The sequence below is a fragment of the Buteo buteo genome, chromosome 23 (assembly GCF_964188355.1).
Source record: "Buteo buteo chromosome 23, bButBut1.hap1.1, whole genome shotgun sequence".
NCBI classification, from domain to species: Eukaryota; Metazoa; Chordata; class Aves; order Accipitriformes; family Accipitridae; genus Buteo; species Buteo buteo.
In genome coordinates this window covers 3,716,481-3,993,286 of record NC_134193.1, presented here as the reverse complement: position 1 = coordinate 3,993,286, position 276,806 = coordinate 3,716,481, and the positions used below count along the sequence as shown (strand labels likewise).

Sequence of the window (276,806 nt, the reverse complement as noted above, 5' to 3'; positions counted from 1 at the left end):
CAGTAGCACCCAGTCATGTTTTCCAGGACCTCACAAAGCAAAGCAGGCAGCAAAATCATGGCAGTAGGGCTGGAGCCAGCCAGCACTCCTGAGGCAGTGGGGAGTGATAGACTGAGCACTGGACTGGCAGGCAGGATGGCTAGATTTTAATCTTGGCTTGGCCAGGTGGTAAACGGGGATGGAGACTGGGCAGGTTTCTGCCCAAGTCTGAATTAGGAGGATTGTTCTCTTTACAGGGGCAGAGGGGATCATGTCAGGACAGGATGGAAGGTGGGCTCGGAGCGCGTGTGCTACCCTGTTGAGCTCTGGGGTGCCAGTGATGGGCAGGCAGGAATCTCATCAGATCAGTTGAGTCTGTGCTAGATTTGGTTCCTTGGAGGGAGGGAGGACTACATTGTGCGCATGTGAGTGTTTTGGGGGGTAGAAAGAAAGCGATTGATACCCCACTGACTTCCCCCACTTGTGGTGCACCTGGCTTGCTGTTACCTTCCAGCACAGGCTGAGTATACGCTACAAGGGCTTTGAACTAGCGGCAGACCTTGCAGGCGAGAAGCCTTTACCATGAGCTTGCTGGCTGCACTCGGTTCACCCTTGGTGTAACTGAAAGGAAACATCTTGTACCAACGCCACATCAGCCAAAATATGCCTACGCAGCCAGTGAGCGCCAAGCTGAGCCACTCTCACGTCCAGCACAGCAGCTGTGTCTGTGCATGGCAGACCCTCCACTGACACCCCAGGGACCATCCCAAAGCCCACCATCTTTGCTGCCAACCTGGCTTTACCACATTAAGCCAATGCACGCGTAGCATGTGTGTCCTCCCCCACCTAGGCAGTGAAGAAGTATGCTCATCCTTCCAGTTCAAACTGCAAAGCCAAAGAAGGAAAATTTTAAGGACCTATAAACCACAGTGATTAAGTACAGGCGAAGAGGAATGTCACAGCCCTGTGTTAATAAACGGAAATAAAATACAATCCACACAACAGCATAGCTGTCATTCAGATAACCTGCAGCTTTGAAGACAAGTCTCCTTCTCCAAGTATTAGATTCCCAGAACACCTTTCCCTGAAGGCACAAATGTCACTGTATTTCTTGTGATTGTCACAGCCAGGTACCTCTGTATATCCCAACAGATGTACAGAGATCAAATTCACCGAGATGCTAGTATCCATAATAAAATACGGGTGCATTTCTCCCAGCAGTTCTGGTAGTTGTATATTATCTACATATGCTTCTGCATTCATGTCATCAATAATTACTGACATTAACAACATGCTAATGAGATACACTCTGAACGCATACACATCACTGGGCAAGCAGTATTCCCACTGTATTTAGGCAGATCTTTGGTGGAGTGATTGCAGCAGTCACCTGATATGTTTGTTAACCATTTCTTCCAACACTAACGTGCTGCTTTGCATTTGCTCTGAGCCTTATGGCATAGGAGCTGCTGCTCCTGCCTGTCCACTCTGTCCTCTCCTAGCATTACAGCAGTGAAGATGCCTTCTGAAATACCATAAGCTGAAATCAGTAGTGGTTTATATGGCTGGCTGAGTTAGAAAGAACGGTGTTGTGTCCTATTCAACTATTCCTACTAGAGAGTCAGGCTTCAGCCACCCCAACTAGACCTGATGCCAAAAGCAAATCCACAGTTTACGTTCCTGCCTTGTACATGTGAGCAGAAATACTGTCCTTCTCACTTCACTACAAGAGCCTGAGCAGAAGGGAATCAGGTCTACTGCAGTGCAACACCAGAGTCAGCCTCCTACCAGGATATTGTCTGTAGCAATTAAAATATGAACTTCCTTCCCACTGCAAACTGACAAACAAAGAGGTTCCTGCAATCAGGCATGAGTGCTTCTGAATTTATTTTTGTAGCTCTTCAGCATTATTTATAAGGTGAGCCGGCAGACCATGTCCCCAAAACAAGTGTTAACGTCTGGACAGTGAACAGCCTGCTGCGAGTGTTAGGGGCTTGGCCAGACAGCTTTCAGGGTGGAGAAGCTGAAATCCAGCTGGATATGCTCTACTCTGGGTAGCTGCTGACACGGGGATGAATCCATGTTATCTGGTCCACACTGAAGAACCCTCTGTTGCTCCCAGTATTTTGAAGTGGCACAACATAAGCTGCTGGGGAAGGAGAAAAGATGAGGGGATGGCAGTGCTTAGCAGACCTGCAGAGGAATGCAGGAACATCCTTGCTTACCAATGAGGAAACTGGGGTACGGGGCACTGAAATGACTTGCTCATTGCTCCCCAGCAGATGAGTGCCAGGCCTAGACAGGGAACCTGCAACTTCCAAGTCCCGGCGTGGTGCTCTGTCTGCCTAAGCCCCACCACAATCGAAGAGGTCGCGTGCACAACATCAGCATCATGTCCTGCTCAGGCATGCTCTGGTGTGCTTGGTGCTGGTGATGCAGCTCTCTCCCCCAGGCACTGATCCGTATGGCACTCACGCATACTTTCTACTGTTCTGCAATGTTGGGCTGTAAAGATGCTGAGCAGTCACTCCTCCCTGGGTGATTCTCCATAGCCCAGCAAACAAGGGGACCTTGCAACTGTTGTTAGCTCTTCTTCGCCTCTTTGGTGGGGGAGACTCCCTGCTGTACAGACACCTTGCCAGTCCTTGTCCAGGCTCAGGGCAATAAGCACAGAACTGCTAAACAGCCCCATCAGAGCCACTGATTATCTGCACAGCTTGGGTCAGGCAGTAAGGAGTGCAGGGCATGCCAAGCCTACTAGGAACTGTCATTGCCATAAAAACATCCCCTCCTTCCTTATGTATTTGAGCCAAAGCTTCTTGCAAGCAGCTGAAGGATGCTGGCCCAGCAGCTTTAGAAGCAGCTGGAGATGCTGGAATTAGAGATGCTGGTTTGGACCTATAAGATGTTACACAGCCAGGTAAATGGCTGTCACAGGGGCACTGCAGGGATTATTGAGCAGTGCCAGGGGATAGGACCTCTCTGGGAAGCCATGGTCCTTGCCTCCTGAAAGCCTGTGAGGGAATCGGGAGCATGTGACAGATGAACAGACGAGGAACATGGGGACAAGGACACATGGGTCATCACGGCCCAGCAGGTGCAGCGGTGTTAGCTTTGCTGTTCCTTGACCTGGAATGCCCCTGCCTTTGTTCTGCAAGCGTGACTTTGGAACAGAAATCTCTGGAGTCTCTCCTTTGGCTTTTCCTTCTGTGTTTTGGACCAGTCTGGTCCCCTGGCCAGGCTGAAATTGTTAATGTGACCCTAGGGAGAAGAAAAGGAGAGATACACCTCTATCACCCAGTGCACCAGGGCAAGCAGGGGAGAACTGAATGTGTGGAGAGCTGCAAACAGCAAGTGGAGGAAGCATGCAGAGAACTGGGCAAAGCAAAGAAGATGAACTGCATTGCTCTGCTCATTCTGTGACAAATATGTGAGGCTCAGCTGGCAAGGCGACAGGAGGAGACGGCTGCTCAGATTCAGCCAGGGAACTTTCATTTCCCAGGCTGAGCTCTGAGTGGTGTACATGATGGAAAGTAGAGTGAGTTGTTTCTCCTCCCACCTGAGCTCCAGGGGCTTCTTGCATTCAGAAAAGGCAAACATCAAATTGGCATGAGATTGACTTCTCAGCCCAGGCAGAGACAGAAACTGGGAAGATGCATGCATACTTAGAGAGTCAGAAAGAAGAAGAAAAGGGAGGATAAGGAGAGAAAAATAAAAGCTAGATCAAGGGCTCAATTTTCAAAGGCACTCAACAGCAGGCAAATCTTTTTGTTCTCAAGGTGGTGGAAGAGGCAGGATCTGGATTATTCTCAGCGAAAGCTGAGCTTTTTTAGAAACCTGCTCACTCCCCTTCCATGCCTGTGATGAAGATTTCACAGAGATGAGATCTGTTTGATTTAAAGGTATAATCCTGTGGTCATGGATGTAATACACAGGTCTGGGTGTCTGAACAGAGGCTGCAAGAGACTCACTGCCCCCCTTAAAGCAGCCATGTGGGAATGCATGCCAAGCCCCATGTGCTCTGAAGTGACTTGGCCATCGTCTTCTGAAGGACCTGGCCTCTCGGTTACAGGCTGCACTGTATGAGCACCGCTGTCTTGCCCTGTTTGGCAGCTGACAGGCCTTGTAGTACAAAACGTGAGTGTAAAAACACAGGGACTGGCCAAGTCAGCCTTTCAATAATGGTCTGAAAACTCAGGAGAGAGTCAAACACACAGCACAGCAGCTAACTCCTGGGAAACAGTGACTGATGACTTCAGCTCCTATCTTGACCTCATCGAGTTTGGGGAGTACAGTCAGTTCGCAGCTGCCTCCAAGAGTTACCAAAAGATTCCAGGTCAGCTGGGATCTTGCCTTTTCCTTGCCAGAAAAGAACAAACCCTTAATAGCTACAGAGGAAGAAAGAACAGGAGGCCCTAGAGGGATGTAAATAAGTTGGAGGTGATGGGAGATGACAGTTAGACCTCAGTACTACTTAAATCTCTTGTATGCCCTGTAATTCAATGGCCTTAGCCAAGGAAACCGGAGTTATCCCTTGTCCTGTGAGTCCCTCTGCAGAAACACCTAGTGAAAGAGGACTCGCCTCCCTGCCTGATGTTGGGGTTGCACCGAGGCATGAGACAAGAGAAGGCAAGACCCTCCTTCAGCACCCAATTGGGAAGAATGTTTCCTCCACACTGGCTGTGCCCAGCACATAGACAAGCAATAAGGAGACCCTGGCAGTCTCCCCCAGCCCCTGCCACCGCTGCCCTGCCGAGGCCTAAGGTCCCCCCATGAAATCCGTTGGCTTGCCTGGAGCTGCGGAAGGGCATCAATGCATCACTTGCTATTTTGCACGGAGCCCCTTTCCTGTGGTCACGCTCCAGGGCAGAAGAGTTGTATGCACATTTGCCGTTACCACTTGGCTGCCTGGTTCAAGATGCAGCTGTTTGGTCACTCGGGGGAATCAGTCGGTCCCCTCCCAAGCATGCAGGGTCAGCAGGAGCTCCCTCATACCCAGGCAAGGATTAGGCAATATATTACTGCATCAAGCACAGCTGAATACGGAAGGGCTTAATTTTTTAACAAAAGCTGTGACCAGCTTCAGTGGAGCCAGCAGCAGATTCTACTTGGAAAAAAAAACCCCAAAACAACAAACCAAAAAACACAACCCTTTCTGCTGGTAACTGTAGTGAAAGGAATGAGATCTGGGTCTTCTTAGCAAACTGCTGGGCCTGGGAGTGCTTGAAAGGTTTCCTAGAGACAACAGTGCAGTGCATGGAAATGTTTTCCATTTGCAACTGCACTCCTACCTCGTTCTTCTCAGCACACCAACCTAAGCATGACCTTTTGGGGTTTGACAGCTAACAACCAGTCCTGGCTCCTGCCACTTCCTTTTGAGCCTACAATGCCAACTTCTTGTGATTCCTAAGCAAGATTACAAGCCAGAAAGAGCTTGGATATTCTCTGGATATCAAGACTGTCTTGTATTCTAAAATGCATGAGAGGAGATGCTAAACCACATGCTTCAGAGTCAACACCAATAACGGTTCTTGCAAATTATCCCTAGTCTGCTTGTGCAGGGTTCTTATGCCTTCTGAGTCAGCTAATACTGGCCTCTTGGAGAAAGGAGACTGTTAAATGAGCCTTCGGTTTCATCAGCACAGCAATTTCTATTTTCTAGTATCTTAACAAGTTTCCCAGAGAGAATGTGAAGCATTATCCCCCCTCACCCAGATAACATGATGTACAATAAGAATATGTAATAAGTGTTTACAGTGAAAAGAAAAAGTACACATTGGAAAGAGCCAGGAAGTGTCAGGGCTTAGGGATTGATTTCCTAGCTCTTTTCTGCCTTGCGTGGTAGCTTGGGCAGACCACTTAGCTGCTACATGCCTCAGTTTCCCTCCAGCCAAATGAGATAAAGGAGGTACATAAGTCTCCATCAAATTCAGCAAAACTGCTGCCAGATATTCCAGAGAACACGTGTGCAAGTGGAACTCCAGCAAATGCATTTACTCTGCACTTACCTGGCACTAAGCCTACTCCATTCATATTTATGCAATTAATCATTCATGATGTTCATTTATTAATGCTGTTAAAGGCCTTCAAGATGGTAGAAAATTCCCAAGTGAAAGATGCTACAAGATTATGTCTTCAAAACAACTCCATAAACATGCAAGCAAAGGATTTAGTTCTCCCTGAAAATGACATCGTGCAGTGGAATGACTGGATCAGACCCTTGGAAAGGGACCTAGTAATTAACTTGGTGTAAATTAATCAGCTTCAGTCAGAATTTAGAGACTTTAATAGCTGAGTGCTAGCTTTTGTAGTGACAACTCCCAGAATGTACTTTGAAGTGGCCTGCCTGCTTGAAGTGGTACAAGCTCCAGGACTCGGGAACCAACAGCTATTATTTGCCTTACAATGGGTATAAAAGCACCCCCACCCCCCTGAGATCTGGGCCTTTTGGGCCCCATGCACACAAGGAGAGACTGAGGAGGTGCCAACCTCACCAGATAAGGCGGACAAAGGAGCTGCATGAGAAACCAACTGCATAGGGAGAGCGAGGACAATCTGGGATCTGGTTTCCTGGGTGAAACCGCTGAAGTCCGGGCTGCTGCCAAAGGGGCTGTCCCGCTCTCCCCCCTGCCTGATGCCAGTCCTCCTCCCTTCCTTGCATGGAGGCTGGTCTTTGCACTGGCTGCCCTGTTCCGACTGGGTTAAACTCTGCCAGATCAGGGACAAGACCTGGCTGGCTGCAGAGCTGCATTACCGAATGGGCAAGTGCAGACAGGAAAGCTGTGCCTGGGAGAGATTTAGGTCAACTTTGTCTCAGAATCAGGTGGGCTTCTCCATTTGCTCCATCCAGATAAAAGCTTTTTTCACCATGCAGAGGATGTGGTGGTGGCAAAACCATTTAAGTATAACTATATTTAAAACAGTATATATGTAAAAAACTGTGTTAATGTAAAGTACAACCAAATTTGTATAAAAGCATCTACTGCTCTAACTATGCTGGCAAATAAACCTCCCACAGCTCAGGAACAATTACGTTGGTGAAGCACGGACTAGACCTACATCTTCTGAGTCCTAGTGGTTACCAGGGCAGGCAGCCATTCTGAGGAGCAGAGACATATGCTGCATAAGCGATAGCTGTAATAAAGGAAATGCTCATTACTATGTGAAACACAGAAACCGAGACTACTGCAATTAATTAAAAAAGGAAATCAGAGCTGGGTCACTAGAGCCTAAACATAGAAGAGGGGGCGGGGGAAACAACAATCTGGGGAAAAAAAAATAATAATATTCTCAAGGCCCCACAAAGATAACTATCACAGGCTACACCCCAGCTGACCCCAAGTCACCCTGGTACATGGCTACTGAAAGTGCAACTCTTCTGCTGGCAGGGTGGGGCTGCCAGCATCTGTACCGGGGATGTGTCCCTCCGCCCGCCACAGCAGCAGCTGGAAACGGCTCGAGAGAAAGAGAAGCCTCAGCAAAACAAGAAACTTTAGAGGATGTTGTTCTCCAAAGAGGCTGGGAAAGCGTTTGATTTTTCTACCTGAAAATAAATATATACGTATGTTATATTCTGCCCAGTTAATCTCTCTCTTCTTGTTTACCTCAAGGTCATGCTGTACTGCCTGTCCTTTGTGGAGTGGAAGAAGCAGAATTTGGCTGTGATACCATAAAGGGGAATTTTTACTGAGGCTGCTGGACATAAACACACCCTGTGGTCCTCTCTGTCTGTCCAGGCCCCATTGCTGCAGCCCAGGCTTACCGCAATGGGTCTCCCTATGCTGCAGCACGGACTGGAGCTGGGCAGGAAACATTTTTCCCATCCCACAAAAATCTTCCTGTTCTGCATCAGGATGAACCCAAGACCTTTCAGCACTTCTAGCCTTGTTTTCTAAAGAAACAAGCCATATGCAATCCTACTGCATGTGTCTGTCCTCCCTTTCCCATAAATTCTTAATCCTTTGGCCAATTTCAACCAAGTCAGACTGACTTGATCAGGTAAAAGGTACCAACAGCGTTACATCCCCGCAAGTCTCATACAAACGGGCAGCTCAGGAGAAGAGAGACTCCAGTCGCACTTCCACTGAGAAATAGATTCAATCCTTCACAGACACCAGATAGCACGCACAGGAGCTTCAGTTTTGTTGGAAACCAGCTGTGCCTGGCCTTGCTACTCATGGCAATAGTGTCTGGGAAGCTCTGCCACAGCATGGCATGACCTGGAACATGGGAAGGCAAAGCTCAAGTCCAAGACTTGCTTCCTCCTGGCCACGATTCCCAGTCTGTGCCCAAGGGGGTGGCTACAGCCAGTGCAGCAGGGTCACACTTTCTCTTGTTCTAATAACTTCCAAGCATGTAAAGAAAGATCAGCATTTTCCTCCAAATATTGCACTGGGGAGTTTCAGCCAGCTCCAGTACAGGTACAGCGGAGCAGAGTGGGCTGCTCACCACTGCCCGTAACTGGTGGAGCAGGGCTGGGTTTTGCACAGAGCGGGGCATTGGTCGGGGGCGGCTCTCCTCCAGCATCCAGCTCGTTACACTCTTCATCAGCAAGAAACTTGCAAACACTACAAACACTTCCTTGACCCTTTGGCAAAGCCCCTCCCGCTCCCCAGACTGGGGCACTGCCCCACCACACCACACGTCCCTCCACCCCAGGTTTTCACCACACTTTGCAGAGGAGACTTCCCTTATTTATTTTTTCTCTCTTCTCTGCTACCTCACAGGTCTTTACCAGATCTTTGCGGATGGTGTCTCAATGCTTAATCATGCATCCCAGCTTTTGCATTATCTGGGCCCTGGAGGCCACCCTGCGACATGCATCCATGCCAGAAAGGTCAGAGATAAGCAAAAGGTCCTTTTGTGCTCCTGTCTCCCTGCCTGCAGCTCCCTGCCTGGGTTTCTTAGAATCTAGCTGCACTCAAAAAGAGAAAGACGACAAACAACTGCATGGGCACAGTGACTGATAGTGCTTCGGTAAGCCCCCAGCACTGTCTTTTAATGCCCAGGCAAGAGGGAGAGGTTGCCCTAAGCTACTGGCAGGCTCATATCCCTACACACAGAGAAGACTAAGGGCAGCAAGGTGGGGGAAGAGAGCTGATTGCACTTTCAGAGGTAGCTGTGCAATCAAAATTGTAGGCCAAGCAGGCAATCAGCTTGCATAGGAAGATAAGTACAGACACAAGAGAATCCACTCCTGGCCTGTAAGAGGTAGAGATGCATTGCACTAGAGCACTTCAACTGCTGCAAACTGCAGGCTGGCAGGAAAGTCTATGAACAAAAAGAGCATTTAAAGAGGGCAAGATTCATGCAGGTGCTCAGAGCTAGCACAAAGCCTCAGACTTACCTCCACACCCCAAGCTGAGGTTGGTGATGGGTAAAAGGGACAGAACACTGAGCACTGTGCTAGTGTCTAGGCTAAGGCACAGAGAAACATCCATTGCTGATTATAAACTCTGAGCTGGGGAAGGGCACTTATCAGGGAGACAGTACAGGAGGGGTCTGTGAACTGATTGCTGAACTGAGTGAAAATAACCTCCTGCTTTTAATCAGTCATAAGTTAGAAGGTACTTGAATGATGGTGGATGGAGAAGTAAGATCATACATACTGAATCACACCTCCCTAGGCCTGTGTATTTTAAAGTGTGCTTAACTTTATTTTCATCACAGCTGCTGAGAGTTTTGCTCCCAGCTTAGGCCAATAATGACAGCTTTGGAAAATCCCATCACTGCAGTTTAACAATGATGAATTAGTTAATACCTGCAAAGTGCTTTGATGATGTAGATTTCCCAAGCAGGTAGTGCAAATGCTGCTGCTGCTTCTGGATGAAGAAAACACACGGGATGCATGTTTAGCTTACAATTGGAACAAAATAGATGTCCCTGCCAGTCATACTGCCTGACCCCCTTCCCCTCTCATCAAAAGTGGAGGTGAGGAGCTTGAATGTTGAAGAACAGCTGTGTCAGTTTGTGTTCATCCCTGTAGGGCTGAGGTTCTGCATCACCCTCATCAAACAGACTCCATGCACTGTGCCTCAGTTTCCCCTTCTGTAGTACTTTGAGGCTGTTGGAAAGAGACATTCACAGAACTCAGCATTTTTGTTAATAATTTGTGCATTTTGTGGCTTGCTTTTTTTTTTTTTTTTTAAATTCTTGACTGGGCATATAAATACCAGCTGCCCAAGGCTATAGTGCAGAAAGTCAAAGGCGTATGTCTTTGATTTATGAGGCCTCCATTCAGTTCAGTTTGCCTCCCCCTGTAGTTCCCATGGGAAAAGTTGCTCTTCACTTCCTATCCAAAATCTCTTGTATGGTATGGCTGGGAGCTGTTAGACAACAACCTCTTTCTGCCCTTGCTACAATTTCCTCAGCAAAGTGAGCTGGACATGCTGCTTCTGCCTTCCGCTGTGCTGAATTTGTTGAAGAAACAGAAGGTAGCAGGTTAATAGGAAATCCGAGCACTATGGTTTTGCTTAGTAAGGATGTGACCAGGTTAAAAATCTTGGTTATCCAACCTAATGCACAATGCAGAAGAAGAAATCAGCATGTGTAAACAGTGATGGAAAACATCCTACCTGCAGAGCACCCCACCACTGCATACAACTGCTATACCACAACCCACAGAAACACTGAAATATGCAATCCCCTTCGGCTCCCAGGAGAAAGGTTGATGCTAAAGGCTGGGATAGGACTCAAGAGAGCTGGTTCAAGCCCAAAAGCCTGTGTAAATCAACAAGTCCCTGCCCTGATCTTTTTGCTTTAAAATGGACGCACCATCTTTTGCTTTAGCCCTCTACATTCCCCCAGTAAATCCATTCTCCCTTATTGTCTGTATGTACAGTGCTTTGGAGAGCCATGCTGCTGGGGCCTGGGGCTGTTACAGCAAGTAAGTGATTTGCAATAGCCTCCAGTATTAATATTTGCACTTTTTTTGTAGCGACTCCTCAGTCTCCTGCCAGGGGAGCTCCCTTCTCTTACAGCCATGCTCTCCTCTCTATCACTGGCCCCTGGTACTGGGTTGTTATGAAGTGATGCCAAGTGTCTGCATGAATTGTTTCAGGACAGAGATTATGATCTATCTGAAAGAGGGGAGATACATTCATCTAAGTGTCAGCTATTACTGTGAACACATCAACCAGACACCAGAAACTAACAACATGCCCTGGAAACTCCTACTTGGGTCAGTAGATTTACTCAGCTCTGTATACCAATTTGATGTCCATGGAAACATTAGATCTTTCTTTTTCAGGCATACACTGCTTGAGATTACAGTTGATCCTAATTAGTAACAAACTGTAAGCCAGGGACTGTGCATTTGTACTTCTGAACCTGACAGAGCTCTCCTACTAGATGGGGTTAAGAAAATGCTGCAAGACAAAGACCAAACTCCTATCTTGTGCAGTTATAATTAGCAAGATCTTGGATGATTCCTTCCCTGATGCAAATAAGAGAGCCCTCAGCCCCCACACACTGAAGAGCAGGAAGGTTAGCCTATGACTAATGATGGCAGGGCCAGAGGGTGCCATTCCCGTGTGCCAGCAGCTGAGACAGCGAGATACAAAAGGTTTAAAGACAGGGCTGATGTTTGCCATTAGTTATACCCTTGAGACCCCATTGATTTCAACGGGCTCCCATGTGCAACATGAAGCAGCTCGCAGCCCATTCAGCCCCACAATATGCAAACTTATTTTTACCTGACAAATGTTAAAAGTATGCATAAGTGTTTATTTACTTCCTGCACAGTAGAAGTTAAGAAGGAGAAAATAGATGCTCAGCAACGATCTCTGCTCACCTGCAGAGATTGATGGTTGGATGCACAGCTGAAAACTACAATGGTGCCCTAAAGACAGACCAGTTTCCACTCCCCTTCTCTTGTCACTTCTTGCACCTGCAGATCTGGCTCAGCCAAGCCCTTGCAGGCACAGCAAAGTGCCTAAGGAAGATGTGTCTGGTTGCACATGTGGATCATGCTTTGAGCTAAACCTGCAAACCACTGCTTTAGAGCAGAAGCAGAGTTTTGAGAGCAGAGATTATGCTGGCAGTCCTCAGCCACCAAAGAGGTCTGCTGTATCTAGGCCCACTCTGCATCCTCTGTTTAACCCTTCAGCTTTGCAAGGTGACAGTTTCAAAGAGCTTTAACAGTTGCATCAGAGTGCAAGTGAGGCAGAAAACAAATATGGCACAAGACCTTTGACGAGAGTCAGTAGAATGAACATTACACAACATCTCAGCAGTAGTTTCCCTGCACACACTGTCAGAGCTATAAGCACATAAGATTTTGCCAGTTTTGGTGCTGTCACTACTGTTCTTGTACACCATTAGCTGTTTGTGTGTCAGCAGCACCACAATGCTGAGCAGAGCTGAGACTCCCCTCTGCTAACTGCATGCTCACTCTGATAGCATTTGTTATTTGGGGCATTGCAAGCAATATTGGGATTGCATCCTTCCCTGCACTGATCAAGCCATGTGACACAGGGCAAGTGACTTATATATCTCTACCCTACCAGGCTAGGGCTAGAGAGGTGGCCTGAACAGCCACTGCGGGCTCTCTCCTGTGCAAGATAGCGGAAAAATGCTGAGACAGTTTCTGTGTAAAGATGAGAAGTGTCATCTCCCCAGATGAAGAATTTGGGGAAATCTCTGCAAAATCTGAGACTCACTGGGGTATTTCCAATGGAGAGGCTAACCCAGGCTCTGATTGTCAATGCTATTAAATACATCAGACAAAAAAAAAAGGGCAGACCTCCCATCTTTATTTGTTCATTTATTTTCCAGCTCAGGCTAGAAATCTAAACAGGGTTGGTTTGAAAGGTACTTTCCATAAGCCTGCAGTCCATCTGTGCTTGCCTGGGCCCAGCTCCTCCATAAAACATGTGCATATAGAAACACGAGCTGGCCTGAAGAGCACAAGTCCCTGAATACTCGAGTTTAGGACAGACTGTTTTCAAGTGAAAAACCCTTGCAAGAGAAAGTCCCAGCCACATATGGAAAAGAATAACACGAATTGTGCAAACAACTGGGTTAGAGCAAGCAGATTCACATACATCTGCATGAAGCAGGGAACCTACTCTACTCTGCCTGCCTTGTGCCAGCAAAATGCCTTCCAGAGACAACTCTGTTGTGGCTGCAAATAGAAATGCGGGATGGAGCCATCTGCACAGGGATACGTTGCTCTTCACCTCTCATGATGGTGATACACGTGGTGTTGGACTACAAGCCCACAACAGAGCTGATTTGGGCCTCATCTGATTTTGGAGTTCAGGCACCGGTGCAGGTCTCAGCACCTGGGCATGACAGGCAGAGGCACAAACAGTTATTTTGCTGCTTTGCACAAGGAGTTTGACACAGGCCGCTAGCCATGGACAGATGAACCCTGCACGCAGACAAGATGAGACCAGCGATGCTGCAGCGAGCAACTGGAAGCAGGTTGCACATGCAGTGTGGCTGGTCTGTGGTCTGTTGCAAAGACTAAACCAGGACCCTTTATCTCATTGAACTCTGGGGCTGTTCCCTACCCTTAATCTCCCATTTGCCCAAGCTGTGGTTCTTGCATTGCCAGCACCCTGGTTACCTCAACTAAATGCAAGGGCATGGGGCAGAAGGACACAAGGCAACACTCCTGCACCAGCCTTCCTGCACCGGCTCCGACTTCCGCTCTCAAATAGGAAGTTGATTAAAAACCTCACTTGGCTGCAAAAAGAAAATCAGATTTCAAAACCGCTGTCAAAGGGCTCCAAAGTCTAGCAGCAGTCCTGGCATTAACCCTTTCCAGAAGGCAGGCCTCTTCCCAGCCGTACCTGGGGCCAAGGAGCAGTTGGGGCTGACACCAGATACCCTGGTCATGCCTTGGGCAACTCTTTGGGGGCTTTATTTTTTTCCTCTGAGCTGTCGCTTATATTCTCTTGCAATGTTGCTTTTATCTTGGGACCTATCACATCTCAAATCAGGTTGGGGGGTGGAGGGGAGGGAGGAAAGCAGGGGTTAGGAAAAACTGCTGTCTCAGTTAACATGCTAACCTATTGCAAGAGATGAGCAGAGGGGGGGAAAAGAAACCTGGTGCTAGGCTGGATGGCAAAACCCATCAACCTCTCAGCACAACACTTGGCTCCTGGTGGGAAGATCCAGCTCCTCGGTGATTGCATGGGCTTTCCCAATTCTGGGTTCCACCCCCAAAATCCTGATTGAGGGACTCCTCACAGAAGAGCCAAATTTCACCTCTCTTTTGGACCTTGCATATTTTTTTCACTCAGCTGGGACATTTCAGCTTGCCAGTCTGAGTGAGAATCACTTCTGCTGATGGGAACAGATACATAGTGACCTATATATCTATACCCTACCAGCCTAGCGCTAGAGAGGTGCAGTTCAGCACCTCAGAGTTCAGCTGGGGAACCCATTGATCCATGCTCAAGAAACCACTTCACACACAGGACATCCCAGAGAACAGACACCTCGTGTTTGCTCAGAGGATCAATGCTGCCATGGCTCTTTGTAGACTGGATGAAAAAGATTTGGCCTGGGGGCTTTAGTTCAGGAAGTCACAATTTTAGCATCCTTCCCACTAGGTATGGAAAATGCCACTAGAAGAGGGCAGTTTTCAGCTTCCCCCCCCCCTTTCCTTTGCTGCCATGGCCTAAAAAGATGGTGCTCACCCTGACACTGGGGGTAAAGCAAAGAAGACTGCAGCAGCCAGAACATGAGGACCACCAGCTCAGCCGGCTATTCTCCGCACATGAGCTGCTCCTGCTGCTTAAGCAGGCAATCTTTAACACACAAGGAGCAACCTGCTCTCAGGGGGAAGAGATTTCCTGGTTTCTGGGAGGCAGCTGAGGCATCGGATTTGTCGCACCTCTCAACACACACATCACACTCCTGCAGACGCCCCATCGGAAGCCTCCTGCCACACAATGAATCTGCACAAACCCTCCCTGCCAGCCCTGGCCCCTTTGCAATGTCCCTGTCATGCTTCCACTCCACCCAGATGTAGGTTGCAGAAAACCTTTGCAAAAGGTCCCAACCATCTGACTTTCCACTCAGGCAGATCTGGGCAATTCGCTTCCCCCTGTGCCCTCAGTAGCGGCTGTGGATTTCCTGGCTCTCCCGCATGCGCAGCCTGACCCAGAACAGGGCATGCTGGCTGGGGGTAAGCAGGTGCTCTGTGTTTCTCACCTCTTTCTCCTCCTTTCTCTCTGCGTCCTATATCCGTCTATGATTAAATCGAGCCTGTTTAACCGCCACAGCCAGATGTGGGGACCCCCTTCATTTGTTATAGGAAAAAAGATAAAAGAAAGAAAAGAAACAAAATTACATGTGGTGACAGTTGTCTGCACGTGAAACATGGCCTGTAGCCCTCTGTATACCCTGAAGCCACAGGATCTTTGCTTGGGCCGTGGGAACTCAATTTATCAGACCTTCAGAGACCCAGTCTTAAATATTTACCCCAAAACAGACCTTACTGTTGGTAAGGCTGAGGAAATGCATGCTTTACCAGACTCCACATGCCCTCCCATACATCCTGGTGCAGATCTGAGTCCTCCTTGCCCAAGAAGCCTTCTCCAGCACAGACCCGCTGTTCCCCATCTCCATGGGCCAATATAAGCCTTGCTGCCCCCAGTCTCAGAGATACCCTTCCATCCAGCCAGATTAGATAGTTTCACAGCCACAGAAAACTTGTTCCACATCTGCCCCTGGAGCAGCCTCCCTCGCTCCCAGCACAAGCAACTTCTCTGCCACACAAGCATGTCACCCTGGGTTCCAGCAAATACCCTCTCCATTATGCTTCAGTAGGCATCCTATTACCACCATCCCTGGGAATATCAGTTCTTGGGGTGACACCAGCATCCTCATGGCTTGATGGAGGTCCTCCCAGACAAACCCAAGTGACACACAGTCATGCTCCGAGAAAAACTTTGTCCAGGGAGCATGGTCCAGTGTCAACAGTTTCTAGCCACAAACATTTTCTTCACCCTGTTTTTTTGCCTCTTCAAAATTGCATTGCCTAGGACAGAGAATAGTCTGGGATTTCCCAGCCCACCATCACTAGGTGGGACCCTTAAAGGGACCAAGGCTACAAGTCCCTAGGGAGTTGCACAACAGAGGGTCAGCAAGCAGAGCCAAGCCAGAAACTCTGTCAGGGCAAGTTAACAGAGGTTATAGAGAAAACTTCAGACTTAGAGAGGAAGAGACAGAGACATGAGGGAGGAAGGGAGGAGGAAGGAAGGGAGATGATATCCATCCCCATGCCCAGAGCAGGGAGGTGAACAGACAGAATAAGCAGCGAAGCCTATCATTGCCTCCCAGCTGGTGCAGATCCCTGGAGACAGGCTGTGGGTCACAGCCCACTGAGGATAGGACTGTCATCTATGTGAAGCTTTATCAGCAGCTGTTTCTTCTGTCTTTCTGTCTTGCTCCAAACTCTTGATTTCCAAAAAGGGTGGGAGATGTCGCAGAATCAGCAACACATCCTGAACAGCTGCTGCCACCCTCTATCTCTGCCTCACCCCTTGTGTCTCAGTGCTGCTTCTGAAGCCCCCAGAGAAACAAACTGCTCTGCCTGGCTAATACAAAGGGCCTGAGGAGTGACATTGCACCACAAGTCTAGAGGACTGCTGATGTCTGGTAGGATTCAGTTTTGGGTTCCCATTAGGACTGGCTGATTCAAGACATCCATAGGGTAACTGCCTTTGGGTCAGGCTCCTGTGGGAAGAGCCATCTGGAGAAAACAGAAGTTTTTCCATCTCAGGCTTATTCCATGACATGATCTGGAGCCTCTCTTCCCTCTCAAGGAGGGGAGAACGCGTGGAAGAGGGTAGGGTTGGTTTTTTTTTCCCAACACCCAAGGCTTCTCATGGAGCAACTAGTGTGAAGGTGGCCTGGCTGGACCTCCAGCCTGGGCAATGGGCTTCTTCCATGGCCACAGGCAGAGGAAGGAGGTACATAGACACAGCTGACAAGGTTTCACCAGCCATTTGCACAAAGATACTTAAGCATCGCATTCCAGTTTGAATATGCCTCTGTGCTAGCAAAGGAAGGACTTTTAGAAGGGTGTATGATTTTTAGAGACGCTAAGCAACGCAGCTCCTTCTGAAATCAAAAAAGGCCATAAAAGAGCCAGCTTCTTCAGAGACGGGGGGAAGAGTCCTTGAAAGAAAACTAATGCTATTCAAGTAACTTAACAAACCTCCCTCTCCTCACTCTCCCAACAGCCTATTTCAGGATTTCTTCCCAAGAAGCCTCCCTTTTCCCTGAAGATCCTTCTTTGAGCACAGATGAATAAACTTCAGGCTTTGTTCTTCGGAAGAATCTTTTATCAGCTTCTTGTCCTGATAACAACAATTTTCATTTCACCTGAAAATGGGGATGGGGAGCTGGATTTGATCAAAGAGGAATCAGTCCAAACCCAAGCTCTAAACTCAGCTTGAACCTGTTGAGAAGGTCCAATGAGTTCACAGAAATTCCTACACTTCATCTATTGCTACTGCTTCTCTATTTCCAGGATCCCACTGGGAAGAAAAAAGTGAATTTCATCAGACTCCAAGCTCAAATTTACAGGTATAGGCATTTGCTCAAAGTGCTTTGCCAAGAAACACCAGTATTCTTAAAATGACAGATTTAATGGGCAACTAAAGGTGGCAAGAGTCTCTCTCAACACCATTATTGTCACTCACTTTTGTAACAGTAAGCAGCTGCCTAACTTCGCAACTCTTCCAGTCAAATCACTGATGGTTCTTCAGCTATTTCCCCCCAACCCCATTTTAAATATGGGGGAAAAAACAAGCACAGAAAGGGAAGCTTATTGCTATATACAAAGACAAAAGTTTGCACGACGTCACCCATCACTGTGGGAAGCATCTCCAAAAGCTAGTAAAATCCCTCAGGCCAACATGGGAGAATTTTAGCAAGCTGAGGCATGTGGACTCTCCAGAACCCATCCAAACAGCTTCCCCGTCTTTCAGAAATAGGAAGGAAGCGCTCAAAAGGACCCCAAGCCCAGCTGGGATAGGCAATGTCACACAGCTCAGAAGAATTTTCCAAACTTTCGTGTTCTTCTACTCTGAAGCAGAGCCAGGTCAGCCCACTCACAGCACAGCCCATGATCTGCTGCAGGAATTACTCATGCTGGCCCTGAATGCTCCCTGCCAGAGCAGCATGGGCAGCTTTGTCCTGCTCTGATAGAGGAGCTACCCGCAGCCCGTCCTGGAGAGCAGAGGTAACCCACCACACCATCCCCATCCCTGGGCCTGTGCATGGAGGAGCAGGATTCCTTCCCCCACCCCTACCCTGAAAAGACAACGCCCACCATGTGGTTTCCTGAAACGATAGCGGTATTTGTCAAAGACAGCAGTAAAAAACCCAAATGTGGTAAGTGGCCTCTTCTGCATTGAGAGCTGCCTGTGCTCATGCTCCAGGGTAAGGCTGTCACCCTGTGGGGCCAGCAGCAACACCTTACTCTTTGCAAAATATCAAAGGCACATACGATGCGGCTCTGGCTCAGAGCAGAGATGGCTTCATCTGGCAAGCTGTTACCCACAGAGGGAAGTGTGCAAAAAACGTGCAGGAGACAGACATTGTCCTAGCCTAGCTTTAATGCTGACACCTGCTTTACAAGAGAGACGGTGCCCACCTTGCTGTGCAGTACTTCCTCTGACAGCCTGAAGGGCTGATCCTCAAGATGACATTTAAAAGTCAGGCAGATACTTGAAGTGGGGAATGGGCTCACGGCCCAAGGCAAAATATGCCAAATGTGGATACAGGGGTCAGCAAACAGGGATAGTTCTGGTTTTGCTGCAATTACGCATTGCATTTGCCACTTCTTGGTCAAGGATGAGCGAGAAGAGGATTCAAGATTTGAGAAAGTTTAGGGTCAGACATATGGCTCTGACTGATCAATCCATGCTAGGGACAAGGCTGAGGCAGTGTGTCTCTTCTCCCAGAGTACCTCTAGCTGGTTTTAAGGGTCCCTAGCAGCCAGATCATCATCGTCCCTTGACAAAGCAGGAGAGAGGCTGGGCCAGACAAGTACTGGCTCTCTGCTGAACATGCCATTGGCTCTCCCTGATACCACTGGGGATATTTTGATTTACAGCATCCCTGATACCAAGGGACTGCATCAGTGACTATTACATCCAGCATCTGGCATGTCCGAAGCAGCTGCTAGCAGTTTGCCCAAAGCAAGGATGACAAGTCAGAATGACAGCTTGCAGATAAGATTGGACAGAGAACTTGTTATCCTCTTCAGTGCAGGAGGGAAGGTGAGGACCATTTGCATTGCCTGTAAGAATCTGCACTGGAGACCATCCCCTAAACCTGGCAGCGTTCCTCTGCCTGTTCTCTTAGCAAACTAAGATCTGCCGTTCCTCAGAAAATAAAGTTCACATCTCACCAGTTGCACAAAAGCAGACTTAACCCATCTCCTCATCACCTTTAGAACCTAAAGCTTCAGACAGAGGGACAGAATGGAGAAGAACATCCACTGAGTCACTGATGAGGCAGGACAAGCTGACCAGAGATCTGCAATAGTTCTCGGCAGCAGAGACTCTGGCCAGCCTGGAGGTGTGGGTTTACATGCTTGGTGGATTAGACATGGCGCTGACTCAGAAACATAGCTATGAGCTGGTGGAATGGGAAGGAACAGTTTTTACATCAGCTGAATAGTGTTGAAATAAAAGGCCTAGCAAATATCAATCACCTCAAGCCTGCTTTAAACAGTAAGGATGCTCTAACATTCCAGTTTGGCCAAAAGGAACTCCTGGGACCTCCTTGCTGTTGCAGGCTCATCCTTAAGGAGCAAAACTTGCAAAAGGAGACACTGGGTGGGGGGAGCCTGCCTGAGTGGCAGGGAAGGAGAGCCAGGGACCCTTCGGGGGTCTAATTCCAGCACAGACACTACCATATAGTATAACCCCAGAAGGGACACTAGCTCTGACTGCCTGCTTAGGAGCTGGCTATAAACACCTCATTTCTCTGTCTAGCTCAGCAGCCTGCAGATGAACTACAGCATTATCTTCTAGAAAGACAGTCAGTCTTGATTTGGAGCCTTGACATGTTTGGGAATATACTGCACCCTTGAGGAGCCCAATTACATTCCCCTATGAAGAGATGCATCTTATTTCCTATTTTAACTGTGCTGACCTGCACTTCCAGCACCTGGATCTTGTTATGACTCTCTTTGATCTAAGAGCCCTCTACCACCAGACACCTTTTCCCCTTGTGGTTATTTATAGGTTTGACTAAACAGCTTCAAGCTTTACTCTGAAAAACTCCACAGCTAGTGCGCCTAACTTGCACACCGAGATGCATTTTGCATTCTGGAAACTCTTCTCTACCCCCTGCACGTGCTACATCTGTTTGAAAGGTGAATGTAAATTCCAGATGTGACCCCTCAGCACTATCCAGAGAGCCCATCTGCATCCCCACACCTCGCTACGAGCCCAGGCAGGGCAGTCCTTTCTGCCAAGGATCAGCTGCCTCTACCAAATAACAAAACAAGCAAGAAATCTGCGAGGGTTTTACTTCAAGAAGACTTAATTAACACACATGTATATAGCCAACAATAACACCACTGCTGTTTTAGAGGGGAGAATAATAACACTAACAAAAAAAAATCTTTCTCAAAATAGTAAATAAAATAATAAAAAACAACAGCAGCAACATGGCTATAAGCTCTCTGCATTTGAGTTTTCATTTCTGCAAGGCTTAAGCCAATGACATGAGGAAAAAACCCAAAACATTCTCAGATGTGCAATTTATTCTCTCCTTGCCCAGCAGCAGCTTCCTCTGCATAGCAAGTGTTTGTTACTGTCAAACTGCAAACCCCTCAGATCTGGTCAGTCAAGGAATCTGGGGGGCTCATCAGAGATTTTCAGCAACAAATGGGTGCAGGGAGGATTTTGGTGGCATTCTCACAGCTAAGGGGTGTAAGAATCTAAATTAATTCAGTGTTGGCTATTTTGGTTTCTGAATTAAGTGGCTCAGAAATAAGAACACATTGGTCACAACATGCCCTCTGCTGGCAACGGTGCTGGGGTGGCTTGGGACAGACCCCACCCACGCAGGTGGCACTTGCCTCCTTTTGGGACCTGGTGCTGCAAGGAGACCAACCTGCAACAGCTCCATCCTTTGCTCTGGGCCTGTCCAAGGCACATCACTCTGGCAAGCCAGAGGCACAATGAAATTTAAGAGCGCAAAGGGACATTAGATCACTTGGCCTGGCTTCCTGTCTAACACATGCTGCAAAATTTCACCCCTACATGGAGCTCAGTAAATTTCCATCTGACTAACCACCTCTCTCAAAGTTGTGATTTTAAAACATCAAGGTCATACAGCCAGCCTCCTGTGGGCTCTTCTGCTATGCTGAGTACCTCCCAGGCTCAAAAAATTACAAAGCCTTGGGCTTTCCCTACCCAAAGAGTCCAGAGTCATCAGTTCCCATTATTCTTTTCAAATATTAATTTCAACAAGCTTTACAGCTTCCCCTCTGGGTTTGTACATATCAGAATAACTATTCAGCTGTATCTCAACAAGGTTAACATTCTTCTTGTCTGGGGTCACACAACTGTTTAGTGTCAATGCACCTGGGAATCCTAACTCCTACCTCTTCTTTTAAATAATCTGCATGTGATTCAGAGTAAACACACATGAACTTTTTTCCTTTCTCAGTTTGACACCAATGTGAAAATGTTTTTTTGTTGTTGCTAAAAATGGGAAACAAGAGGAAAGGTTCCAATCTTTGGGAAAACACAACATGCCCAGGAAGGCACACAGACTATCACTATCCTGCATTTTTTCGTTTTGCTGCCAGATGACCAATTTCACAGTGCTCCAGAGGAAACTGGCACATTAAATTGGCAAATCCTTCCACTGGCAGTGTCATTTCCCACTTCACAGGCGCTCTGAAATAAAGATGCTGCACTCCACCTATGGACACAAACTGCCAGTAGGGTTCTGCGTCCAAATTCTGCCCCTTTCAGATTGGAACCCTGGCAACATCTTGTAGCATGGCACTAAAGGGCTCCTTTTTTGGTAGTCTCCTGTTGTCTCGGCTAACTAGTCTCCTCTAGTGGCTACTAGCAGCTACTTCAGAGCAGCCAGTACTTTAGAGACATGCAAGAAACTCTTAAATCACTGACTAACTGGACCTTTATGGAAGTTTTTTATTCCCACCCCATGAGAAGGGAGCTATGCATAAGGGAAGAATTATGTACCCACACCATAAAAAAGGGATGTTGTATCCATAATTTCATGACTGCCTGCAAATCTCTGGACTAGTGGATTTCTGCCAGGCTCTGGATACTCTGCTTGTGATGAGTCCAACATGGACTGCACTGCTCTGGGAAGAGCTTTCCAAGGGTACTGCATCACCAACAAGAATATTTTAATGTCAGATGCTGCTTTTTATAAGCTCCAAAAGCATCTCACAATGAATGCCAGTACTTACAGATGGGAAAATGAAATGCAGAAGAGCAGAGACTTGCCTATGGTTACTCAGCAGGCTGGTTGCAGAGCCAGGACTAGAGCCCAGAATAATACAATGCGTTGCCCCACTAACCATAGCACCCAGCCTCCCCTAGCATCCCTCACTGCAGGACTTCCCCATCACCCCCTTCCCAAACGAAAGCCCCTGGAGTACAAAGAGCTAGAGACTTCAGAAAACAAAACTGTTCAAATTTGTCTATGAAGTTTTGGGAAGGAGGAAAAAAGAATATTCACAAGAGTAAAAAACAGGCAGCACAGGGCTGTGAAGTACTCTCATTTACACAATAGCTCCCACACATTAATAATAAGCTGGAATTTCAGCAGCCTTATTTGCAGCAACCCATCTCTATAGAGGGAGCTAACAGCAGGAGACAGTGGGTGCCAGGGGAGCACTGAAGAGTTGTGGCTGCTTATCTGGATGAGCATACACCCCGGGGGAAGAAGGCAGCACACACACAAGAGCAGCAGACCCTACCTGGGTGCACGTGCTTGTGCGACATTGTGTGAAGGAAGGCACTGCGCTGGCCTTGTCTCTGTCCTGGCAGGCAGATTCCTCAGCTGCAGAAGGAGCTTGCACCTGGAGGAAACTCCTTGAAGCCTGCCCGAGCTGAGAGAGCTAGTGCAGAGGCCAGCTACGCTGACCAGTGTCCCTTTGCTCTTAACTGCTGTGGGGATGCATGAGGCAAGCAGGCACAGGAAGGTTACGCTTGGTAGCCTTGTCTGACCTCATGGCTGAGCCTACTTCTAGCAGGAGACTGGACTAGAGACCTCCTGAAATCCCTCCCAGCCTGAATTGTCCTGTGGGGCACCTGGTCCCTGATGGGAATACAGGCTAGGTTAGGCAAGGCTCCCTCAGCATTGCTTGGGTAGGAGCTGGGCATTTCAGAGTCTTAAAATAACTAGCTAGGAATTGCTGACAGATGGGGGGGGGGGGGGTCTGAAATCTTGCCTCTGCAAGGCTCCTTTCCTACAAAAGCTGAAGGAAGAGAGACTGTGCCCATGTTCTCAGTAACTGCTCAGCCTCTCCACTTTCCAGCTCCTGGAAAGATTCCCCAGGTCAGCTCAGGAAGACACTGGATGCCTTCCATCCATATGGACAGAAACAATCATTGCACAGAAAAAAATCTGCAGCTCAACTGGGGCAGCGGGAAGCTGAGTGGTTCTACAAATCAGCAGTTAATTCTCCAGAGTAGAAGGGTGCTGGGTCTCAGACTGTATTCTTCAGGATTGTGTCTGTGTTTACATGAAGCAGTTAAGTGCATAAACTCTACTGAAGGCAGGGACTGAAAGCCAGGTTTGTTTCATTCTAGGCAAGTGCTGTAAATAACAGGCTGAAAAGTGACATTACAAAGTACTGGAGACAAGAGATCAAGAAGAGACTGTCCTCTTGCAATAAAACAACCGGGAGTTGTGGATCAATTATGTGCTGTATTTATATTGCACCCCTCACAATCTCAGTAAGATAGCTAAATAATATCCTCATCCTCCTCACTGCATAGATGGGGGAGTGAAGGAGAGACTTAGGCAAGTTAGTAGCAGAGATAAGAGCAGACTGAAGTCCTGACCTGCACACTTCAAACACATGCATGCCACTCCCTCACTCTGCATTGGACCCCCATGCGATCTCTCTTCTGCCTAAAACATTTCAGAATCTAGCTCCACACCACTAATCACAATTTACTTTTCTTTTTTCCCCTGCTGAGTGTGATGGCTGTCATATTATATTAGCAGGATAAGATGCTGCCTTACTCAGTACTCTGTTGCACACAATGTTCATCAGCAAAAGCACCTGTGCACACTTGCTTCCCCATTTATTCATCCCCTGGATTTGCTACAAGAGCAACTTGTAAATTGGTTGAATTAACTTCATGGCAAGCTGAGACCAAGGGGCACAGTGCTTCTCATGGTACCATGCACACTACTAACCAGTCTGAAACTCCCCCAGTGTTCCTACAGACATTTCTGGCTCAGCCCAAGCCTGTCTCTGAAGCACCACTGCATGGATGTTTTCAGTCCAGATCTGCCAGAGTTCACTTCCCATCCAAACAATTGGGGTCAGACACTTCTCAAGAATTACCCAGCAAATTGCAACCTACCAAAGTTAAGCACTCACATTTCCCCTCTTTTAGCTTCATCTACAATGTCAGCTTACTCACTAGCATGCAGACCTCCAGAAGTTCCTCAATTGGAAGCCACAAGGGCTCAGCATCTCTGTGATCACAGCTCTACATCTCTTCTTAACACGCTAGGGGGATGAGAGCCTGCCCCACCTCCACTACAAAGCCCTGGCAGAGACAGACATCCCTGCTGAAGGATGGCAAAGTGGCTGCCTCATGGTTTGGCAGAACACCAACATCCTGGGAATTCACATAGGCAAATTGCAGCAAGATCCCCCAGTCAGCACTGACCCCCTCACACGCAGCCATTTCAAAGTACTTTTAATATCTTCAGCACAATTATACTCCACCAGCCCTCTGCCAATAGTTTTGCTTGTCCCCGAGCACATAAGCCATAAGATTGCTATCTCTATCACATTTTCAGTCTCTGAAACTATGTTGCCTCCTACCTTTGATGATCAAGAAATTTGCTTCTGCAGGCATGTTTGCTTTGAACAATCCAGCCTCCACCTTCCTCTGCCTCCTCGCTTTCCCTATCTGTTAATGGATTTTGCTGCCATTGTTGTTGAAAAGCCAGCAGCGTGTCGAAGCTGTGTTGCCATCCAAACCAAATGAGATCAGGACCTTTAATTTCCAGCGTGGCAGCTGTTGTTTACATCACTTTTTTTTCCCCTTTCACATGCAGTAATTGGTTCTTACAATGTTCTTGCTCTCCCACACATGTACTTAAACAGGAAGCAAGGGGTGGGAGTTGTAGTGTGGGGGTTTCCTGTTCTGTCTTTCTGAAACACTTAACTGACACCAAAGCTTTGATCAGAAGATCTAAGCACACAATCTGGTACACCGAGGTTCAGCTAAGAGTACATATTGCTTACAACAGGAAAACCCTAAGTGCTCCCATGGTTACAGGGTTACTGGCACACCGCTGGCACCTTTCAAGCTTTTTTTTTGTAAATAATTTCCTAATGGGAATGCGGGCTATTCTAGAGCAAGTACTTGCAACACCGTTACACGAGGTTTTGTTTTCCCGGTTACCCTGCAGAGGCAGGCTGAGGGCTCTCCCCCCAGGGTGCCCAGAGAAGAAGTAGAAAACCACAAACTTCAACACATCTCGGGAGATGAAAGCGACGTTCTTCTGACCCTCGGAGCAAGGCAGACTGAATTTAAGACCCTTGCCCCTGCTGGCTCACGCCACCCCCCGGGCCCACGGGTTTCAGCCGACGCCCGGAGCCCACGAACGAGACCAGGACCTGTCTCCCGCGGGCCCAACAGGTGGCGGCTGCGGGCACGCAGGTGTGCGGGGGAGCGCCCAGGGGATAAACCCCCACACACACCGCGACCCTGCCGTGGGCGCACCGCTGCGGGGGTGAGCGGGCAGCGGTGCGGGCAGGGGCAGCCCACGCGCGCTCCCTCCCACCCACACTACAAATCCCACAATGCCCCGCGCGCCCCCCGAAGGCCAGGCGGGGATTTCCACCCCGCCGCCGCCTCACCTGGCGCATGCGCACAGCTCTATATGGCTCCAAGATGGCTGACACAGCGTCCGGTGGTTCCGGCACGGTAACGGCGGCTCCTCGCCGGGACGCGGGGCTGTTGTGGAGGGTGTTTCCCGCGGGGAGGGGAGGGCCGGGCAGACCGGCAGCGGTCTGCTCTTCCTACGGAGCCGGGACGCCTGCGGCCTAGCCCGTGGGGCTTTGAGGCGGAGGCTGAAGGGAGGGAGACGCTGATTGGCTGAATGGCCGCAGGGAGGCGGGGCTCGATAGCGGCGCTTGATTGGCTCAAATTCTTCCGCTCGGATTGGCCGGCGAGGGGGGCAGCGAGGCGGGGGAGCCGGTGGGGCGGCGTTTTTTAAAGGGGCCGCGCCCCAAAAGGCGGTCCGCGCTGGTGGTGCCGGCAGCACCGCGTCTACCTGTCTATATGTATGTGTGCGTAAATGCATATGTGCGTGTGTAGATGTATACGTACAGATCTGTGTGTACATGTGTGTATATTTATGTACCTACGTGCGTATGCATATGCACGCGTGTGCCTATGTGTGCGTACGCGTGCAGTGGGGGACAGGCAGGGCCGGCCCCTGCCCTTTGAGCGCAGGCAGCGCGCAGGCAGCGCGCAGGCAGCCCTGCCTTCAGCCCTCCGGCGTGTCCCAGAGCCCGTGGCAGGATCAGCACCCTCGCCCTTCCCGGTCCCGGCTCGTGGGGCAGGCAGAGCTCAGGCCTCGCTGCTCAACCCCCTCCCCCCCCGGGGTCTGGAGGTGGCTTCGTTTCTCTGAGGTCTTGTTTCGGGGGGCTTGGGGCTGGCGGGGGGGTGTCTCTGTCCGCAGAGGTCGGGCAGCAAGCATGCAACCACGCCGGCGGATAACTACTACCTGGCTCGGAGGAGGACTCTGCAAGTGGTGGTCAGCTCCTTGCTGACCGAAGCCGGCTTCGAGAGCGCTGAAAAAGCTGCGGTGGAGACGCTGACGGAGATGTTACAAAGCTGTGAGTGTCCAGCAAAGTCACACTGATCCCCTGGAGTTTCTCGTTTCTCTGTTTTCAAATTGGCCTTAGCTCTTTTATTTTTTTGTTGTGGTTTTCTCCCCCCCACCCCCCATTTTTATTATCTTGTATTAATGATGCTAGCAAAAGTGGAAGGCTAGACTGGTGGCTAGAGCACAGCCCTGGAGTCACAGACTTCTGTGAGCATGAGATGTTTGTCCGAACTCAGAAGTACTTACTTATCTTACTCAGTGACTACTCATTAGATACCCTAATAAGCTCCACATACCGAGATGCTGCCAAAATAAACAGAGAAATAACAAAGCTCCAGACATCTGGTTAGTTAAGGCTGTAGAAGTGCCCGTGTTTGGCAGCTCTGCTCCTGCTTTTCTGGGTGATGTGCCTAGGATCTCAGGTTACATATTTTTCTAAAATCAAGCGATGATCAAGTTTTGTATTTTTTCATGCTTGTGATGCAGATTTGCCTTTTGCGTTTGTGGAAAACACCTGACTCTTGGATCTTCAGTGTCTCCGTATTTTTCACATGCTTTAATTTTAAATATGCAGGCTGTAATACAATGGATTCCAGGAGCTATTCTTCATTCCTTGCTAAATTTGCTAAAAATTCGTGTCTCTGAAGCTAGGGTTGGGCTGATACAAATGTGTGGTCACTGTCTCAATCAAATATGTGCTGGTGTTTTTTATTTCCCCCCAGATATTTCTGAAATTGGAAGGAGTGCAAAGTCCTACTGTGAACATACAGCCAGAACACAGCCTACACTCTCTGATATAGTGGTTACTCTGGTGGAAATGGGTGAGTAGTTGACTGGTCCCACTAATTCCAGCTGCCTGCATTGCAGAAGATTTGGGTGTGCTGTGTTGGTAGGAAAATCCTTCACTCGCATTTCTGGTGTTTGTGTGATGCCCACTGTTTTGGGCCTCATGCAGACATTCAGATACCGCTGCTGCGGATGCAGTATGAGTATATCAGAGTGCGTGATTTTCTTTCTCATGTAATTTGGAGCCCCTGGAAGAATTCTGGAGAAGCCTAAGAGAAGGGATTTTCGACAGGATAAACTCTTCATGTGATTTCTGTTTCTTCTTTTGTATTTCAGGGTTCAATGTTGAAACGCTTCCTGCATATGCCAAGCGCTCCCAGAGGATGGTCATCACTGCCCGTATGTGGGAAATCCTTTCTCTTCTTATGCAGGAAATTGGAAATAATTTGGCATTTCTCTCTGCTGGCATCCAAAGAGCTCCTGCTTTTCTGATGCAGCCAATGCTCCTGGAAGTGTAGTTTGTGTTAAGAACTCCTGTAATGACTGTGTAATAGATGAAGGAAGGTACCCTCTGCCGAATCAGTTGCCTTTCTTCAGCATCCTCACTGCACATGAGAATCCTCAAAATGGTTTTGTTCTCCTTGTGTAGGAGAGAGGGATCAAGTAATCTTTGTTCCCTTTTGGGATGCCGAACACAGTCTGAAATTATTGCTCACAGGATGTCCTCTATCCCTTTTATAGGACCTGGAGACATGGGTCACAGCTCAGTATAAGCTAGCACTTTATGCCTAACTCTTGGCAGAATGAAGCTGGCTGATTAGTGTTTGTGTGGGTTTTTTTTTAACTGTAGCTCCTGTGACAAACCAGCCAGTGACTCCCAAAGCCCTGACAGCTGGACAGAACAAGCCACATCCGTCCCACATTCCTGGCCATTTCCCTGAGTTTCCAGATCCTCACACTTACATCAAGACACCAGTGAGTGAAAAAAGATTTTTATGCCATCTGGGGTCTATTTGAAGTCAATGACACCAGTAGTGGTGTATAAGTATTTTTACTGCAGTGCTGGTACTGTTTATCCAAAACATTGCTGCTTCTGGCTTAATATATCCGTTGTTGTTTGCGGGTTGCCCTTGCTGCAGGTTGTTGGCTGATTGACATCTGTAGCTCTCTGAAAATCTGTGCATGTTGAAGGTCAATGCTTGCCTGTAGCATCTGCATCCTAGTTGTGTTTTGAACTTCAGATGTCTGCATTGCATCCACTAATGGTGTTCTTTTTTTTTTTTTTCCTCCCTGCTCCACAGACATACCGGGAGCCAGTATCTGATTATCAAGTCCTACGGGAAAAGGCAGCATCTCAACGGCGCGATGTAGAAAGAGCTCTCACACGTTTCATGGCTAAGACAGGAGAAACGCAGAGTCTCTTCAAAGATGACGTTAGCACATTCCCATGTGAGTTATCTAGGACACTTTGTGCTGTAAATGACAGCTGTCTAACTGAGTATACACTCCGTAGAGTTCTTGCTACTGCAGGAGGTGAGCACTGAATGATCACACTGTGTTTGCCCTTCTGAGGCACCGGAAGGTTGGGAAATGAGGAATTTTCTATTTTAAATGGGGATGAAAAACAGAATCAAAGCCAAATGGTAGGCTTCCACCCTCATCAAAGGCTCACTTTCTTCTGCTGGCGGAGAAGGCCTTGGCTGATAGGTGCTAAATTCAAAGCTCATCCCAATCCTGTGTCCGCCTCTCTGTAACTTTTGAACAAGTAATTCTCTCTTACATTTTTGTGGTAGGCAGTGAAGTTTTTCCTCTTTCTTTATCTGCAAAGCGGTGATGAGAATTCCCACCTTCCTAAGGCTCACTGACAGCACAGATGTCAGTGTTATCTTAAGGGGGGGCTAAGTGATGCTTCAGCCTGTGAGATAATTGAACTTTTATTGGAGGTCAGGAAGGATTTTTTGTGTTAGTGTAATGCTGTGTTGGAAATATAAAGGGGCCTCAGAAAATAGGAAATTAGAGACTGCCAACTTTTAGGGACAGCATATTTCATTCCTGATCCCTGGGAGCAGCAGGAAAAGAGTGTGTGTGTTTAAAACCAGAACCAGTAGAAGTGTTTGGTCTCTAAGTAACTGTTTGGCTTCATGCTTCATAATCTCTGTCTTGAGGAGTAAGTGTTTGGTCTCTAAGTAACTGGTTGGCTTCATAATCTCTGACTTGAGGAGTTTTCTCCCAGCTTGCTGACAGTGTCCTTTTCCCTAACCCCAGTGATTGCTGCCAGGCCTTTCACTGTACCCTACCTGACAGCTCTTCTCCCCTCTGAGCTGGAAATGCAGCAAATGGAAGAAACAGATTCATCAGAGCAAGACGACCAGACAGACACTGAGAACCTCCCCCTGCACATGAGCACGGTATGCCCAGCCTGAGAGATCAAGGTCTCTTGGGCCCACTTTCTTAAACTTATGAAACCTGGTTCTTTGCCTGTCTTTCTTGCAGCTGGGCAGAGTGGGTGGAAAATGGCAGAGTGGGTTGCATTTTACCGGGTGTAAATGACTAAACGTTGTCATGGTTCTTTAACTTTCTGCAGGGTACAATGCAAAATGGGGTTGGATCATGAGCTTTCAGTACAACCTTCATTTCTGTGTTAGGGGAGAGAGGATTGTCCTAGGATCCCACACTGTTCCCGAAGGGGATCTTCTTGCATTAGCAATCCGGAGACCTCACTTTTAATGCAGCTCTTTGTGTGCTGCTGTTTATCTTGGCTGTTGATTATCTGTTTTGCCCGTAGGTTGTGTGGTTTGAACTTCTAAGCCTCATTTAGCCTAACTTTGGTTGTTTGTGCTTATTTATGCTTTTTTAATGTGGCAGGATGATTCAGGACCTGAAAAGGAGAACGCTTCAGTGTTACAGCAGAACACCTCCCTGTCTGGCAGTCGGAACGGGGAAGAAAATGTAATAGACAATCCCTACCTCCGGCCAGTGAAAAAGCCCAAGATCCGCAGAAAGAAGTGAGGTGTAGCCAGCTGGCTGCTCAGAGGAAGAGAAACCCGAGGGGTTCACCTCCGCTGCTGTGGGTGAGAGGCATGGAGCAAGACAGGAGAGGCAATCCAGCTGAGTGGCAGAAGCAGAAGAATGATCTCTCTCTGCCTAGCGAACTACACTCTCATCCTGGTTTGCAATACTCCCTGTTTCCCCTCTGTTCTCCTGCTGACTTGGAACGGTCAATGGTCAATTGCCTTAAAAGCGTTGAAGGCCACCAGGTTACAGATGGGAATTGTCTCGTTTGCTTTGGTTTGTTCTCACTGTCAGCAGGATTTACTCTCTGAAGAGATGGGGGACACGAAGGTTCTTGCTGCTCAGTACTTCCCAGCAGGCTCTGCAGAATAGAAAGGCATAATTTGTTTGTGGCTGTCTGGCAGGCTAGAAAAGAAACTTCTGCAGTCAACCCTGCCTGGCCTTATAATCTAAGAAGCATGTATTAACAGAGACAGAAAAATCCCGGAGAGGTTTCTTTCTTTGGATTCTTGGCAGGTAAAAGCAAACAGACTTTTCTTTTATAAACTAAAGGCGTCTGATGTGTTGGTAAGAGAGTGAAGTGTAAATACAGAGCTAAGATGGCATTTTATTCTCACTTTTCTGACTGCAGCTGCACTTCTAACTTAAAAGCGCTAAGTGTGGTGTTTACCCTGTACTGCTTTGAGATTATTTTCTAGCAGTATGAATCGCAAGATTTAACAGCTGCTTCAGGCTATTTTTCAGTTCTATTGTTAGTTTCAACACAGCACAACTCCTTTGAGAGTTCACACCTTCACCAGCTGTTTTGAAAGATGCTGTGCTGAAAAACTTGGAATATGGAATAAAGCTGTATTGACTGCAGTCCGCAAGGCCATGCTATTGATCGCACTTTTTTATGTTGTCCATTTTCAAATATGGGCTTTTATCAGCAGAAGCTGTGCTTTTTTCCCCTTTATTTCCCCAGAGCAGGAGACTATTTCAGCAGTGAAAATAACTGGTGATGGGTCTATTGGAATTGTTAGCTGGTTCTGGAGGGCTTTGCTTTAATTTTCATTCAGCCTTTACTTAGGCAAAATATGGGTTAAATTTCTTTGACAAAAGACTCCTGTAGTTTGGTCCAGTCTCCCAAGCATCTCTTCTGGATGAAAATGTGGTGCTGGGTGAGGCAGCAAAGACTGCCTGCTATAGACTGCCAGGCAGGTCATGGTTTCCTAGAGTAGCAGCTGAATGCAAGAAGTCTGTTGCAGTTACCAGGGAGATCAGTGTTATGTGTGTACCTGTTCACCTCTCTGTTTAGTGAAGGCATCCTCCCAGGCCTCCCTCTTCCCCTGTCACCGAGGGAGGAAGCTATAAAGGAGGAATTGTGTCAGTGAGAACAGAGACATTCCCGCCAATCAATCTGAAATTACATCTCTAGCAAAAAAGTCCTGCATGTGCCATTGTCACTTGCTGGTGCCTTGGTTGTACAGAATAACAAATGTACAGAGACATTGTGTATGTATGTATATATAAAAATTTATACCTTTTTTTACTTGGATTAAGCATTTTTCATAATGAGAAAATCCCTCGCTGGGTAGGGGAAAAATGTAGAATGAAAATAGTAATTTTTATGTTCATAATAAAAGAAATTTTATCTCCTACAAGCAAAGCTGGCTGAGTCCTTAAAGTTTCAGGAGTAGAAAAGCACCTGAATGGCACCTGAGTGTGTTTTCAGTGGGGTCTACAAGTGGGAGGAAGTCTTGTCCTTCCCTCTGCATCGCTTCCTTTCTCCACAGCAACACATGATAGCTGAGAAGGTTGGGAATTTTCAAAAAAATCTTTGGTTCATTAGAAGTATGTTCAGTGAGGACAAAGTGCCTTTGAAATACCGTCAGTTTTGCAACAGGTTTAGTAGGTTTCTCCAGTCACAGGTGGAACATGTGGTTGAGAAGGACTGCAGAATCATAGGTGCTGCTTACTTTCTTTTACGTCTTCTCTTACACATGTATTTTTCTTCTGATTAGAAAACCAAGACAGATGGAGGTGAAGTATGCAGTATCAGCCATGAATACAAAGGTGAAACCTTAAACAGCAATAAACCTCAGGTCTTAGGACAGTACAATTTCCAGGAAGTCGTACCCCCTCCTTCAAAAGGTTGCACCAAAAGGGACAACTGCAAATCGGCAAGTACATCCCTTTTTGACAGCTGCAACTACAAAGCAGCCTCTTGTGGTTGGGAGGGAAGGGGCCAATGTGCCTCGAAAAAACAGGTCGCGAGCAGCTGTTGTCATGTGTATGTGAGAGCACTCGAAGACCGAAAGTGGGAAATGGGAATAATGCATTTTTTATAGCTGAAATTGGGCTGCAGGTGAGATTTGCTACAGAAACAGCTAAACAGACCCAGAAAATTTGAAAACCTGCATTGTGACTGGTAGTTACACTGAGAATGAATGTTGCCTGCTCTTAGTTTTCCCCTGAGATTGAATCAAGCTTGTGATCAGACAGATTAAGTCTATGTGTGAAGGTTTGTAAACATTTATAGAAATCCCTAGGGTCTGAGTTTTACATTACAGAAGCAACTGATGATGAACACCAGCACCTTTCTGTTTCAGACTAAATTTATTTTCATGGCCAGATTAATTAGCAGCATGTTGCTTGCTCCGTGCTTGAGAATATCTTCCTCATGTCCGTAGGGAAAAAGCTAGTAACACAAACGTACGTCTTGCAGGCCATCTGCTCTAACCTGTCCCAGCACAGCCTCTTTCCTGAGGATGTTTGCTGTGTGTTACTTTAATATAGGTGCTGGCTGTGCACAAAGCCATTATACTCTTTCTGAAAATACCTGAGGGCAGTGCAGTACCGGTATGTACGCCCCCATGTTTCTCAGCTCTCCTCAGGCTGTGAGTGAAGCCCTGGGCCTGGCCTGAAGCATCTGTTGGAGATGAGGAGATGAGGAGGCTGGGGAAGGCAGGTGGTGGCTGAAGGGAAGATGGTGGTATTCGCTCCCTGGGCTGAGGAGATGGGGCAGCAGCTGAGACACCTTCTAGCCGTGTTAGGTGCCAGGGAGGACTGGATTTGGCGGGGGGAAAAGCCCCCTGTGGCAAGGGAAGCCATGTTGGGGAGGCTGGCAAGGTGAGGTGTTTCCATGGTGACCCAAAGAAAATGGCCGCCAGCCCCGCCTGGGCCGAGGGGTGCTGTGCGCCAGACCCAGCGGCACCCAAACACCCACAGAGGCAGTAGACATCTTGTGTGATACCAGGTAAGCACAATTAGTGGCAAGAAATCCCTCTTTTTGAAATGGTTTTATTTGGAGAGGCTGGGTAGTGCAGATGAAGGTCTCCACAAGTGGCCAGGAAGCGGAGGCGAGGCCTGAGCTGTCCTGCTGGAAGGGGAGGACGTGTGGCGGCAGCCCTGGCTCCTCAGCTGTAGTATAAACTCAGGTAGGCCACTCGGTCCCGGTGTTTCCTGAATTCTCTGTCTATGGTCAGCTAAAAGACAACTACTATCCGTTAGATATTAGCAATGACAATTGCTTCAAAGAAGTGCAGGAAGATGTGAGATGGTGTCGAGAACCTTATCCTATGTTTTAAATCAGGCTTTCTTTTCAGCAGAGCTACATGGGGAAGTCTGTGCCCTGGTTCTCTCACTTTGTGGATGGAAACTTCCAGAGCAAATTTCTTAATAGAAGTGGTTTTTTTTTGAAGGACTCTGTTTTTGCAAACCAGCATTTTCTGATAGAAAATCCCTTTGTATCTTGTGCCTAGAAAGCCATGTACCCAGCAGGCCAGTGAGGAAAGGATGACAAAACTTAGTGCAAATGCATTGAAGTAATCATCCTTTGTCAGAAGCATTGAGCCAGGAATAACAACCCCTTATCCCTGTCCTTACCTTCTGTACCTCCATTTTTAGCATCCTCTTTGCTGGCATTGGCACTAAAGACCAGTCTGGAGAGCCAAACTTCATCGGCCAAGTGATTTTTTTGTGTAATTGCTTGTCTGCTTTGTAAGTTCCAGGTCTAAAGAAAACAGGCACAAAATACCTCATTTCTGGAGCTGGCGTATGATGTTTGTAATACCAGAATTTACTAGCCCTACCTCGATCCATGGGAGAAATGCATATTGTGGTATTCTAGTCATCATGCTAAGTTAAAGACTAAAGCAGGGGAGCTTTCTGAAGATAAAAAAGCATTACCGGGAACTCGCTTACCTATCTCCCATTTGTGTCTTAGTACTTCCCTCTGCTAGTACTCCTGCTTATTATTAAAAGTGTAAGAAAATGAATTGCATTACCCAGGGAAAAATTCTTTATCTGAAGGCTTATCTGGAAATCGTGGTGTCTTAATGGAAAATGGAGCATAGGCAGGCTGGCATTTTCTCTCTTTCATCCAGAATGACTGGTATGTTGCTGGGCTGGGAGTCACAGTCTGCAAGAGATAAAATTTCTATATGGAAGATTTTGTTCTGCAAACCATTCCTACATGCTCTGATCAGCAACCAGCTGGGCATTACAGACCTGCTGTTCAATGCATGCTTTGGCTACTCAGTGTAAAAATATCAGAACAAGTCAATTATGCACTCCCTACCCAATGTGTCCTGTGATATCTCTCCTAATATATTGTTATTCTAGAGAAACTGGGCCAGAAAACATAGCATGTTTGTTCAGGTAGTATAGCTGAGCTCCCTCCCTGATTTTGCCTCAGTACGTACATCTACATGTGTGTATATGTGATACAAAGGAATGTGTATATACAAATGCATGAGTTGATCTTGCCAGAGCTCATATGATCCGTCATCGGTCTCTAGGCTCAACACCTCCCACTAGACTATGTGTAAGGAGATCTGTAGCTACTGTATATATTAAGTTGGAGGCAGCCCCAGCAAATATGATTGAAACTGATAGTCTATGTTGGGAACAGCCTACATATTCTTGCAAAGCTGCAGCTCTGCTGCTTTGAAGCATGCTTTTCTTACCTGTGGCTCTGGTATGAAACGCTGGGCTGTTCTTGCTCCTATCACATAGCCTTTCTTGCTCAGTGGTTTGTTTTCCAAAGAGTATCTGAGGCTGCTTCTCTGCGATTCAAAAGCAGAAGTGTCTTACTGACATTTTGAAGAGACCACTTGCATCAGGGGCAGGGCAGAAGTACATGAGCAGCAGACGTTATTCCTTTTAATTCCTCTAATTTCTCACTAACGTAGAGTGCTAGGGCAGCTGGAGCTTTGAGTACTGGTACGTTTGGAAGGGGGAAGAGTTTCTTTTTCTAGGTGTATGTGGAGACCTTGTCCAATGGGTTGCAGGGCAGGTGTGGGGGACTCCGCCACAGGTGTGGTGGGCCATGGTCCTATTGCTCCTGTACTGTGTGTCTTCTGTGAAGGAAAAACTCTGAGCATGAAAACTGAACAACTTACCTCTTCACTCAGGTAACGGCCTGGCCCGAGCAAAGGGTCTCCCCTGATAGCTATCAGCTGGATTCCCAGCCTGTCTGGGGCATGGTGGAGAGGGAACATTTTCCGCTCTTGACATGACCCAAATGAGATCCGCTTCTGCACATCTGTGAGACCAGGAAAGGGAAATGCCACCAGTGGAGATGACCACTTGCTGCTTTTCTTCCTTCTTAAGTGTCTGCTGCTCTCTGCCTGAGGCCAACCATCCTCTTATCTCCCAGATGGGAATTTCCCCTGACCCTGGGTATTTGCGAGGGGTCTGCCCTTTGGATGCCTGTTCCCTCCTGCCACAAAGGCTTCTTTTTCCCCAGCCTGAGCAAAAAGCAGCCTAGCCCCAGTTGTGGGGAAGATTGTTGGGAAAGCCTGATGCCACCAGGGAGCTGTGTAAGAAGGAAAGCCCTCGTGCCCACAGCCCCCCTCTGGTGCATGCACCTCGCACAGCTCACCTCTCGGCTCCCACTCCGCTGCCATGCTGCCCTGCCAGACCGAACACTGTGTGTGTACTCCAGTTGCTATAGACACAGAACAGGGGGAGCTGGAGGGAATGCTGGGGATGGCAGCGCCTGAAGGGTGCAAGGCAAAGAGGAAGAGTAATAACGTCCCTGTGGATTGCGCTATGCTGGCTCCTACTCTGAGAAGCTGCTGTTTTCATGCTGTAAGTCAGTAGGGGAGAGGTCTCGGGGGAAGCAGCCTACAGGTTGTGCTGTCAGGACCCTTCTCTGTGATCTCCCTTGTGACACAGCCTGATATGCCATGTTGTCTGCTCTCTTTTTCCCGGTACCTGGTAGGGCAGCAAGAAACCCTTGGAAAATGTCATACTGGAATTAAGTCCAGCTTGTGGATTCGGGCCCTTCCCTGAGCACATGTGTGAGTACATGAGAGAATTGGGGAGCATCAAAATATTAAGGGTGAGATGAGTTGAAACTGAGGATTGTTGCTTTTGCAGAGCACTTCATTTAATCATTCTTATTCTGCACAATTAGATCAGAGAGGTCTGTTCACTGTAATAGGATTGGTATCTTCATGGCCAGTTGCAGCAGGAGCAGCTGGTATCAAACATGAGACTGTCATCACAGCTCTGCACAAAGGTTTTGCCATTAATGCAGTTGTAGAAGATGCTCTTGTTGGTTGGATCTACATAGATGCCATTGGCCTTGCCAGCACAGAAGTCACTAACACCAGAGCCCCAGCTCCCACTTCCAATTCCACCTGTAGTACAGGGAGCTTCAGTGACTTGAGGACTGGGCTGAGTTGGAGGTACACACTCTGGAATAAAAGCACAAAGGGGCTTATTTTGTGTTGACAGTCTCTCAGCCTTCCCCTCCCTTCATAGGGCCTTTAGTGGTGGGGTCAGCTATTAAAGTGTGTTACCCCAAAGTCTGGCCTAGTTCACACCAGGCCTTTGAAGCATCTGGACCCAGGTACAAGTTACAATCTCCCTCTTTTATCCCAGGGGATATAGAGTGAAGGGATCTTTCCATGGAAATTTCTAGCTGTGGCTTCCACAGAAATCTTTATCCACCAAGGCTCCAGAGATAAAGGTTTGCAGGTCTCTGAAGCCCTGCATCAGCAGTGAGGTAGGGAGTCACCTTCAAGAAGCACACGCCACTCAAGCTACTCACTGCCCTTTTGGAGACCAAGACCCTTCTTCAGACTGGTGATCAGGGGATATTTGCCTTCCTTGCAGAAAGTGCCAGTGAAGTCATCCAGATCAAGGGCCCAACCATAGCACCTCCAAAATTGTTCTTCAGTCAACCTGTTCAGTGCCAGGGCAGAAAGCCCAATTAGCCCCAGGACATGCTACTGCAGAAGGCCTCCTGCCTTAATACTAGCACAGCCACACATCCCACCATACCTTGATGTTGGAGCTCTTGATGTTGTCATAGCCAACCCATTCGTTGTCCTTGTAGGCACAGGGCACATCCTGGGGGGCGTCCCAAGCCTGGGTGGCTCCAGAGCCCAGAACATTTGCAGATCTAAGGAAAAAAGGGCACAGAGGGAGAAGTTAGCAAGTGTCCTGCAAAAAAGGGCAGTTGGAATATTACATGGGTTAAAAATTCCTTTCTGGGAAGTCTGAGGAGTGTTTGTGTTGTTCTTGGTGGCTTAGGTGTGAGGGAACACCTACACCTTGTAGTAAGCTAAAACCCCAGCCTGCTTAGTGTAAGGTCCAGCTGGCCCAGGTCCTGATGTTGGTGCCCCAATAGCAGTGTCAAATGGGTTTTGGAGCAGAGAACAGGTGCTGAATAATGGGGCAGGACCTGAGAGTGTACATTCTGGTTCTTCAGGCTGTTGAAGGATTTGTAAAGGGTCTCATCATTCCATTCGTAAGTTGTGATCTCATTGTTGGACATCCCAGCATAGGCATATAGCAGGTGAGTGCACAGGCATGAAACTTCTAAGGCCAGGTCTATACTGGGCCCAGCTGGTGAAGTAACATGACAGCACAGACACAGTGCCTGCACAGAAATAAAGGAGATGTGGTTGGGAGAGAAAAGAGCAGAGAGGACATGTCTCTGAAATGCAGAAGGACCAGGTACCTAGCTGCATGAGGCCATGTTACTTCTATAGCCATCCTTCAAGTCACACAGGAAAGGGAACAGTGCCCTGGGCTGCACTTAGGAGTTAGTAACTGCATGGGGTGGATCTAATAAAAAATGATTGGGCTGTGTTTCCTTGCAGGGTAAGGAGTTAAGAGATAGTGAAGTAGGGTTGGTTATCCCTCTCAGAACTGGCTCTCCAAGGATAATAATGGATTTCTTTCCTTCCTACTTTGTTTCAGTAGATGAGTTGGTCTAGGAGTCTCTTGCACCCTTAAACTCATGAATCGGGGTGGTCCTGAGTGCTGGGTCTCTTGCCCAAACTCAGTCTTTCTCCTTTGCTGCCAAGTGAGGAAGAACAGAGGCAGAAGGGATCTCTGGTGAAGTGCCTGGAAGGTGGAAGGCTCTTTGCATATTTGCTGTGCTGCCTGTTTAACCCGCCTTTGAAAGCTTCTGCAAAGACTAAGCTAGTGGCTGTGCTCGTGCTTCATTCAAGCTGAGCAGGAAGGGGCTGCTAAGAGGAAGCTTGTGTGAAAGAAAGCAACATATTTGCACTTTAGATTGAGCATGCTATGCTTCATCAGGCTTTTGACTTCAGAGACACCATTGCTGTGTGCCTGCCTGCCTCTCCTTCCTCCCCCGTGGCTTGTAAAAGAGTTCACTAGTAAGTCTGTTCCAGTTGCCTGCATGTGCCATAACTGAGAAAGGTTTGGTAGAGTTGGTTTTGGGGTAGAAAGCACATACCCATCTAGGCATTCAGGAGGAGGACCAGACCTTTAAAGAAAAAAGTGTGGGATTAGTGTTAGAACTGAGAAATAAGGTAATGCCTGAACTAGCAGAAACTGTCTGGTACATATCCTGTAATGCAGACAATAAAATTGGTTCTATCAGTGGGCCTATTTTTGCTCCTCTTCATGAGGATCTATCTGAACCCAACATAACCTGACTCCCAGGTCACAATTCATTCTGATTGAAGGGGACACACAAAGGAGCTCATGGTTATTAACGATGCAATGTTCTACTGCTGCTTTCAGCCAGGGTTAGGCAACAGGTGATCTTAGTGCATATAAGCATGGCTGAAATAGCAGAAGCCTTTGGAATATACTCTGCTATGGAGACAGTAATAGCCTTTCTATCAGAATGAGCAGTTTTCCTCCTCAGAGCATCACTTTCTTGGTCCAAGATAATTTTTCAATTTAATAAACAATTAAATCAGGAATTTGCATATCTAAAGAAAAAGAAATCAACTCCAAAATTAGTGCAAAATATAAACATCCCCAAAGTAACTGCCATATATTTTCCTTTGACAGAAGAGAGTGTGCTGCATTTTTAATCCCCAAAAGTCTCCTGTGTAGCCACCCAGTATAACAGTGAAAGAGCCACAAATACTTATAAAGGTAAAGAACTAAGTTTTGAAGCAGGACTTAGCGGTAAGCAAAGTGAGCTTGGCCATCTTTGACCAGGACTGATCTGGTGCAGACCATCTCCCACTTTTACACGCTTCTCTCATTTCATGCCAGTCTTGTATCAACAAAGATGGACAAACATTATGAAACTTGGTAAAGATCAGTATCACAAAAAAATGATACCAGTAAAATAGGCCTTAACACTCCAGCTGGAGGCACCACTATTATCAGTCTGTGCCATGTCATGGTGCTGCAAGAGTAGATGAAGAACAAGATTAGGTGGCTTTTATTCTTAGAAATTTTGTTTACAGCAACAGGCTTTGTGTCAACAGTGGCAACTAGGCAGTGATAGATGGCTGGTGTTCAGTCTTGCATTGTCAGTGTGTCTGCCCAGAGGTGGTAGGCACTGCCAAACCACAGGTGGTTTACACGGGTTTTGTCTCCTTGGCTGGGGCAGTCAGTGAGCCAGGACTGAGTAGGACTTAGGCTCACAGCAGTGGGCTTTTTGGGGGACACAGGAATTGGGCTCACTTGCTGTAGGCAAACTGTCTGTCAGGATCCAGGGGGCTTTGTGATCTGAGCTCTCTCTTGCCCACACCATCTGAGGTGTTGTCACTTCATGGAAGGGGAGAGAGTTTCCTGGTGTCCCATCAGGAAAGGAAAACCAACTCAGCTTCTGCCAAATCATTCTCCCACTTGTGAAAATAATTTTCTTCAGGGACAAGCATTATTTCTTAGAGGTCAAGCTCTACAAGAGAGAGCGCAGGGACAGAGCATCATGCAGGTTGCATTTCCTTCCGCATTTATTCCCTCCTCTTTTTGATCAGTTGTTTCCCACACTGAGAGACCTCTGTGTTGCCAAGCATTCATGCCTCGCCTTAGCTTTCTGTGATGCTCCATAAGGAGAAATATCCCCAATCTCTTTTATTCTGTATGAGGTTTTGTCTCATTTTGTTGTTTTCAGGATGCAATGTCTTCTAAGCATATCTGAATGGAATTTTTTAAAAGGCAGTTAGAGGTGCTGAAAATGATGTTTTTAACTCAGAAGATTCTGTCTGCACACTCAGGGCTACTGCAAATGGTGGAGTAAGACACAGTGGGCACATGGCCAGTTGCTCTGCACTGAGTCGTTCTTTAATACCTGTTAAGATAATGTGAAGGTGGATTTCTAGTAGGTCTCCCAGACTTGGTTGAATGGGAGCGTGTAAAATGCCCTCAAATTTGCCCATGTCACATGCTGGCACTGAAGCCACTGACCTGCCATTAAAGTTCATTAGACTTCTAGATTTTGTGTATGGAGTGGATGAAATACGGTGAATGATGAAAGAGGTTTGTCAGAGTCAGGCATGGTGCTTGCACAGCCTTGCACTCATCTCCTGTTAGATGTGTCTGTCAACTAACTCTCAGCAAACTCTCTAAAAACTGCTGTTTCCTCCAAAGACCTTAGCCATCCTGGCCTTGCTAACCTCAGTGGACATGAGCTATTGCTTTACAGAGGTTGTTTTGTTCTCTTTGCCCTTGCTATGGAGGTTAGGCAGGTCACTGTGGAAGGCTAAACTGGGGAGAAATGTAAAGGTCAATGCAATGGCACCGTGTATTTTGGAGTGCCCTATCCTAACCCTTATCTGGCTGCAGGGGTACAGGTATTGGTCTCCTGGTACTGGATGATTTGAGCTGAGAGCTGATACAGGCATTTGTGCTGATGGCAGCATTACAAGAGCAAAGGTTCATGTTAGCAATGCAGAGACATATATTAGGTAGATGGGCCCTTGGCTAGGTATATGCAAGATCCGGCTTTGGATTTCCATGTGAAGCAAGGCTGCTTCTTATCACATTGGCAATGCAAAGATACTGTTGAGCTAGTATAAATGTATTCTGGATTTATTTTTTGGATGTGGGAAGCTATGTGATTGTGTCCCTAAAAATCTGGGGAGAGCTATGCCTGTTTTAGGCTGTTGATCTGATGTTCCTCATTGCAGGCAGACACCTTATTACCGCCAAAGAGACAATCTGTTGCCAGTGTGTTTTTTCTTAGTGTGACGTGGTGTTCTTGGAAATTCTTTTGGAATTTTCCTATGGGAATTTACCCCAGACATGTCTGCCTATATGTATATATGTATAGCCTATGTTGGGAGCAGCAGGGAGAAGCAATATTTCTTGGAGTAATATAGATTACTATAGGAGCAAGTATGGGCATTGCTATCTTCTATGTTTGCAGACTTTTTTCTCTTTAATGGTCATTACTTTTCTAGCTCTGGAGCCTTTTTCTCTCATCTCTTTTCACAAATTGTTAATATGAACAGTAGGAAGCTATTCAGAATTGTGGGAAGTCCGTTGAAGCTAGTTTGCTGAAAGTTTCTGAGGAGGAAAGGGGTAATGTTTGGAGGGAAGACAGAGAGGTAACCTCTTTCTGCCAGCTTGCCAAATTTTTCCTTCATCTCTTGGGAGAGTCATTTCATCCTGTGCTTAAATTCTCTTTAATGGGCTGGAAAAAAACAGCTGTGCATGACGGGAATCACGATGATTAACTTTTTTTGTGTGAAGCACTTCAAGGGTGTTAAATATGATCTGGCACTATGGTAAAATATCATAAACTCTTTCTTTCAAACCTATGCTCTATACTTGGCTGGGTAGTGCTTTCTGATATGCTCCAAGAGGTCTGTATGGGAACCTCATTTCCTTATGAGCTAGAAGGGTTGAATCTCCTGAGAAATCAGCATGCTCTCTCTCACTTAGCATGCAGTACAGCCTTGTTTGATAATAGCAGCATTAGTTTTCATCTCTTTCATTTTTATCAGCTAGCCTCATAAAAAGCTCTCACTCCCAAAGAATCATCTAATTCCATGAATTAAACGAAGGAAGAAATTGAGTTAAAGGAAGAAATTTCCCTGCACATGCAGCTTCTCGATTTGCAACTAAGTGCACCTTGAAAGCACTGCAGGAGGCAAAAAAAGGCAAAAAGAAAGTATTAGCATGTAGTTTTAACTAAGGAGATCATCTTCCTCCTGCTTTACAAGAATCTTGTAGTCAGTGGCTGGGTACTATCAGCAATTAAAATATCCAACAGTAGGTGTCAATGTTGCTTGCTCTTCCCAACCGTGTAGCTGGAGCACTTTTCTAGCAGTCTTCTGATAACATTTCAAGAAGAAATGTGCTTGCAGGCCAGAAAGTTTAGTTGCTGCTCCTCTTTGTTTAATCACAAATAGAGATCTGAGATTAACAGGTCATTTTTGCACTTTCAAATAGAAATGGAATGCTTCATTCTTGCTATACAAAAATAACCAGGATAAAGGATAAACTTTGTTCAGTTCATTTCTCCAGAGCTGTATAACCTACGTAAGACATGACTATCTTAGAGTGAAAGAGGAGCTGTTAAAGACGTCTGTCCAAAAACTAGCCTAACCTTGCAACATGTCAGGATGCCTATTAAGACATTAGTCATTTTGTTGATATTCCCAGGAATTGCATCCCCTATGGAAGAGCATCCCAGTGCCTTGGCAGGGTACTGATAAATCTATATTTTTGGCTATCTCAAATGTTTAAGTCACCTGCTTATATCTCTAACAAAGAATTTAGGCTCAGTTTCTGTCTCTTCCACCTTTCCTTACCAGCATATTGCAGGGGAAAATGGGCTTGAGTAGTCAGTTTAAAGATAGAAACTTTATTTTGCTGGGTCCATGTTATGTGTGTGCAGTCTCTGCAATATGCCTAGTTTTATTCAACTGGCTTTGAGTGAGGCAGGCCTAAATTGTGTGTGGCCTTGGCATATGTCCCTTATTAATCTGCTAGGAAAAGGAGATTTCGAGCCACATCTGATATGTTTATGGTTTCCAAACCTTTCTTTTCTATTGGGCACTTTTTTTGCTGTGGAGAAAACCCTATTTTTCACACTGGCAAAACATGAGACAAAGCAGTCACACCAGATTATTCACTCCAACGATAAATGTTACATCCTGACAGCAGTTCAGCAGGTTCTCCTAACAACTGCCTGGTTTTGCTGAAAGCTCTATATACTTGATAAGCATTTTATCATGAAGATCAGAGCAATCTTATCTAATCTTATCCTTCCTGGCAAACTACATCTAAATGCAGCCATCTCCATCCTAGATGCAGTAAGCAGCTTCAGACTCCTACCCAATGCTTGATCCTTTTGGAGTTCAGCTCACACTCCAGGGCCTGTAAAAGAGAATGTACTTCTGATGCCATCACACGTCAATGGCCTATACCATGGCCCTGCCTAAACTGTGCTGTGTCAAATATCAAACTTTTGGGAGCAGCAAAAAGCAAGCAGAACAAAATCAACAACTCCTTTGTACATAAATGCCTGCAGCAAGAAGTAACCCTTTATTTTCACTTCGCTAAAAGTGAGAAAGCTTTTCTGCCATGATCAGGACAACTTGACTCAATAGTGGTTTTATTTCTTACAAGGTCTTAGCTTTTACCTTGCTATCTTGGCAAAAATTTACCTGCTTGACTTGGCTTAAAATCTAAGGGAGGAATATCAACAAATCACTGACTGCTACTTTGAGTTGTGTTGCTTCCAGTGACCTGTCTGGGAGGTGCTGGGAGATAACCAGTTCTCCTTCTCTTCCTTTGGTTTCTGCTTTAGACAGAGGAATGGTGGAGTTTCTTCCTTTCAAAAGCAGGTGAAAGGTATCCAGAGTCAGGTTATCCTGGACCTAAGGGAATGACTGGGAACATCTTTATCTCAGCGTTAATGTTCTATATATCCAGTGGTTGGAGTTGAGTTGGAGGCGGGGGAAGGAATAGACTCTGCAAGCTGAATCTCGATTAGAGATGCATGAAGCATGTTAAGAGAGACCTATCTGGGTCTCCTATCAAGAGCTTTGTTGATATTGCTGGTCTCTCAGTAGCCTAACAGCTTTTAATAGCTGACCTCTATTTGGGGGCTGCTGATCTTCTTGGAAAACTGTCCCACTCTCTTCAGGGGTCTGACAAAGAATTAAGAAAATATGGCCACAGTGTCAGTGGCCAAACATGTGAAAATCTGTCTCTACATCCAGTTGGGTATGTATACACTTGCTTAAGTTACTGCCCCTATAATCCAATGCCTGTAAATGGAGTCCTGAAAAAGGATCTCTCCCACCTCCAAGTCATGTAACCCTTAGACGTGTCCTTCACTGTGCAGCACACAGAGCTGATGGTGGCTGGTGTAATAGTATCTGCGCAAAGAGGAGGTAGCTGGAACGCCTATGGGTCTGGCATCTGCTCAGCTGCCTGACTGAGAGCTTTGAGAGTGATTTGGGAGCTGTCCTTGTCTGAATCCCTTTCTGTTCTTCTAAACAGATCATCTGGTATAGCTGAAAGACTCATGTTACTGCTGCCATGAGAACCATCCTGTGGGAAGCCCAGGCTGAAGAGCCAGCACCGCTACCTGCAGTGTAACACGGTCTATCCAGGAGCGCAGGATGCACAGGAAATGTCTGGCATCTGTTCTTGTTCAGATTCATGGCAAGAAGTTAGGAGCTTTAAAGCTCCTCAGATTCCCTCCTCCAAAAGATAATTACACCACGTAGGTCTTGGGTGAGGACTTCGCACAGATGGGCGTTAAGGGCACTTTGCCTATACAGGACAGCCAGGACAGACTCATATCTCTTTGATTCTTATGACACCAGTTCATTTGTTTCAAGGTCTCTATTTTTAAGCCTGCTTTCCGCAGTACTAACTCCTTGTTATAAAGGCTGGATCTGTTCTGCTTCACACCATCTTCCTCTGGCATTTGATTTCCCTTCTCTCCACAGCTCATTGAGTGGAACTAAAGAACTGCTGATTTTTAGATACCAACCATTCCCTGCCTCCCGGGGGAAATTCTTGCCTTCTGCATGTACATTCCCAGAAATATCATCTCTGACTCACTCTGATTACAAAATGCTGCAGCCATTTCCCCAGCTACTTCTACAGAGTGTCATCATTTATTCACCTTTTGTCCCCAGGTATAGTTTATAAGGACTTAGAAGAGTTCTTTTCATGAGGAATTTGATGCAGTACTGTAATCGCCCATTGCATATTCTTTCCTTACAGCACATCTTTCATCTTTCCTTACTCTCTGTTGGCACTAAACTGCTATAATTAGGTGCTGTAAACAAATCTCAAGCTTCTCTGATGTTGTGAAACACTCAAACTTGATTTCTGACCATCCTGTTCCTCAAATAAACCTTGACTCTGCACTGCCGGCATCCTACTAACATTCCCGGGTGATCAGGATTGAGGCAATGCGTTCACCAGCTCTCTGTGGTGGTGGTGAACCCCAGTGAACAGGGTGCTCTCTGTGCCTAGGAATGGGCTGCAGATCCTTCCACCTATCCTTGTATCCAAGCGTTAGTCGCAAGAATTATTTCCTGGTCTGTCAGCAAGTAAGAACAGGCCTTCGGAAGAGGGCATGTGTGCATAGAGTACAGATTCACAAATTACTCGCTTGCACATAAATATCTGTGCCCAAATGCAGGTGTGTGCAGGTGAGCAAAACGTACTGCAAAAAGTTATATATGCATGAAGGAACATGCACATGGGTGTTATTTTAGCTAAGGAAATATCACATGAAGAATGCTTTGTTTCAGCTGCTCTAGATTTTTCTTTCCTTTCTCTATTTTTATGCACCTTATGTCACATGCAAATTTTTTATAGTCTGATCTTTTAAAAATTGGATTTATTAAAGCATATAATCTTCAAAAATCCACTTAAGATTGAAAATGCATATTAAAGGCTAAACTATTATAATCTATTATTTAGAAAAATATCAGCACCAAGCATGCAGATCTTGAACTTCTTACAGTCAGGATTCAAAGTGGCAGGTTCAGTCAGGCTGCTCGCTGTAACATGACCTGTTTTTCCCATCCATCTTAGCCCGACAATCCCCATTATCTCTGAGGAAAGAACCAGATGCCCTGGATTGCGAGCTGAGACTAGCTGAGAGTATTGGGTGGTGATCCATCACTGAACGCTGCAGCCAGGCACTGAGTACAGCCATCGTCTTGCATTTGCATCCAGTGTTCATGGGGTCTAGTCGTTTTCAGTGACTTACAGCAGGGCTACAGGAACTTCCTTTTGGGCTTGTCCTTTTTCCTCTGAACCCATCAGAGGAGGCTCTGCCCCTGCAACAGTATCGCAGCTCATCTAATTACTTACTAAGCTCTTTTTCTGGTTAGCCGACATCTGCCCATTTCCAATTAATTCTTGCTCACAAGCTCAATAACCTGAGCCATCTGTATAGGTAAGGGAGATAAGCTTCCCATTAAACATTTACAGGACATAACAAGAGAGTATTGAAGCAACTGTTGCTGAGACAACCCAGGCGGGTGTCTGCGTGCAGGGGAGTAGCTGACCCTGCACCTCTAACTGCCACGCTGTAATCAAATGAGAAAAATACATGGGTCTAAAAATTTATGTGGACCGTAGTGCACCCCCAAAAGTGTACACGCTCCTCTCGCTTACATCTATGAATGTTTCTGCTACATTAGCGTGATAAAGGCTTTAAAAATAGTTCAGTAGCATTTTGGGCCCTAGAAGTTCTAGCAACCAAACAGCCTTTAAATAAAACATTCACTACTTAAGCAGCAGTTCTAGATGCCCTTTAACCTCAGATGCTTAAAATAGCTCAGAAGTCAGCCTGACCTCCCTGTTCAGCTTTTCTGAACAGGGTGAAATGTGTCCTTAATTCTAGGCAGAGACATTATCTTTGTCCCCACGCCTCATCAGTTACTGTCCTTGTTTTGAAAGAACAGTTTTATTTCAAAATCTTGCTAGGATGGGAGCAACCTCTTGCAGAGCGCCTTTGTCCTTTTTCCCTGTTCAAGGTTTCCATCTCTGGGGCAGCACAGAGAACAAGATCCTTTGCCAATATATCCCATTCCCTCAACAGCAATTAGAGCCAACAGAGGGGTAAAGTCTTGCCTAAAAGCCTTTATGAAAACTAAGGAGTCTCAGGAATGAAGCCAGGGCATTGACATGTATGTCTCAAGATCCGGGGTGAGATAATCACTTTTAAGGGTGTAAAGAGTTTAAGGGGCCGCAAAAGGGGAGACAGTAACTCCTCTGCTCCCTCAGCACCAAGGCAAAGCACAAGCAACCGGGGCAGAAATCTGCTGAGCTGTGAGTGAACTTCTCCAAGGCGTGGGGCACCAGAGGGACCTCAGGGGACCAGAGGGGACCTCGGTGGCACAAGCACAGTGCTGGCCCCTTCCCGCTAATTCCTGCCCGGAGCCATGGGGGGGGCACCACCAGCCCCACTGCCCCCGGGTCACCCCCGGCCCCCCCCCCCGCCTGCCATGCGGCCCCGCTGGGCCTGCAATCGGATCCGTGCTCTGCAAAGTGATCCTTGCTGCCAGCTGGCCTGACGCAAAATCGAGGGCATGAACATCCAGGGCGTGCACATCCAGGGCAGGCACATCGAGGGCATGAATATCGAGGATGTACGCACATCGAGGGTGTACACATTGAGGGTATACACATTGAGGGCATGCACATGTGGTCTTAAGCCTGGGTCCGAACCGGCAGCACAGGTACCTTGCTGGCTGGCAAGTTGCTGCTTGTATAAAGTTAATTTGGTGCCAGCTCAGGAGAGAGGGATGGCCAGCTCTCCACCTCCAGGTGGGGTCCAAGATGCTGGTGTAGTAAACTCACAGGCCTAAACCAGCACCCTTGAAAAAGCACCTACTTCTGTTAGCTAATGGCTACAAGGAGGGTCCTCTCCCCAGTGCAGACCAGTCAAGATCTCTCCAATCATACATTTGTGTTAGTAACTTTTTTCCCTCTGATGGAGTAGGCCATCAGCCTGATATTATCTCACTGCTCGGAGCTTGAGCTTCAATTGCAAGGCGATGTGGCTGAGCTGCTAGCTTTGCTGTGCAAAGCTGCCTACTTTGCGCTGGTGCTCTGCTGTTTGGAGTGTGGTGCTGAGAAGCAGAGATCTGGTGTGGTTTGTAGCGTTGCTTTCATCAGGTCATGGGAGAATCTGTATGTCCTGGGGACAGGAGACTGGGTCCTTCATCAGGATGCATTGCTTCCAGCTTGGTATGCTCTCAACTTTTGCTTACAACATAGGAATTGTACTTCAGTCCAGGAACTGAAACACCTAGTGCAGCCTGCTGTCTGCCCAGCCATATCTAAAGACAGCTTGAATTTCACAAGCCCCAGTCTGTGCTGGCTGGTGTCACTCTGAGCAGATTCAGCAAATAATTCCGAATATTGCAGACATGAGAGAAAACCCAGGTAGGCTGAGGACTGTGGCTAACTTGAAAGCAGTAAAAGTGAAATTCATCAAAGAAACTACCAATTACTTACTTCACTCAGGGACATGCTGCAGGGAAGGAAGCACTAGGTTTCTAGCGTGTGAATACATTTCTGCTCAGCACTTGCATGCTGGCTAGCCTGTTCAGTGGGGCGTGGGAGTGGGGAAGTTGGAGTAAGGGCATTGTCCTGAGTTTAATCTTGTATTCATGTCTTTCAGCATGGGGACTCTCCTGGGCCTGAAGTGGGGCAGAGAGAGCCTTGAAAGGCTGCCAGGTTTGTTTGGGGAGTAGAGGAGGAAATGGAGGTAGAAGAGTCTGTGTAGTAGTCTCTTGAAACAGCAATCATTTCTCCTCATTGATCAGACACGGTGAGAGGGGGTGTGAAGGGGCTTCCCTTCGATTTGCTGACCCTTTATTTTACCCTCAGGGAAAGGAACACACCCTTGTCCCATCTGTAGCTGGGACATAGCCACCTCTCTGCGCAGACCCAAGATGCTCTCTGTACCTCTCTTCCTTTCCTTCCTCACTTACAGGCTGGTTGCAGTCACTTTCAAGCATCCAGGCACCCTGAATGTGCTTCTCACTGAGAGCCCTTTGTTGTCATGCCAATCTCTATAAAAACTTTAAAATCTGCCGGTGCCCACCACAATACCACAAACCCTGGCACTCCTGGCAGCGACACAGCAGGCTCTGGAGGCTGTTACCATGCTTTTGTTACCAAGGGAAGCAGCATGCTGGCCTTCCTTCTTTGGAAGCGTGGCTGTGCTCCACATCCCCGCTCAGCTCTGCCCTCCGTGTGGAGGGTTTAACTGTGCTGTGTGGCTGTCTCCTACGTCACATGTTTTTAAGAAGCTCTTGCCAGCTTCCTGCTGAGGAGCTGATCCTGCTGACGTCTGCAAAGCAGGCCACGTCAGGCACGGCCGGGAAGGGAAATGCAGTCCTTTTTTGGGTGCAGACTAGAGCAAAGTCTATTGGCCTGAGCAGAGAGGAGGGCTGAGATTCAGGAACAGCTGGGCTCTGTCAGTAATTTAGCACTAAGAGCTTAAACAATACCCAGGATAAACACACTCCAGGACTGGCAGACCTCCCTCTTTTTCTCAGCTCAGCACAATATTTTCCTTTCTCTTTTAAAAACGTTATTTTACTGCTGATAATTAATTTGAGTGGAATGCTTTTCCAGAGTTATATTTAGATTTTCTTCTCTGACAGCACTTGCCCATTCCAACTTTTCTAATGCAGCTGTATTGCTGTGCTTTTTGAAATGGAAACGATCATTTGCCTTCCACAAAACTTAGCAGTTTCATGTCCTGAGGCAGCACCTGAACTGGGGCATTTTTGGGGGTTCAAAAAGGCTGTGTTTGTGGAGAAAGAGAACTAGAGTAGCAAAGCAGAACCACTCTATACCTCCAGCTTCAGTCTGCGGGCTTTCAAGTGCCTGGAAAAGGGGGGACAAAACAGCCCTGGATCAGAGCATGCTTAAAGTGGCGTGTTATTCAGAGTAGGTTATATGTATGCGGGCATACTTGAAAATTTGGACAGTTTACAAGAAGTCTTTAAGACAGGCTTAAGTCAAATCCCCACCTGACAGCTCCTCAGCTTCTGGGAAAACCCCAAGCTAGACGCAAAATCCATAGCAAGGCACCTTTCCCCACACACACGTCCTACCTGCCTAGCAAGGCTTTGCTTTCTCTGCCTTCCCTGCAGCTCTGACATGGCTGTACGCTGCAAAGTTCCTCCTTTCATGTGGGTGGTTGTGAGATAAGACAGCTCTGTTCAGGGTCTACGTGGCGTAGTTTAAAAAAAAAAATAAAAAAATCAGGCTACCAAGGTTACAGAGCTTTGAGGAGGAGATAGTTAATCTGAGAACAGCTTTCTACCCTTGCATAAACAGCCCAAAATGAAGGACAATTACAGTGCTGCCATTGTGGGATAGGCTGCTTAGCTGGAAAGTCCCTTTACCCCCCAACCCAGCCTGACCCCGGGGCCTCCCAGTGCTCCAGCCTGGTTTAAGGAGCGTGTTGCCATAAGTGAGGGTCACACCCAGGTCTCTAATCTTATCCAGCAGCGGTGGAAACCTGTTCAGCAGGGTCATAGAGCAAGACGCAAAGTGGGTCCATCAGGAATACTTCTGTTTTTCTCATGTTGGTCAAGACGTGGTCAGAATCTTTTCTATCCCGTGTGTGATGCCTTTCTTTGCATAGTTAAAGCTGCATAAAGTGTAATTAGGCAGCCCCATATAATTAAGACAATTATGTAAGGTAAGCACCCCACAGAGTAATTGTGGCCAATTTTTAGCATACCCAGGGGCACTTACAGGGCCCAAGGTGGCCCTTCAAATGATTTACCTGCTCACATGTCTCTAAAGCACTCATCTTAGGTGTGTCTTAGGTGACATCTTTGAAGTGGACATTATTGTTCTGCTCCTGCTGAGAAACAGCTGGCTGGAGAATTAGCCTCTTTTAGTTCTTCCTTCTTGCAAAAAAGGAGTTTCGTATCTTGTTTCTGTTCTGAAGCAGACTGAAACTGAGACTTTGGATGTGAGTGACCCAGATTCAGATGTGACCCACCAGCAGAAGGGCTTAACTTTGAGAGCTGTCACTCCACAGGGGAAGCGTGGGTTGCTCTAGGCAGAGGCTCAGTTGCTTGCTGTCTTCGTCTCTTGCTTTTTGATGAGAAATTCCAGCCTGGTTCTGAGAAATCTTACCAACAAAATGGTACTGACATGAAAAAACTTCCTTGAAGTGTTTTGTTTGTAGTGGAAGGATATGTCAGTTCTCCTGCAAATACCATAAGGTTTCTTTTTTAGATCCTGTTCTTTTGAGACAAAAGGCAGATCTCTGCTTTCTTCTACCCTTTTACCTGGTTCGTGAAATCCATCTTGTCCCTTCCCTGCCTGAAGATTGACCTCTGCTCAAGCAGTACAATTCCTGAGGCAAGCCATATCCTAATCTGCATCTCAGCTCTAAATCTGGAGTCACTCAGTCCTTGTCCAGAGAAATATGAGCCAGTATCTGGCTATGATAACTGAACGTCAGTACCAATCCTGATACAGAAGGCAGAGAGTCACCTGAGCACTAGGAAGGACAGTGTTAAGATCCAGAGGCTGTAGGAAGTGGTAGGTTGGAAAGAATTGCGTCATTGCCCACCTGCACTAGCCAGGAAGAGCCCTTCTTGCTGTGTGCTGTCTGTGCTTGGAGAAGGGGGCGTCCTGAGCACTAAAGATCTTGGAGTCAAGAGAGCTGCCCACAGGGCACCTGTTTGCTCTTTGGGTGGACCAGATCCTCCTCTAGCTTGCCAGCAGCACATATATGTACATCTGGGATGTTTTCTAATGCATATGTTCCAGTCTGCACAGAGCTCAGGCCCTCCCTTCTTTAAAATAAAGTTGAAAGAGCTCTGTGAACCAGCCCTGGGATACAGCTGGGTGTGAGGAAAGGCTGAATATCAACCTGTGTTGCTACAACACCCTGGCTAACCAGGCCTCGTGTTCTGCTGTGCTAGTGTCCATCCAAGGGAGCTCCAGAAAAGCCACTGAATTTAATGATTTTGGTAGCTTCTAAGATGTTTAAAATCACAGTGGGTCTTGGTCTTCTACCCCCTCCCTGCCCCAAAACACACATCAACATCCAAAACTGAAATTTGATTTTATTCTTTATTCTTTTTCTCTGCTTCTTTTAGCTGACTCCTGTGTTTCAGACCTTAATATGGATCTGCAGAGTCAGTTCATGTTTTCAGTCATCTTAGCAATAACCTTTTTTTAATTAAAGCTCACCCCTTGCAGGAGGGAAAGAAAAGCTTCAAACATGAGAAGACTTGTGACGAGATCTCAAGCACTGGCAACTTTGAGCTGGAATTTCTAATGGTGGAACAGAACAGTTAGAGCACAATGTGGCCTTGCTAGAAAGAGGGAAAACAGCCATTTATGGCAGACAAATGTGTACAGTTGCCAAGCAAGGGCCCTCCTGGGCTCTGGAGCAGGCAGGGTGAAGGGTGCATGAGTTATTATTAGCTGCTTTGTATGGTGAAAAGGGCCTTCAGTTGCCTGCTCTCTGCAAAAGCTGCTTCTCTCAGGAGTACTCTTGAGAATGAGGGAGTGGAAGGCAGGAATTTGAGACCCTTTTAAGGTCTGTTTACTCTTCCAGCCTCCGCAGATTTCAAGGGCATGTATCTGAGGCAAATCTGAAGTGGTTATCATGGTGAGAGCTGCAGGCACAGGAGGGAGTGGAGATCCCTGCAACCCTGTCAGCCAGGACTAATGGGTCACATGGGAATGTTTTCCTGCTCCACTGGGCCAATTCTGTACCAAACGTCTGTGATCCAGGTTGAGAACAGCCCCTCCGCAGGGACCATAAGAAAATGGTCCTGGGCCTTGTGTTTTCATACGACTTCTTGCTACAGGGAAACTGGAAGGCAATTTTCCCCTCCCTTCCCCTCTTGTGCAGTGTTTTCTGTGGGGAGACCTTCACAGCATTCATCCTCTTTCTAGCAGGGGGTTGCCTCACAGCTATGTTCCCAGCTCCTTTCTCTCATTAGAAATGCACCTTTTCAGGTTCATAAGTCTCCAGGTGCTTTTATAATGGGAAGTGAGCCTCCATGTGCATCAGGAAATAGAGGCACATACTGAGAAAAAGTTAGTTGCTTTTGCAAATACAGAACGGGTGGGTGCCAGCAGCAGGATCAACCCTATCGTGCTTGTTCAGCTGCTTTTCAGGCCAGCTGGGAGGAATGCGATCCTAAGCACACACAGCAGAGCTGGACAGTAAGGGATTTCAACCTGGCTTCACACCTTGAGATGGGTAGCAGGGATGTAGTTAGCTTTTGAACTCTGTGAGCCTCCAACAGGCTGCATCAGGGTGAAAAACCTTGATAGATGTCCACAGAGTCACATACTGGAGGTTGCAGAAGCATGTGAGCTATAACTCTTGTTTTACACTGCCATAACATCTTCAATGCTGAGATCCAGATTTCCCAAATGCTGGTGATCTAAGACAGTGTTTTGGGCAGCTCTTTAACCATGAATATTAACTTTCAAATCTTGGGTTACCCAACAAGATTTCACATCCAGATCTGAGTCTGGTCCGGGTGAGCAGACAGCTAGAACGTAGGCAGAAGATCTTAGCTGCAGAGCTGCTGTGCCTCTGCGTGGCTCTGGCGCAGCAGACCAGGCTCATCTGGTACCAGAGCTGCTGGGGATGCTGCAGACAAAAGATGTATGACATGGTGGTTAGGAATCTACCACCAGGTGGTTAGGAGTTTTGCGGGGACATCTCTGTTCAATTCCTGGCTCCATCACAAACTGCTGGCCTGCCCCAGGCATGCCATTCTGCTTTCCTGTGACTCAGTTTACCTTCTGGGATATAGGGGAGAAGAAATAGCACCCTACTTTGTGGGCTAATTTGGGGGGATAGCTATATTAATGATACTTCAGTCTTTTAGGCCTTGGGATATCCTGTGTAGGTGGGAGTGAGTTGCTGAGCCCACAGTGCCCAGGCAGAATGATGCTGGCTGTGAAGGGAAGCAGCAGGATGCATCCTGCTCTAACAGAGGGGCTCTGATCCCTGCCTGCCACCTCTGCCCCCTTCCGTGGCCTGTGCTGATGTCTCAGCTGCTGGCATATTGGGTTGCGCTTTCCCAGATATGAGGAAGGTCTCCTGACAGAGTCCTGTGTATAATTCACTTAGCATGGCCTCAGCTAAGGCTTAGTACAGAAGGGGAAAGTGGGTTATTGTTGTTATTGTTTTTCCAAGCCTCCTTTTGTTTTCTAAGGAATGTGGCTGCAAAGCCGTGCTGCCAAAGCCTCTCTTGAGAGTCCTGCTCTGACGGCAGGTCTTCCTTGGGGCTGCTGTGCCCAACGGGGCATGTATGCCAGCGAATGAGCTGCATGTTTTTTCTTTTACAACCGAGTAGCTATTCCCCTTGTGACACAGCTCACCCCACTCTCCATCCTCCCACGCACTGTGGCTATCACAGTTTTTCAGTGTTTCCTTTGCACAGCCTTTTCTTCTGTCACCTCGTGGGGAAGTGTCCGTGCTCTGGATTTCCAGTTGTCATTCTTGGCATGTCTTAGCCACCATGTTTATTTTTTGGTGCCTGCTCAAATTCCAGAGGTGCTAAGAGATCCCAGATGGCTTTGCTGATCTCCCTGTGGGAGACAGGGACATAGCTGTCTGGGGTGGGAGTGGGACCGTCCCTGCCATTACTGGTGGGTGGGGTGGGGCAGGGCTGGGGTATAACTGGGCTCCCAAAAGTATTAATTATAGTGTGAGCTGGTGATGAGCATGTGGAGGACAATCACTCCAAGGAGCTCTGGGGAGCACTGGTCAGCAGGGGTGGACTGAAGCAGCCAAGGCCAGGGTGGCTGCTCTCTCAGGATCATCTATGCTCTAGCAAAGTCCTTGGGGCCAGGTCTTTGACCATCACATCCATGGCATACCTCAGGGCAGCCTCCTGGACACTATTTCCAAGATATTGAAGTTATGTTTAGCTTAAGCAGGTTTAAATGTGCGTGTTTCATTCCAAACCTAGCTTCTACATGAAGGTCCTGGGTTTTTTGTAAAGCGAGACCAAAGTCCTGAGCAGAAATTGAGCAATAGATCAAGGCCTTGGACAGGCACCAAGGTCTGACCTGAAAATGGCTCAGGAATCCAGCCCCCCCTCCTCTCCTCAAATGTACACAGATAAAATCATGACTCTCTTAATTCCTCTACATATGAGTGGAAAAATGCCCCCAGAGACTCTGCTAAAGCCTTGGTTGTTGCTGAAATGCAGAAATATGAAGAGATAGCTTATGTGCTGCTTCTGTGAGTAATAGATGTGGCTCTAACCTGAAATTTGGGATCCAAACCCAGATGAACTCATGTGCAATCCAAAGCCATGCCTAAACCCAGATTTTTGAGTAAATGACCTATACTTTAATAACTAACCAACTCCCTCCCACCCTCCCTGGTTGCAGACACCCTGGCAGTGCAGGGTGAGTTCCAGCTCTGAAGCCAGATACCTGTTTGGCTCCGGCCTCCCTGACTTTCTTGAATAACAGAACTTTCTGTGGGACTTCTGCAACAGGCAGAATGAAGAAAACCACATCTGCTTCCTCTACTGGTGTCTGCAGGACAGCAAGAAAGTGTGTGAATGGTGATACTAAGTCTGTCTTTGCTCTGATGATCAACTGGCCTTTGGTGTTAGCTACAAGGGAGCTGTGCTCTCGTTAGAGCGTGCTTGTCACATGTGAAATTGCGGATAGCAAGGAGGCTTGCAAAGCACTGAAGGGTGGATGCGTCTGGTACACCCTGCTCCTGCCTTCCCCTGCCCAGGTGCAGCACCCCACCAAAAAACAATTAGCTGACTTTGCCAGGGAGGGCGAGGAATCCTTGGGAACAGCCTAGAGCAGTCCTGCAGAGTCCACCTGCTACCCAGGAGGTATCTCTCCAAGCAGGGATAAGCCTGCCTCTTGGGAAAGGGCACCACCCAGATCTAAGCTCTTGTAGGGTGTTGCCCAGCTTTATCGGGGCCGTCTTTGTGTGCTAATTGATGTTTGCAGGGGTTGGGAGGCTTGCTGGGCTCTGGGAAGCAATGGCTTCTTTCATATTTGTGGGTGTAGCCTGAGAAGAACCCCAAGGACCTTCTCCCAGTGTCCCTTCTCTCCCACGCTGGAGCCTGGACCATCCACACACTGCAGCTCTCACTGGCTATAAGACAAATGTCCCCCTGTAGATTTGCAGTCTGGGCATATAGACGCCACAAGAAGAGGGATGGATTGGGCAGAGCTTTGTCAGTATAGCAGCTATAGATTATGCCTGACATAATCTGTACTGTGGAGTTGAGCTGCGGACCAAGGTCTGGTGGGGAGGGAGAGGAGGGGAAGCCAGATCCATATGGCCAGATCCATAGCCTGTGACAGTAATGAGATTCTGGAGTTAGCCCTAACCAGGTCAGCTTGCCATAAACGAGAGTAGGCCAAAATCTGGAAGTCCTAGAGCTATTTGTCCTCTCTTTTGTTAAGCAGCACCTGCTACACTGGGTCTTTGAAGGCTGTATGGGACTGGCTTGATCTCTTCAGCCTTGTGGGAAAACACAGAACTTCCCAGAAAGATCCCATTTTCTGTTTGGCACTGTATGTCCTATAGAACCCTCAAGCAAAGGATGCTGTGGTGGTAGCTCAGGTCTGTGATGCTGCAATAGAAATCGCTTTAACCTGTAACCGTCTCCTGCTCTTCTCCACAGTGTAGGTGAATAAACTGCTCTTCACAGGCTTTCAAAAAACCCATTCAAGGCCAGCAGAGATCCCCACTCAGTGCCGAGATGTCAGGCAGCTCTGAACAGGGTCAATAAATTCACCTACCAGCTGCTACAGCAACAGTGCCTTTGGTGCTCTTGCCCTTATTTTTTTGCCTATGATTGGGGTAGCTGCGACGCTGCAACACACGTTACCCTGCATTAATAGTTTATAAGCAATAAATGCAGATTTTGGCAATGTACTGCTTTGGCAGCTCGTCACAGCGTTGCTCTCTGACTGAGCTGGAGTTTGGCAGACGAGTCACATTCTCACCACCTAAAAAATCCTGTCTTGTGGTTTCAGCCAGAGGGTTTTTTTTTTAACTTCTCATTTCTAAGAAAAGAAAAATCCCTTTTTCGTAGCATGGCTGCATGTCAGCAAAGTGTGAAATCCCTATATATAATGCTCCAGCCTCCCTTAGAAGGAAAGGTGTGAGAGAGACCCAAGGAGAGAGGTTTGCCTGAAAAGCGCTGGCTGGGGGGAGGAATGCTGGCCCCTTACCCCACCAGGCTACAGCACCAGCACAGTGCAGCTCATGGGAAGGGCCCTGTATCTTGCCTCTGCTTTGTGGCTTGGAACAAGACACAGCATCTCTTAGGCTCAGTTTCCTGCCGTGCTGGTTGTCTCTCTCTCCCATGTTAGACCTTAACTCCTCAGCTCATGTGGTTGTTCATGTGTGTCTTTGCGGTGCTGAGGAGGATTTGGGTCTGGTGTCCTGTGTTATTGGAGGGTTTGCCACCAGAGTTAGTGGTGGGTTTACCTGTTCCCAGCTGTGGAGAGGGAAATCATGTTTTGACTGGAGCCAGTATTTATTCTGGGACTTTCTAGAGGGGAAGAGAGCAGAGTCCGGGTAGGCAGACACACCCCAGGGTGCTGCGATAAGGGAGAATTACCAAGGGGCAATTTGCCTCTGCGCACAGCTGTGTCTCACACGTGCTGTTTACCTTGTGCTGGAGGCAAGGACTGGGGGAAGATGTTATCACCAAGGGCTGGTGAAGGGCAGAAGGGGTGGAGCAGGACAAGGGCTGTCCAGGGGCACTGGACCCTTCCTCCCAGAGTCCTGCTGCTCCTTGCTCCATTTCTGAGATAAAGACAGGGCTCTGGACTCTTTTTATCTCATAAACTAACAAGCCTGTTCCAGGCTTTACAGCTGGCAACTTTCTCTGGACCTGACTGTGCAAACATCTCCAATCCCCACGCTGGTCTGGGCCTGCTGCCTTGGTGAGCGCTCCCCTGGACCTTTTCTATTGTCCCCTTTCTACCCTCTCAAGCTTTGTTTGACAGGAACAGAGGTAGGCGGAGGCAGTTGCATCCTGCAAAGAGGATGTGGAAAAAACAATAACCAAATGCAAAGAACAGGAAACCATCTCTGAAATCAGTGTGAGGTCATCTACACACCTTCCCAAACGAGGCAGCTTCATGAGGAACTGTATGTAGTCTGAGGCTTCGTCTCTGGGTGATAATATTGAGCTTTAAACAAATGTCTTCTTACACAAGATACTGTCAACATGGGTTCAGCAAGAAGCTAGTAAGGCCAAGGAGAAAACCCTGGAGTCCACTGAAGGCAGCTGGAGCCAGTGAGTGCTCAGCACCATTGGAAAACTAGGTCCAAAGGCCTAAGGAGTTTGAAGAAAAAGCAATTCTTTCTGCTTGCGACTCCCTTGAGTACAGCAATGTTTGCTTCCTAAAATACTTCTGAACAGATGTGACATTCACAGTGGGTCAAATAGGTTGTTTTCCATGAGGAAACATGGCATGCAGTAAGGAAAGTGGATCAGGGGGAGGTTGTTCTGTGAAAGATGGCTCCTAGGAACTACATGGTCCCCCGCTGAAGCCCTGGGCTTGGGCTACAAAAGCTACCATGTTCAAATGCTGGGGGGAAAAGCATCCAGCTCTCAGTCCACATACAAATCTGCTCAGAAGCAGAGGGGAATATTTAAAGGTCCCTGACAGTCTACAAATGAAACTGCCCAGACATGCCCAAAATGTGTCCTGACATGTCCTGTCCCCAAATCCCAAGGCACTCGGAGCTGGTGTGGGGAGTCAGGTTACAGGCGACACAGGCAGAAAAAAGGACCAAGCTGACAAAAGACATTCAGGCACCAAAATAGGTGGCGAGGTGCTTAGCAAAGCCCAGCGCCATGGAGTCATGCAGGATGATAAGCTTCTGGGAGCTTGGCCCGCCTAGAAGATGCTAGGTGCTTGCCCTGACTGGTCTAGACTGCCGGGAATCAATACGTGCTGTAAAACATGGTCTGATCTAGCAGCTAACAGGTTAAAAAGGCTTTGTTTTCTGTCCATGTCCTCCCTCTCCCCTCCCCAGTTGCATTTCACACGATTCAGTCACAGTCTTATTTCACAACTGTGTGTTTTGAAAGAACTTATTAGCTCTAAGTGTAGGCTGGGCTTAAGACTCTTGCTTTATTGTTTACCCTGCCTGCTAGGCCTGTTTCTGGGGTCAGACCCAGGTTACCAATTATAGCTGTGATTAAACATCCTAGTCCAGCTTACCCCTGGGTTTTTTTCCCCTTAAATTCCCAGTGATTGTGCTTAACTGGTGTTAGCAACCAGGTGGCTGCTGGCACTACCATCACAATTGTCTGTGCCTTCTCCGGCAGAGCCAGCTAATGAGATTTGAACCGGGCCAATACATCTATTATTTTTACAGTACAGAACTGTTCCCAGGGATTTTTTTTTTCAGTTTTTTTTCTTAGTGTAAAGAAAGCCAGCCCTTGGCTTCCCAAATCTACATAGATAACCTTAAAATCTTTCTCAAATGCTAGGGTAATTGGGAGGGACCTAGCTGGGAGAAGTGACAGCTAATCTAGCAATCCATGGGACACGTCTAATCAGGAGGATTTGAATGTTAATTCTGCGTAACTATTTTCCTGCTGATAACAGGGGGTGCGGATTCACACTGTTGCTGTTTGACTGGCATCTGACTCTAATGGTATTTGAGGATAGCTTGAAATTGTTTTTTGTGTCTCATGCCTTATGAACTTCAGCCCAGCAGACTAAAAAAGGTGTCGTCACCCCCCAAAAAAACATAACAAGTAAAAGTGTAGCGTGGGAACAGTTGCCTTTTAGGTGTACATAAAACACTGTGAGTTGCTGACTCTTGAAAAGCCTTAAGTCCGTGTGAGCAGCTTGGTCTGTCCATGCTGATTTTTAACCCTTGATTGAAAGCCAAGTGTTCCCCTTTTATTGTAAAATTTCCAGCTCAACTGGTTTTGAGCCTCATTTGGATAAACAAGGCCAGAGTGTTTGAAAGCCTATCTGAACTTCTAATTCCTGTCAAACCAGTTACAAATCTAGTCTGGCCAATTGCTATGGAGAAGTTTATTGTTGTTTTTTTGTGTTTTTTTTTAATTGAAATCTAAATGCTCTCAGCCATTTCCAGCTAAACACAGGGCGGAAACTAATCTAGCCAGAACAGCATTAAAACCAGCTCTAACTTCTCTTTTTAAAATGAATTTTATTTTCTAATTGTTTGTTTACTCTGTAACTCCTCAAAGCAATTTGAAAGCATGTATTAAGTCTTATGCCCTGTCTTTAAGACTGCAGTCTTCTTGCAACAGGGCCAGAAATTATGGGCACATAACCCGCTTAGAGGTCCTTGAGCTCCACAGGAAATCTCTTATTGGAAGGGCTTAACGAAGACAATCTGATTTCGGAGACCAGGGCCTGTGTCCGACCATATGAACACACACAAGACAAAGACCCTAAGCTGTGCAAAGGGAGCCTGTAGAAAGACGATGGTTAAGAATAAATGGAAGATCTGAATTCGGAGAATGGGGCCATCACTTCATCCACTTGCAGAGCAGGGGGGACCAGGGGAACCTGCTTGCCAAGGTTAGATCATCATCAGCACTTAACGAACACTGTTAGCCCTAATGGCAAATAAACCTGCACTTGCTATTCTTGGCAGGCTGGAGGGCAGGAGACCTCTTGCTACAATTATTGTCCAGTGACTCAGGACTGGATGATACTATCCAAGTACTTTTTAATGTGACCCTTCTGTTGGATGGGAGAAACAAGCCCTTTTCCCTGCTCTCAGCTTGTCTGGTTAGATTTCAAGCTCTGCTCAGACCTCCTGTGCTTTACTACAGTAGAAAAGTTGAGGGTTTATTTTTGCTTTGGCTTTTACTGATATATTTGTATAAAAGTCTTCTACCAGGATGGTTTTGCTTGCTTCCTAATTTTCTGCTGATTATGACTGTACCCACGCACTGTGAGCGTGTCTGCTGGCTGACAATACAGGTGTGTTTAAAGTAATGAAGCTGTGTGTGGACAGGCTCGGGCTGTGTGTTTATGCAGCCTCTTCCAGGGGCCTCTGGCTGCTGCTACAGTATAAATACCCTCCCCTTGCATTGTGCTGTGCTCTGGGTTTCACATGCACCCATGTGCTCTTTCATGTGTGTTGCTGACTTAAAAAAAGTCCTTAGACTTTAATCCTTGGGTTTATTTGAAAGCTTACAAAGGCAAATCTGTTTTATAGCAAGAGATTTGCTTGATTCCTTGTGCTCTGCAGATGAATGGAGTGGCAGATGGAGCGGGGAGGGGAGGACTCGGGGACCCCTTGGCTCTATCTCCTTGCTAGCTTGACCCTGCGCCTGCTGCCCAAAGCGCTTTCTTTTTAGCTACGCAGAACACAAAATGGGGTCAATACAAACCTCTGCTTGGGCAGTATCTGTTATATCCACCTCTTCTATGATTTCAAAAGCTATTTTCTTACTCTTTGCTCTGGCTTGTTGGTTATGCATTGCTACACAGCCATCATCTTGTGCTTCAGAAGGTGTGAAATCCCATGTATAGTGTGTGCACGTAGGAATGGCAGAGGTGCGAATAAAATGAGCTGCAGACTCTGGAAGCAAAAGGCCTCAAAAAATCCTATTACACCCTTGAGTCAAGGGAAATAATTGGAGTTTTGAGACCTGCTGTATAAAGAGGTGCTGGAAAGCCTCCCCCCGACTTGCCACACAAAATGCCCTCTTTTGAGGGGGACAGGCAGGGCAGTGCTCTCGCTACCCCTTGCCAAGAGCAATGCCCAAGTGGGACAGGATCCGGAGCGGTTCGATAAGAGCCGCGATAAGGTGGAGCCGTGCTGGCAGGCTGTGTGCCGGCAGGCGCACGCTCCTCCTTATCAGGGAGCGCCGCGGCGAAAGCGCTGTGCCAGCGACGGGAGCGGCACTGTGGGAACCAGTGATGGCTCAGCCTCTGCGGGGCTGCTCCTCGGGCAGAGGCAAACCCAGATGATCTAATTCCCTGCCTCGGTTTTCTCCAGCTGCACCCACTGCTTGTGGAGATGCCAAATGAGGCCCCAGCCATAGGAGGAGAACGCGTTTTCGCTGGGGATCACATCAGAGCTGTGGCTTCAGATCCTCCCCTGGTGCATGCCAAGGGAGGCATCTGGGGCTGTGAGACAATGGCTAGAAACAATCCCGGTTCTCTGCCAAGGAATATTCATTCAGAAATCCTGTCCTGTTTTGATACTAACTCTCTCATCGTTGATCAAAGCAAAGGCAAGAAAAGAGCCTGGCCTCCTACTGTTGCTTTAGCTTCGGGCCAGTTTCAGCAGAAGCTGGGCGAGTGCCTTTATCCTGGGCAGCGTGGCTGGCAGCTGGGCCAGCTGGTGCAGCTCCCTGTTTTGTAGTGGCTTTAAGGTGCTGCTTGCATCTCACAAAGCATCGGGGCCTTGCACTGCTTGCACCGATTCTCCTCTCCCCTCCTGCTGGGCTGGATGGAGGCAACCGAGGACGCTTGGTTCTGCTCCACGCTTGCCTTGGCTTGCTCTCCCTGCTCCATGACCGGACATGTCCTCTGTGTTGCAGCCACCTCCTCCTGGATCCCACTCTTCCTCCAGCCAAAAGCCAGGCTGGAGGGAGGCACTGGGTCCTGGGGTGTCTGCCCTTGCTCCTCACCTCAAATGCTCCTCAGGCAGTGAGATGAAAGCGGTTATGGTTGTGTTCCCCCTCATCTCCCTCACCTGCCTGGGACAGTACAGGTGATGGCAAGTTCTCCCTGCATACTTCAGGGGTCTCTGGAAAGGATTTGGCCTTGTCCAGGGAACAAGGATCTGTGGTGTGTCTTGGGGAAGGAAATTTGGAGGTGGAAACCTGCTGGGGAGAGGAGCCCCTCTGTGTAGGGGGCTGGACCCCATCCTGTACTGAAGCCAGGAGGGGAGGAAGGGGCAGACATCAGGGATGGGTCACTGTCGCTGAGTGCGCTGGATGACTGCTCTGTGTCATTCCAGGTCAGCAGAAATGCCGCTCTACCGCTGTCGAGGATGCCCCAGTGCCGATCCAGCACCCCATGCCTGTGCTGGGCCAATGCCTCAGCAGAAGCGTGCGGGACCCTGGGGCTGTCGGGGACACCCTTCCCCTCGCACCAGCTCCCATCGGCTGCACCGTTCCTTCAGTCTGTTGCGGTTTCGGCGACTTGCCAGTGCCTTGGTGGGGACGAGCCTTTGCTTCCCCTTCCCGAGGTGGTGTGTTCGTTAGTGGATGTGGCCCATGAACTCACCCGCTGGCGGGGAGGGTTGGAAACCTGACCCTGCCGGTACCGGCGCTCCGGGGTTCCCTGCAGCAGGCCGGGGAGGCTGGGCTGCGGCGGGCAGCGGGACCGGGCTGGCTTCCCGCAGGCCGCCGGGGCTCCGGCAGCAGCCGGAGGGGCCCCGACATCGGCATCCCCGGGGCGGCAAAGGGCACCTGGGCCGATCCGGGATCTGGAGGGGGGGGGATCCGTCGCTCGGGGACCCCTTGCCCTGCCCTCCCGCCCCCATGACCGCCACCTCCCGTGGGTCACCTCGATTACCGGCAGCTGCCAGGGACCCCCGATCCCCTCCCCCGACACCCGGAGCCCACGGGTGCCGCAGCCTCGGGGCTGAAAGGGAGCCTCTGCCCTGGAGCAGGGGGGTGCGGAGAGCTTGGGTGGGGGTGCGGGAGCTGGGGTGGGCCGAGCCCTGGCCCCCTCCGCCCCCTCCTCCTCCTCCTCCTCCTCCTCCTCTTCCCAGGTCAGCCCCAAAAATAGCCCTCCGGTAACTTCCCCCCCCTCCCCTCCCCGCTCCGCCGCTATTGTCATCGCGGCGCCGACGTCACTCCTTCCACTGCGCTGAGGTCAGGCTCTATTAGCATACCGCGCCCTCTCGGCCAATGGGGGCCGCCGCGTCGATGACGCCTCCCCGGGCTGCCCTATTTAAAGGCGGCGCGGAGCCGGGCGGCGTAGAAGGAGCCGCGGCGATCGTGGTGCCGGAGCCAGCGCCGCTGCCTTTACCCCCACCCGCCGCCCGGGAGCCCAGCATGAGCCAGCGCCAGAACCAGCGCCGCGGCGGCCCGCGGGCCGATATGGTACCCGAGATCGCCGCCGCCGTGGGTTTCGTTTCCAGCCTGTTGCGGACGCGGGGTTGCGTCAGCGAGCAGCAGCTGCAGGTCTTCAGCGGGGCGCTGCGGGAGGCGCTCGCAGGTGAGGCGCGGCCCCGCCGACCGGGGAAGAGATCGGCTTATTCGGGGAGAAAGGTCCGGGGTGAAAAAAGCCCACTCGTGTTCGTGCTCTTCCTCTCACCCTCGGGGCTGGGCGCCCACTGGTGTCCTTCTCTGGTGCCCCTCTGTTGCTGCAAGGGCCTGGTGTCCCTCCCTGGTTGCCCACCTGTGTCCTCTTGGGTCGGGTACCCATCTGTGTCACCCTTGATGCCGGATACCTATTTGTGCCTTTGCCTGGGTGCCCACCCATGTCCCTCACGGGACTGGCAGCATCTGTGTGCCTCCCTGGGCACTCACCCGTGTCCCTGTGGGGTCCTGGGCAGCGGCTGCCTGAGCTCTGAAGATGAGCACATTCCCTGCTGAGGGTCTTGTAGAGCTCCCCTGCCTTCTCCCATCTGCTTGAAGCCTTGTTGCAGCTTGATATGAATAGTCTGAAGCTGCTCTGTGTGCCCTGTCCCCTAGCCAGAAGGGCTCAGCCCTGTGTCAGTGGGGTTTGGCTCTCCCCTCCTGATGGGCATGTCTGGGGGCTCAGCACTAACTGGGTGGTTCAAGGGTCTCCTCCCATCTGAACACAGCCTTGTGATATCAGCCCTAGGAAGGGATGGTTTGTTTGCTGCTGTTGTTGTGATAAGGGGTAGTGACATGCCCCTGAACTTGGAGAATGACCTGGATGTTAAACTCTGACTGTGGTGGTTTGTTGTTGGTGATATGGTATCTACCCCGGCCACCCTGGTGGTCAGGACAAGAAAGTGTTGGGGTCCTGTCACTACAGCCCCCATGGCACCATCCTGCCTGGGGTTTCTAGGACCAGAAGAGCTGTGCTGCGGTGCCTGGAGCAAGCAGCAGCTGAACAGTTAAGTGCTTGGCTCTGGAGCCTCTGTCTGATGGAGGCAGCCTAAGGAGGACTTGGTTTCCTCTGCCTGCAGCGAGGTGTGGGACCCCCTTGGGACTGCAGCAGGACACAGACCTCCTTACAGCTGCTGCTCGCCTGCTCACCACTGTTCCCTTCTCGCTTCCTTTGCAGAGCACTACAAACATCACTGGTTTCCTGAGAAACCGTTCAAAGGCTCTGGGTATCGTTGCATCCGGATCAATCACAAAATGGACCCTATTATCAGCAAGGCAGCTAGCCAGATCGGACTCAGCCTACCACAGCTCTACCAGCTCCTGCCCAGTGAGCTCACACTCTGGGTAGACCCCTACGAGGTCTCATACCGCATCGGTGAGGATGGCTCCATCTGTGTCTTATACGAAGCGACTGCAACAAAACCTGTGAGCTCCTATGGGATGCTTACCTGTAAGAACCAGATGATGTTAGGTCGTACCAGTCCTTCCAAAAACTACATCATGACTGTCTCCAGCTAAATACTCCTCTTGTCCTTACACTGCCAAGACACAGGCTACTGTATACCTCACCTGAGGATCTATTTTTAAGATGAAGAGCTATTTATATTTTTTAAAAAAATCCAAGAAAATCCAAAATTAAAATATTGGGCACTGCTTTGAACAGAAGCGGTGTTCTAGGTGCCTTTTTTAAAGCTGTTGCAAGCTTGTGAGTTTTTATTATGAAGCCGATATCTACCTAATTAGTGTTGGATGGCAATTTTGGGCTGGCTTGCTCACTTGGGCAGCTTGGAATGGAGGATGAGGGGGAAGAGCCAGGCTGGGAAGTGTGGCTTGGTGGTGGGAAATGTCTGTGTCACCTTCTCACCATTCTGGTACCCAGCAGTATTGCTGTATTGCCAAGTATTGCAATACTGTTGGAGAAGGGACGAAGGAGCTGCTGTCTTTTCTCCACTAACTTCTTCACTCCCCAGCTGGTCTGATCTCTCTGGGGCCTGGATATAGTGTTTGGGGGAACCTGCCTCAGGTCTGGGTGATGCCAGGGACCATGGGGTCCCTCTCCTTTGCTCTCGCACATCTCCTGTGGACTCACTCCGTGAGTATTGCAGCTCTGCTCTGCCCCACTCCCAGCACAAAGTGAGGGTGAGCATGGCTTGTCTCCAACCCCTCCATCTTTCCTGTCTGCTGTTGGACTGAAAGGGGCCACCTGGGTATTGGTGTCTTGTGAAGTGGAGCAAGGCAGAGATGCACCAGGGGTCAGGCTGTGCAGAGAACATCCCCAAGCTGAATGTTGCAGTTACTGTGGTGGCACTGTGGTACTGTTCGTTCCCGGTGCTCCCCAGTACCTGGCTATCACCCACTGCTTGCTGCACACCAAGAAGGGTACTCCAGACCCTGAAACCAGCACTGAACAGCTGTGAATTACAAAGCCTTTCTGCTATGTGTGGCTTAGACATCAGCTGATGACCTGCTTTTGTGTGGGCTCTCTGTGCTCCAAGAGTGGAGTCTGGCCTCTTGCTTGCAAAAGTTGCCTAATCCAAAGCTGATGACTTGCCATGTCACTTCTCCAGAAGAGCTGAAGCAACTCGCCTTGTGCTGTAGAGGTTGGTGTGTGAGAACCCCTTTGCCCTATCCCTTAATCAGAAGGGTTGAGGGTCTCTTCCCCCTGTGTGTGGGATGCTCAGATGCTTTGGTGTCCTAATGTTACTTTTAAAGTCACAGCACTTCTTCCCTCTCTTCCTCCTCTGTGTGATCAGCATGTGGCTGTCCCTGTCTCCACTGATAACTTGGTAAGGGGCATCGTTTGGTTCCAATCTCTTGGTACATAACTGTTTTGCACAATTAATGCCTGGTCCTGTGCTCTGTCTATTCAAGCAAAACTCCTCTTGGAGTCCCAGTGGTACTTGTTTTCAGGGAGACTTTGCCCAAGTGTTGTTCAGGATTTGGCCCTTAAACTGCTCTGGCTAACTGCAAATGGGGTGGGAGCTGAAAGTGCCATCCCAGGAACTTCACCTGCCTGTTGGGAATGAGCATTTACCAGGATGTTGTATGTCTGTTGCCTTTTTACTAACCAGCTGGTGCTCTTCCAGTGATCCTGGGAGAAGTGATTGAAAAAGCAGGGCATTGACATGGCTGTTTGTAATGAAACTTTCCCAGATTTGTCTCGGTACACTTTTTTTACCTTCCTCTTTCTGACCTGGCAGCTGACTGGCATAACCAGAGTTGTTCTTGCCCAGCCTTTGATGAATCAAATTCTCAGACATTTGTGCAATATATTTCCAAATCTTGGGTGCTCTGGGAGAGGAAGGAAGCCTCCCATCTTCCACAGTTCTGAGCTTGTTTTTTAATATCTTAAAAAAAAAAAAAAAATTCAACACAGCTCCCCAGGTCTGACTACTAATGTGGAAAAGTAAGTTCAGATTTTTGTAAGCTTCAAATCATGAATTCCAGAACTGGGAAACCAGCCTCAAATCTTAGATTCTTTTAAAATGTCAAGTGGTGAGTTAATTGTCCTTGAACAGTAATAACAGACTGTGGCTCTGAAGTTGCATCACTTCCCTCTGCATCACTCGAATTTCTCATGTCAGCAAAGCAGAAGCTGAAATGAAGCACTGGGGTTTTTTCCCTTGGTGAACTTGTGCAATAGGTGACCTCACCAAGAGGGGAGTACTTGGGAACTTTCAGAAAGCAAATTCCCTTTTCAAGGAAAAGGGATCTTGGTGCTTTTTGGAGTCCTCACTTAACCTGCTTACATGGAAAGCCCACGATGAGAACTGCATCCAGGATAAGCATCGTTTGCTTTGCTTGCTGGACTCCTTGGCTGGATGTGGAGTTTCCTAAAGGCTGTTACTTCCTTGTGTTGTAATTTATCATGATCAAAGCGGTCTTAAGATTTACCCCCCACTTTCACTCTGTTCCCTTGCTCTTACCAGAAAAGTTTTTCAGGAACAACAGCCCACACCAAAGGAATACACTATAATTATTCTTAACATGCCCCCACTTCCAGAACCAAAATAGCCAAGTCTCATTCTTTTGTCCCTGGTGTGGAGGAGTCTAATGTTAAAGGTGTCTGTGTTTAGCTTCAAAACCAACCAAATTTGGGTATAATCCATTTCTCTCTTGTAGCTGGTTACATGTAAAAGCTGTGAATTAATGTGCTCTGTTGCCTTCTGCCTACAAGCCTGATACTCAACTGCAGAGCTGAATGGTGTGTATTTTGAGACAGTGTATTTGAGGGGTTTCCTGTAATTTTTTTAACAAGCTGGACTGTTGAACAGGACCTGCTTTTTGTATTTGGTGAAAATGATAGAAAGTTTGTAAGCTACACTTGGAGGAGGGAGTGGATGGTTACTAATTGTATAGTAGTGTTTTTATATACAGAATGTACAGATCCTTTGACAGACGTATGCTTTTGTTACTTTAATAAAAATGTAGCACTATAAATGAGCCTTGTTTTCTTGCTGGGAACTGTTGTATGCTTGCAAAGAGAGTGAGGGTTGGGATTGCAGCCTAAATCCCACACTGTGAGTGCTGTGAGCTTGGTTAAAGTGTGGATGACTGTTAATATCCAGCTGTGTCAAGGAGGAGGTTTAGAAAAAAGCTGCTTAGTCAACATGCTGACTCTAAACTTGACCCTCTAAACCTGAGGAATTAAGGCTGGGAATTGTTCTGATGACTAATGTGTGGCTGTGGGTGTCCTGCCTTCCCTGCGCTGACTGCTGCGTTCTGGCTTGGGCAGCGGTGGATTTATTCAGTGCAGGATTGTAGAAATCCTGTGTCCTGCCAGGGCATGAAGGTGTTATGTAGTCAACTGCCAGATCACTTACCCAACCCTCAGAACGGCATAAATGAAGTCTTGGAAAGAAGCGATTGATGATCCGAGTGAGGCGTGGGGCAGTTCCTGGTTAAGCCTCCCTGCCCCCACTGTCCTTTCAGGAGTGACTGAGCAGGCAGAGGAGGAAGGGTGAGAGATGGGATTGAAATGTTCGGGTGTGTGGAGGATGCTCTGGGCCTGTCATGATAAAGGCAGCTGGGGATTGATTCACAGGAGATCCTGTTTTGGCCATGTTGAGAGGCTGGTGACTGCAGCATGGAGCTGTAACCCTGCTCCCTAGCATGGGGATGTCCTGCTTGTGTTTAACCCCCATCTGCACTCCTTCAAGCTGACCTGATTTAAGGACCTTAGCTGAATTGGCTTGTGCTAGTTTCAGTCCAAAATTCCATTTTTCTGGAGTTCAGGAGGTCTTGAGTTGCAGCCTGCTGGGGTTCTTGTGACCCACCCCAACTTGCTCCTTGTGCTGGTGCCCTCCTGGAGCGGTGATGCCAAGGTGGGGGCACAGGCCTGGTCCCACCACTCTCCCTGGTGGGGGCAAAGCAGCTTCTTCCCCTCCTGCTTTTATCATAACATGCCACCTCTGGGAGGAAAAGCATTTGTGGGCTGATTTTGGTGCTCTGTCAAAGCTGCTCCTTTTTGAACTCATCCCTTCATTAGTTTCCATGAACACACCCAAATTGCTTCTGCTTGTGAAACAGGGCTGTTGGGGAGGAATGGGTGTCCCATTCAGTTGCTGATTAGCTTGGGAGTCATCTGAGTTCAAAGGCTTGGTGGAGTCAGGTGATGGCAGCCTTCCTCCCTCTGGCTTGTCCGGACCAGCAGTGGTCTGCCTGGACCTGTGTGCTGTCATCTGTGGCCCATTTTCAGGCTGGCATAGTCCATGCTATGACCAGCCTGGCATGGTCCTGCGTGCTGTGGCCCGTGGCTGGCATTTGGGCCAGCAGGCAGAGCCAAGATCATCTAAAATTTGCGTTGCTCACAGCCAAGATAAAAATACAGCTCTTACGCCATGGAGGGTTCTGTGAGGAGTCAATGCTACCCGCACCGCAACCAGATCCCACCGCTAGCATTTTAATAGCTGACTCATCTACTATTTTTATTTTGCTTGTCATTTTTCTTCTGGTAGGATCATGATACCTGGTGTACAGGCTGGGTTGTCTCGGGGATGCAACTTTATCTGCCCCTCCAAAGCCCTTCCTAGGCCTTTTAGTGCTGAGCTGCAGCTCTCAGCAGATTTTCTCAGAAAAAGACTGAAAGTAACTAAAACCACACTCGTCCAGTGCTGCCCACCTCCTGCCTGTTGAAATCTGGACTCATTTTCTGCTGAGCCTTTTGCTGGGCTTCTGTTGGAATTTTTTATTTGGGTGTATCTGGGAGGGCAGGGAAGTGTCCAATTCAAGGAGCCTGGGTCAAATGTTGTCCTCTGTAATCAGAGATCGATGTGTTGCATAAAGGAGCATTTGCCTTTGACGTGTCCTTGGTGAGAGCTCAGCCCTTTGCCCGACAGACCTGCCTGCTTCCCGGCTCCGCGCAGGAGAGATGAGCTCTGCTGGCACAGTGGGGTCCAGGACTTAAACCCAGAGAGTATCCCTATGTGTGTGATACCCACCTAGAAACAAGTTACTGCCGCAAAAATCCTGCTGCAGGGAGGAAGGGCAGTGTGGGTGATGCTGTCTTTCAGGGGAAGATGCTCTTCTCCTGTCCCAGCAGTCTGGAAGGGCGTTTAATGCCTATTTAGAGTAAAAAGGCAGGTGGGCTTTAATGTTCTGTCCCCTGCACTGATGTGTTGTCCGCCTGCTATCCGTGCAAGTCTTCCCAGCTGTGTGCGTGCTGTAGCAGTGCTGTCAGTCCTTCCTCGCAGGAGCTGGGGCAGTTTTGGGGGCTGGTCTGTTGGTGAAACACAGATTGTGCAAAGCCCAAATCAGCCGCGAGGAATGTCCTGACCCAGCGGTAACAACCGCCCCAGGATGGGGTCCCCCCAGGTCCACAAGGATACTTTGGTTGGCTCATAGCAAAATGTTTGTTTGATTTTTTTTGTGTGTTTCTGTGCTCCTCTTTCCTGGGGTCCCTTTAGCAGAAATTGGGCATTTCTCAGTTCTAAGTTATCAGAAAAGCAACATTGGCATTTACAATGTGAAATGGCTGGTTGGGGTTATTTCTGTCCTTCCCACAGAAACCAGATCTCATCCTCCGCCAGTCCTGGTATTACTGTCCTTGCCTCGAAGCTTTTACCTCCTGCCCACCCTGAAGCTGGGAAGAGAGCTGAACCCCTTCGAAACGGTGGCAAATGGGACAGGTTGCTCAGAAGGGAAAAAAGTGAGCGGGGACAGCACCGGCATGGCAGCCGAGGCTCTGGGCTCTCCCTTGTTTGTCTCTGCAGCTGGAGGAGGGACAGAAGCGAAACCGGGCGCCGCTAAGCCTCCTCCCTGCACCAGCACGTTCGTGCAGGGCTCGGCCTCCGCCAGGTGCTTCCTGCCGTCTTTGTTTGCTGACGGGGTGATGGGAAGCGACCGGCTATTTTGGCTCAGACGAGGCCAATCAGGTGCTCGCCTGTATCTGGGGAGACGCAGCCGGCAGCACCCAGCCCCAGCCCTGGGAAAAGGGGGAGGCGCGAGCCCTGGGGTGCTTCGTCGCCTGCGGTGCTCCGGAGCCTGGGTGATCTTCCCAGGATCCACCGGAGCCATAGAAACTCTGCAATCACGTGGCCCGGCAACGGGAAGATGGTTTGTGGGGTTTGGAGGGGTTGGTGCTGCGCCAAGCCCATGGTGCTTTGGGTTGCAGCCCTCCGGCAGACTCCGGCGTTGCTGCTGCTTGCGCTGGCAATCTCCGGCATCGCCACTGTTCTCACCAGCAAACTCTGGCATTGCCAGCGTTTGCTGCCGTGGTGGAGTCCCCACACAAGCTCTGCCTCCAGCTCCGCACCCGCAGGGCTGAGCTGAGCCCTTCCCTGAGCCCGCCGGGGCATGGGCAGGCATCGGGTCCGGGGTCTGGGCTGGCATGTGGGCTCCTGTTGGTTTCTGTTCCTTGGCTGGGATGGCAGAGGGATTCCTGGCTGGGGACTGCGCTCCCTGCCTGCCCTTCCTCCTGACAGACTTTTCTCCTCCTCCTCTTCCCTCAGCCAGCTCTCTGGCCTCCCTTTGCATCTGCACGGTGGCCACGACCAGACCTTGAGCTCTCCCTGACCAGACCTTGAGCTCTCCACAGCCGTGACCCATCTCATCTCTGCTTGTACATCTCCGAGCACCCCAACAGCCTCGCACATGGCCGGCGTCCCCAAACCAACGTGAAGGGGAAGGCACTGCTCTGCCTTTCCAATCCTTGCTAAAAACTGAACCACCTGGTGGAAAAAAACCCCCTCCTTCCTCCAAAAAGGTCATGGGCAGATGCGAGCGCGTGTGCCGCAGCCGCCGAACGCCCACTTGCCTCCCCCCCTGCGCGGCACAGTAACCGTCTCAGTGCTCGTGGCTTGCTGTGCTTGGAGGGACTCCAGCAGCAGATGGGGCGGGCTGCGGCGTTGCTTAATGCTAACTTGAAATGAAAAAAATTCCTCCCAAACAACCACAAAACCTGCCGGCAGGCTCAGCCCCAGCCCTGTCTCCGCTCCCTGCCTGCTTGCTTCCTCCCTTGCCAGCTTTCGGGCAGGAGCGCACACAGACCGGGTCCTGCGCAGACCTCTGGTTTATTAAAAATTACAGCAGGGAGGGAGAGGGGAAGGGGGTCCCCAAAGGGGAGTGGGGGTCCACTGCTGGTGCCCTGAGAGCAGGCACGTCCCACAGCCCTGGTGAGGGGTCATCCCCCATTGAGGCGAGCAGCTCAAATGGGACAAAAGTGGGGTCCGGAGAGGGACAGCCCACCCTGGCCCTGCGGTGGGTTCCCACATCTCCCCGCTTCTGGGGTGTCACCAAGGGGCTCGGGGGTCCCGGGGGCCAACTCGCCTCAGCCACCACTGTGCTGCGAGTGCCTGGGTGAAGGGGTCCCAAGGCTGGGACAGATGGGTAGGGGGAGAGGAGCCACTTTCAGCTGCTTTTTTGTTTTCCACTGAGCATCCCATGGGGAGAGCCGGCCCCAGCCCCATCCCCGGCCCCATCCTGGCCCCCTCCGCAGCGGCTGCTCCCCTGCGCTGGGGCTGGCTCCAACGCTCTCATTTATGACTTGTTGGGGGATAAAAGGGGCTTGTTGGCGGCAGCGAGCAACTGGTGTGTGGGGACAACTGTTGCCATCTGTCTGGTGGGGTGGGGGGGGGGCCGCGGCGGGGCCAGGGCCGAGCCAGTGCCGGGGTTTTGTTTCTCCTTTCATGCACCACTAAACTTTGCACCTTTTGTTTCCCAGAGAAGGGCTGAGAGCTGGGGAGAAAAGAGGCCTCTGCGCTGTACGGGTCAGGGCAGAGCTCGCTCAGCTCACTGAGGGGTTTGCATACAATTTTTATTAAATATTATAAGAGTAATTATTGTTATTTGAGGAGTCTGTTGGTCTTGGGCAACGTGGTGCTGAACCTCCTCCATCCTCCCCCTCGCCATCCCTGCGCCGCACCCTGCGAGCTCAGCGGGCAGAGCGAGGTGCCCCAACATGTCCCATGCTGCAGCAGGGAGAAGCCACAGCCACTGATGGTAGTGGGGTGCGTCCCTCGGGGACCCGAGGCTGTGTGCTGCCCTGCCATCCCCGAGTGATGCCGTGCCCCCATCTCCAGGGGATGCCGTGCCCCTGTCCCCAAGGCACACCATGCCCTCGTCCCCAAGGGACACCATGCCCCTTGTCCCCAAGTGATGCTGTGTCCCCATCCCTGAGAGATCCCATGCCCTGGCAGTGGCAGTGAGGAGAGGGCAGGGCACAGGCAGCCGGGATGGTGGGAGCAGCCAGAGGCTGCGTTCGCTGCCCCAGGGCAGTTTGTGCTTCCTGATGGAGCCGTGTCTGTGTCTGGGACAGGAGCGCAGAGCCCGGGGCAGGTTCCAGCCGGGCGTGTGACTCTCAGCAGCTGCCTGGGTTTTGTTCAGGGCTTTGAGCGGCTCGCTTTGCTCATCATCTGCTTTCCGCTGAGCCACGGCTCTGGGCCCAGCCTGGAGCTGGTAGCTGGGACAAGCCCTGTGTGTCTGGGGGAGTGCATTTCCCAGCTCCAGGGAGCACCAGAGGAGGGCTTGTGGGGCTCCCCCCTCTACCACGTCTCTGCACCGGTGGCACTGACCCAGGAGCATCTCGCGGGCCACGTCTAAACTTTGCCTGTGGCTACTACTGCTACGGAGCAGTCCCTGCCAGCCCCACGTCCCAGACAGCACTAACAAGGCAGAAGGGGAAGGATTTAAGGGTGATGCTGGGCTCTGCACCCCAGAACCCACCAGCTCATGTCACGATGTGTTTGGGCATCCCTTGTGGGGCTGGTACTCTGCCCTGGCCCCTCTGCAAAGGCCACTCGTCCCTGTGGGTATCCCTGTGCCTGGCACAGCAGTGCCTGGCCCCGCAGGGAAGGGGCAGCTCTCGGTGTTGCTGCTTGGGGGACGCAACACCCGTGCGAATGCAACACCCGCTCCTTTGGGGAACTGCCTGGAAATGTGTTACTGGGAACCAGCTGGAGGCAACAATATCCCTAAGCCCTTCGCGTCCCTGGCGTTCCCAGCTGCCAGACGAAGGGCGAGGCCCATTTTCCCTCTGACAATGCCCTTTTACCAGGGAGTTTATTTCTATTATGGCACCGGATAAAACAGAAAAGGGGAAGGACGGGGCTGGAGCGGAGCAGCTGCCCTTGCTGACTCGTTTGCTGCTTTGTTGTGAGTTAAAAGGCTGGATTGGGGCTGAGACACCGGCCATGGTGCTCCCTTAACGCGCGAGGGCTCGTTGTCCCCCTCCCAGCCCCCGTGGGGGGACTCTGCAGAGGGGCTGGCTGGGGTCTGCTCTGGCAAATTCCTCTCCGGGTGGTCGGTGCAGACGTGGCACTGTTTCGGGGTGCAGCCCTGCTTAGCCCAGGGGTGCAGAGCCTGCCGGTGGTCTCTGCTGAGCTCTGCCAGCGTGCAGGAGCTGAGTCTTCCTTTTTTCTTCCTTATCCCCTTTGGAGTGACTTTGGCGAGGGGGTTCAACTCCAGCCCCAAGGCCGTGCTCTTGGATCCTACGGATGGTTGCAGTGTCAGAGCAATGTGCCCCTTCTTAGCGCCGACCCAAAAACCTGCCAGGGCGGGAGGAGGGGAGAAGAGCAACACTGAGCCTGTCCCCCCCCAAAACCCAGACCCCCTGACAGCAAGCCGGCCGGCACAGAAAGCCCCCGCGGCCATGCCAGCCTCCAGCAGCTTTAAGGCTGGCAGCAGCCACCGCTGGGGAGGGCTGGGGGCCGCGGCAGGGCTGGGGCACGGGGGCCACGCTGCCTTTTGAAGCAGAGACAAAGCCCGTCTTGATATTTACGGCACGTGCAGCGGGAGCGCGGGGCGCGCGGGGCTGCGGGACAGATGGCGAGTGAAACAAAAGGGGAGGCAAGAATGGGAGCTGAACAGATTGGGAATTTCCTGCCCGTCCCTCTCCCCCATGCCCAAACGCTGCTGGGGAGAGGAACCGCCTTTCCCCAATGGTCCCCCCAAAGTGGTCGGTCCCCTGGGGGGGACTGAACCCCACCAGCTGCTCTAGCCCCTGATCTATGCATCCCAAAATCCTGAGCCCCCAAATCCCAAGCACCAAAATCCCAGCTCTGTTTTACTCCTGATGTGGAGCTGCATGAACAGGACTCCCCTGTTCCTCCAAGCCTCAGTCTGCTCCTCTGTGAAATGGGACTCCGGCTCATCCCCGATCGATGCCGGGGAGGTGAAGGGTCCTGGTGATCTCCACTGGCGACGTGCCGGGCCCCTCCCCGGCACCTTTTCCCACTGCCTCTGCAGTTTTCTTATCTCTTCCCAGCAACATCACAGCTGCTGTGGGCTGGATCCAAGCAGCTTATTAATAATCAACTTTTATTGCTCGTCACATCGTGAGCACGTCTGCAGATGGCCAGGCGTGGCGGAGGCAGCCGTGACCTGGCCACCGATCCTTTTGTCCTCACAACTCCTCCACTCAGTAAAGGTTTTAGGTTAAGTCTGAGAAGAATTGAGCAAAGGGAAGCGCCGAAGGACGTGACGCCGGGTTACATTTCCCTGGGCTGTGACTCACGCCCGCTCTGCAAATGTTCACATGCCGAATTTGAAGCACAGGGATGATGCCGTGCCCGGAGCTCACGTCCCTCGACTGAGGGGTGGCTCTGCCCACCCGGCCACATTAGGGTCAAACCCATTGCCTGCTGCCTTGCTGCTTTCTTGTGTACTTCTCCAAAGGAAAATGTTTTGAGGGGTTGTTTTTTAACACAAATCCTGCACTTCCTGGGGAAACATCCTCTTAAAGGGATGTTTGCAAACAGCCTGGGAAGTGTTTGAGCCGAGGTATGCGGCAAAGGGGAAGAAAACAGTGAGGAGGGGAAGAGAATCTGGGGAAGAGGCTGGAAAAAAGTGGAGATGAAATTTTGGGGGGTTTTCAGGGGAGCTCTGGAGAAATCCTGCCTGTCCCTGTAGGGCACCCTGTGGAAGCTGCTGTTTTTTAGGGTCTTATGCAGGGACAGCCCCAAGGCGGGTTCCCAGGTCCAACGCCGGTGGCCCGAGCCCCTCTGTGGCCATGGGGTGATGGTGGGGGCAGCAGGTCTGGCAGGAGCAGCGGGGTGTCTTTGACATCCCACCCAAGGAGAGTCCTTGGGAGGAGCCCACAGTCCAAATATGACTTTGGGGGAGCTGCAGCTGCTGGTACCTCCTGCAGCAGCCCCACAAAGCCTCTGTGCTCGGGGCACACCTCCAAGGGGGCTGGGGAGCTATTTTTTGGTTGGTTTGGGGTTTCCCCTCCTTTATGCTTTTCTGTGGATCTGGACAAAGCCCTGCATTCCCCCCTCCTCCTTCCCGGTGGGATACAGGCTGCTGGGGGCCCCTAGACCCCACACCTCCTCCCAGCAACAGGAGGAGGAGGAGGAGGAGGAAGGGGATGAGGAGGGGGGGCAAGCCCCCATCCCTGCTATCCCCACCACAACAAGGCAGTGATTGGGTGCCTGTGGACTCACCCAGGACCAATGGGGTCTCCCCTTTTTTGGGGGGTGAGGGTGGGGGGGGTGTCGCAGAGAAGCAGGGCAGTGGGTTGTACTGACCCTCTGCCTCCCTCCTCTCCACCCCTGCAGGATGCAGAGCCAGTGCCCCAGCTGGTGTAAATCAGCAATCCCAATCACCCTGTGTGGATAAAGCAGCTGCTGGAAGCAGCACTGGGTGGTTGCTTCTCCTGGGTTTTGTTCTGCTGCCTCTAGACCCTACTGCCAGGTTCCCCCCCCCCCCCCCCCCCAAGAGGTGATGGGCTGGGGCCTCCCTATAAACACCCCCTGGACCCCCAGCCCCTTCAGCTCCTGCAGGCTGGTGTTGATTTGGGAAGGAGCGTGGATGCTCTGAGGCAAAAACCTGACTTGGGAACAGGGAGTGATGTGTGCTGGTGCCTGGGCAGCTCCTGAGGACTGGGAGGAGGGTTGTGCTTGGCTGGTTTGTAGATGGATCCTGCGGACATCCTCTCCTGCTGCTTTTGAAGAGCATGGAGACATGGTGCGGGCTCGGGTGCTGGTAGTCCTGTCCCTGTCCCCCTCCCACCTGGCCTGCTGGATGCTGCCCCAAGGAAAGAGGAGGTTGATGGGCTGTGGCACCTCTCCTGGGGGCTGATGGCAGAAAGATTGGAGCTGGTCCCAGATGCCAACAGGCTCCTGCATTGGAGCTGACCGGCTGCACATCCACGGGGGTCTGGGACATCCTCCCTCTCTGCAGAGCCCACTCCCCCCGTGCTGCCCTGCTGCCAGCCTTGGAGGGAGCCCGGCACAAGCATCACTTGCCTCTCGCTGTTTCAGAAGCAGGGTCAGGCGTGCCTTCCTCTGAGCCCTTTTCTCCCATGGAGTTTCACCCCATGTCTCAGCCCAGCCTTGCCCAAGCAAGTACTGTCTATGGTGGGCCCCCCTGGGTGCAGGGCAGCTCCCAAACCTGGGTGCTGCTCTCTGGGGACATGGCCTTGGAGAGGGGAAGCCAGGGCCAGCCTGGACAGGACCACGTGTGACAGGCAACGCCGACATCTAGTGACAGTCCTGGGGTCCTTGGCTAGCTGGGTGTGCAGGGGCATCCCCTCGGTTTGGGGTCCCTGGTTCTGGTACCTCCAGGAGGATTTGCATCTCTGCAGGGAATGGGGTTTGGCTGTGGGAAGTTGCGATGACGATGTGCACGTCCCGGTGCTGCCCTGGGACGTAGGAGAGGATGGGGAAGGGGGTGGCCTGTGGGGATGGAGCAGGGTCTTCTTGCCTCTCCTCCTGCCTGGCTTCTGCAAGAGCCTTGGCTGGAGTTGGGGGGGCTGTCCCTGGCCAGGGCGAGGGACCAGGGCTGTTTGGGGAAGGCCAGCGGGGAAACCCACCTCCTGCACCCCACGGAGGGCCCGCAGGCTCTGCCTCCCTGGCTGGCACCAACCCAGAGCCAAGCGAGCCCCCGGTGTGCAGAGGAGAGGCACAGGCTGGGAAATGGCACTTTCTCTGCAACTCCAGATCTGTAAAAATCCTGCCCGTGTGAATTTTTTTTTTTAAGCATCCTCCAGCTTAGCTGTTAAAAATAAGCAAGGCTGAAGACTGGAGAACATGAAAGCATCCAGAAAATAACAACCAGAAGTACTGTGCCAGTGGCATCGCCATCCCTTCCCTCTCTCAACTGACACTTTTCCATGCGTATTTTTTCCCTTCTATAAATGTCCTTGCGTGGACCCCATCTGGGATGTGCTGGAGCAGCAGCTCCTCGGTGCGAGGAAGGCGGCGTATGCACATGTTGTGTGTGGTACAACCACTAGACGGCAAATCCAGCCCGGATTGTGTCTGCAGAAAGATCTGGTCTGCAAGAAGGGAGGTTACAGTGCTCAGAGCAGCCCAGATGCTCAGACCCTGGTCTCTGCATTTGGGATTCCTCAGACACATTTTGTGCAGTTACAGAAAGGGCTTTATTCGTTGGTATGATATCTACAGTTCATGCGTCGGTGATAGTACAGGTTTTTTTGGGTTTTTGTTTCTATAGTGTTAGCATGCAGTTTAAATGCGGAGGGTTTGGATGACCGCTTCAGCTTTGCAGGTCATCTCCAAAGCTCAGCTGCCCCTTTGGTTCTCAAACTAAACCGTCCAAGGAACCAAGTTGGGTGTTTTTGGTGAATTCAGATGTGCTGCAGATGCACATGTCACTGTGATTTTGGTTGGTTTTTTTTAAATTGGGAGACCCTGGTTGCCTGGGCAGGGAGAGAGCTGGGAGCCAAGCTGGTGGGTGGGATGAAGCTGGGTGTGGGGGGGCTCCCCAGGCAGCCGGGGGTGACGGCACCGGCAACTGCTCCATCCCTCACCCCCGGTCCTGCCCTGAAGCAGTGGTCTGGGAGGAAGATGTGAGACACCCCCCTTGGCCACGGTCCACGAACAGGCTGTTTCTCGGAGTGTTTCTCTCTAACCTCAGCAGCTGACAGCTGCTCAGCAGCAGCAGGAAAGGTTTCTCTCCTTTATCTCTGGAGCAGGAGGCTGACGGAAGGGGGGAAAAAGGGATGAGAAAGAGTGGATTTGTTCTTCCCCATGCTAGGTTGAGGGATGCTGGCAGCCAACATATCTTTAACCCTTTACTCATGCAGCTCCCAACTTCCCGGATGCTCCTCCCAGTGACCACTGGTGAGTCACTTTAGATCCTCCGGTTCTGCAGGACCCACACCTGAACCCCTCCCCGCTGGGGTCGGATGCTCCGTGCCATGTTTCGGAGGTGGGATGAGCTCTCCCCCATCCCCGCTGCATCCCACCCAAACCAGGGGAGAAGGTGAATGGGGGTGCAGCGCTTTGGGGGGTGGCTCTGGTGGGGTCAGAGGGGGAACGGAGCCGGGACCTGTCCCACCCTGCGTGGTCGGAGAGCCGGGAAGAGGGAGCGTTCGGGGAAGAATGGCTCCTGCCCACCCGCGTGGGCTGGTGTTGAAGTACCCTTATTGCACTATTGCGGAAGCCAAGTCAAACTGTCAAGCTGCATTAAAATGGGAGTGAGTGTCTCCCCAGGAACGGGGGAGCCAAGTCCTGAGGATGGGGAGGGGGCCGGGCTAGATCTCGATGATGGTGGCACGCCGCAGGCACAGCGGGGCGTCGGGGGGCACCGCGTTTCGCTTGATCTCGTTCCCGTCGAGCCGCAGGACCTGGAGCCTGGAATAGTTCATGACGTCCACCACGGTGCAAAAGCTGCTGATGGAGAACTCTGCGGGGGGAGAGAAGACAGAGAGCTGAGCACCGGCTTTGGCCCTGGCTCTAACCTTTGCGATGTGACTGATCTTTGGGGAGTGAGAAACGTCAAGGGGGGCTGCTCTGGAGATGGATCTGAGGGTACCGACCTCCGAGAGCTGGTTTATGTTAAGGTGGGCAGGAAAAAAATGAAAGCACCGCCAAATCACCAATTATTCCTGCAATTTCGACTCGACACCCTCCGCTCTTAAGCTAAAAGAGTAACTGATGCTCCTAGCTGCAGTCAGAAGGAGCCTGTGAGCTTCTGCCTGTTGAAGGGTTTGGAAGTGGTGGCAGTGCCTGGTGTCTGCTGCCTTTGCCCGGCCTGGCTGGAGCGCTCGTAGGAAAAAAGCTGGGTGGAGTCAGAGGAAAAACATTGCTTTTTATTTGCAACAGCTTTTGTGAGGCTTTGTACGCTGCAGCCTCCAGCCCTTGACTTCCCCCCGGTCACCGTGGGACCACCCAGGCAGCGTGTCCAGGACATCCCTGTCCCCATCCCGTGTCCAGGACATCCCTGTCCCCATCCCATGCCCACAGACATCCCCTCTCCCTTCATCTGCCACCCGCTGCTGCCAGCACCAAGGCAGGGAAACTCCAGCCCAGTCCGGCCTGGGTTTGGAGGGAAGAAAAGGAGCAAACTCCAAAAATTTTGTGCAGGATTTGGGAGAGAAGCGACCGACTAGAGGGCAGCAAAGCTCCAGGCCGGGATGCTGCTGGGGAAGGCAGCGGGGTGCTGGGGGACCCCTGCGCCCACAGACCGGGGGTTTGGGGGGCTGCAAGCCCTGTGGTGTGCGGGGAGGTAAGCGGGGACCTCCCGGTATGGCTGGAGGGGCACGATCCCGGCCCTGGTACCCCCTGGGGTGGGATGTGCCCCCCCACACCCCCCAAAGAGGTTGGTGCTGCACCGACGTGGACCCGCAGCCCCTCGCTCCTGGGGGATGCTTGAAAGGTCAGCGGCAAAACCTGCAGCTGGAGGAGAAACTGCTGTAAAGCCTGAACGGCTCCACGGTGGTTTCATGGCATTTGTGGGCAGACGTTAACAGCTACAAATTTTGAAAGCAAACATTTGGGGATCTGTTCTTGTTTTTGTGTTTCTGTCGGTTCCCCGGTGCGGGGTTGTGTGTTTCCCCTGCAACAGCTGATGGCTGCACTGACACATCCCCGTCCCCATCCCAGGTTTGTTCAGGGGCTCCAGCACCGCTCCGGGAGGGTCCTGCCCTTGGGGCCTGGCAGGTGAGAGCAGCAAGCCTGGATTTTTCCAGGACATTGCTTGGGGTTTTTTTTTTCCCCAGCTTATTTTTATAAATAGCAGCCCCAGAACAATCTGTTCCTTTTATTTATTTGTGTATTAAGTGAAGTGAATTTTAGTCCTGGCAGAAGATGCTGCGTTGATGGCTCTAATAACTAAGAGCTCCCGTCTGTCCCAGCCCCAGCAAGGATGTGCCTCTTGGCTGCAGACCATGACCCTTGGGGGGGTTTGGGGCCATGGGCTGTGCCGCTGCCCTGCGAGGTGGGGAGGGAGGTGGGCAGAAGGGACTGGAGAAAGGGGCTGCACTGACCCCAAGCTCTGCAGACTGCCGGGGTACATCCCTGTCCCCTGCATTAGCACTGGCCAGGGTGATGTGTGTTCCCACGTGCAGTGACCGTGGCTGTGGGGACCCCCCCACCTCTGTCCATTCTGTCAGTGACCCCCCAGCCTGTGTGCAATGCCAAACTAAAGCCATAGTTCTTTCCCCAGGTTGTGCATCAGCTTCTACCCACAGCTGGTTTCTGGCATCTCTAACCAGAAGGTGCTCAGGCTTCTGCTAAATGCTCAGTAAAACCAGTGCAATGGCTTTGTGGATCACACAGGAGTGTTCAGAGCTGAGAGCCTCTCAGCTCCGGGTGTGTTGGGACACAACAGGCCCCATTCCTGCCTTGCTCAGGGCCACCTAGAAGTCTCCCAAATTCCAGCTTCCTGCTCAAACCATTAGCCCAGGTAGTCTCCTGCGGGGAAGTATAGGTTCTGCATCCCCACCTCCCCATCCCTCTATTGCACCACCATCCCTCGCACCACCGCGCTTTGGTTGACGCGTTTCTGCTCACCGTTGATTTGGTTCCCTTGAAGGTAAAGGTTCTCGAGGTTGGTGTTGACCCGGGGGATCTTCTGGAGCCTGTTGTAAGAAAGGTCCAGCTCAAGGATGCTGCTGCTGTTGAAAGTGTTGGTAGAGAGACCTTGATTTGTCAGGCTGTTGTGGGACATCCGTACATAGAGCAGCTTGGGAGAGACCTTGAAATAGTCATCAGGGATGGCGTTGATGTAGTTGTACTCTAGGTAGAGCTGTTCCAAAGCCATTGGGAGCCCATCAGGGACTTTCCTGAGGTGGTTGTAGCTCAGATCAGCAAGGATCAAGGACTTGAGCCCTTTGAGGGATGCTCCCATCTCAAAAATGTAGTTGTGGCTGAGGTACAGGGCTGTGAGGTTCTCCAGACCCTCCAGAGCATTGGAGGGGACCTTGGAGATCTGATTGTAAGACAAGTGGAGCTCTCTCAGAGACCGGGGCAAGGGGTTGGGCATCTTGGTTAGGTTGTTGTTGTTCATGTACAACCTCTCCAGGTTTTTGAGCTTGGCAAAGACCCTCTTGCCCATCTTCTCACTGCTGATCTGGTTGTTGTGCAGTGCGAGCCATTCCAGCTCCGTGGCGTTGTCGAAAGCCCCCTCTTGGATGGCGGTGACCTGGTTGTTCTGGAAGTAGACGTATTTCATCCGGGAAGGCACGAAGGGCAGGTACCTCAGGTTACGGGTGTCACAGTACATGGCTGACGAGAAGTTAGGGGGGCAATCACACTCTTGGGGACATTGCCAGGAAGGGGCTTGCTGAGGTTCGGGGCCGGGCCCTACCTCCGTGTCTGGAGCTGGGAGGTAAGAGTACACGTAAGGGGTGTTCTCATCCTCATAGTAGGGCATGTAGTTATAGGAGGACATGCGGGACTGCCGCATGTAGTACTGTAACCAAGCCATGTCTTCTTCTTCATTGTACTGGCCCAGGGAGGCTCCGCAGAGCCCAGCGATGATCAGGATGGTGGCCCAATGCATGGTGCTGATGCTGGAGGGACCTGGGTGGGGGGGAAAAATGGGGAGGAAACCATCAGCAGTGTCAGGTCTGATATAAGGGCTAGAGGCAGGTGAACAGGCACCCCGAGGCCTGGGAAAGCAGCGGGGTTGGATGTGGTTGCAGCCCTGCATGGGGTTGGAGGCAGTTGGCAGCAGAGCTGGAGAACCAAGGGGACCTGAGTGAATCCTACCCAAAAAAAATGCAGCTGCAGACATGTCCCCTGTTTGCAGTTACCTGATCTTTCCTCTTTTCACCTCAGGCCTGTTAGTAACCTCCATCCCAGTGGATATTTGCTTGCAAAATCTTTACTTATGGGTATTTCTGTTACAACTGAGTCGAGGATGGAGATATGGGGAACACGGTCCCAATTTGTGTAAGGTGATGCAGCTCTGCCCCAAGGTGCCTGGGATTCACCTGTACTGGCTCTGCACGGGAGGGAGGAGAAAGGACTCGGCCACTCTCCGGCCAAGCAGAGGAGAGCGGTAGCTGCGAGAACAGGTTGATGGAGCTCAAGGCATGTTTCGATGGAGCTATATTTATGCTACACTCGCTGGCGACATAATTTGCTGTGGGTTTCATCCAGCTCTCCCTTCCCCCACGAAAATGCAGGATGCTCATGCTGCTTGGGACTGATGTAAATCCTGGTAAACAAGTTCTGGCTTATTTTTGAAACTAAACCACTTTCAATCTTAGATTTCCTGAGCTCAGCCCTGACACAAAAAGGGGCAGCATCTGCCGGCCCCTCGAGGCCAATGTGACCAGGGAGAGAATGAGCCATCACCAGACCTGGTGCTCGGACCCTGCTTGTGAAATTCAGCCTGCCGAGGGTGGATGTCCAGAAGAGAGCAGGGCTGAGGGTTCAGAGCAAGGCAAACCTGTCCCCAAGCCCCTTGGCTTGGCGTGGGCTTCCCAGCCGCCCCGTGCCGTGCCCAGAGCGGTGTGCCGGCACGCCGCGGTGCCGAAGGCAGGAGGACTCCAGCTACAGCCGTTCATCCTGACTCCTCATCTCGGTGCTAAAGGAGAACGCAGAGTGGCCTGGAGCAAAGCATCTTGAAATGCCTCCAGGAAATACACAGGGCCATGCTGTTCGGAGGGGGAGAGGAGTCATTCCTGCCTGCTGGCTCCTATATACGTGGCTGGAAGCACAGGGCTGTGGTGCTGCCGGTGCATCGCTGCCAGCTCCGCTCTGGCAGCCTCAGCGTGGGCAATGTGCAATGCATGGGCCAGCGTCCCTCCTCGCTGTGGCCGTGGGGTCACCCGATGGAACCTCACCGCGTCCCCATCCCGCAGCGAGGAGGGGACATCTCGCCCGGCAGACAAAGAGGGCACAGTTTGCTCTGAGACAGCGGCTGCCCTGCCACCGAGGCACCCTGGCAGGCTGCTCACGCTGGAAGAAAGGAGGGATTGAGATGGTGGCGGGCAGGCATGGCTCCCTCGCTTTCTCCTTCTCTCCCTCCTTCCCTCTCCGCATGCTCCTGCAGCCGAGGGGCAGATAAGACGTGGTCCTCTGTGCAACAGGGGAGCTTGGCAGTCGCAAAGAAGTTTCTTCTCCTCCTCCCGCCTGCTCCAGGGCACTCTGCCTGCTGAAATACCAGAGCCGCCCTGCTCTGCGCAGGGGCTTCTCCACCCATGCAGAGCTGCTTGGCAGCCCCTTCTCAGGGGGCCCCTCTGTGTGGGGCAGCACCGAACCAGGGGGTCCCTCCACTTTTTTTAGTGCTCCCCTTCAACATACTGGTAACCCCAGAGCCTGTCCTCAGCAGACACCGCTGCCCCCCGCTTCATTCGAAGGTTGCTTCTCCCCTCCCCAGTGGGCTTCAGCCCAGTTTTAGGGGTGGGATCTGAGCTGAGCGAGCCGGCCACGAGATCCGTGTCATCTCCTGGTCCCCACGCTCCTGTGCCAGAAGCTGCCGGGCTAATGGGGTCAGCTCCTCGCCCCGAGACGGAGCAGGTTTTGGAACAAGAGGCTTCACAGTCTGTGGTCAACCACAGACTCTGCCCATTGCCCCCCATCGCCGCTGTGCCAGGCGTGAAACCATCTCCCCCTTCCCCTGCAACCCGGCAGACGGGACGGGCAGAGCCGTGCCAGGCAGGGGGGCAGCGAGTTGGCACTGCCCGCACCTGGGTCTCGATGGTTTTAGGTGTCCAGCTCCCGGCCAAGTGGGCAAGGAGCTGCCAGAGGGGCAAGAGATGTGGGTAGCAGGAGAGAACTTCCCTGCCACGGCAGCTCAGGAGCGCTGGCATTCGAGCTGTGCCACCCGTGTCGCTGGCATGTGCTTCGCGTGGCAGCCGCCCGCCCGCCGAGGCAAGGGTATGGAAATCAGGCTTCAAAAAAAAAAAAAAAAAATCATAATAAATATAGAGAAGGACTTACCGAGCTAAGAGCCTCCTTTTCAAAGCCTCGCTGCTCTTCTCTGGGATCTCCCGTGTGTCAAGCAGCATGTGAGTGTGTCTCCCAATTTGCAAAGGCTGGTGCCCGCCCTAGATCCCAGATCAAATATTGTGCTTGCAGGTCACGGGCTCGGCAGGTTTTTTTGGGGAGTGACCTCCCAGCAGCAGCCAGTTTGCAGGAGAGACTGAAGAGACCCTAATGCTGCCTGGCGTTATAAATAACCTGCTTTTTCTTTCCTCCCTCTCTCTCTCTCTCTCTCTCCCGTCTTTTCTCATAGGAGTGTTGGCACTTTTCAGGCTCTCTCTGTTTAACGAGTTAGTGGAATCGGGGATGTTGTTTTTAAAAGGGCTGTTGTTAGGTCTCCTGTGTTTCTCATCAGGAAACGATGAGGAGGCCTCTGGACAGATTAAAAAATATCTGATTTTGAGGCGCTGAGGATGCGATTCTTAGGGAGAAGCGAGAAATTATCTTTAACTTTTGTAGTACCAGAAGAAGAGACGTTAGTGCCTGCTCTGCCTGCAGCCTGGGCTTCTTCCCCAGGAAGCCTCAGTTTATGCAGTCCTGCTATTAAATATTTAGGATAAACATTTCCATGAACGATAAGGCTGCAGCATCCAAGGTAAATAAATTGCCTACCAAAGGGCCACTGTGACAGCAGGAATTCATCTTCAGCTTGGCAAGAGAGAGATGCCAAGCTGGCATTTCTGCTGGCTGTGCCCATCCGACCGGGATGGGGGTGTCCATGCCCCCGAGGTTGACCCGGGAGTGGGTATGGGGGGACAGGGCAGGGAAGCGGGTGCCGAGGGTCACCCCATGGTTGGGCAGAGACACGAGAACTTGCAGCTCTCCCTGCCACAAGGCTCATTGCCTCCCAGTGCCAGCCTTGACCTGGGGGGTTCCTGCAAAGCGGGGGAGCGGTGGGTGCTGTCACAGCCCCCCCCCCCCAGTCCCCATCCTGGCTCTCTGTGCACTTGAGCTTTGGAGACAGCTCTTCCAGGGCTGTCGAAGCATTTCCTCCAGCAAGGCAAGGAAAGGAGGAGCCCTGACTGCCCATTGCCATCCCGTGCCCAGCTCCAGCAGCACGCCCAGGTCCTCCCAGGAGCCTGGAATTACTTAGTGAAGCTCAGCAGGTGCCAGACTCCCTCCAGGCTTCCTTTCTCCTTGCTTTCCATTGAAATTTCCGGGCCAAAGCTTCCTTTTCCCCTGGGGAGCCTTGCAAAGATCCTTATCGCTCCAAAGGTCCTTGTTGTAAGGAAGGGGGAATGCTCAGGGTGGTTGGCAGCCGGGGTTGCGAAGGACACGCTGTACAGTGGGGACTTTGCCAGAAAGCCGGTCTATTTGGGAAGGAAGAGTGTGCCTGGAAAGCACAGCTCGCTGCACCGCAGCATGGGGCCGGGATCTGCAAGGAGAGAGAGGATTCAGAGAAAGCCTTGCCTTCGAGTGGGAAAAGAGGGCGGGGGAGGGGGGTGTGTGCTGCCTAAAAGGAGATAAAACCTTTCTAGAATGGGGTAGGGGCTTTCATTCGGTTGGTAGCACCTCTTCTTGCCCATCAAGCATTGCCGTGGCAGCTTGCAGCGGCACGGGGGAACTGGAGAAGGGCTCTCACCGTGGGCAGGGAGGTGGTTCAGGGCTCTGGGCTGATGCGGAGAATGACCCCGCTTGGAGGGATTTCTTCCCGCTGCCGCGGAGCTCTGTTCCAGGGAAAATGGTGGGGAGGATAGTGGCAGCCAGTAACATCTGCTGCTCGGCGCTCGGACGGTGTCAACCAACGTCACATCTCTGGCAGCTCGAGGTGTCCTAGTGGCCAACAGCTCAGAGGCTTTCACAGGGCTTGGATGTTTTTCTGGAAAAGCAAACTGTCCCCAGCTAGGTTAGATAAGGAGTGTGGCCTCTCCATCTTCTGGAATTTAAAAATATTCATGACCCAGGATGTGCATCCTTTGGGGGAGGCTGTTCCGCAGCACCCGTCAGGGTCCGGCACCTGCTGTGGGTGCTGAGGAACCCTACATAAGCTGGTTCCGAATGGCACCATTGCCCATGGCCACATCCCCCTTTCCCAGCCTAAACCACAGAATAACAACATGCTTAAGCTCAGTTTCTATGTTCCCCGCAGTCACCAGGGCTTTCTGTTGAATCTCATTCTGACCAGTTTAGGACTATCTCAGGGAAATGAAAATTTACTGTTTAAAGAACCACATATGTCTTTTTTTCTCCATCCAGCCTTGAAATCTCATGCTCCAGGTGGCCAGCACCTCCCAAGCTGCTAGCAGGGCTCTCATGCTTGGTCCGTTTGCCTGGTGTGACGTGGGTGTTGGTAAGACCTCGGTGCTACTGCTCATTTCAGGCCAGTGCAAAACAGCTCCTCTCTGTTCCCAAGTGACTTCCATGAAGCTTTTTCAACATCTCCTCCTATAAACCCCTCTTCCTTATTGCTGACAGTTCAAAGAAAGCTCTGAACTGGTGACAGGAGCTGGGAACATGCTGTCCTGCTTGCTCCAAGCCAATGGTCCCTATCACTGCCTAATCTCATCCGGAGCAGTTGCTCCAATGGTCGCAGTCTGCATCTCATCAAGGCCAGACAGATGCCTGTATTGGTTTGCTTTGGTTTTCTAACCCAAACTGATGTTAAGAGTGTCTATTTTGGTTGGGTTTGTTCCAGTTGTTTTGATCAAATCCTCTTGAATTTTGCATTTGAAACCACTGAATCTGGCCTGCGTTTGCCTTTAATTTGCAAAACCTGCGCTCGGAGCCGGGAGCACTGTCTTCTCTGTGGATGGACACGGGTTTGTCAGGATGCTTTTGGCACAGGGACTGAATGCTTCACAGCATAACAAAGAAAAGTCTCCGATGCTCTTGCTAAGGCTAAAGCTCGTTCTGCCTGGATGAAAGGAGAACTATTAAACCTACCATGGGCATCCAAAAACAGCGACTGTCAGAAGCACAGCTACTTCTGAGCAGCTTCCCTTTTTACTCATGGAAATGTTATTTCTGCCTCTTCCACATTTCCAAGAAGTTTCAGCTCTGCTGGAGCTGTTGGCTGCTCTGTCCTCCCACTCATGCTATTTTCTTTAATTTCCATGGCCCTCCCTGTCCTGGGAGGGGGTTACCAGTCCCGCTGGGCTCAGGGTGCTTGAAGACAGGGCTGCTTGTGTAGCAATCTCACCATACCCTGCCCTGGCTGCCTGGCAGGTCCTGCAGGTCCCTTCCTAGACCTTGTCTTTAAAGGCAGATCCCTGAAGGGTGAAGGTCCCAGCTGCTTTTTTAAGGGACTCCAGTGACAAGAGTCCAAGCAGGAGCCAAGGAGACCTTGTCCCTTGGTATCTCCAGCTTTGCTCAGGCAGGGTGGGTGGAAACGCGTGGGGCATCGCCTGCAGAGCCTGCGCGGTGGAGAGGCCCATGAAGCCACGATCCAGAGCCCCTTCTTTGCATCAGGCCTCCTGACAAGGCTCGTGCTACAAAAGCCTGAGCAGAAAGGCTTTGGAGCCAGTGCCTGGAGGTCTGTGGCTTCCAGGTTTGCATGGTCTTTCTGGATGTTTGCAACCAAACCTCCTTTTCCTCGCTGGTTCTGGCTCTTTCCAGCCTTTGTAAAACATGGAGAAACTTCTTATGCGGGCATCAGCAGCGAGTGCCCTTCTCCAGGTACCTCTGCATTGCTCCATCCCACCGTGCCGTGCCGGGAACCCTCTCCTTCTAATCGTGCCCCAAAGCGAGAGCGCTGGTGTCTGCAGGGTGGCTTGGGCTCCCCTGTGCCTGGGGGGGCAGCCCCATGGCTTTCAGAGCAGTTATCATCTCGGATGGCCCCCTCCCAGGGCTGTGCTGCTCCTTTTCAAAGGGCTCTGCTGAAAACAAACTCACCTGGAAGCCTCCACCTGATTTCCAAGGACAGCCAAAATACGAGCAGGCAGTGGAAAGGCAGGCAGGGAAACGGAATCCTTAGGGGGTGCAGGCAGTGGATGAGGAGGAGCAGGGATCATCGGGTCCCTTTGGGCTCAGCCTTGGCTGAGCCGGGCGGAGGGAACACGCTCAACATCTGGCAAATGTCTGCACTGGGCGGCTGCAGCCTCCTCTCCAAAAATGCAAAGGTCAGCGTGGAAGGGCAGGGCAAACCCTCCCTCGACCTCCCTTCTCACCCCGGCCTCCCTTTTCCCTTTTTTCTTTTTTAGCGTTACATTCTTCAGCCCAAACAACATTCTTGAATCGAGATTTGAGGCAATCTGGAGGGAGTCGGTCACTCGGAGACAGCGCGACTGCCAAGCGAGCCCCGGGGCTCTGCTGGAAACTCTGACGCGGGTGCAGGGTGTCGGGGCGATGCTCTCACCACAGCTCCCGTGTGTCAGCAAGGTCCGATGCTCCCGGGGCTCCTGGGGTCATCCCATTTCCATGGGAAGTGCTTCAAAGCTTCCCTTACGTGCAGCAAGCTGCAAGGGCTCAGCCCAGGCTTTCCCTGGCTAGAAATGGGATGAGAGGCAGCCCTTGGCCGGGAATCCTCACCCGCTGTCTGCTCCCCTCCTCTCCCTCCCGCAGGACACCTGGGGTCGTGAAAGCGGTGGCCGGCGGCAGCCCCGCTCGCTCACTTGCATCCCACTCCCCAGCCTCAGCTGCTCCGTGCCATGGGGCTCCGAAAAAGAGCCTGCACCGGAGAACTACCTTGGCACCAAAAATAAGGGGGGGGGTGTGCCAGCTCCCGGCCCCCACCCGTGTCCCCTTGCCGATGCTCTGTCCCCTACCCTGGACATGCTACGTGTACCCAGTGCCACCCCCAAGTGACACCCACCTTTGCGCTGTGCCAAGCAGCCCCACGGCCCCTCTCCCCGCGTCCTCGCTCATCCATCCCATCGTGGTCCAGCAGTGACTGGGGCTGGGCTGTGCAGTAGCCACAAGCAGCTCCTATTTGCCTCCAGATCTGTTGGGAGGGGGCACGGGGGAGGGAGAGCAAACCCCAAATTGCCCCTTACCCTCCCCAGCTACTGACTTGGCACGGCTGCCAGCGCTGGGAAATGCTAGTTTGGCTGGGGAAGCCTTTGCCCCATCCCACTGTAATTACAGGCTGCCTTAGGGGCTCTGGAGCCTCATGTAATAACTCCCTGGTCTCTCGGGGTCTGCGGGTTATTATGGGGTAGACTCAACCCTCCCAGCACCCAGACCCAGGAATGTCCCTGCAACTCGTTCCACAGCTCCCAGCCCTACGGACGTGGCTCTGGGTACCCAATGGTCTCAGCGTGTGTGCTCTCATCCCCCTCCCTGCAAACCCAAGATGCCAGATTTCTTAAATCTCCGTCTATGGGCTCCGGTGCCTCTCCCCTTGCAGCGTGGGTAGTGCCCCGGGCTGTGCTGGGAGAGGATGCCTCAGCACAAAGAGGGTTAGAGCTTATTACAATGACTGTAAAATGTGTTTGAAAAGGTTAAGTGCTTAATTTGGAACAGAGCTGGAAACTATGAAGTGTTTCCTCATCCCGTCGCTCCCTTGCCTGTCCCTAGATGTACGCTTTACAGCACTAACAGCTCCATGGCTAACGGAGGCTGGTTATGAGCACGGACTGAAATACCTTTGAGAGCCTCCGAGTTTTGCAGAGGAGCCAGGAGAGCAATTTGCACAAGATTAGCCAAGTGCAAATCCACTTGGGAGGACAGCGGGGGAGCTGCCAGCTGCAAAGATCACATAGTCCCGTCAGGTGTCACAGGCTTTGCTGCTGCCATAATTTATTGCCTGTGCCCGGGCTTGTGATGCAGATGTTTGCCCACGGCTGCGTGGCTATCGCTCGGTTCTGCTCGTGGGTATCACATGGTGTCGGGACCAAACCTGGCAGGATGCTGACACCTTCCCAGCCCCGTTTGTGGGACCGCCGTCCCCTGATCTGCTGCAGCCTGGCACAGGACCTGCCCCTGCTCCCCAGGGTGATGGATGTCCAAACCCAGAGCCCCTGTGCCCAACTATCGCAGGACAGAGCAGCTCCGCTGGGACACGGCAGCAGCTTGCTGGACCTTAGGAGGGGACAGGGGTATGGGAAGCCCCAGGACATTTGCCAGTGGTGATTGCTCTGTCCTTTGAGGCTGAGCAAGGTGTCCCGCCAGGACCTGGCTGCCTCACCCCTTCTTTCCCCACCGTAGCATCAAGGTAGCTCTGAAGGCTGCCAGGAGCTGGCTGCAGCTGTCCAAGGAACAGAAGGAAAAAATGCAGCGTTTCCTTGCTCAGAGCCTTGAATTCAGGTTTTCAAAGGCCCTTTGAATGCTTGGCTCCTCTCCGAAGCCTCCCAGCTCTCCTGAACAAACAGCAGGAGGGGACAGGTTCATTCCAGCCCATTGACTGAGGCTCCTGGATGGGGAAAATCTCACGTCATGTTTCCTACAAGCAGGGAGCCTCGGAGCCCTCTTGCAAAGCACTGAGGCCAAGAGTCGCATCTCTGCCTGTCCCCAAAGCCGTCCCCAAACCTGTCCCCCTGCCCCAGGTCTCTCCTCTCCAGCTTTGAGGGCTCAGTGCAGACCTCCTCCTCCTCCTCCTCCTCCTCGGCAAGCTTGGTACCCAAACCTCTCTGCAAACAGGGTTGCAGTCACACTGGGAGCCAAATATAAACCCATGTAAGATTAATAAATTATAACCAGCAGTCTGAGCTGCATCAGGCAGCAAACAAGGAGAGGGTCCTGGTGCACAGAGTCAAGCTGCTGGGGGTCCCTCCCAGCTCAGCAGGGACTGTCGGAGAGGAGCAGGGCAAATGTCCCCTGTCCCGGGGTGCCTTTAAAACCACACATCTATCATTGCTGTTAAATGATGATAATGGTCTTAAAATGCACAGCCTCCCAAATCTACTCCCGTTAGTGAAATGCAGCCAGCTCTGGGGTAGGAGCGGCAGAGCTGGTGGGCAGGGGGGTAAGGCAGGGATTGATCCTGTCCTCCCGTGCCTTCTGAAGCTGGGCGCATCCCAGAGCCCTGTGATGGGCACTCGAGCCTGCTGTCCCATGGCGTGCTCAGCCCTTCCCCAGTGCCTCGTGGTTTCCCCCAACTTCATGGATCGCCCCGGCTCTGGGAAGGTCACAGCACTGAACTCCCCTCCCAAACGGTGCGCGGGCTGTTTTTCTCTCTAAAGCATCTGAAATATGAAAAAAACCCTAAAGAAAAGCGAAACATCAGCTGCCTGGGAAAACCATTAGCGTTCCTGCCTGCTCCTGCCACCTGGCTTCCCGAACTAGCAAACAAATCAAAACGTCCCACTGCCCGGAGCCTCTTCACCCTGGCATCATTTCACCCAGAGCAGAGCCAAGCCCTGCCAGGGGCCACTGCAGCGAACCTCTGCCCTCCTCTGCCCTGGCTCCCATCGCCATGCTCGGGCCTTCTTCCGAGCTGCAAACACTCCTCCAGATTAAAGGCAGGCATGGTTTTCTTTTTTTTTTTTAAAGAAAAAAAAAAAAGCTTTGGAGATAAACAGGAGCAAGAGGCAGGGTGTGGGCGTTTGCTGCTTTCACTGCCGTTCAGCTGAATTGAGTTGTTTGGGGGAAACTTGGGGTCCTGGCAGTGCCTTCACAATTTAGGGAGATAAAAGGAGCATCTAGAAGGAGGTGGCATTGGAGGGACAAGACTGTCCCCTTGGGTTTGGGCTGGTGATGCTCTTCCCTGCCATGCCCCGGGCTCTGGGGCACATCCCTTGTGCCCCGTCCGCCTTTCCCGCCCGGAGGGTGGGCGCTGAGATGTGGATAATCCCCATGGCACGGTGCTGCAGCCCCATGGAGCGGGGCCAGGCAGGGGCCAGGGCGGTGAGGGGCTGCTGGGGGTCCGTGGGCAGACACAGCAGAGCTGGGGGTGGGCTGGGTGCTGCAGAGCTCACGCGGGTGCTGTCAGCCCATGAGCAATAATTAGCGATGATCAAAGCGGCTTCTTCCCGACAGCCCTGAATATGGATGCTTGGAAATCTCGACGAGTGTTCTGACTGCTGGCAGGGAGAAAATAACACCCGCTCCTACCTGTGGGCAAAAGCCTTGTGCAGGCAGATGTCTGCTGAGCTTCTCCCAGGACCCCCAGCCCCAGTGGGGTGATTTTGGGGGGGCTGGGGGTGATCGTTCCCATGGGCAGAGCTGTGCATGTGTCGCTGGTGTGCAGGGCATGGCGGGACTCTGCTCCCAGCCTGGCAGCGACCACATCTCCATTGCTGCACCTCTGCAAGTCAAGAAGAGAGAGTTAAGGAGACTAAGGAGTCTGGCAGCTCCTCGGGGACTGGAACAGGCTGAGAAATGCGACGGTGCAGCTGCTGAGCCACCCCAGCCTGCGATTCAGCCCCTCCTGCACTGAGCCGGGGCTGTCCCCGCAGCCAGGGCACCCGTGTCCCTGCTGGGGGCTCTCTCCCGGGTTATCCCAGCGGAGCGTGTCGCTGCACGGAGCTGGCACTAACCCCCTGCACTCGAGTCAGAGGCTGGCAGACCTCTGCTCCTGTGCCCCTGCCTGCATTTCCCTCCTTGGAAGCGCCCGCAGCGGGAGGGTTGGATGAGACGTGCCCTGGCCACGCTACATGTGGTTTGATAAATTCTTGCTTTGTTTTCGTTCGATTTCCGCCGGCCCTCTCGAGGACAGTGTGTGCGGGCTGATCGGAGCAGGGATGGCTGCCAGCTGCCTCCACTCCATCATCCCCAGCAGAGGCACCAGTGGCTTCTCCTCCTGCCTTCGGGGTGCCTGTTCACGCTGGGAGAAGCTGTTTAGAGGACCCAGCTCCTCTCCCCTGCTGCCGCTGGCTGCAGCGGCTCTGTGGGTGTGCGAGGTGCCCCCCACGCTCTGCTCTGCAGAAACAAGCAGGAATCCATGGCAAACCCCTACCCAGCGCTCCTGGCCTCCTCCCAGCCTCAGCCTGCCGAGCAGAGGCAGCCAGAAAAGCCCTGTTCTCCCCCAAACTGGTTCCAGCAATTTGCCCGCTCCCCCCTCACCCCCTCCACTTGCTTAGGGCTTGCACCTCGGCTGCATCCCCATCTGCATGGCCCCCAGAGCCCCCCCCCCGGGTGTTTTTCTCCCCCCCTTCTCCCCTCCGTCCTTCCCTTCGCAATTGTGCAGTGGAGCACATTGTGTCTGGGAGCCCCCGGACCTCTCCCTGGCTCTCGGGCTCAGTTTTGTCTTTGCTTTCAAAGAGAGAGGGAAACCGCTGCTGAGCTGAGCCCGACAGCCGGCCCCGGCTGCTGCGGGAAGGTGCAGTGGGAAAAGGGGACGGCTGGTGCCTCAGGCATGGAGGGGAAAAGCTGAACCTGACCACGGGGTCCGGTTTTGGGGGTGCTCTCTGTGCGCCCACCACGTGCCCACTTTGCTGTCTGCAGGCAACCATCCTCTCAGCCGTCACATGCAAGCACGCCGTGCGAGCATCGCGCCGTGTCAGGGACACAGGACAGCCCCGGGGGCGTGAAAATGCTGGAGATGTTCCTGCATTTCCCTGCGAAGAGCCAGGCTGGTTGCTGCTCAGCCCCAAGCGTGGCGTTTGCTGCCCTCCTGGAGAAAGGCGAGGAGAGGAAAGGGGGTGCCCGAAGCAGGGCCAAGCTAAATACGGGGCTGAGAGGTAGGTGGGCTATTAGTCCCCAAGAGTAACCTCAGGGAAAACAGCTCCTGCTGTAAGGATTTCCTTCCTTTATTTATTTTTTTTTTTTTGGAGATTGCTCCAGCTCCCGCTCTCCCTGCCGACAGCCAGCTCCCTCCCGGCCGGCACCGCGCTGGAGGGAGGGGTTGGCTGCCTGTGGCTTTCTCCCTTTTCCCTGCAAGACCGAGATGCTGATGTGTAAGCTCTGGGTCTCTTTGGCTCCCCAGGTCCTCCATGGCTGAAGCAGCGGCTGCAGGGAGGAGGCAGCCAGGAAGCCGCCCCTATAGACGTAGCTATACTCCTCCAGGCTTCTGCATATACATTTCCACTGCTGTCTGCCTGTGCTGGAGCGGGAACGTGCGTCTCCGAAGCAGCACGGGGATTAATGGGCTGTCAGGAACAGGGCAGCTCTCGCCGCACCGTCCCTGTCCCAACCGGCAGCGGGTGCAGCCCCGGGACGGCCAAGCCCCGAGCCGGTTCTGCGCCAGCAGCTCCTCCGAAACATCCCAGCTCAAAGCAATTTTACAAGAAGCCTTCACTTCCAGGGAGTCTGACCTTTTCATTAATAAATCAGCTGTGTTATTGAACGCATGAATAATACATGATCACACCCAGCCCCATGCTAAGCTCTGTGTGTAAAATTTAATTAATCCTCTCACGTAACGCCCCCGAGGGCCGGTGATGAATGGTTACGCACAGCTCGGGCTGCCAGCGGTACCCGGCGATGGCTCCGGAGCATCCCAGCCCCAGCAGCCGCATCCCGCTCACCCCGGGGGGGGGTTCCCTCTAGCAATTTTTTTGGATGCTTCTTTCTCTGGGTGTTTTAAAGGGGAAAATTCCCCTTTGCTGTGGAGCTGCTGGAGGAAACCCCAGCAGCATCCTCTCACCAAGCATTTCCTCTGGGAAATAACATCGGCTTTTTCTTTCCCCGACCTTTTCCTGCTGTGGCTGTTAATAATGTGAAATCCTAAGTAAATGTCTCCATTCAGGTGTGTTTAACAGGAAACCATGAGCAAACATTGTCACCGCTGGTGCAGTCTCCAGGAGACCCCCAGGTATTTAAATGGGAACCGGCCCCAAAGATGGCCTTGATCCCAGCAAGGTCCTTCCCTCCAGCTGCTTCATGGGAGGAGTGGGAACGTGTTTTCTTGTTTTTAAACTCAACAAAAGCTTTGACCCTATGGACGGTGCCAGGGACAGTGTTCGTTTGACGCCGGGGGAGGGCTGTGCTCTTTGCTTCCAAGCTTTGCTGCTGCCCACCGCTCCAAGCGCTGGGGATATGGAGGGGGCTTCTGCAGGCGCTGCCTTGGCTCTGCCCCCCGAGGCAACGGGCCGGGGGTCTTGTAGGGGAAACCACAGCAGCCCGGGGTTAATTAGCAAGCAGCGCAACGAGGTCTGGTAGTGATTACACGCACCCTTTGCCAGGAAGCAGCTGCAAACTCACGTGGCTGGTGCGTGGGGGGGCGGCGAGCCCCTCCTGCCCTCCGGCAGACCCCCAGCTCAGCACTCTGCTTAGCACCCTGAAGCCTAAGCAGGATGGCACCCGCTGCCCCACGTCACGGGGCTGCCTGGGGCCACAGGTGCAAGCGGGAGGATTCGGGTGGGCAATGCGTGTGTCACCGGACCTGGGGGGCTGCGTGCGGGGGGACCCCAGTTTCAGGGGCACCCAGCCCCAGCTGCACCCCACGGCTCTGCCGGCTTTGCCGGGGTGCCGTGCGGTGCCGGAGATGGAAGTCAGCTCCCACGCTCTCCCTCTAGTGGACATGGCCCGTGGGTTGGCGGGGGGGGGGGGTGCTGGGGGCCCCACTCGGCTCCTGGTGCTCCGTCAGCCACGGTGCCAGGAGGTGAATGTGCCGTGGGCTTTTTTGGCACGTCGGCACAGGCGCTTGGCGATGCTCCTGCTGTCCCTGCTCCCGGCTGACTTCGGATGCAACGGTGCGGCTGGGAAAGGATGGAGCGCTTCACGCGCGGCCGTCGCTGCTGGGAGAAGGGATGCGGGTGTCATTGGGAAGAGGATGGGATCACGCAGGGGCTCCGAGATGGGTTTCGGAGCTGGCGTGGGCTGGCACCGGTCCCACCGATACTGGGGAAAGCTCTGCCTGCTTCCACCAGCTGAGGAGCCGACCCCTGGTCGCTACCTCCCCGCACCCAAGCATGCGGCGTTTCAGCGAATGTGCTGAAAAATAAACACGTTTCCTTATAGCTCCACATGCACAAATGTTACCCTTGGCTGCACGCAAGGGGCCAGCTGCTCTGGGACTGAAGGAGCTTTTGTTGGGGAAATGGCTGCAAGAGTAATTTGAAAACTCATTCTAGGTTTCTCTTCCTGCCTCCTTCTCCCAACCTTTCCCTGGCCGGCAAAGATGATCCTGGGCAATTTACAGCTCTGTCCCACGGCTGCAGGCTGCACGGCTCAGGGAGCATCCCCCTTCACTGGGGTAACCGCTGGAACCCAAGCCCCTGCACTGCAAGCTCCTTCCCAGCTTTTCTCCCTGCTCCCTGCGGGCTACGTACGCCCCAGGCTTCCTCTGCTCTCCCAGCCCTCCCAATTAAATCTTTCCAAGTGAGGTTGTCTTGAAGTGTCTGCAGCTTCAGAAATCCCCAGCAGGTTGCCTCTGAGGAGCGCTTTCAAAGGCTTTAACCGCTCTCTGATACCGGCGCTGTGCCGCTGCCGGGAGCTGCTGTAGCTCCGGGGTGGCTGCACGCAGCCAGCAGGACCCGGGCACTGCTGTGCCCAGGTTTTTAAGAAATGCCAGGTCAGAGTCACCAAACCTCCCAGCCCTTGGTGCATGGCTCAAGCCCTGGGTGCGGCTCTCTGCAGACAACCAGGACAGGGCTGGAGCCAGCCCAGTATGGAAACATCACTTGTTTGCATCCGTAGCTACGGCTATTTTCTTCAATCGATCGCCAACAGCTACGTAAGGAGGAGTTTGATTTCATACGTCAGGATGGTGCCTGATGGAAAGAAACCGGGCGGTAGCTGGGCGGGTGTGCGAGCAACGCCGGAGTGATGGGGAACGCTCAGCCTTGATTTCGGGAGCTCTGACTTGGTGTGTGAGGCTTGTGGTTTGCTGGGCCACTGGCTGAGGCTCAGAGAGGAGTTAAGAGAAACGCAGGCTGTAAAGCTGCTGCTTAGGATGGTCCCTCCAGGGCTCTGGGGACAATTTCCAGCTGCCGAGCAGAGGATGGTGCCAGCCCCAGCCGTGGCTTGGCAGATGGTCCAAGGATCCAGCGGGCTGGGACGTCCTGCCGCCCGTCCCGGCCGTGGGGGACAGCTCTGGTGCAGGGTCCGAGGGACGCAGGGCAGCGCGATGCCATCGGGACGAGGCCCCAGGCTCCCGGACGGAGAGGGACCGACGCTCCCCGGTGCTGCCTCCAGATGTGCATTTCATTCCAATTTAGTCAGATATTTACTGTGAGACCATAAAGCCGTGAACTGCTCTCAGACGTGTTTCCAGGGCTATTCCCCATCCTCTTCCTCCGTGCGGCCATTTCCCACCAGCAAGCCCTTCCCTTGCTGTTTAATTACCTCACTTAATCAATGCAAATGAGTTATGAGCCATGAATGGTCTCTGATCCCAGTGCAAATCCCCGTAAAACATGCAGCTGGAAAAACTCTTCTCCAGACTTTGGCTGGTTTTCCTTCCGTGTTTGCTGAAGCACGTGCTGCTCCCCTCCCAGAGGCAGGCTGTACCTGCCGGGGACGGTGTCCGTGTGTCCGCAGGGAGCCGGCAAACCCACTCACGACGTGTCCTGTGCCGGGGTGGGTGGCAGAGCTCCCCTGGGAGCCATGGAGGGCTCAACTCAAGGCATCAGGTGCCCCCATCGGCTCGAAAATCATCAGGGCTTTTCCTTCTGTGCTGTCCTCATAGCAGCATGGCTCTGCCCTCATCTGCCTCCCCACCGATGTCCTCGGCTTCCACGCCTGCCCAGAGCCGTGGGTGCTGCACGGTCCATTCTCTGCGCTCCTCACTGGGCATATTTTTAATAACCCCGTTTCTGCGTATTGCCTCTGTCCTGCACACAGCCCCTGCTCACATTTGGCAGGTTGGCCAGGCTTGAACACCCCCAACTGCCACTGCCAAGCTGTATCAATATTAATTTCCAGTCCCGCATGAAACCAGCTGAACCCTGGTGGCATCTCGGCAAGAGTCTACCCTTCGGGGGTTTATTGGGCGGTTCCTTGTTGCAAACCTCAGGGAGGTTGATTGTGAAGCATCAACAATTTCCTTGAAGGACAACAGCTGGATCTATTGATGCGGCCATCCATCCATCCCCCCACCCACCCACCCATCCATCCAGAGACCCCTCCACGCAACCCCTGCTACCCGGTGTGTGCAGAAAGAGGCCACAGGGGCAGGGAGGGAAGTGGGTCCACACGGAGACGGTGGAGATCTGTGGGATGCGTCTGTCGGGTGCTGGGGACCGAGGGGCTGGGGGGGCGAGAGCGGTGTGGCCGCGGCCGTGCTGCGCACACCGGTGCAGCTGCTGGGGTTGCTGGCAGGGGCCAGGCTGCTGGCGAGACGCAGCTGGATGGCTCCGCTTTTTTCCAGGCCTGTGTCTCAGTTTCTCTTTATTTTATGTGTTTTTATTTCCTATTAAAAGCGCGCTGTCTCATTTCCTCCGTGAAAAACAAGGCTCTTTCAGCAAGACGAATTCCTCCAGCAAAGCCCCGGTCTACACTGAAAAATAAACAGCCTGTGCGGGACGCAGCCGCCTTCTCCCCATGTCCCTCGCTGCCCCACGTCCCCCGCTGCCGGCGCTGGGGTTGGCTCAGGGCAGAGATGCTGAATCCCCTCCCCGGGGACAGAGGGACGGCGTCTGCTGCAGACACCCATCGGGCCAGCACCGTTTGCTGCCCTGTGCCTCCCCTTCCCTCCCAGGAACCTTCCTTGTTTCGGGCAGGGTTTGGTGGCGGTTAAAGGAGGAGGAACCAGTGACACTTTCCCAGGCTGCTGTGTCCCCTTGCCACGTTGGGAAGATGCTGGGGACCGCAGCGAAGGACCTGGAGCCCTCTCAGTCCCCCAGCATCTGCAACCCTCCACCCACAGGAGAGACAGATCCTCGGAGGTTACGGGAGCAGCTACCAGAGCATCTGCCTCAGCTGGAAGCAGCGACGCAGATGCCTTCGAGATGAAAACACTTCCTCTGCCGCTCCACCTCCACCTGACATTTGGGAAAGCAGAGCCGCAGCTCCCTGGAGCTTTCCGGCTCTCTTAATTGGAGCCATTACACACGCTGCTCATTACGCCGAAAGGCGTGAAGCGGCGGCGCGGGGCAGCGCTGGCTTGGGCAGGGAGCCTGGAGAGAAGCCATCCCCGGCTGTTGTCCGGGGAACCGGGTGTTTATCCCGGCCGGCAGTGCCGGACCAGGCCTGGGTGGGTTGTCTGCAGCCCGGGACATGGCTGGCCTGTTGGGGGACCGGCTCCATGGGTGCACTGAGTTGGTGGGTCCTCAGCGCTTGTTTTTCCGATGGCTCCGACGGGTACCACGGGCTGTGTCACCCGTGGGAGAGGTCTCTGGGCAAGGGGTGAGTGCTTTGTGCAGTTGACCTGTTGCAATAAGCCAGCCCTCGCAGGGGCAGAGCTGAGCTGCCTGGCACTGGAGCACAGCCCGGCTGCCTTCCCCGAGCCCGAACACCCCAGGGTGCTGCCTCCGTGGGGGCAGCCCTGCCTGCCCTGCCAGTCCCCGCATCGCCTGCAGCTCAGCTCCAACAGACACCCCCCAGGGCTGCAGATTTTCACCATTTTGGGGTCAATCTTTTTTTTTTTTGGCTGTGCTGCCATTTAGCATCCACCCTTGTGGGAAGAAGGCAGTCTTTCGTGATGGTGCTGTCGCAGTGAGAAGATGTTGGGGAGGGGGGGGTGATGCCCCCCAGGACAGCTGCTCTGCCCTCCAGAGCTGCCCGTGCTTTGCTCTGGCTCAGCTCCAGCCCTTCCCTCCATGGCAAACACGGTGGTGGGCACAGCCGGAGGACGGCAGCTTCTGGGAAGGCTCCCGACAGCTGATTTTACAGTGTTGGCAGCTTGGCTCGGCCTTCAGTCCACTTTTGCTTCAATCAAAATAAATGTGCAATATTAAAGTATCAGAGCCGAACTCCCCAGGCAGAGAGAAACAGAAAGACGTTTATTTTCCAGCCCTGAGCTATGTATTTATTATGAAATGTTGGTGCTTGTCGGGGTGGAAGGCCTGGCAGGGCTCTGCAGCCGCAGCTCGCCAGCCACGGTGCACGCCGGGACAGGGCGAGTGCCTCTGGCCAGATCCTGCCTGTGCCCGGCTCCCCGGCGAGAGGCCGCAGGCGGAGATGGCCACCGCAGGGACTGTCCCTTAAGAAGGAAAAAAAGAAAGGGAAGAAATGAGATGAGGCTGGGGCGTGTTGCTTTGACGACTTCCCAAGGTTTCCTTTGGAGGCTGAGGGCCACGGGAACAAACTCTCCCTGGGGATGGGGCTTCCCGTCGCAAGGCACGATGCTGGCAGAGGGGAAGGGGGCCAGGGAGGGTAGCAGGGGGCTGGGAAAAGCGACGTGAGCTGCCAGCACGTCAGGCTGAGGTCCGACACGTCAAAGGAAAGGCGCAGTGATACGCAGAGCTGGTATTGCCTGCAAACACCCGAACTCTGAGCAATATCTCGGGTTTTCCCAGGTGCGGGGTGAGAAGCAGCTGTAATTACCGAGTGCAAGTGATTGCATTAGCTGGGGAGTTATCAAATGCCCTGAGCTGCTGCCAGCAGCAGCTTCTGGATGGAGGAATGAAAGTCTGCACCTTCAGCCGGCGATTCCAGCCAGTTTTCAAGCCTGGGGGAACTGCAGAGGCATTGGGGGATGAGGCAGTGAAGGTCCCGCTTTCCACGCCACGCTGGGTGTTGGTGCTGTGCTGGGACCTGAGGACACTCGGGCCTGTGGTGAACAGCATCAGGTGGGGTTCGGTGTCTTGCCTGGAGGTTTTTAGCCGTGGCTGGCAGATGTTTGGGGTACGTGGACTTGAATTTGCTGTGGAAATGCTTGTGTCTTCATCTGAGGATTTTCAGGGCTCTGCAAGTCAGAAGATGGAAAGTGCAGGTCTGGTGGTGGTCCACGGGGACCGGCTGTGTTTACTGGGCTTCAGGAGCGCTCTGGACGAGGGAGGAAATAACACATGCACAAAATCCTCTGAGGATGCAGAACTGGGAGGATTTGCAAATACCAGAGAGGACAGAGAGGTTAGAAAAATCTGCAGGAAACACAAAGGCCCAATTCGGAAAATGCAAAGCAAATCCATCTGGAGGGGACCGGGGAATGGCAGCAGCACGCCGCGGATGCTGTGAGCTCCTCGGGGCAGCGGGTCTGGGAAAGGCATTCGGGACGTGCCGGCTCAAGTGTCCCTCTCTTTTAGGAAGAGGCTAGAGGGGCTCTGTCAGCTTTAATCCCTGCTAGCCAGAGTGTCCAAACAGCTCAGCTCCCAGCTGAGCAAGCAGGCGGGTTTTTGGCAATGCCCGGGGCTTAGCTCTCCATAAGACCCGCAAGCGGCAGCTGGCAGGAGCTGGTCGAGCTGACCCGGGTCTCTGGCCGCAGCCTCGTCCTCTCGCAGCCGCTTTATCCCACGGGCGCCAGCTGGGATTGTAATCCCCAGGCTGAAAATGCTCCCTTTGGCTACAGGGTGCCATCCCCGGGCTCCCGTCCCAGCCCTGGGGCCACAAAGGCACCTCGCTGGCACCAGAGGGGTGTAGTGATTGCTACCCTTCGGTTTGGTCGCTGCCTCTTTGCTAAATTGCTGTAACTGCCCTGAAGCGCAAAGGCAGTACAAGGGGCAGGGAGTATGAATAATAATTGTGGAGCGAAATGCCGCAGGGAAATAATTTCAGCTCTTGGCAGTGGGGTCTAGCGGGGGGGACCTGCTCTTACGCCGACACCCCTGGGCAAAAGCCCAATTAACTTTGGGTGTGCGGGATGAGGCGCTGCACGGTTCTGCTCCTGCGGTTTCTGATGTGTCGCCCTTTCCGCTGCCCTACGAACCCAATGGGGCTCAGTGCTTCTCCCCGGCCCCCCCTCATGCTGTAGAGCCCCCAGTTGATGTGCAGAAACCCTTGTCCCTGCTGCTGGCCCGTGAAAGCCGGGACGATGCTGGTGGTCGGGATGGTTTAATGTCGTGCCTGGATCACCTCCATCCCTTTAGGCAGCTCCTGGGAAAGCATCCCCTTGCGTGGGGCAACCCGAATGTCACCCAGGGCAGTGGGAGCGGGGAAGCTTTATGCGGTGTGGAGGCTGCAGGAGGATTAAAGGCAGATTGATTGGGCCTTAATAGCTCTACCATAAATTCCTTCTCCAAACGCCGTTTGAGAGCAGTGAAACCCCGGTGTTCCCAGAGCTCCCTTGCTTATTAAACAACCTAATGAAGTGATTTGATTAAATGCAGGGAAGTCTTTCTGGCTGCCCTGGTGCTTTGTAGCAACCTGGGATTATCAAAACTGTTACTTGGGAGATGCAGTGCTTTAAGGTGTGCCTTGTAAACTATAGCTCGTTCCTGATTTTGCCGTGGTTAATTGCCGTGGTTGTTGTTTGTCACCTGGTTTGTGGGAGCGCAGGAGAGCCCCAGGCATGTGCCGATGCCCAGCCAAGGCGATGGGCTTGAAACTAGAGATGTAAAAGGCTGTGCCTCTCTGCTTTGCGAGGCTTGTAGCTCAGGGGTTAAGTAACTTTGTGGAAAGTAAGATCCGGAGCTGGCGGCAGGGTTTCTCCTATAGAAATGCTGCCATTCGGGCCCGAGCTGCAACCACAGAGCAGAGAGCGGTGGATATCCCGGGAGGAGCGAGGGAGATGAAAGGAGCGGGGCGAGCGCCAACGGCCAAGGCTCTAGCACCGACCACTGCTCTGCCTTCGATGGGGACCGGCACCAAGTGGGATGGGCAGCTGCTGCCAGGGGCTCGTCTAATACCAATAATTAATAGCAACAGTAGTAAAAAGAGCTGGTGAGTTTGAGAGAGAGAAGAGTCGAGTCCAGGCTGCGGAGGGAGAGTGGGAAGGAGCAGCATGAGTAACAGACATAAAAAGAGAGGAGGCAATGTGACCTCTGCAGATACACAAATTACTCAGCTTCTTCTGGCTGCATCAAAGATTTTCTGACTCACCAGCCTGGGGATTTAACCCCTGGATCTCAGGCTGTGCTGGCAGACTGCTGGAGGGATGCAAGGAGGCGGCTGCTCCGGCTCCTCGCTCGTGCGGGAATGTGGCAGGAGCCTGCCAGGCGTCCCCCATCCTCTTCAAGGCAAGGAAGGCTCCAGGTGCCCCCCTGGGCTTTGGGGGGCATGGTGGGTTTGCATGGGGACCCCAGGACTGAAGAGGTGGAGGGATGAGGATGGAGGTGGAGGGATGAGGTCCATCCCTTCCAGCCGCCTGCAGTGCTGGCTCCCAAATCCTGCAAATGCGCCTCGTTTGCCCCTTCTCCTCCCTCCCCAGAGCCTTTGGAGCTACTTGGAGCTGGCTGGGTCCAGGGGGTGACCAAGAGGCTGTGGGGGGATCTGCCTTCCCAGATTCTCCATGCAAAGCTCCAGAAAGCCCCCTGTTCTAGCCTAGCCCCAGCTTCACCTTCCACATCCCTGGCACCGCTGGGGATGGAGGGCTTGGGTGCAGCCTCCAGACAGCCCTTGTCCTCCCCTGCTCTCCCTCCTCAAAGGGGTTAAACTCTCCCAGGCTTGGGGCTCTTGTTCCCTTACACCCGTCTGGAGGAATAATTGGAACCATGTTGCTGCTGAGTGGAGCTACTTGGTTGGAGAGTTTCTGCACTGCTTCTCCCCTCATTGAACCTGGCCTGAAAAAAAGGAAGAAAAAGCCCGAGATGCTGATGTGCATCAGAGCTTGTCACCCCTGTTCTGAGAGTAGGAAGGGCAGGTCCGGAGGGACACCAGCATAGGAAACTTTCTGCTCCCTCTCACCCCAGATCACCTGGAAAAACAGGAAAGGAAAGAGGAGAAAGAAATTCCAGCAAAGGAGGGAAAAGAGCTGCAGGAGGCAATATAGAGGCTGTGCCCATGGAGCTGTGCCAGGGAAGGGCTGGAAAGGGCTGGGAGCAAGTGGGGAGAGACGGGATGATAAGGGATGGAGCTCGGCTAGGTGGAAAATACAGGAGGAACTTGATTTATTTGCTGTTTCCCTTCATTTCCTTTGCTTCCAATTTTCATCGTGGTTTATGAAGAGTTTATCTTGAAGCTTGTGCAATGACTGGACCGACTCCACGCAGAAACAGACTTGGAGCAAAACCATCACCAGCAAAACAAACCTGGAGCCCAACCTGGGCTGTGATTGATAATCCTGACTATCGGGGCCTCTGGAGTTTGTTTAAACCAAGCTGGGATTTTTGCCAAGACAACTTTCATTATGAGATTTCCTGTGCTGCCAGGAGAGGCAGAAACCTCATCAGAGCAGCCTCTTCTGGTGCGCTGCATTTTCCATTTCTGGGCCTTGGTTGATCTCTCTTTAAAAGAAGAGAGTGAGAGAGGCAACTGGAGCTGGACAGGACTGGGAGTTTCAGTTTCACTGGAAAGGCCCCATATTCTGCTTTTTTTCCACTCCATAATAATACAAAAACAAAAATAAGACATTTCCCGTAAAACAGAACTGTTGGAAAAATCTTCCTTGGAGTTGAAAGAAACTTTATTTTTTTTTCAATACAATCAAAATATTTCACTCCTATTTTTACCTTCAGTAAAGCCCTTAATGGGAAATCGAGACTGTTTTTAGGGATGCGATTTCACCTGCACTTGATAGTTTTCACAGCGCTCGGCTCCCTGGGGCGATGCATGCTGAGAGCTGGGGGGGTCTTTGGGTGCTCGGCCAACCTCTGTCCCCCTGCAGCTGCTGCCCTGTTTCAAGGCAAAGGCTGGGGCTGAAGGAAGGGAACCGAGGGATGTTACCCAGCACCTCTTCCCACTTTCCCCCTTGGCTGCTGGAGCGCTGCCAGCTCGTGCCCCCAAAATGGGAGCGGTGAGTCCCAGCGTCCCAGACCCGAAGGCAACACTCCTGGTGCTGCTCCTACACGGGAGATGCTGAGCCCCCCATCCAGGGTGAAATTAGGTGCCCACCTCCCCTCGTGAGCAACTGAACAGATTTCTGCTCCATCCCTTTGTACAATGAGCTTTTTGCACAACCAAGCCTCAAATACTTGGGTGATGAGTGGCCAGACGAAACCAGGAGAAGGGCTGGGTGATGAGTCCATGTTCTGGATGATTCCCAGCTCTACCAAGCTTGGGGATGATCCCGGGTTAATTACAGCCCTGCTCTTCCCCAGGGTGGAAGGAAAGCGTTTATGGGGAGAGGGGTGTGAGGATACAGCCCTTGGAGGACTGCTCCTGGAATGGTTTTGGAAATCTGATGCTGCCACCGATGCTTCCCAGCTCAAGAGCTGACCCATGTGTGGTGCCCGCAAGGAAGAGTTAACTCTTCCCTGCAAGCACCGTGCATCCTATTGCAGGGGAGGGGAGAGGGCTGGATTTGCCCCCTGTTCCTGGCTGGGCACCCCAGGTGCTCGGGCATGGCCAAGAGTGAGAATGAAATAACCTGGCTCAGGGAAGGGGCTGTTTGAAGGGAAGGGGGAAACCTCCCCCCAGGTGTTTCCTGGGGAGGTAAGAGACCCATTTCCCATGGGATCTTTATTCCTTGAAAGAGGCTGAGATGAGAAAATGGAGCACTTGCTTGCAAAGGAGAAAGGATGCTGGGCAGAGCAGATAGTTTTTCGTTTCTTGGTGAGAGCAAGGGAGGCAGAAAGAGTTGGGGACCGGCCACTGCAGCCTGAGTGTGTCCGAGTAGCCCCAGCACCACCACAAACGTGGCCGTGGGTCTGGGGAGGGGGGTGCAACTTGGCAGAAGGGGCAATGGGCGAGGGCAGACCCTGGGGACTGAGGATGCCCAAGTGTGGGAAAACACGGGTGGAAGCTCGGTGGGGTGGGATGCTGCCCGGGGTAGGGACAGGGAGCTCTGGCAGGCAGGGTCTGTGACGCAGGACCCGGGCGAAGAGCTGCAGAGGGACGGGTGCCTGCAGGGGTCTGGCACAAGGGTTAGGGAGAGATGGATTAAGTCAAAGCCCCTGGCAGCTCTCAGCAGTTAGAAAAATGAGCTGAATTTATAGCTGTAATATTTGGAGCAGTTTCTGAATATCTCTGGGGTTTTGACAGAGGCCTGTTTTCTACTCGCGCGCTGCCAAGCAATATAGGCAAATCTGTACCGGGTGTAATATGCAATAATATAATGGGGCCACGGAGATTACTCCCCAGATCAGACCTGTGCATTCATCATCCCTGGTCCCTCCAGCCCATACGTGCTCTCTGGTTTCGCCTCCCCATCACGCATGCACGGGGACCTTGGGGACCGCCACCGCCCCGTGCTGCTGGGGCAGCTCACGCGCCGTGTGCTCAGGAGATCTCCCAGCCGAGGTGTACGGCTCTGTCTCGGGACACCTCAAGTGCTTTTGGCGGCTGTGGCTGAAATGCTTTTGGAGGTGTCTGTCCCCAGGCGGGGGTTTTCCTGGGGACAGCTGAGCGGGGAAGAGACACGCTGTAAGAGCTTCTGTGGTTGAAGGCACACTGTTGTATTTCCATCAGGATAACGCACTATTATCTTGCTGTAGAAGTTTCTCCATGCTGTTTCACTCTTGGACTGGAGGAGAATATTTATTACCAGAAAAGAGCAATTACAAGGATCTCCCCAACTGTGCCTTCTCCCCTGGGGGCTGCTGGCCAGAACAGGGCTGGTTTTACCATAGAGGTCTGTTAGCCCTAAATCACAGCATCCCAACTAATTTTTCCAAGGGGGAACAGCACCAGGGACCAGGACCCCCAGGGCTGTGCCTTGTCCCCACCACGGTGGTGGGTTCCCTCTGCCTGGGGGTGCAGGGGGAGCAGCAGCTGGGCTCCTGAGGCAGCTGATGCCACGCGAGGAAAGTGTCCGGCTGGCTCCTGCCTTCAGAGAGGAAAAATACTGGACCAGGAGGAGGAGGCAAGGATGAAGGCCAAACCCAAGGGAGGACTAGACACGACTCAGGTGTTTCCATTGCAAACAGCGGCTCGGTGACGAAGCCCAGACAGTGCGAGGGAGGTGACGGAGGCCCTCGGCTTGGGGCACCGCTGCAGCGGCCGGGCAGCCGGAGGGCTCAAGGGGCATCTGCATGGTGGGCACCCCCTGCTTCCACCCCCGCAGGGGCTTCCCAGGGGCACAGCAAGGCCCAGCCAGCAGTGACAGATGGGTTTCACCACGGAAGACAGGGCAGATGTCCACGGCAGCTTGGTGACTCCTTTTCTTCTGCATCCCCGACGCCTTTCGGATTGTCCAAGTCTTTGTGCTCGTTGACTTCTGCCACCCCAATGTCCCCAGTCTCCCTATGTGTGGGCAGGCCTTCATGTATTTTATGATGTATTTATTTAAAACCCTACTAAACCCTTGGCCTGAGCGGCATCTTGTGGTGATGGGTCCCACCGGCTAATTGTGTGTTCGGCTCGAAATATTTGCTTTCATGGTTTCTGTTGCACTTCATCTGGAGTTTCATTGAATCACCCCCTTGTTCTTGTTTTAACCAATACTGGCAGCTCTTCCCACTGCTGAGCTGACACCACGAACCCTTCCATCATCAAAAGTGCTGTCGTGGCTGAAGGAATCTTTGCCAGCACGGTACCCCCCCCATCCCTGCTGCCAGCGTGGTCTGATGCATGCTGTGCCTGGCTGAGCCCGTGGGAGACATGCCGGGGGGTTGCAGCTACCTCTTGTCCTGCGTGAATAGCGAGGAGGAGAGGGGAAAGCTGTCCTCTCTTTCGCTAAAAGCTAAATCAAGTGTGGCTGCTGGCAGGCAGCCAGCTGCAGAGCTCGGGGTGCCAGCGCGGGGCCATCTGCAAAGCGCTGCGAGAGAGCAAGAAGCGAGCAAAGCATCGCAGAGAGCGTGTGGGGTAGCGGTATGGCGTGAGCTCTTCCCCCCCTCCATCAGCCTTGGGGGGGCAGGCAGGACTGGAGGGGGGGGGGGGGGCTTGGGGTGCAGGCGGTCCCTTCCCCGTGTTGGGGAGCACTGGGGAGCTGCTGGCTGGGGGAAGTTGTCAGCCCCATCCCTGCGTGGGGTAGGATGGGGGGGGGGTCACCCTTAGTGCCCTGGCCTTGTGCCATGAGAAGGGCAGAGTGGGCGCAAAGCGGGTCCCCAGATTGGCACTGTTTACCCCCAGGGGGGTAAATTGCTCCCCTGGGGATTTAAGGGGTCTGTGTCTGGAACAAACAGGGGTGACAGTGGGGCAGTAAAGGCAATCCCAGCCCTGCTCTAGCTGCAGCCCCTGGCTGGGATGTGCTGGTCCCAGCTGGTCTCCCATCCCCAGCTGCTCCGGGGGGGCTGGCAGGGGTTCCCCCCGCTCCCGGCCATGCTGGGATGGGGCAGCGGCACTACTGCTGCTTTGTGCTGGGGTAAGGGGAAACCACCAGCCAAGAAAGCTCCTTCACTCAGCTCCAAAATGTTTTGTTCCCAGCGTGATGTACTGCTAAACCCGGCACCGATAGGAACTGGTTCAGTGACAGGTCAAACTGCTGGAGCTAATAAGGAGCGGGGAGAGGATGTCCTCGCTTTCCAAGGGTTGGAGCAAAGCAGCTGGCACTGGGAGAGCTGGATGTGCTGGAGCCTTGCTGGGTTTCTTGCAGACCCTCGGGGAGGGTGGGCGCAGGAGGCCTGCTTCTTGCTGCCAAATCGGTTCCCCGGGCATGTGCCTCGGTTTCCCCCTTTGCAAAGTAGGTGGCGGGATGCTGGAGGCAGCTTTGGGATGAACAGATGGGACGTGACCTCTGAGACGGAGCAGCATTACTGGGGGAGGGTGCAAGTAACCGCTTCCTAAAGAACAGTTCCACGGCGAAACGCAAGCCCTGGGAGCCTCCCTGGGGAGCTTGGAATCACTTTGCCTTTGCTTATTTAAAATGTCAGGCCTAATATTACATGAGCAGAGAGACAGGACGTTTCATAGCATCTCTGTACCGTGCCTGGAGCTGCCCAGCTGGGGAATAACGGGGGGCTGTTTTCTCTGGGGGTGCAGGGGCATGTGGTGCAAGAAGCCAGTCTGGGTGTCACTGGGTTTTGGCTGGGGGGGACAGACGGACCCCAGGGTCAGGAGGGGCCCCCCGGTTCCCGCATCGTTGCCCTGCGCAGGCACGGTTCCCAGGGCCCCACGGTGATGCTCGGCCCCCGGCGCTGTGGCCATGAGCTGATGTGCTCAGCAGCCCTTGGCCCCGCTGCCAAGAGCTAATAAGCGGCTGCTCAGCCTTGCAGGGGAAAAAAAAAAAAAAAAAAAAGGGGTTTTGGACTTCTCTCTCTCCAAGAAATGAGTCGGATGATTTAATCCCCGAGAAATGTGAGGTTTGATGAATTCTGTATCCCCTCCCTGCACTTAAAGCAGCCACGAGAATAGTGGGGTAGGGAGGGGCTGGGGGGGATGCAGGGAGGGCTGGGGGGGCTCGGTGGCCGTGGCACAGAGTGAGTAGAGCTGGAAGCCACGCTATGGCCACCCCTGGGGACAGGGCCTGCCCTGCTGTCACCCCGTCTGTGACAGACAGCGGGGATGGGGTCCCCGTGTGCCACGATGCCAATTCCCCATCACTGGGCTGGTCCCTGTCCCAGCAGAAAGCTTCACGCCCCTCCTTCCACTTTGCCTTTTGCTTGGCAGGGACCGAGGTTCCTCCAGGCTGTCCCGGCAACGAGTTTGCTGGGTCTCAGCCCCTCTTGGAAAGATTGCTCCTTCCCTATGGGGAGACCATTCCTTTCAGTTTGGCCTCATTCCTGGGCGGACTGGGGGGACGGGGTTGATGGAGTGGGTACCGTCGGGATGGGCAGCAGGCGGTTTGGGTGAGGGCAGCGTGGTCTGCGCTGGGGATGCAGACGAGCCTCGGGGCTGAGATGGGAGCACTCTCAGCCCAGTGCTCAGGCTGGGGGGGTGTGGGTGTGTGTGCATCAGCCCCTTCGTGCCAAGGCTGAAAAGCAATAAAAATAAAAGCTTTGCACAACTCTGGAAATACTATGGGTTGTCTAAACAGAAAAGACAGCTGGCTCCACGGCCCTGCAAGTGCGACGCTCTCTTCTGCCTCAGTTTCCCCAGAGGATGATGGGGGATCTGGATCCCCATTTCTCCCCTCCCCGCATCCTCACCTTGGACCGTGATGGGGGGCAGGACAGGCTGCTGGCTCTGCCTGGCTCCGGGGCAGGAGCCGCTGGGACCATCCTGATTTAGGCTGGCTCGTGGCGTTTGCTGGCTCCTCACGCAGTGTCACGTCTCTGGCAAAACCCGAGCGGAAAGGGGTTTACGGCTGCGGGCGGGAAGCTGAGGTGCTGCGGCGGGGTTCACGTTCCTCTGCTGCGTCTGCACTGGGAGCCAGCGAGGGTGAGCGGCTTGCAGGCGTTTTCCATTCCCTAACCCTTCCCTGGCTGTCGCAGCGCCTGGGCTCGGGCACCCGACGCATGAGGCTCTTCTCCAGGGGAGATTTGCCCATAGGTTTAATGACCAAAGCAGCAGCTGTGCTCAAAACAGGGGTTATTTCTTGTTTTTTTCTCTCTTTCCTTTTAAACACCTGGCTGGGGCAGAGGTCAGCTGCCTTTTCAGCTGCATTTCTTACTTGGGAGCGAGCGCAGCTTGTTCTTTCCAGCCTGGCCCTGTCTCTGTCCATCTGTGCTGGTGTGTCCTGGTCCGCGGGGGTTTTGCTCCCTGGTTCAAGCAGTGGGAGATGCTCAGGGGGGGATGGAGAGGCCAGGCCCCACCTGGGAAGAAGGGACAGGTATATGGGATGAGCATATCTGCACGGAAGGGATGCAGACCACCTCCTCCTTTTGCCTCCCTCCCTCCCTGTGTGCTGGGATCCCTGTGCTGGGGGGACCAGTGACACAAACGCCTTCCCCAGCCAAGCACCGAGCTGAACCCGCGTGTCCTCCTGCCTCTGGAGTGCTTTGGGCTGGGGCTGCTTCATTCAAGGGAGGGGGGCTTCAAGCACCTTCCACATGTCCCCTCAGCAGCCACGCTCATGGAGCACCTTCCCAGGTGTTTCCAGATGTTTGCTGGAGATGGAAACGTGGGCATGGAGCAGGCACGCTCTGCCCCTGCCCCATGTGCAGCCGGTGGAGGGGGTGGGGAGGAAGCACATCATGCATCATCTCAGCAACGTGAGAGCGGGATCCATGCATTACAAAGCAACATACTTTTCCCCTTCGCTCACTTCCCCCCTCCAGAGCTTTGCTTGGAGCCAAGTGTTTCTCCCGGGCTCATGGTGACACTCTCCCAGCTCTCTGGCTTTTGCGTGTGGAGGCTGCTGTGATACCGTAAGTCGGCAGTTCGGAAACTCTCTAAGACTCGATTTTGGAGTTTTCGAAAGCAGGCATTCTTTATTACAGCGCTGGGTACACGGGGGATCGCTCCGCCCATCGTGTACACCCGCCAGGTCTAGTCATATAGTTTATATACAAGTTCTGTATGCATATTCATTAGATTTCCGAGAATTGTTATACATATTCATTAATTTTCCGGGAAATTATTAGCATATGTAAATGTCCTTTGTGAAGGCATATTCAGGTTCTGTGGTGGTCTTCAGGAGTCCTCTGGTGGTCTTCCATAGTTTTCTTCACTTGTCCGCTACTTGACCCCTCTGGACGGATTCTGCGCAGTATGGTCCTTCATATAATTTGGAACAACTTATCCTAAGGAGTGCTCGTTACTACAATCTTATCATAAGGAAGGCTTGTTAGTGCTTCTCATGTTTACATTAGTGATGCTACCCGTATAGTACTTCAAGCTAAATTATCTACAAGGACAGAAGCAAGGATAAAAGTTCTTATCTCTTCCGGCCTTATGTATCAGGCAAAGTCCTAGTTGTGCATTTTCAGCAAAGATCCTAAATTCACCAAGCTCCCAGTTTAGTTTTAATTACTTATGCTTCTGTTCAGCTTTCCCTTTCTAACCTTCGACCTCTACTATATCAATCCACCCTTTTCCTTTAAAATTGGTGAATATTTTATTCACCAATCTTTTTCTCGGAATACTTGGTTGGTAATGCATTTACAACAATACAATAATACACAAGCAGTAATACTGACAATGATAATAAGTGTTATTATAAGAAACATTTGTTTTAGCCATTTTAGTCCTGGTAACCATGAAGTTAATTTATCCCAGATTTCTTCAAATCCCCAGGATGTGTCATCCATGGCTACTCTATGAATTTGTTGGGTTTGTTTCCATATTCCCTCCAAATCAGTAGTAATCCTCCCTGTTTGATCTATATAAACACAACAACTGGTGTTTATGACTGTGCATACCCCTCCTTGAGAGGCTAGGAGCATATCCAGTGCCATTCTGTTTTGGAGAACCGTTTTAGATAGACTGGAAACTTCAACTTGGAAGGCTTGGATAGCATCCACTGTATAGTTCTCTATCTTCTCAATGACTGCTGAAAAGTTCACTAAAGTTTTCTCCAATTCACTTACCCCTAACCAAGGTAAGAACCATCTAACAAAGCTGTGAAATCCTGTGGGGCGGTCAGCAATAGCATTTCCTTTAATCATCTGACTTAGATAAACAAGGAAGTATAATTTCCACATTTCTCTTTACACAACAAGTGTCAACCGTGGATCAGACACCTTTGGTTAATTTCAATTTCAGTGGAGCTTTTTGTTCCACTTTCCATTCAGGAGTTGCTTTCTTAATTCTTGAATAATGGATCCAAGGTCCTTTTCCATTCAATTTTACTGCTGTGTATGTAGTCAATAAAATTTGATAGAGTCCTTTCCACTTCTCCTGTAAAGGTTCCGATGTCCAGGACTTGAGATAAACCCAATCTCCAGGTTGAAATGGATGAGCTGGTGAATCAAGATTCAGAGATTTATTCAACGCCACATAGATGTTTAATTCTTGCAGAGTCTTCCCCAAAGCAATTAAATAATTGGCTACATCACTTTCTCCTTGTATTCTCATCTCCCCTGGTAGTCCAGGAGTCTGATATGGCCTTCCATATAACAATTCATAGGGGCTCAAACTTTGTCTGTCCCTAGGTGGTATTCTAATTCTTAACAAAGCTAACGGTAAAACTTGTGTCCAATCCATTGAAGTTTCCTGACACAGTTTACTCATTTGTGTTTGAGAGTATAATTCATTCTCTCAACTTTCCCACTAGCTTGAGGTCTATAAGGTGTATGTAGGTCCCAAGTAATATCTAACATTTTAGCCAATTCCATAATTATTTTGCTATGAAATGAGGACCCCTATCCGATGACATCCCAAAAGGTATTCTGAATCTAGGAATTATCTTTTAATAAAATTTTTACAACTTCTCGAGCTTTATTGGTGCGACATGGAAAGGCTTCAGGCTGCCCGGTATATATGTCTACAAAGACTAATAAATATTTCAGTCCTCTTGTCCTGGGTAATTCAGTAAAGTCAATTTGCCAATACTCACCAGGTGCTCTTCCCTCAGTTATTTTCCTGAAATGAATTCTATTCTGTGTTTTTGGATTATGTTTACAGCACACTTCAGTTACAGAATGTACACTTTCTACCATATTCCTACTAATAATCGACTTCTGTAAGTGTTTTAACAAATTCTCAGTTCCCCAATGAACAGAGTAATGTTTTTTTCTCACTAATTCATTCATGAGGGAGTAGGGAACTACCAGTAGACCCAATGGTGTGACTGCCCATCCATCTTCTTGTTTTTCTGCTTTTAAGGTCTCAATTAATTTCGAGTCTTGTTTATCATATAGGGGTTTATCTGGCAACACTATTTTCCATTCTGGAGTTATGACAAAAGTTTCTACTTGTGTGCCTTTTTCTGCAGCCCTTTTTGCAGCCCAATCAGCTAGTTTATTTCCCTGATTTTGAGTGGTTGATCCAGACTGCTGAGCTTTGCAATACATTACAGCTACTTCAGCAGAAGCTTGGACACTTTTTGAAAGTTTCAAGATGTCTTCTTTAGGCTTTATTGTTGTTCTTCGTGTAGTCGATAGGCCTCTCTCCTTCCATATAGTCCCATGGGCATGTATCACTCCAAATACATATTTTGAGTCAGTCCATATATTTACACGTTTCCCTTTACTCAAGTCCAAAGCTCTAGTGAGAGCAATTAATTCAGCTTTTTGTGCGGATACTTTTGATGATAGACCTCGTGCTTCCATCACTTCAGATATTGTTGTTACTGCATATCCACACGTTCGCTTTCCATTTTGAACAAAACTACTCCCATCAGTATATAATTCTAAGTCTGGATTTTCAAGGGGAGTGTCTTTTAAGTCTGACCTGCTGGCATACGCTTCCTCTACGGTTTGTAAACAATCATGTTCCGGATTCTCTTCCTCCTGCTCCGTCACTAGGAAAGTAGCAGGATTCACAACCATTGTTGTCATAAGCTGTGTATCATCTTGCTCTAGCAGAATCGATATTTTATCATTCGGTTTGGAGCTAACCAATGTCCCCCTTTCTGTTCTAATACTGTGATTACTATATGTGGTACATATACAGTGATCTTCTGACCCAGGGTAAACTTACGAGTTTCCTGTATTAATATCACAGTAGCTGCCACAGCTTTTAGGCAGCCAGGCCATCCTTGACTTACGATAGCTAATTGCTTAGAGAAATATGCTACTGCTTGATGCAAAGGTCCAAGAAATTGGGTAAGTACTCCCAATGCTATTCCTCTTCGTTTGCGGACAAATAACTCGAAAGGTTTCACCAAATCAGGTAATGCAAGCGTGGGTGCTTTCAGTAATGCTTGTTTAAGATTTTTGAAAGCAGCTCTTCCTTCCTCAGTCTATTTTAAACAATTATTTGAGAAGGGTTTCAGTGTCTCATATAATGTTTTCACCAATAGTCCATACTCATCAATCCACAGACGACACCATCTTGTCATTCCTAAGAAGGCTCGCAGCTCTCGAAGCGTGCTTGGCTCTGGAAGTCGACAAATAACTTATTTCCTTTCCGCGGATAATTGTCGGTGTCCTTTAAAGACTTCTAAGCCCAGGTACATCACAGTTTCTTGAGCTATCTGGGCTTTGTCCTTCAACACTCGATAACTGCTCATTCCGAGAAAGTTCAAAAGACTTATAGTTAATTTCAGACATTCTTCACGAGTCTCTCCTGCCAATAGAATATCATCTACATATTGTAACATAACACCCTCTCTGTTTTCAGTTCACCAAATTTCAAGTTCTTTAGCAAGCTGATTTCCAAAAATAGTGCGGCTATTTTTAACCCCCTGTGGCAGTACAGTCCAGGTATATTGAGTTTTCCTTCCCATCTCTGGATTTTCCCACTCAAAAGCAAATATCTCCTGACTTTCAAATGCAAGCGGGGTGCAGAAAGGAGCGTCTTTCAAATCCAATACTGTGAACCAACCCTGCTTTTCCATCAGGCTTGTCAGTAAGGTATATGGATCTGCAACCACAGGGTATATAACCTGCACTATTTGATTGATAGACCTTAAATCCTGAACTAATCTGTACATTTTCCATTTGCCTTTTTCACTGGCAGAATTGGGGTGTTATACTTAGACTCACACTCCTTTAACAATCCATATTTTAAAAACTTTTGTATCAATGGTAATAATCCTAATTTAGCTTCACTTTTCATAGGATACTGTTTCAACCTTACCAGTGCCGATTCTGGCTTTAAATCTATTCTTACAGGTTCAGCTCTTTTCAACCTTCCAGGTACTTCTCCAGCCCAGACAAAGGGAATTACTGCCTCCTCCACTTCTGTAGGTATTTCTCCACTTACTGGTTTATCTTCCTGTAACAAAAATACTGATGCTTGGACATATTTAGATTCTGGTATCAGTACTTCTACTTTCTCCTCCTTAAATTTTATTTCTGCTTCAAGTTTTTCTAACAAATCTCGGCCTATCAATGGTTTTGGTGCACCTGGTAAATAAAGAAATTGGCGTGTAAGCTATTGTTTTCCAATTTTGAACTTTAAAGGTTTAAAAAATGGCCTCCGCTCAGAGATTCCTGTCGCACCAATAACTCTTACCAAGTCAGTCCCTAATTCAGGTTGCATTGTATTTAAAACCGAATATGTTGCCCCTGTATCTATCAAACACTCCACCTCCTCATTCCCCAGCTTAATTATAACCAGAGGCTCTGCTGGGGAAGAGTCCTCCGGTCCCCTTCAATCCTCATCCTCTATTGCTAGCACAGGTGACCCGTTCCTTTCAATTCCAGCAAGGAAGGGCATTCCTTTTTCCAATGACCCTCCTTCTTACAATATGCACGCTGATTCTGTCCCACAGTCGGGTTTGATACTTCTCATCCTCGGCCTCTTCCTCTAAAACCACCTCTTGATCCCCCCCTTACTCCCCTCCGAGACACTTGCATACTCTCAAGCGCAGCCATTAATCTCGCATTCCTTCTTTCCTTCTGGTGATCCCTATTCCTATACACTATCCAAGCAATGTCCAACATCTTTCTGATATCTCTAGCCTCTGCTCCTTGCAATGTTTGTAACTTCTTCCGAATATCATCATGATTGTTCAACAAAGAAAGTTGCCAACTGACTTTTTCCTTCTTCTGATTCAGTATCTAGAGTAGTATATTTCCGAGCTGCCTCCCTTAGTTTATTCAAAAAATCAGTTGGCGACTCTTTCCTGTCCTGCTTAACCTCATACAATTTAGACCAGTTTATAGCTTTCGGCATTGCATTTTGTATTCCAAACAACACCCACTTCTGCTATCGTGCTAGCATCTGTCTATCCTTAGGATCATTAGGATCCCACCCAGGATCGGCGGAAGGGAAATGATTCTTTACTTGTCCTTGCAACATCCCTGAGGCTACCTGTGCCTGAATCTGAGTTCTCACAGCCCTACGAACCATGTCTTTTTCCGTACTATCAAACAACATCGGTAAAATAGCGTCAACATCCTGCCAATCTGGATTTTGGATTTTAACCATCAATTCAAAGGCATTCGCTACCTTTTCTGGATCATCCTGATAATTTCCTGCAGCAGCTTTCCAGTTATTCAAATCTGAAATTGAAAATGGAACTTTTACCACAACCAGTCCATCATTCCCAATAGCCTGCCGTAATGGGGCTTGCAAGGCAACACCCCGCCTACTCTGAGTCCATTCAGCTACTGGAGTGTGACCGGCAGCTTCATCAGTATTTTCATCACTCTCATCCTCAGATTCCTTTTTACAGAACTCAAATCCCTGCCTCGGGGCTCTCAGGCCAGGTGCTACCAGCATTTCCAAATCCTCCTCAACTTCCTCCTGACTTAACTTCAAACACCTCTGTCCAATACTACATGCAGAACAGCATCTTTTTAAAGCTTTTCCTTTATTCTCCTCCTTCTTATCCTTTTCTAATGCCAAAACCAAAGGGTCAGAAGGGGCTATGTTAATTCCACACTTCTTTTGCCACTCTGGATGCGGTCCTAACTCAAAAAACATATTTGCATACATTACTTCATCCCACTTATTCTCTCTCCTCAAAAACAACATTAACTGTAACAATGTATTATAATTCAAAGCACCATTCATTGGCCATTTTTCACCACTATCCAGCTTATAGAGAGGCCACCACTGATTACAATATTTTATCAATTCTGTTTTCTTGGCTGACCCCCCTGGGGGTCCAGCGATTTGTTTCCAATGTTGTAAAACACATCCCAAAGGAGATTTCTTTCATACACCTCCAGTAGAATTTCCTGCACCCATTTCAATAAACAATTAACAGGTGAGACAAAATTTATATACAAGGAATACTAAAATTCTTGCAACAACTACACAGGATAATAAATAGGACGATCAAACAAACACACAAACTTAAAAATTACTACAGTGGCCACATCCATTCATTCAACATTTCAAATGGGAAACATATCCCTCTAGAAGGAGACTTATCGTTCTTTTCTTTCAAAAGGGAGACTTATCCCTTTGCTCATAGGGTACTTTCCCTATATTCCAAACCAGCACAATCTAAGCCTGCGACTGACGAGTGGGTATTACAAACCAAACATAATCCGCAAGAACGCCTTATACTCACAAACCAGGGTTCTTACTCCAAGCTCGTTGGTCCAGAGATCGAGGTCCCCTCTGAGAAATCCCCGGTGCCGGCTGAGGTTCTTGCGATCCCAGGATCCTCTGAGGTTCAGAAGTAGGGTCCCATCTGGGTCGCCAAAACTGATACCATAAATCAGCAGTTCAGAAACTCTCTAAGACTCGATTTTGGAGTTTTCGAAAGCAGGCATTCTTTATTACAGCGCTGGGTACACGGGGGATCGCTCCACCCATCGTGTACACCCGCCAGGTCTAGTCATATAGTTTATATACAAGTTCTGTATGCATATTCATTAGATTTCCGAGAATTGTTATACATATTCATTAATTTTCCAGGAAATTATTAGCATATGTAAATGTCCTTTGTGAAGGCATATTCAAGTTCTATGGTGGTCTTCAGGAGTCCTCTGGTGGTCTTCCATAGTTTTCTTCACTTGTCCGCTACTTGACCCCTCTGGACGGATTCTGCGCAGTATGGTCCTTCATATAATTTGGAACAACTTATCCTAAGGAGTGCTCGTTACTACAATCTTATCATAAGGAAGGCTTGTTAGTGCTTCTCATGTTTACATTAGTGATGCTACCCGTATAGTACTTCAAGCTAAATTATCTACAAGGACAGAAGCAAGGATAAAAGTTCTTATCTCTTCCGGCCTTATGTATCAGGCAAAGTCCTAGTTGTGCATTTTCAGCAAAGATCCTAAATTCACCAAGCTCCCAGTTTAGTTTTAATTACTTATGTTTCTGCTCAGCTTTGCCTTTCTAACCTTCGACCTCTCCTATATCAGCTGTGTGCTCCCTCCGGGGCGGAGGGGGCTGCAACCCTGGGCTGGGACAGGCAGGATCCTGTCCCCGGCTCCCGGTGAGGTTTGGGGGAAGCTGAGTTTAATTTTCCAAGCTGGTAGCCACCCAACACCAGTGGCAACACCCTGCGGTGTGGGTGGCATGCAGAGCCCAGGGAGAGCGCAGCACCTTCCCACCATGGTCCCAGGCAAATGGGTCCATCCCAAACCACCAGCCATCATTCTGGGGGACATCTGGGCTCCCCTTGTCCCTGCTCAGTGGCCCCTTCCCACGACACCAGTGGCTGACGATGGACAGCACGGCTGGCTTGCGAGGCTTTGCTGCCAAACGCTCGAGATTTGATGTTTTGCGTAGAGCACACGCTGCTCCGACCAAGCGGCCGCAGGGGCAGCTCAGGTTTCCTCCTGCTTCTCCCCCCCACCCCCGCCCCATTTCTGAAATTAAATTTTTTAGCTCTCTGAAGGGAGTTTTAAGATCTGGCCATCAGAAAGAACTGCTGTGCTGTAAATCATCTGTGTTTGTACAGCACCAAGCACAGCAGAGGCTCGGCTTGGGACGGGGTGGCTGATGCTGGGATAACAAAGAATAAGCATCTCCCTCTGGCCAAATAAACATTTTAAGCTGCTATTCCTGAGGAGTCCAGGCTGTGGTGTGGGGAAGACAAGCTGCTCTGAGGACAGCCCTTTGCTCGGCTCTGTTTGAGAAGCCTCCCACGGTGCTTTGCTCTGCAAAATTCCCCTTCTTGAAACCCCTGGGGCTGGGGCTGCCAGCTCTTGGCATGCTGCGATGTCCCCCAGGGCTGTCCCCTCCGTGGTGTCCCCGGCCAGGGGGAAATGAAGACGCTGGGGTAGCCTGGGCTGCAAACAGCCAGGGAGGCTGCGCTGTTGGAAATCAACGTGAGGAGGTTCAGGGTGCGATCTTCTGCCAGGGGCAGGGGATGCTTATTTTAACTGCACCTGATACGAGCCACATGCACGCATAAGCACTGTGATGTGCTGCTTGAGGGGTCTGTCTGGGATGGATGGCGAGGACAGGGAGGATGAGGGATGCAGGTGTTTTTCTGTGTCTACCATTTCCCAGTGGGAGACGATGAAGTCACAAGCTATAATGGGGTTTTTTTTGCTCACATCCCGCTCCTTAAACCTTCTGCTGCTTCTTGTTGGCGTTTTCTCCCTTGGGGCATCTGCACAGCTGTAGTTGACTCCTGGGATGGCTGGAGTGAGTGGGGCATGGCCGGGTGCCGAAACCTCACTGTGCCTGATGGGCTGGTGGGATGCAGGCTCCGGGCTCGCTGGGGACCACATTCCTCCATGTTTACTCGCTCGATGGCTGTCCCTCATGTTGCCCTTGGTCGAGACAGGCCGTTCTCGCAGCCCTGGCTCTGTCTCCTGGTGCTTTCATGCTCAAACATTTCCTCTCCTTCCTCCGCCAGACCAAAGCGGTATTTCTGTTACAAACCTCTGCAGAACAAACAGGCCATGGCCGGGAAAGGGGATAAACTGCAGGGACGCGGCATCAGGGGACCACGGATGACCGGGATGCTGCTAGTCCACAGCAAAGGCACTGAAACTGGGATCTCCCTAAGCCAACAAGAGCCATGAGAGCAGGTTTGCTCCATGGCCACACTCTGTCATCCCTTTTGCCTGCAAGAGCAGGGCCAGATTTTGCTCCAGACATAGAATAAACCGAGCACGGGGTGCCCAGAGCCACATTCAAGGCTGCAGCCTGTTGCGTCTTAAAAATTTAAAAGGACGTCTTTGATGGTGGATTTGAAACTTGGACACTGAAAGAAATTCCTGCAGAAAGAAAATTCAACAAACAAAGTCCCTTGGCTGAGAGCAAAATTTATACTCGCCAGATTTGCTGAAGGTTTTCATGCTTCCCAGCAACAGGAGCTGTGTTAGCAGCTTCGCAGGTCAGACAGCATGGTGGATAAGGTCTAGGATATGAAAGCTTTACATGCTGACATTGCAGGGTGACTTTTGTGCAAGCAATTGCCCCATTTGGTGCCTCAGTTTCCCCCTTTCAGTGCCCAGCTGAGTATCTGTTAGTTAGCAGGAAAAAACCCCATGAAACATGTCCCCATGGATTTAGGCACTTTTGACTAGTTTTTAAAGCAATTGGCATGAATCTCCAAACAGCATATTCTTTCCCTATTGATTCTGATCCTCCTCCAGCTGGCAAGCACATGTCTCCATCTCGACCCTTTGTTTAAACAATGTGAAATACCTATGTGGTTTCTCTCCATTCTTTTTCCTGGCTTGCACTCGAGCTACCTGCTGGTTTTTAGGCATCCGTGTGCCCCAGCTCGCTGCAAGGCCAGGGCTCTGCCCTCGGACCATCCTGCTCCTGGCAGTTAGCGGGCATCACTCACCAGCAATACTCCATTTTTGGGGTAAGGGGAAGGGCACCGTGTCGGGAACAAATATATTTAAGGGTTGCGGGGAGCCCAGGGCAAAGTGGGGGAGCCCAGCGGGTGGGAACTTTGGGGGAGGGTCTGATTTTGGCTGTTAGAACTCGCTGTTGGTAGCCACCGTCAGCTGAGTGTGGGAGTGCAGGATCGGACCCTCCTGGATGGCTGCCAGCCTCCAGTAGGGTTTGGACTGGTTTTCAATGAGCCAAAGCAGCTCGAGTTTCCTGGCCCTCGCTGCAGATCGGCTTAGGCTGGAGAGAAGACTGCTCACGGGGAGGGAGAGGACCCCTTGCCCCCTGAACCCCACATCCCAGGGATGCTTGGGACAGGGATGCCTGTAGGAGGGACATCCCCGTGGCTGCTGTGCCCCCCACCGCCTGGGGTTCCTTGCTCATGCCTGGGCTGTGCCTGAGAGCTTTGAATAGGCAACAGGTCCCAGGCTGCCTCTGGGCTCCTTGGAGCAGAAACGTCCCCCCTGAGCATCCACAAACGTGCCTGCCCCAGCAGACGCTCGGGAGCCCCAGCAGTCCCTCGGCCATGTCCTCTCGGTGCACAGTGGTTTTTCCAGCCCGGGATCTGTCTGAGGCTCCACGCAAAACCCGGTGGCCCCGTGCCTGTGGCCCGCTCGGCTGCATGGCACTGCCGTGGCTCCCCTCCCTTCTCTTTATTAAGTGCCATCAGGATTTAAATTAAAGCTTATCACCGGCTGGGAGCAAATGAACCCTGCCTCATGTTTTACAGGGTGCCATCTGCCAGGCAGGAGCAGAGACCCCGGCACAGGGCTGGCTCCCTTCAGCAGGGCTGGGGGGCAGTTGGAAGTCACTCTGGGCAGGTGGGGGACCCGGGTGGGACACCCCCCGGGGACGGGCTGGCTGGTGACACACGCCGAACCCCCGTGCTCTGCACCCCTTTTGCGATTCAGCCGTGTTGCTGGAAAGCGCCATCCCAAACACACGCTCCTGGAAAAAACAGGGGCCGTGGCAAGGGAAGGGCTTATTTAAATTATTAATTAGTTTTGTTTTTAAACACGGGCTCCGAGCAGCCTCCGCAGCAGAAGGAATTGTTATTAAACGCCAGCCCTCCGGCAGGCAGGCCATGTGTGCGCAGCAGAGCCCGCAGCGCTTGGCTGCCAGATAAAGACGTTATTGTTGTCATCATCGTGCCTTCGTCCCAGCCCTCCGCCTCCCGCGCTCCCACCCACCCTCGGCCAGCGGCTCCCAGGAACAAAACCCCCGTGCTCGGCCGAGGCTCACTCGTGGCGGAGCCGCGGTGCCGAGAGGAGGAGGAGGAGGAGGAGGAGGAGGAGGAGGGAGACAGCCAGAGAGAAACTTGTTTTGGGGATTAATAAGAGGCAGGAGGAGGGAGAGGTGCACACAGGTAAGCTGTAGGCAGGTGCTTTCCCCCAGGGTCTTCTTGCCTTGCCTGACCCTCCGATCCAGGACGCTGCACTGGTCCATGATGCTCCTGCCCTCTCCAGCCTCCCTTACATGCAAAGCAGCATCTGCTCTTCCTTTTTTTTCCTCTCCTCTTGTTGGTTTTTCTATTCTTCAGCAGCTGGAGTCTTTGTTCTTTCCCTTTTCTCTCGTTGCAAAGAGTTTTTTCTCGGCACGGGGCAGGCTGGGGTGGAGGGGGGGGGGAACTTGGGGCTGCAAAGTCAGAGGAAAGTCCTGTGTGAGAGAGTGTTGCAGCTACTGCCAGGAGCTTTCTGCGGGGGTGAGGACCCCCTTGTCTCCCCCACCCCGACCTGTGCTCTCACACGCTCACAACCCCACGCACGCTCGGCTCTGGCTCTGCGGCCAGGGAGGCAGAGCTGGGGGTGCCGGGGGTGTGTGTGTGTGTGTGGGGGGCTGCACAGCCTGAGCCATGCCCAGGACAGTCCCCTGCCTTGGAAAGCAGCAGGGAAAGCGTCCAAGGAGGGGGGAGAGACTGAAAGGCGAGCGGACACCTCCGGAGCCAGGACTGCTGCCAGGGAGCCTTTGGTAACGTCGGGTTAAGGCACCTTCCTTGTGCTGAGCAGGCTGGGGAAATGGCTGGGGACTGGGGGGGTCTGGGGGGTCCTGGTCCTGTGGGAGGGGGGGATGTGCGCAGCCCCTCACTCCCATGCCGGAGCGGGGAGCAGGGAGTTTTCCTGCCCTGCGGAGAGGACCAGCATTGCGCCGCTTTGAGAGCGAGGTGGGAGAGAGCAACCAAACAGCATCTCGATGCTTCAGGGGCACTTTTCAGCAAGCTGGTTTTCTGCCCAAAATGTAGGTGATAAAGCCCTTCTCTCCTGCCTGGCAGGCAGAGCCCTGCCTGAATCACATCGACCATGCCCAGGTCATGTAACACCACTTTTGCTGCCTCCATCACCGAGATTTGAGCCTGATCCAGGCAGGCGGAGAGGTGCAGCCCTCTCCCCGCACCCTTCCATGGGGTGAGCTGCCGTGTGGGTCCCGTTTGGAGCCAGCTCTTTGTCTCGGCTCTGGCAGAGGCAGGAGATGATGGGAGGAAGCAACAGGGCAGCGATGATGTTCGCTGAAGTTCTGGGAAAAGGGGTTTGTTGCACAGAAAAGACTCACCCCAAACTCGCCCTTCCCTGTCTGAGAGTTTTAGGAAAAGCATCTACAAGGCAGAAAATGGAAATTCATCCCCTTGGCAGCTGGACACAAAGCATGTCGCACATGAGGGCTTGGAAACTTTCCTGGGAGCCTGCGATCATGGGCCTTCCTTATGTGGTGATCGGCCGATGGCATCCCACAAGCTGTCGGAGCTGCCTCCTGGGAAGCACCCTTTCCTCGGCCCCGGACAGACAGCGTGGAGCCGAAATGCAGGGTGCTGGGTGTCCCTGCTGCCCTGGGGAAAGGGGGAGGCGAGGGGCTGAGTGTTTTCACCTGGGAAGAGATAAAAGCGCAGCTGTGGGAGGTTTCCTCTGCCCTTGGGAAGAGGCTGGAAGGGAGGGATGAGGCATCAGCAGCTGATAAGGCATCAGAGCAGTTTCCCACCCTTAGAGAAAGCAGAGCCAGGGGGGAGCAAGGCGAGGTGTCTGCTTGGAGGGGAGCAGGGTGTGCATGGGGGGCAGGCTGAGGGGCCGGGCTGCAGTCGCTTTGGCAAAATCTTCTCCCGTGATTTGCTTTTGTCTGTGTCCAGCCAGTTCCACCGTGTGTGGCAGAGAGATCTGCGGGCGGGCTGAGCCGGGAGCAGCCCTGGGAAGGGTCGGGACATGCAGCGAGGGAGGAGGAGGGAGGAATTGCTGACATGGAGAAGGCAGCAGAAAGGTGTTTTCTGCCAGGACTGCCTTCCCACAGACCCTGCTGCGGGAGGAGGTTGCTGGAGGGAGCAGTGAACGCAACAAGCCTTTCGCAATGAGTCCGGTGACTGTGGTACAGTGAGGAAACGCTCCTGGCATGCAGAAGGGACAGTGGAGCCGTGCGTTGTCATCCCCGTGTCTTGCAGTCCTCGGGCTGAGCCCAAAAGTCTTGCTCGAGAGCCCAGGAGCACGGCCGAGCTGCTCTCTGGCAGGGTCTCCTGAGACACCCATCCCCTGCGTGGACAGAGCACTATCCCCGCAAGAAGAAAGGCGGCGGGGGGCCGAGCCCCCGCGGCTGCCTCGGTGGTGCGCTGGCTCCAGCCCCAGCCAAGCAGGCTGCCTGCGGCTCCGCTTCTCCCTGGGAAAGTGCTGGGAAAGGGCGAGAAGAGCTGCTTGTTGCATCAGGGCTCTGGTCCCCTGGGGACGCCTGGGTGACAGCGTGTCTGCCCTCCCCTCGGAGGACAGCCTTGCACCGTATTTAGTCCTTTTCCACCATTCCCAGCTCTCCAGCGCCGCTGGATAAAGAGCTCCCTGTTTTAGTTACAGCTGATCAGACCCAGACTCTTGCAGAGACACGAACAGGCTGTTGGCGGTGGTTGGACACGAGGGAAGCTGACGAGGGAGCTTTGCTGGCTCCTTTTGGTTATTTTTAGCTTGCCCTCCTTGTTCTGTTCCAAGGTGCAAGTTCTCAGGCTGGGTGGGGGTGTTTTGCAGCCTGGGGGCTGCAGGGATGATGGGAATTGGGGGTCCCAGTGGGAAAGTTGTGAAGGGAGCTAGCAGGGTTATGGGCAACAGGCTGGAAAGGATCCCTGGTCCAGCCATCTAGGCTTTCTCCTCTCCTCCCAAAGTTAAAAGTTCCCTTTATCCCTCCCAGCCCCTCCACGGAAGCAGGGATCCCGGATAGATGGGTGATAGCTGTCCAGAGCCAGCTGCTGCTCTCTGCGTATCTAACTGCTGCAAGAGGAGGCAGGGAGGGCAGAAGGCACCCAAGGGACAGCGTTGGGACTTCTGCCAGTGACAAATCCCCCAGTGACCTTTACATAGCTCGCTCTTGCCCCGGAGGTTGTGATTTTTGCCTGCCCTTGGCACCAGTCACTGGGCTGGCAGGGAGCACTGCTTGGGAGCTGTGGGTTAGTGAGATGCAGCGAAGGTAAACTATTTGGAAAGCAAACACCAGTGGCATTTGGGGCTGGAATTTCCAGCTGTTGTGCCGAATTTTTGTCAATTGTAATGTGATGACTGAGGGAGCAGCTGCCTCTTTCTGGGAAAAACCCCTGGGGTGGCATCTGTTGGGTGCCTTGGTCTTGCTCAGGGGTGTCAGAACTGTTTTTGTCCATGAATTGAGCCTTTTCTCCACACCAGGTGGTTGGTTTCCTGAATGCATTCATTGCTTCATGATTTAACTTTATTCCAGTTGCATGGATTCCTTGTGGGTACCCAGGATCCAAGCTGTCCTGTCCGTCAGGGAGCGGTGAGAAAGGTCGAGTGGAGGCATTTGCAGAGCAGGCACCGTGCCATGGCTCTGGCCGCGGATTCAGCAGCCGGTGCTTGTGCAGAATCAGGGTGTGGGATTTTGAAATCTGGCTGCTTGCGTTCACGCCAGTAAATTCAACTGCATGAAACTGGATGGAGAACAGACTGCCGACTGTGTCAGGTCCAGGGAGAGCTGGCTTTGAACCTTCTAGCATGTTGGAGGCAATTGTAAAGCTGGTGGTGGCCTCAGGCTTCCCGCATCCCCGTTATTCTGGAGGCAGGGCTGTTGCGGGGACTGCTGGCTGTGAACTGGTTTCCTGCAGATTGCTTGGAAATGGGTCCTGCTTTCCCGGAGCAGGCTGGGGAGCGGTGCGTAGAGCCTCTGCCGGGAGCTGCAGTTTTGCAGGGAGAGGCTGGTGGGTACCGGCAGCCGAGAAGGGTCGTGGCAGCGCTGGCTCTGCCTGGCTGTGATGGGCAGAGGGGCTGCGGCAGTCCCCGTGGGGACGTGGCAGCGGGTGGCAGGCGGTACAGCAGATTAAAGGGGCTGCATCTGCCTCCCGACACTTTCCTTCTGTGCTGACAAATGCCACATGATGCTGCCGCTCTCCAGCCTGAATTTCTGGCTCGTTGACTATTTCTGCTATATGCCGAGTCCCTAAACATCTGCAGCGTTAAAGCCTCATGTAGAGGGGATGGTGCAGGCTGTGCGGGGCCAGGTCGTTCCTGGAAGGGCTGACAGCTCACCCAGCTCCTGAGACCAAGGGGGTGACAGCTCTGCCCTGTCCCCCACCCTCTCTGTGACATTGCCCGGGGCGGCTGCCGGGTGGCCGGAGCTGAGCATCGCCGAACGCCCGGATTGCAGCGTGTACTGGCTGGAATATCGTGTCCCAGCTGCCTCCTCCCCTCTGCAACAGGCCAAATGCAGACCTCAACCCCCGCCACTCCCCCAGGCGTTGTGGGTGTTAAAATCCAGGTCTGAGTTTTGGAGCGGAGGCAAAATCCCATGGAAAGGTCTGGGACAAGGTGGGGGGAGAGCCACGTGCAGGGAGGGACGTGACTGGGACAGGAGCAGGGTGTTGCAGGGCCAGGGAGGGGACTGCACGTAGAGCAGCTCCCTGTCATGAATTTGCCCGTTCTCTGCAGCCCGCCGTTGAATCTGAACTCTTACAACACAGAAGCACGCACGTACATCCCCAAAGGGGACGTACTGCAGCACTGCTGAGCTGAATATCTGGCAGCATTTGGACCCCGTTGCTCTTCCCCTGTTCCTCCCTTCCCCCAGCGAGATGCCAGAGCTCTGATTGAAAACAGCAGGCATCTGAGGCTTGTAGGGTTAAACAGAGCCAGATGGGAGTCGAGCAAGACAAAAAGGAAAGTAGGAAAGTAACAGGCTGGGCCTGGGGGGGGAGCAAGAACAGGATCTTTTCTTGGAGAAAGTCAATTACTTGGAGCCCCAGGAATGCATGGGATCACTTCAAAGGGAGCCGGGCTGGCGCAGTTCTGGGAGCAGTGGCCTAACGAAGGGCCCTAAGGGCGTCCCTGGGTGGGATGCGGACACTGCTGGGAAGCTCTAAGCAAAAGGGGGGTGGTGTGGCGGGGGGCTACCCCAGCAGTGTTGGTCTGCGCTGCTTGCTGGTCAGATGAGGGCTGGGGACATTTCCCTGCTGCTGCCCAAAGGCAAACGCGATGTGCCCGGCTGAGCCCTGACTGTTTGCTGCTCCCACCGGGCACGCTGAGCCGAGCGGGGCTGGCTGCATCCACGGCACCGGTGCCGCTGGTCCCTGTGGCCACGACGGCAGGGCTGCGTGCCAGCGAGCTCCACTCTGTCACGTCGCATGGGAGAGAGCAATGAGCCGGGAGAGCCCGATTTCTCTCCAGCATCAGCATCGCCAGCGCCAGCATCACCAATGGCTTCTGCCCCATGCTCCAGTCCCAGCAGCTCTGGCTCCCACAGCAGTCATTCCATTCGCCCAGAGATCCATCTTCCTCTGAGTCTCCTCATCTTCTTCCCTGTCTTCCTCCCTGTCTCATCTCACTTGATTCTCTTTCCCACCCTGCCTCTGCCTCGCTCCTCCATCTGCCTCGCTGTGCATCCAGCTCGGCTCTGTTCCTGCTGGGGTGACAAATGCCGCTGGGAAAAGCCTGGCGAGCACCCCGAGGTATCTGCCCAGGAAGCCCACAGCCTGGTCTGCTCCAGCTGGCCCCAGGGAGTGTCAGAGCATCCAAAGCACCTTCTGCACAGGGCTTTCTGGGGAGCTCATCTGCAACAAGCTGGATCCCTCCATCCTCCAAGGCATCAGTTGGAGAGCTACCAGCAACAGTCTTGCAAGGATGATTGCTGCTGTTCCAGGCAGCAGCGGGGAGGGCAGAGAGGGGACAGGCAGCCTTCATGAGTTTGATAATGACCCAGAGAAGAGGGAGAGGTGGTATGTGTAAGGTGTTGGGCTGGTGTCCAGGGGAAAATCCCTGGCTTGGGGCAAGCAGAGACCTCGCCTGATCCCTCCAGATCTCCCACTCCTCCTGGGAGTCTCCCCAGATAACTAGCCCAGCCCAGCACCCTGCAGTGGGACTGGAGGTGATGGATCAGTTATTTGAGCAGCACAGGGTGCCGTATAGCCAAACACCTTTGTTATTGCCCATGCGTAATCTTGCAAATATCCTTTTTATCACACAGCCTTGAAAATGGGCTGTCCTGCATTAAAGCCTTGTCCCTGAAGCACAGGGCCATCCATCTTTGCTGCCCCGCTAACTGCCGCTGGCCTCCCAATACTGTCACTCAGCCAATTTGCTACTGAATCATTGATTTTTTGGCTCAAGTGCAAAATTAAGCCTAATCCATCAAGGTGTCTGAACGGGCAATCTATCCTTCAGAGAGAGGTCACAGTGGTGTTGGGGCTCCCGAGGGGGCCAGGCTCTGCGGGGCAGTGCTGGGGGTGGCATGTGAAAAAAAACCAAAACCAAATAAAAAAAACCCAACACCCCCCTCTATGGTATAAAGCTGAGCCAGAGAGAGGGGATCTCAGTGACTCATGCTCTAGAGAGGGGTTGGATTTAAAGATGACTTCCAAGGGGAAGGAGAGAAAATAGCAGATTACTGGCAGGGATGTGGGGTAAATTCCTGCCTGTCAGTGATGAGGGAGATGGGAGATGATGCAGTACCTAAATCAGGCGCTTCCTAACCCACCTCTTCTTGTTGCCTCCCTCAGGGAAACATCTGGACCATGAAGGTGGCCTTCAGATTGCTTCTCCCGCTTGTTCTTGTGCTGATCTCAGAGGTGAGCGGGCAGCGGAGGAAGCCTCCACGGAAACCCACCCGCCCACCTCCTGAGTTCGTTGAGCCCGTCGAGCCCACGGAGCTGCCTCCACCCCTGCCTCCGGGTCCCCCCTCCGTCTTCCCTGACTGCCCCCGAGAATGCTACTGCCCTCCAGACTTCCCCTCTGCCCTCTACTGTGACAGCCGCAACCTGCGGAAGGTCCCCATCATCCCGTCCCGCATCCACTACCTCTACCTCCAGAACAACTTCATCGATGACCTCCCGGAGGAGTCCTTCAGGAATGCCACGGGGCTGAAATGGGTCAACCTAGACAACAATCGCATCCGGAAGGTGGACAGGCGGGTCCTGGAGAAGCTGGAAAACCTCATCTTCCTCTACATGGAGAAGAACCAGCTCAAGGAGGTGCCTTCCTTCCTGCCACCCAACCTGGAGCAGCTGCGTCTGAGCAGGAATCAGATCTCCAAGATCCCTGCTGGGGTCTTCAACAAGTTGGAGAACCTGGTGCTCTTGGATCTGCACCACAACAAGCTGAGCGATGGGGTCTTCAACAAAAACACCTTCAAGGGACTCAAGAACCTCATGCAACTCAACCTTGCCCACAACATCCTGAGGAAAATGCCCCCCGGGGTGCCCAATGCCATCCACCAGCTCTTCCTGGACAGGAACAACATTGAGGACATCCCCAGTGACTACTTCAAGGAGTTCCCCAACCTGGCATTCATCCGGCTCAACTACAACCAGATCTCTGACAAGGGGCTCCCCAAGAACTCCTTCAACCTCACCAACTTGCTGGTGTTGCACCTGGCCCACAACAAGCTCACCAACGTCCCTTTCATCAGCCCCAAGCTGGAGCACCTCTACCTGAATAACAACTCCATTGAAAGTGAGTTGCACTGGCTGGTCGGGAGGCTGTGGTGAGGTCTGAGGGGGAGCAGATGGGCTTGAGGATGGCAAGTGTTTCATTGAAAAAGGTCATTTTTCACCCAGTGGGATGTGAATCCTTCAAAGGGGGATGCAGTGGTGAGATGAGCTGGGGGCTCTTTGTAGGTGAATAAAGCCCTAAGGGGGATGGATTTGCACGTGGGGAAGGGTGGCCTGAGGGTGAGGATGGTAACTGAGGAGCAGAGCTAAATTCCCCCTGGTGCTGCAGGGCTTTTCTTGTTCCTTGCCATGGGCAGCTCTTCTTTGGGGCCACCTGCCATCTAAATAGTTACTTCCCCAGCAGGGCTCAGAAATAGGGATATTTAAAAAGGAGAGTCGGTGCACATATTTTAAGAACAGATGCCAAATACGCAGTCAAGATGGTTAGAAATAACCCAGCTTAGCTCTCGAGCTGAGCCTCACAGAGGAAGGAACAGGGAGAACAAGGCTGTGATGGCGGTTGCCTTGGCAAACCAACTGGGGCAGTTTCACACCGTTCCAGGCAAAGCACTGCAATTTCATGGGAGAGGTGCTGGCCTGTGAAATGTGTAAACATAGCTAGCATGTTCGAGAAGAGGACAGAGACCCATTCCTGGTCACCCCAGATGTTTCTGCTATTAGAGGTCCAGCAACCTGCTGTCCTTGTAATCCACGGGGGAGCAAGAACGTGGTGCTCCAGCCAGAAACCCTCCATGTGCCCTGGGAAAAGTGCGCTGGGCTCTTCTATTTCTGGCTGTGGTGGGGTGTATGGGGGCTGCAGGACCCACCCAGGGCATTACTCACCTGTGAAGCAGCCACCGGGCGGGACACTGGTCCCAAGTGGTGTGACACAAGCACTTCCACGCTGCGGTGTTTATCGCGCAGTGATGGCACGTGGCTTTATATGTAAGAGTGGTCCACTGCCAAAGAGGGGTTGTAAAATCACAGAGCAGCTTTAGTGGGCCAGGTCCTGCCCAAACAGGGTGCTGAACATGAGCCAGGAACAGACGAGCAAGAAAGCTGCTCTTTGCAGGCAAGCACTAATAACGTTATGGGATGTAATGCCAGGGAGAGGGACAAAACCCTCACAGAGGCACATCCCTTCTCTCAAGGGGCCACCGGAGTCGGTTCCCACGGAATAATGATGCAGTGATGAACACTTGATGGCCATTAATCTGCATTTTATTTAAACTCCACCAAACTGGAGCCAAGGGGCACTTTGGGGCAAAGGTGGTGACTGCTGCTGGGTTCACACACACCGGTACCCAGGCCCTGCTAGGACTTTCCATGGAGAGATGCCTGCGTGGCCATGCACATCATGTCCCAGCTCTTTTTTTGCCTATTTTACCCAGCTTCTATAAGGTTTCAGTCCCTGGAGTTGGGTAACAACATAAGAATCCCCAGGTTTATTTTCTGTAATGCAGGCCCTGGGGTGGGGAGAAACACGTGGAAATCCAGAAGCAAGCAACGAGCCGGTTATTGACGTTATCTTCAGTGTAACGGTGCTGGAGCATATTTCCTTGATGTTTTTTTTGAAGGCTTAGGGCTGGCTCGGCAGGTTTCGTGTTTGAAATAATCCCTTTTCTCTCTCAAATGACATTGCATCCCTCATCGCGCTTTGGCTGAACGTGACCTACTTCATTTCTGAACAAAAGCAAGATTTTCCTCTCGCTGGGGTAGCGCCGTCTTCTGGGAGAGGCTGGGGATTCTCCCCCTCGGTAGCAAAGCAACCCCATTTTGGGGTTTGACAGAAAGGCAGGCAGAGAGGGGGGTCTCCAGCATCCCTCTCTGTCTTCCCTTTCCTCTAACGTGCACCCCGCTTTTCCTCTCCTCTCTGCAGAAATCAACGGGACGCAGATCTGCCCCACCTCGCTGATGTCCATCCAGGACTTCTCCCCCTCCGACCTGGACAGCGTGCCCCGGCTCCGGTACCTGCGGCTGGATGGGAATCTCCTGAAACCCCCCATCCCCTTGGACCTGATGATGTGTTTCCGCCTCCTGCAGTCCGTGGTTTTCTAACCCTGCCCGGCAGCGTGCCTCTCCCAGGACTTGGCTTTGCACAGAGACTTGACCCCCGCCGGTGTTTGACATGTGGGACCCTCTTTGCCTCCCTCTCCCCCTGCTCACATCCCGCCTCCATCCCTCTTGCCTTTCCCCCTTTCCTCCCCTGCAGTGGCCGTGGACACGCGTGGTGTGTGCATCCTTGGGGACCACTGCCTGCAGGACAGCACCGCGTCGCAGCAGCCGTCCCAGCCCGCAGCATCAGCCCGGGGTGGCTGCCACGCTCACCCCAGTTCCCTGCCTGTGGGCTCTGCCTCCTCTGCCCTCCCCCAGGCCAGCCCTGGAGCTGGGTCTGTTCTCTCCCCTTCCATCCGGCAGTTTCGGGAGGCTGGATTCGGTCCAAGCCAAAAAAGCATCTCTGGATGGAGCTGATGAGGGAGCCCAGGGGTCAACCTCGCTGCAGGACTTGGGTCGTATCATTGCTCCGGGTGGCCGCAGCTGTGACGGAGGTGGAGGAGGGATGCCCTGGGCTGGTGTGCCAAGGCTGCAGATGGCCACCCTGTAGCTTTAGGATGCGGGGCGATGCCAGCCGGGTGTACCGGTGGCGGGGTGGCTAAGGGGAGCAGGATCCGTGCAGGAGGAGGGTGGCCAGGTCTGGCACTGACCGGCAGGACCGGCAACGACACCTCGTGGCCACGTCCCAGGGCCCCCGGGGCGAGGGACACGCTCCTCCAGCCTGGGCTCTCCTGGGGGGCTTTGGCCTTGGCTCTGCATTGCTCTGGAGGCCGAGGGGTTTATTCCCTCGTGGTGGTGTGAATTTGGCAGGAGGGAGCAGGGAGGGCGTCTGGCCCCTGCAGCTGGAGCTGGGCTCTCCTGCGCCCTGCGTGGGTTGCACCTTCCCCGCAGCAATACACCACGCATCCTCCTTTGCAAGACCAGCCCCCTCCCAGGCTTTCGTCCCCACCAGACAACCCCCCCAGCAGCATCAGTCCATGGTGCCGCAGCCCCCTCCCAGCATCCTGCATCCTCCCCGTGCTGTGGGGATGCAGGGCTCAGCGCATCGGCTGCGCACCGCTGCTTCCAGCTAACCCCTGCTCTCCCCAAAGCAGGCAGGACCCAAAACCTGTGGGACCCCAATGCTGGTGACCGGTCCTGGGCATGGGACCCCCTCCCCGGGGGCAAAGCAGAGCTGGCTGCTTTGCAGCGATGCCAGCGGGACACTCGTATTTAGGTATCTGGGGTCAGATGCTGCCGTGGGTGTAAACTCGGGCTCTGCCGGGGCTGGGTTGACCCGTGAGATCTCCGCTCTGTTCTCACAGTCCCTCTGCCCTCCTGCCTTGACTCCCACCTCCTGGAAGTTTTACTCTCTGTTGCTTTCTTGAACCAAACACGACTGGTTTTGCCTTTTTTTTTTAGAAAAAATGAAAGAAAAAGAAAAAGGAAGAATTACTCTTTTGGAAGAGCTATTTTTTATTCCCCCTTCTCCCTGTTTTCACATGTATTGCTTCCCTCTTTGATAGCTGTACCTGCATATATAGGGTGTCTGGGTTTAGGGGAGGTTATACTCTTTTTTTCTTCCTGATTCTCAGGATTTAGATTTAAGGCCAAGCATTAGAGGAAAAAAAAAAAAATCCAACTGAAATAAGCATTAAAGCAATAGACCAAAGAAACCAGCTGTTACCTCCTTTGTGTTCAGCCACCAAAACTGACCCTTCTCTGAGATGGGCATGGATGGGCACTGTGTCCCACTCCCTGGGAATGGGACAGGGATGCTCCCCGCAGCCTGGGGACACACCAGCGACCCTGCGAGCTGGGTGCTCCCCCCTTCCCAGCGCTGGAAGGTTCATGAAACCCCCGTGCTAATTCAGGCTTGTTTTCTCACCATAAAAGTCTATTCTCCAAATCTTCCTCCAGTGGGCTTTATTGGGTTCGACAGGTTTCAACCTTAAACCCGGAGACCCTATGTATATATTTATATATAATGTGTATATATACTGGTAGACTGTACAGATATATCTAGAGACATATGTAGTTCTCAACTGATTTCAACTTAATGGTATTTTCACTCCTACTCTCCGCAGCAGTGAAAATAAAATGATTCACAAAGGACCCAGAGCCGCGGTTGGACCTGCCTCTCTCTGATCCATCCTCATCTTCCTTCCTGCACGGGAGCTGCCGCTTCATTCAGGACCAGATTTCCTCTGTTGGGGCCAACCTTCCCACCGGTCGGAGCTTGGGAGACCCCGGGGGTCCCTTCAGCGGGAGGCTGGTGGGCTTGGTTGGTTGTGGTGTGCCCTCGCTCGAACCGGTGCTGGGTTGGACTCGCCAGCAGCGCCAGTGTCAAAGCAGCAGGCACGCCTGCAAAACCTCCCTGCGGAGCGGCGGTGGGCGAGCTTATGGAGCATGTCCCTGTCTTAATGAGCACCTCTGCTAATTAAGAGAGCCCGACCTCGTCTGCAGCTCCCAGGGTCGTGGCTGCAGCTGATGGGCGATGTCATCCCTGCAAGCCAGCTGGGAGAAGGCGATGGCTGCCCGCGCTGCGTGTCGGGGCAGGGTGTGTGAACTCGGGCTGAGCTGCACCCACGTCACCTTCATGCTCCCAGGGAAGCCGGACAAACGTCCCTGGGGTGAGTTTGCCCCGGGAGAGCAGCACGGAGGAGCTTCAGGGCATGCACGGGGGCAGCCAGGGGGGAGGCATCTCTCCCACCTACGGCAATGAGCCCTCATCCATCCCCAGGGCTGCGGTCCTGCGGGGCGCGTGCGCGTTTTCGCACGAGCAGAACGGGTGTAGGCAGCGACTTATCCTTCTGCCCGTCGCCGCAGCTTCAAAAATCTCCTCTTGCTGCTGCTCTCCCCACGTGAATCATGAGCGGAGAGGGAGGACGGCTGTGGGCGTGGGTGCAAACGCATGGGCTGCGGCGTGGGGCTGCTCACGGGAGCGTGCACGCTGGCAGGAGGGGATGCGTGTGCGTGTGTGTGCGCAGAGCAGGCACAGGCAGCGAGCTCCCCTTATGTTTTTGTGCCGGAGAATAAAATCTCCGTATTTTGTCATCGGGGCGTGAATCATGCACTCTCGGGCGTACATTCGCTTGTTGCTTCCCCAGGGAAGTCAGCCCTGTCTCCTGGGGGAGCCGAGCACCGAAAAAGCAGGGGGGGGGGGCTCGTTTTTTCTCTCTGCAAACAGTCGCTGTGCCACCTTGGGAATGGGACCTGGGCCATCGGCGTGGGAAGCCCTCCCCTCGCCGTGTGTGTTGTGGGGTCACGGGGAAGGCTGGAAACCCCTCGTTAGTGTGTGTGTGTGGGAGCCGAGTGGGGCTGCTGGGGTGGGCATCAAAGGGGGCTCCTCAGCATGGTGGGTGCTGATCTTCCCGGTGCTGGAGTGAGAGCGTGGGCCCACTGGGGAGCAGCTGGATATGGCGAGAGGCAGTCTGGAGCAGGAGGAGTTACTGCTCAAATCAAGCCCCCTTGCAGCCGGTGACACCCCCCCCCCCCCCAGCCCACTTGTGGGTGCCTGAGGCAGGGACCTCCCCTGCCGTGAGGGTCTGCACCGACCCTTCGGGCGATGCCACGCGTGCGGGTGTTCGCTGCGGCTGCCGAGGTGCCGCTGCCTCGGGGGACAAGGGAAGAAGCGGGCAGAAGGACGGACACCGGCTGCTTCTCTAAGGGCAGCAAAACAGGGACCCCAGGTCCCTCGGGGACCCTCGTCAGCCCAGGCTTTTGCTTTGCAGCAGTTTCCCCCATGCTGGGCTGCCGGGCAGGAGCTGCCCCCCCCCGATGTCCCCCCGAGCTGGGGCAGAAGGTGCCATCCAAAGGCCATGTCCCCTCCAGCCGTGCTGCACCAAAGATCCCGCTCCCCGGGGAAGGGGGGACTCAGCATCCGACCCTGGACAAGTGCCTGCAGCCCCTCCGAGGAGCCGAGGCACCGGGTCAGCTGTAATGCCCCCCCCCAGCTGCCACATTGCCTCCATCATGGTGGCTGCTGAGCCAGCCGCCTAATGAGGGGCTTAACGAAGATTAGCGGCGGCCCTTTGCTCTGCTCCGTGCTGAGCAGGACTGGGGCTGTCCTGGCAAGGGGGGACGCTGGGGGCGAGGGGGCTGCGGGTGTGTGGACAAAGCCCGTGCCCACTGGTGTGTGTGTGGGGGGCTACCAGGGTGTCCCCGCCTGCCCAGCAAGCACCGGCAGATGGGTGCGATGTCTCGGGTGGGTGAGTGCGTGGGCTGCGATCTGCCTGCGGGAGAGAAGAACATTTTTACAGCAGTGGGTGGCTGTGTGTGCACAAGGCTGCCCAGCGCTGCAACGAGCCCGGGGGGGGGGCTGCCGTGCACACCCTGCCTGTCCTGGGGTGTCCCAACCCCACAGGACACATCCCTGGCAATCACATCCCCTCCCTCCCCCAGAGGATGAAGCAGGACCGGGGGGTATCAAGCAGTCCCTCTGCCCCAAAGCACGTGGGTGCGCACAGAGGGAGATGGGGGATGTCTCCCATCCTACCTCGGATGCTCCCCCCTGCATCCGCACCAGCTCCCCCTCCCCAAACCACCCCCGTGTTTCCAAAGCAAGGGTGCGCGGAGGGGCGAGTGGTGCTGAGCCCCACAGGAGGCGAGCTGGGGGGGACGAGCAGAATATCATCAGCCATCTGGCTGCTGGGGTGGGCCTGTGCAGACCCCCAAACCCTGGGGAGCAGCGGGTTCCCCCACACTCTCCCCAGGGCTGGGATGCTCACCGAGCCCCAACATCCCACCCAGCTGAAACCCAGAACAGCAAGGGGGGCTGTGCCTGGTGCTTTGCCATTCCTGCATGCCCGGGGGTGGCCACAGCTGGAAATCACTCTGGCTTGGCAGGACCTGGGCTGGTTGGGGCAGGGATGGAGCTGGCTCTGTCCCCGCTGCCCAGGGCTGTGTGTCCCCGTCGCTCATGGGGACACCAGGCAGGGAGCGCAGCACAGTCCCCATCCCGTCCCATCCCACCCCTCCCAGCCCCAGACACAAACCTGGGCTGTTGGAGGACAGCCACCACTGGGGCTGGCTCACCCCTGCGGACAATATAAGGTCCCAGTGGGGGACTGCCGGCTTGATTGGCCGCATCCTGCCTCTCCCCTCGGCAGCGGCCGTGCCAGGCCCCTCTGTGCAGCCCCCCCCTCCGCTCCACGCATTAAAAGCCCAGGAGCCCTTCCCTTGCCAGTGCACCAGCCTGCGGGAGTGGAGTGGGGTTCTCCCACACCAAGGAGGAGGGGAAAGGGGGTACGTCCGTGCCGTCTTCTTTTTGTTCCTCCAGCACCGAGCAGACCCCCACCCAGGCTGGGGTGAGCTGCAGGGCTGGGGTGGTTGGGGGACGGTGATGCGCATGGCGGGGCTCGCTGCACTTGTAAAGGTTTTATCTGTGGGAAACTGGCAGAAATTAGGGAGCAGCATCCTCAGACCGGGGTGCAAAAAGTCTGGGCTGGGTCTTTGCTAATGCATTTGGTTTAGGAGAGATGCGTGGGAGGGTGCTGGGTGCCGGGCCCCTCCGCCTGCTCTGCCGTGGGTGCACACATGGGCACGCAGCCCGCTGGGTGGGCGATGCTGCAGCACAGGGTGCACGGTGGGTGCTGGGGACCCACGAGCAGGGGCCAGCTTCAGGTGGGAGTGAGCTCCCTTTGGGAACGGACTCCGGTGGGGGTGTCCCCGTGCAGGCAGCCCCTGTGCTCAGGGTCGAGTCACAGGGACCCTGTGGCCTCGGGTCCCTTGGGTGCTGGCTTGCCCAGGATGCTGGAGGCTGAGAAACAGCACCTCAAGGATTTGGACCTGGAGCAGGGCAAGCAAAGGGGAGAGCAGCAGAATGCCAGGACTCCTGGGGTCATTTCTGCTTGGCCGCTGGGTTTATTGGGCCACCAACCAGTTTCACCCACTGCCTCGAGGGGCCAGAGCAGAACCCTGAGCCCCTCACCACCTCCCGACCCCCCCACCGCCTCCTCGGGGCTGGGAAAGCCGGGAAGCGAGGGCAGTCCGGCACGGCTACGGGGCCTCTCCTGCACAGCCATCCAGCCGAGCGTGAAATGGGCTGAAAAGAAAAGGGACGGCGTAATGTTCCTGGGGCCGGGGGCGGAGGACGTTTGTCCCCCGTGGTGGCCGCGGTCCCCACCACGGCTGCAGAGCGGGGCTGGCTGCAGCCGGCGTGCCAGTCCTGCGTTCCCGTCCCTCTTTGCTTTCACTGCTTCGCAACCGTTTCAGGGCACCCGGCCCCATCCTGACCTGCATTGCTGGCCCTGTCGGAGCCGTGTGCCTCTGGGGACTGTGGTCCCCAGCGCTGCCCTCGGAGCGGTGACCCTGGCCGGGTGCAGGATGCGGACCCTGGCCTGGCTGGGCATCGCCAGCCTGTGTCTGGGGGCAGCTTGGGCTGTGCCAGCCAAGGAGAAGAGGAAGGCAGGGAACCCAAAAGCTGATCTTGCACTCTACGAAAACCTGGACCTGGACAACTATGACCTGACGTTGGACAACTACGGTGAGATCCTTGACCTGAACAACTATGAGGAGCTCTATGACTACGGCGACCTTGCTCCGAAGGTGAGGGGGACGCAGGAGAGCACCCAGTGTGTGGGACAGGTCTTCCCTGGGTGCATCCCGAGAAAGGGGCTTGTTCCAAGGAATGGATGGGGCATAGCTGGAGAACCAGCCTCTTGCACAAGCCTACAAGCCTGGGTGGCTCTTCCACCATTCTTGCTGATGGCAGGAAAGGCTTTACCGGACCCTGACCTCCACTGGCTTCCTTGTCCCCTGCCATCGCCTGGCCAGAGCATCACTGCAGGACGCCAGGACATGAGGCTTCCTGCATCCCTGGGCAAATGAGGGGGGGGGGGGCTTTTTGAAACCCTGAGCTGGGAGAGCTCTCCGAGGAGGAGCTAGATTTTCAGTAAGACCTACCCAGTGCCCTCGACCCCTCGACCGGTGCTCCTGCGCTGGAGGGGAGTGGGAGGACTTGCTTGGCTACCCCAGCCCTCACACCCAGGCTGTATTTGCAGGTCGAGGTTGGCACCCTGGCTCCTCGCCCCAAGGACCCCATGGCTCTCCCAAACCTGGGCACCACGGCTGAAACCCCGAAGCTGCAGCCTCCGACCACCGCCAGCCCCGTCCGCCCAGCACCCATCCCCGTGCAGTGTGAGTGCAGACCCCGGGGTGCAGCGGGATTTGGTTCCCATGGGATGCAGCCACATGTCCCAGGGGCAGCAGGGCTGGTGCTCTGGCGAAAAGGGAGCAAATCCTTTTGCCACCAGCAGACAGCAGCAGTTATTTGCTCTGCCCGGGCAGCGAGGAGATGGGGTGTTGGGGGTGCGTCTTATCACACAGCAGGCAGGAGGGCTGCAGCGAGACATTTCTGGGAAACAAGAGCTCCAGCAAAGCAGCAACATTTTAATGAGCAGAGGCATTGCGACAGTCGGACAGAGTAGCAATTAGATTAGTGACAATTAAAATCCTGTAGCGAGGGATAAATATCTTTATTCATTTTCTGTCACTCTGGACTGGGACAAATTAAGTAGGAGGCAAAGGGAAATTGTTGCCTTGCTGCTTTGAACTCCCCCACTAATGGATGCTGAGCTCGCGGGCGCTGGGGGAGAGGAGAGGGAGCATGTGCGTGGGAAGGACAGGGCTTTACCCCTCCTGCCACCCCTGCCCGGCTTGCCAGGACCCTCACGCAGCTGAGACAGATGTTTTGCTCGATGCAAAACTGTTTTCTTTTGTTCTGTTTCCTTCCATGGAAAAACTAAGGGGGCCAAGTGAGCTCTGGGTGTAACGCTGCTGTGCTTGGCAACCTTACATCTCCCCCTCTCCCGTGGGAGGTATTTGGCCCTGAGCAGTTTCACTTATTAGCAGCTCTTTTGGCTCAGAGTTTCTGGCCCTTCCCTTAATGAGATGCCCTGGGCTGTTTCACTGATGAAGGTGTTGGGGGGCTGCGACAGCTCTGGGTGCTAAAGACTTCATGTACCCACAACGTGGGCAGGGGTGGGCATGGCCTCCCACCTCCCTGCATGCTGCGGTGCTTTGTGGGGGATGCGGGAGCTGTGCCATGCCATACCATGCCATGCCAAGGGTTGTCTCTGCACTCCCAGTCCTGCCCAGTTGCCTGCTCTGCCTGTGCATCAGCACCTCCGTCTACTGCGACAACACCGACCTGGAGCACATCCCGCCGCTGCCGCCGGAGACCACATACCTCTATGCCCGCTTCAACCGCATCGGCGCCATCCGGGCCAGCGATTTCACGGGACTGAGTATGTCCGGGCAAGGGAATGGTCAGGCTCTGCAATGGGGCATGGGGGGAATAAGCGGTTCTTTGTGGGTCCCTGTTCATTTCCTCCCTCCTCTCTCTCCAGAGAAGCTGAAGCGAATAGACCTGACCAGCAATTTCATCTCCTGGGCAGATGCGGATGCCTTCCGCTTGCTCCCCAGCCTGCAGGAGCTCATCCTGCCCGAGAACAGGCTGACGGCGCTGCCCGAGCTGCCCCGCAGCATCGTCCGGCTGGACGCCCGTCTCAACAGGATCCCCAGCACCGGCCTCCGGCCCGAAGCTTTCCGGGTGGGTGCTGGGGCTGCTGGCCTGGTGGATGAATCTAGGCTGGTTTTAGCCCAAACCTGCCATGCCAAGGGGTAAAAGGGATGGTGCAGAGGGCCGGAGCAGGGCTGCGAGCAGGGACGTTCATCTCTCCCCTCTTCCTGCAGGACTTGAAGCAGCTGCAGTTTCTCCATCTGTCCGATAACCAGCTGGATTATATCCCGGCACCCCTACCCGAGAGCCTGCGCTCCCTGCACCTCCAGGTGAGATGAGCCCAGACCCAGGCTTGTCTGTACCTGAGTCTAGCAAAGCCCACCACCACCTCCTCTCCTTCTCCTCCCCATCCCTTCGAATCTGATTTTGCCCTTTGCCTCCCTGGCCAGAACAACAACATCCAGACCATGCACGAGGACACGTTCTGCAACACCCAAGACCACAGCCAGATCCGCAGGGCGCTGGAGGACATCCGCCTCGATGGCAACCCCATCAACCTCAGCCTCTTCCCCGACGCCTATTTCTGCCTGCCCCGCCTGCCCACGGGCCACTTCTTCTGAGCCCCACGGCCCCAACGCTGGGAAACAACGGCAAGCATTCCCGGACCCACCATGCCCTCACCCCAAACCCCCTCGGACCCTGCTGCCCCATGGAAAATGTGGGGTTAAGGCAGATGCATTTAACCCCGATGTGAGCTGAGCCTCCGTGCAGGGGTGAATTCAGTCCTGGGGCAAACGAAGCAGGGGACAGGCAGCTCTAATAAAATGAAGACTTTACAAATGCATTCAGTGTCTTGTTCTCAACAGTGAGAGCGGCAGAAAGCTCTCGCCCAGCCCCAGCCCAGCAGCTGCTTTGTGAACGGTGCTGGTTTGCAAAGACGGGGACTTCCTTGTGTCCCGCTTCTTCCTCAGTTCCCTCCCAGGGTCTTGGGAAGACCCTTCCGTGTCTGCTTGCAGGGTTTCCTGGACAGGGATGGGGAGCTGCATTCCTCCAGAGAGGCGATGCTTTGGCCACATCAGGTTTGACGTGCGTGTCCCCTCAGCCATCCCCAGGTCCATCAGGTGGGTCTGTGTGGCTCCGGAGGAGTGTTGCACACCCAAGTGTGAGCTGTGGCCGCAGCTGGGCTGTCCCCCTGCGCTCCCAAAGAAGATGCCGTAGGAAACCTGAGCACAGGGCAACTGGAGTCCTCCATCACCTCACCCCAGACCCACTGCAGTCCCAGGGCCCTTGTTCTGCGGAGACCCTGACCCCCACTGGGACTGGGAGCTGTCCTGGCACTAAGTGGGGTCTCCAGCATGAGCTCTGCCCGGAGAGAGGGTGTCCCTGGGTTTGGGTGTGCTTCAGCTGCAGAGAAAGCCTGGAGCAGCACCGGAGCCTGGGAGCCAAACGGTCCCAGGTCCAGCAGGGAAGAGTCACTCGGAGGGAGTTAAAATATCTCGTATCATCCCAGCTTTCAACACCCGAAATGAGCTGCCCAGTGGTGAGATATTTTAAATATAATGTATTCATCCTCTATATTTTTATACACATGTAACAAACACGCATACCGTGAGAGGATGACACATCCCTGGAGAATCCAAAATCCTGAACTGAAACCACTGAGCTCAGCCCACATCCTCCAAGCCCGGGGAGGCAAACTAAGGCGGCTGGAAAAAACCTTGCAAGAAGATCCAGCTTCTCATCTATGGGCACACTGCAAACACCGCTGGGCGCTCGTGCCCACGAGCCTGCCTCGTTGGCACAGCACGGGCACAAGCGTGCCGGTGGCACGGAGCATGTGTGTGTGCACCACCTCCCTCCCCTCACCCTTCTTTTCCATACAAAATCCAACTCAGGGATGGATTATGTTCAGCCAAAAGCCAGGGCCCTTGGTTAATGGGATTTTGGAGCTATTCCAGCCTTTCCTTTCAGGCTAGAACTAAAATGCCAGGATTTATTACCACCGTTGTCATGTCATCCTTGAAACAGCTGTATCTATCTGTCCCCTGTCTGTCTATCCCCATAGCTCTCCTCCTTCCCCATCCATCCTTCTGACATCTTCGCACCGTCCTTTACCCCCGGTGATCTCATCTGCTCCCGTGGGATGAAATATTGCTGCGAGCCAGGCTCGGCTCCAGCAGGATGGAGTTGGCCAACTTTTCCCAACGGCAAGCCCCGGCCCTTCGCGTTCATCCCACTAGATGGCAAGGCAGAGTGTTTGGAAATGCTTGACCTTAACTTCGGACTGCAAACTCACTCTCTACTGTTTACCTTCCTTCTGGGGTGGTTTTATCGTCTCACGGGCATGCCCAAGCAGCTGGGGAATAGCCCAGGTGCTCGGTGTTGGCAGAGGAAGGATTAAAAGGAGCTGCAGAGGGGAAAGAAGGGTTTGCTTCGTGGGGGAGGAGAGTAAGGTAGGTGGAGGGATGTCTCTGGGGGAGATGGGGCTGCTGGCTTTGCAGAACCCAAACTTTTCTAAGAGCAATGGGGTGGCTCGGAGGGGGCTTTGCTGGGGGAGAATTGAGATTCAGCAGTGCTGTCTTGCCTTGTGTGGCTCTCAGGTCCTCTCAGACCCCTGGGGAGGAGGGAGCGGGCTGGGGCAGCAGGTCTTCCCCTTCCCCAAAGTCCTGGAGGGGGCCAGGCTGGGGCTGGTTTTGGGAGGGGGCTGCTGGGGGCTCAGTCCCACTGTTCTGCTGGTGCAGTTACTGACTCTGCTCTCATGTCCTTGCTGCTGCTGCAGTGGGGGAAAGAAACCAGTGCCTGTCTTTGCAGCATAGTGCAGGGAACAGCAACCCCCTTCTGTCACTGGCCCCACGGCCCTTTCCCACCCTGCGGACATGCCTCATCCCCTCCATGGGGATGCATTGCCCCCAGGCTCTCCCCGAGCACCCCAGAGCGGCTGGCTGGATCCTGCCCTGGAGCAGCGTGGAGGCACAGAGCCTTCCCCGGGGCTGGAGATGGCAGCGGGCATTAAGAGGGGCTGTCCTGAGCCCTCCTGCCAGCGGGACAGTCCTGCCCCAGTTCAACCTGGCTTGGTAGCGTGTCTGAGACCTGGTCACCTCCTCTGTCACCCTTGCTGCCCACTGCCCCACGTCCCTTAGGCTGTGGCCAGGCAGCTGGGAGTCTTGGTTCCTCTCCATCCCCTGATGTCTGCAGCTCTGCCCAGCTGATGCCTTGGCTTATGCCACTTCTGAGGGGCAGGGTCACCGCCTGCCCTTGGGGACCTGCCTGCATTTTAAGTCATTGCTGTGGCGGAGGCTTTATAGGATTGCACAGCCTGTCCCACGCATATATGCATGTAAGGGACTGCGCATCTCTGCTGAGAGACACGTGCTGCTTCTGCCAGCCTGCCGCGGGCATCGCCTGAGCCCAGCTAACGGGGCCAGCAGACAGCAGAGCAGCAGACCTGCCGCAGGCACGCAGGGCCAGGCGGCAGCAGGGGAGGGAGCAGAGCAGCCGGAGAGAAGAATTAGCGCAGGGCCCATGTTAGAAGCCGTGAGCTGGAGGCGTGCAAAGGCAAAGCGTCGCTCATCTCGGGAGCGTTTGCTGAGTAATAGCAGGAGCTGCAGGGCTTCAGAGTAGTGTCTGATGGGAAATGGTGGCAGCCCCATGTCTGGAGACAGTTAAACGATGTGGGGCTGGGGGAGCACGGGGAAGCAGCCCTGGTCAGAGGGGATAGGCGAGACAGGCGGCTGCTCCCGGACTGTTTTGCTTTAGGGATGTGCAGGGAGCTGTATGCCGCCTGGTACGGGGTGTGCAGGGGTCGACAGGGAAGAGCAGACCAACTCTGGGCACTGACCTCCCTCCCCTTGCCCTCTCCGGCTGGATCCGCGGTTGCCCTGTCCCTGGGCTCACAGCAGGCTCTGCAGCAGCCGGGCAGAGAGCTCACACCCTGCCTGTCCCTCTCATTCCCCTCCATCCCTCCTCCCTCAGCCAGAGAGCATCTCCGCGTGTAATTCATGCAGCTCTCCTGCCTCCGTCTCTCTGCTGCTCAAGGTCACCTTCCTCGCCTGGGCTGGATTTTCACATATTGATTGCTTGGCTCTAACAGCCAATGTCTCGGTGAGCTCCCGATCTCACGCCAGCTCAGCATCTTGCTGCTCTCTGGGAGCAGCATCTCCATATGGGCCCCCCTCCTCCATCCTGCCCTCCCCCTCCGTGCTCTCCTCCCAGCCCTGGCCATGCATCATTAACCGGCACCAAAACAGAGACAGGAAAGTCTTCATGCCTTGGAGAGCAGCAGCCTTCTCCCTCCTCTGCCTCTCTGTCTCCTGGGGAGCGTGACATGAGCACGTTCCTTCCCTTGGGTTGATTTAGGAGGAGCTGGGACAGCCTGTGGCATCCTTGCAGGGACTCAACGTGGTGCTACACCTGCCCGTGAGCTGCCTCCATCCTCTTCTGCTTGAGCTTTCTCCTGCAGGTCCTCATCCCCCAGTGGGAAAGGAGCTCCTCTCCCATAACCATGCACATCCATCTTCCTGCTCCCCCCCTCCTCACCCAGATTTCTTATCTGCTTTCCTCCCACCAGCATGACCAGGAGCAGCCTGTGCCATGCCGGGCCATGTCCCTTTGCCACCGCCTGGGGACAGAGCTGTCCTTTTCTGTCTTTTTGCAGCTTCTCAGCCAGGGCAGCACAGGCAGCTTAGTGCAGGGTGGGGGGGGATCGGGTCAGGAGCAGAGTGGTGGTGGCTGGGGTCAGTGACCTGAAACAGCAATAAGAGCAGCAGCAGGAGGAGGAGGATGGAGGCTCTTGGCCCTCCTGGGACCCAGGCAAGCTGGGAAGAGGCCACAGACATGACACGGTCCTCCCTGTCTGGGACAGTGGCTGTGTCTGCCAGCTCTGTCCCCCACCTGTGCCCATGGCAGGCAACCAGTGGATTTATTGGTCAAGTGCAAAATCAATGGCAGGATGGAAAAAGGCCACCGAAGTGTGGATGCTGACAAGCTCCTGGCCTCCTCCGGGCTAGAAATCACCCTTAAACGCTGCTGGGGAGGAAGCGCTGTGGCCCAGCTTGCTCAGCGAGTGAGGCACGGATGATAACAGCTTTATTTATAGCACTTAACTGGCTGTTGGCTCAAGGCACCGATTTGTGCTTAGCATGCGATCGTTTAGGGCGGCTGTTTGTGCAGCTCATGGCTGGAGCGCTCGCGCAGCCCTGCCGAAGCCCTCGGCGAGCTCCCACCGCCTGGCATCGGGGCAGGACTTTCCCACATCGAGTTCGATGTGTCCCACTCCCTGACCCCAACCCAGGAAGCTGGCCCGGGACCACGTTCCACTAGACTGACCAGAAACTCATTTTCCTGCCTATATTTTATACAGCATCTCATCTGGAGAAATCCCAATTGGTGCCTTAGGGTCTGGGATGTTGTACATCCCTAACACTAATGGAGTAATTAATAGCTGCTACCCGGGGGGAGCTGTGTTGCTGCTCAGTTTCCAGATCTGTCCTTTTTTTTCTGAAGGATCCCAGTGCTGGGATTCATTAGATGGGAGCTGCAATGGCTCTGGAGATGAAAGTGCTGTTCATGAATTATCACCAGGGTGCAGACAGCTGCCCAGGCCACTTCAGGGAAACTCAACAATGGAAATAGAGGAGGGGAAAAAAAAAACCAAACTGCTTGGGCTTTTCCTCTCCCCATTTTCCACTTCACCACTGGGAAAAGGAGGAGGAAAAACACAGCAAAAGGAAGAGAAAGAAGAAAACACATTCTTTCTCTCTTCACATCCCCCCTCCCTCCCCCCCCAAATTGTGAATGCTTAGCATAAAAATAATGTGCAGAAAATCAGCCCCCTCCCTGCAGTACACTGTGGGTCTGCTAAGGGCCGGGGGTGCCTGCAGCACCCCGGGGCTTTCCTGGCTCTCCTCTTCCATCCTGCTCCGGAGCAAGCGGCTCCAGGACTCTGCCATGAGCTGCTCCAGGATGGGAGATGCGACCAAGATACAGCTATTATTAGCAATGTTGCGTTAGGTCTTGTCAACAGGAGCCCTGACGCCTGGGAAAGGCTCTGCGATAGGAGGCACGTGTCCTCTGGGAGGGGGGCCCGCCCCAGTTTAACCCAGTTCTTGTGGAGGGAAGAGCTTAGCGGGGCCTGGGGTTTTTTTTTTGGGGGGGGTGGGGAGGCTGGGGGTGATGGAGGTGAGGCAGGGGGAGTCTCTGCAGGGAGATGTGGAGGATGCTCGAGCCTGCGGCATGTGAGCTGATGTCCTTGTTGCAGCCAGGAGTGACAGTGTTACCTCCCTGGCGTCTCCCCAAAATGGGGGGCATTTCCACCCTGCCGGCCTCAGGGCACCTGGATCCTCCCCTCGAGCAGTCCTGGCCTGTTGCTGCAGAGGGAAGAGTTTCTCGAGCGACATTTCCAAGGTGACTCTCTGCTCCTGCACAGTCTCCCATCCGCCGGCTGAGCGTGCCAAACTGCCTGACCGGGGAGAAATTATGAAATGGAGAAAAATGCCAATAAGTATGGCTCTTCCGTGCTTCCAGCCAGGCTTTTCCAGGGCTGTTGGGACAAGGACCAGTGTCCTGCTGGGCATGCGGGTCTGCCCCACTGGGGATTCATTCCGCAGCTCAGGGCTCCCCCATTCCTGGCTTTAGATCTCTTTCTTTTTTTTTTTTTTTTTTAAATTGACCTGAAGCCAAACTCTTTCAAGCATGAATTGGGTGGCCACCCATTGGTTTAGGGGTGATGCACCCCTAAGGAAGAGCTTGGTGCAGCAGCAGCCGGCATGTTGGTGTGCTGTGGACCCCGAGCAGGAGGAGGAGAGCCGAGCTTGGCATGCCTGATTGATCGCTGTCTTTTAAAATAACCAGCCGGAGCCTGGATCTTCCGTTTCTGTAGGATGTGGAAAACCTGGAGAGGGGGAAGAGAGAAACAGCTTTGAGAGAGCAAGTGCAAGTATTGCTAATTTATGATCAGAGAAATATATGTTTGAGTTTGAAGATTACAGGGAAAGGACCTGGTGTTCAGCTGATGATAAATCTGTTTTATCGGGGGGTTGTGAAAAGGCTTCCCCACAGGGCAAATTGCGGGAATGCAGAATGTAATTACCCCAAATTCCAATTTGAGTAATTATTTCTACCTGCCTGTCACTCCCCTGGTGCTTTCAGCTGGATGGAGAGGTTTTTGCTTTCCCTCACCTCTCTGCTTAAGAGCCAAAGCCATTGTGCAGCACTGCTGGGCTCTCTGAAGAGCTGGGACAGCCCTGCCTGTGGGGAGGCACTAGCCTACAAAGCTTTGGGGCTCGCTGCCATCCCACCCCAGCCCAGAAGCTGCCCTTTCGCTGCCTTTTTCCATGGCTGCTGAGTAGGGGCTGTCAGACATTGCTTTCTGCAACCACATTTGCACCCAGGCAGGGAGGAGGCAGGCAGACCAGGGCAGGGAGGATTTGGGTCACCGCTTCCCAGGATGTCTTTACCCTTGCAGAGAGGGCAGCACCCTCTTGGGTAGCACGGACCCATGGGGAGAGCCCCTGCATGTGGCCAGGACGTTGACTTTTTCCCCCTCGTGTCCATCCATGGGATGGGTGACACATGGATGGAGGTTGGAGGGATGCTGGCTGCTGGGGACGTCCAGCCCTGTGCCCGTTCTCCCTGTCCCCCGCGGGCTCCGTGCCGTGGTGGTGAGGTAATCGAGGGTTTTACTGCAGTGGGCCGTGGATAGCTTTTCTAAGCATCGTCTCCTAATGCTTCCCCGAAGAGCCAGGCAGGCTACCGGGTGCATTAGGAATCGATGCACATAGCAAATGGATTGCTTGAGCTCTCTCCTCCACCTTTCCATGCTCTCTGGCTGTCTCCGTGCTTGCCCCCTCCCCAGCATGGGCAGGGCTGCCCAGTGCCAGCTCCATCCTCCCAGTGTCACCCAGGTGATGGGGGGGCACCAGGGATGGTCCCCGTCCCCCCCCCCCAGTACAGGGTTGCAGCGGACAGCTCTATCCCTACCCTGGTCCCACCAGGATGGACCATCAGCTCCAGGTGAAGCAGCCTGGGCTTCACCCCTTCATGTCCCCCCCCGAGGACTCGCAGCAGACAGGCGCTGCGGTTGGAGCAGGTGACAAGCGTCTGCACGGGCCAGCCAAGCAGAGAGAAAAAAATGACCCTGGCAAGAGCAGGGATGGGTTCTGCATCTCAAGTGGCTCCCTGGGAGATGCCAGACTGTCCCTCCTGTGAGAGCCAGGGACCCGTCAGCTCCCAGATCCTCTGTCTGTGGAGGGAGAAGTAGGAGCTGCCGTGGCACAACAAGTTCAACTGCAGAAGGTAGAGGCATTTGGAAAAGCGATTGCTCTGCCCGCAGCAGTGTGGAGCAGCCCTGGGGCTCACAAGGGGCAACAGCCCAGGGGTGGCTTTTCTTTTGTGGGAGTTTCCTCCAGCTCCATCAAGAGATTACTCTGATTTACCCCCTCATTAATGAAAGGGGAATCAGATCTAGAAGGGCTCTGCAATGTGCTGGTCACGGACCCAAACCTGCAGCTGCTGGCCCTGGTCCCTCTCACCCCCAGTTCCGACCACTCGTGGCAAAGAGGGGATGAGGTCTCCGTAGGCAAGGGAAACTGAGGCACAGAGTGACAGGGGCATCTCCCAAGGCACAGTGAGCCGTGGAAGAGGATACCAGTCCCTCACACACATCTGTGGCCTCAGTTTCCCCCGATGAGGAAATCATCCCCAGTTAACTGTGGCTCAGCACAGGGATGGAGATCCCTGCATGGGGGTTTGGGGGTGCTGGGGTCCTCCAAGGGAAGGGAGTGGTGGGGACTGTGGAGCAGGGATGGGGGTGACTTGGGTCAGTCCCACTCAGCATCTTAAATGGTCTTTTGTCTGCTCAAAAGCACATTATTCCATTTCCCTGTGAACCTCCTGCCTGGATCCAGACTGCCTTGTGTCTGCTGAAGAGACAGAGGACACGCATGCTGGTGGCTGGGGACAGAGGGACGTCTCGGATGGACGGACAGGGCTGCAGCGGGGCATTTCTTAGGTAAGCAGGTGGAGAAGGAGAAGTGGAGGGAGCTGGTCTCCAGCAGGTCATTAGGTGGCTTTGCTAAGAGGCTAATTAGGCTGGGAGGATCCCCGGGGGTGGCAAAGCCGGGTTTGCCCTTCCCCGGCCAGCTGCTCCGCACGCCGCTGCTGGCACCGTGCGCGACAATGCCCGGACCTGGCGGGCGCTCACGTGGCTCCGCTGATAAAACTTGCATGAGGACATGCGCAAAAATCAATGGTTGTGCTTATGAATTAATGATCGCTGAGCGGATCGATGCAGCCTGCCCCGTCCATGCTGTATTGCTAATGAACACCAGCAGTGGGAGCGCGGGAAGGGCCACCGATGTACTGCTGCAGCGCCTTCTGCATCTCTATTTATTTGTGTTTTAAGTATATTTATTTTGCATTTGCTCCCACAGCTACTTTAAGCAGAGAGCAGGTGATTTCCATGCAAGAGACCCGGTGCATGCATGCTGCGGGGAGGGGGCTGCTGCTTTTTGAAGGGGGGGCTTGGGGGGAGAACGACATTGGAAAGGGCCGATGGCTCTTGGCTCCGTGCTGGAAGGGGTTGAATCAGAGGCAGGCTCTATAAATATGTATGTGGGTAATTTCTAATCGAACACCACAGCTCTCGGTGCTGGCATGTGTCACTCCCGTGGCATTATCTCTGCAATTAGAGCTTTTTGCCACAATTGCATAAGAACCTCTCGGTGACTCACCGGCTTTGGGGGGAGAGAGGCGAACGGCGGCTCGGAGGCGGCCGGCTGCGCCTGCGCGCGTGTGAGGTGTGAAAATCAGCTGCTCAGGTGCTCCGTGGTTTGCAGCTTGCTCGGAAGCAAACCTTGCTCCCAGCTGCCTTGCTGTTCCCCTGCCCCCCCAACGTCAGCAGCCTGGTTTGGGGATGCTTGGCTCTCCCCCTGCCATTGAGCTCCCTGTCTGCCCGGCATTGCCTTCTGCCCCGGGGTTTATTTTTGTCCCTGTCATCGTGGCTCTGTTTGTGTGTTGATGACCCTTTGGCACCAATAATAGCATGTTTCGGATCCCTGATTAAAACTGCTGCAGTGTCAGAATCAATAAGCATTGGCAGCTGAGACTGTAATAAGTATAATAATCCCCATTAGGGTAACAGATGGGGGAGAGAGTGCAGGGCTGCTAATATGGTAATGCCATGAATTTGCTTCAATCAGCTGGAGCCACAGCATCTTCCCCGTGAGGGGCAGGGACCATGGCTGTCTCGGTATTTGCTGTCCCCAGCATCGGCAGAGCCCCCGCTTCTGGCTGTCATAATGCCTTGTGTGCCCCAGCTTGGAAACTTGGCTTTGCAACATTAATTATTGGGGGTTTGGAAATGTGTGTGATTGGTGTCCCCATCATGGGAGAGGGGCCAGGACTCTGTGCAGCCAGGGGAGTTGCTTATCCTGCCTTAAAGCTTAAAGAAAATTTAAAGGCTGAGATTATCAAGCGGGGGAAATTCCTGCTCCGATCCATCCTGCCCATTCGTCTTGCAGAGAGTGAGTGTGGTGAGGGCCAGGAGAGAGGGGAAAGCCAGTGGCATTAAAGTAGCTGCCTAGGAAAAAAAAAAAAAAAATCAATAAGTAATTGTGGCCCCATCGATCTGTGGCTCCACTGCTGTGGCTCTCCACTGTGCTTTGATCAGCTTTCACGGCTGCAGATGAGAGAGTCCCAGCAGCTGGGGGTACTAAATGATGCCAAACAATTCTCAGTTGAAAACTATAGAATTTTTCCTTAAGTAAACCCAAAATAGAGTAGCAGCTGTGGGGCTGGGTGCAATCCTTGCAGGAGGGATGCTATTGTCTCTCTGCTGGGACTTCCCTGACAAGCTGGAGTGATGCTCCCTGCCCATGGTGGCTGCTTGGTCCCCTCTGACTACAAAAAACCACCTCCGACACCCAAAAAGCTGCTGGCCAAGACCTGCTGCAAGTCCATGGCCATGGAAACGCCTCCAGTGATGAGGCTCGGGGGGCTGTGCACGCTTTGGGGGCAATATCTAACCACGTGCCATGGAAAGGAGACCAGTCCCAGGCAGAAATGACTGGTAATTTTTAGACAAATTGTTTTTGCTTGAAAAATGGAGGTTTGTTGAAACCCAGCATGTTTATAGAAAAACATCGGTTTCAACAGATTTCTGTTTCAACATGTTTTTTAGAAGAAAAAGGAAAGCTTTCCAAATTGTCAAAAGACCCCAGTTGAACACTTTCTCGGCAGAGCATAATCCATTTCTCAGCTCCAAATTACTTTTCATTTTGCAATGTAAGTAAATGTATTGCAAAATCCCCTTTTGAAAAGGGACTGAAATCCTACTGAAACGGTTGGGGAGGATCTCGGCAACAGACTGGGATTAACTCGTTCCAGCCTGGGGTCTGGATTTTCAAACAATGTCCTTTTTCCTTTCTTTTTGGTGATGGTTTTTCATCCTCCTGCAGGATGGTTAATACCAGCAATTCCTTCCTGGTGCGGAAATTGCTTCATCTACAGGCGCCAAATATTAAGGGCTGGCAGGGGACCTGGCATCAGTCAGGGCGAGGATGCTGGTGAATGGTCTGGTCCACTGCAGGGATTTTTCCCGTACCAACAGGCGATGCTTTGTGGCCAGACTGCTGGAAGATCTTGTTGTTGCACTGATCCAGCAATAATCCCCTTCAATGAGGCGTGGGATGATATCTCAGATAGGGACCACCTCCATCCGTATGAGTCTGCGTCTTATCCAAGCCATTGCAATTGCAGGCTGGAAATGCAGCCTTCAGTGCGGCAAGCGCAGGGCACGCCGAGAGCACTGGCACGACGGAGATTTTCCTTGGGAGCCTTGCTGGAGCTGAGAGCAACTTGTTTATTAAACTGGCATCTCTATACATTTTGCACCCTTCTCTGCCCCCTAAGTATTAATCAAACTAATAACTTAATTCCAGATTTTAGTTTTCCCAGAGAGGAGGTGGGGGCCTAGCCTGCGGGCTGCACCTGCCTGGGAGAGATGCTGGGGCAGAGCGAGGGCTCTCCAAATTCACAGTGGGATGCAGCCAGAGCCGTAGGGATGCAGGAGGTTCCAGAGAAATCTCTGGTTTGGTTCTGGACCCAAAGGACTCTCCCAAAGCAGCCCCCTCCTCCCCTGCACAAGCTTTTCCAGGCACAAGAGGGGTTTGGGTTTGGAAAGACGGGGGTGGAGGTGGGTCTGGGAACCCTGTACCAAAGGTCGATGCTTTGTGGCCAGAGTGCTGGAAGATCTTGTTGCACTGACAAGTGTTGGATTCCCACTGGTGGTTGTGCTAATGGCTCAACTTGACTTAATGAAATGGTGGCTGTGTTGGTGAGCAGTCAAAATCTGACCTGCTTTTCTCTTTATTGTATCTGCTTGCAGATCTCATGCAACTCTAATCAAATGTTTCAATGCCTCCATAGAGCTGGCAAGGATTTGGAGAACGTGGCTGGGTTGTTTGCAAACTTCTTCAGGCTCCAAGTGTGCTCCAAGCTTTCCTTTTTTTCAAGAAAAAAGGGAATCGAAGCCAGCGGCCAGGCTCAGAGGTGTTTGGACTGGGTCCTGGAGCGGTGCAGGGATTTACAGCAAAGCCCAGGGGGTATCACCTCCTTGCTGAGCCTGGTGGCACTCACAGCCTGCAAGGGTGTGCGGACAGGGCTGGGTCCTTTGTAGCTGACCTAGAATCGGGTTTTGGTGTCCACGTGGACTTCAGTGGCTTTGGGTCTGATGCATCCCTTGCAATCAAATAGAAACCTGAAATTATAACAAGCCCATAAATGCATCTGTTAGAGAGTCTGTAATGGGTTGGCAGTGGGATATCCAGTTCCCAGCCGGGGAAGGTTTGAGGAGGGTGGAGGGATGCAGGGAAGAGCCAGGAGCTATTTCAGCTCCCTGTGCCACCCCCTTCCTCCTGCTGCTCCAACTCGAGTGCTAACAAATGCTTTACAGGGAGCTGTGCCAGCGATGCTCGGAGCACGCAGCACGAGAGCAGATCGTCGCCCTGCCCCGTGCAGGGAAATCCCTTTGATGCTAAAGTGGCTGCAGGGGGAAGGAAGAGGAGTGGGCACAAATGCATCCTGCTCGGAGCGACGGGCTGGTTCACTGAGCAGAGCCCTGGCAGGCTCCGCCACATCCTTCTGCTGCTTTTCAGTGATAGCTGTCGGATTTGATAATTGCGGCAGGCTGGCTTTCTGCCTCCTTGCTGGAAAAGCACTGTCTTGCTCGATGCCTCCGTGCACCCACAGCAAGATGGGTCTCCTACAGCTGGGGGAGGAGGATTGATGCATCCCTACCCTCAGAGGTGTGGAGGGGAATCTGATGTTGGAGGATAAACCCTGGAGCGGGGCAAAGATGCTCAGCACTTGGGATGCAGCTGGAAGAAGGGGCAGAGTCTATTACGGACAAAACCCAGGGTTTTACAAGCATCCCGTTGCGCTCCCTGTTTTCCCCTTCCTCCTGCCTTCACAGAGCGAGGGGAAGCACTGGCAGCCTGACAAGGCTCGAGTTGGCCTCTGGTAGCCGCTGGGGTATTATCTGGCGGTGGGGAGGGTCTGAGCAGTGATGCTGAGGCCATTCAGTGTTGTCATCCGTGACGCAGATGTGTCACCATCCCCCGGGGTCCCTGTATAACAGCTTGTGCCAGCTCCTGCCGTCGCGACAGTCTCTGACTCCACAAGCGCAGGCACCTGGGGCAGGAGCATCTGTGCCTGCAGCGGGAAGCTGGCCACGAATCCTGGCTGTCCTGGGAAGGGCTCCGGTCACATTCTGGGGATGGAAATCCCTGCCTGGCCCCAAAGGGCTCTGGGGAGGTGGGGGAGGACGTGCTGGCTCTGTCTTCTCACTTAGACACCCCCCTGTCAGCATGAAGTTTGATGCTGAAAGCACAGAGTTTGGTCTTGATGCAGAGCTTGCCTCTCCCTGGGTTTTGCCGGAGTTGCCTGCAGTCAGCCAGCCCTGCCTGCAGTCCTGGGATGGAGGCAAGGGAGGAATCTGGGGGAGCAGAAAGACCAGGGCATGTTGCCTTTCCCAAACCGTCCTGGGAAATCGGGGGAAGAAACATAGAGCCAGGGTTAAAACCTTGGACCAGGTCTCAGCAGATGGAGCATCTGCTCCAGCTTGGACACAGCCCACGCTGCGACCCGGGGCAAATCCCGTCATCTTCCCTGCCCTGAGTCGTCCTGTTGCCCTCGCACACAAGTGTGTCCATGCACGAGCAAACACCCGGGGACAGCAGCAATTGCCTCCTGGCCTTTTTGCATGGGACCTGCTCTCTGGGAACCGATCCAGGCCCCTGCCTGGCAGAGCATCCCTAGTGCCAGCCCCAGCCCCAAACACCGGCGCAGATTTTTGCTGGGGAGGGCAACGGTTCTGCCCTGGCCGTCGGGATGCTGCTGCCCTCTGCAGCAGTTCTGTCCCCTTCTCCCAGGCTCTTCTCTCTCCCACGTACCCCCCAAACCCACCAATCTGAAACCCCACATCTTGGTCCTCATCGTTTCTCAGCCCGGGTTGTTGCCAGGGGTTTCCTCGGAGACCTCACTCCTGCCTTTCCCCAGCAGCCTTCCTGCAAAAATGCTTTCCTAAGAACTCTGGAATAAAAAAAGAAAGAAGAAACAGCCCCCTTGTTCTGCTGTGGTGAACTGGCTCTTTTTCCAGTCACAAGGGCGAGCTGAAGCAAAACTTTCCATACTGAGCAGGAACAGAAAGAGAGAGGGAGATGTAATGAACCCTCCTTTAAAAAACAACAACAACAAAACCACCAAAAAACCCAACAAAAAACCAAAAGCTAGCAAAGCTGAGTGCTGTCTTTCCCCCCCATCTCCCTCCTTTTGGAACAAGCCAGCAAGTTTGCAGAAGTGCATTTTAAGCAGGAGCAGATGCCGGCGTTCCTCGGGCCGGGAGGGGCGAGCCGAGCCCAGGAGGGACACGGAGATAGAAAACAGATTGCAGCAAATATTTGTGTATTTAATTGCTGTGCAGGATGGTTGCGCGAGGGGTGCTGGGAACCGTCCTGCCGTGCCATGGGAACATGCCCTGACACTGCTGGCTGCCCACCGCCGGCTCTCGTGCGTTCAGCACCTTGAAATACGGGTGTTTAAGGGGTTTTATTGCCTGGTTGGGGTGTGAGAGTTTCCTGGCTTGCTTGCTTCAGGGGCCAGAGAGCCAGAAATGTGGTTTAAAAGCTGAAGGTCCCTGTGAAGCCTCAGGATGCTGGGAGCTGGGCCTGTGGTGAAACCCTGACCGAGGAGAGACGGGCATCAGGTGCTGCCTTTTGGGCTGGGAAATCGGCTGAGAGCCACCAGCAGAGCCCTGGTCTGAAGCTTTGCAGAGAGAGGGAGAGATGTTCGGATCCAGGGTCTTTTGGGTCCCGCTCACCCTGCAGCATCCTTTGCTCGACCGGAGGCAAGCGTACACCAAGGGGTGCCCAGGAGGGGGTACGTCCCCGTAGGATGCCGGGCAGCAATCTCTGCTGCCTGGAAAATAGTGGTCCTGGCTATCGGCAGCACTATTTCCTGCATCGCTGTAGGAACCAGAGGTCCGCACAGGGTGAGGCTGGGGATGATGGTCCCCGTCCCGCGGTGCTGGCTCTCCACGTACCATCGAAGTGATGAGACGGTCCCCCAGGGAAGGGCTTGCTCCAGGGCACCTTGCAGAGCTCTCGGTTTCTTGTCCCTCAGTTTTTTAGGATGTATCCTTGATCCATGAGTTTGTTGGGTGGTTTTCTGGTGCAGACATGCCCTTAACAGCATCAAAAAAAAAAAAAAAAGGCAAAAAGTCAAATTGAGACCACCTCGCTGGCTCACGTAACACCAGCTCCAACAGCCCAACGCCAGCATCTGCCCATCGCTGCTGCTGCTCTCTCGATACCTGTGGATTCCTCAGCCTGGAGAAACGCCAGCCTGGCCCCCAGAAATTCAGTAAGTCTGAGCAAGGGAAAAAGGGTCAGAAGGAAAATCAGGCTGTACAATTAGTGCCGGTGTCCTGGCACGCCGGGATAGTGGCCGAGAGGCTGGCAGAGCTCCGTGCTGTCTGGATCTGTCTGGATCTGCCTGGCTTTCTCCAGTGTCAGTCGGCTTTTGTGATGAACCTGTTCTTCCCAAAATCTCGGCTATAGGTTCCTCCCATTAGCAATGCCCTCCATCCTGCTTCTGCTAAATGATTCATCCCAAACACTCTCGTTATTGCTCCCATTAGTCACGCTGACATAAATTCTTCTTTGACAAAACGCTATATGTTTCTCATCAACTCCGCACAGCCCTGATGACTCGCGTCCTTAAAACCTGATCCAAATGATGTGACTTTTCCGCAACCCCCCCTCCCAGTAATTTAAAAATGATACACCTGCTTTCGGTTTTTAGCCCATGAAGGGGGAAAGAAAGAAAACAGGGTAAGAGCAGCCATGCCTCTCCTGGCTTGTTCCACAGGGCTCCAGGAGCTGGGCAACCCTGCCTGTGTGCTCAGTGGAGGCAGCGGGGCTGGATCCCAGCCTCCTGGTGCCAAATCCTTTGGGATGGCTTCAGGAAGCAGCACAGGGTATGATGAGATAGTCTGGCTCGAGATGCTTATTTCCAAAGATTACCCAAACCCCCTGTCCTGGAAGAAACTGTCTCCTTTGAAGGTTTCTATCTGGCTGTATCATTCCTTGCCTTCTGCAAGAGACTGACTTGGGATGCAAGCGGCAGCGAGTTGGGCTCCTCCACCCCAGCCCGCTCTCCTGCAGCATCTGCGGGGTTTTTGGTCTCGCTGGGCCAAGGGGAGGCTTTCTCCGAGGATATGGAGGGAGTCTCAGTGGGGACAGCGTTGTACGTTAACGCCGGCTGGCTCCCCGGCTCAGCCGGAGCGGTGGGCACGCAGCTGCCCTCCTCCTGGAGCGGGTCCCAGCCCTGCGGCTCGGGCAGCTCTGGGGACAACAGCGACAGCCTTAAAAGGGGTGACAAGAGCAGCAGCCTGGCTCTCGTGTGACCAGCTCGGGCTCAGGAGGAGCACCATGCTGGGAGGAGAGGGAGGGACGCTCCAACGGTGACAATTCCCCCCAGATTTCCTCCTTTCACCATCTCTTTCCCAGCGTCAGCATCATATGCCGGCTTAGGGGCATCTCCCATGCTCCAAGCAGGACGATGCGACCTGTGCGGAGCGGGGACGGTGCTGTTCTGGTCGGGCTGTCCCCAACCACAACAGCTCCGCTGTCACTCTCAGAGCAGGGAAATGTCCTGGCTGTGATACCAGCACCAGGGAGCAGCCGCCTCAAATACTCCCACCAGCTTTCTCAGGAAGGTTAGATGTTGTTTGTCGAGATGATGTGGGAAAGATGAAAATCCCCCCTCCCCTCGAGGCGACCCTCCCCTGGGGAAGCAGCGCTCGCTGGGAGCTGACTTCTGTTGTTTCTGGAAAGCGGTGCTTTGAGCAAACTATTTATAAACTGAGTTTTCTTTAACTCCTGAAATTGAGCCATAACTTCAGACAAACAGAAAAAAAAAGAGAGATGCAGGCAAATAAATGCAGGCAAAAATAAATATACAGGCAGCCTAAATTTGCAAAGCGACTAGTGATTCTGGGAAGGGTCTGGGTTTGGAGGCATCTGCAATGGGGCTGGTAAAGGGTCTTCTCAAAAGGCTTCCAGTGGCTTGGGGGCCTGACGACCGGCGGTGGCACTACCTGCGGGATGGGGTTGGTGGCATTTTGCCCGGCTGCCCAGCGCCGTGACCACTCCCTGACCGAAATCCTGCTGATATTTAAGCCCCGCATTGCCTCTGCCCACCAGTAATCACCGCAGTGGGAAACGCCAGGCAGCGTGACCTTCCTCGGCACGCTCTGCATGGCTCCCACCACGATCCATGGGGGGGATTTATGGCCCCACATCACTCAGGTTTTTGCAGGCTCGTTTGTCACCACGGCCTCAAGTGCCAGCAGGGTCGGGCGACGCTGCCCAGCCCGCGCCGTGTGCCGCAGGGTACGGTCAGGATGGCGCAGGCTGCCCCGTGATGCTCCTGCATCCGCATGGCACCAGGGGCTCGTTTCAGGCTGTTGGATGGGTGACATCTCCCTTTCCTATCAGACCACCTCATTTATTTTAAGCTTTTTTTCCAGCTCGTGCTGCCATGGGACTCGCTGGCATGTGCTCGCCCACGGTGTCCCCGTGTCTCCCTCCTGCCTGTCCCCATTCCCCCACTGGCACCCCCAGCCCACCCCTTAAACACATTCATCTATTTCTGCTGCAGGAGAGAGCGGCTTCGGGAAACAGGTCCATAAATCACCGGCAACGTTTGGAAATAAAAATCATTATTGTGATGAATGGGGTTTTATTTCTCTTTTAAGAACAGAGATCATGAAAGACCAGGGCAGGGGAGAGCGGGGAAGAGGAAGTGTTGCATTTTCTATTTTTGACAAGTTAAGGGGGATAAAGCTAATTGCATGAGAGCTGTTGGAAGAGAGAGGGGAAGAAACAAGTGTTTGCTGCCTATCTCTTGCTGGGGATGGAGGGAATACGAGTGTGTGTGAGGGTTTCCCATATGACTCTGCATTATTAGGATAATATATTGCACTGCTCAGGGTCATGCTCCTGCCTCAGGGAGGTTGTCCTAGCCATGGCGTGGTGCTTGCTGTTGTACAAACCCACAACAAAATGTTATGCCTGGCTCCAGGCTGTGGGTAATTTTTTGCTGGCCCCACCAGCACCTGCAGCACCCACATCCCTCCGCACCCTCATCCCGCAGCACCCGCATCCCTCAGTATCAGCTGGGGTTTTGCTGGCACCACAGCCACCACGGGCTTGGGGAGCAGCTCCTGCAGCCAAGGGGAAGCTTTGTACAGAATGACTTCAGGATTTGGCCCTGGGCTCCCGAGGATGGGAGCTTGTATTAATTAAGCAGCAATGATCCAAGTCACAGGACATTTCCTGGGGATTAATGACTGGCTGGGAGGAGTTAATGACTTGAGATGAATCCAAAAACCCCATTTACCCCAACCGGTGCTGAGTCCCAGCACACACTTTGTGCCAAGGTCAGCACTACCATTTTAAGTCAATTTAAAAAATTATTATTAATAAGAATAATAAAGCATTGGAAATGGATTCTCCTTTCCACCACGGCGATGCAGCTCGATTGCCGCGGGCAGGCTCTTGGGGAGAATGGATGCCCCTCATATTAAGCCAATGTATCAAATGGAAAGAGCATCCCTCTCCCTCTGGAGCCCTGCCCCAGCCCTCCAGCACCTCCCAGGGACAGGAGGGTGTCGGGGATGGGGAGAGTGTCCTTGGCCTTTGCTTGCAGTTTCCAGCCCAGCTGCACCGGGATGGCGATGCTCAGAAGATGCAGGTTTCAAAGACAAGAGGAGCAGTTGGGCAGAAAGCAACCTGCCGCAGTGTTTTGCCCACAGTAGATCAGGATCTGGCCTCTCAGCAATTATCTCTGACAAATGTTTTAGGGTTGCCATAGCAATGAAAGAGCCCCGCTGATCCTTGGGTTTCCTTTCTTCAAAGGGAAGAAAGTTTGCATACCTGACTGCAGGCGTGAGCGGCCCGGCAGGACGCTTAGTCTCTGCGCTGGCAGCCCTCCCATGCCTGCGCACACAGACACACACACACAACACGCTGGAGTAAATGCAACCTGAATCCGTCCCGAGGAGGGGGAGAGCACCTCGCTTCTGGTCTCCATTGCGATCCAGCTGCATGGGGCCACTCCTCCCCTTTGTGATCCCCTGGTGATTTATTTGCGCTACACCCCTGTCCGTGTCCCTGCCTTCCCCATCACGGGTGGGGATGATGGAGCGCAGCATTGGGGTGAAGCTCTGGATGCTCCCCTGGGCTCTGAGCAGACCACAAAGAGGGATGCAGCTTGGGGGTGGATACAGCCAACGTGATGCTTGGGAAAAGGCAATCCAAAATATGCCCTGCCCAAGCATCCGCTATGGGTGGAAACTAGACCCTGGGCAAATCCTGCCCTTGGCCTTCCCCCTCGCCCCAGCCAAACGAGAGCAGCCCCGTCACGAGCAGACGGCGATGTTGTGGACGCCATAGCAAAGAGCATCCAGCCCAGCGAGCATTGCCGTCTCCTGGCCAAGGGGATATCTCCAGCCAAGTAGCTCGTCTCTCTCTGAAGCCAAAAGGGAACTCAGCACTTTGTGAGCAACCGGGGACCATCCCTGCCCCCGGCAGGAGCAGCACTCGTCTCCTAAACCCTGCTGGAAACCCAGCACTGCTCCCCTACTACAGCTGGGAGCTTCTTCAGCTCCTGAGCTGCTTACCCCACTCTCACTCCTATTACTGGAATGTTTTATAGCCACTCACTGTTTGTGATTAATCATTTTGTTTTAATTGCCACTCCTCTGGCTGGCAGAGGCTCAGCAGGGAGTTTATGCCTCTTGGCTGCTTCCCCCAGGTATGTTCCAGGACTGGCCGACTGCGAAGCACCGAGCAGGAGCAGCCCTGTGACAGCAGGCACCCAAGTTCAGCGAAGTGCAGGTTTGGGTGGCATCCGTGCACCCAGCATCGGCTCATGAACCAGCACCCTGATGGAGCCCCAATGCAATAATGAGCTCCCTCAATAATGCAGCCAAACTTGCAGTAGCAGCAGCTCTTCCCGGGACCGTGGGCTGCAGCAAGGATTGGGGGGATTGAGGATGCTCTGCACCTCCCCAGTGCTCCCCATGGATGCTGACATCCTTCTGCTGAAAGCTGGAAGCAGGCAGAAGAGGGATGAGACCCGGGAGCTGTTAAATATCCTTCAGTGGTGTTGCTGCATACAACGGGATTGAAATGCAAGCAGCAGCTTCAGTAGGGAAATAAGAAACACCCAAGCTGGAGCATGCCCAAGGCAGGACGGGATGCCCCTGCCTCTGCAAACAATGCAGCACTGGAGTGTTCCCAGGCTTGAGCTGGTCACAGCTCCGCATCGCTCTTTTGTGGGAAACGATGGCATTTGAGAATGTGATTCTGATTCAAACAATGCTCAGGGTTTGATCGTCAGCTGGGAACCCAGCAGAGCTGCTGGCATCCCGAGGATGGCCCGATGTACTCTCCTTAGGGAGCTGCCCAGTGCTCTCCCAGTGGGTGACACTGGCCGACCGCATGCATGTCACACCGTGCCCTGTCCCACCGGGGGAGAAAGGAGCCAGAGGGGCAGAGACAACTTTGGCCAGTGCCCTGATGAGCTGTAGCCCATGTAACCACAGCCTTGGGCATCCAGAGCATGTGATGAGTGTCCTCCGAGTGTCTGGCACGTCACTGCTTTTCCTGCCTTTCCCAAACCTCCCCCAGGCAGGAGATGAGCCGGGATGTCTGTCCTCTCCCTGTAGACAGTTCAGACCCCTGCAGAGCCCACCAGCTTCGTGGGACTGGCCCAGAGATGGGAGAGCAATGGAAATCTTTACCTTGTCCAGCCTCGGGAGCAGCAGGATCAGTGTCCCAGCTCCTGGTGTCCCCACAGATCCCACTCAAACAAGCCTTGGGAATGAGGACACACCACGAGCCCGGAGCTGTGCTGCTGGGAGCAACTCCACGGCCCAAGCAGTAAATCCAAGGAACAGCAGAAAACATGTGAGCATGGAAACCAGGCAGCAAATTTAAGTTTGCAGAGAGATGTCACAGCATTGCCTCCATCCCAGTGAGGCTTCACCCAGCTCGAGTGGCCTCTTGCTCCCTGGGAGAATTTTTCATGGGAATTAAAATTATTTTGCCAGTGAAGCAGCTTCATCCCTGGAGGTTTTTCCATGCAGTGCAGGGTGGAGGGTCTCTAGCTGGCTCTGCTCAGGCTCCCCGGAGCATCCCATGTCCCACACGGCCACCACTGCCACAGGGAGAGCACAGCAGCCCAGGACACTGCTGCCAGAGCTCCCTACACCTTGCCTGCACTTTCATGCTGAATAATTGAAAGCTCATGCGATGGCCACAAATATTTAATAGCTTGTTCATCAAAAATTTACCCTTGTTAAAGCCGTCATTTTAGATGTCTGACAGGGCTGGAGAAAAGGCAGCAGGGAGGCACAGAGAGGGCAGCGAGGAGAGGATGGTCTGGCCAGAGGGAACCATAAAGGATTGTGAATTAGGGGATGCCGTGGTCCCGTGGGCAGCTGCTGGCTTGGGCAGGGGACTGCCCTGGTGATGGGGCCCTCCTTGCTGAGCATGGGAGGATCAAAAGGCATCTGAGTGTGGTGGTGCCACCATCTCATGCTCACCCCTTCCATCTGTTCTGCTACAACAGCCCCTGCCCCGGGGAGGGCATTGCATGAATTCAGCCACTTCAGTTAATTCCCCATCCCTTGGTGCTGGCTTGAAGCCATCCCAGGGCCCTCCGGGACCCGACACAGTGTTGGATGCACCCAGACGGCACCAGTGGCCGGCGCCTGGGCTGGGTGAAGGCCCTTCCAGCGCTGGCACGGCTGTGGTATGGGGCTGGGTGCGAGGGTAGCCCAGCTGCACACACTCTAATCGCTTTTCTCCTCGGTAGCCAAGCAGGCAGTGGAGATGGCTTGGAGGCCTGGAGCCTCCACAGCCACCAGCAGCGATGGCAGAAAGAGATATAAAAGGCCGTCCTACTTAACAGGGTTTATATAAGGAGGCGTCTCCATAGCAGGATGGGAAAACAGACGGTTATTGGAAGTGATGCTTGGAACGCTGTCTTTGCAAGGGCATCCCTGTTGATGGGTGAGGTAGCACCTGGAACCCACTGTGGCACCCAGGGGTCCCAGCCGCCCCCCGCTGTGTCCCCACCATGTCCCCACGGCAGCAAGAACAACCCATGAAGGGGTCCCCCAGACAGGACTGCCCTTCTGCTGCGGGGTGCACAGGTCAGCCAGCTCCTCTCCCTCCCCCTTGCTCTCCCAGAGCCTTCTCCTCTCTAATTAACACTCTCGTTAATGAATTTGTTTAACAGCCTCTTCGCATTCAGCTCACACAGTGCTGTGACCGGCAGGTCAGGCTTTGCTGCCGGATTCAGGGGTAGCGAGCAGAGGTGCTGCGCTGACTGCAGGTGATACGCTGCCGAGGGTGGTCGTGGTTTGGGAGGGTGGGGGCTGCGGGTGGGCTCTCACCCCCAGCACCCTGCCAAGGGGTGCCCAGCAGACACCAGGCTTCGGGCTCTGCAGAAGCACCCGCTGCCCCTTCCCCGCCTGGCACCCGGTGACCCGCTGGCCTGGAAGCAAGCCGGGATTGAGCGGCACCTCCGCCAGCAGCGTGCGGTGCCGGCAGGTCCGCTCCCCTTATGGAAAGGCATGCCGTGAGCGGGCTCGTGGACGTGTTTATTCCCGTCAACCCTTGGCCGGTGGCAGGGAGCAGGATTAGTCGGTGAGGAGCCGGCACCTGCTGCCAAGTTCCCCCGAGAGGCGCATGGGGCTGGGCACGGGTGGCCCTGTGCCACAGAAAATATTTGGGGGGGGTCCCATTTGCAGAGGGGGTTGAGGGATGGATGCTCTGCATCAGCAGGGTCCACGCATTGGCAGGGTGGGTGCCTTCCCCCCAGTCTCCCAGGGACCTGCTGCTCCTGGGAGGAGCACAGCTCCGCAACCACAGAGGCTGCAAATTAAAGTGAAGAAAAGGAAAGCGAAATACCCATAATGACAGGGCTCTGGGAGCGGAGGCTTTGGGAGACGCACCAGATTTCCTCGCAGCTTGGCTCCTCTGACAGCCAGCGGCAGGTCGTGGCACCGTCCCAGCTCGGGGCGGGGAGAGCAGCAAACGCTCGGAAGGACTGGTAAGGCAGCAGTTGTTAGAGGATAACCTCTGAAGGGGGACGGGGCAGGTTTGGGGGTGCGGGAATGGCAGGCAGAGCGTGGAGCTCCGCCGGAGACCTGGCACGGAGCTGCAATGAGTCCCGAGCGCTGCCTTTGCCTGAGTGCAGGCTCTGGCCATAAGGCTGGGCTCTACCAGCCCCCGGATCTTCTCAAATGGGCTGCGGGGGATGCTCGGAAGTGCTCGGTCTAATTAAAAGCTGGCTGACGTGGCCGGCAGCCGCTGATGGAAAAGCGGGTTAATGTCCTGGTGGCCTCCGGGCTGGCTGGGAAGGCAGCGGGCAGGCAGGGTTGCAGCAGACCTGGTTCCCTCAGCCCCATGAGCCTGGCATGAAAGCACGGCTGAGCCTGAATGCTTATTCATTATCATAATTCATTATTAGTATTCATCAGGTGGCTCTCCTTCAGAGGTAGCACAAGTACGCGTGCACCTTGCACGCTGCCTCTGCCCATCCTTCTCCCCTCCATCCGCAGACCCTGCACCCGCCGCCTTTCTGGCCATGCAGCTGTCTGTCTGGCCGTGCACTTGTCTCTCTGTCCCTCGACATCCATCACTCTGCCCACTTCTGTCTGTCTTATGCCCAGCTGCCTTCATTATTCATTGCTTTCCTTGCAGCACCTATTTATCCATCTCACTTGTCCCCCATCTGCCTGCCCAGGTGCTGGCTTGGGGCTGAAGGGGACATTTAGGGGACGCTGCTTCCCTGTCCAAGTGGTCTCCCAAGCTTTCTCCAGGGTATCCTCACTGTCCTCAGCTGCCTTATCAGCTGCCAGACAGAAGCAGCAAATAACCTTCCTTTGGAGCTCCCCTAAAGACTTGGTGATGGACTACAGAGCCCATCTGCCCCCCGGGTGATCGGCTCAGCCCCATCCTGGCTCGTGGTAGCCAGAAAGCCTGTGGATGTTGATGAGCTGCTGGGGGAAGTGCAGTTTTGTGAGGCTGGCCAGGCTTGGAACTGCTGCCTTAAGCAGAAATCTGTCCTCACTAAGAGCAGGGCCAAGAGCCACCAGGTCCTTGTCACCGAGCCCATCACTGGGGGACTGATCGTCGGTCACTCAGCCTTGAGTCAAACCAGTCCCCAGGAGAGCTGGAACCAGTTGGCTGTCCCCAGCGTGAGTCAGCCAAGCTTCCCCTGTCAACCAGCAATAAACAGCTATTCCTGCTTAGAAGTTGCGTCCCAGTTTCTCGTGCTGTTTACATTCATCTACCTTCCAGGGTTTGCTTTGCTCCATTTTTAATGTCATTTCACCAGCCATTAGCCCAGAATGCAGCTCAACTCCTCTGTCACTTAGCACATTTTTTTTTTCCCTAAGTATCTTCGTTTGAGAAACCATGGAGCTGCTTCGGTCGTGAAGGCACCAAGGGCTCTGGCCCCTCGTGGTGATCTGCCAGTGGTGGAGGGAGCATGGAGCTCGTGCATCACCGAAACAGCCTGATTATGGTAAAACTGCTGAAAACCAGCTGTAACTGCAGCCTCAACCTGCTGGGAGCCTTGAGCTGCTGCTCCCCAGCCAGAGGGAATGGCCCCGCGGCTTTTTCACCTGTAGGCTGGTGATTTCCTGGGTGAGTCTGGGTGTAGGGGGGTTAATTTGTTTCCATGCAGATTGTATTAGGAGGGAAAATTAAATGCTGAGGCACAGAAACACTTTCACTTCCCTTAAAGCTAATAATAGCACCCAATGCTTTCAGTGGTGACTGCAGCCAACAGGCTTCCCGTGCTTTATGCACCCTGCGGTGAGGGAGAGGAGGGTGGGGGGAGCTGGGGAAACTGAGGCACAGAAGACCTTAACCTAGCTTAAGGAGGGGTTAGGCAAGTGCTTGTGCTCTCCTTACACCCCGTCTGTGTCACTCTGCTGTCTCCTGCAAGGCTGGTGGTGCCACATGATGGGGGACATTCCCTGTCCTTGCCCGATGCCGGGTTACGTGAGCTGACCCTGCTGATTTTCCAGGTCTGCGGAGCGCTCACAGCACAGGGGAAAACCCTGTGTCCGGTGGGAAGCCAGGGAGAAAGTGGGGTTCCTGCACCCCAGTGCTGGCCCTGGGCAGAGCGCTCTCCAGAAGGCTTGCTGATACCTGGAGATGAGTCAAACCAGCTAGTTCAGAGTAATTGCTTTGGAAGGATTGTTTCAGTCCCGGCTCCCCTCGGGGCTTGGACGTGGTGACGGGGAGCGGGCGGCCAGGGACGCGGGCTGGGGTAAGCCGGGACACTGGCTCTGCATCATGCTGGGTGTAGCTTCTCCAGCAGCTCCTTGGTCTGCAGTGACAGCCCCTGGGGCTGGCAGCATCCTGAGCATCGTCTCTGCAGCATTCCCAGAGCCATGCGAAAAACCCCCAACCCCACTTGTCCCAAAGCCAGGAGCTTTCTGCTGGAAACCTCCAGCCCCTGCTGTCCCCCGGCCAGGTACAGAGGCTTTACCACGGTTGTGACACTCCCAATTCATTATGAACTGATTAGCCACTCTGCTGCCTCCTTTTCCAAACAGATCATCTGCGATACCTAGTCACTAATGAATTACTCCAGCAATTAATTGCAGGGGTAAGTCCACTCCTAATTAGGAACAGATTTGGGGAATGAGCACTAGGAGATCTTTTTGGCTGTTGGTTGCCTCTAGTTGAGCATGGACTGGGGATTACAGTCTGTGGGGCTTTTTAATTAATAACTGAGGAGTTGATTAAGACTGAGTTAGTACACTGGAGGAAGTGGGCTCGGTGAGTCATGGAGCTGGAGATGCTGCTGTGGTTCATGTCGGTGGCATTGGCCGAGGAGCTGGGCTGGATCCAGCCTGGCTGAGAGTCCTTTCGCTGCCAGAGAAATTGTGAAGGTGGCCAGGAGCTGCGGGATGCCTGGCTGGGCAGGTCGGGCTTTGCCGGGAGCTGGAGTGAGGCTCCCCGGCATCTGGGTATGAGGCTTTTGCCAACTGCTTTTCAGACTACCAAAATGTGTTTTGAGTGTCTGAATTTTCCACCGCGTTATCAGACTGGTACCTGGGGGAGTAACAGGTCTGTCCCTTTGGGATGTTTGGGTGCTTCAGGCTGGCAATGTTGGAGGCCTGCCTGCCCCCTTGGGTGGCAGCTTCTCCTCCTCTGCAGCTCGTGCTGCTGCTCCTGGCCCACCCTAACAAATCCCAGGAAAGGGGGGCTTGCTGCATCCATCTCCCTCCCTGCTCCCCGGCTACTCTTAACGCTGCATCTCTGGGGCCTGTCCTCAGCAGAGCTGTGCCCGTTATGCTGGAGCCAGCCCCTGCTGTTATGGTGGGCTGTATTTTGTGGTGTTCTGTGCCCGGGGTTGGTTCCCCTTTGCTGGGGACCCCCGATGACCCATGTCGGAGCTGGGTGCAGGGGAATGAGGCGCATGTCCTTACAGGTCTCCCGTGCTCGACGAAAAACCAAGCGAGTCCCCTGTTCGGAGGCAATAGTGCGATGCCAGAGATGATGCTCATCCTCTGAGGGCAGTCAGTTCAGAGCAGATGATGCTAAGAGACAGCTGAAAAAAAAAAAAAAAAAGACCAAAAACAAACCCCAAACAAACACCCTGGAGAAGAAACAACAGCCAGAGACTGGGCAAGTTTCCATTAGCACTGCAGAAGGACCGGTCACTGGAAAATCTTAGTGCGGAGCAAGAGGGAAGGAACCAGCTTCTGCTTTCTGATAGCAGTTCCTGCCACAGCCCCCGGAGCAGAGGGTGTGTGAGGGAGCGAGTTAGTCATTGTGGGCAGATAGAGCTGCCGCGGAGCCCTTTCCCTTTAAAGGCATTGCCTGAATTATGCTAACGGTGAGGCTGTGCTTCGTCTGGCTCCATTTCCCAACGCTGCGGTGCCGTTCATCAGCTGATAATGAATGACAAAAAGCATCTGATCTGTCCAAAAGCTGGACACTGATCTCCTGGGCTGCCGGAGGGAGTCATCTCGGTCCTGCGGCTGCTTTGTGTCTTCTTGGTTTGCTCTAGGATTTGGGTTGGAAGCCATGTTCCCAATCCCTGCTCAGGTCGGCTGCGGGAGGAAAAGGCTGATCGCTGGGGCTGCGAGCAGGGATGGAAACAGGAGAGCAGGACGAACGGGAGGAAGGCTATTAGTCAGAGGAGGGACCAAGACAAAGGATAAATGATGGGGGGGTGAGTCCGGCATCTTTGCCTCCCCTCCCTGGTGCAGACATCTCCTTGCCTTGTTTCTTCCCATGGCTGGGTTTGCATGGGGAGACCTGAGCCCACACCTGCCACCGTGGTAGACCCGAGGGGCTGCATTGGTAATTTCCCTCCTCCCCATCTGCTTGCAGTGTCGCCCACAGCTAATGAGTGAAAGGAGAGTCTATTCTTCAGACCCAATGCCTGGGTGATGGTATCTGCAGCCAATTTCCAGCTTGGCAGAGCAGAACAATTTCTGTTGAGCTCAGTAAAGAGCTCAAAGGCTCCGCTCCCCAAAGGTTATGCTCCTGTGCAGACAATTGCAGGCACTTGGCTCGTGTCTTCCTCTTCAAACCATGGGCTTAGTGTATTTACAAATATGTGTACAAAACTCCACAGCTGCCAGACCACACAGCACACAGCCCTGGCAACTGCTGCACCAGTCAGCCGAGCACACAAGCGTCCTGGCTGCGGGCTTGCATCCCAGCTTCTGAACACCTGGCCTGGATATATGCACCCTTAAATATAAATACACAGCATCCCAGTCCTGCAGAGATGCATGTAGCTTCATCCCTTGTCCTGTCTCCTGCAATATCCCTTCAGCTGGGGTGCAGGCGTGTGCTCAGGCTTAGGGTGGGATGCTCACTCACCCTCCTGCCTACACACCCTGTTGGCTTCCCTCACCAAAGCGAACCCTGTTTTTTTTTTTGCTGGGAGCTCTGCTCTAGACTCATACATACACATCCTTTATGTATGCGATGTGTCATGCATGACCCGGGTTCACGGTGAGCTGCCAGGGACACTGCTGACTGGTGAGGCCAGCCCAGCCCTTGGCCTCCGTTAGCTAATTACTCCTTGGGAGTCTGGGATGTGCCAGCCTTTGGGCGTCCCAGCATCACTCAGGGTGCTTTATCACTGCCTGTCGTGTCCTACATGGAGCAAACTGGGGCTGGCAGAGAAAAAAAGGGAGGGAAGAAGATATATTGGTGCCACTGGAAATTAAGGGCAGGTTCACACGTCACAGCTGAGGAGCAGAGCAGCCATCTCAGCAGTCAGCAGGGAAATAAGTTGCTGGCGTCACCGCTGATGTGAGACACATGCACGTCTTGCAGAAGAGATACATCTGTGCCATATTTGCAGCACAAGGTATTCCAGCTCATGTATTAGGCAGTGCAGTGTTAAGTTTGTGGGCATTCAGGATTTGAGGAAGGTAATTCCACAGCACCCTGTCCCAGGGCTGGCTGTGTTGTAGGGTCTTGCACTTAGCAGAAAGCGTTGGTGGCCAGGAGGTTGGGTCTGGTTTGGGGGGAGCAGAGCCTTTGGCATCCTCGTGGCTTTGGGGAACCTGGTGTTACAACTGGGGTGCCGCCCCAGCCACGCTGCTCACTCACACGGGTGCCTGGGAGCGGAGCTCAGCATCAGGTGAGGATGGCTGGTCGGGATCCAGGAGAGGCATTTAAAGCCTTACCATTGCCAGTGCTGCGGGTCAGGGCAGTGCCTTATACAACAGGCGGCTGGGAGATCCCCGTCACCTTTCCAAACAGGGCGAGGATCTGTCTTTCCAAGTCTGGTGTGCCTGGATGCTGAGCCAGGGCTTGGTGTCTGCAGGGCTGTAGAGAAATGTTCTGCTCTCAGCTTGGTGGGGACAGATGAGACAGGGTGAGGGAAGGTGCCCTCACCTGTACAGTGGCTGTCACCCAAATATCCAGCTCCCCCAGCACTCCCCATAGGATGTCCCATGCCTTGGCTGCTTTCCATTTAATCTCCATCCTTTCACCCAGTGCATCAGAGATGGTCACAGCTCCAGCCAGCCCCGGCCCTGCTGCTGGCTCTCCTTTCTTCAGCGATTTGCAGATGCCGTGAGCTTCATCTCACCCTCTCATGACTCATTTCTTTCTCACTGAGGCTTTAATTTTTAAAGATGCACTCTTAGGCGCAGAGGTTTTAATACCTGCAGAGGTTCCCAGCAGGTGCCATTGAGCTTTTCCAATCAGTGTGGATGGGGATATGGGAGGAGAGACGGCTGGGGCCGGTGGCCCTGAGCAGCTCTCCAGTTGCACCCAGGACCATGCCGAGACAGATAGACGGCAGACGGAGACCAGGCTTCGAACTGGGAACGGGGGTCCCATGCTGCCTGCAGGGTTGTCCCTCTGCTCAGCCCGCAGAGGAAGGAGGCAGAGACGATGGGGATGTCCCCGCCGCTGCGAAGTGCCTGGGATGGCTGGAAAGCGCTAGCTGATTGCTGCGAGGGAAAGAGAAAACATTTTGGCCTTGGGATGATTCCCCGGGTCCTGCCACACACTGCAGTTTCAGATAAGCCACAGCCTCCCACGCTGGCTTCGGTCAGCTCCAGGGACGGAGCAGATTGCGGAGGGTGGGGAATGGCTCCAGCTGCACAAACGGCCTTGACCTCGCTCTGCTCCAGCTCTGCTGATGCTCTTCTGGGGCGGAGATGAAGCTGCCTCAGGGCAAGTATTTGCTGTCCCCATGGAGGGTGACAGTGACAGCGAGGGTTGCTGGAGGGCTGGTTCCCTGCTCCCTTCCCACCAGGGTGAGGAGGGGCAGGGGCAGAGGGGCTGGAGGTGAGGGAGGGGGTGAGGTACAGCGAGCCCAGCACCGGAGCCTGTTTGCTCCTCTTTGGATAGCGGAGCTGCTGTTTGGATAGCGATAGGAGGAGTTGCCAGCTGGTGTTTGCTCTGCGTGTTGGCTTTGTGAATGTCAGGGTGCAAGGTGCGGTGGTGTTACCCTGCTCCCCGGGCTGCAGCGGCAGCCGCAGCCTCTCCTGCACCAGCATCCTGCCCACCGGCAGCTGGGAGAAGAGTTTGCAGGGTGCAGCATGTCTGCGTGACTCGGCCGGTCGCAGGTCACCCCGTTCCCACAGCTCCGGCGTGGAGGCAGGTTGTGCCCGAGCCCGTGGACCAGCACCCGCAGCAGACAGCCCGTGCACGGGGCTGTTCACGCTGGCCGGGGGCCACGGGAGGCAGGACCCTGCACAACGCTTGGGCTGTAAAGCATGGCCCCGGTAAGGAGCTGGCGCACTCCCAGCAAGGAGCGTTTCCAGCCCCACCTGTGGGGTTTCTTGGGGTTTTCCCAGTAAATAGTTGCACTTTGTGTTTCCCGAGGAATTGACGGTGCCTGTCCCGGAGCCGGCATGCACCCGGCAGAGGTAGGTCATCATCCAAGTCACATATGCACCCTCCAGAGCAAACCCGAAACTGCCCATCCCTGGCACCCGGGGACCCTCCAGAACTGTTTCGGCCGTGGGTGTGGGCATGTGCTCCTCGAGAAAAGTTTCTCCTCCGTTTATGTGATTAATTCCTCCCTCCCACCATGGACACCCGCAATTGCATCTATATCTGTGGCTCCCCACTCCTCCTCGGCTGTAAAATATTTATAACCCCCTACATTAGGGCTCTTCTTCTTTCTCCTCGCCTTTTTTCTTCTTTTATGCCTTCCACCCGGGCTCCCCAGCTCTGCTGAGCCATGCCGCACCAGGAACCGCTTCATTTTAATATAACTCAGTGAGCGGAGAAGCTGTGAGGAATAATTTAGATTTTGCTCAGGGAACGCAATGCTTTTTTTAATTGCAGTCATCTGCAGCTTCTTAGCAATGTATTATTGATGGTTATTATTCAAATAAAATAGTCATTTCTTTTTGTTTTCCTGTGGACGCAGTTGGCAGTGTTTATGGTTTTCTCTTCTCCCTCTTTCTCCATTTCAGGAAGAGGTCACCTTTTCATCTCCTACTTTTTCAACCCACCTTCACCACCTCTCTCCCCCTCATGGTGGGTATTTGCAGGGGCTGAGCTCACCCCAGCTTTCCCCTGTGGCATCAACACCAGCAAAATAGCAGCGATGCCCCTTAATTATATTGCCCAGGGGCCCAACAAACAGCCTTAACATAGGGTTAGGGGAGGCTTAGCCTTTTTGGTAATACTGTGCTGGAGCTTGACTTTGTGCAGTGAAGCACATGCAAGTGGAGGAGGTGAATGTCTGCAGGCTCAGGGTGGTTTTGCAGGGGCAACGCCAGCCCTGCCCAGGCTCTACATGCGGCACAGTGACCTGCGGCTGCTCTCCCTGGCCTTTCACCGGTGCTTTGGGTTCCAAAAGCAGGTTTTTGGGGAGTAGTGGGGCGAGCAGGGCTGGAGGGAAGTAGCTTCCTCTCAGAGGGCTGCTCCCGACCCCGCAGCATTACGGAGGGGCAGCAAGAGGGCACAAATGCCCCCCAGAAAGGCACCCACTGGGGTTAATCCTGCCTTTGCTGTGCTGTCCCCATCCCTGCCAACGTCCTGGTACCACAACCCCACGTGAGCTCTGCAGCAGCATCGCCGTGCCGGGTACCACAGCACCCAGGCTGGGACCAACAGCATCTCCAGCCCTGGGGAATTGGCCTCCGGCCCCAGCCCGGCTTTTCTCCCCATCTCTGGAAGGAAGGCACCAAAGTAGGACTCGGGAGCCCGGGCGCTCCTCCGCCTCCCCAGCTCCGGGACTGACAGCTTGCGAGTGATGGGAGAGCGGCTCTCCCGCGCTGTCACTTCTCTCTCCTCTCTTTCAGCACTACCCACCGCGTTGTCACTCCTGGCAGCAGGGACTTTCCTCAGTCCCACTAAGGTCCCAGAGCTGTTACCGTGATGCAAACACCGAGTACAAGGTTCCTCCTTGATGTGAGGAACGAAACGAGGTCGGAACTGGAGGGAAAAATGTTCATTTTGAGATGGAGCTGAGGATCTAGCTATTTCCCTCCGACTTCCTCGGGAGGGGACCGGGGGTCCCCCAGATCTCAAGTGAGGGGGCACGTGCATTGCCCTAACCAAAGGGTGCTCTGGTGGGGTGCTCCACGGAGAAGGAAGGAGCTCCACCGTGCCAGCAGCCCTGGTGAGGCTTCATCGCATCCCTGCGACGCGGCGTTCCCCCTCACCCTGCCCACGGGTGCTTGGGAAACAGCAGCTCAGAGGCTCTTCTTCAGCTGTTGCAAATATTAGGGGTTTAATAACAGGCACTAATAGATTTAGAGCCTGCTGTGGCTCCAGCTCCAAATGGGAACATGTAGGGGTGGGGAAAGGAAAAGCACCGTCAGTCACAGGGCTCCCAGGGAAAACACAGCGTGTCTGTCAGCTCACAGGCAGTTTGGTGATGAATTCCTTAGGTGAGTGAACAATTTTGTCTCCTAATTACATCCATAAAGCAAAACTGGGCCCAAATCTCTCCTCTTCTGGGTTGCTTTTTATTTCCAGCCCCCTTCCCCAATGAAGTAGCTGCTTAATTAGAAATTAACAGGGCTGTTAGAGTAATTGAGAGCAGAAATGGCCTAGGAGAGGCTTATTAGTAATAGCATAGCAATGGGTTTATTAGCAATCCCATGGCTGGGGGATTTTTCTGGGGCTGCAAAGCCATGGGGAGCCGCCCCAGAGCAAGGGGAAAGCCCAGACCCAACTGAGGCAAAGAAGGCAAAAGGCAGAGAGGGGAACTGGTGTGGCTGTGATGGGACCCTTCCCAGTGGCAGCACCCAGGCTGCTCTCCTTGCTCTGAGCATGAGTCTGAGCCTTACAAACGGGCATCCATGGGCACTGAAGCTCAGCAGCACTCAGGGCTGAGCAGAGAGAGAAAAAGGGGAAGAAGAGGCAGCAAAAAAACCCCCAACCCCTTTTGCACCAGTCCCGCAGGGCTGTGGGAATCACCTGGGAGCATCTCGGCCAGCCCTGCCTCCCACCGGGGACCCTGTGGGTCCCCCTGCCCTGCCCAGCGGGAGGGGACCTCGGCGCAGCGGGACCCCCTCTCATCCCCTGGTATTTCCACCAAAGCCTCTCCCACAGCAGCGATCGGGGGTTTATTTATCCCTGAGCACTGAAAGTCAAATCGCTGGCGCTCTCTCTCCCTATATTTAGCCCTTGAATGGAGAGAGATTTTACAGACGCCCGACGCTGCCTTGTGCTTAAGAGTCAGTCAGTGTTTCCATTAGAAACCCTGGGGGTCCAATCCTGCTCTCTGCTATCCGGCACCATGACAAAAATCTTCCCCGTTGATTCCAGCGGAGCGACGCTGGATTTATACCCACGGGGATGAGATCAGGATCTGGCCTTGGGTTTTGATGGGTTTGTAACTTGGCTGATACAACTTGGCTGATTCAATTCATTTTGGGCTAAAACTCCACCTACAAGTTCCCAGCCTGGGAGACATTAAAGGCAAATTATTACAGTTTCATACTGGTTTTAAAGGGAAATCATCAGTTAAGCCCGATTTTTACAGAAGAACCTGGTGGATTGATCTTTTCTATTTTGGGGTTATTTATTTTATGTTGCTGCTGCTCTCTTTTAGGCCAGACGCCGCTCAGGCCAGGGACTGCTGTCTGCTTTGCTTACAGAGCACCCAGCAGAAAAGCATTTGGAAAAGAAAAGAGGTGCCAAACTATGGATAACAGCTGAGGTTCCCATCACAGCAGGGCTCCCCTGCAGGGTTTAGGGCCCCGATCGTGGGTTCTGATGCCGCTGGTCACTGTGGGAGTCTTTGCTCCTTTTCCGAAGCAGCAGAAATTGCCTGCGGAGATGTGCGGGAGGAAGATGCCTCCTGCACTAGGATGGGGGTCCCGCTCCTCTCCTGGCACAGCCCTGCCTGCAAGCAACAGGCATCAAGTGCAAAGTGTCGGCAAAGAGGGGAAAGCAGCGAGGAGCACCGGTCCGGGCATCCCTCCTGCAGCCAGAGCTCGGAGCGTGACCTCTCCTGCCCACATCCCGGCCGTGAAAGCCGATGTGCTCCCCGCAGCCATGTGCCGGGCACGGAGCTGGCCCCGCACACGTGGCCGGAGCTCGTTCTGGGCGAACATAAGGGAACAAACGAAAATCCAGCCATCATCCAAGGCGAACGAGGAGGCCAAAGGCACAAGCACAAAGCAGCGGAGCAGCCCTGCAGAGACTTGCCAGCGGGATCCAGCGTCTCCCTCGGAGCTCGCCTGTGAGCTCCTGCCAAGAGCCAAACGAGAAGCAGCCTGTCCCTGCTGCCACCCCCGTGGCTGCAGCAGCCGGAGCCCCGGCTAATCCTGGGAGGTCCCTTCCTGCAGCTCGGGGCTGGCCGCGTGGGAGACGAGTGGGGAGCTTTGCTGGCTCAAGGCTTGATTCCTTCTCCCTCCTCTTCTGGGTGCCGGAGCGCAGAGCATCGTCTGTACCCTCCGGCAGAGCGGCGTGGGGACACCCCTGTCCCCCCTCCAGGGATGGTGGAGGAGCCTCGTGTCTCCCAACAGCAGGAGAGCGGGTGGCCCTGGGACTGAACGGGATGGAGCAGGAGGGGTAGCACCAGTAAGCGGAGGCACGATCCTGGGAAGCGGGGGCACACCAAGAGTCTTCAGAGCGGGTTTAGATCAGCATCAGCCGCGCGCCTGTACGACCCCAAAATACTCCACGAAGGAATTTTTCGCTTGCTCTGCCCCACTTGGCTGTGGTGTGTGGGGACACATCGGTGCGAGCAGGGTCTGGCTGCTCGCTCAGAGGCGATGGTCCTGCTCCCACTCCTGCTCCAGCCAGGCTTTTGACTTTTCTTCCATGTGCTTTTCCTTAAATGTAAAATGGAAGGGGATTTCAGCCTCAGTGTTTATGGTTGCTCTCGCTGTAATGGAAACACACCAGGCAGGAGCTGCTAAGTACCAGCTCTGTAATTGCAGGCTGCCACTGGATGGGAAGCACGTTTTTCAAAAGGATTTTGGCTAGTTCCCTCAACGGCAAGTGCCCGGGCTGTAAAATCTTCCTTTCCCCATTTCATCCAAAGTCCAAGGAGGCTGCAAATTCTCAGCATTTCTGAGAGCGTGAATTGCCCTGTTAACAACAGGTTCCCCCAGGCAGGAAGGCTGATTTCCTTTCAGGAGTCCAAATCCAGATGGTCAGAGATTCCTTCCAAGCTCAGAAAACCTGTTTTAAAAGGCCATTATGTCTCAACAGCAGTTTTGCATCCCAGCCCACTGGAAGCACTGTCTGCCGCCTGCACCATCATCTATTTTCAAGCTGTTTGGCCATCACCTAGACCCGATGTGGTCAGTGCCACCTGCTTTTTATTTTGGTGGAGGGGGAGCCAGGCATCAGCTAAAAGCCGCATGTTTATTCCCACTTTCTGTAGTGGGCAAGCCGTGGAGCCAAGAAATGGAAGATGCCTGAGCTTGCTTTTTGAGATACAAGGTTTGCTCTTGTCATGAGAGTCTCCAGCGCTGGAGTCTTTTACATTAAGAAGGAATAACCTTGTCAAACTCCCCAGGAAAATGCCAAGGACCCCACCACTGAAGATGAGCAAAGAATTACCAGCCCAGGCCCCTTCCTCCCGTCCGCTGCAAAGCGCAAGAGCAGGTTGATGCCTTCTGTGCTGCAAACTTCTGAAAGGATGCAGAGACTTTAGTACGTCCAACATCGGCAGCTCTGAAGTCATTCAGTTGACTTCAAATAACTGCCCTTGGACCAAAACTGCCCGTGCACCAAAACTGCACCGCGATCAGCTCACCCGAGCGGGCAGATCCGCTCCCTGGGAGCCGAACGGAAGCGATTTTACCAGCACACGTTTCGGATAGTGGTCCCGCAAGCCGGGTAGGAATTCCCCCAGCAAAGGGCCCAAAGCGTTGGCTGGGGACTCCGCGGCAGGGCTTGGCTCGCCTCGCCCGGCGTAACCCGCCTCCTGCAGCACCCTGTTGCCCTGGGACTGCTCAGGAATGCAAAATTATTGAGGTGCAGGCCCTCAAGGGGGGGAAAAAAACGTTACAAGCACTAATTAGGGCTTGTGCCTGCACAGATGTTCCACTGGTTTAACTTGAACCGGGTTGCGTGCCCAAACGTGGGGATAGAGACAGGATTAAGGCTGATTTAAGGTTGCCTCCACCCAGCGTTGCTGCACCGATGCCACGCTGCGCTTTCGGTACGGCCGCAGCGTTTCACACGCTTCTCAGTGAAGGTTTTTCCCCTGCTTGCTTCTAAACCAGGGTGAGGGTCGGATCCGCCTGGGCGAAAGGGCAGTTCTTTACGCTGAACCCTCTGCAGCTCACGGGGCGCGCGTACCCCTCCGGAGCGATGCTGTCATCCAAGGGGACAGTCACTCTCCGGGGATGTCAGAGGACCGTCCCCCGTGATTTTGCAGGGCTGGGCACACCCCGCCGGCCACACGCCAGCCCCCGGTGATCAACCCCGGTGCCCACGAGGAACGCCAAACCCACGGGTGCCCACGAGGAACCCCAATTCTGCCATCCTTCACAGCGCTCCGACCACCTGCCTTCCCCACGCCTGGAGCGGGGAGGGCTTTATACGTGAAGACACCCTCACTTTTTGGGGTCCACGCTGCTTACGGGGGGGTGCGTGCACCTCCCTGCCCGGGTGGGCACACATTGCAGTGCCACGGTGGGGGGGGGGGGGGTGTCCCGCACTGCCTGGGTGTACATGCCCAGTGCTGCCTCGGTGGGGTGTCCCAGCTCTATCCGGGGGTGCATACACCGGGGTAGATTCCCCCCCCCCCACACACACACACTGTCCCCCCTCCCGCTCCTCGCCGTCCCCCTTAAGCAGCCGCCGGGGCGGGCCGCCACCTTAAGAGAGCCCCTCCCCCGGCGGGCTGGGGCGAGCCCTCCTCGGCTCGGCTCGGCACGGCACGGGTTGCCATGACAAGCATTTTCTCCCGCTAGCTCCGGGACCCGCTTCTTTGCCCCCCCCCCCCATCTTCCTCCTCCTCCTCCTCCTCCTCCTCCCCCCCACTCCATGGCCAGCCGCGGGGGCTCCGCCGCCAACCGGGCGCCGTGGGGGTTGAACCGGTGAGTGTGTGTTGGGGGGGGGGGGTCCTGGGGGTGGTTTTTGGGGGTTGGTTTTGCGGTGTTGGGGGCTGGGGGGGGGGGGGAGCGCCGTTCCCACCGCCCCACCCGCGGCGGGGGCTTAGCCCCCGCCGCGGGTGGGGCGGTGGGAACGGCGCTCCCCCCCCCCCCCCAGTCTCTCCCAGTATGCAGCGCTGTGTGCACTGGGGTGCTGCACCCAGGTGCAGCAGGTGGGGGGGGGGGGCTCGGCATAGCGTGTCCCCCCACCCCGGAGCTGCCCTGTCCCGCTGCAGCGTGGAGCCGGGTGGGTCCCTGAAGGTGGGATGCCCACGGTCCCTCTGTTTTTTTTTTAGGGGGGGGGTGTCCTACGAGGCGTGTAACCCCCCCCTCCCCAGTATCTGGGGTGGGTGGGAACCCGTTCTGGTCTTATCCTGCAACTTGTTGCTTGCCCTTGAAGGCGAGGGGGGGGGGGGGGCAGCGTGGGGTTCCTGGTCGCGCGTGTTGTGGCACTGCAGAGGGGTTTGGAGGGGGGGGTGTGCAGGATGCGACCGCCATGGGTCGGGCTCCGTCTGGCCGATGCTTCCATCCATCCCAGGCCACGCTGCAGCTTGGCACTGGTGCTGGAGGGAAGGGCAGAGGCAGCGCAGGCGGAGGGGGGGTGGGTGGGTGGTGGTGGGGGGGGAGCGCCTTGCGGCAGCCCAAGGACAGAGCGGGGAAGGTGCTGCGTGGGTGGTTTTCCCCATCCGTTGGGCAGGAGGGGTGCTGCTCCCTGGTCGGAGCTGGTTGAGGTGCGTCTGGAACGGGGTAACGCGGGTAGGGTGTGCGTGGGGTCGGATCCGGAGCCAGGGGTGGGATGGAGGGTGGGATGGCAGAGCGCTGGGACCGCAGGGGATGGGGAGGCTGCCTGGTGTTTGCCCACGCCACGGGCAGGCACGTCCCCCTCCTGCCTGCACCAATCCAGCTGATCAAATCCACAGCAGAAAACAGGAGGGGGGGGGAAATAAAAAAAAAAAGGAGGAAAAAAAAAATTATAAATATATAAAGAAGAAAACCAGGCAGGCTCTGGCCCACATGGCCAGCAGGCAGGAGCCTCTTCCGCCTCCTGCCTCTGCCTCCAGCGCCCTGCCTGCATCCCAGCCCTGCCTGCGCCCTGGCTCCGGAGCCTCCGAGCATCCACTCCGGCCGCCTGGCCTGGCTGGGCGGGCAGGGGTCGAGCCCCTCGTGGGGTCCAGGGGAGCCCCTGGCAGTGGGGGGGGTGTAGAGCTGGGTGGTCCCTCTCTGCTTGGCTGGAGGCAAGTCGAAATCTTGAGAGGGGAGGGAGCGGAGGAGGGACAATAGGTTATTGTGCTCTTATCTCTGGAGACCTGAGGTTGGGTGGGGGTTTGGATTGCAAATCTCAAACCAGTGCAGCCTGTTTCTGTCTGTGGACGGGCAGCCGTGGACTGACAGCCTGGCCGGCACCCAGGGGCAGCGAGCTGGGGTGGAGGTGAGTTCTCAGAGCTACCCACGAGGTGTCCAGAGCTGTCCTGGGGCTGGGGGACACCGTTCTGTGCCCCCACCCCAAAACGGGCACGATGCTTCTGCCGTTGGCTGCTCTAGGGTTTGCGCCGGCTGCCTGCCGCTCTGCCTGGCTCCAGACAGTGCCCTCAATCTTTCGCTTCCTTGAGCACCGAAACGCACCTAAATTATTTAATCATGAGCAAGAGAAGCTGACGCCCCCGCGTTCCGCCAGCCCCACCCCACAGCGGCGTGGGGTTCCCTTCCCGGCTCTGTGCCCGTGTCCTGCCGGCTGCCCCCTCGAGTGACCCTCTCCAGGGAATCCCACCCGTCCCCTTGGGATGGCGTGGACTGGGTGGTGGGGTCAGGGGTGGCTGCAAGTGCCCCCCCCCACCCGGATAGTGGAGGGCTCTGCCAGGCTGGATGGAGGGAGCTGGGTGGTCTTGGAGGCCTCCCAAAACCTAAATGCCCTTTGAACCCCCAAAGCCTGTTTGGAGCGGTGGATTCGGATACGTGGGTTTTCTGCCCCGTGCGGAGGCTGGTGCTGCACCGGCGCGGCGGAGGGGTTGCCGGGACGGTGCAATGGTGCAAGCGGAGCTGGGAAGCATCCAGGGCAGCGAGACGGAGCTTGCCCATACCTCCGGCTTCCCGGTACCTCCAGAGCCCGGCCCCTCGGGGTGCAGGCTCCATCCCCGTCCCACCCTTGCCGGCGGCGGGGCTGTGGGTGCTGCCCTGGGAGCAGCCTCGTGCAAGGGGACGCGCAGGGACCTCTGCAAAGCCTTGGCTCTTTCCCTGCAGGATTGGAGCCGGCTGGTGCTGGGGAGGTGGTGGTTCAGGCGCTACAGGTAGAGGCTTGAGAGGTTGAAAGGTGGTGTTGGGTGGCGGTGGTGTGTTTTTTTTTTTTTTTTTTTTTTCCGGTATGATGATGGAGGGAATTCCCTGCGCTTGGCGTACGGAGGATCTCTCGCTGTTAGCGTGCGCCGCTGCCGACTGGAGCGTCACGGAGCCTTGCGCCCGAGGAGCTGGGACCCGCCGTGCGGAGGACGGGGCAGGGAAGGGTGAGCCGTAGGGTGGCACAGGTCCTTGGGCAGGGTGAGTAAGAGCAGGGAGAGACTGCTGCTCCTCTCTGCTATTGTTTTGCAGTAGAAAGCGCCGGGGTGGAGCCGTGCCTGGAGTTCCCTCTCCTCCCCAAGGCCTTCCCCAGCTGCCCGCGCTGGGAGATGAGCCTGCTCCTTCCCTGCCTGCACCTCGCAGGGGCTGCAGGTTCCCTGCGTGCTCTCTGCTCCTCTCTTGGGTTTGTTTTTTCTGTTTTTGGTTTTTTTTTTTTTTTTTTTCCCCTCTTTCTCCCCACCTCGCTTCCCCCCCCCCCCGGCTAGGCCACCAGCGGAGTTTGCCCGCAGTGGGTTGCACACGCCTGTTGCAGCAGCGCTGGAAGGAAGGAGCCCGCGGGGGGTTTTTTTTTTGGGGGGGACGTGAGGAAGCCCAGCGCTGAGCAGCAGCAGCTCTACAGCGGGGACGTGCTGCCGATGCCCGTTGGCTGCCGCTCCCCGTATCCGCTGCTCCCCAACGGCAGGGCCCAGGGAAGGGCTGGCTGCTCTCGGGCTTCCTCCTCACCCAGCGCCCCTCCCCGCCGGGGAAGGCCGCAGTGCGCTTGGCAAATCACCGCTGCTCTCTGGGAACCGGAGGAAAACCTGGATTAAACCCCCAGCGAGCCGTGGTGCCGGGGACCCCCGCTTTGCTCCGGGTGCCGCCGTGCCGGAGGCGCGTTCGTCGCGGCAGGGACCGGGCTTGCGGAGCGGGAGCCCGGGGAGGGATGCGGCGATGCTCGGCGCGACCGTGCCAACGGGATGCAGATCCTTAGGCGAGGAGGTGGCCGCTGCGGCGCGAAGTGGTGCCACCTCCTCTGGTGTTCCCCCAAATCCTCCGTCTCGCTGGGGACTTCTGGGAGCGGATCTCGGTAGGGTGAGGGATGCTGGCCGATGGCTGCTGGCTGCCTGGAGCCCTCCTGGTCGGGATGGATGGAGGCAGCGATGTCCTTCCTATCACATAAGTGGAGAACCGGTGCGTGAAAGGGGAAATAAATGAGTCTGGGCGAGCTGGGAATTTGAACCTGTCTCTCTCGTCCTCGTGCTGTGCCCGGGACGGAATAGGGACCCATCCCGCGGTGCTGGTGATGGACGTGCTCCTGGAGGAAGCAGCTTTGATGGGGAGAGGGTGGTGCACATCTCCCCAGCCTCCCACCTCCCAAAATCAGTGTATGCAGAGGCCTCTTGCGACGAGCGGTGACCGGCTGGAGGAGAGGGACAGGTGAGTGACAGCACCCTGCCCCTCTCTGTCCAGCTGTGGCCAGCCCAGAGCTCCCCGTGAGCTTCCCAGTGACACTGGGACAGGGACCGTGTTTCAGGGTGCGGGTCCAGCCTTGGGGTCCCTCGGTGCAGCCGGCCGTGGGAGCCACGTTCCCTGCCACCTCCTGGCAGCGCTTTCTGAGGCCGAACTAATGAAACATCTGACTTTGATGTTTTAATTAGTTGCTTTTGGGTTTAATGCAGAGGGATAATAGAGTTTCCATGGACTTATAAAACCTGCCCCTCTATTTATTCATTAGAAAAAGGAAAGGGGGGGAAAAAAAAAAAAGCAAGCTAGCCCTGGATAGAGAAAGGAAAAAAGCAAATGCTTGAGATGTGCGGAGCACATGACAACCCGCTGGTGTGTCACCCACCTGGATGGTGACTCTTTTAAAGCACTAATTAAGCAATTTACATCCTGGGAGAGCTCTCTCTGAGTAACAGATGAGTTTGGTGTCCTCCTGCATTTGTGAGCTTCTGGGAGGGGTCTTGGATTTAAACGTGGGAAGCTGATGCCCAGTGACATGACCCTGGGGGGAATCGGGAATCGGGGCTGTGGGAGTCCTGGCCAGGAACATCCCTCTGCCCACGCTACCTCGGCAGCAAAGCTGGCCCTGCTCTCGCAAACGTGGATGGGCCGCCGCGGCCCTGGCAGATGGAGAGGGACGTGGGGACCCCGGCGCAGGCGTGAGGGGGGATGCCGAGTGCTCCTGGGCTGGCTCTCTGCGACATCTGTGCTTCTGCATCGTGGCATCCAGGCTCCTAAACGCCGTACGGACCGGGAGGGGCCAGGCTGGGGAGGGGGCACCGTGCAGCTGCCAAAAATCCCGCGGCTAACTCGCTTCGGAGCGAGGGAAGGGGCATGGGAAGGATCATCCCGTCGGACAGTGCCAAGGGCTGGCTCAGGAGAGCTTGTCTTAGCCAGCCCTTCCCTTCCCGCAGCACAAGGGTCTGTGGTGAGCCCACGGGGACACCACCGGTCCCCTGCACCCCACCGCCCACTGCGGGCACCCGAGCTGGGACGTGGCGGGTCCCCGTTGTGGGGACTCCTCGCCAGGGTGGCAGAAGCCAAGTTGAAGGTTTGGCCGGTTGTCTGTGTTTTATGCTGACGGGGAAACTTTAGCTTCTACGCTTCCATGGCAGGGATGAGTCGGCAGCTGGGCTGAGCCGAGGCACCGACAGCCAAAGGAGCCGAGCGCTGCTGCGGCCGCTGGGGTGCTGGGGACAAGTCTCCATCCCCCCCCCCCCTTTTTTTTTTCTTTTTTTTTTAATTTTATGCAGTATCCCTATATTTTCCCCCTGCTAAAGCAGCTGGGGTTTGAGGGGAGCAGCGAGCTGCTGGTGTGCCTGGGCAGAGTACAGCGCGTAGGAGTCCCTACCCGGAAGAGTTTGTCCAGCAGGGACGGGGAGGGAGGAATCCGATCCCTCCTTTTTCCCAGGCTGGGATCCCAGCGAGCTTCGCTTCCCGTGATCCCAGCTGGCTCCCTGCTCCCGAGACCCCTGCACAGGTCCGGTCTCCTGCTCTGTCCCAGCTGGCAGAGGAGGGCTCTGTGCCGCCGATCCTGTGACTCCTCCACCGCCGCGGCTGCTGACATCTCCTCTTTGTCTCAGGCGCAGAAAGGTCAGCCCTGCCTAACTCGCCGCGGTCCGTTAAGGAGCCATAAATAAGCTGGATCCGTCTGCCGCGGGGCCACGACAGCCGCCGGCTCTTGGGCTGATCCCAGCATCATCTTCCTCCTCCCTGGGCAGAGAACGGATTTGTGCCGGGGGAGGGATTGGGCTGGTTGGTGATGCCAGCCGGGGCGGGGGGGGCTGAATCCCAGCACTGCAGAGCTGGGGGGCAGCGGGGTGGGCTGAGGCCCGAGGCACTCGCTTCAGCAGTGGCAGCGGTAAAAGCAGCGAGCCCCGTGCCAAGGGCGAGAGCCGAGAGGGCTGCTCGCAGGCTCCTGCCTTCCCCAGGCTAAAAATAAGCCACTGGCCCTCGCCGTGCTGCCTCTGCTCCCACCGGGGGGGCTGGGGGGGGGCAGGGGGTGAAGCTGGGCTGCAGGGGACCGCGAGGGAGCTCAGCCCTGCACCGCGGTTCCAGGGCCTGCCTGGGACTTGATGTGACCTTTGCTCTTTGAGCATCGGATCCAGTGATCAGATTTTCAGGTCCGGGCTCGGATTTCGGACAGAAGGTGTCTGATTTTCAGCACGGTTTCCCAAGATGCTAATTAAGGACCCTGCTGCGACAGCTAGAGCTTTACTGTCCCTTCTCCGCCCCTCGCTTGCCCAGGAGGTGCCGATCGCCCCAGCCAGCCCCGTGGCATGCCCTCGGCTTTTCTCTTCTCGCCCTTTGTTCCTGCTCGGGAATGCTGATGCTTCGTCTCTCTCTGCTTCGGCCCTCCCAGAGGCTTAGTGGCACGGCATCGAGGTGCTCCTGCTCTTCATCTCTCTCTTCCCACCTTCTCACCAGCCACTTAAAAGTAACCCGGGGTTGCTCGAGCGCTCGGCTGCTGCAGGCGGATCTCAGGCTGCGTGGATGCTTTTTAACTGGAGACGGGAGGGCTGCGTTCTTGCTCGTGGCTGTCTCGCAGGCTGTGGCTGCTGCAGGCAGCGAAGGGACACGAGGACGAGCGAGAAGATGGCTTGGTCCTCGAGCGTCTTGCTATCTCATCTCTTTTCTGCAGGGGCTGAAGCCCCAACCTTATCGTTGGCTTTGCAGGCTGAGCCGGGCTGTGCTCCAGGAGAGGAGAACAGCTCCAGGCGTGATCTGCCGGCCACGAAATCCAGGGCAGGGTGTCTCGTTTGCTGCGTGAGGCTCCCAGATCAGCGTGGCACCTGTACAGCCTGCCCGCCGGTCCCGTGTGCCGGGAAAGCCGCCTCGGCGCCGGCTGCGTACAAAACCGTGCTGTGACATATCGCCGCAGCCGGCAGCACGCGGTGCTGAGCTTTCCCGGGGTTCCCAGCCCAGCACCACCCGCTCCAGAAGGGCTTTCTGCCGGCGCTGGGCTCTCCCGTGGGCGCGTGGCTGTGGTGGGAGCACGGATCGAGCGTGGCCTCTGTGATGGAGACAGCCTGGGGGTGACCCGGGCTGGGAGGGAGCTCGTGCTCCAGCGTGAACCTGAGTTAAATATTATTCTTGCCTCCGGAGCAGGGAGAGATTGGTGCAAGGAGGGGGGATTGCAGGGAAATGAGGGCAGGCTGGATTTGTGGCTCTGCCAGAGGCCGTTTGGTGATGCCGGCAGCCGGTAATGCCAGGCTGGTGGTGGAGGAGCCCGAGCTGCCGGTGGGATGGGCTGCCAGGCTGTAGCAAGGCTTGGATTGTGCCTCGCGAGGGTCGCATCGCTTGTGACAGCCCCACTGCTACAGAACAGGAGGAAAGCTGTAATAACAACCCGCCTCTACGCATTACTCAGTGCAGGGGATTTATCCCGCGTGCGGGCAGATCTGGCAGAGAGGCCTGACTGCGTTTGCCTGGGGACGCTGGGGGAAGCGGGGGTGAATCAGCTGCAGGGAGCCGGGACCAGAAACTTGGCTTAGCTGCGGAGAAGCTGAAAGCGCGGCTGATCTTTCCTGGGTGTCCTGGTGTAGACGTGGCTGTGAGTCACCGCATCCTGCTTGGGAAAGTGTGGGGACCCAAAACTTTCATTGGAACAGCTGTGCAGGGTGCTGGTGGGCCCAGGGATGGGTCCCCGGTGGGTCCCGCTGTGCCCACCCCATTCCCCCGTGGGAGCAGGGCTGCGCTTCTCACCCAGGGGCACGTCTGCGGAGCTGGGGGGACCCATAGCCAGAAACCCTCGTGTCCTGGCTCGAGCTGTGAAAGTGTGAAGCTCTGCAGCCTGCATTTTCCAGTGTGACTAGTGCTGGCTATTTTTAGTTGTCCAAATTAAGCTCACCTAAATGATGTCTTTTGAGGTTTATTTGAGGGAGGAGGCCTGAAGTGGTGTTATTTCCCAAGTGACGAATTGCTCTTAAATCTGACCCCAAGTGGACTGTCCAAAAACGAAGGGAAGGGCCAAAACAGATTGTGTTTGGGCAGTGTTTCCTCCCCGGAGAACTGCAGGGCACCTGGGGGTGTTTCCCAAACGAGCAGGAGATTTCCTGGGGGAAGGAGAAAGCAAGCAGCCAAGACCTGCTCACCTCCCCATGGGGGAAAAAAACAGCTGTATAACCTCATCCCGCTACCTGCTTCAGCATCCCCGGGGATACGCTGTGCCCCCGGGAGCCGGCCTTGCAAACGCCTGTCTGCTCTGCGGAGTATTAAATCCGCGGGCTGCTCTTCCCAGGGGCAGCTTGAATTACTCGGCGTGTGCTGGGTGCCAAATGCAGCCGATTGCGGCTCCCGAAGGAGACGGCTGCTTTGCCTGCTGGGGAAGGAGGCTGGAGCCGTGGGTCGGGGTGCTGAGATGTTGCTCTGTAGGTGCCTCTTTTGGGGGAGGCTCATCCAGGGGTGATGGAGAGGTGGCTGCCCTGGTACCCAGCACATGCTCGAGGGCTGGGTGCAGCTGGTCCCCTGGGTACAGCTGTGGTGAGCCAAAATCCTTCCACATCATGCTCCGGCTCCGTATCCGCTGCTAAATTCTGTTGTGCTAACTCCTGACCTGCTGCCTTTCATCTCTTTCCATTCGTTGCTTCCCTTCTTGGCGTTGTTTTCCCACTATTTCCATCTCTTCCCATCCGTGCCTGCTATCTGCAGACAGGCTTATCTTCTGCGCGCCTGGTCTCACCTCGCTGAGCACCAGCTTGGGCATCCCCCACCGCCTTTACCCGGGTCTCGGTGCAGGAATGGCCCTTCTTCCTCCTTTCTCTTCCCCTCCGCACAGCATCTGGGTGTTTCACTGCAGGGCAGCAGCCGGGGGATCTTCTCGCTCCTGCAGTTGAACGTGAAATGCATCAAATCCTTGCAAGATGTTGTGGATCATGCTTCTGCAGCACGGGGGGCACTTGCGCTGCATGCAGGTGTCCTCTGCTCTCCATGGGCAGATGCAGCCTGGAGTGAGGAGGCTGGAGGTGTTTCCTGCCCTGCCTGGCACTTCCATTCAGGGGACTGTCCCTTTTCCCTTTGGAAAGAACAATGAGGGATCCTCCCTTCCTCCTCTTGCTCCCCCGGACGCAGCTGCCTGTGCAGACTGGCCTTGCTGTTTCTCAGCCTCTGAGACCTCGCCATGCTCCATCTCCGCTCAAGGTGATCGGTTTGGGCAAAGCATCACCAAGAAGGGACCCAGAAAAGCAGGCAGGGAGGGGAGAGGCTTCCCCAGATCTCAGCCTCCTCACTCCAGGACCCTGTCTGGCTGCCTCCCCTTGAGGGGCTGCATGGGAGCAGGGTGCTCCCTGGGCAGAACAAGCCCAGGTGGTGCTGGGGGTCCCTGAACGGTGCTGGGGGACCCCGAACCAAGCAGGCTCTGCTGGCAGTGAGACTTGCTTTTTGCATTCCCACTGTCCTTGTTATGTAGAGAGCAAAAACGCCTGCCCTGACCCTGCCTGGGGTCACAGGATGGTGCAGGAGGCTGATGGAGAGGATGATGAAGGACCCTGCTACTGCGGGCAGCTACCCTGTATGCATGGGGCAGCCAGGAAAATGTGGGGACAGAGAAGAGGAGCCAGAGCTTTGGGAGCAGGGGGGATTACAGCATGCCGGCGATCCTGGGTAGGATGCCTGGGACAGGAGGAAGAGGAGGAGGAATCCTGTCCATGCAAAACCCCAGGCACTAGGTGGGTTTTGCATTTTTCCGGCTGGATGGCGGGCAGGCTCACCGCAGGCAGCGCATCCCCCAGCCATGGACTAGCACATCTGCCTCCCGTACCCCGGTACCAGCCCGGTGCTGGGCTCTGGTGTCACTGGGGAGCTGCCAGGAGCCTGGTCGCGATGCTGGCCGCTCGCTTTATTCCCCTCTCTGCCTCGCTCTGTCTGCCTGCCTGCTGCGCTGCTTACTGCCAACGAAACGCCCCTAACACCCGGATTGCGGCAGTAATCTCTGCCCTATCGCTGCTAAAGCTGCTATTATCCCCAGATTAGCGCTGGTGCTTAGATACCCACCTGTATAAATGCTGGTGATAGGCAGGGCCTGTTATAAACCCTCCCAGAGCTCCTGTGCCTCCAGGTCCAGCCAGTACAAAGTGGCTGGTGTCCGGCAGTCACCTCGGGTGACCCCGGGGCCGTGCTGGGCTCGGCTGTGCCATGCGGGGCTGGTTTGTTCCTCTTGCTTGGAGGCTGGGCAGAGGCTGCAGGGCTTCGGGGCTGGCTCTGCATTAGCAGGGGACATCGCTGGGTGGGGTGGGGGTGCTGGGTGGTGGGACTCCCTCCCCCCCGCCACGCAGCGGGGTGTCCTTGTCCCCGTTGCATCTTGTCCCGGCTCTGCAGCGAGTGTCTCCGCTTGAAGTAGAGCTCAACGCAAGCTTAGGACTCGTTGCAGATTCACCAGCAGGTTTTCTGGGGGTTGGGGCGAACTGCAGGCTGGCCTCCCCCAGCGCGGTGAGGTGCGGTTTATGGGCACAAAGGATGTGTGTGGTGGCAAAGCCTGGGGCGTGGGTCAGCGCCGGAGGGGCTGGAGGGCAGCATCCCACCTGGAAGGATGCGGGAGGTGGGAGCCTCGCCAGCGGCTTCACGCTGGCACTTGAGGAAAGGGATATCCCAGTTTCTCTGGGTTACTGGTGCCGCTGGGAGCCTCTGGGGCGTTGCCTGAAGTGCAGGGGGAAGGGAGCGCGTGGGGTTCGAGACGCTGCATAAACAGGATGGCAGGTCAGGACGGTGCTGGGCGCCCGGGGCGCAAGGGTGTGTGCCTGCGTGGAGGTGGGGATGGGGGCCGGGGTAGTGCTGGGAATGGCGGTGCTGGGAACGGCGGTGCCCAGCACACCAGGGCTCTGTTGCCGGATCGGGGTGGCAGTGGCATAGCGGCAGGTTGGGTCCGTTTTTGGGGTGCAGAGGGATCGGTCCCCAGCCGCCGTTGGGAGCGGAGCGTGCAGTGCCCGTGAGGATGTCTGCGACGGCGCTGTCGGCACCGAGCGATGCAGCAAACCCAGTGGCCAGGCGGTAAGCCAGCCTCTCCGCGAGGGCTCAGCCTAGGTAGGGCGACTTTTAAATATATTGGCACTTAATTAAAGCATGTTAACGGTTTTAAAATGCATTGACACCTAGTGTAGGCAGAGGACTTAATAACGCCGGGAATGTGTTAGCTGGCTGTGGATTACCTTGGGGCTGTGGCTGGCGCTTGTGGGAAGTGCAGCTCTAACAAAGAGGCTTTGAAGAACAGATCGGGTGCGTGTTTTCCACGTCCAGCCTGGGGTGCCTCCCCCTGTACCCCTCCTGCCCTGGCCGGGCTGGGGATACTGGGGAAAGGGGTGCCCCTGAGGCATTGGGCTGGTGGGATGCAGCCGCATGTGGGATGGAGAGAGCCAGGACTGGTGTGTTTAAGTGGGGTGAGGACTGGGTGCTGCGTGGGTCGCCCCTTGCATGGGGTGGGTGCCCGGGATGGGTGCCCCTTCGCCTGCAGCCTCTCCCCACCCGCCGTGGCAGCTGGATTCTGCACTGTGCCAGCGTACCGCTCTCCTCCCTGGCATTTCACATCCCCCAGCCCTGTTCCTGCATGTGCAGCTTTACTTTAACATTTATTTTTTCAAGCAGATTCTTGCTATTTACTTAAATAACTGGTTTTCCAGCTGCAGGACGCACAGGGTGGTGGGGGACAGGGAGCGGGAACCCCGGGAGGCTTGTGGGGGGCCGGGGGTGTATGTGTACCCTCCCGTGGCACTCTGCCTTATCCCAGCAACTGGCTCAGATTAGCTTTTCCTTCCTCTGCCCCTCCCCGTGCTCTCCTGGCCCATCTGGCTCTCTCCTCTTATTTATTGGTACATATTTTCCAGGCTCTGATTTGCCTCTTCTGCAAAGCTGCTGTTCTGCCCAGATTTGATCTCCCGATGATATCATGGGCTTTGCTCTGCAAGGGTCTAATTTGGTGCCCGGGATGCAGGCTTTCTTCCCTCGTATAAATATTGCCTTTCGGTCTTCTGCGTCTCTCCCGCTCTCCCTCCCTCCCTTTAATTAGACTTCTTACTGCATGGAACAGTTTGCAGTTATATATGGAAAACAGCCTACACTTTCCCAGGAGCGGGGCATGTCGGGAAGGGAAACGGCGAGCAGCCGGCGCGCTCTCCCTGGGAGCGCGTGTGTTTTTCCTATCGCAGACACACTTTTGCCGGCTTTATTTTTTAACCCTTTGGGGCAGGGAGGGGGATCACAGCCCCCCCCCCCCCCCCGGTTGCTTACTCTTCTCCTTTGCCTGGAAAGTCCCCTCTGCTTGGACTTTTAAATGGAAAAATATGGATTTGCCACAGGCGCGGTCTGGCACGAGGGATACCTGCTAGCCGGGATCGGTGAAGTTACTCTTTGCCTGACACGCTGTCTGTCTGGGATGTGATCCACAGTGGGACTGCACAGGAGCCCTCGGAGCTGAGACGGGTGGGAGCTCTCGGTGCTGGACCCCTGGATCCCGGGGCACCCATCCCGTCTCCCTCATCCACGTGGCGAGAGCGGCAGGAGGGGTGTTTCTATCGCCAGCCCTTTACCGTGTCCCCAGGGCTGCTGCCAGCCTCGGGGTCAGGATCTGAGCGTTGGGTCATTCCTGCTGCTGTGGGGCAGCTGGACTTGCCGGGGTTCCCCTCCGGTGCATCCCTGCTTTGGGGGACCCCCCACGCTCACCAGGCGGGCTGTGCAACCCAGCAAGGCACGCTGACTTCCCCGTGGTGTCAAACAAGCTCTGCTTCCCCTACCTCAGTTTCCCTTGCTGTGAATGAGAGGGGTGTTTTTTTATTATTGCTGCTATTTTATTTTTTGCATGGGCTTTTTCTCTTCACCGAGCGGGGCAGGAGGAAGCAGCTCATCACGGTGCTCTGGCAGAGAAGGTTAGTGCTGCGCTCACCCAGATGCCTCCCTGGGTCTCGGGGTGCCCCGTGGCACCCCAAGACCCAAGGACTCAACCTCTCCTCCTGGCTTCCAGACGAAGCAGATGCTTCTCCCAGCCGCTGCTGGGAGGAAGTGACGGGACCTATTTTAAGCCCCTGGGGATCTTCAGGGTAGGAATCCCCTGTCCCTGTGTAATACTGCTAAAAATATCATGGCTGTACCCGTGTGTCCTGGCTGATAGCTCTCTCGTTCTCTGGGTGTTGTTTTGCTTGTGAGACTCCCTTGTGCTCTGTAGGTCGGTTCTTGCCTGCTGGTTTTTACTTTATTTTAAGCTAAGCTGTTCCTCTGCTTCCTGAATAGGATGTAGAAAGGTGGGAGTCAGGACTGCCGGGATCCCCTCCCTGCTCAGGGGCTGGGAGAGGGCTGATGCTGTGCTCAGGTGTGCTGCTGCCTCAGTTTCCCCGTCTGCCTAAGGTGGAGGGATGTGCAGGGAGCCGAGTCCTGCTCCTGCGGGACAGCACCTGCACCCGGTGCTCATGGGCTGCCCTATCCCATGGGCATTTGTAGGCGCCGGAGCGGTGGGGATGGCTGAATGCGCTGGGGCAGGGCTGAGCTGCCTGGAGCATCCCTGCCTCTCCCCTTGCTCCCCGGAGCAGCACAGTGCTGGGCTGGCAGCGAGGGCTGCGGGTGAGCTGGGTCGGGCTCGCCTCTGCCCGAGCTCCTGCCAAAGTGCCAGTGTCCTCTGGCTGTGCCTCTGCCCCGGGAACCACTTGTAAGGTCTCCGGAGCAGAGAGCAGCCGTCCCTCGAGGTAGGACTCTCGGCTCCCCCCCGTCCTGCTTTCTGCAAGTCCTTGGGTTTAATCCTGTCCTCGTGGCCCATGCCCTCTCCTCCAGCCACCTAGCCAGCGCGGACGGCTCTTCCCAGCCATACTCTGCATCAGCACTTCTGCTCCGCAGGGGCCGGCTGGGAGAGTCCCAGCATCCCTGTGCTGGGTGGGAGCCAGGCGAAGCTGTGCCAGGACCGAGCATCTGCCTGGGGATGGGACCCCCAGCTGCCCGCCCTGATGGGATCGTTGGGTGTCATCCCCCTTCTGGAGCACGGTGCCAAGACCGGCGGGCGTTCAGGTGTGCCGTGAACCGGGAGGATCGGGTCAGTCTGAGCGCAGGGCTGGGATGCAAGCGTTGCTCCATGTCCATCCTGGGGAGCAGCCCCACCAGGTCGGTGGTGCTGCAAGAGGAGTTTGAGACAGAGCCCCAGGCCTAGTTTGCTGCCTTATTTCTGTCATCAAGTCCTGCTCCCCAGTTTTGAAGTTGCCTAAATCCCAAACCTTTCCCTATGTTGCTTTGGACTTGCTCGTTTCCTCTAGGCTGTAAAAGAGCACAAAGACAAGCCCAGGATCGGGTCCAGGGGGGCACCTCCCCACCAGGGCATCGCAAAACAGATTCATCTGGAGAGTAAAAAAAAAAAAAAAAAGAGCTGGAGTAAAGAGTTGTCCAGTGTGTGCCAGCTGATGCCTTATCGCTTGGTGGCAGGTACCCGCTGCCTGCCATACTCCAGGGCTGGGGTGGGAGGAACCCGTTTCCCAGTGCCAAGTGGGAGGGAGAAGGGGTGGACAAAGCCCCATGCCAGGGTCCAGCGCAGCCCCCCAGTCTGACAGCACTGGGCACGCTGGGGCTCTGCAACGCGCCAGCTCACCGGGCACCAGCTGCCTCTGCCTCGGCGAGGTGCCCGGGGGTGGCAGGAGGGGATGCTGTGCCCCTCCGAAGGTTGAAGGCTCGAGGGCTGCAGGTATTTGCTGGTGCAGAAGAGGCTGGGGTTTGCTTTCTGCATACTTCTGCATTCCTCCACTGGCTGTGCTACCTTGTAAAGCACAAAAGAATAATGAGAGGAGCTGGGGTGATTTAGTGCAGGCGCCGGGAGAGAAATACCAAGGCCTTAGATGGAAACATTCCCCTTGACAACTCGCCTAGAGACTCCCTCCTTTTTCTTTTTTTTTTTTTTTTCCACCCCCCCTGAAATTCCTGGGCTGCTGCACCCTGTGGCGTGGGGAAGCCCAGGGGCGCGGGCAGATTCCTGAGCCCCCAGCACTGAGGCTCCGGCAGCTGCGCCGATGGCTTTTGCACGTGGATGCGTCATGCCAGGGCTTGGGCAGCGGGAGCCAGGGGCTGCCCTGGGCTGGCCACGGGCTCGGGGCAGCAGGTTTTGGGGAGCCACGTCATGGATCATTGCATCCGCGCTTGTTCCACGCCTCCGCAGAGCGCCCGGTGCTCTCTTGCCTACAGCCTCTTCCCTGCCTTTTGCAATAGCTAATTGCTGCCTTGGGCATGCAAAAAAAAAACCCAACAGTTTTCCTACCTTCGTTAACAGGAGGCAAAATATTAGCAAAAACGGAGCCATGGCAGCTGTAATTAGTGGGCTGATGGCAGCTGTTTGTGTTCCCTGCGGAGTGGCCTGCAAAAAGAGATGCATTTTTGGAGAAGGTTGCCTCTGCCTGCCTTTCACTTGTGCTTTCCCTGTAACCTTGGCCCCTAGTACGTGGCTGGGAGCTGCCGTCCTTCCTTTTGGTCCCCACAGCCTGGTGGGAGGCAGGAGAGGAGGAGGAGGAGGATGGTGCGATGCTGTAACGCTGCTCTGGGTGGGATGATGCTCTGGTTTCTCCCCCACCCGCGGTCACTTCGGTACTGGTGTTCGTGCATTGTGCACCCTGCGTGGGGATGAGTGGGCAAAGCTGGCCGGGGGATGGCAGCTTGTTTGGGGACGCGAGCCCTGACTTGTGCCCTTGCACGTGGCAGCCCTCGGTGCACGTGCTGGCAGTCGTTGCGCACGGAGAGCGCGCCATGCGCGCTAGCTGCGCTCTTGGCACCCAAGCGAGCGCTCGCCCCGCTCCCGTCAGCGGGAAAGCGTGTGCCTCGGCAGAGGTGTGTGGGAGAAATACTACGGGCTCTGCCGTCCGTGGGCTGGTGTAATTCATGCTCCGGCGGCAGGGGAGGGTGGGGAGCTGGGGCTGGTGGCGGTGACATCTCCGGGCCAGCAGCTCCTTCCCGTGCCGCTGACGACGTGTGTCACTCCGAGCCAGCGACCACGCGTGACAGTGTTGCACATTCCCTACAGTAACCCGGTGCTTTTGGTGTGTGTGTCCCCACCACCACCCTCACGTCACCTCCGGCGTCCCAGCTCGCAGACGGTGAGGTGCGTAGGAGTCGGCACCGCGTGGGAGTTCGGGAATTTTAACTCGCTGCGTTGCGGAGCTGCCGCTGCGCCTGCGGAGCCGGCGGTTCCCCCGGCGGGGATGCGGGAGAAGATGCTGCCTTTCCCAGGGTGCTGCCACGGGGGCTGCCGGCGGGGGAGCGTAGGAGAAGCCCTGAGCTCCTTCTGACCCTGCAGAAAATTTCCACTGGAGTTGGTGTTCCCCGGCTGCAGCATCAGCCCTGCGCTGTGGACCAAGTCACTTCTGCGCCGTGACTTGGTTTCCCCTGGCACGGTGTTGCTGCTGCCGAGCTCTGCCGGAGCCGTGCGAGGCCCCAGCGCTTCCTGGGCGTTTTGCCGGCTCCTTTTCCAGCTGCAATGCCCTTGGTAGGGTTGGGGAGGGGGGGCACGCTTAGTCCCCCCACTCTTGCAAGATGAAGGCTGGGAGCTTCTTCCCCCTCCCCATTGTGAGGGAAATGAGAGGGTCTTGCAGTCAGTGGGGTCTCGCCCATCCCAGGATTTTGGCTCTTGAGTTTACCGGTCCCCATGTGCAGCACCTTGGGGTGGGGTGGGTGTCGCTGGGGGTTTCCCACTGGTGGGTGCTGGAGTGGCCCCACTGGGGAGGGAAATGCCACCGTCCCCGCCTCGAAGCAGCGTGCTCCGGCGAAGGAAGCGGATGCGGCGGTGGGAGGAGGAGGTGACGTCCCGGGGGTGATGCAGGTGCCAGCCCAGGGGAGCCCCGGCGGGGGACAATGTCTGGTCTTGGCACCCAGGGCCTGGGGGAAGAAGCAAGGAGAGATGGATGCCGGCGTTACTGCGGGAAGAGGGACGGACCCTGCTCCCTCGCTGCACGGGTGCCAGCGCAGGGTGCCGTGAGTGGAGCTCGTGCCTGGAGAGGTCTGTCTGGGGTGTTTTGGGCTGGCCTCGTGTCCCCCCTCATCTCTTCCACCCATCCCTGCTTGGGGCATGGCCCCTCTCCGTGGCGTTGGGGTGGAAGGCGCAGGTTCCTTTGCTGCCCGCTCCAACGGCTGCGATCCTGCACCTCCTCTCTTCTTGGCTGCGAGTGAGAGCTAGGGGAAGCGCTTGGTCCCAAGGGTGAAAAATCTTCCCTGGGATGCACCAAGGGGCTGCGGCTGCATCCCTGCTCCTCGGGAGCCAGCCCTGGCCCTCCGGAGCGTGCGGTTTGCCACTGCGAGTTGCCATTTCGTCTCCTTCCACCCGTATCTCTCCTGAGGAGGTGATAACGCCTGGTAGCTCACTGGGTGGCCCCTCTGGGTGTCCTCCCTGGGGTGCCCTGGCCACCCAGTGCAGGAGGGGTTAAGCGGGGAAGGCTTGCCATGGGTGTTGCTGGGAACAAGCGAGCGTGCACGCTGCCATCAGCGCGCTGTTGCACATTGCGATTTGGTGAGTGTGCCGGGGAGGGGCCCCGATCCCCGGCCGCTGGGGTGCTGCAGCCCACTGCTTCATGGGGAGACAAGGGGGGGCTCCGCTTAGCGCAGGGTGGGAGGTGGAGGACTTGGCGGGGAGGGGGGCTCTGCCGCTCAAAACCCACCAAGCATCGGTGTTGCCGTGACCTGGGGACCGCTTCTTGCTCCACGTTGCCCTGGGCATGTCGCTTCGCCTCGGGTCGCGCCTCCGCTGTGGGAGATGGACCCGGCTGAGCGCCGGCAGGCACCGGGGCAGGGAGTCGTGCCCTCCCCGTGTCCCCCCCACGCCTGCCAAGAACAGCGTCTGCCCAAGGCTCTCGTCTCTGTCGAAACTGGGCAGGGTGTGTTGTGCAAAGGTCCCGGTACAGACACACTGGTGCAGGGAGCCCCGCGCGCTCTCCAGCGTCTCCCTGCACGCTCGCTCCTTCCCCGCTCCGAGGGGCTACAACGGCTGCCCGGTGGGGTCCCTTCGCCTCCCGAAACACCCTCCGCCGGTGGCAGCGCTTAACATGTCTCTCCTGGTGATTTTCTTGGTAGATGCAGCCGTTCAGCAGCTTTTTGGCTCCCTCTCCCATTAGAGCGTCGCTCCCATGTGGGACCACAGCTCCCAGCAGCCGATGGCAAGTGCTGAGTGGTGGGGGGGGTCTGTGCAGTGGGAGGGAGAGGTGGGAGAACTGCACGGTCTCACCCAGAACACTTCCCAGTGAGCAGGCAATGAAAGGTGCTTCAAGCCCATTTTTCTGCTTTATTGGCTACTTTGGTTTTTGGAGCCTGTGTGTCTGTCTGGAGAGTCGGTCTGTCCATGAGGCTGTGCTCTGGGGCTCAGCACAGCCTCGCCACTGGGAATGGAGCTCAGCTCTTAATTTCCAAAGAGAAAAATCTTAAACTGAGGCCAGGAAGGGTAATTTTGGATTTTGGTGGTTTGGGTTTTTTTTTTTTCCTCCCCACTTGGCAACATAAACAGCATCCCTGACAGCTTTACATTGAATTTGTCATGGCAACCTACAGCAGCCGAGTGTTTCCAATACCCTGTTCCCGAAGCAGGAGAGGAGACGAACCCCGGTGGGTGCTGCCCAAGGGGCAGGACAGCCCGTGAGCGAGGGGCAGCGTGTGGGGCTGGGATGCGGGTGGCCTCTGTACCGATGCAGCTGGGTAGGTGCTTGCGGAAGGTGATCAACTTTGATCCAAATGGCCTGAGGTTTGCTCAATGGGCCTGATCCTGCCTGGCTGAGCTGCTCTGCTGGCTCGGTGGGGTTTGTGGCTCTGGGAAGGGCAGGCGGGTGACTGGTGTTGCTCTTCCTCGGTGCTTTCTGCCCTGGATGGTGGGAGATGTCCAGTCTGGAGTGAGATGCAGGGGTGAGCTGAGCTGGGGCACGGACTTCCCCCTCCTTCCTACGTTAAAAAAACAAAACCTCCTGAGCTTGGTCAGGGCTTGCTCCATCTCTGGTCATCTGCTGGGGTGGTGTTCAAGTCTGTCTGCCAGGGTCTGGTCCGAGCGTGCTGAGCTGAGCAGGGAGGATTTGTGCTCTTGCCCAGTGGCCCAGCAAGAGCTGCTCTGGCAGCAGCCGCAGGCTGGCGTGTGCCAGGCTGCCGGTGCCACGGGCTGTGCCACTGGTGTCGCAGCGAGACCGCTCGTGGCTTGGCTGAAGGTGTCACCTGTGACATGTCCGGCTGATTATTTTTTTTTTTTTCTTGTCCCTCTCTGAGCAGCCCACTTTCCCCCATGCTTCAAAGGCAGTGGGTCCCTTTCCTTGTGCCAGCAGCCACTCCGCTGCCCGGGGCGGGCACATGCAGAGGGCTGCGCTGGCCCGCGGCCGCTCTCCCCAACCAGGACGGAGGTGTAATGCAGCCGTTTATTATTCTGGGCAGGTTTGTCTGCAGCACCGCATCAGCTTTGCTGCTCCTCGCCAGCCGCTCCCTCCTTCCCGGAGCGTGCACACTCCTTTCCCCGGCTCACACCCCGGCCCATGGGTCGAGGGGGTCTGTGTCCTTTGCCACCACCCCCCCCAAACTCCTCCTTGTCTGCAGCTACCCTCGTCCTGCTTGGGGATGCTATTTGGGAGGTGATGCAGCACCACCGGCGGCTCAGGGGGTCCCACGCAGCCGGTCCCCGCGCAGGGCAGGGCAGTTGGGCTCCTGCTTGGGCTCTCCCACAAGCTGGGCTGTGTTTTCTTGCCAAGGGGACCCTTGGGGAGCACTTCTTCCTCTCCAGTGCCTGGGGGCTCTGGAAATAAATTATTAGAGTTAGGGAGAGCCTGCTGAAATGCTGCTGGAGTCATTAGGAACTCATTAAAGCATTAGCTGTTAATGGAAGCCTGAGCGTAGGTCTTCCCTTGCCTGGGACGGATCCTTCCCAGCCTGGCCAAGGAGTGCGGGAACCTGTCCTGCGCCGGCGGGATGGGGCAGAGATGGACCAGGAATGGGTCTCTGACCTGGCCGATGCTCTGACCCCAGACTTGGGCTGGAGGAGGATGCTCATAGCAGATGGCGGGAGCCTTCCCCCACCACGGTCCCTCCTTTTCTTCTTGACCGGCAGAGCGAGTCCCCAGGGCCAGCGCTGCTGGAGGGAAGGAGCCTCACAGCTGGGCACGGGCTGGTGGGGATTGGCGCTCCATGGGCTCCTTCAGGGGTAATTACAGACTAGGCCATTACAGTATTAATTAACTGTCTCTTAATCTCTGAGCTCTCCTCAGAAAACATTAGTTGCTATGAAAGAGGGAAAAATTAGTGTGTTGAGGTGGGGGGAATTATCTTTTTTTTGGTGTGTGTATGTTGATCAGGAGGAGTCTGCTTAATTGGACCTGCCATCTCCTACCTCCCGCTGCCAGCAGCTTTCATGCCTTTAAATGATGGATGAGCTCGGCTCTGCAAGGAGCCAGGGGGTGACCGACCTGGGCATGGGCAAGGATGCTGATGCCCCAGCTGGTGCTGGTAGTCTCTGCTTTATGGGGCAGCAGCAACGCTGTGGCCCGAGGGTGCAAGTTTGGGTGCCCCAGGAGCCACAATGGGGGAGCATGTCCCTGTGCTCCCCATCCCTTTGCTGCCTGCCGCTGGTGGACAGGACCCTCCCGTGGTGGCGGTAGCATCGCTGATGTCCCTGAGGTTCGGTTGGTGCCTGTTGCCCCCTGATAATGCCGAGAACCGCCCTGGGTGTTGCCGGCAGGGATGGGAGCTGCTCGCAGGGGCCAGGTCCTGGGTTGGGTGTGCAGGGAGGGGTTTGCTTTTTCAGGGTCTTGCTGCCCCAGGGGTTGCAAAGCTGATATGACCGGCACTGGAATTGGGGTCATTTGCTGTGAGCTGGTGCTGGGATGGCCCCATGGTGGTCTGGTGCCTGTCTGTTGGGTTTGTGAGGGCTGGTGCATCCCGTGTGCTCCTGGGAAGCAGTAATGGGCATTTTCCCTCCTTCCTCCCCTTCTTGTCTGGCTGCTTGGCTTCTCTGTCTGCTTGCTCTGCCACCTCCGGCCTTCTGTCTCAGTGCTGATGCTGCCTTAGTGGCCATTCCCCTTTTGTTATTCATTTATATTGCTTAGGAAAGGCTTTATTTTCTCTCCATAAAGAGCCTCCCTTGCAGTCTTTTCGCATCTGTAGTGCTGGAGAGGTGTCTGGGAGCATCGCTGCTGGCATCTGAGCTTGGGAGCAGAGCCGGAGGGCACCTTGGGTGAGAGAAAGCCCTTTCCTCCTCTGGCCCACGCTCCCTCCGTGTCCCTAGCTGTCCCCAGTGCCCATCCTCTCTGCCCGGGATGCCAGCGGGGCACCCCAGACCCCAAACCCCTGGGGAAGGGGGAAGCTGTGGGATGCTCGTGGTCCCTGCCTGGCCGCAGCACTTGGGTCATGCTGGTTGAAGCAGTTTTGGGGGTTGCCTGCTCTTGCTGGCAGGACTGGGGTGTAACCTGGCTGGCAGCGGTTTGGGGCTTTGAGAGCCGAGGCTGAGAGGCCACTCGCTGCCTTCGAGGGGACAGCGTGAAAGCTTGCAAGCAGAATACAGAGGGCTTCCTGAGACACGGTCCGAGAGGGTCATTAATGCAAAAGCCTCTTTGTTTTAGTGAAACATGCAGGTTTTAGTAGCTTCTCTGGTTCCTGCCGAGTCTCTCTGCTGATTAAAAGTCCTCTGGGTGCTGCGAGCCCCTTTCTGTCAGTGCCAGCTAGCTCGGCGTGATGCTTCTGCTTACCTGTTGGCAGTGCGGTAAGCCGGCGCTCCCGCCCCGGGATGGCAGCCTGAGGAGGAAGCAGCTGTTTTCCACCACCGAGATGTATTTTTAAACCAAACTGAATGGGAGAGTTTTTCTGGGCCGGGCAGCTGGGGGTTGAGTGAAGAACCACCTGGGCGCCCTTCCTGCCCGGCCCCGCGCGCTGCCGGAGCCGCTGCCGCCGGTTTTCCCTGCGGCGTGGCCGAACGTCCGTGAAACGCCCTGGTTCATGCCGAGCCTGTCTGAGCTCCCTCCGAGGTCAACTTCTGCTGATCCATGTTTTGTTTTGGTCAAATCACGCTGACCCCAAGGGCCGGGTGAGCAAGCCGGTGCCTCCAAACCACATTATTTCTGGCGGGTTCCTACCCTCGGTACCATTGCTCCCGCTTGCCTGTCCCGTGGGGCGCGTGCATTTATTAGTAGGCCTCCTAATGCTGATATTTTTGTTTCCCATCCTTGTTTTTGCAGCTCCAGTTGCTGTGGTATCCAGGGAGCCCTCCTCCTTCTGCGGGAGATGCACGCTGGTCGTTGCTAAGGTCGCCTCCGCGGTAACATGCACATCCTGTTTACACCTTTATCCGGAGAAGTTGGGCTCGGTTAGAGGCACCCGCTTCACCCGGGCAGCCCCCAGGGAAGGGGTCACACCAAGCATCCCCCCGCCGGACCCTCGAGGGAGGGTGCTGCAGGAGCCGCGAGCCGGCGTCGCCGCCGCTGCGCCGGCAAGATGACGAACAACGTGGCCGACCACCACCCTGGGAACTCGGTTGCCGAAGGCAACCATGAGGGGGACTTTGGTTGCTCCATGGTGGAGCTCAGGAACCTCATGGAGCTGAGGAGTGCCGAGGCGGTCGCCCGGCTCAATGACTCCTACGGCGGCGTGCAGAATGTCTGCAAGAGGTTGAAGACGTCGCCAGTTGAAGGTAAGCGGTCATCCTGTGGTCTGCAAGGTGGAACTGCCTGCTCGGGTCCGGCCGGTGCCTCTGGGCTGGAGCCGTGCAAGGTTCAAGCTGGTGGCTGGAGGGTGGTGGCTTAAATAACTGTCTCGTGGCTGAGCTCGAAGCGTGGTCCCGTTGCACCGGGCATCCATCGCGAGCCTCGTGGGATATGGTTCCCTGCATCTTAATAAAATGATCATTTAAGGTAGAGAAGGAGGAAAAAGAAAAAAAGAAGCATCTTCCCTGGGGGTTCCCCTGAGGTGTAGCCCGGAGCCTTGCATCCCGTGGGAGGATGGAGTGAAGGTGGGATGCAGGCAGGGGTGAGGAGCTGACAGGGCATAAGAGGGGCGCGGGGGGGCTCTTCTCTGCAGCCCCAGCTGCTGCCCCGCAGGTCGGTGCCAGCCTTCTTCCTCTTGTTTAATAATTTACAGTACTAACGGCAGGGCTGCGTGGGGTGTGGGTGAAGGAGAGTGTAAAGGTTGGAAAGCGCTGGGGAACATGCCTGGGGATGTGGCCAGGCTGTGTGGAGCTCGTTTGCCGGGTGTTAGCGTCTCGGCCGAGGGACAGGCAGCACATCCCCAAAGGGGATCGCTGCTGGGGATGCAGATACGCACACAGGTCTCCCCCTAATCTGCAGGGCTTCTCGAGTGGCTGTGGGAGCTTAAAACCTGGTTGGGTGCTTTTCAGCATCACAGGTTTGAGCGGTGGCAGTGACGCTTGCCTGTGGGTGCCAGGTCACTTCTGGGAGGCTTTGGTGGAAGGATGTCACCTCTCCTCCCCATGGGCTGGGCTGGTCTTTTGGGTCCCCCCTTATCAGTGAGAAGGGGCAGGTGCTGGGGCTGATAGCATGGGGTTGCTGCCGGTGCCTTTGCATGGCAATGCACCCCTTCCTTGGCATTAAAAGGGGGGTACAAGGGGGAGAGACCCCCTGCTGACAGCACCGAGGGTTTACCTGGGGCTGGGAATAGCACTGGTAGGATGCGGCCCCGCGGTGGCTGTGTGGGATGGGAGATGTAGCTGTGCCTCGGCTCTGAAAACTTGTGGGTTATTATTAGTGCCGTAAACTGGGGATTAGCGTGTTTCCCAGCTGTGAGTGGGACCGGGAAGGGGAGACAATATCGGGATGTCATTAGAGAAGGGGGGGAGTCCCGGTGGAAATACCAGGTCGCAAAACAATGTGTTTGGCCCTGCCAAAGTGGGAGCGCGCTCCTTTGGGGGTGGGAGGAGAGGGGAGGGGGGGAAGCGAACCTGAAAGGCTCTGCCTTGGCCTGATGGCTCTTGCTGAGGGTGAGACAAAGGGCTGCCCTTTGATCCCGAATGCTGCTTCCAGGCACTGGTTGGCATTGCTGTATCTCCTGCCCACAGCATATCCCTGCCTCACCCTCTCTGGAGGTGAGCTGCTTTGCCTGTCCCAAACCCTGTCCTGTTGAGCCCAGAGAGTAAAGAAAGGTTATTTCGTAAAAGTTGAGATTTTTAGGAAAAGCGAAAGCCCAAGGCAGCCTGCGGCACCTCCGTCCGATCCCATCAGAGCAGGGCATTTGGCTCCTGCTGTGCCAGGGCTGCATCTCTGCAGGTGGCTACCCAAGAGCCTGACGCACGGTGTGACACCGCTGCGACGAGGGAAACCTCGGCAGGCTGGGGAAGCTGCAAGCCGGGAGCATGTCCTCTGCCTCGATGCATCTGCAGGTGAAGCCTGGGAAATGGGGAGTGGGGTGTCCAGGTGGCTGCTCACCCCCGAGAGCGCAGGGCAATGCAGGCGAGCTCGGGCTGTGTTTGCAGGTGGGATGTCCCAGCCAGGGTTTAGTGAAAGATGTGCAATCTGGGGAATGCCAGCTGCATCTTGGCACATGTAACGTGGGGCTCTTTCCCTCTGGGAGGTCTTTTGCAGAAGCTGGGGCTGACTCAGACTTGACCATGAGACCCTCTCTGCCTGCAAACCTCTCTCAAGCCAGCAGTGCCCAGCCAAAGCCCGGGAGCTTTGCTGGACCCGTGGGCGCAAGACGGCACACCGTTGCATGTGTGGGTGCTGGGTGCGTGTCCCAGCTCCGAGTTGCAATAGGCAGCCCTGTGCAGATATTTGTACCCAGCCCCACGCTCGTTATCCCTCTGCTCGTTATCCTGCTGGGATGCTGTGCAGCTCCTGCCCCATGCGGGCAGGGAGCACGTGGCTGCGTACTTTTCCTGGGTGTCACCAGGGGAGGCTGCTGGCACAGCAGAGCCTGCCCTTGGGAGTCCTCCCAGACCTTCTGCCCCACTGTAAAATACGGCAGCCAGTTGTGGGAAGTGGCTGGAGCAGTTTGCTCCCATCCGAGTGTGTGTGGCTCCTGCCCCTCGGTGCCGCTGCCTCTCTCCGTGCTGCAGCGTTGGTTGTCCTTGGTCGAGCCTGGCACTGTCCTCACAGGGCATATGATGGCCATGGTCCCCCCACAAGGGCTGCCTTCACCCTGATGGGTGCTTGGATGGTTTGTCCTCGTAGGATGGGATCTCTGCACATGAGTGTTTGTGCAGCGAGGGTCTCTCCAGCATTGGCGTGGGGGTCTGCTGGGACCTGCTGCTCTAGATTTTAACCTAAAAGGTGTCAGTGGACCCCAGCCCCTTAGGACTTCTCCTAAAGGCACTTGGTGATGGGGTGGCTTGCTGCCGGGCACTGGCTTTCCACCTCCTCCATCAGCCCTGTCCCCGAACTAGGTCGGGTCGGGTGGGAAGGGGAGTGGGGTGGTGGCGGCAGTGAAGTACAGGCGGCTTCGGTGAGTCACCAAATTAGAGCGTCTCCCTTCCCGGTCTCCCCTGGGTGACGAGTGTCAGCAAACACCACCCTGACTCACCCACTGGTGGTAGCGGCTCCCGGGGCTGCCGCCTCCTTCCCCAGCCGGGGCGAGGAGCCTGCTCTGGGGGTTCCTTGCCTGAAGGCTTTGCCAACCGAAAGCAGCTTTCCCGGGCTGCAGTTCCTCCCCTCTAATCAGGGACCAGTGACTGCACAGGGTTTTATTCTCCTGCTGTCACTTGTGGCCTCCATCCAAAATTTCTAATCCACTCCCCCACTAATTGGTCCCCCCCAGGCCCTGCAGTGGCCCCAGCCAGAAGGCATTTGCTGGCAGCCCGGAGCCACGGTGCGTGCCTGGGGTACGTGCCCACAGCTTCTGCTCTTTGCAACCCTGCCCGTGTCAGCCCAGATAAATTGAAAGCGCCCCCCTCCCCTTCCTCAGTTACACCAGGAAGGTGGGGGACAGCTCTGGGGTCGTGCCCGTAGGTGGGACATGGGCTTTGGAGGAGCCACGTGTGCAACCTCCTGTGCCCCGTGGCAGCATCCCGTGTCCTCATGTGGGAGCGCGTGTGTGCCCGGCACGCCGGCCCGCGGCACACGCCGTGCCTCCCCAGCCCTGGCACCGGCATGAGTCAAGCAGCAGGGGTTAGCCAGATTTTCCATCCGTCCCGCCGGAGATGTTGGGCGGGAATCGGGGCTGGGAGATCCCAGGATCCTGCTGCTTCGTCAGGGCTGGGTGGGGATGCCTGGGCGTCTCTGCCAACCCGTCCCCTCCCTGCAGCCGTGGGGTGTAGTCGCAGCAGAAAGGGGGGTGCACGGGCATGGGAATGGGATTCATCCTGCTGCTTCCTCCTGGCTGGAATGACACGGAGCTGGCGGCTCCTCCTGAATGGGAGGGCTCTGTCCCTCCAGGAGGGCTTCGCTGCCAGGCTGCTCCAGGCACCAGGATGTGACCAGGGCTGGGTGTTACAGCCGCCTGCCCGGTGCATCTCGGGAGCTGGCAGCAGCCCCACAGGCCATCTTAAGGTGGAGAGCAGGGGGGCTCGGTGCGGGGCTCCATTAAGGTGGTGCTGGGCAGGGGAGGCTGCTCTCACCTTGGATCCCATCAGCTTTTTAATAGCTTTAATGCAGGGGATGGCCGGGGAGGCAGTGGGGTGAATTGCCATCTCCCATCGCTGGCTCATGCCCTGTGATGGGAGAGCTGTGACGGCTGCTGTGCTCACAGTCCCCCCCTGCCCTAGGGCAGGGACTCAGGCTCCCCTTTTGCTCCCCTTTTGCTCCCCTTTTGCTCCCCTTTTGCTCCCCTTTTGCTCCCCTTTTGCTCCCCTCTCTCTAGGGTTGCTGCATGCAGCTAGTGGGGAGCAGCAGCCCAGCTCAGGGCTGCCCTGCTCCTTTCCTCGCTCCCACCACCCCTTTTCGGCAGGTCCAGCCCTGTGTCTCCTCCACCAGCTCCCCGCAGGAGCTGGCTTGGCCGTGCTGCCCCAGCCTCTGCGGCCGTGGCATGTCTGTGGGGCTCGGCCGAGCTCGGAGACGCTCCTGCTGCGCCGAATCACTTTCTGCGGTGGCTGCTCCTCCGAGCTGGCAGGAGAGAGGGATCAGGTGGCTCCGACAGCTCCGAGCGCCGCTCGCGGTGCCAGATTTACGGCTAATTTGATGCAGCATGTAAACAAGCCGGCCAGTGCCAACTGGCATTAACTGGCACTCGGGCGCTTCGTGAGGCTGCAGCACCGGGGAGAGGCAGCTCGGTGTGCTCGCCCTGGCCCCCGTGCGCTCTCCTATCCGTGGCTCCAGCAGCGTCCTGCCACGCTGGTTGCACGTCCCCTGCTCCGTGGGTGGCAGAAGCAAAGCCCTGCCTTGGATCCCCACCTGCCTGCACCTCGTGCCCCCCATGCAGGCAGGGAGCTGCTCCTTGTGGGGTTCCCACTGGTGCTGCTGGGGAGCTGCGGGGCAGCAGTGGGGTTTGCCCTCATCTCCGTCTCTCCCCTCTCCAGGCCTGTCCGGGAACCCGACCGACCTGGAGAAGAGGCGGCAGGTCTTCGGCCAGAACTTCATTCCTCCCAAAAAGGCCAAGACGTTCCTGCAGTTAGTGTGGGAGGCACTCCAGGACGTCACGCTCATCATCTTGGAAATCGCAGCCATAATCTCCTTGGGCCTGTCCTTCTACCACCCTCCGGGTGGTGACAATGAATGTGAGTCCCTGGGGTCCCTGTGGTGGGTTGGGGTACCCGACGGGGGACCCACGTGAGCTGCCATGGCCAGCCATGTGGGAGCAGGGCTTTGGGACAGGTGCTGTCTCTGGAAGGTCACCCCGTGGGTCCCTCCACCCTGGTGCAGATGGAGCTGGGAGCTACTCCTGCTCACCCTTTAGGGGGTGGCTTCTCCCCATCCGTGGGGTCCTTGCCATGGTCCCATCAAGGGACCTGCCCTGATGGATGTGTCTGGGCGCAGCTGGCACCACAGCATGGCTCAGAGCTGCTCCTTGCTACTCCCCCAAAAGATGCTCAAAGGTCAAGGGCTCTGTCTGGTCTGGTGGCTTCCCAAGTCCCGTGGGGCTTCTCTTTTGGTTTGGGCATGGAGGGACAAGACTGTCTGTCCCCTGGTACCTCCCCCTGATCAGGGAGTGCTCCTCACAGCTGTGACATCCCACATGTGGCTGAGTAACAGTGTTGGGTGAGTTTCTCCTCCCCAGTCCTGGATCTCTGTATCGTTGGAGGAGTCGAGCAGGGGCAGGGATCTGGAGATGCAGGGAGATGGTGACTCACTCGAGGGTCATGCAGCAAAGGGAGGGCTGGGTGCTGCAACTGGAAATAGAAGCCAGTTGTCCCAGCTTTCTCAGCCCAACCTCTGCCAAAAATGAAAAGTGAAAAAGAGGGGGGGGAAAAAAGAAACCCAAATGCCTCCAGGGATGTAAAAAACCTCTCCTGAGAGCAGGGGAAGCCCTTGGACCAGCTCAGGGAGGAGGAGGGAGGACTAACTGTCTTCCAGGCTCTGCTCTGTGCTGTTACTTGGAGGAAAGCGGGTGTCTCATTGTGCAAACGAGTTTTCTCCTCCAACTGCAGTGTGCGGCCAGTCGACGGGCGGTGTGGAGGACGAGGGCGAGTCACAGGCCGGCTGGATCGAGGGGGCAGCTATATTGTTTTCAGTGATCATTGTGGTGCTGGTGACAGCTTTCAATGACTGGAGCAAGGAGAAGCAATTCCGGGGCCTCCAGAGCCGCATTGAGCAGGAGCAGAAGTTCACGGTCATCCGCAAGGGGCAGGTGATTCAGATCCCGGTGGCTGAGATCGTGGTGGGAGACATCGCGCAGATCAAGTACGGTGAGTGGGGGTGGTGGTGGCTGGGGTCTGTCCCTCCAACTCGGAAGCGTGGCGGTTCCTCCTCCCTGCTTTGCCAGCCCTTTTTCCTTGGAAGGCAAAAGGGGAAGCATTAGCTCCTCCTGTTACTCTGTTTTGCAGCGTGCCGTGGCTGGGAGCGATGGGAGATGCTCCTGTGCAGGTGATGGAGCTCCACTCACCTTGCCACTTGCCAGCCTGGACCTGGGCTGGCAGAGCTAAGCCAGGCTCTGCACACAACTTTGGGTTGCTTTAGTAACCTGCTGGTCTCAAAAATGATTCATTTTCACAACCATGTCCTTGTTGGTGAACATTTCTTTAGCAAGGAGATGTAGCCTATGGGCTAAACTAGGTCCTGCTCCTTGTTTACCAGGGGATATGCTCATCCCGTGCAACTCCCGTCAGGAAGGAGATTGGTCCAACGTGGTGTTCATTTTCACAAAGGGCTTTTACCTTCCTTGGCAGGTGGATGATGGGATTGTGTAACGATTTGGATGTATCAGGAGGCTTTGGGAAGGATGTGGTGTTGATTCAGTAGAACCAGATGGGGGAAGCACTGTCTGATTGAGCAAAAGTCCTCACAGCGAATGCTTTCACACATCAGTGAGGATTTTGGAGCTATTGGATATCATTTTATAACACCCATCTGTTGCTTCTCCTCTCTCTAGATTTGGTTTGAGACTGAGTTTTGAGTCCTTCTGCTGACACACGAAGCCTCTTCCTGGGATGGGGCAGGCAGGGGTGAGCTGTGGCTGCCGGGCTGGGGCTGACCCCCACGCTTTGCTCCTCTCCTAGGTGATCTCTTGCCTGCAGATGGGATCCTGATCCAGGGCAATGACCTGAAGATAGATGAGAGCTCACTGACCGGGGAGTCAGACCAAGTCAAGAAATCACTGGATAAAGACCCCATGCTGCTGTCAGGTGAGGATCCCGGGTGGCTCTCGTGTCGGGGTGCAGGGCTGGGATGGGTTCATGCTGTGATGGAGAGATGGTTGCTCCTGGGTCCTGTGTCCTGGTGTTGGGGAGGAGAGGAGAACTGTGTGCCAGTGTCCTGTCTCACCGTGGCCTTCCTGCTGTGCCAGGTACCCATGTGATGGAGGGCTCCGGCAGGATGGTGGTGACTGCTGTGGGTATCAACTCCCAGACGGGAATCATCTTCACTCTCTTGGGTGCGGGAGAAGGAGATGAGGAAAAGAAGGTGAAGAAAGGTAAGGAGATCCACTGAACCTGCTTTTTCCCTCCTTTTGCCTTTCTCCCTTTCCTGGGAAGCATCCACAGGTGTACAACAAGCTACGCCCACATCCGTGGGACACGGCTGTGGGTTAGTGCCCATGACCCAGGCAGGTACAGTGAGCTCTTGAGGCGGTGGGGGGGTTCCCTCCCTGCTGCCCCTTCACCTGCAGTGTGGGGATCGTGCTGCCTGAGGAAAGACCCCCATGCACCCAGACGTCTGCTCGCCAGCTCTTTCAGACACGGCTCCAACTCTCTCTTCTTCAGCCGGCTGCAGCCTGGAGTTGCAGGGTGTGGGGGGGTCAAGGTTCAGAGGGAAAAGTGGCCGATAACGATGCCCCGCGGTGCTCTAGCATGGTGCTCATTGCCTGCCCCGTGGTGGGAAGGTGAGTCCTGGTTGTCCACAGGATGTTAGTAGCCCATCCAGAACCTTGAGGACTTTGCTGAAGATCTCTGCTGGCATCCGCAGAGCTCCCTTGGGGAAGGAGGCGAGGCACAGAGGATGGCAAGAGGGAGAGGAGGGGTTGTGTGCTGGGGGGTGGAGGGTGGGAGAGCAGCCAGGCAGGCTGAGGTGTTCCTGATCATGCTGGGACTCGAACGCTTTCCTGCCTCGGCTCTCACATCTTGCTACTTATTCCCCTGCTCTATGCCAGCTCTGATACCAGCTTTAAAGCCAGCATTGGTACAAGCCAGGCTTGGGAAGCTCTTGCTTTCCCCTGTGTCCCCACACCCCTGTTCAGCAGGTCTGGGCTCACTGGGAGCAGCCGCGAGGTGCGAGGAGCTGGCAGAAGGGAGCTGCTGGCTGGCATCGCTGGCTGCACAGGCGTCCCTGCGCCGGGGAGCCCTTCCCGGGAGGCGATGCCAGGCAGGGAGAGGCTTGCTGGGCCTCTCCTGGCAGCCGTTTCAGCGCTGGGCCGTATGTGCATTGGGTTTCTCCAGCTCCGCTCGCCCGGGGCGGACGGCTGGCTCGCATCACTGGAGTTCGGTGGCTGTGGAGCTCTTGGGTTTAGGTGCCAGCTTGGAGGTGGGAGTACAGGGTAAGACGTGGGAATGGCACTGCTGTTGGAGCTGAGCAGCAGCTCGCCAGGCACCTGGGCACGGTGTTCGGTGTTTTCCCAGCCTTCAAGCTCTGTCACTCAACCCCACAGCAAACTCAGCTCTGTGCCTTGCAGCCCTCGATTTGGGAGCAAAGCGAGGCAGGGGGCTTCACTGGCTCATCCCCCACCACGGTGCTGGGGGTTGATGGGGAGAAGGTATATAAACCCCTTATCACTCAAGGCTTGTTTAGACTGCAGCAGCCCTATGCTCCCTGTGTTGTGGAGGCACGTTGGGGACCCCCATGTGCAGACGTTGCCCGTGACAGACACGGGTGTAGTGCTGCCCATGGCGGGGGACAAGTGTGTGCCTCCTGGGAGGATCCCCTTCGACCCGATGGCAGCGGGAGGTAGGGAGCACCGGTGCTCGGCATGTGCTGCATGGAGGTCAAGCTCTGCTATATGGTTTCTTCTCCCTGAAGGTCTGAGACACCACTGGCACCCTTTGGAGCACTGATAGGGGTGGTAGTGGGTGCTTTGCAGGTGGGGAAGTCTGAAGCCTTGGGGACGGGGTGCCTGGGGGAGCTAGTGAGCTCCGGAGCCTCCCCGGTGCCGCGAGCTGTGGACCAAGGCACGCGTGGTGCCCAGAGGGTGACCGCAGGGTGCTGAGCCCTGCGCACGGATGCTGCTGGAGCGGTGCGCAGCCCCTCGGAGCAGGGCCAGCCCCAGGCTGTCCCACCAGCTGGATGGTGAACGTGGGTCCATGTGCTCAGCCCTCCACCCTTTCTCTCTTTGAACAGGTAAAAAAACCGGAGCCCCCGAAAATCGCAACAAAGGTAACCAGCCTCTCCATCCTTTGAACCAGCACCACACTAACTACCGAGCATTCCTCCTTCCTTCCTTCCTTCCTTCTTCTCATCAGTCTGTGCTCTTTGCTGCTCCGGCGGGACTCTCGCCTCGTTGTCCTGGGAGAGGGTGCAATGGTCCTGCAGCCGGTGGCCCTGGCACGGCATCGTGGTGCCCTCTGACACCCCACCACGGGGCTGTGCGTAGCTGGGATGGGGCTGGCCGGCTTCCCCTGTGGTCACGTTACCCCTGTGTGGGGCAAAGCCTTTGTGCAGGGAGGACAGGGCTCTTCCAGCAGCCTGGACCATTGGCAGAGCATCCCTTTCTCAGAGCAGACTTCACGTTGACATGAGCTGCAGCTGTGACCTGGTGGCTCTGAAGCCCTTGTGCCCATCAGAAGCCATCCCTTGGCAGGGTTTGTGTTTGGGCACAGCTGGGGGAGAGATGTAGGTCCCTTCCGGCTGTTCGTGGGATGAAATGTCCCATGGGGCCTGGCCAATGCGACGGTTGCACCCTCTCCTCCCATGGCCTCGACTCCGTGAGCGTCTCCTCGCCAGTGTTTCTCACACTGTTCTTTGCAGGCTGTGGAGGAAGCCCATTTCTGCACCTCTCTCTCCACCTCTCTCTCTCTTTCTCTTTCCTCTCAGCAGTTTGAGTTTCCCTCCTTCCCGTCAGACTGTGTCCGGGTGCTTGTTTTGTCCGTGTCGGGTCTGTTGTAACCGTGGAGGTGTCCGATGTGGAGCAGCCGCGAGCTCCGGGGTGTCTCGAGGCATCGAGCGGCGGCAGCTAGGAGGGGACAGGTCCCGGGGCGGCCATGGGCAGCTATGGGGCCACTGCTGCTCCTCCAGCCCCGACGGCTGAGGAAGAGCTTCTCTGGGGGGTTCCCACCCTCTTCCCATCCCTCTCCAAAACTTCCAGCTGACCCAGGTCTTCCCGGCACAGACCTTCAGCTGGACTAGACCAATTATAGCAACTGAAAGCCTGGCTGTCTCAGGTCCTAAAAACATGATGGATGGCTCAGGGCTGGGATTCAAGGAGCTGGCTTTACTCCTCTTCAATCTCCATCCAAATTTCTAACCGTCCCCCTCCATCTCACCCCCTCAGTCACTCCCCTGGCAAGTGATTCCTGCTGAGCTGCCCACAGGGTACTGCAGAGGTGGCACTGGGAGGGAGTGGGGATGCTCCTCAGGGGACTGGGGGGACCAGAGCCTCTCTGGGGTCAGCCCAAAGTGCTCCCCATCTGCTGCAGGGTGTAAAGCAGCCCCCAGGGGAGGCTAGAAGAGACCTGCCTCCACCCCAAAGCCTGGCCAGAGGGTTTCTTGCAGCGCGGCCTTAGAGGTGTGACCGGTGCAGGGGTCACATCGCCAGTGTCAGCTCTGAGGATCCTTTATCCGTGGGGCTGGGGTAGATGGCAGAAAACTGCCCTGTAGAGAGGTGGCAGGGCCCTGGGACACAAGGTTTCCATGTGCTCGGATGCGTGTGTCGTCGGGAATGGTTCTTGTTCTGGGTTTTCTCTCTCTCTCCCACCACCATCTTTCTCAGTGGTGTCCTACAGGTTTTCCTGGTCTCTCTCCTATTCACACGTGGTGTCTTATTTTGCCCTGGGCTGTAGCTAAAACTCAGGATGGTGTGGCCTTAGAGATCCAGCCCCTGAAGAGCCAGGAAGGGGTGGAAAATGAGGAGAAGGAGAAGAAGAAGGTGAAGGTGCCCAAGAAGGAGAAGTCTGTGCTGCAAGGGAAGCTGACGCGCCTGGCGGTCCAGATCGGGAAGGCGGGTGAGTGGCAGTGGCCTGGCACAAGCTGTCACCCCAGAGCTCTCGCTGGAAGTGGCATGGTGAGAAGGGGCTGTCCCCTTCCCCTGCGTCCCCTCACCTGCCACTCTGCCTCTTCCCCCAGGGCTGATCATGTCGGCCATCACGGTCATCATCTTGGTGCTGTACTTTGTGATCGACACGTTTGGGGTGCAGGGACGGCCCTGGCTGGCAGAGTGCACTCCCATTTACATCCAATACTTTGTCAAGTTCTTCATCATCGGTGTCACTGTGTTGGTGGTGGCTGTGCCCGAAGGGCTTCCGCTGGCAGTCACCATCTCCCTGGCCTACTCTGTGAAGGTGAGACCACGATACAGCGGGGTCGCTGGGGGCTTGATGGGGAAATTCAGGCTTTTTGCTCTGACCTTCCTGGTCATGGTGCTTGTTGCAGAAAATGATGAAGGACAACAACCTTGTGAGACACTTGGACGCATGTGAGACCATGGGCAATGCCACCGCCATCTGTTCGGACAAGACAGGCACACTTACCATGAACCGCATGACTGTGGTGCAGGCTTACGTGGGGGATACCCACTACCGCCAGATCCCTGACCCCGAAGCCATCCTGCCCAAGATCTTGGACCTCATAGTCAACGGTGTCGCCATCAACTCTGCCTACACGTCCAAGATCCTGGTGAGTTGGAGAACCACAACCTCATGTCTTCTGGCCTTCCCAGCGTTGGCCATCCCTGCAGCTCCCACCCTACCATACTGAGGTTTGACATTGCTTTTTCTTTCCCTTCTTTCCCTCCAGCCACCTGAGAAGGAAGGGGGGCTGCCCCGGCAAGTGGGGAACAAGACTGAGTGTGCCCTGCTTGGTTTTGTGCTGGACCTGAAGCAGGATTACCAGGCTGTGCGGAACGAGGTGCCAGAGGAGAAGCTCTACAAGGTCTACACCTTCAACTCGGTGCGCAAGTCCATGAGCACGGTGCTGAAGAATGGCAATGGCGGCTTCCGCATGTACAGCAAGGGAGCTTCCGAGATCATCCTCCGCAAGTAACTGTCCTCCCTTGCTGTGCTGGTCCTCTCCCCATCACATGGGCTTTAGGCTCTCGATGCACCACGGAGCTGTTTTGGGGGGCCGTGGGGTGAAGGGTGCCCAGCCGCTGTGAAGTGGGGAGGTGACTGTCAGAGGTGCTGTCATGCAAAGTGTTTAACTCTTTTAGGGTGGCTTTTGTAAAGCTGTAGGGAGCTGTGGGTAAGGGGGATGCCCCTGTTTTGCAGATGGGGAACCTGGGTGAGGAGATAGCTGAGCCAGCAGTGCGTGCCACTGCCCGTCTCCCTCACCCTCCATCCTGGTCCTGTTAGGTGCACCAGGATCCTGGACAAGAATGGTGACCCCCGGGTGTTCAAGGTGAAGGACCGGGATGAGATGGTGAAGAAGGTGATAGAGCCCATGGCCTGCCACGGGCTGCGGACCATCTGCCTGGCTTTCCGTGACTTCCCTGCTGACGCTGAGCCGGACTGGGACAGCGAGAATGAGATCCTGTCTGATCTGACCTGCATCGCTGTGGTTGGGATAGAGGACCCTGTGCGGCCAGAGGTACAGAACCCCAGCTCTGCCTTGGCTATCCTCCACCCCAGCCCTGTTCCTGGGCCAGGAGCCCCTTTGCCTGTTGCTCAGGACTACAAGCCCCTTATGAAAGCACGAGCACCTCCTCTGCATCCATCTCTGAAGTGCCCCACGCTACCAGCTCTCTGCTGCTGGCATTTTTCTCCCATATCTGGACAAAATGACCTGGTGGCAGAGTGTTTCCACCCAGACATTCCCCCCAACTACTCTGTGCGCAAGCCAGACTGGTTCTGGTTGAAAGGTGCATGGTGACACCCTGTAGGGGTGACAAAGGGGTGCTGGAGAGGGACAGGGCTGATCTAGCTCATTCCTCCCTCACTGCTTGCTGCCCCGCTCTGCCTCCGCCATGGGGGTGACGGGCAGGCAGCTGAGCTAATGCAATAAGCCCTCCAAAACCTGCCTCTTGATTACATTTTGGAGCTTGCCCCTGCGCTTCTGCCTTACTTGCATCTTTCCTGATTAGATGTTCAAGTATCTGGGTTTGGGAATTGCATTACAGATGCCCTGTCTGCACTGGCTCTGGAGGCCATTGATTCAATTTGCTAATTTCTCACTAATATCCTCTTCCCCCACCGCTCCGTAATAGATAAACCCATTAGTGCAGCAACGTGCTGCTGGAGCAGTGCGGGGGGGCGGATGAAATGCCCCCATTTTGATGGATTGCCTGGCCATGCCTCGGTGCACAGCACCGTGGCATGACGGGGAGAAGGCAGTGAGGTTGCCTTCCTCTTGGGGCAGGGGCTGGAAGATCTCATGCTGTCTGTGCTGGAGAAGTTGCCCCGGACATGCATCCAAGTCTGGCTGGAGCCACGGCGAGGACAGGAGGCTGTGGTGCAGGAGCAGCCGGCAGTGAGAAGGGGCAGGCATCCTCTCTGGTCCCTGCTGGATTCCCCCTGCACCCCAGGGAGAAATGACTGGGCTGCTTCTTGCCAGGGGGGGTTTCAGATCAGCATCTCGTCCCCAGTGTGAGCACTGAGCTGAGTTGTGGGTGGATGCAGGTTCCTGACTCCACCAGGGCCCTTTCCAGATCCTTTTAGGGAGGATGGGAGAGGAGCTGCTTGACTCCCAGGATAGCCAGTGCCAAACCTGAGCGCCTTGCCTGCCTGCCTGCCCCCCCACCCTAACTCTGTCCTTGTCCCCCAGGTGCCAGACGCCATCCTGAAGTGCCAGCGTGCGGGGATCACTGTCCGGATGGTGACGGGGGACAACATCAACACCGCCCGTGCCATCGCCACCAAGTGTGGCATCCTGCTGCCAGGAGAGGACTTCTTGTGCCTGGAGGGGAAGGAGTTCAACCGGCTCATCCGCAACGAGAAGGGAGAGGTGGGAGAGCAGCCCTGGGTCCTGCTCTGCAGCGGGTGTGGGTGGCCTCTCCTACAGCCCCAGCAGCGTAAGGCGCTGAATCCCGCTGGGTTTTCCTCCTCTCCTTGGGTAAACGCAGCCGGTCCTGCTGCTTGCTGGGATCCTGAGCCAGCGCAGCCACAGGGGTGTCTGGGTGCTTGGAGGCGAAGGCGCTGTCCTGTCTCAGTTGGGGTTTGCTCTCCGGTGGGGCAGAAGGTTTCTGGGGGGGTCCCTTCCCTTTCACACATGTGCCTTGTCCTGCAGGTAGAACAGGAGCAGCTGGATAAGATCTGGCCCAAGCTGCGTGTGCTGGCCCGCTCCTCTCCGACAGATAAACACACGCTCGTGAAAGGTGAGTGCCTGTCAGCTCCCCCAGCTGCTACCTCTCACCAAAGTGTCTCTTTCTGCTCTGCCTGGGTTCTTTTGCAGCATAATCCATGCTGGGAGCCTGCCCTTGGGGAGGGCTTATTTTCTCTGAACTGCTTGTCTCCATTTCAGGAATTATCGACAGCACTGTTGGTGACCAGAGGCAGGTGGTGGCCGTGACCGGGGACGGGACCAACGATGGCCCAGCTTTGAAGAAAGCCGACGTTGGGTTTGCCATGGTATGGACGGGCGGTGGGTTTTCCCTGGGGTTGGCCTTCACTCTCTGGGATGAGAAACTAAATGGCACACGCTTGGTTGTTCTCAACACTGAAATTATTTCTGGACTGGTGAAACTCTTTTCCAAATCTACAGGATGCCTTCAAAAGAAAAAAGAAACTTTCTTTGGAGGTTTGATTTAATTCTCATGAACTTTATAGGACTGTTAGCACGAGATTGATGGGAAGCAATCCTCTGACAGCCTGGCTTAGGGCTGGGCTCCTCTGTCCCACCTGCAGGGACCACGTCAAGCTGAAGGTGATGCAGCACTTGCAGAGCACCCAGAGCAGGGACCTGCCTAACCCCAGTTTCTGCACTGTGGGGTCCAGGAGAGCCGTGGGAACGCAGTAACTCGGTTTGGTTTACCCCTGCAGTTCTTCACCCAGGCTCGTAACGGGCAGCCCAGGCTCCAAGTGCGGTGCTGGCACTGACCTGGGGAGTTTATTTATGGTGAAGAACTCTTATCTCCTGCTTTGCTGCTCTTCTTTGCCCTGTCTGAAAGCAGGAGGAAAATAAACCTGTTGGTTTTAACAGGTTTCCTGTGAATTGTTTAAGTTTAGGTACGTGAACAGGAGCTAGCTGCTGGGTGGGGCCTTATGAGCCCGTGTAGGGAGCTTTGAGCAAATGAGAAATTTTTGGGGAGTAGAGGTTTTTAGGAAGGTGTTAGACATCCAAGTGCAATTCTGGAGCCTTTGGAACAAACAGCAGAAGGTAGTCTGTCTTCTCTTGGGGACTGTACAGCAGGGCTCCCTGCCCCCATGTGCAGGATCAAACCCTGGCCAGGCATGGGGCTTCGCTGCAGGGTTGGCACCGGGGCTGCGCTGCCCTTGGATCTCCAGAGAGTGGGGAACAAACAGCACATGCGATAGCTCTGTCCAGCTGCCTCCGAAGCTCATGCTCAGCAACAGCCGGAGGATTCCCGTCTGAGATGGGTCTTGCAAATCTCAGGAGGGCTTCTCCGGGAAAGCACCATGGAACCAGCTGGTTTCGGGCATTGCTGCAGCGCATTTAATAACTGCAAAGCGAGCGCCTCTGTGTGCCGGCGGTGAGAAACGCAGCGAGCCCAGGTCCTTGGGAGCAAACTGCATCTTTCTGAGATGCTGCAGGGACCACATCAAGCTGAAGGTGATGCAGCACTTGCAGAGCACCCAGAGCAGGGACCTGCCTAGCCCCAGTTTCTGCACTGTGGGGTCCAGGAGAGCCGTGGGAACGCAGTAACTCGGTTTGGTTTACCCCTGCAGTTCTTCACCCAGGCTTGTAACGGGCAGCCCAGGCTCCAAGTGCAGTGCTGGCACTGACTTGGGGAGTTTATTTATGGTGAAGAACTCTTATCTTGCTCCTCCTTTTGGGAGGCTGTGGGCAGCCCTGCTTGCTGCGGGACTGCCGTCCACCCCGGACAGGGCAGAAGGCACCAGGAGGGTGCCGGGACTGTGGGCTGTTGAGCTCTCTCTCTCTCGTTTTGGGGGTCCCAACCCTCACTTGCAGCAGAGATGCCCAGCCAGGGATGCCCATGTTCCCTGACATAAGGAGGAAGCCGTGCTTATAAGCTGTTTTCCAGCTTTGCTGTGTTGTGGCCCCTGTCTGGGGCATGCACAGCAACAGGCTGTAAAACTGTGCTGACTTGGAGTCCCACTCTGGAGCTGAGCTGGTGTCCATCCTTGAAGGCTTTGCTGCTTTGGAGCCTCTCTTGGGCACATCAGCACAACTGCAGCAGGACTCGCTGTCAAATGCAGGACTGGCACCAGCTCCTCTGGCTCCAGTGGATTTTTGTCCCAGGACAGTTTCCAGGAAGAAGCGGAACCAGGCAGCCAGCAAGCGTGGACCTTGCTCCGTGACTCACCCCATTGCTTTCTCCCTGGTCCTCAAGGGCATCGCAGGCACGGATGTGGCGAAGGAGGCTTCGGACATCATCCTGACGGATGACAACTTCACCAGCATCGTCAAGGCAGTGATGTGGGGACGCAACGTCTACGACAGCATCTCCAAGTTCCTGCAGTTCCAGCTGACTGTTAACGTCGTGGCCGTCATTGTGGCCTTCACGGGCGCCTGCATCACGCAGGTATGGGGCTGCTGGGCTCAGCAGGAGGGCTGAGGCTCCTGCAAAACAAGGAGTGAAGGGAGGGCGGTTTTGGTGGTGTGACGTGTTCTCCCCCCCTCTGCAGGACTCTCCCCTGAAGGCTGTCCAGATGCTGTGGGTGAACCTGATCATGGACACCTTTGCCTCCTTAGCCCTGGCCACAGAGCCTCCGTCCGAGTCCCTGCTGCTGCGCAAGCCGTATGGCCGCAACAAGCCACTCATCTCCCGCACCATGATGAAGAACATCCTGGGGCACGCGGTGTACCAGCTAACTATCATTTTCACGCTGCTTTTTGCGGGTGAGCTTTGAGGCCCCAAGAAATGGTAGGGGGAAAAGGAAAGGGGCAGAGTCTGAGCCCTGCCTCGCAAGCCACCTTTCCTCACCAGTGTTGGGGACACTTGTTCTCAGCTGTCAGTCGGTGACCTCACGGTGGCCAGGACAGAGCTTATTTAATAATGGATTGGAAGCAGAGGAGTCATAAGGAGAGGATTTGTTGCTCTAGAGCTTGCTGGGTGCAGAGACAGTTTTAGCCAGGGAAGCAGCTTTTCAACATTTTTAAGGAAATAAGGGTGCAGTGGGGCTAAAATGGGGGACTCCAGCTGGGTCAAGGGATCTTCAGCAAGAGCCTGGGATGCTAATTCCACCTGCAGTGGTGTGGAGCAGAAGTAAGGAGCAGGATCTAATCTTCTCCTCTTTTCTGTGCCCTTCCCCATCCCCTCCCCAAAACCCCTTGTCTGCTTAGGGGAGAAGTTTTTTGACATCGACAGTGGCCGAAATGCCCCGCTCCACTCCCCGCCCACTGAGCACTACACCATTGTCTTCAACACCTTTGTCATGATGCAGTTATTCAATGAGATCAACGCACGCAAGATCCACGGGGAGAGGAATGTCTTCGAGTCCATCTACCGCAACCCTATCTTCTGCACGGTGGTGCTGGGGACATTTGCAGCTCAGGTGAAGCTGCGGGAATAAGATGGTGGGGCCGGGAGGGGACCATGCCACAGGTGGGACCTGTGTCTGCTGCAGTCACTGCCCACAGCTCTGTTCTGTCTCCTTATTCTCCTCCAGCAGCTTCTTGGTGACACAAAACCTGAATATCGGGGTCTAGAGTGTGTTGGGAGATGCCAGAGCTGTCCAGGCAATGTGGCTCTGATGTCCTGTAAAGTTAGTAGCCTAGATGTGAGATCCTTTCTCATCTCATGATCCCAGGGAGGGAGGAAAAGATGTGTGGCCCTAGGGGACCTTTTCATCCCATGGCTGTGCTACAGAGCCCTGGGAGCTCCCCAGTGTGTGACTTGTTCTCTCCTGTGCTGTAGATCATCATTGTGGAGTTTGGTGGGAAGCCGTTCAGCTGCTCCGGGCTCACCCTGAGCCAGTGGTTCTGGTGTATTTTTATCGGAGTGGGAGAGCTCCTCTGGGGCCAGGTAAGAGCCAGTCTGAAAAACATATCATGTGCCTCCATGCCACAGCGTGCTCGCAGCCCAACCTGCCTCTCCCTTCCTGCTGCCTCACTGCCCTTGTTCTCCCCGGTATTTATTCAAGGAAGCTTTGGAAGGGCACTCCCTTCAAAAGTACCAAGCCAGCAGTGAGGAGAGGAGGTTGCTAATCTACTCCTCATTCCCACCCTGCTCGCACTGGGGCACATCCAGCGGTGGCATGTCTCGGCTGCCTTTGGCATCTCTCAGCTGAGTCCCTAGCAGCTCACTGCAGGAATGCTCCCTCTTGGTCAAGGCTGGTGGTGGGCTCCGTGCTGCCAGAGCCTGCAGGCTAAGGAGCTGCTCTCTCCCTGCCTCTCCCCAGCTGATCTGCACTGTCCCAACCAGCCACCTGAAGTTCCTGAAAGAAGCTGGGCATGGCATCACCAAGGAGGAGATCCCAGAGGAGGAACTGCCTGAAGACGTGGATGAGATCGACCATGCCGAAATGGAGCTGCGGCGCGGGCAGATCCTGTGGTTCAGGGGTCTCAACAGGATACAGACGCAGGTACTGTGAGGCAGTGGGTACTGTGGGGCTCTTCCTTCTCTCTCTCTTTCTTTCTCTTTCTTTCTCTCCAGGGGCTGTCTGGAAAGAGGTGACGGCTGCTGCTCGGAGGATGCCATCACCTCCTGGGCTAGACTTCTCCCACCACCTGTGCCTTTCTGGGTCTGCCCTGGTTGGGGAACCAGGACAGCCTGGCTTTTGGGGACAGCTCAGGGTGGGGGGAGGCACTGGTCTGTTCTGATGCAGAGCACGGTGTCCTGCAGCCTGAGGCCAAGCTGGTCTGCAGGAGGCTGGATGCACTGCTGATGGGCACCTTGTGCAGCAGAGGAGGGCGCTCGGAAGCTGGGGGGGGCCATGGAGCCACCCGGACTCTTACCGAGTTGTGCAGCGAACGGGTCAGCATTGAAGCTGCTCTTGGTCACTGCTGGGATGCCGCCTCCAGTGGGGAATGTGCCCAGGAGGGATCTGCCAGCACGAGACCCTCTCCGGTCTTGCTCCTCTGCTGCTCTCTGTCCTTCCTGGTGGCCCTTTGGCCAAGGGCTCTTGCCACCCCTCCCTGCCACCTCTCCAGGCTCCTCACCTGGAGCTCTCGGCCCCACAGCACAGAAGGGGAGGAGAATCTACCTGTTAATATGATTTTCACATCAGCTGTTTCTCCCTGACTTGTTTTTTCCTGAAAGAGTGTTTTGGTTTTTTTTAGCCCCCCAGACTGCTGGCTGGGCAGGGCAGGGAGAGCTCCCTGCAGAGAAGTCACTCCCCCTTGTCTTTCCTTGAGGCCTGGGCAGAGCTGCCCCATGGAAGAAAGCTGTAGGTCCTCAGTGGCCCCTGGCATTCAGGGCTGCTGCGTTACCTTTCGTTCCTCCTCCTCTGGGTCTCTGACAAATGGACATAACCAAAATGGCCCAGACACAGGGACTGGAGTGAGCACAGCAGCCATGTTGTGCCATGTTAACTTTGCTTCTCCTCTGTGAGATGTTGCCTTGATGGTTTCAAGGCGAGGTTCAGCCTTGATTCCCTGCCCGTTGCGAGTGGTGAGGGGCAGCCGGGCTCTTCTGGGGCCCCAGGGCAGCGCTGGTTGCTGGCGCTGCTGCGGGGGGCTGAGCTGCCTGCTCAGTCTGGTTCATTCACATGAAAGATGTGCTGGGAGCCCAGGGCTGTTTCGGATGCAGTCCAGACGTGTTGGAGGTCTGGTAGGTATGGACGGCTGTAGTACCAGTGGCCAGGCGTGCTGCTGGGGCTAAGCCTGGAGCCTCTGAGGTATCTCCCTGCAGTCGTGGTGGACCTGGGCTGAAACGAGCTCTTGCTCTCGCAGCATAAACGCTCCTGGACACTGGCATGTCCTGGTGTCTCTTTAGCAACTCCTTTCCTGGCTGTGGTGCCCTGTGCATCAAGCAGAACAGCCGGCAGGTCCAACTCGAGCGTCTTGAGGCTTCTGTCCGACTCGTGTCTTAAGCGAGAGCACGGGGCTCTTCCCCGTGGGCCAGCCTGGTGTGCTGGGGAAGAGTCCCTCTGTGGAGGGAGATCAAACTGGGGAAGGAGCGAAGCAGTGTGTAAAATACCTCCAGGGTGAGCTAGAGCTGCACAAGGGTCTGGAGGAGGTGTCCCTTCCTGAGGAGCTGTGCAGCCAAGGTGGGCAAGCCGGGGTGGTGCAGGGCTGTGCGCTCTGCCGGCGGGCTGGCTGGCACGGTGCTGGGGACAGGCCAGCTGCAAAGTGTCTGGGAAGCCACGCTGGCACCTGGATGCTGCTCGGTGCACATCCACAGAGCAACTGTGGCCCACCACCAAGGGTGCTTCCTTGCTGCATCCCTGCCCGCCCCTACCAGCTCTGCTTCTGAGCCCGGTGCAGAGCCCTGAGCTTGGGAGAGAGGCTGAAATGTCTTCCAGCATGGCCGGCTGCCATGGGAGCTGCGGGCACATGGTGCGTCCCAGGATTCAGCCCCCAAGGTGTACGTCCCGTGGGGCTGAGGGACCCAGAAGCCCTTTCCCAGTGCAGTTTTCTGGACCACCGGCTGCCAGCTCGCACCTCTGCCCACCCTCTCTCTTTCTCTGCTCCTCCTGCAGATTGTCGGGATAACCTAAGGTGTTTCCTCTATCGCTCCCTCCCACCGCAGTCTCTTTCTTGGTGGTGGGATAAACCCTGCCCCTCTCGCACCTGCGAGAGTGGGGCAGAGTCTGGAAGCCGACCTCTCCTCTGCTCCCAGAAACACCAGCTGAACCCGGTGTGGGTTTACGGGAGAGTGGGGTGGGGGGGCTCTCTCCTCCCTCCTCCCCACCTCTCTGCCCTCCTTCTTCCTTCCTGTCTGTGTGTGTCTGCCCAACCTCCCTGCTCCCCTCCATCCCCGACCCCTCTCCCTGTCTCTGGCCGGGGCAACGCTATCTCACTCTCTGGTTCTTTGCAGATGGACGTAGTTTACACATTCCAGACCGGCGCCTCCTCTTTGCAGGGAGCCCTCAGGAGACAGCCTTCCATCGTGAGCCAGCACCACGATGTAAAAAATGTTTCTAGCCCAACCCATGTAGCTCTTTCCTCCGTCAATTCCACTCCCACCACTTCTGCTGTTGCTGCTGCTGCTGCATCTCCTCCTGCGGGCAGTGAGTGATAGTCTATTACAATGCATGACTTCTAATAACCACAGAGAGCACCTGCACCAACCTAACCCAGCCTGTTCTCTCTCCCTCTAAACCTTGACTCGCACCCTGATTTCCAAAATGAAGGATGGGGCGGGAAAGCGTTTAAAAAAAATAGTTTTTATGCTGTTGCATCTTTAACAAGTTTATGATACTTTCTGGTCCTTTCCCCTGCCCCCCCCCTTCCTTGTTGCTTCCTACATTTTTACCTCTTCTCCTCCTTTGCAGGACTGATGTATGAGTCCACCCTCCTGAGGGGTGCAAAAATGGGCAGTTCTTGTTAAAAGAACTGTGTTCATAAGCAAGTAAAAGCATTGCTGTGAAAAGGGCATGCTGTACCCAAAAGCTGCCGTTTCTTTCTGATGCAGCCCTGCTCAGCCCCAGGATGCCCCAGGCGGGCAGGGATGGGCAGAGGCATTGCTTTACCAGAGCTGTAAATCTGTTTTGGAGGCAGAGTGGCCACTCGGACCTTCCCACAGCGGTTAGTGTGCTACTGGGATCGGCTGAGCTGCAGTAATGGGTTGCCTGTGTGCTCTCTGCCTCTTGCAGGCATGTGAGAAGGGCTGTTTGCTCCTGCCTTGGTTGGGAGGCTGGACGGTGCGTGAGAGCAGCCGGTTACCATGGCTCAGCTGGCCGGTGGTGACGCATCGGAGCTGCTCGGAGCCGCTCACCTGCAGCTCAGCCTGCTGTTTCAGAGCTGGCTTGTAAGCAAGCAGCCTCTCCTGTCCCGCCTGTGAACTTGCATGCTGTGCAAGACAGAGCTGAGCGAGCCTGTGCACTTAAGCGTGCTCTTTGCTGCCCTGGAGCTCTGCAGGGATGGCACAGGGCTCTGCTGGTCCCTCCTTGTAGCCGGAGCATTGCTGCCTAGTTGCAGTGGTTCATGGGTGCCCGGCTTGTTCTGCACACGCTGGTTCTCAGTGTATGCAGAGACAGGCGACTCTGCATGCAAATGGAGATGGAAAACACGGCCCTGCTGAATATCAGTGGCAAAGCTGGATCCTGGATCTAACTGTGGGTTTCCAGACCAAAGAAAAGCCCTCTCTGGTGCAGTGCCCCTCTCTGTGTTCATTGTGAGCTGCGTATACTGGCTTGTGAGCACGTGAGTGTGAATTCTCTCTGCAGGGCTGTGCCAGGCTATGAGTAGGTAGTGTATCTTTCCTGGATAATTGGCTTTTTTTATTGCACAGTCATTTTCCGTGTTCTCCTCTTATTAAAGAAATACCCTTGGTGACTTTTTGAATAGCTTTCAGTCTCCACTGTTTATGCACTGTGGGAGAGAAGAGAGAATTTCTGATAATCTTGTTTTCTCTCTATTTAGCTGACACTGATGCTTGAATTTTATTTTGTTTAACCCCAGTGTTTCTGAAGCAGCGCAGCTGCCTTCTGTTCCCGACTGCATCTGTGCACCACCAAGACTTTCTAATCGGAAGAAAACCTGTTTAGAGGGGTCTCAGGGTAGTGGGTTTGGGTGGACAAGACCAAAATGCAGGGGTTTTTTGCAGTCTGTGGATGAATATTCTCCCTGATTTGCAGCAAGGGAATAGATAACTTGGATAGCTTGTGCCCTTCCAGGCAGCAAACAACTTTACCAGAAGCTAACCCAGGTTGCTAAGTCTTCCCTCTGTTTTCTGCCTAGGCTTCTCTCTATTTCCCTCTGCTGCTTCCCTTCCCTCTCTCTCAAAGCTCCAGTTCCCTCCATATGGATTAATGGTGTCCCTCTGTCTTCCACTGCACTTCTGTGGGATGAGTTCTCCAGGGCTGGACCTCGGCAGCCCCGCCTGCTGTGCCTCTGTTTGGGTGATGGAGGAGAGGGAGGTCTCAGGAATGACTCTCAAGACATGGTTTGCAGAGCTGAGTGGGTCTCCCTTGGGGGTTTTGCCATGGTTTGAGGGAGCTGGGCAAAGCAAACCAAGGGTCAGTGGTGGAGCTGATGCTGGCTTCATGCAGAAGGTGTAATTTCCATCTCCATGTGAGCAGTGGGGCTTGCCCAGCACATTGTGGTGCTGCAGTGATGGTGTGAAATGAGAATAAATTTTAAGCTTGGAGGTTATGCAGGTTGCAAAGGTTTCAGGTGGAGAGGAGGTGTGAGCCTGACCATGGGCAGGGAGGGAGGTAGGCTTTCAGCTTGGTTGAGGAGGATTTAATTTTTGTTTGTACTGCCTGGCTCATTCAAAACACATTTCCTTGCTGTTAAGTTCCTTTGACAAAGGAACAGCTGAATTAATTTCACAGCAGTTGCTGACAGAGATGGTTAAATCAAAGTAAGAAAATCTGAGGAAAGCTGCAGCAGAAGAATATTGGTGGAGCTGAAAGCAGCGATGTGGTAGATAGGGTCTGGGCTCACCAATGCATGTGGTAGTAGGGCAGGGAGGGCTTCTGTGAAGCTACTCCTTCCTCTGAGTCTGTACTAGACTGACCACCTAGTTGCTTTGGCAGTCACCTAGGCTCTCGTTAGCTTGGTTGGGTTGGTTATACTTGGTTTAGTTGGTTTTGTACACTGTATTTTAGGGGTCAGTGCTTGCAGTTGCTGTTCTCAAGATGTTGATGGTGTGACAGATTATCAGTCTTGGTAGAAGGTGGCCTGCTTGGGGATCTCGCTTCTCCTGTGCATTCACACTAAACACTGAATTTATCCAGGATCTTACTGTGGTCATTAGTGCAGCAAACACAGCTCTGAATTTCTGGTCCCAGCTACATAAACTTTCCATTTTTGCAGGCCAGCTGGTACACCAGCATCATGGCGGGGGTACCTGGCCCACGCTCATCCCCTCATGAGTGTCTCTCATCCAGCTCACATGTGCGTGCCGGTCTGTGTGTGTGTGTAGAAGAGCTGGCTTGTTTGTTTCTAGCTGGGATGTGCTGAGCCTGTGCCAGGGGGATGCCACGTTGCTGCCCCATGTGGTGCAGCACCATCTTACTGAGCCAGATGGAGAGCAGACACAGAAGGGCATCCCTTGTGAGAGGGGAACCCTGGAACATCTTGCAGGTAAAATCTCCAGGGTTCCAGGCACAAGACTCTTCTCTGAGTAAGTTCTCTTGTCTGGTTTTGTGAGTGCTGTTTGTGCTGAGACCAAAGATCCCTACGAGGCTCTCGCTGGCTGTGCTGGTTGGTGACTTCCCTCCTAGTCTGCCTGTGTACCAGACCGAGGTGGACAGTTTAACCCAGCTCATCTCACCAGGAAGAGGGGTGTCATGTCTGTTCACCCACCAGATCTGCAGCCCATTCGCAAAGAAGTGGCAGAACACACTTATATCTTTATTTGCCTCATCAGCTTGCAAGGGGATATCTGAATCATTCTCCCTCCAGCAGCTCTGCATGTTCTCTGCTCCCTCAGCCGGCAGCTGAGTGACAGGGGGGCTCTCCAGGGTGTAGCATAGGGATGCTGTGGAGGAGCACCCCTTTTGTGGGGTCTGTGGATCTCCTCCCTTTTGTGCCCCAGCTTCAGGGGCAAGAGACAGAGCAGGACGACTGCCACTGCTACAGGGAGGTGTTACCAACTTTCCCGCTGTGCCTAGCATTGCTGAACGAAGTCTCATGGTGGTCTGGAGGAACTTCCTTTAGAGAGGAGGAGTTGAGCAGATCTTCTGGTCCCAAATGAACTCTGCTTAACAGAACAAAGACTTCCATTGCTTCCATAAAACATGTGAGACCTTTTACGAGATGCTTGGTCCCTGCTGACAACTTTTGTCCGTAGCTTTCTCCTCTATAAAGGGAGGAAATGGCCCAGTTCCCAGCTGACTGGGAGGGTGCCATGAACCAGGAGAGTGCTGGTGTGACCTGCTGCAGCAGGATGGGGGGACCTCTGGAGAGAGGCAAGCTGCTGGCTCTGGCCTGAAAGAGTCAGCAGAGAGAGCATCAGTGTAAGACACACTGGAGCAACTTGAGGGATGCTTTGGAGGGCACTGTGTGGTGGGTAGCTCTCGGCTTTGCAGTAAAAGGCAAAGCCACGTGTGTGATTTCACCTGGTCCTCTAAGACTTGGGAGACCTTCAGCTGCTCGGTTTGTTGGCTCTGCTTCAAAAGCCCACATATTGCATCGCTCTCCTTCAGTTTATGCCTTTTGACATCTTTCGAGTGATTATAGCCCTGAGTCATCCGCGAGAGCTGGAGCGCTCTGCCGCACCCGAGGTGCACATGTTGGTTGTCTCATGCATGCCAGCGTCTGCACTGGGGTGGAGAGATCTGCTGCAGCCTCACGGCGCTGCCGCCTCCGGCCCCTTCCTTCATTTGCTGGATCTGATGCTTGTCACCCATCCGACCCAACAACGGTGACTTGGCTGCAAGGGAGGGCAAGAGCTGGAAGGGTTCAAGGCTGGATTTCCAGAGGAACTGGAGGGAGCAGTGAATCTACTGCTAGCCACCATCCAGGCTTGTTTCCAGACCTCTCCCTTCCAGTGCAATGGAGGTAGCAGAGTCATACCCTGGTTGTCCAAACCGGCCTTTGGATCTGCTTGTAACACACTGAGGCTGGCTTTTGGTGGTACTGACAGCCTGTGGGTTTCACAGAAGCGGTGTGTGGCTGAGCTTTCTAGCAAAGTTTGAGATCGTTTTTCATGCAGAGCATCCAAAAGAATAGGTGCCTTTAGAAAATGCTGGGTCTTCTTCAGCACATCAGTGTAGGGAAGGATCCAGAGGTCCAGCCCGGGATCCAGGTGGCAGCCATGTGGGGAAACTCGCACAGATCTGGCTTCCTTCTTGCATGTTTAGCTGGGTCTGGTTGTACTGGTCATGGCATCACTTGGACCTACTGCTTCACATGGGCCTGAAAAGTTTGTGACACCTTTTTAAAGCCCATTCCTTTCCATAGGTCTAAAAATGAAATAGAACACACACATTGCTCCCACAGTAGAGTTTTTTGCCTTGAAGTAAACCCGCTGTTTGTCTAACCCACCTCTTTTTTGAGTTGTACTTCCACTTTTTTGTCCTTGTTTATACACACAGATACGCGTGCGCACACGTAATGACAACTAATGTGTTTTGGCTTCCGTTCATTTGAAGTGATCTGGTTTTTTGAGTTTTTTTGTGTCTTTTCTTGCAGCTTCTGAAGTCGCCCCGTAGTTGGTTGATTCCCTGTTACGCACCTAGTGCCTGAGTCTGATCCATGTTGGCCCTCCTAGTTCACCATAGATACCTCATTTTGACTTAGCTGTCTGTTCAGTGGCGGTGACTGTTGTTGTTGTGCTTTTTGTTTTATTGTGTCTTTATTATTTATTTTTACTTTCTCCTGGGAGCTCTGGCCTCTCGTATCTGCTACTAACCCCTCTTTTGTTTATCCCCCATGCTCCTCGCCTCCTGGCAGATCAAAGTGGTGAATGCGTTCCGTAGCTCCTTGTACGAAGGCCTCGAGAAACCCGAATCCAGAAGCTCCATCCATAACTTCATGACTCACCCAGAGTTCATCCTGGAGGAAGATGAGCCTCGAACACCATTCCTTGACGGCGCTGAAGATGACCCTGAGACTGACGGACTCAAAAAGCGAGGTGGGGGTAGCCTGAGTGGATCTACATCCCTCAACAGAAATAACAATGCAGTGGACAGCGATCAAGCTGAGGTCACCGTCCCGGAGCCCGAAAGCCCCTTACACAGCTTGGAGACATCGGTTTGACCTTAGAACTTCGAACCCCCCTCCTCCTCCACCTTCGCCCCTCGCCCTGTGTGATATTGGCACCAGTAACTGATCACACACTGCGGTCACTTCGTGTCAAACTGCTCATACGTATATCATTTTGGTGGTTGTTTTTTTTTTGTTTTTGTTTTGTTTTGTTTTTTTACCATTGTTTAGCAGTGGGAACCAGAGTACCACGATGCTGGGTGTTGGGAGAGAGGCTAAGCCAAAATTGTGCATCTCCATCCCTAATTTTCAGTGGTACTCGCCCAAGTGAACCAGCCAGGTTATTTCCTCTCCGAGAGTTGGGCTCCATGCGTCTGTTGGGGGTTTTCACTTTGAAAAATGCATGTTCAAAGAAAGTTCAAATTGTTGTAGTCTTACATGCACGCTCTCAGCCTGAGGGCTGGGGTGCACTTTTGACTTTTTTTTTTTCCACTTGTGGTTTTTAGGGTTTTCTTCTAATGTTGGGGTTTGTTCTTTGCTTGTGGGATTTGCCCCCAGTAACTTCACAGTGGGAAGTGGGGGAGTTAGCACTGTAGTGCGAAAATTTAGAAAAAAAAAAACAAAAAAAACCCAGCCAGGGGGAAGTTGTTTACTCACAGGTTGATAGATACAGGGATGTACACCAGTCTTCCACCTTGAAAAATGGTACCTAGCCTTTACAGTTCCTCCTCTGTGTGTGCGCACACACTTTTCTCTCTCCGTTTCCAAAGCAGTAATTGGTAGACAAGGAATGAAGGTGACTTGGCTGTAACCTTGCTGGATGTAGAAGATTCTGATTTTTGTACAAAGCAAGGTGGAGGTGAACTGGCAGTGGAAGGGTGGTGAAGAAAAACCCCATGGTTGTGAGAAACGGGGCTCCTTCCTGGGGAGTCTTAAGAGATGCGTCTCCCCTGCTCTTGAACAGCTGTGAAACTTTTGGCGAGAGCCTTGCAAAGTTTTAATGGCTCCTGCCATCAAGAGCAGAGGGATTTTTGCTTGTTCTGGCTTGCCTGTACTGTTGGGTTAAATAAGCCTTCAGCCTTGGCGTACAAGCTCTGGTTAACTGCTGAGGAACCCCTGAGGATGCTCCAGCCATGCCCACCAGCTCTGCGCATCACTGCCAAAGCATTAGCAGGCTGAACGGAGAACAAGCATCGGGTTATTGACAGTACAGTGGGTCGACTCCTAGATCATGGCAGGGATGAGTCAGGTTGTCTCTTTAGCTAGTGGAAGGGAGGGAGGCTCCATGGCTGATGGGAGGACCCTTGATTTCCATAGCACTTCTGTAGCTGATTTGCCAGTGGAGGCAATTCCTCACAGAGGTGACAGGTTGGTTGGTTGGTTGGTTGCAGGTCTTCCAGAGAGGGTGCTGCACGGAGGCTTTGCCTCACTTGCTGCTTTTTTGAAGGTCATCCCTTCACCCTGCATGCAGCCTCACCTTGCTCTCTTGTAACCATTTGGTGAGAGTCCTGTTTTTTTGGAGCAGAGGCCCCAGCTGTCATGGACGATTTGGCTCCGAACTGACCCTCTTGTGAAGCCATGGGACTGAGCAGGAGGCAGGAGTTTGCTTTGCTTGGGCTTAGTTTCTTCCCCGTGGGCTCTTGCTGGTGCACTCCTGGTTACTGGCCCCAGGCAGGCAGGGCTGGAGGAAGCTCTGCTGCCTTCTCTCCTTCATCCTGTTTGGTTTGGTTGGAAGTAGAGAGAACCTGGTTGTAACTGGCTGTACAACATCATCGTCTTTACCCAGCCTCCATCCCTGGAAGCAGAGGGGTTTTAGCGAGAGGGTGGGCTGGCTGGTTTCTTCTTTTCTTTCCTTTAAGAACGCACAGCAGAATCTCCCGTGCCTTCTCCGAGCACTGCCTGCAGCACCGCCTGCCACGCGAGGGCCCAGTACTTTGCCAAGAAATAAGTGTTCCTTAAACGACAACACAAACCAAGTGTCTTTGTTTTGTTTCCAGCCCAGCACTGACTCGTCCCTTCCTTGGGGGGGGAGGAGGGAAGGACGAGGTTGCCCCATTCCTGCCCCAGGTAGCTGAGGAAAGGTCTTTCTCCCAGGTCTCCTGCCTCGGTGCTGGCAAAGGGGGTGAAGGCTGGGCTCCATACACTGCCAACAGCAAGAAGAAATTGCCACCACTGCCCATCTCAATTGCAAATTCAGTGTCAAGCCCCCTGCCCACGCAGACAAACCCATCACTGCCCTCCCTGTTCCTTCTTCACATGTGAGCTGAAAAAATACCGTGGGCAGGACCGGGGGGTGGGGGGATGTTTTCTTGGGGTCTACACAAGTGGTGACAGGAAAGACAAAGGGGGTGGTTGTGGGGTTTGGTTCTGTACTAAAGGTGACATTGCTTAAAAGATCACTTTTTCTATTTTAAATACTTGCAAAAAAAAAAAAAGGATGAAAATATGGTGTTCTTACAAGCTTACATAAATATTTATTAAATACTTTGAGGGGGGACACACCGATTTTTCTTTTGATATTTTTTTTAATACCTCAGACCTGTTTTAAAAAAAAAAAAAAAAAAAGAAAAGACTTAAAGCAACAAAAAGCCAACGTTGGAGGCTCTCAAAGTCACTCCCAGAAATCTGTGACTGGCAGGTTGCCACAAGGGTCTGGTTGTTCTTTAGTTGATCTATTTTTGTTGTTCTAGTTTCCATATTAGGAGGGGGAGAAATAATTATATATAAATATTATGCAAAAAATATAGTTTTCTTTAGATCAGAAACTGATATTTTTACGTCAGCCATATGTATTTTGTTTAAAGAAAAAAAAAAAATATCGAGTCCTGCGTCTGCAATGGCGCGTGACTGTGTGACGGCAGTTCAAAGTGACAGGTAATTAATTCAGTGTATCAGCGATCGGATGCCAGTCAGCTTCCTTTTCTCTGAGCAGCCATCTTTATACTAGATGTTAGTTGGATGACACAAATGTTTTTTTATATAAATTATGTTGGTATGGCTGGTTGCTTAAAGTATAAACGTTTATTGTGCATACATCCTTTCTGTAAAGTTTTTTTTTTTTTTTCTATTTAGTTTCAGTGATATACTGGCAGCAGATGACTATTGGGTTAAGTTATTGAGGACATTACAAAAGAGTTGGGGGAGACTGGTGCTCTATGCTGAAAGGCATGGTCGGCGGCACGAACTTCTGGGGACTCTCTGCAACATGCCTTGAAAGAGGGGGAGATATATATATTATTTTTTTTGCTTTGTTTGAACTGCCACGAGTGTGCACGGGGGAGAGTGCCATGCCAGACAGGAAACGAAGTCATACCCTGTGATACGTGTTAACTTGCCTTGGAATGCTTTGTTATTAAAACACTCTGAACATAATTTTGCATCCAGTTCTTAATAACAGTAGGGTCTCTGGTGGTGGTGGTGGTTTTCTGTTAAATAAATTGGCAGATTGGTACCAAAGACATTACACCACGTCCTGTGTGCATTGCTGAACAGGCATTTTTAGGCATTTGCATTATGTGATAAGGTTTCCTTTGATTTGCACAGGGGTTATACTTAATTTTCAAAGGTTTTGTGCAATAAGCTTTGAGAAAAATTTTGAAACAATCTCAAGAAGGAAAAAAACTAAACCAAATTTTAGCATGGGCAGCCTTTGGCTTTCCCTAGCTGAGAAGTAGATGTCCTGTAGTGCTCAGCCCCTTTAGAAATGCTTCTTGGGGTGACATGATGTTGGGGTGAATGGAAAAGCCCCATCCCAGATCCAGGGAGGGCACCTCCAAGATGCCATTGCCAACTCCTGTTGCCCTCCATGACTGCAGGGAACAAGTACCTCAAAGAAGAGTCCCTGCATGCTTTTGTACCTCTCGGGGGAAGGACACATGTACCTGCCTGTCATCGCTTCTCACTGCTTAGTCCAGCTCCTACACGTTTATCAATCCATGGAGCATGCAACCTGTAAATCGCCCTCCTGCAAACCCAGCTCTCCCCGGTGGGGCACGGTGATGTGGGGGTACCGTTTTCCTGGTCCTGCCCCAAACAGCAAGGCTGTGGGGCAATGCCGGCATGTTTCTTGGCACCTGGCTGTTCTTCTCCAGCATCTCTCTGCCAAGGCTGTCCCCTGCCACCGAGAGTGGCTGATCTCTGGCTGTTCTGCCTCTGATATCGTCCTGCTCAACAAAAAAGACAATTTTCATTCAGCAAAGCCCATGGCTAAAACTGCCTTTAGTTTATTTCCTCCCCTTAAATAAATATATATATATACAGTATTAAATCAACATTTATGTGTGTATATATATTTATCCAATGCTCTCACAACAAAACTTTCTTTTGAAGAGGGCACACAGACCTGAGTTTTTCTTTTCCAGTAACTAAGTATAATAAGCACTGGTATTTTTGTATAAAAACAGAAAAATACAAAACAAAAGACTGAATATTATGTGGTATGCATGACATTAAAAAAAAATGGTGGTTTCAAAGCAATATGTACCCTGGTGTGTTTGCCATATCCTAGAGTCCAGCTTAAAGTGCACCTGATCTGTATTGCATTTTGATATTAATCTCTATGTACAATGTTTTGCATGTAATTTATATGGTTCTTGGGAGAAAAAAATTTTGAATGAATTGTCAGTTGGCTTCTTCTGAGGAAACAGACTCCAAGCAGAGATAATACTCAAAGAGGAAGCAGAAGAGTGGTTGAGGGGTGGGAAAGGGGGTACATAGTAAAAAACTAAAGCGTGCTGGGGGTGGGGGAGAAGGGTAATGGTTTTGAATCAATAAAGCTTTGGCTGTTGAGCAGAAACAGTGCGCAAGTGCATCCAGAGAATAAAATGTGCCCACATGTAACTGTGATGTCCTCAGTGTGTCCACCAGCTTGTGAAATCAATCCCACATCCTCTCCTAGCACTGGATGAATGGCTGGGCTTCCCGTCAGAGCAAGCCTGAGCGTTGAAGTGGGGCCTGCGGGGTGGAAAGAGGGATGGGGAGCAAAAGCAACCCCCCTGCTACAAAAGCACTCTGTATTGTGGGTTTTCTCTCTGTGTAAGCCTCACTATCGAGAGGCAGGGGCTGGCTGCTGCACCCAGCACTTTGCCTCAAGTGTGGCTTCTTCCACCTCCAAGCAAAGTCCAGAATTGGCTGTCAAACGCCATCCAAAGCAGTGCTCCTGGGCTATGCGTCGAGCTGCCCTTGAGCAAAGATCCTCCCTTGTCCCCTTCCCTGATGCCGTGTCTGCAGTGCCTCTAAGGTGATGCATGGTGGAGGTTGTGATCACCATCTCCTGGGGACGGACTTTGAGCCGTGTCCTGTCTCTCTGCTGAGACTGTTTTGCCTCTATAGAGGCACTTTGCCCAGACAAGGAGGACAAGAAGAAATAAAAGCAACTGGCCTCTGAAATACTCTAATTCCCAAGCAGGTTGATGCACTGGAGCTATTTTAACTCCCTGGCTTCGGTGGAGAGGCTGTTGCTTCTCTGTGTCCTTAATAACTCCACGGCCAAGCCACGATGAGAAGATCGAGCTGGGCAAGGTTGTCAGTGAGAAAGTTCAATCTCAAACTTCTCAGCTGAGTGACTGACCTTTGGAGCTGATGCCAAGTGATATGAACAGGGTGTAAAAGCTTTATTGTGCAGCATCACCCTCTTTCCTGCTTTCTCAGGGAGGCGTCTGAGCTGACAGCATCCTCCAGCTCTTAAACAGAACAGCCACAATTGCTTCTTTTTTTAAACACAGTCTTGGCTGGATGCAAAGGAAGACACAAATCATAGGACTTTCAGTCATTTAATGGGGAAAATGGCTGTGCCCGCTGTGCCTGTGCAGTAGCAGGGCTGCCCCAGGCACCCTTTCCCCAAGAACGGACACTGCTGCTGCTGCGAAGGTGGCTGTTAACCGCTGCCGCAGGGTCAAACTGGGGAAAAGCAGGACACTGGCACGCTGGGAAGGAGAGGAGAAAAGCAGGAGGAGGGAGCTTTAGGTCTATGATCTGCCATGAAGCCTTAGCAAGCCCATGCTGCCCTGACAAGACAAATGGCTGCTTCCCAAAACAGCCCAGCCAGGCCCAGGCCTCCTTCCCTGGGGCGCAGCACAGCCTGAAGTGTCCCGAGGCCCCAGGGCAAGCGCCTGTCTGCCCGAGAAACCGGACTGAAGACAAAAAATAGCTTCCATCTTGGAAAGCGTAACCCTGAGGCAGCGCCCGCTAGCGTGAGGGAGGGAACGGACACCTCAAGGGCCGAGGCCTGGCACCATGGTGGGCAGAGGCAGGTACCCTGACAGAAAGGTGGGCGCGGGGCACCGCAGCCGGGGCAGAGGTGGCCGGGAAGAGGGGCACTCCGCCGTTCGCTCCACAACGAAGGGCTTTATCTGGGGTTAGAGGCGCTGCCGGGACCCCTCGGAGGAGGAAGGGGTAGAAAAGCCACCCGCCCCGCTTTGTTTACGGGACCCGCCCGCCCAGCTTTTGTCGCCCCGGTGGGCGGTGCCGCCGCGCCGCTGCGCTCCGCGCGGAGCTCCGCCCCCGCCGGTTGCCACGGGCGGAAGTGGGCGCTGGTGAAGCCGTTCCGCCCGCCATCTTAGTAGCGGGCGAGCTGAGGTTGCCCGTATGTTAGGCGCCATCTTTGAGGCTGGCAGCGGGGAGGACGACGGCCTGAGCGACGGCTCCGGCGGATCGAGGTGATACGGCGGTGGCAGCGGTGGTCCCCAGGGGTTCGGTAAAGTCCCTGATCGCCGGTAACTAGAGCCGTTCGTAGACCGCAGGGGCTGGGGAATGCCCTCTCGCCAGGCCCGGGTCCTCTCCGCTCCCCTCAGGGGAAGCAGGCCGCGTCCCCCGCGTCCGGCGGGGCGGGCGGCCCAGGCCGCGTCCCCGAGCCTTCCTCACCGGGGTGTCCGTAGCCACTGGAGCGGGAGGGGGGAGGCGGCGGGGGCAGCGCGGGCTCTCCGGGGACGGTGGTGGGGGTGAGGTGTTCTCCCCGGCCTCGGCGCCCCAGGAATTTAGAGAGGGGGGAGCTGCTTCCTCGCTGCCCGAGGTAGGCCCAGGGTCCGCTCTGCCCGCAGTTACAGGGCCGCAGCCCAGGGCGCAGCTCTCCCGTTCCCCACCCCTGCCTTTCTCTCGGCCCTTAGCCCTTCTGTAGGGCTCGGCTGCCGGGTCCGCTCCCCCCCGCCCCCGGTGGTCTCCCGGGGCAACGGAGTCCTTGGGCAGGCTCTGGAGAGGTTCAGTTGGGCAGACTGAAGATCACAGTGAGGGTGTCTTATGAGTATACGTTCCCAGTTAAAGCCTTGTGCCTTCCTTTTGTAGCAGTGCGTATAAGGGGCGTGCTGTAATGTAGTCATCTGGCAAATTGCTCCTCTGTTCCCCAGAGGAACTGCCTTCAGGAACTGACTAACTCTGGATGCACCCGGTTGTCATCTTAATTTCTCCTTTACGTTGTTTAAAACAACCCAATTGGGTGACGTTTGGTTTTGTTTCTTGAGAATTGGACCTAAGAGGTTTCTGTTTTCTTACATTGATGTTTATAATGAAAATGCAAAAGTGATTTTTACTGTTGCAGGGATCAGTATGTGGAGCCTACAGATTGTTCCCAGAACTGGTGCTTTGGGGTGCATGCTGCCCTCAGAGATTGAGCTCTGGACCATACATTAAAAATAAAACTGTGTTATTTGATTGTAAAAAAGAAGATCTCCTGGGGACAGGGAATTCTGAAATGATATCAGAACCACCACTGGGGCATGTGGTTGAATTGGACTCACGTTAAACTGATCAGACTGAACAGATAGGCTGAATTTATTGCTGGGTGGCCAGGTGTTTCAGGGGGAAAGCTAGTCTAGAGAAAAATTTCTCTTGCTGTCACTTCTCATCTAAAATGACACCCTTCCAAATGGCTGCAAATTGACTCTTTTTGAGATTTACTAAAACGCTTCAGTGAGGAAGCTGAATCGTTGTAGTAAATTGCTGCCAGGCCCCAGCATTGACTTCAGAAATAGAAAAAGAATGAGTGTGTCTTATTTAAGTATGCCTGTATCGCCCAAGAGTACATGAAGCACCTTTAGCAGTCCCCTTAGTTTGGAATTGATTCCCGATGCCCATTTGGACACGGAGGAGGAAAAGCTGGTGGACAGTGAGTGCGATAGAGGAGAGCCGCTTGCTAAAAATATGAGAAAGAAGGGGTTATGCATTAAGGGAAAGCCACTACATTAAAAATTGGTGCTGTCTAAAAATTTGTTGAGGATTTGGGACGTGCAGGTACTGCTACAGCTGCGTGTGCTGCAGTCATGCCTGTTGGCACTGAGCAAGATGGAGAGAGCTTTGTTATGTTGAAGTATGTTGAAGCACGCACTGTTGCCTGGAAGAAGAGCAAAGACTTGCATTGTGTGGAACTTCGGATCTATGGTTCACCTGGTGTGTCATATCTAGAACAAGCAAACAAAAAATGAGCCGTGGCAAGCTAGGTGACATCTACAATCAGAGCGTTGTGTGCGATGGGCCGTGGCTGACAGGCAGGGGTCATAGCTGGAAGTGCTGTAGGGGAGGGTGACTGTGCCTGTAACGTGTCTGTGTCAGCTGTCTCCCCGGACAGGGGTTTTAACAGTGGTAGTTGGATGTATGTTCCCAGCTCTCACGTTGGCAGTGACGGTGTGGCAGAGCCAGCAGGCTGTTTTTTCTGCTGGAAGAAGAGGAGGAGTGGACTGCAACTGTGCCTAGGTAAACAAGAGCTGTCAAAGAGATTTACCATAGACGTGGGTTGTTGCAGCTGCAGCAGTAATGGATTCTGGAGCATCTGGAGACGGTAGAGGGAGTTTTCTTCGTGCAAGCGGTACCGTCCAAAGCCTTTTGATGCCAGAAATCAATAGAAACACATCTGTTGTCTGGAACTTCTCAGTTGACCCTCAGTATACCTGGCAGGCTCCTTGCGATGTTTAAAAAGTGTGTCAGGCAGGGCAGAGCAGGGACTTGCTTTGGCACTTCCATGTTGCAGCAATGCTTGCAGACCACGCACCCTGCACGCTGGGCCAGCGCCTGAATGTGATAGTGCTGTTGGTAACCTGAAGCTGAGGAAGCACTTCTAGATTTTTCTGCGGTTCCACGTGAATTTTTGCCTCGTCAAGGTGATGTACGTATTGAGCTATTTCTTTTCAACGGCTAGGCTTAGAGCCGGTTGTGGTTGAACATCTCCAGGCTTGGGTGTTCCCAGTCCATCTTTGCCTACTGAGCAGGTGCTTGGTAGGAGAAAGGACATGAATCTTAACCATGGGACTCAGACTGTCAACTACATACTGCTGTGAAGGAGCTCAGATAGGAGAATGCACTTAAATAACAGATCAACAGAGCTATTGTAAAATTGATTACTGAAGACGCTTTTTTTCAATACCAACATATTAGAAGCTCTTACGGGTTGTGGCACTAAGAGTCAGTTCCCATCTATAACATGACTGTACAACAGTGTAAGAGAAAAATTTGTCATGGCTTTGGAGAAAACCCAACACGGAAGTATGCACTGAACTGTTGATACCCGGACCCTGAACCACCCACGGACTACTTGACAGTGCTGGCCCAAGGATATCTTTTGATACACAGACTGTGCCGGCAGAAGTCCCCTTGTAGAAAACAGGCATCTCCCTCCCACTGGCTGTGCTAAAACTTCTGCAGTAGGAAGTGTCCTACAGAACCAAGTTACCAAACTGATGTGTGGCTTTCCCTTAATCCCCTCCCCCTGGCTTTCCAGCTTCCAACAGCACTGCCGGCATTGTGCGCACAGTGCTAGGTGCCAGCTGCCGTGTTTGGCATATATTTTGAAATTAATGATTCTGGACTTTGAGCACAGGGGCACTGAGAGCAGGTCAGCAGGTACTTAAGCGATTTTCTTGCTCATTCTGCTAGTTCTTCAGGGACTCCAGCATCCAAACGATCTTGCACAGGATCACTTGAAGCAGGAAGCGGCTGCTCAGCAAACCTCTCTCTACCTTTTAGGTTAAAGTGACTTTAAACCAGCTGAAGGTGGAGCAGCATCCCCCAGGGAGGGAGAGTGGGTCTCTTCTCAGCTCATTCCAGTGGTCCCAGATGTCTGATGGGTGCAAGATTGTTGGCCTGCAGGTGGAGGCCAGTGGGGAGCTGCAGTTCTTAGTCAAGTGCTGCCATCGGTCATGTCCATCTGGCTTTGCAGAACGTGTGGAAAGACTTTCAAATGAAGGGTGTCGCTGTGGCTTTTGGACTGGGAGATGGGTGAAATACCTTAGCCTTGAAACTGATTTCCTCCGGAGTGGTGCGCTCGGGTCTGAACACTTTGTCTTGGCCACTTTACTAGATCCCTGCTGTAAAGGTTGCTTTGAAGAATTCCTTCTCCTGCAGAGACATCTTGATGTGTCAAGCTAAAGAGAGATCTGTAGTGAAGCAGTGTGTGACCTGATGAGTGCTTCAGTTGAGGGTTATTCTTTGACAGTTAGAGAAACACCGGGCCAATCAGCCCTTTCAGGAACAGACTGATTTGCCTCTCGTTTTAAGGAAGGATGTCCTAATTCAGGTCATAATGCAGCGTTCTCTATGTAACTTGTGACACCTAGTGCACTTTCAGACTGTGGAGTGCTGTAAAAAGCAGGTAAAACATCAGCAGCTGTTTTGCAGCTGGGGTAAGGCTGACGGATTGACAAGGGGGATTAGAACATGTAGTTCCTGGTGCTCTGCCTTCCTTGTGATTTGACTGCCCTAATAAACAAGGGGGGCGTTAAGCATCTTTAATATTTTTGTAAGCAATTAAAGGCACTAAGTAGAGCAGCAAGAGAGACTGCCCAAGTGAAATACTTTGTGCTTTATAACCCGCAAGTACCCACAGGTAGGTGCACTAGTACTCCTCTCGTGCGTTTGTTGGGGTGCAACAAAAAAGTTTTGTTCCCTTCTTGGTCTTTGGTACAGGACAAAGGCAGGTCAGCAAGCTGGAAGGTTAGATCAGGGAGTAGGACTGTTTGTTCAGTACCGAGAAAGACAAGCTTGTAAAACAGACTAGACAGACTTTCGTTGTACTATTTATCTTCCCTTAGCAAAGGTGGAGTTTATGGTACTTGTTGGCATGTTTTTCCTGACCCCTAGCTACTGCATCTGTAATTATTTTTTTTTAATTGTTATTTCTTTTCCAAAATGAATTCAAAATCTCTTAATACAAAAACTTTACTGGAGTTCTGGAGAAAAAACAAGTGTTTAAGATTCTCATCAATTTGCATGAGACCTGCTGAGTGCGCCAGAGTTACTCATTCGTATTCAGACTTTCAGGGGTTAGTTCGGTTGATTTCTGTTTAGCAGTCAGATTGCCATGTTAACTGATACCAGTTAAAAAAAAAATAATGTTTTTGAGTTAACCTTTTTTAAAATGGAAGGACTTTTGTGGAATTCAGAACTTTGAGGTTTTTGGAAGGGGTGTTTCTCCTTCTGAGTGTGTGTGTGGGGGAGTTGTAAAGGGTTTTTTTGTTCATTGGGGTTTTTTTGTTGTTGTTTTAAAGTTTTGCTTTTTTCTCATTCCTTAAACAAGATCCATTCAAATTCTGAAGAGGTCTTGAAGTCTGCTCAGGAGTATGGAAGGCAACAAGTAAAATGCTGAGCTGCTTGGGCATTCAAAAGAGCTAGATCTGAGGGGATTTCTCTTTCCCCCCCATGGTGGTAGATATAGTAAAGTTGCACTATACAGGTGTGTCTCACTTCCTAGGGAAAAGAAATGGCGCCTTCTAGACCATGAATTCCTCCTGATTTGTATTGGAATGCCTCTGCTGGGCAAAGCAGTGTCCCTTAATTGCCTTCCATTTAAGAGTTGGCTTGTGCAAACTGCAGAAATCATGCTTGTAATTTCCTTTAATTATCAATGGCATCAGTAACACATTTGGAAAAATGTTTCATGTCAAACTTCTACCTGAAGGAGCGCCAGTAATTTCTAGAAGGAGATGCGTAGGAATATGTATGACACAAGAGTCTGTTTTTGAAGGTGCTAAGGGTGAAAAGTGAATAGTCCCATCAATACTGAAGAAGGGAAGGAAACCTTGCACTTAACAACTGTTTTTCTTCCCTTTGCCAAGCAGTCAAAACCCAGTAACTAACGTGAGAACCCAACTTTTCCTCTCTTTATTTTAGATTTGGGAAAATTCCCTGCCAAAAATAAAAATCCTGGAAAATTCACTAGTGTTTGTGTGAGTAGAAGGTTCCAACCTTTTGTTATTAATTTGTAAGAACTATTTCATTCAGTTTTGTCCAAGAGAGTCAGAAATACTTGCACAGAAACGCGCAGCATCTGAATGAAAGGGGTCAGAATCACTTGAATTTGAACTTTATCTGGTGTGGTTGCAGGTTTTATGGCATTTAGTATCTTTAGAACAGTAAGAATCAAAGTATCTGACTTCACATCAAAAAAACCTGCTTGTGGCTAAGGAAGATCAGTTTCAGCTCTGGAGGCACCAAAAAATCATCAGCTGCTGAATTGGACCTAAGGCATCTTTTCAAACCTTCCATGATCTTACTGCAATGCATAATGATGGGTATATGGATTAGAGAACAGCGTATGATGGCAAACTTGTAGCATTGGCTCTGATGTAAAAAGAGAACAAATTCTTTCCTAAAAATCAAAGTAATTCCAAATTCTTGGGATCACGCAGCCATGCCACTTGCAAAGGAAGCATTTCCCTGCCTCTCAAAGCTTGCTGTATCCTTGATCTGCTGTCTCCCTGCTGTTAATTGATTGCAACTCCGCGTGTCCGATTAGGGCTAAAAGTTGCTTTCAATACGGATATCATGCAACATATACTGTGCACGCTTGTGTGTATAGATATGTTTATACTGTATGCATGTACATATGTATGCCTATTTGTGTGCTGGCCCCAAAATCACTTGTGTTATAAAGCATCAGCCTTGAAGGCATATTCATCAAACTGTTATGTAGATCTTTTGGTTTTGCCAGTTCCCTCAAAATGAGAGATTTTTTTTATGCAGTCTGCTGTGGCAAATAGCCCCACATTCTAATTTTTACTCTCACTCTTGCTGACTTTATGATCACTCACTCTTGGTGGTGTGTATAAACACATCTGTGTATGTATATACATATTCGTGTATTTATATGCACAAGTATGTTTTTGCTGTACAGGTAATAAAGATGGGGGAAGGTTTTTGTGTTTTCTTAATAGGTGAAGAAATCTTGAAGACCAGAAATTGCAACTCACTGAATTTTAAATTAAAAAAAAAATAGAAAAATTTAAAATTGTTCGGCTGTGGAAGATGGATCCTCATTTTTGCAGCCACTTTGAATCACAAGTTCATCTTTAAATGCACTGGGTTTTTTTGTTGGCCTTTTTTTGGTTTTTCCTTTTTTTTTCTTCTTTTTTTTTTTTTTGGAAGAGCTAACTAACCCTGGCTGTCTCCAGTCTGACAGTTTTCAAATGGACTTGCTTCCTCCATTAGTTGTAAGATGTTTTAAAGCACATCCTATGTTTGAATTGTGGATGAGAGGTTCCCTTGGCAATGTGAGGAGGAAAATTCTTTCTACCCCTTTATTATTAATTCACGGATTCAGTGTTGGTTCGACCTACAGGAGAAGTTAACTGGAAGTCTTTGAAGATCAATATCTTTGCTGAAGTTGTCCAGGTATGTGAACGTAAAGATCACCTACGGTGATTGGAAAATAATGTTTAATATGTCAGTTGTATTTTATGGAAATTGTTGGTACCCACAGTTAATCATTGACTGATAACTCAAATGTATGACCAGTTTTTTAAGAAGTGGCTCTCTTGTTGGGCTTACAGCCACAAGCAGTAGTTTTTTCTGTGCTCTGAGGCATATAACTATTACTGAGGACACAGAAGAGAACACTTCCTGGCAAAACCCATGCAGTTTTACAGAAGTTTGGCTGTAAAAAAAACCTGGGATACTTTTTGTGACCAGCTGAATTCAAGACATTCCCCCCCTCAAGAGGCTAATTTGATTAACAGAAAGCAGCTGTAAAAATGCTTATTATTTAATTGTTTTTCACTTAGTGATACCTTTCTTTAGGGTTACTTTTAAAAAGAAGATTTGACTGATCAAGCCATTAGGAGACTTTTAGTCCAAGAAAGAGTGAAGCCAGCTCTCGCCAGGACTGGAGGAAGTCCCTGGTGAGAGCGAACCCTTAGAACCTGAACTCGTTCTCAGACTTTGTTGACTATGTCTAACCAAGGAGACGACTGCTACTTCTATTTCTATTCCACCTGTAACAAGGTATGTTTGGGCTTCTTTTGCTTTGGGGTTTCTTTTTTTCTGTTGAGTTTTTGAGAGGAGGGGGGAGAGGGGGCAGAGACATCCAGATTTCTGTTAACTTAAGAAGCCGTTCGATTCTGCTTCCAGTGCTACTAGCATGGACTTTTTTTAGGTTGTACTGTTCTAATTTCCTTTTTGTTGATTTCTTTTTGGTTACAGGGAGACAGCTGTTCCTTCCGCCACTGTGAAGCTGCTCTGGGAAATGAGACAGTCTGCACGCTCTGGCAGGAGGGTCGCTGTTTCAGGAATATCTGCAGATTCAGACACATGGAAATTGATGTGAGTGTTTGGCTAAAGATGTGTTCTCCAACTAAATCCCTGAAAGCCTTTTTCCTTGCTGTCGGCAGACTGAATGTGCTTGTATGTGATAGATTTACTCGCTTTCAAATGATAGTGGTTTCCGTTACTTGGAGGGGGCTGGGAGGAAGTTGGGGGAAGAAGAATCAATTTCTTAGGTATATCTCAGCAAGACATTTTTGTATTAGGTGCTGGCGTTGTTCTGACGTCTTGGGGTAGCACAGGGTGGGGAGGGAGAAGATGGGAAGGAAATAAGGCTCTGAAAGATAACTTGAGATAGATTCAAGCTAGGCAATTTAAGGCATTTTTTCCCTCTGAATAATCCCAGTATTTTGCACATTGTCTTAGTTTAACCCACCCTGAACTGACGTGTGCGAGCCCCCATCTTCTCCAACGGAATGACAGGAAAGCTAGATAATATGTAGTAGTTTTATAGCTTATGCAAACGTTGTCGATCTGCCCTGCAATGCTTTTGGTGATAAACTGCCCTCTGGAATGATGTTTCCGCACTGCACTGTGATAGCCCTGTCTCTGGCATGACGTGTAACTGTCTCTTAGCAAGGCTAAGGCGAGTGTTACCATGAGCTTTTCTTTCTTTTTGTCTTCAGAAAAAACGCAGTGAGATTCCTTGCTACTGGGAGAATCAACCAGTTGGCTGTCAAAAATCCAACTGTGCTTTCCATCACACGAAAGGACGTTATGTTGATGGACTCTTCTTACCACCAAGCAAAAGTGAGTTTCTTGGGTCCTTTTCCTTTAAGCATTAAAGAATTAATTTTGAATATTACTTAGGAGTGGGTACAATGCCGTAGAAGGCATCAAGTAACTGCTGACTGAGGAGTGTAGGGAGAAGTGTGCAGTCACAGGCTCTCAGCTAAACGGACTATAATTCCGGTATTTAATTTTTTCTTTGCTGCTCAGCTTCTCTGTGCTTTGTGTGACCTTTGCACTTCAGGTTGCTTTCCCTTCATTTCATCCTTTCTGGAGGGTAGGGTGGTGAGATGAGTGTGTGAAGGGAGGCCGTTGTTCCTAGTGTGTTCGTAGGGGTGGGGAATAGGAAACTCTGACTTGAGCAGCCAGGTGGGCTATCTACCTTATCTACCGCATCTAGACAGTGAGTGCAAGGTTGGGGTGAAAGTTTTACATGGCCAAATGAGAGATGATCCTCGTCTTCCTCTAGCTACGCTTCCAAGTCCACCTGAGTCTGCAGAAGATGATGTGAAAATGGCTCAGGCGTCACTGCAGCAAAACAAACTTTCTGTCCAGTCAAATCCCTCTCCGCAGCTGAGGGGGGTGATGAAAGTGGAAAACTCTGAAAACGTCCCAAGTCCTACACATCCTCCAGTTGTAATCAATGCTGCAGATGATGATGAAGATGATGATGGTGAGTGTTTTTTCCTTACTGAAGGCATTTCTACTGGAGGTGAATGTATGAATGACAGAATGCCTGAACTGTGTAGTGTTTAAAGCTACAGACCAGAGTCTGGAGTTTTAAATACTTTTTCCCCGTATAGCTCTTACGTATATGATCTTATGAAGTCCATATAGCTGTTTAGAAAAAACCTCCCACAAACAGTTGCTTGTAGTTAAGAATACGAACAGAATATGAACCGTGGACTGAAATGTCATTGTACGGGCTACATGAGCATGAAATGTCTTGTATAATCCCTGCTCCATAACTGAATAGGTTTTATTTTGGACTTTCAGACCAGCTTTCTGAAGAAGGAGATGAAACTAAAACACCCATCCAGCAACCGGCAACAGAAGCCAATAATGGATTACGGATAATTTCCACTAGGAAATGCAGTGCTAATACAAAGCAAGGTATTCTAGCAGCTGTAGTAGGATGGCTTGGAAGGAGAACTTGACGATTGACTCCAAAGCGATATGTTCTAAAACTACGATAGAGCATCGGGTAGCTGGATGGAGTCAGTTATTTCCATGAGCTCATTCCTGTCTAATAATGTCGTGTGTCCTATGGGTCAGACAGGTCAACTCCTCCTTGTTGACTTCTGTAAAACAAAATAGAGCCACAGCGTGGAGTTTAAATGCCTGCAAATGTGTCCTTTCAAACACTGTGGGAAGAAACCATGTGTAATGACAGAGGAATCTAATATCGTGTAGGTGGATTAAATGCTTAAAACGGTAGGTTTTACTCTGTAGGATGGGAGGAAAGTTTCCAATTGCTTACCAAAATACCCATGCATTCTATGGCTTTTTTTACTGGTGGGGAGTGTTGAGAGGGTTTATTTGGAAGACTTTGGAAGGGTTCTGAGCTGTAAGAAGCTTGAGGATGTGTGCTCTTCAACATGTGCCTTTAGGCCTCAGCTTCATTAACCATTTTCTGTTTTCAGAGGACAATTTAAATTTTGGAATAAAAACACTTGAAGAAATCAAATTGAAGAAACTAAAGGAAAAAACAAAAAAACAAGGTGGTGAGTTAATATCATTTACTTTCTTATCCTTCTGCCTTCTGTTCACCTTCATCCTTTTATTTATTTTTGTTTGGTTTTTTGGTTTGTTTTTTTTTTTTTTTGTGTGTGTTTTTTGTTTGTTTGTTTTTTGTTTTAAACTTCTGATACTACCTGGATAGCTGGCTATGCACTGGTGAATACAATTCTTGGCATGAGAAAGGAAATTTTTTGGGGCGGTTGGGTTCAGACTGAGAGGTGATTGCAGCTGAGAGCTGCTTGAGGGACAGACTTCCAACTTAGTTGCAGGCCTTGAGCTACTTTGGCGTGCAATCTGTTTTCTTAAACTCAAACAGCTGATACTGTAGATCGGAATTCCAAGGATAAATCAGAGGGAAATTGCTCATTTCTCTTATTTACATGCAGTGATTATTGTATGTTTGAACAGTAATGGATAACTAATGTCTTTGGTCTTTGTGATACTTCTTCTGGTTTGGTTGGTTTCTGTTTCTTTGTTTGGGTTTTTTTTTGTTTTCATTTCTTTTTTTTTTTTTTTTCCCTCTAAACATTCTTATGTTTTGCTTGCTATGATCAGAAGGTCCTTCAGGAGTTTCTGTTCCTGCGCTCCAATCTCGGGCTATTCCTGTGCCAGAAAAGGAAAATGTACGGACAGTAGTGAGAACTGTGACTCTGTCTACAAAGCAAGGTAACAGCAAATACTTTTGTTTCCACTTCATGGCTCCTCAACCAAATGGTTAAGTAATAATTAAGATAATTCAGACAGGTTAGCCTGCTGGTGCTGCCTTTTCTAATGAAAACCATGCTTTTATGCTTCAAGCCCCTGGTTTGATTGCAAATATTGGGCATTTGTAGGTGCTCAGTTTGTTGTGTTGCAATAAAAGATCCAGAAGTGGTTTTTATCAGCCTGACATTATGCTGTAGCTCATCACGTATTACAGCACCTTACAGACTCACCAATGTGCTTAATTGGACTCTCATGTTCCTGAAGTTGAGTGAGATTTGTGAATGAGCTAACGTGTCGACAGCACGTGGCAGAAGTAGCGGTTGGGTTAAGTGCAGTAGCAGCAGAGAGAGAGGCTAATGTCAATACGAGTGTCAGTATGCAAAAAAGGGGATAACTGGAAAAACCGGGCAGTAATGAAAGGGCAGACCCATAGAAGATGGTATTATACAAGTAGCCAATTTTCGAAGCGTTGACGAGGCTGACGGTGGCACTTGCGGACAGTAGCGTGCTACGAGTCTGTGTATAAGTGGTGGTGTTCAGATCTGCACAAATTCCTTTGAAAGGCAAAAAAGGTGTGGCACTACTACTACGCGTAGTCACTCGTTTCTGTGGTTTGGCTACCAGAAGAGTGCCTTTTGCTGGGAGGTGGGCTAGAAGGACAATGCTCTTAGTGGCTACTGGTTTCTGTGCAGTGAAGAGATTATTCTTTGGTTTAGGGGAGGAGCCTGTGATTCAACTGAATCTTGGCGAGAGGATGGGAAAACGGAAAGCCTCCATGGGTAAGAGCTTTTTGTGAGCCGTTGTTCGGGTGCCCTCATCTAAACGTGACTGTGTTTAAGGGAGTTTTTGCTGTGTGACGGAGGAAAATACATTTTAGCAGAGATGTGTATTGGCGGCAGAAGTGGCAAATGTGGTTAGCAGCTGAAAGGCAAATCTAAGAAAAGATCCCTGGAAGCATTGAAGTTTGTGGCTGACTGTTCTAAAATCCTCCTCCAGAGAAACGTTCTTCAAGCATTGCTTGTTTTCTCTCTTTCTGAAGCTGGTAAAAGTGTCCTTCCGCTAAAGCGCAACCTTGCTGACAGGCTGGGGAAGAAGATAGAGGTTCTGGAGAATGCTGCCAAAGCACCAAAGAGAGGTATGGCTACTAAGCAGACATCTGGATTTGATGCCCAGATTTTCTGTTTAGGTTTGCTGTTTGTCCTTTCTTCTAGTGGTTCTTTTTGCGTGTTGGTTGAGGGCTCAAGGTAGCTCTGAATCCCAGTGAAGTGATGGCTCTCATTTCAAAATGAGATTTATGTGAACAGCAAATGGAGATTTATGCAGTCTGCTGAACTTTTTCTGTTCTCTCTTGTAGTTCAAGTCCCCAGGTCTCTGAAGGAGAGGCTAGGACTGCCCTCTGAACAGAGCAGTACAGAGACAGGTATGAACTGGCTGTTAAGTATGCTTTCCCCTTTTGTCTTTCCATGAGCTTTCCTACAGCCCTAAAAGTTAATTTAAAAAAGCCTGCCTGATTCCTCTTGCTCGAGTGCTGAAGCTGTCCTGTTTAGCCACTGTCAGAGATCTGGCTCTAGGGGGGGGTGTTGTCCACTCCTGCCTCATCAAGGTTTCTGCTTGAAAACTGCTGTGAACCGTCAGAAGCTGCAGTAAGCTTACATACAAGTAGGACAGAAGCACTGCCAGGAGCAGGAGTTTGAGATGCGAACAGAGAGACAACGGTCTGAGAAAGTAACAAAATAAAATAGACTAATGCTTTTTGTGTCCCCACTCTCTCTGCATAGCGCTAGTTTTCAAAATACAAGTGGCTTAAAGGAGGAGAATACTGTGCAGAATGGTGCTGTCCTAAGATGCATTCTTGGGATCACGCAAACCTAGTTTTCCTTAGTACTGTGACAGATTTTGGAGACTTTAAATATTGCTGGACTCTCCTTAAATGTTGGTGCTTCTCTTTTTTTTTGATGATGACAGAGAAGGCTGCTAAGCCAGCAGGAGAGATCCATGTGAAAACACTGGAGGAAATTCGACTTGAGAGAGCTCACCGGAGACGAGGAGAACCTCAAGTGAAACCCCAGACTGAAGGACGTTGTAAAACAGAAGATCCCAGCTTGGGGGCAAGACCTTCCCCTGCAGTTCACGTCAAAACTTTCTCAGGCTCCCTGGCTGAAAAAACCCACAAGCGATTGGAACGAGAGAAGCAAAAACCAGAAGAGTTTCCTACCGAGACAAAAGTTGAGAGCGAACCCAAGAAGCAGAGCATACTTGCTCCATCTGTGCCCAGCCAAGTGCGCCCAGCAGAGCCGACAGGTAAAGCCAAGCCAGCAGGAGAAGTGCACGTTAAAACCTTGGAAGAAATCAAGCGGGAGAAAGCTCTGCGGATGCAGCAGAGTGGAGGAAAAGTGCCAGCTCCACCAGCACAACCTGAACCTGCCCCAACAGGGAGGAGGTTGTTACGGATCACAAAGCTAATAGGTAATAAGGTGATTTGATACCTGCCCTGGTGAAGCGCTTCCCCTGTCAAGCAAATTCAGTTTGCTGAGGTTTTGCTTTGCTTTTTCCTTCTGCATATCGTAGAGGGTAGAAGAGTTTAAGGCTAGAAAGTCAGAAGGCAAGGAAGTGCCAGAATATGCAACCATATTATTTTCCATGAATCACGTGATAGCTTTCTGTATTTCCCACTGGAAAATTCTTCCACTGAGGAGCTTTGTAGCCTAGTTTCTTGCTTCTGTTTTTTCTGCCATCCGCTTGTGGTATGGGATCTTCCCTGGGCTGAATCCAGGCTTACCTTCCTCTTTGGCATATGTGTTGTTTAATTCAGTTATTGATGTATCTATGTTTGCAAAGCATGTATCAACTTCTTAATGTGAGGGCCATTTTTTGTCAAAATTGGCAGAGCAGTAAAGATATCGTTAAGATTATATAAGCCACGTAAAAAGAGAATAGTGCGATTGAGGGAAAGAGAGCTCGAACGGTGCAGGGATTGCTTACTGTAGCCTTTCCCTCTGTCCCATTATTAGACGTGAGGAAGTAAACACAGCAAGGAAACAGAGGTAGCCAGGATTCTTTATTTCTGCTGTTCACAAAATGATGATTTTTTTTTTTTCCTGCTTGTTTTGAAGCACCTGGAAGAGAAGAAAAGAAGATAGTGGAATTGAGCAAGCCTTCTCCCAAAGCTGTCTCTGCACCTGCAGAGGTGAGTCCTTTGTGAAGATATACATCTATCTATTCATACAGTTTTTGATACATTTTGTTATGTTTTGTTTGTAACTGGCTGCATGCTCCCAGTTGGAGGGTGTTCCTACCTTTCTGCATTTGGTAAGCGCTGCAGTGCTGTCGCAAGTCCTGTCACTACTTTGAATAGCATTTCCAGACAACGTGTTAAACGCCAAGCTTTGACTTAATCTTATTATACCTGACAGTGAATAAGAAACCCTATTAGCACCAGATAGAATCTGCGAGGTTAATGTTCTTCTTCTCCGTGACTTTATCTGTGAGACTGGAAGAAGGAGATCTTAAAATCCTGGGCAAAGAACTTTAATAGAAAAGGCTGGAGGTTTGTATTAGAGGAAACCAGTCTGTCAGGGAATGCTGTCTTGGGGGAGCTTGTATGGCTTCCTGTTGCTGAAAAAGAATGTAATAGATTACAGCTAGAGTCTTCTGCTCTATTGAAGAAGCTTGCTGTGTTGGGAATTGTAGGCTTTTGAAACTGTTTCCATAGCAAAGCATGGACCTTGTGACAGGTTACAGGCAACGTTTTCTGGGGAAAAATGTCAGCTCTGAATGGTATTAACATGCTCTGTTCCACATGGAGCTATTTCGGAGGGATTGCTACTGAGATTTTCTTAATGAAATCTCCATAGATTTTTGTCCTCTTAGTCCTCTTCTTTTGTTTCCTTCCAGCCCTCTGATCAGAGTGCAACTAATTCTAAAGTTGAAGTGAAGAGCCTTGAAGAGATAATGTGGGAGAAGCGGCAACTGAAGCAACGCCAAGAAGAGAAGCTTCAGAAGGAAGCAGCTGCTGTGCCATCTCCTATTGAACAGGCAATCAAGGGTAAAACTGCAGCATCAGGGAGTCCTGAATCCAGTGTGGTTTCAGGGTCAGCTTATCAGCTTCCAAAGAGGATATTGGTGAAATCTCCGGGAGATGGGGTTGAAAGCCCCGGAAAGGGTGCTGCTGTATCACCAGGGAAAGGGGCAGCTCAACTTCTGGAATGGAAAGCTGAAAGTAAGTGTTGAGTGTATGTGAAAGAGTTACTTTAGGTCATGCTTTGAAAGAAAGGCAGAGGGTGACAACTTTCACGTTGTAACTCTGGCTCCTTTTTGTAATTTCTTTGCTCCTTCTTATGGCTTGTTGGTAAACAGAGTTTACGGTGTGGAAAATACTGCTGAGAATCTGGGAAATGGCAGTGTAATTGTGCTGGCTAAATACTTTTAACTAGAAGGGTTGTGGCGCTGTTTGAGAACCTGTTTGTTTGTTGTTTTTTTTTTTCCTGAGGCAAAGCAAGATGGTATCAGTTCTCTCTTCCTTTTACTCTAGCCAAACGGAAGGAGTGTCTGAAGCCTTTGGATGGGAAAGCCACCTCTCCCACAAAGCAGCCACTGAAACGTAAGGCAGCCGAGAGTTATCCGTCTGCTGTGGCGGCTGTGAAGCCATTGAGTGCCACTGGTGGTGATACAAAGGAGCCTTCAGCTAAAAAAGCAGCTGTGGTAAGGAGAGCGGCTGGGGCAGTAGTGGGTCCCTAGTAAAATTTATGCCCAAGTTGTAGCCTCCTCTTGGAGAAAAGATGGAAGACTGAAATGTTCTACGGGTCTCCGTTCGCTTTTAAATCCAGAAGCGGTCGACAGGATGCTTGTAGTACCTTTCTGCTTTTCACCAGGTGAATGGCAGTGTTTCCATAATGCTCTGCTACATCCCTTAATGCTGCGTTCTTTAAAAAGACCCAAGGTTGTTAGTAAACTTTAAGGGAATGCTAACTTTTCTTCAGGTGTGCCCTGGCTCTGTGTTTTGGTTAAGGCTCAGCAATGCCAGAGGAGAAGCAGCGGAGGAAGAATCTGCAAAGCAGTCTTTGACCTGTGTATCCTAAAAACCATCTTGCTTCTTCCTAGGCCGTTGTTCCGGCTTTGCCAGAGGACAGCCTCCTCTCCATACGTGGGAGAGAAAAACCCCAAACCAGGTAACAACCACAACTTGTTCTTTTTCTTGATCAGTGTGCCTTTCACATGAAACTAAGGGTTTTTTCTGTCACACGTGGAAAGGTTAGAGTTTTGAGATAATTCATGCCAAAATCCAGCAGAGGAAAAATTCGTCTGAAATAATAAGTTTCTAGCAGCTGGCTGGACTGCTTATTTAGATTCTTGTCTGAAAATGCTGCAAGTTGGTACAGCTTTTCAGTGGCTTCTTGGGTTTTCTGAACGCCTGCAGAGGTTGACTTGGTAACCTTTTTGCAGTCAAATTAGTAAAGGTGGCAAAGTGTCTCTGGCGACAAAAATAGAACCATCTTTGCCAGACCCCGGATGCTGTGTCTTTGCAGATAAACCCCCAAACTGCAAGATGTACCTGCTGATACATTGGACTCTAGAAGCAGCCCCAGGTTAATTGACTAACAATCCCTGTGTAAGGCTGAGGGGTAGGAGGGATTAACTACTATTTTAAGAGCTGCTTTGCAGAAAACATCTCTCTGCTTAAGGAATGTTATACACTGATTTGCTCTCTTTCTTGTTCTTCCCAGTCCTGAACTGCACATTGGAAGCCAAGCAGACTCTGTGGCACAGTCAGAGGTCTCAAGCTCGACCTCAGCTTCCTCACAAGTAGCAGTAAAGACACGCCGGTTGAGCTCCACAGGAGCTGGGAAAGCACCCTTATCTGTAGAAGATGACTTTGAGAAGCTTATTTGGGAAATCTCAGGAGGCAAACTGGAAGCAGAAATTGACCTGGACCCAGGGAAGGATGAGGATGATCTCCTCATGGAACTTTCTGAAATGATTGATAGCTGAACTGCATAATCTTAAGGTTTAAAAAAAAAAAAAAAAAAAAAAAAAAAATTAAAACTGATTATTTTGTTGGATACCCAGAGGTGATCCTTTTTCTAGCTGAGGCTTTGCAAGGAGTCTTAAAGCACAGTTGAACTGGTAGAAATTGTCAGTATCTGCACTCAGTTGTCCTAAATTTCCCTGCTGGTCAGAGTCAAGGTCCCGTGCATCAATTCCGTGAGTCTCGGTGTCTATCTTCCACATGAAGAGGACGAAGCGCTTGTTTATTTCGGAACAGAGACATACCCATCTATGAACTGTGGTGGTTGTGAACTGATCTACTGATATAGTGATGCTCTGAAGGCTTAAACTTAAAGCTTCTTCATTCCTCCCCCCTTGGCAAAACTCTGTATTCAGTGCGTTTCAAAGCTTTGTTATTCAGATTTCTTCGACAGTTGATATCCCAAGTCTAGAGTTACTGTGTTAACTCTTCAATTTTATTTATGTATGTTATCATGTTGACTTTGATCTTTTAGGGTAACGTAATGAAAATGTCAGGGTGGGAGGGAGCAGAATAATTACTCTAGTCTTTTGGACCAAATGTGCTGCTGCCTCGGGTGGTGGTTCGGGTCAGTGCATCCAGCCTTACTTTGAATTATCAGGGATGATGCAGTATCAGTGTGAAAACAGCAGCTCTACAGTACAGCTAGAATACCCCCCTCCTGTTTTGTTGTAAAGTTCCAAAGCATTGGGGGTGGGGGGTGGGTTGGTGCTTTTTGCTGATGTGGGGTGGGTAGTCAGGATTCCTGTTGTAGTCTGCAGTAAATTAGTAAACGAAGAATTGGTTGAAGTGCCTCCCGGTTCCACGAATCGCTCCTGCGAGCTGCTGGCTCGTCCTCTGCCCAGAAGCGGCGGCTGCTCGGACTCATGTTTAGACACTGTCGGCTTTGTCTGACGTCCCGCTGGACGCGCTGCACTGTCGTCGACTCCAACCCAAGGGGGGAGCGGGTGCCCAGGCCGGCGATCTTGGAAGCTGGTCCTGCTGCTGGACCAACCGTGCTCTCCTTTTTGGGCATGCCCTAGGGATCCTCCCTTTGGTTTCCACTGCCCCACTGCCGAGGGTTGCTCTCCAGGTAGAAGTCCATGCTGGAGGTGAGATTGGAGGTTACCGGTCTGCCTTGGGTCTCGATGTGTGGTCTGAATTTGTGACCCTGCAGAAGAGAGCTGAGACTGGGGTCTATTGTGTACCCTGCCACCAGGGATCGTTTTCCCTAGCAGCTACCTTTTGAATCATTGTCTTAAATTTTTGAAGAACTTGAGTCTCTTCTCTTCCTACGAGGATTTGTGAAGGTGGGGCGGCCCTCAGGCATTTGCTGCTGGCAGAGGAAGAATCGGTTGTGGGAGTGGATTGTCAATACTTTCTCTTTGGAAGAAAACACTTGCGTGCTTTGATAATCCACTGTGCTGTCTTCGTTCCTAGAGGAAAGGTCTGAAACCAAAACTGAGCAAACTGCTGTTGCGGCTCCAGAAGGGTCACCCAGCCCCAAGCTGCCGACGCTTTATCCTGCCAAAGGACTTTCTCCCGCTGAGACTTCTGCCAGCATGGGTCGGTCGGTCGTGGACTTTGGGAGAGAGGAAGAGCGCGCGAGAGCCCGGCGAGGAAGGCTTCCCCCTCGCTGCTTCCCTCCTCCTGCTCTGTCGTCAGCCTTCGCTGTCCGTGGAGATGGGGTTTGGTGTACGCCATGGTTTCTGTAAATATTTTATTCTTCCCTGTTATGCTCGTATTCTCCTGAAGGTCCTGTATTAAAGGTAGCCTGGCCTCCTGCGCCTTCACTGGTAGTTGAGCTGTTTCCCATGACAGCAGTTAACAGCGTTTTTACCGAACCCTGGCGCAGGAAAGGTGCGGGTGCGTGGTCTGTCTGGGGGGGGCGGGGGGGGGCACAGAGGGTCCCGGGGGGGCTCCCCGCTGTTCGCCACCCCGACGCGGAGCAGCAGAGACGCCGGTCCTCCCAGCCGCCTGGAGCGGCCTGGTCCGCCAGCATCCCAGGGCTCCTTGCGCGCTCCCGCCCTGCTTCGCGGCTTCCGGTGGCGGCAGCGGCGGTAGCAGCAGCAGCAGCAGCAATAGCCATGGCGTACCGCGGACAGGGCCAGAAGGTGCAGAAGGTGATGGTGCAGCCCATCGTATCCTTCCTATGGCGGGGGGGGGGCGGTCTGGCGGGGGCGGGGGCCTGGGCTAGGCGGGCAGGAGCTGCTGAGTGGGCCCGGGAGGCGCCGAAGGGCCGTGTCGCCGAGGACTCGTTGCCGTGCTGCGTCCTTAACGCTCCGCTCCAGAACCTCATCTTCCGCTACCTGCAGAACGTGAGTACCGCCGGGCTGCCGCGGCTTCGGCCCCGTGTGAGAGGAGCGTCCCGGTGCTTCTTGCGCAGGGCCCTTCGAGCCGTGTGGGGAGCGGGGCGGCACGCCGGGCGGGTCTTTCCGAGTTCAGGATGGGGTTTTTGGAGCCGGTCTCGCTTGAACTGAAGAACTTGCTGTCGTTGCGATCCGTGAGAAGAACAGCTAGTTCCGAGCTGGGCGTTTTTCCTTCTCACCTTAAGGAGTTACCTTTGTAAGAGGCGTTTGCTCTTGCAGTCGGGTGTGCAGGGCTGTTTTCCGTGACAGTCTTAAAGCCTGTGCTGTTGCGTGTTCGCCAGTGAAGGCAGAGAGGATTTCCGAAATAGTCTACCACCTTAAAAATGACCGAGGATGTAACCAAAACCACGCGGGAGAGTTACTGCCTCGAGCTATCGGCAGCAAGGAGTTCTTAATGCACAGGAGAGGACAACATTGTGTGGAGGGTTTATGTTCCTGTTGTGCTCTCCCCCTCCATCGTTTTGCAGAGGTCCAGGATCCAGGTGTGGCTTTATGAGCAAGTGAACATGCGGATAGAAGGCTGCATCATTGTGAGTATCGGGATGTCTTTGGATTGGGTATTTTGTTGGTTGTTCTTCAAAGTCTTAAAACTGTTTCTTCCTGTCAGGAAAAGCTAGCATGGGGGGTGGAAATACTTTGTGCCTCTCCAATTGATAGTCTTAATTGTCCAGCCCACGTCAGCACAGCTCACGATAGCTTGTGTCGTCATTGCTGAAGTTTAGAGCAGGGCACGTAGCTCAGCGAAGGCTCTTGTTGCTGATTTTTAGGGCTTTGATGAATATATGAACTTGGTGCCGGACGACGCAGAGGAAATTCACTCCAAACCAAAATCAAGGAAAGAGCTGGGTATGTCAGTATGTCTGTGTAAGCCGAGTGATACCTGAAACCTGGCTGCGTGAGCCTTCCCCGTAGCAAGGCTTTAAAGCATGAAACGTGTGGAGAGTGTTGAGTTTGGAGTATAGTGAGCGGATACTGGCTAGGTCTCGGTTCCTGCTGTTTCTTGAGCTCGTGGTTTTGTTAAACGTGAAGGAGAAAGAATCTGCCTCTGCCTGCGACGAGTCTTTGTCTTTCAAATGTGTGTAACAACGGATGGACTGCGCTGTACTTTTTCTGCAGCCCGGGTGGCTGAAGGTGTCCAGTCAAGTTCCTGCCAGCTACGTCTAACACAGGTGGCCCTGAAGAATTCTGACACTTGCTGTGTCGTCTCTGAGTCAAAGCAGGGAACTACCTGAGTGGCGGTATTTAATATTTACCACCTGCTGGCGAGGATAAACAGCAGCCTGTGCTAAGTGACATGTTTGGGCTCTTGGTTGGGACAGAGCGCTGTTAAAATAGCGAGCGCAGGAGTGATCAGTGATTCAACTAATCAAGCAGAACAGATAGGCTTGAACAGACTGATTTGACTCTCATTTTAAGGAAGGATGTCCTAATTCAGGTCCCTGAAGTGGCAAATCTTCAAATAGACTTGCTCCAGCCAGCAAGGGGCAGCTGTGCCCTGTGGCTGTGGTAAGTGAGGGCTGTGACTCTCAGATCACGAGGAAAGGTGACCCCGACTCAGGGGAGAGGAGACTGAGACAGTTGTCTGCTTTCAGCTTTGCTTTCTTGGCTGGCAGCCTTGCGGTTGTTGCTTGGAGAGGGTCTTGAGTGCTGTAACCGCCAGTCTCGGCACGTGCCCCCAGTCCATGTTTAGACAGTGTTTAACAGGTAGAGTTGACTAAAACAACTGTAAAGAGTGGAAATTCTGACAATTCTGCTTCACCTTTGACAACTTGGCTTAAGATTCTCATCCAGAGAATGAGATGCGTTAGCAAGAGCTTGTCCTGTGCTTCAGACGACATGATGGGTGGTTTGCATACGCATCATAGTGCAGCATTCTCTATGTAACTTGTGACACCCAGGGCGCTGTCAGCCTAGTGGAGTGCGGTGACCAGCAGGTAAATCATCAGCAGCTGTTTGCGGCTGGGGTAAGGCTGACGGATTGACAAGGGGGATGAGAACACGCAGTTCCTGGTGCTCTGCCTTCCTTGTGATCTGACTGTCCTAATAATACACGGGGGGGGCGTTAAGCATCTTTAATATTTTTGTAAGCGATTAAAGGCACAAAGTAGAGCAGCAAGAGAGACTGCCCAAGTGAAATACTTTGTGCTTTATAACCCGCAAGTACCCACAGGTAGGTGCACTAGTACTCCTCTCGTGCGTTTGTTGGGGTGCAACAAAAAAGTTTTGTTCCCTTCTTGGTCTTTGGTACAGGACACAGGCAGGTCAGCAAGCTGGAAGGTTAGACCAGGGAGTAGGACTGTTTCTTCTTTTTCACTTACTGATACCTTTCTTTAGGGTTACTTTGAAAAAGAAGATTTGACTGATCAAGCCGTCAGGAGACTTTCCGTCCAAGAAAGAGCGAAGCCAGCTCTTGCCAGGACTGGAGGAAGTCCCTGTTGAGAGCGAAGCCTTCGAACCTGCGCTCGTTCTCAGACGGTGTCGATTATGTCCAAGCAAGGGGACGACTGCTACTTCTATGTCTATTCCACCTGTGACAAGGTATGTTTGGGCTTCTTTTGCTTTGGGGTTTCTTGTTGAGTTTTTAGGAGAGGAGGGGGCGGAGGCATCCAGATTTCTGTTAACTTAAGAAGCCGTTCGATTCTGCTTCCAGTGCTACTAGCATGGATAATTTTGGAGGCTGTACTGTTTTAATTTCCTCTTTGTGGGTTTCCTTTTGGTTACAGGGAGACAGCTGTTCCTTCCGCCACTGTGCGGCTGCTCTGGGAAATGAGAGAGTGTGCAGGCTGTGGCAGGAGGGTCGCTGTTTCAAGACTACCTGCAGATTCAGACACATGGAAGTCGATGTGAGTGTTTGCCTAAAGATGTGTTCTCCCGCTAAATCCCTGAAAGCCTTTTTCCTTGCTGTCGGCAGACTGAATGTGCTTGTACGTGATAGATTTACTCGCTTTCAAATGATACTGGTTTCCGTTACTTGGAGGGGGCTGGGAGGAAGTTGGGGGAAGAAAAATCAATTTCTTAGGTATATCTCAGCAAGACATTTTTGTATTAGGTGCTGGCGTTGTTCTGACGTCTTGGGGTAGCACAGGGTGGGGAGGGAGAAGATGGGAAGGAAATAAGGCTCTGAAAGATAACTTGAGATAGATTCAAGCTAGGCAATTTAAGGCATTTTTTCCCTCTGAATAATCCCAGTATTTTGCACATTGTCTTAGTTTAGACCACCCTGAACTGACGTGTGCGAGCCCCCATCTTCTCCAACGGAATGACAGGAAAGCTAGATAATATGTAGTAGTTACAGCTTACGCAAACTTTGTCGATCTGCCCTGCAATGCTTTCGGTGATAAACTGCATCTTTGGAATGATGTTTCCGCACTGCACTGCGATAGCCCTGTCTCTGGCATGACGTGTAACTATGTCTCTTAGCAAGGCTAAGGCGAGTGTTACCATGAGCTTTTCTTTCTTTCTGTCTTCAGAAAAAACGCAGTGAGGTTCCTTGCTACTGGGAGAATCAGCCAGCTGGCTGTCAAAAATCCAACTGCGCGTTCCGTCACACGAAAGGACGCTATGTTGGTGGGCGCTTCTTCCCGCCAAGCAAAAGTGAGTTTCTTGGGTCCTTTTCCTTTAAGCATTAAAGAATTAATTTTGAATATTACTTAGGAGTGGGTACAATGCCGTAGAAGGCATCAAGTAACTGCTGACTGAGGAGTGTAGGGAGAAGTGTGCAGTCACAGGCTCTCAGCTAAAGGGACTGTAATTCCGGTATTTAATTTTTTCTTTGCTGCTCAGCTTCTCTGTGCTTTGTGTGACCTTTGCACTTCAGGTTGCTTTCCCTTCATTTCATCCTTTCTGGAGGGTAGGGTGGTGAGATGAGTGTGTGAAGGGAAGCCGTTGTTCCTAGTGTGTTCGTAGGGGTGGGGAATAGGAAACTCTGACTTGAGCAGCCAGGTGGGCTATCTACCTTATCTACCGCATCTAGACAGTGAGTGCAAGGTTGGGGTGAAAGTTTTACATGGCCAAATGAGAGATGATCCTCGTCTTCCTCTAGCTACGCTTCCAAGTTGACCTGAGCCTGCAGAAGATGATGTGAAAATGGCTCAGGCGTCACTGCAGCAAAACAGACTTTCTGTCCAGTGGAGTCCCTCTCCGCAGCTGAGGGGGGTGATGAAAGGGGAAAGCTCTGAAAAGGTCCCAAGTCCTACACATCCTCCAGCCAGTTGTAATCAATGCTGCAGGTGATGATGAAGATGGGTACTTTTTCCTTACTGAAGGCATTTCTACTGGAGGTGAATGTATAAATTCACAGAGTGCCTGAACTGTGTAGTGTTTAAAGCTACAGACCAGAGTCTGGAGTCTTCAGTACTTTTTCCCCGGTATAGCTCTTGCTTATATGAGCCTGTCAAGTCAATACAGCTGTTTAAAAAAACCTCCCACAAACAGTTGCTTGTAGTTAAGAATACGAACAGAATATGAACCGTGGACTGAAATGTCATTGTACGAGCTGCATAAGCATGAAATGTCTTGTATAATCCCTGCTCCATAACTGAATAGGTTTTATTTTGGACGTTCAGAGCAGGTTTCTGAAGATGGAGGTGAAACTAAAACACCTGTCCAGCCACGGGCAACAGAAGCCCATAGTGGATCGCGGATAATTTCCACTAGGAAAGGCAGTGCTAATACAAAGCAAGGTATTCTAGCAACTGTAGTAGGATGGCTTGGAAGGAGAACTTGACGATTAACTCCAAAGCGATATGTTCTAAAACTACGATAGAGCATCGGGTAGCTGGATGGAGTCAGTTATTTCCACGAGCTCATTCCTCTCTCCTAATGTCGTATGTCCCTTGGGTCAGACAGGTCAACTCCTCCTTGTTGACTGTTGTAAAACAAACAAAATAGAGCCACAGCGTGGAGTTTAAATGCCTGCAAATGTGTCCTTTCAAACACTGTGGGAAGAAGCCATGTCTAATGATAGAGGAACCTAATATCGTGTAGATGGATTAAAACGCTTAAAACGGTAGGTTTTACTCTGCAGGATGGGAGGAGGGTTGAAGAAGGGTGCCAGTTGCTTACCAAAATACCCATCCGTTGTATGGATTTTTTTACTGGTGAGGAGTGTTGAGAGGGTTTATTTGGAAGACTTTGGAAGGGTTCTGAGCTGTAAGAAGCTTGAGCGTGTGTGCTCTTCAACATGTGCCTTTAGGCCTCAGCTTCATTAACCATTTTCTGTTTTCAGAGGACAATTTAGATTTTGGAATAAAAACACTTGAAGAAATCAAATTGGAGAAACTAAAGGGAAAAGCAAAAAGCCAAGGTGGTGAGTTAATATCCCCTACTTGTAGTGAATACTATTGTTTCCACTTCATGGCTCCTCAACCGAAAGGTCAAGTAATAATTAAGATAATTCAGACAGGTTAGCCTGCTGGTGCTGCCTCTTTTAATGAAAACCATGCTTTTATGCTTCAAGGCCCTGGTTTGATTGCAAATATTGGGCATCTGTAGGTGCTCAGTTTGTTGTGTTGCAATAAAAGATGCAGAAGCGGTTTTTATCAGCCTGACATTATGCTGTAGCTCATCACGTATTACAGCACCTTACAGACTCACCAATGTGCTTAATTGGACTCTCATGTTCCTGAAGTTGAGTGAGATTTGTGAATGAGCTAACGTGTCGACAGCACGTGGCAGAAGTAGCGGTTGGGTTAAGTGCAGTAGCAGCAGAGAGAGAGGCTAATGTCAATACGAGTGTCAGTATGCAAAAAAGGGGATAACTGGAAAAACCGGGCAGTAATGAAAGGGCAGACCTATAGAAGATGGTATTATACAAGTAGCCAATTTTTGAAGCGTTGACGAGGCTGACGGTGGCACTTGCGGACAGTAGCGTGCTACGAGTCTGTGTATAAGTGGTGGTGTTCAGATCTGCACAAATTCCTTTGAAAGGCAAAAAAGGTGTGGCACTACTACTACGCGTAGTCACTCGTTTCTGTGGTTTGGCTACCAGAAGAGTGCCTTTTGCTGGGAGGTGGGCTAGAAGGAGAATGCTCTTAGTGGCTACTGGTTTCTGTGCAGTGAAGAGATTAGTCTTTGGTTTAGGGGAGGAGCCTGTGATTGAAGTGAATCTTGGCGAGAGGATGGGAAAACGGAAAGCCTCCATGGGTAAGAGCTTTTTGTGAGCCGTTGTTCGGGTGCCCTCGTCTAAACGTGACTGTGTTTAGGGGTAATTTTGCTGCGTGCCGGAGGAAAATACATTTTGGCAGAGGTGTGTATTGGCGGCAGAAGTGGCAAATGTGGTTAGCAGCTGAAAGGCAAATCTAAGAAAAGATCCCTGGAAGCATTGAAGTTTGTGGCTGACTGTTCTAAAATCCTCCTCCAGAGAAACGTTCTTCAAGCATTGCTTGTTTTCTCTCTTTCTGAAGCTGGTAGAAGTGTCCTTCCGTTAAAGCGCAACCTTGCTGACAGGCTGGGGAAGAAGATAGAGGTTCTGGAGAATGCTGCCAAAGCACCAAAGAGAGGTGCAGCTACTAAGCACACATCTGGATTTGATGCCCAGATTTTCTGTTTAGGTTCGCTGTTTGTCCTTTCCTCTAGTGGTTCTTTTTGCGTGTTGGTTGAGGGCTCAAGGTAGCTCTGAATCCCAGTGAAGTGATGGCTCTCATTGTGAAACGTGAACAGCAAATGGAGATTTATGCAGTCTGCCGAACTTTTTCTGTTCTCTCTTGTAGTTCAAGTCCCCAGGTCCCTGAAGGAGAGGCTAGGACTGCCCTCTGAACAGAGCCGTACAGAGACAGGTACGAACTGGCTTCCCAGTGTATGCCTTCCCCTTTTGTCTTTCCATGAGCTTTCCTACAGCCCTAAAAGTTAATTTAAAAAAGCCTGCCTGATTCCTCTTGCTCGAGTGCTGAAGCTGTCCTGTTTAGCTGCTGGCTAAATACACTTTTAACTAGAAGGATTGGGGGGCTTTGAAGAGAACCTGTTTGTTTCCTGGGTTTTTTTCCTGAGGCAGAGCAAGACGGTATCAGTTCTCTCTTCCTTTTACTCTAGCCAAACCGAAGGTGTGCCTGAAGCCTTTGGATGGGAAAGCCACCTTCCCCAGAAAGCAGCCACTGAAACGTAAGGCAGCCGAGAGTCATCCGTCTGCCGTGGTGGCTGTGAAGCCACCGAGTGCCACTGGTGGCGCCGGGAAGGAGCCTTCAGCTAAAAAAGCAGCTGTGGTAAGGAGAGCGGCTGGGGCAGTAGTGGGTCCCTAGTAAAATTTATGCCCAAATTGTAGCCTCCTCTTGGAGAAAAGATGGAAGACTGAAATGTTCTACGGGTCTCCGTTCCCTTTTAAATCTAGAAGCGGTCGACAGGATGCTTGTAGTACCTTTCTGCTTTTCACCAGGTGAATGGCAGTGTTTCCATAATACTCTGCTACGTCCCTTAATGCTGCGTTCTTTAAAAAGACCCAAGGTTGTTAGTAAACTTTAAGGGAATGCTAACTTTTCTTCAGGTGTGCCCTGGCTCTGTATTTTGGTTAAGGCTCAGCAATGCCAGAGGAGAAGCAGCGGAGGAAGAATCTGCAAAGCAGTCTTTGACCTGTGTATCCTAAAAACCATCTTGCTTCTTCCTAGGCTGTTGTTCCGGCTTTGCCAGAGGACAGCCTCCTCTCCATACGTGGGAGAGAAAAACCCCAAACTAGGTAACAACCACAACTTGTTCTTTTCCTTGATCAGTGTGCCTTTTGCGTTAAGCTAAGTTGTGGTTGGTTTTTTTTTCACACATGGAAAAATTAGAGTTTTGAGATAGATCATGCCAAAATCCAGCAGAGGAAAAATTCGTCTGAAATAATAAGTTTCTAGCAGCTGGCTGGACTGCTTATTTAGATTCTTGTCTGAAAATGCTGCAAGTTGGTACAGCTTTTCAGTGGCTTCTTGGGTTTTCTGAACGCCTGCGGAGGTTGACTTGGTAACCTTTTTGCAGTCAAATTAGTAAAGGTGGCAAAGTGTCTCTGGCGACAAAAATGGAACCTTCTTTGCCAGACCCCAGGTGCTGTGTCTTCGCGGATAAATCCCCAAACTGCAAAATGTACCTGCTGATACATTGGACTCTAGAAGCAGCCCCAGGTTAATTGACTAACAATCCCTGTGTAAGGCTGAGGGGCAGGAGGGATTAACTACTATTTTAAGAGCTGCTTTGCAGAAAACATCTCTCTGCTTAAGGAATGTCATCCACTGATTTGCTCTCTTTCTTGTTCTTCCCAGTCCTGAACTGCATACTGGAAGCCTGGCAGACTCTGTGGCACCGTCAGAGGTCTCAAGCTCGACCTCAGCTTCCTCACGAGTAGCAGTAAAGACGGACGGGTTGAGCTCCACAGGGGCCTGGGAAGCAGCCTTCTCTGCGGAAGACGACTTTGAGCAGTTTCTTTGGGAGATCTCGGGAGGCAAACTGGAAGAGATAATTGACCCGGACCCAGAGAAGGATGAGGATGAGCTCCTCATGGAACTTGCTGAAATGCTGGACATCTGAAGCGCATAGTCTTAAGGCTTAAAATAAAGAAAGAAAGAAATTGAAACTGATTATTTTGTTGGCTACCCAGAGGTGATTCTTTTTCTAGCTGAGGCTTTGCAAGGAGTCTTAAAGCACAGGTGAACTGGTAGACATCGGGAGTATGTGCAGGCAGTTGTCCTAAACTTCCCTGCTGGTCAGACATGCGGTCTGAATTTGTGACCCTGCAGAAGACAGCTGAGACTGGGGTCTATTGTGTACCCTGCCACCAGGGATCGTTTTCCCTAGCAGCTACCTTTTGAATCATTGTCTTAAATTTTTGAAGAACTTGAGTCTCTTCTCTTCCTACGAGGATTTGTGAAGGTGGGGCGGCCCTCAGGCATTTGCTGCTGGCAGAGGAAAAATCGGTTGTGGGAGTGGATTGTCAATACTTTCTCTTTGGAAGAAAACACTTGCGTGCTTTGATAATCCACTGTGCTGTCTTCGTTCCTAGAGGAAAGGTCTGAAACCAAAACTGAGCAAACTGCTGTTGCGGCTCCAGAAGGGTCACCCAGCCCCAAGCTGCCGACGCTTTATCCTGCCAAAGGACTTTCTCCCGCTGAGACTTCTGCCAGCATGGGTCGGTCGGTCGTGGACTTTGGGAGAGAGGAAGAGCGCGCGAGAGCCCGGCGAGGAAGGCTTCCCCCTCGCTGCTTCCCTCCTCCTGCTCTGTCGTCAGCCTTCGCTGTCCCCGGCCTAGGCGCTGTCCGTGGAGATGGGGTTTGGTGTACGCCATGGTTTCTGTAAATATTTTAGTCTTCCCTGTTACGCTCGTATTCTCCTGAAGGTCCTGTATGAAACGTAGCCTGGCCGCCTCCGCCTTCACCAGTAGTTGAGCTGTTCACCATGACAGCAGTTAACAGCGTTTTTACCGAACCCTGGCGCAGGAAAGGTGCGGGTGCGTGGTCTGTCTGTGGGGCGTCCTTAACGCTCCGCTCCAGAACCTCATCTTCCGCTACCTGCAGAACGTGAGTACCGCCGGGCTGCCGCGGCTTCGGCCCCGTGTAAGAGGAACGTCCTGGTGCTTCTTGCGCAGGGCCCTTCGAGCCGTGTGGGGAGCGGGGCGGCATGCCCGATGGGTGTTTCCGAGTTCCGAACCACCTGAGTGGTGGTATGTATTATTTACCACCTGATGGCGAGGATAAACAGCAGCCAGTGCTAAGTGACGTGTTTCGGCTCTTGGTGGGGACAGAGTGCTGTTGAAACAGCGAGCACAGGAGTGATCAGTGATTCAAGTGATCACGCTGAACAGATAGGTTGAATTTGTTGCTGGGTGGCCAGGTGTCTCAGGGTGAAAGGTAGTCTAGAGAAAACTTCTCTTGCTGTCACTTCTCATCTAAAATGGCACCCTTTCAAATGGCTGCAAATTGACTCTTTTTAGGATTTACTGAAATGCTTTAGTGAGGAAGCTGGATCGTTGTAGTAAATTGCTGCCAGGCCCCAGCATTGACTTCAGAAATAGAAAAAGAATGAGTGTGTCTTATTTAAGTATGCCTGTATCGCCCAAGAGTAGATGAAGCACCTTTAGCAGTCCCCTTAGTTTGGAATTGATTCCCGATGTCCATTTGAACATGGAGGAGGAAAAGCTGGTGGACAGTGAGTGCGATAGAGGAGAGCCGCTTGCTAAAAATATGAGAAAGAAGGGGTTATGCATTAAGGGAAAGCCACTACATTAAAAATTGGTGCTGTCTAAAAATTTGTTGAGGATTTGGGATGTGCAGGTACTGCTACAGCTGCGTGTGCTGCAGTCATGCCTGTTGGCACTGAGCAAGATGGAGAGAGCTTCGTTACTGAATGCAGTATGTTGAAGCACGCACTGTTGCCTGGAAGAAGAGCAAAGACTTGCATTGTGTGGAACTTCGGATCTATGGTTCACCTGGTGTGTCATATCTAGAACAAGCAAACAAAAAATGAGCCGTGGCAAGCTAGGTGACATCTACAATCAGAGCGTTGTGTGCGATGGGCCGTGGCTGACAGGCAGGGGTCATAGCTGGAAGTGCTGTAGGGGAGGGTGACTGTGCCTGTAACGTGTCTGTGTCAGCTGTCTCCCCGGACAGGGGTTTTAACAGTGGTAGTTGGATGTATGTTCCCAGCTCTCACGTTGGCAGTGACGGTGTGGCAGAGCCAGCAGGCTGTTTTTTCAGCTGGAAGAAGAGGAGGAGTGGACTGCAACTGTGCCTAGGTAAACGAGAGCTGTCAAAGAGATTTACCATAGACGTGGGTTGTTGCAGCTGCAGCAGTAGTGGATTCTGGAGCATCTGGAGACGGTAGAGGGAGTTTTCTTCGTGCAAGCGGTACCGTCCAAAGCCTTTTGATGCCAGAAATCAATAGAAACACATCTGTTGTCTGGAACTTCTCAGTTGACCCTCAGTATAGTGGTGAGGCCAGCAGAGGCAACAGTAAGTCGGTGGCTAAGCAGTAGACTGAGCCGGACCGGGAGGTTCCCGAGGCCCAGGAGCCCCGGAGAAGAGCGGAGGGACCGTGCAGAGCCGGCAGCTCTCCTGAGAGAGGCTGAGGCGGCGCGGGCGTTGCCAAGGGTGACGGCGGGAGATTTGAACGGCCCTGAGGAGCGCTGGCGACCAGGCTGTGGCGCAGCAGTTGGTGCGGCAGTTGGCGCGGCAGTTGGTGAAGGCGGGGCGCAGCCCCCGTCTTCCTCTTCCAAGCTACTTGAGCAGTGGGCATCAGCCCGGAGGGAGACTCGGGTATGGTTGCCGCTCAGGTGAAAGCTGTTGTTAGGAAAAATGTGGCAATGCAGACAGAGGTCCCATGTCAACACGCAGCTGTCCAGGTCTCTGGCTGCAGGGAGTGCCTGAGTCTGTCGCTGACGACGGAGGGCAGCAGGGACACCTCTTGTGTGAGGTGTGACCAGGGGAACGATCTGCTCAGCCTGGTGGCAGAGCTGAAGGAGGCAGTGGAAAGGTTAAGGGGTATTGGGGAGCATGAGAGGGAGATAGATTGGTGGGCCCACACCCTGCCATCCCTGAGGCAGAGGCAGCAGATGGAGGCTCCGCAAGAAGCGGAGGTTCCCCTGCCCTCCTGCCACCAGACAGGAGGGGACATAAGAGATGGAGGGGAATGGATACAGGTCCCTGCTCAGGGAGGCAGGCGAGTCCCCTCCCGGTCTCCCTCACCTTCCCAGTTGCCCCTACACAACAGGTATGGGGCTCTGGAACTTGAGGACCAGACCAGTGAAGATCAGGGTGTAGATGAAGTCCTATCTAGGGAGGCGTCTAGGCCCAGTTGGGCAGCCCCACGCATTCTCACATCCTCTGAAAAAGGAAAAAGGAGGGTAATTGTCGTAGGCGACTCCCTTTTGAGGGGGACAGAGGGCCCAATATGCAGACCTGACCCATCCCACAGGGAAGTCTGCTGCCTCCCTGGGGCCCAGGTAAAAGACATTAGCAGGAAACTCCCTGGTCTGGTTCGGACCTCTGATTATTACCCATTGCTGGTTGTGCAGGTTGGCAGTGATGAGATTGCAGAGAGAAATCCAAAGGCAATCAAAAGGGACTTCAGGGCACTGGGACGATTAGTGGAAGGATCGGGAGCACAGGTAGTGTTTTCCTCAATCCCTTCAGTGGCAGGGAAATACACTGAAAGGAACTGGAAAACACACCTGGTTAATACATGGCTCAGAGGCTGGTGCCATCAGTGGAATTTTGGATTTTTTGATCATGGGGAGGTTTACATGGCACTGGGCTTGCTAGCGACAGATGGTTTCCAGCTATCTCAAAGTGGTAAAAGAATCCTCGCTCGTGAGATGGCAGGGCTCATAGAGAGGGCTTTAAACTAGGTTCAAAGGGGGTAAGGGATAAAACTAGGTGCACCAGAGATGAGCCTGGGGGCAGCGTGCCGATGTTAGGGTTGGATTCGATAACCCAGCTCAAATGCATCTATGCCAATGCACGCAGCATGGGCAATAAACAGGAGGAGCTGGAAGCCATCGTGCAGCAGGATAGATATGACTTAGTTGCTATCACAGAAACATGGTAGGACGACTCCCATGACTGGAGTGCTGCAATAGATGGCTACAAGCTCTTAAGAAGGGATAGACAAGGTAGAAGAGGTGGTGGGGTGGCTCTCTATGTTAGGGAATGTTTTGACTGTACAGAGCTACACGATTCTGATGACAAGGTAAGAGTGCTTATGGGTGATGATGAGAGGGAAAGCCAATAAGGCAGATATTGTGCTGGGAGTCTGTTACAGACCACCCAACCAGCTTGAAGAGACAGATGAATCGTTCTACAAGTGGCTGGCAGTAGTCTCAGAATTGTGTGCCCTTGTCCTCGTAGGGGACTTTAACTTTCCAGACATCTGCTGGAAATACAACACAGCAGTGAGTAAACAATCTAGGAGGTTCCTGGAGTGTGTGGAAGAGAACTTCCCGACACAGCTGGTGGGTGAGCCGACCAGGGGAGGAGCCTTGCTAGATCTGTTGTTTACGAACAGGGAAGGACTGGTGGGAGGTGTGATGGTTGGGGGCTGTCTTGGCCTTGGGGACCGTGAAATGATAGAATTTTCAATTCTTGGTGAGGCAAGGAAGGTGGTCAGCAAAACCACCATGATGGACTTCCGGAGGGCAAACTTTGGCCTCTCCGAGGTACTGGTTGAGAGAGTCCCTTGGGAGACGGTCCTTGCTATAAATGAATTTAGTCCCAAACAGGATTCTAAACAAAATTAACAATTTATTAAATGAATAAAGGCAAGCAAACAGTGCTGGGCACGCCGGGAGCTTCTGCTCTACCAAGACGTGCACCGTGAAAAACGAAACAGCTTCTTTTATAGTCTAACGTTTGTTACATATTTATACTAGGCGTGTTCTTCTCTATCTCCTGGTTGTGTGGGTGCTTGGAAACTTATCTCTGACCAGGCTCCCTGCTGTTCGCACCAGACAGCAGACATCCTGTGTAACAGCCGACACCTTGCACAGCACCAGCTGCGATCATCAGAACCCAAACAAGTTCACAACAGACACCTCCCCCTCAACAAATACATACCACAAGTGGCCCATCAAGCTCCCAAGCACTGCAATCCCTGAGGCCAAACACACATCCAAATGCCTCAGTTCTCCTCCAGGATAGTTAACAACAAAACCGGTTCTGGGTTGGCAAAAAGAGAACGAACTATGTACATATCATCTGTCTCCTCCCGGCCTGCGGTTATACAAGGATCAACAAAATGGTTAAAAATTACATAGACAGTGAGGGTCACATTTTATTATGTGGCCCTAGCATTGTTTATATTGACACGAATCAGATGAACATATTTCACAGTCCTGAAGGGCAAAGGGGTCCAGGAGGGATGAACATTCTTTAAGAAGGAAATCTTAATGGCTCAGGACCAGGCTATTCCCATGAGCCGCAAGTCGAACCGCCAAGGAAAATGACCGGCCTGGCTGAACGGGGAGCTTTTGCTAGGTGTCAAGAAAAAAAGGAGAGCTTATCATCTCTGGAGGAAAGGGCGGGCAACTTGGGAGGGGTACAGGGATCTTGTTAGATCATACAGAGGGAAAATTAGAAAGGCAAAAGCTCAGCTAGAACTAAATCTGGCCAATATTATAAGGGAAAACAAAAAATGTTTTTACAAATATGTTAACAGTAAAAAGAATCCCAAGGAGACTATCTATCCTTTAATGGATACAGAAGGGAACGTAGCAACCAGAGATGAGGAAAAAGCTGAGGTACTTAATGCTGCTGCTGCCTCAGTCTTTAATAGTGAGTCCGGTTATCCTCAGGGTACTCCAGCCCTTGAGCTGGAAGGTAAGGATGAAGAGCGGAACATACCCCCCTTCATCCAGGAGGAAATAGTGACCTACTACGCCATCTGGACACTCACAAGTCTATGGGACCAGATGGGATCCATCCAAGAGCACTGAGGGAACTGGCAGAGGTCCTTGCCGAGCCATTCTCCATCGTCTGTCGGTGATCCTGGTCAACAGGGGAGATCCCAAAGGACTTGGAGGCTTGCCAATGTGACTCCCATTTATAAAAAGGGTTCGAGGGAGGATCCGGGGAACTATGGGCCTGTCAGCCTGACCCCGGTACTGGGGAAGATTATGGAACAGTTTGTCTTGAGAGCACTCACATGGCAAGTCCAGGACAAGCAAGGGGATCGGGCCTGGTCAGCATGGCTTTACGAAAGGCAGGTCCTGCTTGACCAACCTGATCTCCTTCTGTGACCAGGTGACCCGCCTAGTGGATGAGGGAAAGGCTGTGGATGTCATCTACCTTGACTTCAGCAAGGCCGTTGACGCTGTCTCTCACAGCACACTCCTTGAGAAGCTGGTGTCTCATGGCTTGGACAAGTGTACTCTTCACTGGGTGAAAAACTGGCCGGATGGACGAGCCGAGAGGGTTGTGGTGAATGGGGTGAAATCCAGTTGGCGGCGGGTCACAAGTGGTGTTCCCCAGGGCTCAGTATTGGGGCCGGTTCTGTTTAATATCTTTATCAACGATTTGGACGAGGGGATCGAGTGCACCCTCAGCAAGTTTGCAGATGACACCAGGTTGGGAGGCAGGGTCGATCTGCTTGAGGGTAGGGAGGCTCTACAGAGAGATCTGGACAGGCTGGGTCGATGGGCCGAGGCCAATTGTATGACGTTCAACAAGGCCGAGTGGCAGGTCCTGCGCTTCGGTCATAGCGACCCCGTGCAGTGCTACAGGCTTGGGGAAGGGTGGCTGGAAAGCAGCCCGGCAGAGAAAGACCTGGGGATGCTGGTTGACAGCCGGCTGAATATGAGCCAGCAGTGTGCCCAGGTGGCCAAGAAGGCCAACGGCATCCTGGCCTGTATCAGAAATAGTGTGGCCGGCAGAAGCAGGGAGGTGGTTGTTCCCCCGTACTCGGCACTGGTGAGGCCGCACCTCGAGTGCTGTGTTCAGTTTTGGGCCCCTCACTACAGGAAAGACATGGAGGTGCTGGAACGTGTCCAGAGAAGGGCAACTGAGTTGGTGAGGGGCCTGGAGCACAAGTCTGATGAGGAGCGGCTGAGGGAGCTGGGGCTGTTTAGTCTGGAGAAAAGGAGGCTGAGGGGAGACCTGATCGCTCTCTACAACTACCTGAAGGGGGGTGTGTAGTGAGGGGGGTGCTGGTCTCTTCTGTCAGGTGGCTGGAGATGGTACAAGAGAAAATGGCATCAAGTTGCTGCAGGGGAGGTTTAGATTGGATACTAGGAAAAATTTCTTGACTGACAGGGTTGTCAGACATTGGAACAGGCTGCCCAGGGAAGTGGTTGAGTCATCATCCTGGAGGTATTCAAAAAGCACATAGACAAGGTACTCCAGAACATGGGTTAGTGGGCATGGATGATGGTTGGACTCAATGATCTTGAAGGTCTTTTCCAACCTAAATAATTCTATGATTCCAACAGGGAAGACTAAAATATTTACAGAAACCATGGCGTACACCAAACCCCATCTCCACGGACAGCGCCTAGGCCGGGGACAGCGAAGGCTGACGACAGAGCAGGAGGAGGGAAGCAGCGAGGGGGAAGCCTTCCTCGCTGGGCTCTCGCGCGCTCTTCCTCTCTCCCAAAGTCCACGACCGACCGACCCATGCTGGCAGAAGTCTCAGCGGGAGAAAGTCCTTTGGCAGGATAAAGCGTCGGCAGCTTGGGGCTGGGTGACCCTTCTGGAGCCGCAACAGCAGTTTGCTCAGTTTTGGTTTCAGACCTTTCCTCTAGGAACGAAGACAGCACAGTGGATTATCAAAGCACGCAAGTGTTTTCTTCCAAAGAGAAAGTATTGACAATCCACTCCCACAACCGATTTTTCCTCTGCCAGCAGCAAATGCCTGAGGGCCGCCCCACCTTCACAAATCCTCGTAGGAAGAGAAGAGACTCAAGTTCTTCAAAAATTTAAGACAATGATTCAAAAGGTAGCTGCTAGGGAAAACGATCCCTGGTGGCAGGGTACACAATAGACCCCAGTCTCAGCTGTCTTCTGCAGGGTCACAAATTCAGACCGCATGTCTGACCAGCAGGGAAGTTTAGGACAACTGCCTGCACATACTCCCGATGTCTACCAGTTCACCTGTGCTTTAAGACTCCTTGCAAAGCCTCAGCTAGAAAAAGAATCACCTCTGGGTAGCCAACAAAATAATCAGTTTCAATTTCTTTCTTTCTTTATTTTAAGCCTTAAGACTATGCGCTTCAGATGTCCAGCATTTCAGCAAGTTCCATGAGGAGCTCATCCTCATCCTTCTCTGGGTCCGGGTCAATTATCTCTTCCAGTTTGCCTCCCGAGATCTCCCAAAGAAACTGCTCAAAGTCGTCTTCCGCAGAGAAGGCTGCTTCCCAGGCCCCTGTGGAGCTCAACCCGTCCGTCTTTACTGCTACTCGTGAGGAAGCTGAGGTCGAGCTTGAGACCTCTGACGGTGCCACAGAGTCTGCCAGGCTTCCAGTATGCAGTTCAGGACTGGGAAGAACAAGAAAGAGAGCAAATCAGTGGATGACATTCCTTAAGCAGAGAGATGTTTTCTGCAAACCAGCTCTTAAAATAGTAGTTAATCCCTCCTACCCCTCAGCCTTACACAGGGATTGTTAGTCAATTAACCTGGGGCTGCTTCTAGAGTCCAATGTATCAGCAGGTACATTTTGCAGTTTGGGGATTTATCCGCAAAGACACAGCACCTGGGGTCTGGCAAAGAAGGTTCCATTTTTGTCGCCAGAGACACTTTGCCACCTTTACTAATTTGACTGCAAAAAGGTTACCAAGTCAACCTCCGCAGGCGTTCAGAAAACCCAAGAAGCCACTGAAAAGCTGTACCAACTTGCAGCATTTTCAGACAAGAATCTAAATAAGCAGTCCAGCCAGCTGCTAGAAACTTATTATTTCAGACGAATTTTTCCTCTGCTGGATTTTGGCATGAATTATCTCAAAACTCTAATTTTTCCACGTGTGAAAAAAAACCAACCACAACTTAGCTTGATGCGAAAGGCACACTGATCAAGGAAAAGAACAAGTTGTGGTTGTTACCTGGTTTGGGGTTTTCCTCTCCCGCGTCTGGAGAAGAGGCTGCCCTCTGGAAAAGCCAGAACAACAGCCTAGGAAGAAGCAAGATGGTTTTTAGGATACACAGGTCAAAGACTGCTTTGCAGATTCTTCCTCGGCTGCTTCTCCTCTGGCATTGCTGAGCCTTAACCAAAATACAGAGCCAGGGCACACCTGAAGAAAAGTTAGCATTCCCTTAAAGTTTACTAACAACCTTGGGTCTTTTTAAAGAACGCAGCATTAAGGGACGTAGCAGAGCATTATGGAAACACTGCCATTCACCTGGTGAAAAGCAGAAAGGTACTACAAGCATCCTGTCGACCGCTTCTAGATTTAAAAGGGAACGGAGACCCGTAGAACATTTCAGTCTTCCATCTTTTCTCCAAGAGGAGGCTACAATTTGGGCATAAATTTTACTAGGGACCCACTACTGCCCCAGCCGCTCTCCTTACCACAGCTGCTTTTTTAGCTGAAGGCTCCTTCCCGGCGCCACCAGTGGCACTCGGTGGCTTCACAGCCACCACGGCAGACGGATGACTCTCGGCTGCCTTACGTTTCAGTGGCTGCTTTCTGGGGAAGGTGGCTTTCCCATCCAAAGGCTTCAGGCACACCTTCGGTTTGGCTAGAGTAAAAGGAAGAGAGAACTGATACCGTCTTGCTCTGCCTCAGGAAAAAAACCCAGGAAACAAACAGGTTCTCTTCAAAGCCCCCCAATCCTTCTAGTTAAAAGTGTATTTAGCCAGCAGCTAAACAGGACAGCTTCAGCACTCGAGCAAGAGGAATCAGGCAGGCTTTTTTAAATTAACTTTTAGGGCTGTAGGAAAGCTCATGGAAAGACAAAAGGGGAAGGCATACACTGGGAAGCCAGTTTGTACCTGTCTCTGTACAGCTCTGTTCAGAGGGCAGTCCTAGCCTCTCCTTCAGGGACCTGGGGACTTGAACTACAAGAGAGAACAGAAAAAGTTCGGCAGACTGCATAAATCTCCATTTGCTGTTCACGTTTCACAATGAGAGCCATCACTTCACTGGGATTCAGAGCTACCTTGAGCCCTCAACCAACACGCAAAAAGAACCACTAGAAGAAAGGACAAACAGCGAACCTAAACAGAAAATCTGGGCATCAAATCCAGATGTCTGCTTAGTAGCTGCACCTCTCTTTGGTGCTTTGGCAGCATTCTCCAGAACCTCTATCTTCTTCCCCAGCCTGTCAGCAAGGTTGCGCTTTAACGGAAGGACACTTCTACCAGCTTCAGAAAGAGAGAAAACAAGCAATGCTTGAAGAACGTTTCTCTGGAGGAGGATTTTAGAACAGTCAGCCACAAACTTCAATGCTTCCAGGGATCTTTTCTTAGATTTGCCTTTCAGCTGCTAACCACATTTGCCACTTCTGCCGCCAATACACACCTCTGCCAAAATGTATTTTCCTCCGGCACGCAGCAAAATTACCCCTAAACACAGTCACGTTTAGACGAGGGCACCCGAACAACGGCTCACAAAAAGCTCTTACCCATGGAGGCTTTCCGTTTTCCCATCCTCTCGCCAAGATTCACTTCAATCACAGGCTCCTCCCCTAAACCAAAGACTAATCTCTTCGCTGCACAGAAACCGGTAGCCACTAAGAGCATTGTCCTTCTAGCCCACCTCCCAGCAAAAGGCACTCTTCTGGTAGCCAAACCACAGAAACGAGTGACTACGCGTAGTAGTAGTGCCACACCTTTTTTGCCTTTCAAAGGAATTTGTGCAGATCTGAACACCACCACTTATACACAGACTCGTAGCACGCTACTGTCCGCAAGTGCCACCGTCAGCCTCGTCAACGCTTCAAAAATTGGCTACTTGTATAATACCATCTTCTATAGGTCTGCCCTTTCATTACTGCCCGGTTTTTCCAGTTATCCCCTTTTTTGCATACTGACACTCGTATTGACATTAGCCTCTCTCTCTGCTGCTACTGCACTTAACCCAACCGCTACTTCTGCCACGTGCTGTCGACACGTTAGCTCATTCACAAATCTCACTCAACTTCAGGAACATGAGAGTCCAATTAAGCACATTGGAGAGTCTGTAAGGTGCTGTAATACGTGATGAGCTACAGCATAATGTCAGGCTGATAAAAACCGCTTCTGCATCTTTTATTGCAACACAACAAACTGAGCACCTACAGATGCCCAATATTTGCAATCAAACCAGGGCCTTGAAGCATAAAAGCATGGTTTTCATTAAAAGAGGCAGCACCAGCAGGCTAACCTGTCTGAATTATCTTAATTATTACTTGACCTTTCGGTTGAGGAGCCATGAAGTGGAAACAATAGTATTCACTACAAGTAGGGGATATTAACTCACCACCTTGGCTTTTTGCTTTTCCCTTTAGTTTCTCCAGTTTGATTTCTTCAAGTGTTTTTATTCCAAAATCTAAATTGTCCTCTGAAAACAGAAAATGGTTAATGAAGCTGAGGCCTAAAGGCACATGTTGAAGAGCACACACGCTCAAGCTTCTTACAGCTCAGAACCCTTCCAAAGTCTTCCAAATAAACCCTCTCAACACTCCTCACCAGTAAAAAAATCCATACAACGGATGGGTATTTTGGTAAGCAACTGGCACCCTTCTTCAACCCTCCTCCCATCCTGCAGAGTAAAACCTACCGTTTTAAGCGTTTTAATCCATCTACACGATATTAGATTCCTCTATCATTAGACATGGCTTCTTCCCACCGTGTTTGAAAGGACACATTTGCAGGCATTTAAACTCCACGCTGTGGCTCTATTTTGTTTGTTTTACAACAGTCAACAAGGAGGAGTTGACCTGTCTGACCCAAGGGACATACGACATTAGGAGAGAGGAATGAGCTCGTGGAAATAACTGACTCCATCCAGCTACCCGATGCTCTATCGTAGTTTTAGAACATATCGCTTTGGAGTTAATCGTCAAGTTCTCCTTCCAAGCCATCCTACTACAGTTGCTAGAATACCTTGCTTTGTATTAGCCCTGCCTTTCCTAGTGGAAATTATCCGCGTTCCACTATGGGCTTCTGTTGCCCGTGGCTGGACAGGTGTTTTAGTTTCACCTCCATCTTCAGAAAGCTGCTCTGAAAGTCCAAAATAAAACCTATTCAGTTATGGAGCAGGGATTATACAAGACATTTCATGCTTATGCAGCTCGTACGATGACATTTCAGTCCACGGTTCATATTCTGTTCGTATTCTTAACTACAAGCAACTGTTTGTGGGAGGTTTTTTTAAACAGCTGTATTGACTTGACAGGCTCATATAAGCAAGAGCTATACCGGGGAAAAAGTATTGAAGACTCCAGACTCTGGTCCGTAGCTTTAAACACTACACAGTTCAGGCACTCTGTGAATTTATACATTCACCTCCAGTAGAAATGCCTTCAGTAAGGAAAAAGTACCCATCTTCATCATCATCTGCAGCATTGATTACAACTGGCTGGAGGATGTGTAGGACTTGGGACCTTTTCAGAGCTTTCCCCTTTCATCACCCCCCTCAGCTGCAGAGAGGGACTCCACTGGACAGAAAGTCTGTTTTGCTGCAGTGACGCCTGAGCCATTTTCACATCATCTTCTGCAGGCT

At 53.1% G+C, this 276,806-nt stretch overlaps 11 protein-coding genes across 23 annotated transcripts in view; 7 read left to right on the top strand and 4 right to left on the bottom strand.

Moving 5' to 3' along the window:
• Positions 1 to 26,188, bottom strand: part of CCND3 (cyclin D3) — a 48,173-nt gene extending 21,985 nt beyond the window's left edge. The window contains exon 1 of one of the 2 annotated variants that reach the window (XM_075056108.1): positions 26,060 to 26,188. In XM_075056108.1, coding sequence (XP_074912209.1) covers positions 26,060 to 26,068 — 9 coding nt within the window. In that variant the 5' untranslated portion in view covers positions 26,069 to 26,188. Of the gene's footprint in view, positions 1 to 25,015; positions 25,218 to 26,059 lie in introns of those variants that run through there. The other variant, XM_075056109.1, reaches the window with a different exon arrangement.
• On the top strand, positions 26,067 to 31,772 carry TAF8 (TATA-box binding protein associated factor 8). Its single transcript, XM_075056105.1, has 8 exons — positions 26,067 to 26,126; positions 26,887 to 27,043; positions 27,756 to 27,854; positions 28,156 to 28,218; positions 28,670 to 28,794; positions 29,121 to 29,268; positions 30,085 to 30,227; positions 30,685 to 31,772. The coding sequence occupies exons 1-8, from the start codon at positions 26,067 to 26,069 to the stop codon at positions 30,826 to 30,828; spliced, it is 939 nt and encodes a 312-aa protein (XP_074912206.1). The 3' UTR covers positions 30,829 to 31,772.
• A 2,457-nt stretch (positions 31,773 to 34,229) lies between these two features.
• On the bottom strand, positions 34,230 to 36,722 carry CIMAP3 (ciliary microtubule associated protein 3). Its single transcript, XM_075055872.1, has 6 exons — positions 36,698 to 36,722; positions 36,216 to 36,358; positions 35,781 to 35,879; positions 35,100 to 35,233; positions 34,699 to 34,825; positions 34,230 to 34,298 (listed from the first exon to the last, which is right to left on the bottom strand). Exons 1-6 carry the CDS (start codon positions 36,720 to 36,722, stop codon positions 34,230 to 34,232), a joined length of 597 nt encoding a protein of 198 aa, XP_074911973.1.
• A 550-nt stretch (positions 36,723 to 37,272) lies between these two features.
• Positions 37,273 to 40,241, bottom strand: LOC142044005 (acidic mammalian chitinase-like). Its single transcript, XM_075055950.1, is given in 9 exon segments — positions 37,273 to 37,517; positions 37,874 to 37,975; positions 37,978 to 37,996; positions 38,095 to 38,227; positions 38,377 to 38,474; positions 38,522 to 38,639; positions 38,641 to 38,707; positions 39,533 to 39,564; positions 40,219 to 40,241. Coding segments are annotated over 9 exon segments (837 nt in total).
• Positions 40,242 to 64,938: 24,697 nt separating this feature from the next.
• Positions 64,939 to 69,479, top strand: BTG2 (BTG anti-proliferation factor 2). Its single transcript, XM_075054705.1, has 2 exons — positions 64,939 to 65,175; positions 66,217 to 69,479. Exons 1-2 carry the CDS (start codon positions 65,013 to 65,015, stop codon positions 66,555 to 66,557), a joined length of 504 nt encoding a protein of 167 aa, XP_074910806.1. The 5' UTR covers positions 64,939 to 65,012; the 3' UTR covers positions 66,558 to 69,479.
• Positions 69,480 to 79,833: 10,354 nt separating this feature from the next.
• Positions 79,834 to 86,906, bottom strand: FMOD (fibromodulin). The gene is made up of 3 exons (XM_075054683.1): positions 86,615 to 86,906; positions 83,234 to 84,244; positions 79,834 to 81,125 (listed from the first exon to the last, which is right to left on the bottom strand). The coding sequence occupies exons 2-3, from the start codon at positions 84,222 to 84,224 to the stop codon at positions 80,974 to 80,976; spliced, it is 1,143 nt and encodes a 380-aa protein (XP_074910784.1). The 5' UTR covers positions 84,225 to 84,244; positions 86,615 to 86,906; the 3' UTR covers positions 79,834 to 80,973.
• On the top strand, positions 85,199 to 136,441 carry PRELP (proline and arginine rich end leucine rich repeat protein). The gene is made up of 4 exons (XM_075054685.1): positions 85,199 to 85,205; positions 124,675 to 124,769; positions 131,358 to 132,309; positions 134,167 to 136,441. The coding sequence occupies exons 3-4, from the start codon at positions 131,373 to 131,375 to the stop codon at positions 134,343 to 134,345; spliced, it is 1,116 nt and encodes a 371-aa protein (XP_074910786.1). The 5' UTR covers positions 85,199 to 85,205; positions 124,675 to 124,769; positions 131,358 to 131,372; the 3' UTR covers positions 134,346 to 136,441.
• A 3,949-nt stretch (positions 136,442 to 140,390) lies between these two features.
• On the top strand, positions 140,391 to 143,455 carry OPTC (opticin). The gene is made up of 6 exons (XM_075055225.1): positions 140,391 to 140,870; positions 141,326 to 141,461; positions 142,412 to 142,570; positions 142,673 to 142,875; positions 143,019 to 143,114; positions 143,235 to 143,455. Exons 1-6 carry the CDS (start codon positions 140,391 to 140,393, stop codon positions 143,403 to 143,405), a joined length of 1,245 nt encoding a protein of 414 aa, XP_074911326.1. The 3' UTR covers positions 143,406 to 143,455.
• Positions 143,456 to 145,052: 1,597 nt separating this feature from the next.
• ATP2B4 (ATPase plasma membrane Ca2+ transporting 4) lies at positions 145,053 to 233,028 on the top strand. 11 transcript variants are annotated; one of them, XM_075055507.1, is made up of 23 exons: positions 145,053 to 145,238; positions 151,647 to 151,792; positions 202,381 to 202,832; positions 207,603 to 207,800; positions 208,671 to 208,928; positions 209,739 to 209,864; positions 210,026 to 210,151; positions 212,008 to 212,043; positions 213,666 to 213,827; positions 213,949 to 214,163; positions 214,255 to 214,497; positions 214,618 to 214,859; positions 215,172 to 215,406; positions 216,580 to 216,759; positions 217,042 to 217,129; positions 217,276 to 217,382; positions 219,287 to 219,478; positions 219,582 to 219,795; positions 220,240 to 220,451; positions 220,814 to 220,921; positions 221,298 to 221,480; positions 223,877 to 223,966; positions 229,405 to 233,028. In XM_075055507.1, the coding sequence occupies exons 3-23, from the start codon at positions 202,637 to 202,639 to the stop codon at positions 229,708 to 229,710; spliced, it is 3,717 nt and encodes a 1,238-aa protein (XP_074911608.1). In that variant the 5' UTR covers positions 145,053 to 145,238; positions 151,647 to 151,792; positions 202,381 to 202,636; the 3' UTR covers positions 229,711 to 233,028. The 11 variants fall into 11 exon arrangements, with proteins under 11 accessions (XP_074911608.1, XP_074911605.1, XP_074911597.1 ...); XM_075055504.1 differs by having other exon boundaries at positions 223,877 to 224,069; positions 229,405 to 229,646; XM_075055496.1 differs by lacking the exon at positions 223,877 to 223,966.
• A 3,352-nt stretch (positions 233,029 to 236,380) lies between these two features.
• Positions 236,381 to 253,406, top strand: LOC142043839 (zinc finger CCCH domain-containing protein 11A-like). Of its 2 annotated transcripts, none has more exons than XM_075055490.1 (17): positions 236,381 to 243,246; positions 243,652 to 243,855; positions 244,054 to 244,173; positions 244,800 to 244,923; positions 245,372 to 245,575; positions 245,899 to 246,015; positions 246,546 to 246,623; positions 247,198 to 247,308; positions 248,064 to 248,126; positions 248,387 to 248,482; positions 248,702 to 248,767; positions 249,313 to 249,813; positions 250,461 to 250,534; positions 251,242 to 251,566; positions 251,879 to 252,048; positions 252,448 to 252,515; positions 253,071 to 253,406. In XM_075055490.1, the coding sequence occupies exons 2-17, from the start codon at positions 243,802 to 243,804 to the stop codon at positions 253,333 to 253,335; spliced, it is 2,436 nt and encodes an 811-aa protein (XP_074911591.1). In that variant the 5' UTR covers positions 236,381 to 243,246; positions 243,652 to 243,801; the 3' UTR covers positions 253,336 to 253,406. The 2 variants fall into 2 exon arrangements, with proteins under 2 accessions (XP_074911591.1, XP_074911590.1); XM_075055489.1 differs by having other exon boundaries at positions 246,546 to 246,626.
• A 632-nt stretch (positions 253,407 to 254,038) lies between these two features.
• LOC142043840 (zinc finger CCCH domain-containing protein 11A-like) lies at positions 254,039 to 269,001 on the top strand. The gene is made up of 11 exons (XM_075055491.1): positions 254,039 to 255,492; positions 255,643 to 255,669; positions 258,055 to 258,258; positions 258,444 to 258,563; positions 259,191 to 259,314; positions 260,948 to 261,028; positions 262,125 to 262,220; positions 262,431 to 262,496; positions 262,750 to 262,919; positions 263,319 to 263,386; positions 263,949 to 269,001. The coding sequence occupies exons 3-11, from the start codon at positions 258,205 to 258,207 to the stop codon at positions 264,211 to 264,213; spliced, it is 1,044 nt and encodes a 347-aa protein (XP_074911592.1). The 5' UTR covers positions 254,039 to 255,492; positions 255,643 to 255,669; positions 258,055 to 258,204; the 3' UTR covers positions 264,214 to 269,001.
• The last annotated feature ends 7,805 nt before the right edge of the window (positions 269,002 to 276,806 follow it).

Excerpts from the sequence above, each read along its gene's own strand:
- TAF8 (XM_075056105.1), top strand. The coding sequence starts at position 26,067 with ATGCGCACAGCTCTATATGGCTCCAAGATGGCTGACACAGCGTCCGGT. Across the intron at positions 28,219-28,669 it reads GAGGATGGTCATCACTGCCC|CTCCTGTGACAAACCAGCCA; the intron begins GTATGTGGGAAA and ends TTTTAACTGTAG. Across the intron at positions 29,269-30,084 it reads TGACGTTAGCACATTCCCAT|TGATTGCTGCCAGGCCTTTC; the intron begins GTGAGTTATCTA and ends CCCTAACCCCAG.
- CIMAP3 (XM_075055872.1), bottom strand. The coding sequence starts at position 36,722 with ATGGCAGCGGAGTGGGAGCCGAGAG. Across the intron at positions 36,359-36,697 it reads AGCGGAGTGGGAGCCGAGAG|ATGTGCAGAAGCGGATCTCA; the intron begins GTGAGCTGTGCG and ends CTGGTCTCACAG. Across the intron at positions 35,234-35,780 it reads GTTTCATACCAGAGCCACAG|ACTGTGACTCCCAGCCCAGC; the intron begins GTAAGAAAAGCA and ends TATCTCTTGCAG.
- BTG2 (XM_075054705.1), top strand. The coding sequence starts at position 65,013 with ATGAGCCAGCGCCAGAACCAGCGCCGCGGCGGCCCGCGGGCCGATATG. Across the intron at positions 65,176-66,216 it reads GCTGCGGGAGGCGCTCGCAG|AGCACTACAAACATCACTGG; the intron begins GTGAGGCGCGGC and ends CTTCCTTTGCAG.
- FMOD (XM_075054683.1), bottom strand. The coding sequence starts at position 84,224 with ATGCATTGGGCCACCATCCTGATCATCGCTGGGCTCTGCGGAGCCTCC. Across the intron at positions 81,126-83,233 it reads TCAAGGGAACCAAATCAACG|AGTTCTCCATCAGCAGCTTT; the intron begins GTGAGCAGAAAC and ends CTCCCCCCGCAG.
- PRELP (XM_075054685.1), top strand. The coding sequence starts at position 131,373 with ATGAAGGTGGCCTTCAGATTGCTTCTCCCGCTTGTTCTTGTGCTGATC. Across the intron at positions 132,310-134,166 it reads GAATAACAACTCCATTGAAA|AAATCAACGGGACGCAGATC; the intron begins GTGAGTTGCACT and ends TCCTCTCTGCAG.
- OPTC (XM_075055225.1), top strand. The coding sequence starts at position 140,391 with ATGTTCCTGGGGCCGGGGGCGGAGGACGTTTGTCCCCCGTGGTGGCCG. Across the intron at positions 142,571-142,672 it reads CAGCGATTTCACGGGACTGA|AGAAGCTGAAGCGAATAGAC; the intron begins GTATGTCCGGGC and ends CTCTCTCTCCAG. Across the intron at positions 142,876-143,018 it reads TCCGGCCCGAAGCTTTCCGG|GACTTGAAGCAGCTGCAGTT; the intron begins GTGGGTGCTGGG and ends CTCTTCCTGCAG.
- ATP2B4 (XM_075055507.1), top strand. The coding sequence starts at position 202,637 with ATGACGAACAACGTGGCCGACCACCACCCTGGGAACTCGGTTGCCGAA. Across the intron at positions 214,498-214,617 it reads CCTACACGTCCAAGATCCTG|CCACCTGAGAAGGAAGGGGG; the intron begins GTGAGTTGGAGA and ends CTTTCCCTCCAG. Across the intron at positions 216,760-217,041 it reads TCCGCAACGAGAAGGGAGAG|GTAGAACAGGAGCAGCTGGA; the intron begins GTGGGAGAGCAG and ends CTTGTCCTGCAG.
- LOC142043839 (XM_075055489.1), top strand. The coding sequence starts at position 243,802 with ATGTCTAACCAAGGAGACGACTGCTACTTCTATTTCTATTCCACCTGT. Across the intron at positions 248,127-248,386 it reads AAAACGGAAAGCCTCCATGG|CTGGTAAAAGTGTCCTTCCG; the intron begins GTAAGAGCTTTT and ends CTCTTTCTGAAG. Across the intron at positions 249,814-250,460 it reads ACGGATCACAAAGCTAATAG|CACCTGGAAGAGAAGAAAAG; the intron begins GTAATAAGGTGA and ends CTTGTTTTGAAG.
- LOC142043840 (XM_075055491.1), top strand. The coding sequence starts at position 258,205 with ATGTCCAAGCAAGGGGACGACTGCTACTTCTATGTCTATTCCACCTGT. Across the intron at positions 262,497-262,749 it reads ACAGAGCCGTACAGAGACAG|CCAAACCGAAGGTGTGCCTG; the intron begins GTACGAACTGGC and ends CTTTTACTCTAG. Across the intron at positions 263,387-263,948 it reads AGAGAAAAACCCCAAACTAG|TCCTGAACTGCATACTGGAA; the intron begins GTAACAACCACA and ends TGTTCTTCCCAG.